The sequence below is a fragment of the Lutra lutra genome, chromosome 4 (assembly GCF_902655055.1).
Source record: "Lutra lutra chromosome 4, mLutLut1.2, whole genome shotgun sequence".
Taxonomy (NCBI): domain Eukaryota; kingdom Metazoa; phylum Chordata; class Mammalia; order Carnivora; family Mustelidae; genus Lutra; species Lutra lutra.
The window spans coordinates 12,947,124-13,235,481 of NC_062281.1; the positions used below are offsets into that span (position 1 = coordinate 12,947,124).

A 288,358-nucleotide genomic window follows, 5' to 3' on the forward strand; every position below is an offset into this window, starting at 1 on the left:
TCTCAAGCAGACTCTACGCTGAGCCTAGAGCCCAATGTAGGGCTCTATCTTATGACCTTGAGATCAGGATCTGAGCCAAAACCAAGAGCAGGATGTTTAACCTACTGTACCACCCAGACACCCCTGAGTTTCCTTTTGATGGATGCCCCATCATGCTTGTTTTATACTCCTCTTCTCCCTAAGAGTCCAGATTGCCACTTTTGTTTAATCCAATTCACTCCTAAGTGGATGTTCCTTAAGCCCAAGGCCCAAATTGGCAATTTCAGTTGTTCCCTGAACCTCATGTTCTTCAGAGTAGAATGGTGACATAATCCACAGACTCTTTTTAAAATATTTTTATTGATGACGATCATCTGTCATAGATAACCTTGATGTGCTTTCATGCCAGAAGAAACCCCTACTTCACTAAGGGTTATTATAACAGGAACAAACCCTGTTCCAAACAGCTAACTCCTGCCTGCCACACATGTGGGGAAAGGAGAGATAAAGGGACTTCTGGAGGAAGAAGTGTTCACAAACCTGCAAATCAACACACTGCTTCAACCTCCACTCCCAAGTCCTGAAGCTTCTGCCTCATTAGTTCCCCACTTCCTCCTCTCTGCCTACATTACTTAAAGCACTGCCTTCTTTGGAGCCTTATCCTTCCCGTCACTGTGTATCTTATGCAGGTGACCATTCTCTGGACCCCATAGCACAGGAGTTGAGGGACCAAGTCTTGAGTAACTTTAGGTCACTAACATAATGGTTTGGCACCTAGTATGGGTACAATGACCATGTTTCTATTCTGAGAGCCCAGACACTTATTATAGGGACTCATCTTCTTTTATATCTGAGAATAATAATTTTATCCAGGTACAGTGAACCTCTGGTGTGTTTTAAGAAATCCTTTAGCGGGGACACCTGGGTGGCTCAGTGGGTTAAGTGCCTGCCTTCAGCTCAGGTCATGATCTCAGGGTCCTGGGATCAAGCCCCACATCAGGCTCTCTGCTCAGCAGGGAGCCTGCTTCTCCTCCCTCTCTGCCTGCCTCTCTGCTTACTTATGATCTCTGTCTGTCAAATAAATAAATAAAATCTTTAAAAAAATCCTTTAGCTGTAAATCTCTGAATATGATGGTCTTCATATTAAGACCTATTTCATTCTGCAAACTGACAACTCATGAAGTTGGAAATATGATTGGCTAGGAGAGATATGGTAAAATCCTTAACATCATGAGTATTCAAATAAATGTAATGATAAAGTGATGAAATGGGATTTATACTTATTTTTTAAAGTGAAATGAGAATATCTAGTGTTGGCAGGAGTCTGGGCATATAGCTCTGCTCATCCATTGGTGCTCCAAGTGGTTAAAGCAATCCAGCAATAAGTCACAAAACACTTGAAAAACATGTGATATGAAGCACAAAAATGGATTTGTTGTGAATTGTTAAAAATAATTCAGAAGTATCACAAGCCTTCCTCTTTCTCTTTGTCTTCCTTTCCACTTCCTCTTCCTTTCTGTTTCTTTGTTGGTGGCAGGACCTAGAGGTAGAGGGACTGAGGTGATAGCAGGAATTCTAATGAAGAAACATAACTTTAATGGGAATCCTAGAGAATCAGGAAGTCAGTCTTCCTAAGCCAACATCAGTCACCATGTCAGGACGATTCAAAGTTGTAAGCCCTTCAAAAGAAAGTCATCAGAAGAAACCATAGGAGATAGAGGTTAATTAAATACCTAATTAGAATCTGGCTTCTTGGAAAGTTCAGAGTGGAGGGAGAGTAGAGCAATCTACTTTTATGGAGGTTGAGAGTAGGGTAGGGTGGGGAAAAGACAAAAATAAAGATTTGCATTTGCATTTTTTTGATTGTTTTGCTTCTGGTATTCTAATACCCCAAAACATATCTTTTAAAAGCCAATATGAAGACCATTATTTAAAAAATTACCATTTGTTGATAATTGCTGGAGACTATGCAGATTCTTCCCCAAGTTTTATACAGCTATTATCGGCAGCTTTTCATCTCTGGAGCTCTTGATCCAGTTAAACTTGGCAGGCATATATGGAGCACCTACTATGTACCAGGTACCACACTAGGCAATAAGCTTGGGAAAATGAGGGTGACACCATCCCTGTACATACAGAGCTCCTGGCCCAGTGGGGAGGACAGGTACATATAGAAAGCATGACAATAAAATGGGAGGTGTGTCAGAATTGCCTTAGCACAGAGCCAGAAGCAAGGCTGTGTCACCTGGAAAGTCATACACACAAAGCTGATGCCTGGTCTCAAGCTTTAAGGTATGGCAGATGACCAAGCAAAATGGAAAAAGTAAGTGGAGTCCAGATCCAGAAAATAGGATGCAGAGAGAGATCTGGAAAAGGCAATGGAGAATTCAAGGACAGCAGGAGGCTTGGGCATGTAGGCACTGCCTGGGCATGAGGGAGGATTTGAGAGGGTAAGATGAAAATAATGAGCAAGATGTTCAAGTGTTGGTCTAAGACGTTACATTTTTTAGTAGCTCTGATAGTCATAGCTGATCCTCTGGTCTACAGGATCCACACGAATCCTATTAATCAGGCAAGGGTCATCATCCCCACATTTACATATAAGCAGGCACGTCAGAGTCTAAGTATGTATAGATGCAAATGCTGCACAGCAAATAGAAGTAAAGCTGAGAGCAGATTCCACACCTTCAGACTAGGATCTAAGTCCTTTTAATCCTTTGTTCCTTTCTTTGTTCCTTCCTTCCTTCTACAAAGATTTATTGAGCCTCCATGATGAGCTACTTCCTATCATGAATATAGTGTTCTAGGTCCTAAGGATGGAGGCTTAATCACCCACAATCTTTTTCTCTGTGTTTATCCTCTTCCTTTGAATGAACTACACTACCAGCAGTGTAGTTTATTCTCAGTGGAAACTAGTAGAGAGCCTGGCACAAAGTTAGGACTCATTAAGTGAGCAGTTAATGGGATTGTTGTTGAATGGGTAAGTCTAACCCCGTGCATCTCATAACACCTGTCCCAAGAAATATGGAAGCTGAGCAGAAGGAAAGACGTCTACACTGCAAAATGAAAGGTATGCCGTCATACATGGGTTTTGACGTCAAATCATCCAGTTTGAAATCCCAACTCTGTGACTTTGAGCAGCTTCCTTAACGTCTCTGAACTTCCGTGTCTTTATCTGGAAAATGCAGCAATAATACTTGCCCTCAGGACTTGGTCTTAGGGTAAAAGAAGACAGCCTATCACATCCTAAGTAGTCACATCCTAAGTCACATCCTAAGCCTGGGATGGCATACTGGCACATAGGAGGCGCCCAATCAAAAGCAGCAGTTATTACTGGTGCAAGGCTAACCAGCAGAGGTACATCAGTTGGAGTTTCACAAACACGGTCGGTGTACAGCAAGGCTAACACTAACCAGCATTATGACTGGAATGTCGCACTTTGAACACAGAGTTCTTTCTCAGATGGACAGACCCTTTGGAGGTCTTCCCTTCTCCACTGTCATGACAAGGAGGACCAACTCCTGACCTGGCAGAGCTGCCAAGTTTCACTCTGGGGCTGAGTCATGCTGAGTAGAACCCAGGACAACTCGTGCCACCATCATTAAGGGGCAGAGGTCTACAGGCATCACAAACATGAGTCTGGATTTTCATACCCTTTGCTACACAGGCCAGACTCTCACACACAGAACAAAAAGGTAAACACACGACCCAAGCCTTTGTTCTCACATTGGTCACTATGTCCAGCCCTGTTGTCCTCATGCTCCCATCTTCTATGCCAAGCGTCAAAGAGTGGAAGCTCAGATGAAAGAAACTTTCACCCTTGATTGATTCAAAGAGAAGATTGGATTTTGGAGCCTGGGATTTTTTTCTTTAGATTGTATGTAACATTTTTGGTAAGAACTTACACAACTCATTCTCTGCATAGTTTTGACAAGTATAGAAATGTTAATGCAATAAAAGAACCCAGAAATATAAAAGAACCCAAACTTAGAAAGCCAATAAGTAAAAAATGGAAATAACCTTAATTATCAATAATAAGAAAATGGTTAAGTAAAATTAAGGCACACCCAGATATTGGAATATGGGCAGTCCCTAAATTGTTAGTTTTAGTGACATGGGAACATGTCTAAAATATACCATGTAGAGGAGTCAAGATGGTGGAGAAGTAGCAGGCTGAGACTACTTCAGGTAGCGGGAGATCAGCTAGATAGCTTATCTAAAGATTACAAACACCTACAAATCCAACGGGAGATCGAAGAGAAGAAGAACAGCAACTCTAGAAACAGAAAATCAACCACTTTCTGAAAGGTAGGACTGGCGGAGAAGTGAATCCAAAACAACTGGAAGATAGACCGCGGAGGGAGGGGCCGGCTCCCGGCAAGTGGCAGAGCAACGGAGCACAAAATCGGGACTTTTAAAAGTCTGTTCCGCTGAGGGACATCGCTCCAGAGGCTTAACAGGGGTGAAGCCCGTGCGGGGTCAGCGTGGCCTCAGGTCCCGCAGGGTCACAGAAGGATTGGGGTTTCTGAGTGTCGCAGAGCTCACAGGTATTAGAATGGGGAAGCCGGCTACAGAGACAGAGCCGAGGAGTGACTCTCAGCTTGGGGTTGCCTTGAACCGGTCGCAGGCTCGGTCAGCTCGGAGCACGGCTGGAGGCCAGGGTGGTGGGAGTCATTGGGCGCTGTTCAATGGGGGCGCACTGAGGAGTGGGGCCCCGGGATCTCGGCTCCTCCGGGCCGGAGACTGGGAGGCCGCCATCTTCATTCCCGCCCTCTGGAACTCTATGGAAAGTGCTCAGGGAACAAAACCTCCCGAAAGCAAACCCTAGCGGATTACTCAGCCCAGCCCCGGGTAAGGGCGGTGCAACTCCGCCTGGGGCAAAGACGCTTGAGAATCACTACAACAGGCCCCTCCCCCAGAAGATCAACGGGAAACCCAGCCAGGTAAGTTCACCTACAAAGGAGTGTAGTTTCAATACCAAGGAGAGCAGCGGAATTCCAGAGGAGGAGAAAGCAAAGCACGGAACTCATGGCTTTCTCCCCATGATTCTTTAGCCTTGCAGTTAATTTAATTTAATTAATTTTTTTTTCTTTTTCAATTTTTTTTCTTCTGCTAAATTTTTTTAACTTTTACCCTTTTCTTTTTTAACATTGTTTAACTAGTTTATCTAATATATATATATATATATATATATATATATATATATATATATTTCCTTTTTATACTTTTTCTTTATTGGTTTTCTTTTTTTAATTTTTTTTTCTTTCTTTCTGAACCTCTTTTTATCCCCTTTCTCCCCCCTCACGATTTGGGATCTCTTCTGATTTGGCTAAAGCATATTTTCCTGGGGTTGTTGCCACCCTTTTAGTATTTTACTTGCTCCTTCTTTCGAGCCGGGCTCAAAAAAGGCATGGAAGATATTAGAGAAACCCTCTGGAGATATAAAAGCCCTTTCTGGAGAAATAAAAGAACTAAAATCTAACCAAGTTGAAATCAAAAACGCTATTAATGAGGTGCAAACAAAAATGGAGGCTCTGAATGCTAGGATAAATGAGGCAGAAGAAAGAATTAGCTTTATAGAAGACCAAATGACAGAGAATAAAGAAGCTGAGCAAAAGAGGGACAAACAGCTACTGGACCATGAGGGGAGAATTCGAGAGATAAGTGACACCATAAGACAAAACAACATTAGAATAATTGGGATTCCAGAAGAAGAGGAAACGGAGAGGGGAGCAGAAGGTATGGTGGAGAGAATTATTGGAGAGAATTTCCCAAATATGGCAAAGGGAACAAGCTTCAAAATCCAGGAGGTTCAGAGAACCCTCCTCAAAATCAATAAGAATAGGTCCACACCCCGTCACCTAATAGTAAAATTGACAAGTCTTAGTGACAAAGAGAAGATCCTGAAAGCAGCCCGGGAAAAGAAGTCTGTAACGTACAATGGTAAAAATATTAGATTGGCAGCAGACTTATCCACAGAGACCTGGCAGGCCAGAAAGAGCTGGCATGATATATTCAGAGTACTAAATGAGAAAAACATGCAGCCAAGAATACTATATCCAGCTAGGCTATCATTGAAAATAGGAGGAGAGATTAAAAGCTTCCAGGACAAACAAAAACTGAAAGAATTTGCAAACACCAAACCAGCTCTACAGGAAATACTAAAAGGGGTCCTCTAAGCAAAGAGAGACCCTAAAAGAAGTATATCAGAAAGAAACAGAGGCAATGGCACTAAATTCATATCTCTCAATACTTACCCTGAATGTTAATGGGCTAAATGCCCCAATCAAAAGACACAGGGTAACAGAATGGATAAAAAAACAAAACCCATCTATATGTTGCCTATAAGAAACTCATCTTAAACCCGAAGACACATCCAGGTTTAAAGTGAGGGGGTGGAAAAGAATTTACCATGCTAATGGACATCAGAAGAAAGCAGGAGTGGCAATCCTTATATCAGATCAATTAGATTTTAAGCCAAAGACTACAATAAGAGATGAGGAAGGACACTATATCATACTCAAAGGAACTATCCAACAAGAAGATCTAACAATTTTAAATATCTATGCCCCTAACGTGGGAGCAGCCAACTATATAAACCAATTAATAACAAAATCAAAGAAACACATTGACAATAATACAATAATAGTAGGGGACTTTAACACTCCCCTCATTGAAATGGACAGATCATCCAAGCAAAAGATCAACAAGGAAATCAAGGCCTTAAATGACACACTGGACCAGATGGACATCACAGATATATTCAGAACTTTTCATCCCAAAGCAACAGAATACACATTCTTCTCTAGTGCACATGGAACATTCTCCAGAATAGATCACATTCTTGGTCCTAAATCAGGTCTCAACCGTTATCAAAAGATTGGAATCATTCCCTGCATATTTTCAGACCACAATGCTCTGAAGCTAGAACTCAATAACAAGAGGACATTTGGAAAGAACCCAAATACATGGAGACTAAACAGCATCCTTCTAAAGAATGAATGGGTCAAGCAGGAAATTAAAAAAGAATTGAAAAAATTCATGGAAACAAATAATAATGAAAACACAACGGTTCAGAATCTGTGGGACACAACAAAGGCAGTCCTGAGAGGAAAATATATAGCGGTACAAGCCTTTCTCAAAAAACAAGAAAGGTCTCAGGTACACAACCTAACCCTACACCTAAAGGAGCTGGAGAAAGAACAAGAAAGAAACCCTAAACCCAGCAGGAGAAGAGAAATCATAAAGATCAGAGCAGAAATCAATGAAATAGAAACCAAAAAAACAATAGAACAAATCAACGAAACTAGGAGCTGGTTCTTTGAAAGAATTAATAAGATTGATAAACCCCTGGCCAGACTTATCAAAAAGAAAAAAGAAAAACCCAAATAAATAAAATCATGAATGAAAGAGGAGAGATCACAACGAACACCAAAGAAATACAGACAATTATAAGAACATACTATGAGCAACTCTACGCCAACAAATTTGACAATCTGGAAGAAATGGATGCATTCCTAGAGACATATAAACTACCACAACTGAACCAGGAAGAAATAGAAAGCCTCAACAGACCCATAAGCAGTAAGGAGATTGAAACAGTCATCAAAAATCTCCAAACAAACAAAAGCCCAGGGCCAGATGGCTTCCCGGGGGAATTCTACCAAACATTTAAAGAAGAACTAATTCCTATCCTCCTGAAACTGTTCCAAAAAATAGAAATGGAAGGAAAACTTCCAAACTCATTTTATGAGGCCAGCATCACCTTGATCCCCAAACCAGACAAGGATCCCATCAAAAAAGAGAACTACAGACCAATATCGTTGATGAACACAGATGCAAAAATTCTCACCAAAATACTAGCCAATAGGATTCAACAGTACATTAAAAGGATTATTCACCACGACCAAGTGGGATTTATTCCAGGGTTGCAAGGCTGGTTCAACATCTGCAAATCAATCAATGTGATACAACACATTAATAAAAGAAAGACCAAGAACCATATGATACTCTCCATAGATGCTGAAAAAGCATTTGACAAAGTACAGCATCCCTTCCTGATCAAAACTCTTCAAAGTGTAGGGATAGACGGCACATACCTCAATATTATCAAAGCCATCTATGAAAAACCCACCGCAAATATCATTCTCAATGGAGAAAAACTGAAAGCTTTTCCGCTAAGGTCAGGAACATGGCAGGGATGTCCGTTATCACCACTGCTATTCAACATAATACTAGAAGTCCTAGCCTCAGCAATCAGACAACAAAAGGAAATTAAAGGCATCCAAATCGGCAAAGAAGAAGTCAAACTATCACTCTTTGCAGATGATATGATACTACATGTGGAAAACCCAAAAGACTCCACTCCAAAACTGCTAGAACTTGTACAGGAATTCAGTAAATTGTCAGGATATAAAATCAATGCACAGAAATCAGTTGCATTTCTCTACACCAACAACAAGACAGAAGAAAGAGAAATTAAGGAGTCAATCCCATTTAATATTGCACCCAAAACTATAAGATACCTAGGTATAAACCTAACCAAAGAGGCTAAGAACCTATACTCAGAAAACTATAAAGTACTCATGAAAGAAATTGAGGAAGACACAAAGAAATGGAAAAATGTTCCATGCTCCTGGATTGGAAGAATAAAAATTGTGAAAATGTCTATGCTACCTAAAGCAATCTACACATTTAATGCAATTCTTATCAAAGTACCATCCATTTTTTTTTTCAAAGAAATGGAACAAATAATCCTAAAATTTATATGGAACCAGAAAAGACCTCGAATAGCCAAAGGAATATTGAAAAAGAAAGCCAAAGTTGGTGGCATCACAATTCCGGACTTCAAGCTCTATTACAAAGCTGTCATCATCAAGACAGCATGGTACTGGCACAAAAACAGACACATAGATCAATGGAACAGAATAGAGAGCCCAGAAATAGACCCTCAACTCTATGGTCAACTCATCTTCGACAAAGCAGGAAAGAATGTCCAATGGAACAAAGACAGCCTCTTCAATAAATGGTGTTGGGAAAATTGGACAGCCACATGCAGAAAAATGAAATTGGATCATTTCCTTACACCACACACGAAAATAGACTCAAAATGGATGAAGGATCTCAATGTGAGAAAGGAATCCATCCAAATCCTCGAGGAGAACACAGGCAGCAACCTCTTCGACCTCAGCCGCAGCAACATCTTCCTAGGAACATCGCCAAAGGCAAGGGAAGCAAGGGCAAAAATGAACTATTGGGATTTTATCAAGATCAAAAGCTTTTGCACAGCAAAGGAAACAGTGAACAAAACCAAAAGACAACTGACAGAATGGGAGAAGATATTTGCAAACGACACATCAGATAAAGGGCTAGTGTCCAAAATCTATAAAGAATTTAGCAAACTCAACACCCAAAGAACAAATAATCCAATCAAGAAATGGGCAGAGGACATGAACAGACATTTCTGCAAAGAAGACATCCAGATGGCCAACAGACACATGAAAAAGTGCTCCATATCACTCGGCATCAGGGAAATACAAATCAAAACCACCATGAGATATCACCTCACACCAGTCAGAATGGCTAAAATTAACAAATCAGGAAATGACAGATGCTGGCAAGGATGCGGAGAAAGGGGAACCCTCCTACACTGTTGGTGGGAATGCAAGCTCGTGCAACCACTCTGGAAAACAGCATGGAGGTTCCTCAAAATGTTGAAACTAGAACTACCCTATGACCCAGCAATTGCACTGCTGGGTATTTACCCTAAAGATACAAACGTAGTGATCCGAAGGGGCATGTGCACCCAAATGTTTTTAGCAGCAATGTCTACAATAGCCAAACTATGGAAAGAACCTAGAGGTCCATCAACAGACGAATGGATAAAGAAGATGTGGTATATATACACAATGGAATACTATGCAGCCATCAAAAGAAATGAAATCTTGCCATTTGCGACGACGTGGATGGAACTAGAGGGTATCATGCTTAGCGAAATAAGTCAATCAGAGAAAGACAACTATCATATGATCTCCCTGATATGAGGGAGAGGAGATGCAACATGGGGGGTTAAGGGGGTAGGAGAAGAGTAAATGAAACAAGATGGATTTGGGAGGGAGACAAACCATAAGTGACTCTTAATCTCACAAAACAAACTGAGGGTTGATGGGGGTAGGGGGGTTGGGAGGGGGGTGGGATTATCTACACTGGGGAGGGTATGTGCTATGGTGAGTGCTGTGAAGTGTGTAAACCTGGTGATTCACAGACCTGTACCCCTGGGGATAAAAATATATTATATGTTTTTAAAAAATAAAATTAAAAAAAAAATGCCAAAATATCTAGATACCAAAAAAAAAAAAAATATATATATATATATATATACTATGTAAAAACACAGACTAGAAAACTTTGCATATAGCATGATTGCAATTATTAAACATATATTACATATACCAAGAAGGCTACTTTTATATGGGATTACAATACTTACTTATACTTTTTTGTATATCTACATTTATACAGTAAATATTTATAGCCATTTTTATTAAAAATGTTTCAAAAATATAATAGATAGCTTAAGTAACTTTCAATCACCCTTGCCTTTGAAGGTGGTATGTAGGACAAATGAACTCAGTAAGAACTTGGTTAATAAGCATTTACCCTTGTGAAGTTATGGTTGGTGCCATGGACATGAAGTGGCTAAGGTTTGCTGAACAAATCATTAGCCAAGGGATGTCTTAGTTGCCAAATATTTGGAGAACGGTGTCAAATGGAAGGAAAAAAAAAATCTTCGTGTGTGAGTCAGGAAATCAAAGTGTTAATAATAACTCCACCACTAAATGAACTTGAATAGTTTATTTTCCTCTGTGTTTCAGTTTTCCACTGGAATAGGAGGGGAAAATGTTCCTTCCTTCATTCATGGATTCATTTATTCAAGAGCTATTTCTTGAGGATCTACGATAGATCAGGTCCTACTGTAGGCTCTGGAACAGAGTGTTAGACAAAAGCAATGTGGCATCTCCTTTCAAAGAACTTATGTCCTGATAAAGTTAGACGAACCATAGACTACTGATCAAATACATAAGTAAACTGGGATCACGGGATCTTAAGAAATAGAAGACGGGATGAGGGGAAAGAGAGCAGTGTGGAAGGTCTCTTAGGAGGTGATTCGTAAGGGAAATGTAAGAGCAAGCCAGGCTGTTATCCAGGGGGAAAGGTGTCCAGGCAGAAGGAACAGCATGTACAAAGGCCTCGAGGCAGAAGTGTGGCTGGAGTAAAGGGACCCAGCCAAAGGTGGTGGAAATGAAGTCGATTCTTTTCCCTGCAGTTTAACCAAATAGAATTCAGCAAAAAGCCTGTTGCAAGCTCAAAAGGCTCCCAGTGCTTGAGCTTCAAAGTCCAAGGCCTCTGCATAGGTAGTGCATTTACAGAAACCTGATCAGCCCTGCCGCAGGACTTTGAAGGCCCGCTGTGCAACTATTAGCTGATCTCACTTAACAAACAATGACGCAGTCCCCAGGCATGTTTGTGCCCAAGCAGGTGATGATTTTCTCTCCGCTGACTCCAGTCAAGGACTTTCTGCTTCCAGATTTCAGGCTCCAGGTGACGTTGGGCACAGGGGGTCAGGTGGCGAGTGGAACAGGTCACACGCCAGCCAGGTGACATGATCTGTACCCGGCTCAAATTTCAAAGAGCCCACTTTTCTGCCCGTGTGTCAAGCACACAGTTAGTTTGAATGTTGCAAGCAGAGTAAGATGATTCATCAATTTCCAAACCCCTGGGAAAGAAACCTATTGTTTCGATTCTCAAAAAATGTTTTCCTAACCCCTACAGAGGTAGCTAAAGGGAAGATAAACTAGGATGCAGTTAAGGGCCAAAAAAAGAAGCAATTACTGTCATCCATAATTACAAGGCTTATCATTTATTGTGCAGTAATAGTCGCATTTCCAAGCAGACATTATTAATTAGTGAAATAACAAGGCAATTTGCATTCATCTCAGTCCAGAAGAATTCAAACTACTTTAATAGATCAAACATAGGTAATTTAGCCTTATTACTTTTTGTCTTTTTAATAGAAGGGGAAACCGAGGCAGAATACATTGAATGGATCATGAAAAGAGGTAAGTCCACCCAAAGCTTTGTAGAAATCAGATTGTCATCCAGGATAACACCGCATTGCGTAAATTCATAGAGATGTGTTAGAACATAAAGATGTGCAGGCACGGAAATTAGGTTAATTTCTCAGGAGCACCATCCATTTTGATGTGGGACCAGATCTCTCTGGATCTGTTACCCTCCTCATGAAACGGGACTGTCAGTCCTTGTCTGACATGATTGTTCTGCAGAATAAATGAGAAATGTGTGCCTGCAAAGCAGGTCTGGTTTGTAACATGGGTGGATACTGTCCAGATCCCAGCAGAAGGACCGCTTAAGGAAGAGAAAGGAGCTCTGCATTAGCCCAGAGTGTTGGGGCTGAATTTTTCTGGAAGAAGGGAAGGGAAGATGCAGAAGGAAATCCAACTCATTTTAAGGAAAAATGTCAGAAGATCAGCTGGGTTTCCAGTCTGAGGCATGAGGAGGGATCCTAGCAGATCCATCTTCCACAGAAATGACAGAGCCTGCAGAGCAGACATATATCCAATCATCCAATGTCTTGCTTCTGGAATGGGCTTGATTTGTGCGAGTGTTTATAGGCCTACTTCTCTTGATGTTGACTTTGTGGCACAGAGAAGTCCTCATGGCTAACACGTTCAGTTTATACAATGAGAGCTTGTGGCATATAATATATACGGAAAGTGAGTATCTATGTGTTTATGCAGATTAGGAAAACTTGTACATCAGACAGATGTAAGTAGCCCAGGTGGCCAGGAGTATTTCTCCCTGTTAGTTTCTTTCTTTTCCTTCCTCCTCCTCCTCTTCTTCTTCTCCTTCTTCTTCTTCTTCTTCTTCTTCTTCTTCTTCTTCTTCTTCTTCTTCTTCTTCTTCTTCTTCTTCTTCTTCTTCTTCTTCTTCTTCTTCTTCTTCTTCTTCTTCTTCTTTTTCTTCTTCTTCTTCTTCTTTTTCTTCTTCTTCTTCTTCTTCAACAGGGTCAACTGGTATGAAACAAAACAGAAGAAGCAATTATGACACTATAACATAAGTCTGAGACATAATCTAGGAAAGTCTCTTTGCTTTTAAAACTAAAGAAGCTTTTACAGTACTTAGTCAAAACCTGGACTCAGGTCTTCTTTGACCCTTCAAACCTAGCTCCTCCTGGATGCACCTTCCTGTCCCTCAGATAGTATCTCCTCAGAAGAGAGGAAGTTTGTCATTTCTCAGTCCTTGGTTCTGGCCACTCAGAGTCTTTCCACAGAGAGAAAGAAATAAAGGGTAATGTGGTTAATTAGGCACAGGCTACATGGTATTGGAACTTGGGGACCTGATTTTAATTCCTTCATCTGTACTTTTTTTTTAAAAGATTTTATTTATTTATTTGACAGAGAGAGACACAGTTAGAGAGGGAGCACAAGCAGGGGGAGTGGGAAAGGGAGAAGCAAGCTTCCCGTGGAGCAGGGAGCCCCGGGGCTCCATCCTATGATCCGAGGATCACGACCAGATCTCCGAAGGCAGCTTAAAGACAGAGCCACCCAGGTACCCCTCATCTGGACTTTCTGACTGTGATCTCAAAGTCAGTTCCTCATCTGTGAGATGTGGATCATGGAGGCTGCTCCCACGGAGCATCGTATTTAAGGAGATTATATACTGAAGACACAGATAAAGAGGAAATGGACCAAAAAAAAACTTCCCATTCTCCTTTTCTCATCCTCCTTGAGATATTAATATTGTTATTAGTATCATTCTTATTGTCACTCAATTGTTATTTCCTGTTGGAAAATACCCTCTCCTTTCATCTAGTTCCTCATTGGGCATGTCCGATTTGATTCCCTTTATTGGGTTCTGGGAGGATGAAGACAGTCTTTATATAGGCATTATCTTTCTTAAGGCAACATTCATTTTTCAGAACAACCTGAAGGAAGATGGGAAGCAGGAGGTGAGAGGCTCTGCATCTCTCCCTATTTATCAATTACTAGGAATAACATAAGGATTCCACACTCTCCCCACCTGCTGCAAGTTATGGACTGTAATATTCTATCCTATTGCCCTGGATTACTTGTGATAAGGAGGGAGTGTTTGTTAAATATTATCCAGCTAGTAATACCATTATTTGTATAGGACACCTGTTATCCAAAGGTTTCACTGTACCCTTCAAAGGTCTCATTATCTAGAAGACACATCCCAGGGCCATCAATCACTAAATCTCTTTCACAGCCTCAGTTTCCAAGAGAGGCAAGACTCGGGCTCTCTTTCTCTGGTCATTATCTCACCCTTGGAGCATACTCTGTCATAGTCTGAAAGATTTTATATTTTTGTTGTTGAAATCTGGGAGGCAATGATGTCTCAGGTATTGGGCTGAGGTCAGGAGATCCATGTTTCCATGGTGACGATCATGGTGGTTATTATGATAACATTCTTGTTCACCTACAACATGGCTTGCAATTCTTATATCTTCACTGATTCAGTCCTACCCAAAATACTGGTTGGTATGTTTTTGACATAGGTAATGAAGGAACCAACTAGGAATGGCATAAATAAGGGAAAATATCATTATCTCACCTAAAACGTTTCTGGTAGGAGGACACTTTCAGAATTGGCCCCACAATCTTGGGATTCTGCCATCTTGAGCCTGTCAGCTTTTGCTTTCAGATTTTTCTCTTAATGAGCACAAGGTGGCTGTTACAGTTCCTGGCATCAAATCCTCACATAATAACATGCACAATTAGAAAAGGAGAATAATTGTCACTCTCTGAGCCCTTTCTTCAGAATGAGGAAAATTTCACACACAGAGAAAAAAGAATGAAGAAAATATCCCAGAAACTCCTCAGAGGACTTCTCTCCATGTCTTTTTGATCTATACCCATTATTGAGTCATTCAGAGGCAAGGGGGGTGGCAGGGTTGCCCCCACTGGCTTCAAGTTGTCCAGTGCACATGTGCTGTGTATGAGCACGTGTGTGGGCACACATACACACCATTCCCTGGCTAGAGCTGAGGAGGAACCCAGACTCCCTTAAAGCAAAAGATTTCCAATTAGCCTATCATGATCAGGGTCCCATTAGCAAGGAAAAAGAGAAAGACTATCGGGTAAGTAGCCATTACTTGCCCTATTTTACAAATGAAGAAACGGAGGTTCAGAGTAGTTATTAACTGCATTACTCAGAGTGGATTAACCACTGTGACAAAGGACTTTAAAATATCAGTGGCCTAATACAATAATATTTTATTTCTCACTCATGTCATGGTTTGGTGACACTGTGGGGAGGGGATAGGCCAATCCCCATACAGGTATTCAAGGACCAAGGCAACTTCTGCCCATGAATCTACCCCCTTCTGCATCCTTGGAGTTCTCCCATTCAGCTGGGGACAGAGAAAGAACAGGAGGATTTTCTAGGGAAAGTTCTTGTGGGCCAGGCCTGAGTGGCGCATAGGAATCAGCTCCCATTCTTTGGCTACAGTTCTGTTATCTGGCCACACCTAACTGCAAGGGAGGCTGGGAGGTCAATGCAGTGCCTAGGAAGGGAAGGGAGCCCTCTCCCATGGTCACTGAGTAGATGGCCCAGCTGACGTGCCATGCCAGCTAGTTCTGAATGCACAGGGGACTTATGGCACCTCTCGTCCTGATGATGCTTCTACCTGTGTGACACTTTACAAGCTATCAACTCATTCAGCTTTCCAATCAGTGTTTCCTGCTCTAACCCTGATAGTCCAATCCCTCCCCCTTATCATGGTTCCTAAACTCCCCTGAAACTTGTCCCAGATTTTGTCTCACGTCTCAAGTTCTTTGACCTTCCATTGACATTAGATTCTATGGGTTCCCTTTTGTAGAAACATTTTTCCTCAGTTCTCAGACACTTGTTCTTTCCTGTGTTATTTTCCTCTCTTCTTTCTGTTGGTCCATTTGCTCTCAGCACAGGCTTTTTTTTCTCCTTCTCCCAAATCCCAGTCCCCATGCCACTTATCTTCCCATGAAAAGATGGTTTATAGCAATGACTCCATTCTGACCTCTGTGTTACCTTCTGCAAAATGTATCCTGTTGCTCTGAGCCCCTCGCCTGACTGTAAGGTAGTAAGTCAGATGTTAATGCTGTTACTACGACTATTGTTACTTATATTCATACTTTTATTATTACCCCTACAAGTTTCTTAGTATTTGCCAGACGGTATTGTAAGCACTTTGTTTAAATTATCTTGAAATTTCTCAAAAACCCAGGGGTAGTTTCATTCCCTTTTTTTCAATGAGGGTGGAAAGAAAAATAAAATGCTGTTAAATGACACAACAGAAATTCAAAACTAGACAGTCTGACTCTGAAGCCAAAACTGTTTGTCCTCTTGGGTACCTGTCTCTGCAAGCTATGTCCTCTCTGTTCTCTCTGAGCATCACTGAGACTGGTACAGAGCTAAGCACACAGCAGCTGTCAATATATGCTAAATTTAAATCCACACATCCAGAAGATCCTTTTCGGCCCAATCCTAGTATCTCCCCAGTTCTTTCTGTATTATGTCATTCTTTCCTTATGTATCCTCAGACCATGCCACCTGTGTTGACATATCCTCTTTCTTAGATCCCCTAAACAATAACATCAGGCAATATTTATCAAGCATTTGCAGTGCTTTCGACTCTCTGTCCCTATAAGACAAATCTCATTATTATTTTCATTTATAGATTGGTCATTTAAATTTAAAGGTTAAGTGGAGGAGAGAGGGTAATAACCTGGATGTTTAATTCTACCATCCGCAATCTTACCCATTAAGCTCCACTGCTTGTGGCAGTCCACTAACTTTAGTACATTCCTTCCATAGTCTCATAAGGCTGCCTTTGCCCTTCCTCATTCCTGTTGACAATCTCTGGGACAGATTCTCAAGTATCTGATCATGGAAAAAGCCTTCTTCCTAGGCTATAACTGGTCCACCCCTTTCAAATTAATTGTATTAACTGCTATTAGCTAAATATTTTATATTTTAATTGGCTCCGTTATCTGTCCTCATCTTGTCTGTCAATATCATCTTCTAAAATCTTTACTCTCTCTATTGAAAAAGCAGAAGTCACACACTAGTTGGATTCCTCATTCTCTCCATGATGTAAACTTTGTTAGGAGAATCAGGTGGAACTTTTGAAGCATCGTGCCCGTCAAGCTCCAGTAAAGGTGTTCCAGACCCATGGAGGGCCATCTGCCAGGATTATGCTCATTGCTTTAGCAATTGCTTTCCACTTTGCTGGCTCATGAGAGGCACCCAAACGATCTTCATGGTAAGTAACATGATCAGTAAAAACAAAACAAGACAAAACAAAAAGCAAAACACACACACACACACAAGATTTGAATTTATTCATTTATCTAACTACTACCGCTCAATAACTTGAGTGCTTACTAGGTTCTAGGTTCCGTCACATTTTCCCCCTGGAGGGATGCCATGAGAATTAAACAAGGTACAAGTCGTCTTCAGCAGACTTTGTGGCACTGAGTAAGTCATACATATGTAAGTCCCAATCCCCATTTCCTTCTGAATAAATAAATGTGTGAATGAATTTGCAAGCTCAGTTTTCCTATGGCTCCTTTCAGTTGGGTCTCTCCTCTTGACACAGCATGGGCTGTTTCTCAGAATCTGCCTCTCAGCCCACAAGCTCAGTAGGATACCCAGTCAATGCTGCTCTGTATGGATTTTGCCAAATGTTGGTTTTGATCCTGCCTACCAACTTCACGTTATGCTTTTCATTCAATGTTGATTCAATGAGTATTTATTTATTATTTTTTTTTAATTTTTTTATTTTTTCAGCATAACAGTATTCATTATTTTTGCACCACACCCAGTGCTCCATGCAATCCGTGCCCTCTACAATACCCACCACCTGGTGCCCCCAACCTCCCACCCCCCACCCCTTCAAAATTCTCAGATCGTTTTTCAGAGTCCATAGTCTCTCATGGTTCACCTCCCCTTCCAATTTCCCTCAACTCCCTTCTCCTCTCAATGAGTATTTATTAAGCACCTGCTGTGTGACTGATACTTAACTGGGATCTGTATATACAGTGGTGAGTGAGATAGATATGGCACCTACACTTAATGGAGGAAATAAAAAAAAATTAAGTGTGAAAAAGGATAAGCTTGGGGAGTACAGGGTAGTATGAGAGAACATGCTCAAAGCAAAGCAAAATATATGTTTAACACAATATCCATTTGATCCCACTTGACTGGGTTCATCTTTTTTCCTTGAATCTAGTTAGGTCCTACTCATTTCAGGGTGCTTGTGGTAGTAGTTACAAGAGGGGAAAAACTCAAAATGACTTCAATAGCATAGGACAGTTTTTTGGTTCATATGACTGAAAAGTCCAGAGATAACTAATTTTAGGAGAAGCTTTATGTGGTGACTCAAAATAAGACCAAGAATTGTTTTCTCCCCATTTCTCGGCTCCAGCTGCTGACATTGGCCCCATCATTGACCAATTCCTCCTCTCGTGGTCCCCAGATGACTGGCATTGGCTGGTGGGGATGCCTGCACAAAAAGCAAGGAGGAATGCATTGAATAAAAGGTCTGACTCCTCTTGTCTAATTGGACCCCCCCTAAGTCTTATAACGGTTCCAAGGGCAGATAGAAGAATTTCCACCCATCTCTTTCTAACACACAGAATTTTGTATTGAGCCACCCCAAGACTCAGGGGTGAGATTAATTTTCCTGATCTGCCTGAGGAAGGAGTCACACAAAATCCTGGTATGGTCTCTTCAGATATATGGCTATTGCCAAATTGCTGTGCAAACCAGACTCCAACCTAAATTCCTGTCAACAACAAATGAGAGTCGCCATTCTCCACATCCTCCCCAACACATGATATATTTTTTTAATGTATTTGTACTAATATGAAAAGTTGTGAAATGGAATTTTATTGTTTATGGCCCATTTTTGTCTCCTTTTTCATAAAATACCAGCTCAAGTAATCTTCTTATTCTATAACTAGGTTCTTTTCCCTCTCCTATATTTATTTCTTATGCCAATTTTTTTTTTCTCAAGGACATGTTTTGTTAATAATTTGCACCAGTCTGTGTCTTTTCATTTTGTTGTTGGTCCCCTTGTTGAGCAAGTGCTTTGAAATTTAAGGTATCCAGAATTAATCAATCTTTTTCTTTAGGTTTGGTCTTTGTGTGCCTTATTAAAAAACAAAGAAATGAGCAAACAAAACAAAAACAAAAACAAAAAACCTCCCTTTCAAAAACTAAACATAATATATATTTTCTTTTAGAAGTGTTAAAGTTTTGTTGTTCACTTTTGTGTCCTTAATTCACCTGGAATTTGTTTTTGTGGATGTTATGAGGTAAGGACTCTATTTTTTTACTTAATGCAATTTGGATGGTCAGCTTTTCTAGTACTACTTACAGGCTGGTCCATTCATTCCTGGTGATGTTTCATATAGTCTCCATGTGTAACTAAGTTTAATCCTGGCCTCTGTGTTCTACCCATCGGTATTATATTGTGCTTTCTAACTTCCTTTCTTTCTTTTCTTCTCCCCTGCCTTCTCCGCCTTCTTTCAGATTGACACAATCCTCTTCATGCTCCGCGGATTTAAAAATTCTTACTTCTATGCTATTCTTTAGAGACTATCCTTAATATCATCCCACTGGACACTGATTTAGCAAGGTCAATGTTTATAGTACATTAGCCTATCTCTCCCCAAATACAAGCATTTTAGCACACTTAAACTCCCATCACCCCTTGTTATCTACCAAGGTACTGATAACTAGTATTTTAATTCCATCCTGCCTGCAACACCTCTATTAGTCATCACCTTGTTGTCTTCGGTAGTCAAGTCAGGTTTAGATGCATCTACATGATTCTCTTTTTCTTATTGCTCTTGGTATTTCTCTAACTTAGCTCTGTTGCACTTTGCAAATATTACTACAGATAGTCTACATGTTGTATCTTCATATGTACCTGTCTTTTCTCTCTGCTCACTTTTAAAATTATCTGTGTTCAGTGTTTGTATTTCTCCATTTTATTTCTAATTGAAGTTTGTGGTTTTTATAGCTTTCAGAATTCAGTGCACATCTTTATTCTGAAGACACATATGCTTCTTTTAGTTGGGATACTTCTAAGGCATGATCTTTTAAAATATCACTTATCCCCCTCTATTTTCTCTTTTTTTGGATAACCTGCTAGATACATGTTGGGGAAAACTTATGCTACCTTCCATATCTTTTCATCTTTCTTTCCTGTTTTCTATATCTTTATTTTTGCTGAACCACATGTCATGCAATTTCTTCAGACTTATATTCACTAATTCTTTTTTCTTCTTTATTTAATTTTCTATGAAACCTTTCCTTAATAGTTTTCCCTCACAACTACATCTTAAAAACTGTGTGCATGTTTGTGTGTGCATTTTATAAAATGCACCTGTTACTTTTCTCATGGTATGCTCTTCTTTCATATTGGTTATACTTTCTTTTCACTTCTCCTTAATATACTCAAATTTTTATTTTATAGACCCTTTCATATTATTCTATTATATTGAATTATTGGTGTATCACTCTAGTGGCTGTGTTTGCTGGCTTACCTCATGGTGTATCTTTCCTCAAATGGTTGTTTATTGATGATTGTTAGCTCATCTTCATTGAGATTGTTTCCCTCTCTGTTGGACTCATGCAGGCTAAGTTGGGAATGTTTTATATTTTTTCCTATAGTGACACCCAGTTTGTTCATGGATCTGTAACTAATTTTTATACCAGCAACTCTGCTTGGGAATTGTAAATTCAGAACCATACCTCAAGTGGTAGAGCCTTAAGTTTTGATTTCTCATAGAAGACATTTTTTATTCACTTGGGGCCTTGTAAATGTAAGTGGAACCTTTTACAGGACCTTATATCTGCAAGATAAAAGTTTCACTCTGTACTGTCCTCAGGCTCACGCTTCAACCTTTCTAGTCACATGCAGGGAATTTGAATCCCAGTGACCAACCATAAGAGCCTATTCTGCATCTAGTATTGACTTACAAGTTGCCACAATGTCAGCTCACGTATTTCCCACCACGACCAGTTTGAGTTTCTTCTTAATTTGTGGTATTTAAAGATTCATCTTTCCTTTGAGGTTTTGCCTATATACCTTTATGGAATGCTTATCTTAGCCACATTTATATGTATTTGGTGTGAGGCTGTACTGTTTAACTTTGTCTTTTAGGTTATTAAAAGTTAAATTTCAAAGTATACCTCCCTATGTAGCTACCAAGCTAGCTAAATTACCCAGGAGACTGAGTTCCTGTTGGCCTTAGATTTTAGATTTTTTATTAAACTGGTAATGAGCATGAATTAATATTGGAAAGTTTGAACAATTGCCAGTAGGAGTACTAGTGAGTAACAAATATTCTAAGTTCCAGTTTTCTCATTTAAAATGTTGATACCAGGGGCACCTGGGTGGCTCAGTTGGTTAAGCAGCTGCCTTCGGCTCAGGTCATGATCCCAGCGTCCTGGGATCGAGTCCCACATCGGGCTCCTTGCTTGTCAGGGAGCCTGCTTCTCCCTCTGCCTCTGCCTGCCACTCTGTCTGCCTGTGCTCACTCTCGCTTCTCTCTCTATGACAAATAAATAAATAAAATCTTTAAAAAAAATAAAATAAAATAAAAATAAAATGTTGATACCAATACCTACCTCTTACAAGCGTAATGCAGATGAACTAAAATAATTAATAGAAGAAAAAAAAGCACAATGTGTAACAAAAACAAAACAACAAACCAAAGCAGAAGAAAAATAACCTCAATAAATCCTGATTAGTATAAGGAAATTTGCCAAATGAGTATTTGAATAAATGAAAGGAACTTAGCTATCCACATTTTAAGGGCTCTCTATCCCAGATTCTAGAGAGCAGAGTTCTCTCAATATGGAAGCAATGGGATTTCATTCTATGACAGAAAGTATGTGGGCCTCCTCTGGGATCCAGGCCTTAGAGGACTTCCAAGTAGAGTTGCCTGGCCTTAGGATTCAGACATTTCTTAGCTTCCCTCCACACCTTTATAGAATAAAGCTCTCTGACCTTCCTCTTTGTTTACTAGAATTGCAGGGGTAATAACTTACCACCTCCTTTGGGAATTTTGCTATTTGCAGGTAATTTACTATGCCACTTTTACATGATTAGAATGTCATTTGTTGGGGGGCGGGATTTTAACTTGGGGTTTTGTGGGGTTTTTTGCATTTTATTTTATTTTATTTTATTTCTTTTCTGTGTTCCAAAATTCATTGTTTATACCCCACACCCAGGGCTCCATGCAATACATGCCCTCCATAATACCCACCACCAGGCTCACCCATTCCCCCTCCTTCCTCCCCTCCAAAACCTTCAGTTTGTTTCTCAGATCCCGCAGTCTCTCATGGTTCATCTCCCCCTCCAATTTCCCCCAACTCACTTCTAATCTCCTTCTCCCTGTGTCCTCCATGTTATTCCTTATGCTCCACAAGTAAGTGAAACCATATGATACTTGACTCTCTCTGCTTGACTTATTTCACAATGTCATATTTTTTAAACTTGGAAGAGAAAGAGTGATTTGGGTTAACAGGTCTCAGGATATACAACAAAAGTTGAGGACTAAACACAGGTTAATACCTTATTAAGACAGAAGGTGAATGAGGCAGGTCTTCTAAAAGGACCTAAAAAACCACTTCCCATTGCAGAATTGTGGTGCTCAGGCTGCACTCAAAGTGTTACTGGCTCATCAAATGTTTCCACTCTGTAGGCCTCACGCAGGTTAAATTCTTCAAGTCTGCTTTAAAGTTGTCTCCTCTTCAGAGGGGGAAATCAGAACAGTGCCTCACAAAGTGTGTCTTGTTTGGGAAACGGAAATGAAGCTAGGTGACCAGGGGGTGGGGGAGTCTGGGCTCAGAACAAGGCTGTGACTTTCTCCTTTGGCTTTCTCCCATAGTGACTCTTGCTGTGAAGACATGAGAAGCAGCTGGAAGAAGGTGAGGGAACTAGCAACACCTCACTTTAATAAGAGATGGGGAAAAGACATGACAGATGCCCTCTCATATCTGTAAGCACAGTTCATGAGTGAAGTAGACTCTATTTGGGATGCTTCCTGAACTCAAAGTGTATGCCATTGGTTAATAAGTCCCCACTTGCTGACCACCTGCTAGGTGCCAGGCCCTGTTCAGGTGGTGATGGAAATACATGCAGAAATGTAGTACTTGTGAACAGCATATGCCTGGTATGCAAGACATTTTGTTTTTATTATCTCACTTAATTTCCACAGTACTGCAAGGACTGTATTATCTCATGTCCTTAAGGACTGTATTATATTGCTTCCCAGTTGGTGGAAAGCAGAATTGCACTTAACGTGGAAGGCACTATGACTTAATTGAAAACACAGATGTAACTTCAGAAACCTAGGTTTATTTCCCAACTTTTCTACTTACTCGTGCTGTTACCATGATCAACTTCTTTCAAATTCTCTTTGACTCAATCTGTTCACACATAAAATGGACTAGTAATAATGGCCTTGTAGGATACTTACAAAATCAAAAGGAGATGTATTTACATTATAAATGTAGTATTAGATGTTAACATTTATTGGGCACCGTTTTGTGCCAGTCATGTGCCAAACAGTTTACAAACATTTTATTTAATCCTCACCACATGCCCTCTAAAGTAAAAGAATTTCAATTTCTTTTAAAGGAACTAAGGCTCATAAAGATTAGTTTTTACCCAAGGCCATCCAACTACTAAGGGTCGTGACTGGCATCCCAAGTCCATCTGATTTTCCCTACATCCTGTGGTCTTAACCCTGCAGACATCAAAGGATTAGGAAAGCCTAAAGAATACTGGAAATATTCACCATTTTTAGAAGTTTTGAAGAATGTTGGTTTTGAAGTAGTCCCTGTATCATAAAAGGAGTTAGAAGAGGTAGTTTCGACAATTCCTTCCACCTGTATATACTGTTTCTACAAAAAAGATTTTCCAAACCACTAAGTAAGAAATAAGTATGTATTGGCCTAATTTGGCCCCAGTATGAGCTATAAAACATGGTTTCCCACACTATCCATGATAGGCACAGACTTCTGCTCAGTCTTCATAAAGAAAATCCCTTGGTCCAATCTCAGACCTTGTTTCTTGGATTTTGCTCTTTGCATTTGTTTAGACCATCTTCTCATTCCATTTACTAAATCATCATTAATCTCTGCCCACACATTTAACACTGCTTTCCTCCTCCACCATGCTCAGCACTTGATACCTAATTTCTCCTCAGCTAGAGGAGGCTCTGGTCACAACATCTTTCAAAATGTCATTCCTGAAGCACAGTGAACTTGTCTCATTCACTCACATTGTTGTTTCTTATCCACACAGGCAACCTCTCAACCCTCATCTGTGCCTAGGTCACTAGGGCAGGAGGGGCTAATAACCCAAGGTATAGAGTCATTCCAACTCCCACCACCACCGAAGAAATTCATCCAGGGAATTCTTCTCACCACAAAGTAACTTCCTTTCAGGTCCACCAGCTTCCCTAATAATGTGTACACCTAGAAGCTACATTATAAGGTTTATATGACAAGTGTTCCACCTGATTTTTCTGTCAGACTTGGTTTGGCTTCTAGAGAAATAAAGATCTTTAAACATAACTGAATGACAGAAAGAAGAAAACAGCACTTCCCTTCACACAAGGGAGACTCAATGTGGAGAGCTAGAAGGAACACTGAAAATGTTACAGTTGTGGAAAATGAGGACCAACAAGAGGAATGCACTTGTCTGAGTATCTTACCCTTAATTTCCTACGTATTTTGTTTGCCTTGTTCTCTGCCACACCACACACACACACACACACACGTACACACACGCACACTGTCCCTGAAATTATTTTATCCAAAAATTCATTTGGATATGTAAACCTCAGGTCTTAAAAATGTGACTATTTTACGGAGGACCGAACTGTACACCAGACCTTTTTTTAAGTAGATGGGTTTTCTCATTAGAGCACAGCACAGTGGAAAGAAAAGAGACTTTTGAGTCTACTTTTGACTTTGGTTTGAAATGACTCTCTCTTATTCATTCACTATGTGACCTTGATTGACTTATTTAATGTCTTTGGGTCTCATTTTCTTTTTCTAAAGAAGGAAGGTAATCTCTTTCTCATGAGCCTGTTGAGGGTATTAAACAAGCTTCTGTAGTTAAAAGTTTCTGTCTTCTGGCTGGCACATAGTAGCGTCTTCTATAAATATGAGTGTCTTTCCTTGAAAACAATGAGTTTCACAAACTCTGAAGAAAACAGGGTTTAGTGAATGCTGTGGTGAGGTGAACTGAAGTAAACAGGCAAGAAGCCAACAAACCCTCAACAACAGACCTGTATTTGGTCTAACCACACCCAAATTCACACAGCATGCAAGTAATATGTACAAAAGGAATAAAAACATAACTTGACCTCTAGGTGATGGAGATATTTCTATACATCCAAAGTAGCATGCTTTCTCCTTTCTACTAACATGGGAAGGTCTCCCTCAGGAGGCACTGATCACACCTGCCAAAGCCCCTTTCAGGCCTGCCGTGTGGGGCTCTTTGGGATGAAGAGACCACAGGGCCCATCCCTGAGGCTAAAGAGGAAGCAAGAGCCCTCTCATTTCGTGGAGCCTGAGAATCCCAGTCATTGCCCCAAGGGAGGTCACTGGCAGGCTTAGCCAAAGTGATCTGAGTAGGGATGAGCCATGATATCGAGTTCCAGTAAAACCCACAGAATGTTCTGAACTCATGACTAAGCCTGCACTAAATAAACAACCCTCCTCATCTACCTCAGAAGGATGGCTATGTATGGTATGGCCTAGTAATCTCTTTTCTCAAAAAAATGAGAGACCAAGAGGCTGTATGTTGCAGTTTTCAACATTCTTTTAACAATTGCATATTCAGCCCCTATTTCATGCCAGTCATTGTGTCAAGTGGGGATATTATTAACCGTGTTCAGTGAATCCCAGGGCGTCCTCAGGACCACCGTGGGGGCAAGGGTGGAGCCAAGCAGGCTGTGTCTGGCTGCCACTCCGTTGAGTCAACCAGAACAGATTCCCTTTTATCTATTTTATTGGCCTTCCTCATAATATTTTATTGAAAAGATAAAAATGTTAAAAAATGTCCTGTTTATTTTTTAAAGTGTGGAAACAGTATCTAGGCCAATGATATGAAATTAAAGGATGATGAACCTATTATTTAGAGCTAAAGAGAGAGAAAAGAAAATAGCTGATATTTATTTTTTATTGTGTACAAGACAGTGTTTTCAATTAATCCTCACATAACCCTAAAAGTGAGAACTATTATTAGCTCCAGTTTTGAGAAGAGGGACTGAGGCCCAGAGGATTTAAGTAAACGTGCCCAACTCAGCCAACAAATGATCTGGTAGATATTTAATCCCAGGAACGCTGGCATTAGAACGTGTGCTCTTAACTACCATACTACGCTGACGCCTTCCAAAAATCTCCCTTAGTGACCACTTCCAATCTCCATCCCTGGACTTTGCCATACTCAGCTTCTGCTCAAGGAATGCCCCCTCAGAGAGACCTTCTCTGATCATCTCACCTAAAACAGCTTCCACTCCAGCCAGTCTACCTCTCTTTTTTGTGGCTTTATTTTCTCTTTGTTCTTATCCCAAACTGAGAAATATTGAACACATATTTGTTTCTGGTTTTTGTTTTCTAGAATGTCACCTCCGTGAGATCAGGGATTTGTAAGCTTTCAGATAATGGTCCTTCCCTGATAACCAGATTAGGAAATAAGTATGTGAGGGGGTACAAAACTTGAAGAGAGAAAGATCTGGACTGGGAAAAGCAACACGGTGTAGGGTGTTAAACCAAGAATATAAGGTCAGCTTCAATTTCTATCACAGCTTTGCTAATAATTAGCTGTGTGACCACAAGCAAGTTCTGGCTTCCTCATCTGTAATAGGGATAATTACTATAGACTCACATGCTGTCATGAGGATCAAATGAAATAGTATGCATTAATAAATGACTCTTATTGTTTACTTCATTCATTTTTTTCTCCTATAACAGGTCTTGAAAACATAGCTAAGCACATAGCAAACACTCAAATAAATATATGATGGACAATGGAATGTCAGGTCATAATTAATAATTAGAGAGGACATGCTGTGTTATGGAAAAAACAACGAAAAAAGAGCAAAGAATGCAGTTATACCCAGTTCTGCCATATAACTAGTTGTGTGCCCTTAGACAAGTCACCTTGCCTCTTTTTCATCCACATTTTCTCTTGGGTGAAACAAGAAGGTTGGACAGGCTGATGCGTAAATTCCTTTGATCTCTAAAATCTATGAAATTGAAAATGTCCCACAGCTGATCTGGTTTCCATTGGATTTTCAGTAGCAAACCATCCTATCTTGATTGTTTTCAGGAATCTAAAATGACCTATTAGGTTTTTAAGTTGCTCCTGGGGTTCTAGTCCAAAGGAGAATTCCTCATACTACTCACATCACAGAGTAACTGCTGGTTGCTTGGCCAAAGGAGACCGATATTCACAATGGGCAATTAATTCATTCTCTTATCTGGGTCTTTGAGGGTCGTTCTGGATTGGTGAACCTCTTGACTGGTGGAAGGAATTCCATCACCCCTCATACTTGTACTCAGTGAATGAAAAAGGAGTGAGATGTATCGAGGTTGTCTTGGAGACTTCTGTTCCAAGTCCACCTTGGGGAGTTCTGTAGTTTCCTTTCTGTTCCATTGGAAGGGCCATTGTTTCCTTTGACATGCTGATTTATTGGAAGAGGCTGCTTGTTGCCAAAGATTTTGCTGGTTTAGAAAGTCATATTGGTGACCTGATGTGAGGGTTCTGTGTCCTTAGCCATCATTTCAAGAGCCATCATTTCAAAGCAACTGATATTTTACCTTTGTCCTGTATTTAAAAGACTGCATAGCCACCATAATTTCTAAGAATTCAACAGAGTTATTCTTTTTTTTTTTTTTTTTGGTGAATTTGTGTCCTTTGGTTGGTGGACTAGCAAACACAACTTACTCATAAAATATGGACTACCTGAGAGCTCATTATAAGTCTCACCTTCTGTTTGACGTTAAAAAAATAAAAACGAACAACACATAGCACTTCTCAGTTTTTGAATCATTTTCACATATATTACTTGATCCTCAGAAAGGGGCATGGACATGGTATTATTAGCCATATTATTACAACCTCATTGTTCATATGTGGAAGCCAAGTCTCAGAATGTCTTTTAGCCTTCCCAAATACACAGATGAAAACCTGGATTCAAGCCCGTGGCCCAGAGTTGAAGGAGAGTGAAGGTGGTCAGAAAAGACTCATGGCCAAAGTTCCTATGTCTAGCAAAACACAAGACAGTGCTTTTTACAGCAGCTTCCCAACCTTTTAACCCCCTAGGAAATACAGAAAATCTCTAGGGAAGGAGAAATGACAGAAGTAACCAGCAACTTACTTGCAAGCATACTAATAAAAGCAAGACCTGAGCTGCTTTATGTCCCCTATGGAAATTCAGCAGAACTACCTTGGTGCAAAGGTAGGAGGGGAGATAAGGACTCAGAAGGCACCTGCTAAGGAGTCATCGGCATCTATGTTGAAGACCCAGCTGTGACACCCACCTGACAGCTGTGTGAGTTTAGGCAAATGATTTCCTCTCTGTGTGCCTCACTTTCTTCAGGGACAAATAAGAATATCTCCCCATAAATTTACCATAAGAATCAAATACAGTAATGCACACAAAGTGTGGGGCAGAGTCCCAGGAACAAAATAGAAGCTACAATTATGTGTGATGGTGAATGAATCATTTCACCTCATTGGACCTCAATTGCCTTATGTGTAAAATAAGGTGGTAGGTTAGAAATTCAGGGTTTTTTCCCTCAAGCTCCCTACATGAGTTATGATTATATTCTCTGGAATAGAAAGAGATAGATTGTTAGCTATTTTAGAGTGACATGTCACTTATGAGTGAGTAGAAGGTGGCTATGGTTATTATATCTCATTGATAATAAGGATAATATTTTAAAACCTATCTTTTATTAAGTGCCTGCTGAAATATATATTCTCTTATTATTTCCCCTTGAAAACCCCGTAAAGCAGGGAATAGTTACTCATGTTACATATGTAGAGAGATTAAAGCAAAAATAGTTTACCTCACTTATTTAAAGTCACCTACCTCATCCATGGTGGGTTACACTGCGTCCCATATGACTCTGGCTCTCTTGCCCTTTGCAATCTCCTGTGTTGGCTCTATTCATTAAAATTGCTATTTAATTTCTCTATATAATCTTTGTTTTCCTCATTCCGTATTGACCTCTCTTCCTATGTTCATCCTTCTACCCAATAACAATATAATGCATATTTAAATACATGTACCCACAGCTGAGTTGTGTGCTTTTGTAAATGTGTGATCTATTATTATCTACTTAAATCTATGTCTTTATTGCATAATTCAGCATTTTAATATTTGCTTTGAAAAGTTTTGAGTCCCTTCTCTGCAATGGTGCTGTATTAAATGACATTCATTATTCTTGCTAAATGTAGACAAGTCATGGTTCAGGTGAACTGGCAGGTAACTCCCATTATCCTTGGCACATTCCATCATATTCGTTATTCTCTGTGACATTTATCAACACAGCATTTAGACATTTTCAAAAAAGAAAAAAAAATCACTTTACATTCCAAGACATTTAACTAACATGTAGCCAAAATCTGCAGGTGAAAAAGTCACTTCTTTGCTACAAGTTATATGTGTTGCTTTAACTCTTTTGGAACACAATGAGAAGATGTGAAAAAAACGTGCTAAGGATCACGGTGTGTGAGCTATTAAACCCACCTGCCATGACTTATGTTGCCTCATGCTTACGGTTATGCTCATGTTATGTTTTTTTTATTTTATTCTTTTATTTTATTTTTAAGTAATCTCTACATCCAACGTGGGGCTTGAACTCAAAACCCTGAGATCAAGAATCACACCCTCTATTGACTCAGCCAGCTGGGCTCCCCTATTCATGCTATTCTTAATAAAAGATGACTTCCCATGTACCAAGGATATAGAGGTTGTGTTGACATTCTCCTAGGTGTCTTTGGCCTTTCCCTGTGTTATCTTCTTCATTCTTGTACAGAAGCTCTGTCTTCTAAGGGACACACCATCTGGCCTTGCTGCCTTTCAACTATCACGATGGCTGGCATTTACCAGCCTCACTCCCTTACTCGTGGAGAAATCACAGCCTTACTACTACCAACTCTAGTCATTTTAGGTGCTGGAGAGACAGTCAATATTGTCATAGGCCACGGCCCCAGAAGTTGATCCCAAGACGAGGATTCAAATGCAAGTAATTTATGAAGGCAGGACTTCCTGGAGAATCTGGTAAAGGAATGAGGGAAGCGGGGCAAGAAGGAGATCTCAGATGAAGTCCCATCCTTATCCTGCAGGGGATCTCTAGACTATAAATTCCAATTCAGAGTCCAGAAAGCTGGTTGTTCCTATTCCCACACCCTTTAGTCATTGGCCAAGGGCCACTCGGGGGCGGGAGGGAAGTTATTAACTCCCAAGGACTGTCTGTCCAGGACTGGAAAACTGTGCCAGTACCCTGAGGGCTGACCCCCAGGAAGAAGGTACAGCCCAATGAAATGGGGGTAGTGCTGGAGAAATGTAAAAATGCATCCCAGGGAGGAAGAGTGAAGTACCACCACTAACCACTAGAGGCAGCCACATGGAGCAACCATCCAAAGTCTAACATAATTCCTTGGTACTCCCATCGATTTGCTAGGGCTGTCATAACAAGGTACCGTGAACTGTGTGGCTTAAACAACAGGCGTTTATTGTCTCATAATTCTGGAGGCCAGAAGTTCAGATGGCAGGGTTGGCTCCTTCTGAGGGATGTGTGGGAGGGATCTGTTCCAGGGTTCCTTCCTTGGCTTGTAGAGGGCCATCTTCTCCCTGTGTCTCCACCCATCATTGTCCCTTTCTACATGCCCCTATGTCCAAGTTTCCCCTTTGTATAAGGACACCAGTCATACTGGATTAGGGACCCAACCCCACTCCAGTGTGATCTCAGCTTAATTAAGTGCATCTACAATTTCCAAATGAGATCACATTCTGAAGTACCAGGAGTTAGAACTTCAACATATGAAGTTTGAGGGGACACAATTCCACATCTCACAATATTTCAAAACTATAGTAAATCCTAATTCAGGCACCCCCTTCCATACCCACATTTAACTTCTTAACTCCTGGTACTGCTCTCTGGAATCTTTAACTCTTCCTTTGTTCCATTCTGTTCACTGTACCTGTTCATTGTCTTTCTCACAATGTTTAGTCCTTGGTGAACAAAACACAACATGGGGCAGTTAGAAAATGTAAATGGTATGAATATGATTTGCAAATGATAAGTTCCTGTGTGAGTTTTAGTTGCCGTTTATTTTCATTTCATCAAGAAATGTGCACGGAGCTCATATCTTGTATTTAGCTCAGATTTCCTGGGGTTTCTGACTTAGAAAGCTTTGTAATTACAGGATGGATTATGTGAAGGAGAGGGTAATTGTGAGGGCATTGTAGTGTTACAGATTAAAAAAAAAAATGGGAGTTTAGATTAGGGAACCACAGAGGGGATGCCAAGAAGGCCAAGTGAGACACACCCAGAAAGAACAGTCATACAGACAGATTACATATTGAATAGGGACATCATGTGAAGAAAGGCAGATTCTGGCACCTTTACTTTTTTTTTTTTCCCATATCAAATGCTATAGTTTATTTCAATCTTATCTTATTTATCATGTTCCTACACTGCCATGGGTTTCCCCCTGACTGCCAAACAAAAGGCAAACACTTCAGCAAAGTCCCTCCAAGTATCTGCCCACTCCCCAGCCTTAAACCTCACTCCCCCCCACAACACCTTTGCTTGCACCTCATCAAATGACTTGGAGCTGAGCCCTTCCTTCTGTTTCTTCCTGTTGCACCTGCTTCCCTCTTTTTTTTTTTTTTAATAATTTTTTTTTTAATTTATTTTCAGCATAACAGTATTCATTGTTTTTGTACCAGTGCTCCATGCAGTCCGTGCCCTTTCTAATACCCACCACCTGGTTCCCCCAACCTCCCACCCCCCCACCTCTTCAAACCCTTCAGATTGTTTTTCAGAGTCCATAGTCTCTCATTGTTCACCTCCCCTTCCAATTTCCCTCAACTGCCTTCTCCTAACTCCCCATGTCCTCCATGCTATTTGTTATGCTCCACAAATAAGTGAAACCATATGATAATTGACTCTCTCTGCTTGACTTATTTCACTCAGCATAATTTCTTCCAGTCCTGTCCATGTTGCTACAAAAGTTGGGTATTCATCCTTTCTGATGGAGGCATAATACTCCATAGTGTATATGGACCACATCTTCCTTATCCATTCATCCGTTGAAGGGCATCTTGGTTCTTTCCACAGTTTGGCGACCGTGGCCATTGCTGCTATAAACATTGGGGTACAGATGGCCCTTTTTTTCACTACATCTGTATCTTTGGGGTAAATACCCAGTAGTGCAATTGCAGGGTCATAGGGAAGCTCTATTTTTAATTTCTTTTTTTTTTTTAATTTTTTAAAGATTTTATTTATTTATTTGATAGAGATCACAAGTAGGCAGAGAAGCAGGCAGAGAGAGAGGAGGAAGCAGGCTCCCTGCTGAGCTGAGAGCCCAATGCGGGGCTCGATCCCAGGACCCTGAGATCATGACCTGAGCTGAAGGCAGAGGCTTTAACCCACTGAGCCACCCAGGTGCCCCTCTATTTTTAATTTCTTGAGGAATCTCCACACTGTTCTCCAAAGAGGCTGCACCAACTTGCATTCCCACCAACAGTGTAAGAGGGTTACCCTTTCTCCACATCCCCTCCAACACATGTTGTTTCCTGTCTTGCTAATTTTGGCCATTCTAACTGGTGTAAGGTGATAAGTCAATGTGGTTTTAATTTGCATCTCCCTGATGGCTAGTGATGATGAACATTTTTTTCATGTGTCTGATAGCCATTTGTATGTCTTCATTGGAGACGTGTCCGTTCATATCTTCTGCCCATTTTGGATTGGAAGAATAAACATTGTTAAAATGTCTATACTGCCTAGAGCCATCTATAATTTTAATGCCATTCCAGTCAAAATTCCACCGGTATTCTTCAAAGAGCTAGAGCAAATAACCCAAAATTCATATGGAACCAGAAAAGACCCCGAATCACTAAGGAAATGTTTAAAAACAAAAATAAAACTGGCGGCATCATGTTACCTGATTTCAAACTTTACTACAAAGCTGTGATCACCAAGACAGCATGGTACTGGCATAAAAACAGACACATAGACAAGTGGAACAGAGTAGAGAGCCCAGATATGGACCCTCAACTCTATGGTCAGTTAATCTTTGACAAAACAGGAAGAAATATACAGTGGAAAAAAGACAGTCTCTTCAATAAATGGTGCTGGGAAAACTGGGCAGCTATATGTAGAAGAATGAAACTTGACCATTCTCTTACACCGTACACAAAGATAAACTCGAAATGGATAAAAGACCTCAACGTGAGACAGGAATCCATCAGAATCTTAGAGGAGAACATAGGCAGTAATCTCTTCAATATCAGCCACAGCAACTTCTTTCAAGATATTTCTCCAAAGGCAAAGGAAACAAAAGTGAAAATAAACTTTTGGGACTTCATCAAAATCAAAAGCTTCTGCACAGCAAAAGAAACAGTCAACAAAACAAAGAGGCAACCCATGGAATGGGAGAAGATATTTTCAAATGACAGTACAGACAAAAGGTTGATATCCAGGATCTATAAAGAACTCCTCAAACTCAACACACACAAAACAGATAATCATATCAAAAAATGGGCAGAAGATATGAACAGACACTTCTCCAATGAAGACATACAAATGGCTATCAGACACATGAAAAAATGTTCATCATCACTAGCCTGCTTCCCTCTTTTCCTGCAAAGAGGGAAGTCTGCTGCTCCTCCTCTCTTCCGGGGGTTCAGCCTCTCCTGCATTTATGCCACTCTCTGTGCCCGAGAAGTCCTCTGTCACTGATCCTCTTAAAGTGGAATGCCATCATTTCTTATATGTGTCCCTCGTAAAATCATAAACTCCCCAAAGACAATTTCATGTTAGACTCATCTTTGTGCCCACAGTTCTTGGCACAATGTCCCACCCTTGAATACAGTCAGGAAGTATTTAAGTGAATAAGTGAATGTAAATACAAACCAAATCAGATGCTAGGTAATGCATTGCACCCTGTCAGAGAGAGCTTTCTGGCAATGAGACATTAGTGACTATACTTTGGAGGCTATGTTTCAGATTAAAAAAAAAAAAATCTGAGAGAAATACCGATTCCTGAGATATGACTTCCTCAATTGCACCAGCCCCACCATGTTGATGCATTAGGCCCTTGATTTAATTATCAGATATCTCCAAACATTGGCTCAGTTTCCAAAATACCTATGTGGGAAGCTCCTAATGTTCTCTGGTGTCCGGTGTGGATGCCCAAGGGCATCTCCACTGTGTGTGCACACCAGCTCTGAGAGAAGAGGCTCCTGGTAACAGGAGAAACTCGTTATTAGCGAGACAAGCTCTCTCCTCGCTAATGAGCAGCTTCTCATATGGCTGAAGGTGCAGAACTTCAACAATCGCCCCTTAAATTAGCTATTTTTTCCCACCCAATTAGGATATACCTTTTCAAATTATGATAGGAAAGCTCACTCACTCCCAATCTTCCATTTTTCAGAAGGACTCAAACACTAAGATCTGGAGGGCTGTAATCAAGAAAGCAGAGTGCAGCAAAAAGACATTAATTTTAGAGACAGAAATCTGTGAATTTGAAATGAGCAATGCTAATTAATAGCTTCTTGACCTTGGGCAAGTTCTTGAAAATCTCACTTACCTCATCTGTGAGTTAGGGGTAATAATAACTGACCTTACAGTATTTGGTAATGATTAAAAATGATGCAACCCGCATTATAAGACCTAGCTCTGTGTTTCCCAACAAGGGTGTTGTTGACATTTGGGGTGGGGAAAATCCCCTTCTGGGAAGGTCTGCTGCATACACTGCAGGACAGTAAACATCTTTGGAAGCTGAACTCCAAATGCCAGTAGTGTCCCTGTCACAGTGACAGCTGCAAAGCCCCCACACCACACACACATTGCAAAATGTCCGATCATAATAAGAGATAAAACTTCACAGGCGCTACTCCGTGCTAGTAGCATTCTAAGAACTTTACTTGATTCATCACATTTAAGCCTCATAAAAACTTTGTGATGCACTGGAAGATTAAATCAGTTGCTGGGTTATACAAGTGGACAGTTGAGGATCTGGTTTGCAGGCTCCTGGGTTTAGCTTCTGCGCTGTGTAGGCTGGAAGCATGGTAAGTCCTCCACCCATGCTGCCTTCCTTTCCTCCTCTCCCTGTGGTTTCATTTCCAGTGCCTTTGGCTAACTCCTCAGAAAGCTGCAATTAGATTTTGTCCCCACATCTCTCCCAGGGGACCCCCCAAAACGCAGACTTCATTGGCCATAGTCCAATCTTGATGAGGCTGAAACAACTTTTGTTGTTGTTGTTGTTGTTTTGTTTTGGTGACACGTATCTCAGGGCCAAATTTGTCTTGCTGTAATGTGGCCCCCTGTGGGTTTCCACTGGAAATAAATGAACAAAATATTAGCCTCCATGTTTTCCCTCTTATTTGGTTCTTCCCCTCCCTGTCCTCTGGGGCCCTCCTACGCTGTGGGTAGCACCTCTCACTTGGCTGATTTTTGTGATTGCCCCTTTGGCTGGGAAGGGAAAAGTTCTGGACCCAATTCCAATGTTGCCTGAGGAGCGGGTTCCCCACACATCCAAGCTCTTCTCTGACCCCAGCTGCGTGTCATACAATTAAACTTGACTCCAACGCTATCTACTCAGGGATAAAGAGATTCCACAGGTGAAGGGTTCAGTTCTACCCAGCACCCAATTCAGAGGCCAATGGCAAGTTCAGGTGTCACCTGTGCTTCTGAACCACTGGCTAGAAATCAGAGGTCCATTGACCCCCTCCCTTGATTCTATGAATTTGCTAGAGCAGCTCACAGAACTTAGAAACATTATATTTACTAGATCACCAATTTATTGTAACAGGCTAAGTCAAGAAGAGCCAGATGGAAGAGATGCACAGGGTGATGTGTGGGGAAAGGGCTGAGTTTCTATGCCTCTCTGGATACAGCACTCTCTCCCAGCTCCACGTGTTCACCAATCTGGAAACTGTCTGAGCCCTGTCCTTTTTGGTTTTTATGGAGGCTCCATTATGTAGGCACAAACAATTAAATCATTGGCCATTGGTGATGAACTCAACCGCCAGCCCTCTTCCTACACCCTAAGTGGGGCTAGAATGGAATCTCCAGTCCTCTAACCCCCAGCCTTACGTTACTTAATAAGTTACCAAAAATCACCTCATTCACATAATAAAAGACACCTTAATCATTCTCCTCAGTTAGGAAATTCCAAGGGTTTTAGGAGCTCCAGTGCCAGGACCCCAGGTGGAAGATCAAATATATATTTCTTATATAAATTACATCACAGTAGGCTTTCAAAATAAAGCCAGAGACACTTGTAACTAATAGTCAGGAGTCCCTGGCCCTGAAGCTTACTAGCCCACATGATATGATGCAGAAATAGCTCCATCAACTCTAACATTGAGAGACCAACAAGCTGTTTGCCACCTGCTGCCTGTCAGTTGCTAGGAACAGATGTCACAGTGGGATTCAGGGTGGTGGCAGTGAGGGATGGGCAGTCTCCCTGAGCTAAGATGCTCGGGTAGGAAGAACTCCGCACTAAGACAGGACTTCTTCTCCCACCTAAGGAGTTCAGACTCCCTCTTATAACAATAGAGTATTAAAATAAATGACTCTTTATCTACTCTACTTTAAGATTCTGGTACATTCCAAAAAGTGAGCTGACAGTCAGTAAAGAGGCCACAAAGAGAGGAGTGGGAAACAGGTGGGCAAAATACAGGTAAGCTCAATTCAAGGCAGTGGGTACTGAGTGTCCATCTTGTGTCTCTGTCAGATGGGCACTGGGAGTAAAGATGTGAGTGACATCATACACCCCAGAGTAGCTCAAACCAACTCCTTAGTTACTGGTTTGAATTAATAACAAGGAAAAGTTTGTAGACTATTTGATTTTTGTGTAATTTTGTAGAGGTATCAGAAGACTTGACCTAAGTAGTCTTAAAAAGCAAAACTCAACCAAATAAATTTGAAGATCTAATTTGACTTTCTTAAGCAATTCTGGACTTGGGGAGCGTCCCATCTAGCAAGGAGAGTTGCTCTGAGGAGTTGCACAAAATGGAAGGTTTTTATAGGAAGAAGGGTGGGGCAGGAAGTTGATAGCAAAAGGCAAGAAGGGATTGTTTCATCTTCTTTTGGGCGGAAGGGAATAGCAGGGTTTTTAATCATGCGGAGGCCCTCACTCTTGCAGATCAGAAAATTTGCATCTGACTGTTAAAAGGTCAGGTTCCTTTGGTAGATTGGTTTGCTGTCTTGGGGAGCAAATGACTCCTTTTGGGACTTTTTTTTTTTTTAAAGATATTATTCATTTATTTGACAGATCACAAGTAGGCAGAGAGGCAGGTAGAGATAGAGAGAGGAGGAAGCAGGCTCCCTGGTGAGCAGAGAGCCCGATGCGGGGCTCCATCCCAGGACCCTGAGATCATGACCCGAGCTGAAGGCAGAGGCCTAACCCACTGAGCCACCCAGGCGCCCCGGGACTTTTTTTTTTTTTTTTTAAACAGAGGGCAGTGTTAGAATCATTGAGAGGTTGGCTTGGGAATGGAGGGAACTAAGGACTGGCCCCAATGTTGCCATAGACTCCACTAGGGCTGGGTATCATATGGTAGGTCCACATGGGGTCCTGCTAGTTTTCTGGCTCTGATTTACGTCTCCAGATGTCTGCTTTTCAGTGTTGTAAACTTGGATGTCTGTTTGCTCTCTCCCAACCTTACCTCCTTCCTCTGTACAATGTAGACAACATTACCTAAATCTCAGAGCATGCTGAGTATGAAATGAGCTAATATGTATATATATAATCAATGTATACACATGCACACACTTACATATATATATATATATATATATATATATATATATATATAAAGCACTTTCCATATAATATAATTTGCATATGATTACTACTCTTTGAAGCACTCTCAGAAATCATCTCATGTAAACTCCTGAGGATACAGGTGCAGAAACTGAGGTCCAGAGATGCAGCCACTTGCCCAGTGTCATACTTGCCTACTATTCATTCTGCTGACATCTAGTCTTCCAAAATTTCATATCCGACTTAAAATCAAAACAAGGAATAGCTAAGTGCCTCATACTGTGCCAGTTCTTTTCACAAGCAACCTCTGAGGATGAATATTGTCACCCCCACTTTACAAATAAGTAAATGGAGTCTTAGAGAGGTCATAAGGGACCTACCTACCCAAGGTCACACAAATGGGAAATGATGGTGACAGAGCAGAAGTCACTCCACCAGCCTCTGTGCCTATTCCTTGTTCAACTAACTTATGTGGACACAGATGACCCATTATTTGTAAAAGTTTTATTATTTGATTTCCAGAGCAGATACATCTTCATGTATCCTTCTTGAAAGGATACACCAATTGATTTCACAGGTGCAGATGGGTTCTTCAAAAGCCTTCAGGCAAGGGAGTTTCTGTCTTGTCCTGAACCCATATTTCTGGTGACCACTCATGTTGTAGTTTCAGGATTATGGGAACTAAATTAAATCCCTGTAACATTAAAATGCCCAGAAGAATAATCAGACAAAAGGGGGGTTTCTTTATTTACTTAGCTTACATAGAGGTACCTTTGTTCCAGATAAGCCCCTGAGAAATGTAACCAACCATTGTAATTGCATTTATGTGTGAGGAGGCAAATCATTTTCTGAAGGGGGAATCTGGGTCTTTAAGAATTGTGCAGGGACCAAAAAGCAGAAAAAGATGGTAAGTAATAAACAAAAGCAAACAAACAAACAGATGGAAGGATTTTAACATCTTGCCAAATGAGGTTGCTCTGAGAAGGTTTTAAAATCTATGTAGGGGAGGGGTACCAGAGTGGCTCAGTGGGTTAACCTCCGCCTTCAGCTGTGGTCATGATCTCAGGGTCCTGGGATCCAGCCCCACATCGAGCTCTCCATCCAGTGGGGAGTCTGCTTGCCTCTCTCTCTGCCTGCCTCTCTGCCTACTTGTGATCTCTCTCTCTCTCTCTCTGTCAAATAAATAAATAAATAACAATCTTTAAAAAAAAAAAAATATGTGTAGGGGAAACTTGTGCCTGTCAGCCAGGGCTTATTGGACCTAGAAATTAGTGAATCCTTAAATGTTAGAAATGAGCAGGCTCTACGGCTGTCCCTTTCTAGATGGACACCCAGACACATCTTCCTTTTCTTGGCAACTATGATATGACGTCTCTCTCAGGAAGGTATGGGCTTAGAATCTTTGCTGGAATAGGAATGAATTCACTCATTCATTCCATCATTCCATTATTCCATGCATTATTAGCTCTAATGCAAGTTTCAGGCACCACGTATATTATATCTTTCTGAACAAGTCAACCTCATGACCATTTGCACCTTTAAACATATTTATAAAGTGATGACCAGAGGCTACCAAGCTGAACAAACTTGGGTGGCTCTAGGTAAAGATGGCTCCCCGATGTGGCTTCATTTTTCTTGTCTGCAGTATTACAACTAGGTGACCTCAGACCTCTTCCAACTCTGACAATTAAAGATTTAAAAAATGGTCCCTGGGGGAGAACAAAAGCCATGCCCATCGCCCACTAGATAACTGCGGTTTAGGACAATGACATGCCCATGGCTTCCATCCATTAATTCATGAATCAGTTTCTCACTTACACTCCCGTGACAACATGTACTGAGCATCTCCTCATATCTCCTCAGAGATATGCCGAGGCCATTCAGTGAGACAGACTGTGTGCAGACACTGGCAGTCTCGTGTGGTTTCCTGTTCTATAACAATGAGAATGACTGGGACTCAGAAAGGATAGGAAAGTTTTTGGTTTTTGTTTGCTTGTTTGTTTTCTAAGATTTTATTTATTTGAGAGAGAAAGACACAGAGAGAGTGTGCACAGGCAGGAGGAAAGGGCAGAGGGAGAAGGAGAAGCAAGCTCCCTGCGAGCCCTGGATCATGACCTGAGCTGAAGGCAGAAACTTAACTGACTGAGCCACCCAGGCACCCCTACAAATAAGTTTTTTAGTGGAGAAAGACATAAGAAGAGAATGAGCTTTGCATAGAACCAAGAGTGAGGCAAATCTCTACACGATTATTTACGGGTGAATGTGAACACATTTTGCTCATTACTAAGCCTGGTGCCCTACCTACTCTATAAGTGTGGTGATAACACTACTTAGTAGTAATAATGCTTCTAAAAGTATTTGGGAGGGCTCAATGAGATAATTGTGGGAAAATAGTGTTAGACTGTAAGGAAGTCTGAAAATCCTGGTTTTTTTTTGCTTACTCCTTTCTTTTCCTGATCCCTAGGACAGAGCACCATACTAATTGAGTTTTCTTAGAAACTCTTGGTTGACATTCTTTCTTCATAATTTTAATGCCATCACCAGCCCAAAATAGTGAAATCATCGGATCCATTCTCTCCCCTTAGTAGTTGCAAAATCTCTCCACCACTTCAGGCCATCCTTTTACAGCCTCCCAGGGTCTGAGAGAGGATTAGCTCACATTTATGACCACTAATGCACCCTGCCCATTTGGAGGGTTGAGGCTGATAGAGCAAATCCCTAGCAATTGATTTCCCTCCAACTTTAAGTTCACAGTGCTCTATCTTCCCCACCCTTGTGTGTTATCTCGGAAAAATAAGACTTCCTTATGCTCACTGAATCGCTGGAAGAGAGGAAGAAAAAAGAGCTGAAGTTGGTACGATGGATTCACGGAAGCTGGAATTGCGGAACAAGGCACAAGAAGCAGCTCTGGCCACAAGTAAGCTGTGTGAACTTGGCTAAGCCATTTAAGGACCCTGAACCTCAATTTCTCCATCCAGTTTCACAACATTACTGTGAAGTTCAGAAAAAAGAGATGATATACATAAAAATATTTTGAAAATGCTAAAGCCCTGTACAAACCTTAGCTGGGAGGTGTCAACATTGATAATGACTTGAGCTGTATCTTGCAAAAGCACCAAAATGAATGTGCTTTATTTATTTCTCATGACAAACTCATGAATTTGAGTTCATGAATGAGACTCATGTCATGTGGGAGAGTGTGACCATGTTTGATGATGGCCCTGTGGTGCCACAGAAATGGAACTCATAGAGGTCTCAATGACATGGCTACCTCCTATAGTTTGATGGTAAAAAGGCAGAAAGCCCTCCATTTCTTTGTTTTTCCAACCAGGTGGCACACCTACTCTTTCCAGAAGATATGAATAATTGAATTCTCCACACCCCTGTGGAAACCAAAGCAGCATTCCCTTAGCCTATTTACTGGTTCAAGGGTAAACTTCAACAGAAAGCAACATAAACTGAGTCAGGGTCATCCTCCTCCTCCCTGTTTATTGAATGTGGATCAGCCCTGTATTTGGACCTTAGGCAGATACTCGATGACTTCTCTGAGCCTCTTTTATGCACCTTATATAAAGTTCTATCATGACAACCACATGGTATGACTGCATTGCCAGTTATCTGTCGGACCCAAGCCATTAGACGCTAAGCGCCTCAAGGGCAGAGACCTGTAATGGAAGTCTTGGACACATGGTAAGTAATTAATAAGATTAGTCTGAATCTATATATCAATGAATCAGTGAGTGGGTGGGTGGGTGATTGGATAGATAGACAAATATGTCCTGGCTGCCTAGAACACAGGGCAAAGAAGTGTATGCTGTCTTTCAAAGGAAGTTTGACTTTGGTGTCAGAGAAAATGCTTCAAGTGGCTTGACTTCTACATCTACACTGATCCCCGAACTCCTCTATCACCTCCACCTTGGACAGCCTTTTGTTTATTTTATATTCTCTTCAATGTTTCTTCAAGTCCTCAGGTTCAATTCCAAGTCTGGCTCTGATCCCTGAGGCCCATGTGTTGACCTCTGCATATTGAGCCTCATGAGGGCAGTTGCTCTGGGCTTTGGCTATTGTGGTCTCCCATGAGCATCCCTTCCACCTCATAACACGAAGACCAAGGAAACTGATACTCTCTGGAGGTACTAATGTCAATCAGATGTACCTTCAAACATTCTCCCAGCTTTGTTCTGCCTATCTGCCCTAGACTACAGAGAAACCTCAGCTCAGCTACTAAGGCTGAAGTCATTCTACTACCCAGGTCAGCAAATTGTGGCCCATAGGCTAAATCTGGCCTGCCATATGTATTTGTAAATAAGATTTTATTGGAAGATAGCCCTACTCATTTGTTTACAGACCATCCACAGCTGTTTTGCAATCTTGTTGCAGAGTTGAGTAGTTGTGACAGAGAACAAATACACAAATACACAAAGCCCATTACTATCTAGCCCTTTACAGAAAAAGTCAACCAAACTCTTCTTTGTAAACTAACCCAGGTATATAAGTTAGTTGAATAATGCTCTGATAGATTTGGCTCTGTATTTAGTGGTGAGTAGTCAACCATGCTTATTTTTATAACAGCTCCAAACTCCTACACTACCAAGAGAGAAAGACTTTGTTGGCATGGGCCAATTGTCTGGTGGAACTCGAACAATTTATAAAGGAAGAAAGGAAGGAAGGGAGGGAGGAAATGGGAAGAGAACACATCAGTAGACACTTCCAGCACAAAAAGATCAATCCAGGGCTCATCAGAACAACCCTGTAAAGTGAAAAGAATATGAACAAACCTTGGTTCTCTACCTGGTTTGAATAGTTATCACCTGAGTGACTGTATATGGGTCATTTATCTGAGACTCAGTTTCCTCATCTATAAAATGGTTAGAATATTTCCAGATACAGAGTATTTGAGATACATGTACGTGAGACAAAGAGGAGAGATTATGCATGCCTTGGAACCTGAACAGAGGTCTTCCTAAGACACCTTTCCCTGAGCATCCTTTCTCTTCCATACCCCACTCACAAGGAGTTATCCCCATGAGCACTTTCTATTTTATGACATTTTGATGTCAGAATGACGCCAATAACTGCAAATTAGGTGCCCGTATGTGTTGTCACCAGCCCCAAAAATGTGTGGATTAGAAGTAGCAGAGGGTAAATCACTGACATGGCAGGCACAAATCACAGCTGGAACACATCACAGGCTGGAAACTTAATTGAACCAAATGCCATTCACACAAAGAGAAATCTGGGAATCCTGCCAGCATCTTTCCAGAATGATAATTTTTCATTTAAATTCACCCCACTTTCCCCCCTCAAGGCAGACCTCCTTCTCTATCATCATCTGAACTACTGAATTGTTCCTCTCCTCCCATCCTTGTGGTAGAAGCAACTAGATTCTTCCCGGACCTTCCCTAAGATGCTATATGCGGACACCTGCAAATCAATGTGGTGAGCATTGTGTACGTACTTCAAGGCCCAAAGAGTCATGGGGACAGGAACATGGAGAGCTTCATCTGAGCTTCCAGGATGTCATCAAGACCCTAAGGTCTAAGGTAGAGTGAAACTGTTTTTAAGTTGGCATGGCCCTAATGGTTCTAAGACATACTGGTTTATCCAGGCCCAGTGATGGAATACCTTCTGCGAGAGAGTAAGAGGTTTAATCCCATTGCAATTGATTGGTATGGAGTGAGCATGAAGGTACTTCATGACTCTCAACATTTCATAGACAGAACATCATCTACAGGGATTAGAGAGTGTCTATATTGTTTGAAATTTAAAAGCCAAAAATGCCATTTGAGTTAAAAAACATATATAATTAAACTTTTAGCAAGGATAAATTGAACTCATAGTTCATGTTAAAACAACATATGTGATGTACAATCTTAGAAATTTGCCAACAAGCTTAAAGATCTAATTCTTTATTAATTCAACACATTCAGCAAATATATTTTAAGTGCTTATTATTAGTCATAATTATATAAATTAACATTTTATAAAACTTTAAAGTTTCTAAGTATTTCATCTCATCAACTCTTAAAAAATTCTCTGAAGGAGTAATTACTGCATTCCTTATTTTACAGACAAAGAAACTAGTTCTTCAAGAATAAGATCATTTGTTCAAGTTCACATGGTCACATGACTAGACAGTGATGAAACTGTGAAAGGAATTTAAGTCTTTTGACTCCAAATCCCCAAATTAATGTGTACCCACTATCCCCTGCCTTAGCTATAGTCATTAGAATTCTGTATCTTAGTTCTAGAGCCTCCAGTCTTTTCTTCACATTCTGATGTTTATTATTTTCTGGAATCTATTTCCACAGAAGTATTTCTTAGTTCAGACCTTCAAGAGTCTAGTGCCTAAAGTTGCTTCCAGAATCAACTCTTGAAATCAGGGGTCATCAAATATTTCCTCTAAGAGTCCAGATAGTAAATAGGTTAAGCTTTGTGGCCCATATGGTGTCTGTCATAAGTACTCAATGCTAACATTGTATTGGGCAAGCAGCTATGGACAATACATAAACAAATGTATGGTTGGGTTCCAATAAAACTTTACTTACAAAAACTGACAATGGATCAGATTTGGTGTAAAGACCATACTTTGCTCTCCCTTTTGCTGCAGACCTATAATGCTTTCTGGTAACCTCTTCACTAGTAACAATTCTCCAAATTAAGATTTTTATTAACTGTTCAACATTTAGTCATTTATGGAAAATGCTGCAGTTTTTCTACCCTTAGTCCAAGAAAGCACATGTCAATTAGAGGGGGGAAACGCTACACAATAAGGGCCCAAAGGATGACAAGTGTGTGCTAGCACACAAGCAGAGTAGTAGGTCAGCTCATCCTGGGCATGGTAGTAGAAAAAGGGCCTCATAACTGCTTTTTTGTGATGGGTAAATCTAGAATGTAGGGGAATAAAACAAGAAAAGGAATGATCATTTTTTTTTAAGATTTTATTTATTTGACAGAGATCACAAGCAGGCAGAAAGGCAGGCAGAGAGAGGAGAAAGTAGGCTCCCCACTGAGCAGAGAGCCTGATGTGGGGCTCAATCCCAGGACCCTGAGATCATGACCTGAGCTGAAGGCAGGGGCTTTAACCCACTGAGCCACCCAGGTGTCCCAGGAATGATCATTTTTAAGTATTTATTATGAGCCAGCCACTGCACAAGACATTTTATATATTTCATAATTCTCAAAACCATTATTTTATACCCTTTATAGCTGGAGAAACAGAGCTCTGGGCTACTGAGCCTCTTGTCCAAGTCCAGACAATTAGCAAGTGGTGAAACTAGAATGCAAACCCACTCTTGTCTAATTCCAAACTACACATTCTTTTGAGTTGATGTGGGACCCACTTAGGAATGAACTAACCTCCCTCATTAAAAGGAATTCAGGCTCTTCTGCATCCCCAGCCCTAAGCACAGAATACTCAGGATACACAGAATACTACAGACAAATTTATTATAAAGATATCATTGAATAGATGGTGATTGTCTTCAACTTCTACTGGCAATGAAAGGTAGACCTGAATATTTAAACTCACCAGAATAATTTATTCTGAGCCCTTGTCTCTTCTGTTGTTGACCAGCTCAATTAAAAAGGCTTTATGGTCATATAGGAGGGAAAATTAGATCACTATCCCATGTGATTAATGAGTCAGCAAAACCAACGTCATGAAACTGAGTCAGCTGCGGGCTAAATCAGAAGCCAAAGCAGGTTCCAGGACAACGGAGACATTCCCCAGAGCTAATAAACAATAATGATGCATGGTTTGATGTCTGGGTAAAGGTGCAGGGAAGATGCTAGTACTTAATAACATATGTCTCTATCATACAGCATTTCTATTTTTTCCTGTAGCCTGGAAAACACAGTTCAGAGACCAGGAGATGGTAGACATTTTTCTGAAGCAGTTGTTATTTCTGATGATTTCCATAATTTTATTTCTTTTTTTATAGTGGTGTGGGAACCTTGATCTAAATAAATCTTTTGTCTAAAGATTATCTATTCATACAATATCAAAGAAAAGACAATAAACCAAATTTTAATCCAAATCCAGGATGGACACAAAATTTATCTTCATTCCTATTTAGTTCAGAATAATTGGAAGAGTCAATTATTTATTATTCTACACTATTATTTCCTGAACTATATTCTTCAGACAGTTGGCATCCTGAGAGAAGCCCATGGGGAGGAATTGGAAAAGAAAAGTATAGGATGTTTTCAATGGCCAAACATTTCAGGAAGTTGTACAATTATCTGTTATTATACAACAAATGACTCTGATGATTGACAACTTAAGACTACACACTCATTACTTCACAGGTTTTGGGGGTCAGGAGTCCGGTCTCTGGTTAGCAAGACACTTCTGGCTCAAGGTCTCACGTGAGGTGCTAGTGAGGTTGTCAGTGACGGCTGTAATCCCCTCAGGGCTCCATAAGGGCTGAAGAATCCATTTCCCACCTCATGCATGACTGCTGGCAACCCTAAAAAAGTCTACCTCCAAGGGTACACATGTGTTGTTTGTAGATTACCTTGTAGTTTCACCAGAAGCTTCCTCAATGATGCGGTAGCCAGTTGTCCTAGAGACAGAAAGAAAATCAGAGAGTGCTTCAGACAAACAAAAAACAAACAAACAAAAGAACGACAACAACAAAAAAAGGTCTTTTTATAACCCAATCTCAAAAGCGACATCTCATACTCTTGTCATATTCTATTTGTTAAAAGCAGATCGAAGTCCAGGTTATATGCAAGGCAAAGGATTGTACAAAGTTGTAAATGCCAGGAGGTGGGAATCAGTAAGGACCATATCAGGAACTGTGTATCACAGAAATGCTGAGTTAAACAACATTAAAAGATTTCTTAAGTACAAAACCTATCAAAGCATTTTATTATACAAATGTGTTTTGGGACCTCTCCCAAAGGTTATTTGAGCAGGGGTCAGGAAACTCTCCTTTGGAATGTCTAATAGTGAATATTTTAGATGTGTGGGTCAGAGGGTCTCTGTCCCAATTACTCAGTTATTCTGAATGAAAGCAGCCATAAATACACAAGTTGGTTATTCTCTCCATAAACCATGTTGTCAAGAATACATCTATATCTTCTGCATATATGTGTATATATGTGTGTGTGAGTAGATATAAACAGATAAATTAAAGGAGTGGTTGAAGATGAATGTGTAATCAAAATTTTTCATACATGTACAAGGAAATTAACACTTTTTAAAATGTAAGTATAAATATCTAGCAGTAAATAAATAAAATTGTTATATGGGAGGGGAAATACGTAAATTGGTGTAACTGAGTTTCAATAAAACTTTATTTGTAAAAACAATCTATTTTGTCACTCCCTGGATTAGAGGATGTGGCGTTAGCTGATAGTATTTAACAATAACAACTTTTGTCATAGAATCCCTCTCCCACAAAACAGAATGAAATGCTGCCATATACACCTCTGTGATTTTATCAATAAATGCAAAAATGTCAGCAAGAAGAAAAATGTTTTAATCATGCCAGAGTAAGTATCATCGTTTTTCCTCTTAGTTTAGATTCATGGAACACTTTAGGGTCACTTAGGGTTCTTGAAACTCTAGATTATTAATTTCATGAGGGAAGAATCCACATCTCCCATCTTACCTACCACCATACTTCTCATGTCTAACACAGGGTCAGAGACCCAATAGTTACTCAACATTTTTGAATGATGGGTAGATGGCTAAAATAATCCCAGCCTTTCATATTGATACTATCTTTCTTCTTTTTCATGATTGATGTTCTTACCTACCCAAGTGTTCACATTCCAATACATGAAGTGTCCTGACCTGCAGCTGACCTCCTTCCCATGGCATCTCCCTTCTTTCCTGCTATCAGCCTACCCCTGAAGCCTGCAAGTCAGAATCACTATCATGGATGGATTCAGCATGGGGCTGCTGGCCCTTGGCCTCAGCTCCCTCACATAAAGACTGAGGAGGACAGGCTGGCAGGAAGAAGGAAAGAGAAGAGAGAGAGATGAGAAAGAAAGAGCAATAGGTTTTGAAAGCTTGCAAAGTCATCATGAGAGAGCCAGGTACTGCTGTGCATGGTATGCTATTTACTACTTAGAACACAATTTTGAAATGGATATTATGGGGGCACCTGGGTGGCTCAGTCTGTTAAGCATCTTATTCCGGCTAGGGTCATGATCTCATGGTCTTGGGATTGAGCCCCAAGTCGGGATCCTTGCTCAGCGGGAAGTCTGCCTGCTTGCTCTCTCCTGACTCATGCATTCTCTCTCACAAATAAATAAAATAAAGAAATAAAATATTTTTAGAAAATTAGTTAATTAAAATGGGTATTACTGACCCCATTTTACAAATAAGGAAAGAGTCTTAGAGAAGTTCTGTGACTTGTTGATGTTGACAGAGTTAATTAAGGACAGAGATGAAGGATAAACCTGGTCTAGACTAACCCTAAAGCTCATTCCCTAAAACACACATCCTGTTTGCCTGGGACAGACCCAGTGTACATCCGTTGTCCTGGCATAATTATTAAAATCATCCCTTGTACTCTGAAGGTGTCTCATTTTAAAAAGACATTATCTAATCATCTGCCTATAACCTTCTGACTCCCTAGAGATAGCTCTGGCTCTTGCCATGGATACAAATCAGTCAGAGGCCATGGCTAGGATTTTACCCTAGAACCAGGGGCATTCCAACAAGGAGGCCACTGATTGCTTTTCAAACTAGTCTGTGGAGCTCTTGCCAGGCCACTGGCTATTATATTAAAAATATTACAGAGGGGTCAGGGGGGTTCATGTAGTCTGAATGCCACTGAAAAGGCATGTGCACAGGTGCATGTATGCAGAGATAGGCAGACACACAAGCATTTGTTTTTAAGCCACCTTCCAAAGTATTTTGCTTCCATTTGCCTCATGGAACGTGTTTTGAGTATAGTCATTCCTGCACTTGGATTCTGGTACCAAAAAAGTTCCTCCTTTTTCCCCTGTAGTCATCATTACTGCTTCTGTTCTGGTTAATTTTGTCGAATTGGAAGTGGACATAACAGATTCCTAATTTGGACTTGACTTTGTAGGGCCTCCCTTCCTTGGACTTCGATATGCAGTTATCATTCAGTACATCAATCTCACCACAGTGTTGATAACTCTTTCATGATATTGGTCCTCTTCCATCTAACAGGACAGTTAGTTTGTGATCTTCTTCTCACCTCTAATCAGGATGCTCACTGTTTTTACGGCATGTCACAGTTTGCTGAGAGTGTCCCATAGAATATTGTATTTGATCCTTACAAACACCCTCACAGGTCGCTCAACTGATGCGCATTTTAGAGATGAGAAAACTGAGATTAAGAAAGGTTAAATGAGTCACGCAAAGTCACACAGTGAGTAAAAAAGTTGACAACGTTGAGACAACTTGAAGAAAGGGATGAAATATGATTCATATCTATATTCTGCAGAATGCCTTTCTTATTGCACACATGTAAGATATTTATGTTTAATGACTGGCTGAATTAATGAACAAGTATATAGGATTTTGTTTTTCTAATTGGCTATGGTCTTTGTCCTAACTGGGGCAGGATTTGAAATCGTGTCCCCTGAGAAATGATGGAAGGACATGTTTTGATTGGGGGAAATGTCTCAGGGTGAAGAAGGCTGTAGGGAAGAATTGAGAGCCACCATGTGCAAAAATGAGTGGAATTCAGCTCTGTGTCAAAGGGGATGTATCTGGAATTGTACGGATGTCAAAGGACTTCAGGTTATTATAGGGACACACGTTCTAGCTAATAAAATTGTCCAGGCTTTACAAGACTGTCATGAGGAAGTGACGTTCCCACCCCAGAGGATATCTCAACAGGAGCCTGACATCCTTGGCTAGAATCTGGTAAAGGGGATTCAAGCATTGCCAATAGTAGTTGAAGTGGCTGATCATTATTTCAGTCCCCTTTGACAGTAGGAGTTTGAGACTTTCTTTTACATGAATTTTGATTTCATGTTTCATTTAGTTGTCTCCTTCATGTGTCTCTAGGCTGTCTGATTGACATGTTGCTGAACATTCTGCAATACTGACACAATTGTCCATGAATGCTACCACTTTGTTCTGTCTCCCAGCAACCATTCTTGTTTTGATGTCAAAGCATCCAAGCCTTAGCCATGCATATAGTAACAACAGGTGTAAACCATTTAAAGATGGCTGCATCATCATCCCAAAAAACTGGGGCTGATGTCACTGGGACAGGCTGCTTGGAGACTATTCATTGCAGGAAGGCTTGGCCCCTTCTTCAGGTCCAGAGTCAAGGGATCAGGACTCGGGAAACAGTTGAAAGGCACTTTTCCAAACCCAGGCCCATGGGAATAAGGAATTGCATGTAACCAGTATATCTTTTTTAGGTTAACCTGAACACAAAAATTATCTCACTGATTGTGGGAAAAAACTGGCAAATGAGCAGTGAGAGATGGTAGGACTGGTGAATACGCAGGTCTCACTGGATAGGAGGTCAGATACATGTGACTCATGAAACAAAGCACAGTAAAACTGGTTAAGTAGTTTAGAGATTATAAAGTGAGTTCCTGATTATACAGATGAAGAAGGTGAGGCACAGGGAGGGGAATTGACTGATCCACAGTAACACAGATGAAACCCAGAAACTTGCACACCTGATTCCTATGCTCTCCAGCCTACAATATCGTAAGCCAGAACCCAAGGACTGCACTGTTTAGAGTAGTGGAGAGTACCCCAACACCTTGAACAGGGGAGGATACTGAAAATTTCCAATATCAGATACAGTTGGGTAATTTGTCTCTCCTAAATCTTATTTCTTTTATTTACAAAGGCAGGCCTTGTCAGTGATTCATTTAACTCACGTTCACTATATGCAAGGGAAGGAATCCGCCTCCGTGATGAAGAGAATGACTCTGAGTTCAGACTGACATGTCCACACCACAGGAAGCTCTAAACCTTGCTGGGCTTCAGCGTGCCTTTTGGGTGCTCGCCGTGTGCTCAGCCCCATTCTAAACCCTTACCATGAATTATTTCATTAAAACCTTAACCAAGCGGCACCTGGGTGGCTCAGTGGGTTAAGGCAGCGGCTTAGCTCAGATCATGGTCTCAGGGTCCTGGGATCAAGCCCCGCATCGGGCTCTCTGCTCAGCAGGGAGCCTGTTTCCCCCTCTCTCTCTGCCTGCCTCTCTGCCTACTCGTGATCTCTCTCTCTGTCAAATAAATAAATAAAATCTTAAAAAAAAAATCCTTAACCAAACTCTGAGATAGTTCTATAATTGTCCCTATTCTATGCGTGCAGTAACAGAGACCTCCAAAAGTTAGGCAATGTGCTAAAACTCAGATAATTAAGGTAAAGTCCTATACACACAGAGTAAGTTTTCAGCACATATTCTCTCTTCCTACAAAGATTTCTTCTTCCTCAAGCATCACCACCAAGACCACAGCTCTACTAAATATCTCTCACTTCATGTTGGGGACTAGCGATGTGTATCTTTTAACCCTCAGTACCTCACAGGCAAGCAGAAGAGTAAAATAATTGCACACAATGAAAAATCCAGTGTGGTATGTGGTTTCAAAGTATTCCTGTCTGTAATTCCTTAGAGTGGCCTTTGAAGACCCATGGTTTACTTACAGGTTTATTTACACAGCCTTCTCCTGCTGGCCACCAGAAAGAGCAACAGTGGCAACCACAACAACCTGCAGAAGTCATTGCTATTCATACTTTCTCAAAGTCATCAATGCATAAGGACCGCCCTTAAATGAGAGCAATGGTATTATCATTACTGATAATAGTAATCCTTACTATTCCTTGAAGTGGCTGGACTTGTCCTGATTATAGATCAGAAAATCAAGGCTCAGAAAGTCTAAATTCACTATCCTGGAAACAGATCCAGATTTTGTTTCCAAACTTGTTTCCAAACCAGCACACTTGGGGCGCCTGGGTGGCTCAGTGGGTTAAAGCCTCTGCCTTCAGCTCAGGTCATGATCCCAGAGTCCTGGGATCAAGCCCCACATCAGGCTCTCTGATCAGCAGGGAGCCTACTTTCCTTCCTCTCTCTCTGCCTGCCTCTTTGACCACTTGAGATCTCTGTCTGTCAAAAAAAAAAAAAAAAAAGCACAGTGACTTCAAAAATAAATATTAAAAATTATTATTAATTCATGTAAAAAATAAAATATACATGGGGTTGTATAGGTGGCTTAGTTGGTTAAGCATCTGTCTCCAGCTCGGGTGATGATCTTGGGGTCCTGGGATCAGGTGCCACATCAGGTTCCCTGCTCCATGGGGAGCCTGCTTCCCCCTCTCCTTCTGTCCCCACCCCTACTTCTGTTCTCTCTCTCTCTCTCTCAAATACATTACATCTTAAAACAAATAATATATGTTATTCAGAAAAGACATGATTATGTGATGATATATCATGAGTCTGTTAAAAAGAATGAAGTAAATTTGTACAAATGTGGGAAATAACTAAGGTAAGTGAATTGAGTGAAAAAATTGGAGGACAACTAAAGTAAACGATTATATTTGTCTAAAAATAATATTATACCTAAATTTATACACATATATACATTGCAATTTTCTTGGAAGTTCTATATCAAACTGTTACTTGTGGTTACATTTAGGAAGTAGCATTTAGAGGGTGCCTAGGTGGCTCAGTAGGTTAGGTGTTTGACTCTTGATTTCGCCTCAGGTCATGATCTCAGTGCTGTGGGATCCAGTTCCACCACAGGCTCTGTGCTCAGCAGGGAGTCTGCTTCACTCCCTCTCCCTCTGTTCTTCTTTCCCCCTGCCTCCATGAGTGCACACATGAGTACACTCTTCTCTCATTTTCTCTCTAAAATTAATAGCTGAATCTTAAAAAAAAAAAAAAGAAAGAAAGAAAGAAAGACATAGTACTTAGTTGTTCAAAGTAGGTGAGGAGGGATTTTCTTTCCAGTATATGCATGTCTATGCAGTTTGAATATTCTATTTATTTATTTATTTTATTATTTTATGGTTTTTATTAACATAAAATGTATTATTTGTTTCAGGGATACAGGTCTGTGATTCATTAGTCTTACAGAATTCACAGTACTCACCATAGCACATACCCTCTCCAATGTCTATCATCCAACCACCCTCCCACACCCCTTCTGTCCAGCAGCCCTGTTTGTTTCCTAAGATGGTTTGTCTCCCTCTCTGGTTTTATCTTGTTTCATTTTTCCCTCCCTTCCCCTATGATCCTCTGTCTTTTTTCTCAAATTCCTCATGTCAGTGAGAGCATATGATAATTGTCTTTCTCTGATTGACTTATTTCATTTAGCATAATACCCTCTCGTTCCACTCATGTCTTTGCAAATAGAAGACTTCAGGGTCTTTTGATGGCTACATAGTATTCGATTATATATATATATAAACTTGGATATATATATATATATATATATATATATATATATATCCCACATCTTCTTTATCCATTCATCTGTTGATGGACATCTAGGCTCTTTCCATCGTTGGGTTATTGTGGACATTGCTGCTATAAACATTTGGGTGCACATGCCCCTTAGGATCACTACATTTGTATCTTTGGGGTAAATACCCAGTAGTGCAATTGCTGTGTCGTAGGGTAGCTCTATTTTCAACTCTTTGAGGAACCTCCATACTGTTTTCCAGAGTGGCTGCACCAGCTTGCATTCCCACCAACAATGTAGGAGGAATCCCCTTTCTCTGCATCCTTGCCAACGTCTCAGTTTGAATATTCTCAAATATGAAGATGTATTATTGTACAATAAAAATAAAATTCTATTTAAAGAATTGCATTTTAAATAAATAAATTTTATTTAATTAAGTAATAAATCAATATCTAACCCAGTTGCAACAAAGACTACCAATATAGGAAAATGTGTCACAGATTACTTAGCAGCCCATTAAGGAAAGGAGGGAACAGAGATATGGTTTACTGAGTTTCAACAAAAGCTAGGCATCATGATACTGAGGTAGATCTTATGATCTGCATTTTATGGAAGAGGACATACAAGACTTGAAAAGTTAAGAAATATGCCCAGGGACACACGGCTGGAACTTCAGGCCCAAGCTCTAATCCCAGATCTGTCTCATCCTCAGGTGCACGCTTTTTCCACCTGCACCTGTAATAATTCCAGAAGTGCTTTGAAAACCAGTTTCCCCATTCTTGGAGATGCCACAGGAAGAAAATTTAAGAGTCTTCAGTGTCAGAGAAGGAATAAATGAAACATGGACATACATAAAAATAATCTTTATTAATAACAAGAAAAAGTTTACATTTTTCAGGAGGCGGTGAGGTGCTTGAAAATCACCAGCATTATTCAGTTTAGGGAGAGATACATTACCCTGTGTTTCTGGGCTGGAAGCCCATATGAATAAGATCATAAAAGCCATGGCTACTCTGAGGTCATCATGAAAAAAATAATAGACCTTGACGATGAAAGAGCTAGTTAGTCATCAATTCCATGCTCTTTGCCAACAAAAAAGACAATATTTAAAGAACAGCTATCATTTGTATTTAATTCAGACTCAATTCTTCTCAGGAACCAGATCTGCAAATACTCTACTTACTAACACAAACAGATTTTATAAACTAATTTGGTTTTGAGTGATTTTTAAAAAAATTTTATTTATTTATTTGACAGAGAGATTACAAGCAGACAGAGAGGCAGGCAGAGAAAGAAGAGGAAGCAGGCTCCCCACTGAGCAGAGAGCCCGATGTGGGGCTTGATCCCAGGACCCTGAGATCAGGACCCGAGTTGAAGGCAGAGGCTTTAACCCACTGAACCACCCAGGCTCCCCGGTTTTGAGTGATTTTTAAAGAACTGGAATCCCATAACTATTCTTTTATTATTAAAGAAAAAATCCTTTACGGAATGGAACCTGTCTTTCTGCAGATCACCCTGAGGGAGATGAACTGTGTCCATCTAGAGCACAGGTAAGGGATTCTGGTGGAAATGAGGTAGAATTCTGGTTCCACCACTTATGGCCTGTGTACCCTTATGCCTAAACAAAATCACAGAATACTGGTTTGGATCCCAAGATTGCCAAGAATGTTGACTGGGACCAGCTTAAGGTTATTCCCATCACTAAATAAGTAAACATGTTTTTGAATGTCATTCAAGACAAAGATAGAGATGAGTGGACACAATTCCTTGTGCTTTCCTTGTTTTCCTCCTGATTTGGCCTGAAGTTGGTAAGTTCCATGACAGGTGAACAAGCCTTGATATCAGAGGAGTAAGAAAATAGAGGGCTTGCTGTGTTTATCATTAAGTTGGAGGAGGGGCACATTAACCTTTAAGGTTAACCCCACAAACAAAGCAAATTCTCGTGATGCCATAATTCACATAATTCTGATTACCAATTATCTTTCTGCATCCTGGGACTTCAGCAAGCCTGACCATGGACCTACAATATCTAAGGCAAATTACATAAACTCTCTGAGACTTTGTTTCTTTATCTCTGGTAGAAGGATAATAAAGCCTTTCTCATTGGCTTTGTAAGCAGGTTATGTTAAATGAGATGGCTGCTATAAAGGAACTTGTCAGAGTACATATTAAAAAATATCACTTGGGACCCCTGGGTGGTTCAGTAGGTTAAGCGTCAGACTTTAGCTCGGGTCATGATCTCAGTTCTTGGGATCGAGCCCTATGTTAGATCCACACTCAGTGGGGAGTCTGCTTCTCATGCTCTCCTTCTCCCTCTCCTTCCCTTCCTGATTGTGCTCACTCTCCCTCTCAAACAAATAAAATTAAATATATATATATATATTATATATATAGGGCAGAATGGAAGGGCAAATGTGTGTGTATATATATATATATACACATACACTGTGTGTGTATATATAATGTATGTGTATATATATACACACATACATTTGCCCTTCCACTCTGCCTTATTCCCACCGTCCACATATATGCTCATTCTTACACTTCCACCTTTCAAGTCTCCTAAGTCTTTATGAATCATGTTGCCAACTTTATCACATTGGAGAAATGGAAATTCATTCACCCCTGAATGTTTCCACAGGGCTCCTGCCTGGACATGTAAGAGCCCCCACCTGGATCTGTGCCACACTTCAAAGCTCTCACATTTCTATAATGCTTTCTCAGCCACAAGCAATATTCACATATGGAATCCTCCTTTGATCTATGGACAAAAGCAAAACAACTATTATTACACCCATTTTACCAAGCCCCAAATTGGGACATAAGAGGTAGGAACAGAATTGTCTCTGTCTATGTGGCTCTCCCAGCTCCTTACATGGTTCATCCAACCTCTCAATCCCTAGACCTGAATTTCAGCCAGCCAACCTGGATGAATTATAACATGTTGTTCTGCTTTTTTATTGGTATGTCAACAGACAGTTTTGTCACTTACACTTCACAGTAAAATACTTCATCAACTCTTGCATAATTAAAAGCAAACTTAAAAAACGTGAGGGTCTGATAGGAAGGATCACGATCACATTCTACATTTCACACATGAGAAGTCTTGGTCTCCAAGAGATTAAGCATCACAGCTATTAACTGACAGCCCGGGATGAGAATATACAACACAGCATTCTTTCCATGGGAATACATAGCCCAGGAGAGTTGAGTGAACATTCCCAGCAGCAGGCACTCACTGACTCATGAGCTTTGCCTGGCTCTGGTAATTATTCCTCATTATAAATCAAGTTCTACCCTTGTGTCAATGTAAGCTTTGGACCATTAATTAACTTTAAACTTCTATGTAAATCTCTAGAGACAGTATCATTTTGCCTAAAAGTACTCTGTTATCTGGTTGGTATGACAGAAGATATCCTGATGGAAATTATTTGGGGATGTTGCCTACTAAAGTTTGAGTCTGCTATGCTCCTGATCATTTAGGGCTATTAGGCTCACTAATGATTGTACCTGGGACTGGAACCCAGGACACATGATTCCCAATCCAGGACACATTCATTTCAGCAAAGGCTTATTAAGCATGTATTGTGTACCATGTACATGTTGGAATTAGGAAATGAGGCTTTCAATAAAACAGGCATGGCTAAAGTGGCCACATAATTTTTTTTTAAGATTTTATTTATTTATTTGACAGAGATCACAAGTAGGCAGAGAGGCAGGCAGAGAGAGAGAGAGGAGGAAGCAGGCTCTCTGTGGAACAGAGAGCCTGATGTGGGGCTCGATCCCAGGACCCTGAGATCGTGACCTGAGCCGAAGGCAGAGGCTTTAACCCCCTGAGCCACCCAGGCACCCTGGGCACATAATTTATTGTCCAAAATGACACACCCGAGAGAATAAAAGCAGCATTGATACAAATCACTCAGAGCATCAGGCATGTACCAGGACTATCCAGATAAATCAGGTTATAAATTCAGGAAGGCAAACACCAAGTAAGTAAAAAGATATACAGTGAGTCTTAGGGTTTAACGGGGTGATATGATGGGGAGTTGCTGATGGATGGAGGGCTACTAGGGAAGGAATAATCCTTTGGTGAGAAGGCTTCTCCTACTGAAGAAGGGGTATTTGTATGGAGAACTAAAGATTCAGAAGGAAGCAGTCACAGATGTCAAGGAGTGTTTCAAGTACAAAAAACAACAGCTGATGCAAAGGCCTTCAGGTGGGAAAGGGCTCAGTATGCTGCAGATATAGGGAAAAGAGTGTTTCAGAGGGGGATAGATGGGGCACAAGCAAAAGCCAGAGCATGGACAGCTGCACAGACCATAGCCCAGAATTTAGGGTGTCTCAGAAGTTCCACAATATTTGACCCAAATACCCATGACATATACTATTTTTAAAAACTATAATAACTAGCACATTTAAACATGTTACTTAAATTTTAAAATATCAGAGACCTTCTGAAGTGTTTCCTTCAACTGAGTTAAGATTTTGTGTAGAATTTGGAATTTGTCTCCTCAGCTCTAACATAGGCTAAACTTCATGAAATTATGTCATTATTTAGCAAGTATTTTACTTGGAATTCATTCCTCTTGGAATCCAGGCCTATACACATCAGTTTGCCTAAAATGGCACAAATGAGCACACACAGACTGCACTCCGTTAAATGCCAAGCCGGGCTCTAGATTCTCAGAGACTACTTTGATGCAGGTGGTGTAACAAAAAGTGTACACATTACATGAAACACTAGAACATCACACTTTTATTTTAACGTTTGCGTTTTATTTTTCTTAGTAGGTTTGTCTCCTTTAACTGTTGGGTTTATAATAAGGAATATGGGTAGTAGCTGTATATTGTTAGTGATTCAACTTAAAGTAGAAAAGCACCAATGCCCTTTGAAGCTTTTTAGACAATTTAACCAAAGAATGTACAGTGTTTGCAAGGCAAGTCCTTGTCTTCCTAGAACTTTTATATCTATTTCCCACGTGAATAAAGACTTTTCGATACAGCAAAACCAAAACAAGAAACAAAAACCAAAAGTAAATTGAGCGCTGACACAGATACGAGCAGCTATCATCTCAGATCTGCAAAGTCACATGCTTGTTTCATGTTGTCTTGGGATTTTTTCATTTGTTGGTAGTAAAATAAGTGTAATGAGTTAGAACTTCTGAAATAATGGCATGCCAATGTAATGTGTTCAAAAAATTAAGTTTCTACATAAAATTTTTCTTTGAGAAAAGAGTTTACTGCTAAAATATTTGAAAACAAGGATTTTTCACTTCCTTTTCTCCCACCACTTCTTTGGCTCTTTGGGGGAAACTTTATCTTGGTCATTCTCATTGGCTCATCAACCAAATGGGGCTAATAATAGCTCAGTGCATCAAAGACAAGGAATTGAACCAAATAAATGTTGATATTCCTGATTGAAAATCAACAATTCCAAGTTCATGCAGTGCAGAGAAGGGGATGTTCGAGGACCTAGTGTGCAGTAGTTGACTTTCAATGATCAGAACTATGTCATCATGGGAGGCCCACATAAATAAAACACATGCAAGCCAGAGAGTCCTTTCAGAAAAAATGCAGCTGTCAACAACAAGAGACAAGTAAGTGCTGTGATTCTGAGCTTCACTGAAAGCATCATATTCAATCCACTGCTTCCTTGAAAACTGACTTTATTATCATGGCTCCAGGTTCTGCAGGAGAAAACCCACAAAGTATGTGCAAACCAGATGAACAGTCTGTGCTGATGACAAAAGAAGAAAGAAAGAAAGAAAGAAAGAAAGAAAGAAAGAAAGAAAGAAAGAAAGAAAGAAAGAAAGAAAGAAAGAAAAGGAAGGACATTGAGGTACAGGGCAAGCCTGACAGAATGTCTTCTGTGCTTCTCCTGGAACCGTTGGTAAGAACCAGGTGCTAGAATCCAGACCTTTACCTGGCCACCTCCAGAGAAGTGGGAGAGTGGCTGGTCTTCTAAAGGCCAAGACATGGAGCAGGGACATGATTTAGGTTTAGAAGTCAATAAGGAACAGGGCAATGTTGTGATACAGCTTCTAGGGCAGGAAAAGAAATGTGTCAAGGAAGGAAGGAGATTTATTACCTTCTTTTACACTTGCCTTGCCTGGGAAACAGAAGGAGACCATGTATTTGCCTGAAATCATTAGGAGTTCATGGAATTCAGTGTTTTTTTTTCCAAACTCCAACACTGATGGTGAGATTTTAAATGGATCATTCAAATCCTCTGGGCCTCAGTTTCTTCCACTTGTAATAAAAGGACTTAAAAGTCAACAATGTGATATCTGATATATATATATATGTGTGTGTTCACAGGTAAATCCTTGGAACTCAAAGTTAATACTACGATGACTTTTGAGAATTCATGAAACTTTGAATACCACCCTTACATAATTTCTTCCATAAAATGCAGGTAAACAAAGATGAAAAATTAAAATGCATGAATTGGGGGCACCTGGGTGGCTGAGTGGGTTAAAGCCTCTGCTTTCGGCTCAGGTCATGGTCCCAGGGTCCTGGGATCGAGCCCCGCATCGGGCTCTCTGCCAGCAGGGAGACTGCTTCCTCCTCTCTCTCTCTGCCTCTCTGCCTGGTTGTGATCTCTGTCTGTCAAATAAATAAATAAAATCTTTTTAAAAAGTGTCTTATAGGGGCGCCTGGGTGGCTCAGTGGGTTAAGCCACTGCCTTCGGCTCAGGTCGTGATCTCAGGATCCTGGGATCGAGCCCCGCATCAGGCTCTCTGCTCAGCAGGGAGCCTGCTTCCTCCTCTCTCTGCCTGCCTCTCTGCCTGCTTGTGATCTCTCTCTGTCAGATAAATATAAAAAAAAAAGAATATATAAAAAGTGTCTTATAAAATGCACGAATTGTAGATATTTGGCAAGTATTATGGCATATCTAGAGTTGAGAATGGAGGAACAAAGCTTGAGAGGAGTCTGAATTATGATATAGCCAAATGAGTGGTTTTCAGACCTTTAGATTTCATGGATGAATGAAAGTTTGTTTGTCATAACTAAGAAACTATGCTAAGTTTTTCAGGATTTTATTTTAACCAAATAAAATAATTTATTTTTTGAAAGATTTTATTCATTTATTTGAGAGAGAGTGAACAGGAGAGACATAGGGAGAAAGAATCTGAAGCAGACTCCATGCTGAGCACAGACTCCAACATGGGGCTCAAACTCCTGATCCCAAGATCACAACCCCAGTCAAAACCAAGAGTCAGACACTCAACTGACTGAGCCACCCAGGTGCCTCTATATAAAATCATTTAAAATAAAACACTCATAACTACTATCTAGTATCATTGTGTAAAGTAATAACATTTTTAATTTAAAAAATGGTTGAAAGAACCTAATCTCAGAATAAAATATTCTTTCTAAAGGAAGCACAGTTCATAAGCAAACGTAGAGGTATACAGATACAGAAAAATCCCAATATGCATTGATAGATGATAATAGTAAAGAGTAAATTTTTGTGATGTTTTTTAGAAAATTGGGCATCCAATTCAACACTCACATAAAGTAGAACTAGCAGATGCAACTTGATATGGAACACCATTGCTAGAAATCTGTTTTCATATGATGAGAATGGAAACAATGCCCTGAATGCTATTCATTCAATTAAGTTAGAAATTTATCTGAAACTTTAGCCCAGCCACAGACCATGACATGGGTCTTGGTCATGAACAACACTGCCTTACAGACCAGCATTTGAGAACCACTGCAAGAATGATAGATGTCCCTAGCTCCTAATCTTCATGACTCAAACCCAAGCCCTTGCAAACTGAGAAATTAAACCCTGATGAGATATGTTACTAATCCAATGTTTCACAATGAGGCAATGGAGCCACAAAGAGATTAAATAAGTCATTCAAAGCCACACCATTCCTAAGGAGTGTCTGATTCAAAGCCAGTGATTTCTGGGCTCTGAACTAATGTAATCAATACTTCCTAATAATAGCAAACATTTTGGACATTTACTATGTACAAGGCATAATGTGAAATATTTGACATTCACTATGTTATTAGATCCTCATAGGGTCATAGTGACCCTATGAGACAATTATCATCATTATTCTGATTTTACAAGAGAAGAAATAGAGGCCCAGTTGGTTAATCTATTGCCCAGGACCCAACAAAGCCTACATGGCCAAACAGGAATTCAAACTCACCAATCTGAATCCAGCCCTGTCCACTTAACCTCTGATAAATGCCTGTGCATCTCAGATGTGTAATTGTATTGATAATGGGGACTTCCATTTCTGGGAGGTATTAGTAGGCTGCTGCTCCTACTAAAATGGCTAAAAAAGATAAAAATGATAAATTGCCTGAAAAATCACAATTTTAAGAACATAGGCAATCTGGGGGAGCAAAGAGGACTGGATGAACTATAATTATAGAGACAACAGTCTTTCTTAGGTGAGCTGAGATTATTTATCATTTCCTTCCCTCAAAGCATTTACTAATTCTGGACAGGAACAAAGGATTGGGCTTCACCAGGACTGAAGGCCTCCAGAGGGGAAAAGAGAAGCCTATGGAGGTTTGGCAGCCCCAGGGGCTGGTAGTGCATATTAGAATCTAGAGGAGCTGGGCAAGGTTGAGTTGAATGCTGGGGAGGAGGGAGGCTGAAAGCCATAGTCTTGTCATACTTAGTACACAAATTGCCAACAGACAGAGGAACCTGCCACAAGCATCCAAGAGGCTCTCCTCTGAAGATACTGCCCATGTTTTGATGCTATTTGGGTAGGAGGCTAAAGAGATAAGCTTCTGAGGGACAGCAATAATTCTTCCAAAAACTGGTGGAGATAAAATGGAATTTGTTTTAAAAATGCATGACTAATCCAGAAAAAGGTAGGTCAGGAGAAATAATGGGAGGAATGATGGGCCAAGAGATAGAACAAGTAGTAAACAAATATCAAGATGTAAACACAAGCTCATAATAACATTAAATGTAAATGGATGAGTCATTACAATTCAATGGCAAAAACTATCAGCTTATTTAAAAAAAAAAGATCCAATGATATGTTGCTTATGAAACACACTTAAAATCAAAAGGAAGTTTAGAAGTTGGAAGAAAATACAAGAAAAGCTCTACCATGAGAACACCAGAAGAAAGTTGATGTGGTTTATTAGTTTCAGTCAGAGCCAGGATTGACTTTAAGGCAAGGAATATCATTAGAGATTTTTTTTTTAATTTTATTTTTTATAAACATATAATATATTTTTATCCCCAGGGGTACAGGTCTGTGAATCACCAGGTTTACACACTTCACAGCACTCACCATAGCACATACCCTCCCCAGTGTCTATAATCCCACCCCCCTCCCAACCCCCCTGCCCCATCAACCCTCAGTTTGTTTTGTGAGATTAAGAGTCACTTATGGTTTGTCTCCCTCCCAATTCCATCTTGTTTCATTTATAGAGATTTTTTTTTAATAAAGAAATGTTATAAGGGTAAAAGATTCAGTTCAGCAAGAAGACACAACAATCCTAAATTTGTATACACCTAAAAAACTTAGCTTTGGAATATACAAAGATGAGGGCAGTGGACAGTCCCAGAGTTGAAAAGAGGTAATAACACTATAATAATATTTCCAGAAATAGACCTGTCTGGCTACACAGCCCATGTGCCTCTTACAATGCCAATATTATACCTACTTCTCACAATCAGCCTCTCAGAGCTGTTGTTATTGGCAATGTCAGTGGCAGCTGTGTTCACGTGGGCCATTGCATAGTTAATTTTATGATGCTGTGAAATGTGAAATGGGAGAGACAGAAGTTACCATAAGCCAAAAAACATGCACACTAAGTCCTTCAGGTTTTATCTCTGTTACTTGGATCAATAGTACTTGGCTTAGAACTCTTTGTAGTTGAGATGATAACCAGTAAGGGCCTGTGTTTACTTTGTAGAAGGCTAAGTCTCCTGTGAGCCTAACTTTTGGCACAGTTTGATTAGCATGTGCACAAACATTATACCTTCCATCCTCAGGCTAGGAGCTGATTAACAATCATGAATAAAAAAGGCCAAAGGACCATAACTGTTTATGGTTTTGTGCAGAACATTTTTTGTTCCCTCTGAACTTTGCCCCTTTAAGAGGTTCTTAATCGCACCTAGAGATTTGCTATCTCCCTTCAATTTCAGGGTAATTTAAGACATAGGCAGTGTCAAGGCCAATCCTAGGCAAAATTATGAGGAAGGTAGTTTCATACAGGCCATGGAGTGGAAGGAAGTAGTTTACTCCCTTGGAAATATTCCCTTCACCCACATCCTTCCCTAGGTGGTCACAGGTCCCATAGTATCCCTCCTTACATCCATCCAAACCAGCCTTCAATTCCTTTCTTACTTCTATTCAGGTGTTTGAGACTAAAGACAGTTTAGAATGTATCACCCTAAAGATACTTGATTCCTAATAAACAGAAAACCCAAACTAAAGAATGAAACTTAAATAAAGCAGGCTTCATTAAAGTGTCCTTGAAGCAAATGCCAAGGACACAAACTGGAAGGTAGTGGAATGATTGCAAATCCCAAAGCCAGGTCTCTGTATAATGGCAGGGAGGTCTGAGGCAGATCTGGGACTCTTCTCAGAGTCCTGTCACTTTTCCAGTCTGTAAGCTTACCCCTTGATTCCACATTCTGCTGTCCATTCATCTGTTAAACTGGCATACATTGGACCTACCCTGTGCCAGGAACTATGCCAGAGCCTAGAATAAATCACTGAGCGAAAACATTTCTGTCCTCAAGCCTACTGTGTAGTGGGTCCATCACTACGTGGTCAAAAAGGACAGAGGAAAAATGTTAGCTTTTTTTTTTTGAGAAAAGTTTAAGCTCTCTGGAATTGCTGGAGAATGAATGGCAGAAGCATGCTAAGGCAGTAGGCAGAAGTACAAGATCATCTTCGTCATCATTTTCATCAAAGAAAGAAACTAACATAATTGAAAATTTACTATGTGTCAAACATAGTAAACATGTTCTAGCCACTTCACAAGTTTTGAGTCACATAAAATTGATCATGTAGGATGTTATATGCCATACGAAGGAACTTAATATTTGCTTTGTAACAAGAAAATACGAAGTCTTTCAAAAATTCAGTTGGATAGAAAAGCCAGCTTTTAATTTTAGGTGACTCTGGTGTCTATGATTCTGGTGTCTACGGTAAGAATAAAAAGAGGAAGAATCTGAAAATTGAGAGACCAATCAAGAAGCTACAAAAATAGTTGAGGCTAAAGAGTAAGAATTGCACAGTTGTGAAAAAAGTAATGGGATAGAGAGGAAGGAGAGATTCAAGAAAGATTTAGAAAGTAAAATTTTGGATTTCATGATTAGACTAGAGGTAATTGGTGGGGAAAGAAGAAAAGAAATACTTTATTTTTATTTTTTAAAAGAGTTTATTGATTTATTTGACAGAGATCACAAGCAGGCAGATAGGCAGGCAGAGAGAGAGGAAGGGAAGCAAGCTCCCTGCTGAGCAAAGAGCCCAATGTGGGGCTCGATCCCAGGACCGTGAGATCCTGACCTGAGCTGAAGGCAGAGGCTTTAACCCACTGAGCCACCCAGGAGCCCTGAAAAGAAATACTTTATTAATTATCAGACTTATAGCTTGAGAAATTCTGTGAATAAACGTGTCACTAACTGAGAAACAAAATACCAGGGGCTAAGATGCTATATTCTGGTTGGGATACATGGTATTTGAATGGCCAATGGACAACTGAGACGTCCCACATACAATGTAATCTAGATGTTCAACAGGCTATGCATGACCTGCCTATAGGCCATCATGAAAGCTATAAGCCCAGATGGAACATTGCAAAACACCAACAACTAACACATGGACAAGGGATTGGGAATCCAAAAGAAGGTCAAAGTCATATATGAAGAACTTGGAGAACAAAAACATTTACAAAAACTGATCAGTAGTTCAAAGGCAGAAAGTAGACATTTCAGGCAAAGGACTGAAAAAATACCCCTTAGATTTGATCAAAAAAGAAAAAGAAAGAAAAAAAATTAGTACTTTTTTTTTTTTTTTACTGAGAGCAGTTTCAGCAAAATATGGGTGAGGCAAGTACAGATCATAGTCAGTAGAGAAGTGAGTGATTTAGAAATGAAGTAGACAATGAATGAGATAAGAGAGTCTGGAAAGTGATGAATGGGTACCTTAACAAAGAACTACATTTTTGTGATGGTTAAATATTGAAAAAGGCAAAATATGGAGTAAAGGAAGCAAGCAGAAGGAAAAGTTGGAATCTAAGAAAAAGAGGAAATAATCCACAGAGCAGAACTTAATAGGTTCCCAGACCTAAAAGTAGAAGTGGTGGCGTCAAAGGCACATGAGGCCAAATTAGTTTTGAACACGATGAGGGAAAACTCACATTCCAAGACTAGAGAAAAGGAAGGAAGAATGGAAGTGAATGAAGACAGCAATGTAACGTTTCCTGGAGGAGCATTGAAAGTTTCCATTTCTCTCGGTCTTTGTGGTAAGATCATTTGCTGAGAAGAGGTGAATAAGGTTCTTGGAGAGAGTGATAAAAGTTTGCAGGAGTCACTAGGGGAAGTGAGAAAGAGCTGGCCTAAGGACTGATGGAAAGTGTGAAGGTTCACATTGGGTTGGTGGTGCTCATTTTTCCAGGATTGGGAGCTGGAAAGAAATCATAACTTGGTTCCAAGGTTGGCACTCTGCTGGGTGGGAAGGCAGAAGAAAGGAATATCTTCCACTTCCCTTCTTTTCATCCCCACTCTCTCTAAGTATCCTATGCTTTTATTTGCTGAGTATCTTTACAAGATTAAAAAATAAAAAAGGTAAAAACTCATTCACATGGACATATTGGGGATGCAGTGCAGTATGGTGAAACTATCAATAATCCTAAGGTTCAGATGTTCACACCATCACATGTTGTTTGCTGCCTGGCCCTGGAGTCAGTGACATAATCACTTAAAACATCTGTTTCATCATTTACAGAAGAATTCTAAACATTAAGTAAGCTTATATCCACATAAGCTTATATCCATATAAACATTATATCCATATCCATTATATGCCTATGAACCAGGGAAAGCCCCTGGTTCATAGGCATCAGAAAATGCTTGTTCCTCTTTTCTTGATGAACACCTCCCAAGGAAATACTCTTGTTATACTGGGCCCAACCCTAAAAGAAACCCAAACCTGAGAAATTACTTTTTCAGGGTAGAATTTCCATTACAGAAGAACAATTCACTTGGAGAAATAAACACCTATCCTCTGTCAACTTGATTAAGCCATGGAGAACTAGGATGATAAATGAAAAAATAATTCCTTCCACAACCTTCTGTCTTTTCAGGGACTTAACTCAGAATGAGTGAGTGTCTAAATGACTTGATATAATCCCATAATACCATTGTACCCAATCCCCATTTTTTAAGGGGGTACCAAATAAATTAAGCCCAGAGCTATCTGCTAACATTACCAATGTACATCTCTGGCTTTAAAAGGAGAGCTTATAACTCTTAGAGACTATTAAAGTTATATTTTTAATAAACCAGAGCTTCAGCCACAGAAAGCAGGCATGTAACTCTAAGCAAGGCTTTTTTTTTTTTTTAAACGGTTTATATACTTTTTTTTTTAAGATTTTATTTATTTATTTGACAGAGAGATCACAAGCAGGCAGAGAGGCAGGCAGAGAGAGAGGAGGAAGCAGGCCCCCTGCTGAGCAGAGAGCCCGATGCGGGGCTCAATCCCAGGACTCTGAGATCATGACCTGAGCCGAAGGCAGCGGCTTAACCCACTGAGCCACCCAGGCGCCCCTCTAAGCAAGGCTTTTAAGGAGTAAGTTCTCATGACATGAAATAATTAAATAAACACCTCTGTAGTCACCTTCAGCATCCATCAGTATCCACTGTCACCCATTGTTAGTGGAAAGGAGAACATGACTAATATTCTCCCAAACAGACTGAACTGTTCCATTTCTGATTTGTGCTGCCGGAAGCATCCAGAGTTCCTTCTTTCTTACCATCACTACCAAGGTAGACTATCTGGTGGATGCTACTCTGCTGTGTGGTCAACCTCCATGTGAGTCACATCTATTTCTCCAAACACTCCACACACTGTTGACTAAAGAAGGGAAGGAAATCTATGTGTTATTTCCCTTTCCCTGCTCTTTTTTTTTTAAATACTTAATTTTATTTTTTTTTCAGTGTTCCAAAATTCATTGTTCATGCACCACACCCAGGGCTCCATGCAATACGTGCCCTCCATAATACCCACCACCAGGCTCACCCAACCTCCCACCCCCCCACCCCTTCAAAACCCTTAGATTGTTTTTCAGAATCCACAGTCTCTCACAGTTTTCTCCCCCTCCAACATCGCCCAACTCCCTTCTCCTCTCCATCTCCCCATGTCCTCCATGTTATTCCTTATGCTCCACAAGTAAGTGAAACCATATGATACTTGACTCTCTCTGCTTAACTTATTTCACTCAGGATAATCTCTTCCAGTCCCCTCCATGTTGATACAAAAGTTGGGTATTCATCCTTTCTAATGGAGATATAATACTTCATATAGACCATATCTTCTTTATCCATTTGTCCATTGAAGGGCATCTTGGTTCTTTCCACAGTTTGGCAATTGTGGCCGTTGCTGCTATCAGCACTGGTGTACAGATGGCCCTTCTTTTCACTACATTGATATCTTTGGGATGAATATCTAGTATTGCAATTGCAGGGTAATAAGGTAGCTCTATTTTTAATTTCTTAAGGAATCTCCACTCTGTTTTCTAAACTGGCTGCACCAACTTGCATTCCCACCAACAGTGTAAGAGGGTTCCCTTCTCCACATCCTCTCCAACACATGTTGTTTACTGTCTTGTTGGTTGTGGCCATTCTAACTGGTGTAAGGTGGTATCTCAATGTGGTTTTGATTTGTATCTCCCTGATGGCTAATGATAATGAACATTTTTTCATGTATCTGTTAGCCATGTGTATGTCTTCTTTGGAGAAGTGTCTGTTCATGTCTTCTGCCCATTTTTTTGACATGATTATCTGTTTTGTGTATGTTGAGTTTGAGGAGTTCCTTAATAGATCTTGGATATCAGCCCTTTGTCTGTAGTGGCACTTGCGAATATCTTCTCCCATTCCATGGGTTGCCTCTTTGTTTTGTTGACTGTTTCCTTTGCTGTGCAGAAGCTTTTGATCTTGAAGAAGTCCCCAGGTTCATTTTTGCTTTTGTTTTCTTTGCCTTTGGAGACATATCTTGAAAGAAGTTGTTGTGGCTGATGTCAAAGAGGTACAGGAAGCTATCAAAATCCTAGAGAAGATAGGCAGTGACCTCTTCAACATTGGCCTTTCCCTGCTCTTTCAGTCATTGCTACCTGCTGAAGTTGTTGGCTCTTCTGTTCTTGGCTTTTTAGCACATAGGTAGAGTGCCTGAGATCCAGCAGGGTCTCAGAAAAACTTTTCTCTAATTTGGTCCCAGACTTGCTTCAGGTGGGAGAAGGGAAGGAGTGTGGTGGTAAGAGGTTTTCACTCCTGCAGAGGGAAGTCCTCTTAAAAAATAGGAAGTGAGGTGAGCCTAGTTTATTTTGATGCACTAGCACCACAGGCTTGAGTAAGACAGTTGGAAATATATGAGATGATGGTTTTAAAGGGATTTTAAACTCTACAGAGCTGTATAGACATTGATAGCAGTAAAGGTGGGATTATGTGTAAGGTAGGAGTAGAGCTAGGTGACCTTTTTTATACCACAAATAATTATTGTTTAGAATGTAGCAAATGCTATGCTGAGCACTGGGGATGTATCAGTGAATCAAATAAACACTCTCTCAGGTTTTTGGAGAGTACTATAATTTAGGGTCTCTTTTAAGTCATCTTACCATTATTCTCTGATCCTGGACTTTCCTGTGATATCTGTGTGTGTGGGGGGGGGTGAGGAGAGCATCCATACCAGACCTGTAGGACTGGCATTAATGAAGAGGTAGGTGGCCCTTGATTTTGTCCCATTTGTGAATCTTTACACTTGATCTCTCAGGATTGTGTCTGGTACATTTATTGTATTTCATGCAGAAATGACTTGGGAAGTTCTTTCCCTCCAGTGACAGCAGAAGTAGGGCTGTAAAGGAGGCAAACAGGCATGGGAAGAAATGCCAGAAAATGGAGAGATGACAGAACAAAGCAGAGGTGCTGAGAAGAACACAGTGGTGGTGGTTAGAGACAGAAAAGCCTAGTGTGTGGTGATGAGAAGAGCCCCCAAGAATTGTTTTGTCAAATCATCCATTTATAAGATTGGTAAACTAAGGTTCAGAATCAGGGAGCAAATCACTCAGAGTCATGATACACATCACATGTACCAAATGGCCAACCTCTTTTTATTTGACAATGACATCATTCTACTTCTTTCAGTAGTAGAAACACTTACACTTTGCCTCAAGTGGAGTTCTAACCATTCTGCATGTAAGGTAGTTAAGAACAAGGGTGTTAGTGCCAGACTGAGTTCCAATCCCAGCTCTGCCATGTACTCTCTGTGTGATCTTGGAAAATCACTTAACCTTTTTGCATATCAGTTTCTTCACCTTTAAATAAAGATAATATTGGTATCTGTGGCTTTTAAGAGGGTTAAATTGGTTAGCTCATATAAAAACCTAGAACAGCGCCTTAGAACATAGTAAGTGCTATGAAAGAGTTTATAATATGAATATGTATGTGTATATAATTCTGGTTGACTCATCCCTCAAAAACAAAGCAGCTTAGTAAACAGACTTTATTTCCTCCTCATTTATTATATGACTGTTTTCTTTTATCTGTTCTAAATGTTCAATATGTCAAAGTGGTGTGTTTATTAAATATTCTTTAGGAAATGGGCTGGGCTTATATACACAAATTCATTCAACAAATAGATATTTATCAAAGTTGGAGAAGTGCCATCGCCCAGGGACATTCTGCATTATCACCTCTTAGCACATTATTAGCAGCTCAAAAGAGTGTCTCTCCAAAGAGGTGCTAACTCAGGGCAATGGCCATGAAGCCAAGATAAAAGCTGGAGTACTAAACTCTCCCAAAACCTCTGGCTCTCACCTAACTCACATTCTCACCTCTTCTGGGACAAGATGAATGTCACCTGGAAGTGAAAACTTCATTGCAAAATGGAGAGAATGTCTAGGAATCTCTAAACCAAGAAAAATACCTCTTTTCATCTTCAGCCATTTAAAGCTAAAATAATATGACCTTTTTCATTCTCATGTTTGAGGCACAAAATGCCCTCTACTAATACTTAAAGGGAGAGAGGAAGGAAAGAGGGACCATCTCCCTCTCAAGTCCCTGATGCATGTCCTGCTACTCTCTCCCCTCCCCCAAGTCCTCCCTACTGCCTCCTTCTCTTGTACTCCCAGAATGACTCTTGGCTATAAAATTCAGTAACCATGAGATGAAGGGAGTGTTCCTGATTAAGGAAAGGTCAAGTGGTAACAATAAGAGCTGATATTTATTGAACAGGACTCTGTGCCAGGCACTGTTCTCATGAATAAACTCATGTCATCTTTACAACAGTCTTCTATAAGGACCACTGTAATTATCTCCATTCTGAGGACAAGGAAACTGAGACCCAGAAAGGCTAAGAAAAATTATTCAAGGTCACACTGCTGGGACAGGCAAAGCTAAAATTCAAACCTAGGTCAATGCACTCCGGAGTCCATTTCTCCTCCAAGTGTGGTCTGGAGACTGGTGCTTATTCATGCCTATAAGTGATGTGTGATGAGGTAAGTATAGAAATTGAGGGTGATCACTAGGGAATATTACAGCAATTTGCTCTTAGCCTAGCATCCAAGAGTGTGATCAGCAGTCTCCTCTCCATGAACAGTGGATAGAGGAGTTCTAGTGTTTTTGAACCCATGTGGCGAGATGCATGTGTTGTAGGCGACATGTTAGTCATCCACAATAGGACCATACAGGGATCGATTATCAACTGGAAATGAAAAATAAAGTCCTTCTCCAAAAATGGTATGATAGGCACTACTCTAAAGCATTATGCTACACAGCTTCCAAAAACTCAGTGCTTGCTAGGAATATAAGCTTGCGAGGTCTAAATGTAGGCAGAGAAACAAACACCAGAGAGCCAGAAGATATTAAACAATGGGTATGATCAATAAGTAAGTGATATTTCTTGTTAAAAGTTAAGTGCATGGAAAACTTAAAGTGAAGCAGATTAAAGGAATCAGGAGTTGGAAGGAGGGGGCTGCGGTATTAAGCATGGAGTTTGTGAGGAGAGTCTGTGACCATTTTCCGGAGGCAGATAAGCCCCTTTGTAAATGTTTAACTTTGCCTTAGCTTCTCTCTGCCCCTCCCTCTCATATGCCCAGGCTCCTATTTTCTCTCTGAATCTGTGAACACAGGATCATTAGAGCAATCAAAGCATAACAAGACAATTCATTTTGTGCCAACCGGGAAAGCCCAGTCCATCGTATCATGTACTCCAAAGCTAAATTATGGGTTTGGGTTAGAGGATCTGTAAGATCTCCTCCAACTTTGAAATCTTATGACTTTGGCTGAAGGAGCTGTTGTATACGGCTCTTGAGGGAGTAAACCTTTATATCAAAGAGGCTCATTTGATATGATTTATTAATTCATCCGTTCATTTATTTAATACACACCTATTGATCACCTACTATGAGTCAGTCACTGTCTTAGGCATTGATGTTACAGTGATGCATGAGATATAGACTCTGCCTTTGAGAGTTTCAGAGTTCAGCAAGAAAGCCAGACATATAAACAAAAAAATGACAGCACAGGTCATAAGTGCTACAACACATGTCTGAACAGAGTGCTATGGGAATACAGATGAGGGAGGATATAATCTCTCTGGATAGCAGGAAAGGGAACATCACAGCAAGATTGAGAGAATGACATGTACTCCAGGTTTTGAAGAATGAAGAGGAGTTAGCTTTCTTCAGTAGGAAGGAGGGAAGCTAAATCAGGCAGCGAAATAGATGTGAAGACACGAAATTGGGTGACACATTTAGGGAGTAGAAAAATAGCTTAATCTGGATTGAAGATTATAGGCACGTGTGGATCATGATTTGTTTTGTTTTGTTTTTGTGGTTGTGTTGTGGTGTGAATATCTGTTTTTCTCCAGTGTGGGATTATATACACACACATGCCCACATAGTCATCACTTTCCTTCTTTGGTCCTCCACTTCTTCATTTACAACAAAATGTAGGGTCTCTTCTCTGCATCATTATACTGTAAACCCCATGAGGGTTCATCATTTGAGTCCCAGGGGCACATGTAGGCCCTCAAATTTGGTTCAATGAATGAATGAACCAATAAATGAGTGAGTCAATTAATTATCACTAATATTCTTTCCAGCTGTTTGCTATTTCTAGAAACTTTAGATTTTTCTACATCTTGGGATGAACCACTTGTATACATCCCTCTAACAAAGGAATATTTGTGGGTTAAGTATCCATATGATTATACTTATAGATATTTGAATAAATAGGTCCACAGGATGTCAGGCCATTCAAGAATCTTTGGTGGGAGGCCAGCATAGGAAAGAAAGAGGGTTGACCAGAGAAAAGCTTGACTTTCAAATTATTTTTAGTGATTGAGGGCCAGCTATCTGTTTCTCATCACTTTTCTCCTTTTCCCCTTCTATGAATTAGAACAGACTGTATTTTTCTAATACATCACTTCTGCTGTGATCACACATTTGGATTTTATCTTTCAGTCACACTCACAAAAGGAATGGGTTCCAGGGTGAAGCTCAGCAATCCCCTTCTTGGCATGAGTTACTTATGATAAGTTTCCAAAAGTACTGATTGTTCACGAAGGCTTTCTAGAAGCTCTTCCACATCCCCAGAATGACTTCATCCTCTTACATAGGAATTTTTGAAGTTCTTTTATAATAGAGATTTTTCTAATATGAAAAAAATACTCCAATGAATTCCCTTGTATCAGTCACTAAATTTCAACAATAATCATTATTTTGCCACTATCACCTCTCACTTATTAGCATCTCCCTAATTTTGTCCATTTGTTTCTTTGCTTGCTGGAGTTTAAAGCAAATCCCAGATGCCATGTCATTTCATGTGTAAATGCTTTGGTATGAATTTCTGAATGATAAGGTCATGTTTTGTTTATATGGTTTCCCTAACACCACAACAGCAATGTACTTCAGAGAAGTAACAGCAATCACGTAATTTTGTCGTATACACAGTCCATCTTCTAATTTCTCTGATAATCTAGGAGATATCTTTTAGTTGGTTTATGTACTAAACAAGATCTGCAGGTTGCATTTTTGGTTTTCATCTTAATATGGCAGCCTAAATCTGTTTATTTGAAATATTTACTTTTTTTTTCCTACCTCAAGGCTAAAAAAGCTGAAATACTCAGAAAAGGGTGAATAAAAGCTGTCATGGTACAGCCTGCTGCAACAGCACCATTTTTTTTTTCATAAAGATTTTCACTCAATGCATGCTAGTGGCAATCCATAATATGCAAATGTGAAATGGAGTCAATATGTCTTAAACACATAGGCCTTCACATTCTTCCTTCTAGGAATACAAATCAAGGGAGATACCCTCAAGTGAATACCTAAAAGGGAATCATTATGATCCTTCCTTCTACTCTGGAATCATTTTCATTTTTCCTAATAATTATTGTAACAATAACTTCGTCTTATATATCTATATTGTCCTTAGAGTTTACAAAGTGCTTCCTTACCTATTCAACAGACAATGACAAAGAGTTCGTTTTTTATGAAAAATACTTCGTCTCATTTGATTGGCCAAATGAGTCTGTGAGAGAATGCAGGGCTGGTATAATCTTCCCTTTTTTGCAGATACAGAAACAAGCTCGGGAATATGAAGAAACTAAGTCTTCACAGTCAAGTTAGTGGAGTTGAACATTTGATCCCAGTCCAAGTGATAGCAAGTTCAATGATAGTTGACCAGATATATCATGCGTTAACTTAATACAAAAAAACCCTAGACCAGCCTCCTGCAAAATGCCCTCTAAAAAGGTGTTTTCTAGTGAAATATTATTTATTTCTTTTAGGGCTTCCTTCAGCTTTGCTATCATCCTGAGTACCTATTGCCCAGAGCCACATTCCCACACACCTGTTCCAGGTTCAGTGTCCCAGATGCCTTTCCCAACCCCAAGAAAATTATCATGCTGTAGACATAGCAATGGCTTAGGTCTTTAACAATCTATCCCATTAGCCCAAAGGGAAAATTTTTACAAATTAGATTGTAGCACTTATGGAAGATATATTTAATGCTCATTCATTTTCAGTTTTTCCCTCTTACAACAAACACGGAAGGATTACCCTTTTCTGCCCCACTTATCATTGGACCTGGCAATGTGAATACTCTGATCAATGGTCCTGGAGACAAGTACTCTGTGTTTATTTCAGATTAACCTAATTAAAGTTTAATATACAACCTTCCAGGGCACCTGGGTGGCTCAGTGGGTTAAGCCACTGCCTTCGGCTCAGGTCATGATCTTGGAGTCCTGGGATCGAGCACCGCATCGGGCTCTCTGCTCGGCAGGGAGCCTGCTTCCTCCTCTCTCTCTGCCTGCCTCTCTGCCTACTTGTGATCTCTCTGTCAAATAAATAAATAAAATCTTAAATATATATATATATATATATAAATCCTCCAGTGTATTCTTCCTCTGACTCAGCAATTTATGGAGGTACCAAATGGCAGCGGCAAAAATCAGTATCCTGGGATCCCAAAAAATGGAGGGTTTCTACTCAGGAGAGTCACCCTGGATCTATAGCATATTACAGGGGAGCAGGAAACAAACTTTTGGTTAAGCCATTGAAATGTAGGTGTTGTTATTATAGCCCACTTTAACCTACTCTTATGGGTACAGGCTTTCTTCCTCAAGATACTTGACTTGTTATCTACTCTAAAATCATCATTAAAAACTGTAAAATTCAACAATGACAAGACGTAGCATAGCTCCTGGAATTGAGTAATACACAAGTGGTAAACCATAAGCAATAGCCTTGTCAGCAGTTTTACAAAGAAACATCGTCAGACATAATTCCATTATTTATTAATTCACGAACTATTACTTGAGTATTTACCATGCACCAGACACAACTAGGGGATGAAGATACTTTTGAGGACAAGGCAGTTATAATCTGTGACCTCATGAGCTCTAAAATCTAGTTAAAGAAAAAGATATTTAAAAACATAACTGAAAATGTGTTGTTGATAATAAATCATTGAACACCACCAAAAACTAATGATGTAGGAGGAGGAGTCAAGATGGCGGAGAAGTAGCAGGCTGAGACTACTTCAGGTAGCAGGAGATCAGCTAAATAGCTTATCTAAAGATTGCAAACACCTATAAATCCAACGGGAGATTGAAGAGAAGAAGGACAGCAATTCCAGAAACAGAAAATCAACCACTTTCTGCAAGGTAGGACTGGCGGAGAAGTGAATCCAAAGCGACGGGAAGATAGACTGCGGGGGGAGGGGCCGGCTCCCGGTGAGCAGCGGAGCAGCGGAGCACAAAATCAGGACTTTTAAAAGTCTGTTCCACTGAGGGACATCGCTCCAGAAGCTTAACTGGGGTGAAGCCCAGGCGGGGTCAGCGCTGCCTCAGGTCCCACAGGGTCACAGAAGGATCGGGGGTGTCTGAGGGTCGCAGAGCTTACCGGTATTAGAACAGGGAAGCTGGCTACAGAGACAGAGCCGAGGAGTGAGCTCTAAACTCGGGGTTACCTTGAACCGGTCGCAGGCTCGGTCAGCTCGGAGTGCGGCCGGAGGCCAGGGTGACGGGAGTCATTGAGCGCTGTTCTCTGAGGGCGCACTGAGGAGTGGGGCCCCGGGCTCTCGGCTCTTCCGGGCCAGAGACCGGGAGGCCGCCATCTTCACTCCCGTCCTCTGGAACTCTATGGAAAGCGCTCAGGAAACAAAAGCTCCCGAAAGCAAACCCAGCAAACCCAGCAAACCCGAGCAGATTACTCAGCCCGGCCCCGGGTAAGGGCGGTGCAACTCTGCCTGGGGCAAAGACGCTTGAGAATCACTACAACAGGCCCCTCCCCCAGAAGATCAACGGGAAACCCAGCCAGGACAAAGTTCACCTACAAAGGAGTGTAGTTTCAATACCAAGGAGAGCAGCGGAATTCCAGAGGAGGAGAAAGCAAAGCACGGAACTCATGACTTTCTCCCCATGATTCTTTAGCCTTGCAGTTTATTTAATTTTTTTTTCTCTTTTTCAATTTTTTTTCTCTTCTTCTGCTAAATTTTAACTTTTACCGTTTTCTTTTTTTAACGTTTTTAAAATAGTTTATCTAATATATATATATATATTTTTCCTTTTTATATATATATTTTTAAAGATTTTATTTATTTATTTATTTGAAAGATAGCATGAGCGAGGAGAAGGTCAGAGAGAGAAGCAGATTCCCGTGGAGCCGGGAGTCCGAAGCGGGACTCGATCCCGGGACTCCAGGATCATGACCTGAGCTGAAGGCAGTTGTCCAACCAACTGAGCCACCCAGGCGTCCCCCTTTTAATATTTTTATAGGCTTTCTTTTTTTAATAGTTTCTTCTTTTTTTTTTTTTTTCCTGTTCTTCTGAACCCCTTTCTCCCCCCTCACGATTTGGGATCTCTTCTGATTTGGCTAAAGCATATTTTCCTGGGGTTGTTGCCACCCTTTTAGTATTTTACTTGCTCCTTCATATACTCTTATCTGGAGAAAATGACAAGGCAGAAAAATTCACAACAAAAAAAAGAACAAGAAGCAGTACCAAAGGCTAGGGACCTAATCAATACAGACATTGGTAACATGTCTGATATAGAGTTCAGAATGACGATTCTCAAGGTTCTAGCCGGGCTTGAAAAAGGCATGGAAGATATTAAAGCAACCCTCTCAGGAGATATAAAAGCCCTTTCTGGAGAATAAAAGAACTAAAATCTAACCAAGTTGAAATCAAAAAAGCTATTAATGAGGTGCAATCAAAAATGGAGGCTCTCACTGCTAGGATAAATGAGGCAGAAGAAAGAATTAGCGATATAGAAGACCAAATGACAGAGAATAAAGAAGCTGAGCAAAAGAGGGACAAACAGCTACTGGACCACGAGGGGAGAATTCGAGAGATAAGTGACACCATAAGACAAAACAACATTAGAATAATTGGGATTCCAGAAGAAGAGGAAATGGAGAGGGGAGCAGAAGGTATGGTGGAGAGAATTATTGGAGAGAATTTCCCAAATATGGCAAAGGGAACAAGCTTCAAAATCCAGGAGGTTCAGAGAACCCTCCTCAAAATCAATAAGAATAGGTCCACACCCCGTCACCTAATAGTAAAATTGACAAGTCTTAGTGACAAAGAAAAGATCCTGAAAGCAGCCCGGGAAAAGAAGTCTGTAACGTACAATGGTAAAAATATTAGATTGGCAGCAGACTTATCCACAGAGACCTGGCAGGCCAGAAAGAGCTGGCATGATATATTCAGAGTACTAAATGAGAAAAACATGCAGCCAAGAATACTATATCCAGCTAGGCTATCATTGAAAATAGAAGGAGAGATTAAAAGCTTCCAGGACAAACAAAAACTGAAAGAATTTGCAAACACCAAACCAGCTCTACAGGAAATACTGAAAGGGGTCCTCTAAGCAAAGAGAGACCCTAAAAATAGTAGATCAGAAAGAAACAGAGACAATATACAATAACAGTCACCTTACAGGCAATACAATGGCACTAAATTCATATCTCTCAATACTTACCCTGAATGTTAATGGGCTAAATGCTCCAATCAAAAGACACAGGGTATCAGAATGGATAAAAAAACAAAACCCATCTATATGTTGCCTACAAGAAACTCATCTTAAACCCGAAGACACCTCCAGGTTTAAAGTGAGGGGGTGGAAAAGAATTTACCATGCTAATGGACATCAGAAGAAAGCAGGAGTGTTAATCCTTATAGCAGATCAATTAGATTTTAAGCCAAAGACTATAATAAGAGATGAGGAAGGACACTATATCATACTCAAAGGATCTGTCCAACAAGAAGATCTAACAATTTTAAATATCTATGCCCCTAACGTGGGAGCAGCCAACTATATAAACCAATTAATAACAAAATCAAAGAAACACATCGACAAAAATACAATAATAGTAGGGGATTTTAACACTCCCCTCACTGAAATGGACGGATCATCCAAGCAAAAGATCAACAAGGAAATAAAGGCCTTAAATGACACACAGGACCAGATGGACATCACAGATTTATTCAGAACATTTCATCCCAAAGCAACAGAATACACATTCTTCTCTAGTGCACATGGAACATTCTCCAGAATAGATCACATTCTTGGTCCTAAATCAAGTCTCAACTGGTATCAAAAGATTGGGATCATTCCCTGCATATTTTCAGACCACAATGCTCTGAAGCTAGAACTCAATCACAAGAGGAAATTTGGAAAGAACCCAAATACATGGAGACTAAACAGCATCCTTCTAAAGAATGAATGGGTCAACCAGGAAATTAAAGAAGAATTGAAAAAATTTATGGAAACAAATGATAATGAAAACACAACGGTTCAGAATCTGTGGGACACATCAAAGGCAGTCCTGAGAGGAAAATATATAGCGGTACAAGCCTTTCTCAAGAAACAAGAAAGGGCTCAGGTACACAACCTAACCCTACACCTAAAGGAGCTGGAGAAAGAAAAAGAAAGAAACCCTAAACCCAGCAGGAGAAGAGAAATCATAAAAATCAGAGCAGAAATCAATTAAATAGAATCCAAAAAAAAAAAAAAAAAAAAAAACAATAGAACAAATCAATGAAACTAGGAGTTGGTTCTTTGAAAGAATTAATAAGATTGATAAACCCCTGGCCAGACTTATCAAAAAGAAAAGAGAAAGGACCCAAATAAATAAAATCATGAATTAAAGAGGAAAGATCACAACGAACACCAAAGAAATACAGACAATTATAAGAACATACTATGAGCAACTCTACGCCAACAAATTTGACAATCTGGAAGAAATGGATGCATTCCTAGAGACATATAAACTACCACAACTGAACCAGGAAGAAATGGAAAGCCTGAACAGACCCATAACCAGAAAGGAGATTGAAACAGTCATCAAAAATCTCCAAACAAACAAAAGCCCAGGGCCAGATGGCTTCCCGGGGGAATTCTACCAAACATTTAAGGAAGAACTAATTCCTATTCTCCTGAAACTGTTCCAAAAAATAGAAATAGAAGGAAAACTTCCAAACTCATTTTATGAGGCCAGCATCACCTTGATCCCAAAACCAGACAAGGATCCCATCAAAAAAGAGAACTACAGACCAATATCCTTGATGAACACAGATGCAAAAATTCTCGCCAAAATACTAGCCAATAGGATTCAACAGTACATTAAAAGAATTATTCACCACGACCAAGTGGGATTTATTCCAGGGCTGCAAGGTTGGTTCAACATCCGCAAATCAATCAATGTGATATAACACATTAATAAAAGAAAGAACAAGAATCATATGATACTCTCCATAGATGCTGAAAAAGCATTTGACAAACTACAGCATCCCTTCCTGATCAAAACTCTTCAAAGTGTAGGGATAGACGGCACATACCTCAATATTATCAAAGCCATCTATGAAAAACCCACCGCAAATATCATTCTCAATGGAGAAAAACTGAAAGTTTTTCCGCTAAGGTCAGGAACACGGCAGGGATGACCGTTATCACCACTGTTATTCAACATAGTACTAGAAGTCCTAGCCTCAGCAATCAGAAAACAAAAGGAAATTAAAGGCATCCAAATCGGAAAAGAAGAAGTCAAACTATCACTCTTCGCAGATGATATGATACTATATGTGGAAAACCCAAAAGACTCCACTCCAAAACTGCTAGAACTTGTACAGGAATTCAGTAAAGTGTCAGGATATAAAATCAATGCACAGAAATCAGTTGCATTTCTCTACACCAACAAGACAGAAGAAAGAGAAATTAAGGAGTCCATCCCATTTACAATTGCACCCGAAACTATAAGATACCTAGGAATAAACCTAACCAAAGAGACTAAGAATCTATACACAGAAAACTATAAAGTACTCATGAAAGAAATTGAGGAAGACACAAAGAAATGGAAAAATGTTCCATGCTCCTGGATTGGAAGAATAAATATTGTGAAAATGTCTATGCTACCTAAAGCAATCTACGCATTTAATGCAATTCCTATCAAAGTACCATCCATTTTTTTCAAAGAAATGGAACAAATAATCCTAAAATTTATATGGAACCAGAAAAGACCTCGAATAGCCAGCGGAATATTGAAAAAGAAAGCCAAAGTTGGTGGCATCACAATTCCGGACTTCAAGCTCTATTACAAAGCTGTCATCATCAAGACAGCATGGTATTGGCACAAAAACAGACACATAGATCAATGGAACAGAATAGAGAGCCCAGAAATAGACCCTCAACTCTATGGTCAACTCATCTTCGACAAAGCAGGAAAGAATGTCCAATGGAACAAAGACAGCCTCTTCAATAAATGGTGTTGGGAAAATTGGACAGCCACATGCAGAAAAATGAAATTGGATCATTTCCTTACACCACACACGAAAATAGACTCAAAATGGATGAAGGATCTCAATGTGAGAAAGGAATCCATCCAAATCCTTGAGGAGAACACAGGCAGCAACCTCTTCGACCTCAGCCGCAGCAACATCTTCCTAGGAACATCACCAAAGGCAAGGGAAGCAAGGGTTAAAATGAACTATTGGGATTTTATCAAGATCAAAAGCTTTTGCACAGCAAAGGAAACAGTGAACAAAACCAAAAGACAACTGACAGAATGGGAGAAGATATTTGCAAATGACATATCAGATAAAGGGCTAGTGTCCAAAATCTATAAAGAACTTAGCAAACTCAACACCCAAAGAACAAATAATCCAATCAAGAAATGGGCAGAGGACATGAACAGACATTTCTGCAAAGAAGACATCCAGATGGCCAACAGACACATGAAAAAGTGCTCCATATCACTCGGCATCAGGGAAATACAAATCAAAACCACCATGAGATACCACCTCACACCAGTCAGAATGGCTAAAATTAACATGTCAGGAAATGACAGATGCTGGCGAGGATGCGGAGAAAGGGGAACCCTCCTACACTGTTGGTGGGAATGCAAGCTGGTGCAACCACTCTGGAAAACAGCATGGAGGTTCCTCAAAATGTTGAAAATAGAACTACCCAATGACCCAGCAATTGCACTGCTGGGTATTTACCCTAAAGATACAAACGTAGTGATCCGAAGGGGCACGTGCACCCGAATGTTTATAGCAGCAATGTCTACAATAGCCAAACTATGGAAAGAACCTAGATATCCATCAACAGACGAATGGATAAAGAAGATGTGGTATATATACACAATGGAATACTATGCAGCCATCAAAAGAAATGAAATCTTGCCATTTGTGACGACGTGGATGGAACTAGAGGGTATCATGCTTAGCGAAATAAGTCAATCGGAGAAAGACAACTATCATATGATCTCCCTGATATGAGGGAGAGAAGATGCAACATGGGGGGTTAAGGGGGTAGGAGAAGAGTAAATGAAACAAGATGGGATTGGGAGGGAGACAATCCATAAGTTACTCTTAATCTCACAAACCAAACTGAGGGTTGATGGGGGGAGGGGGGTTGAGAGAGGGGGGGTGGGGTTATCGATATTGGGGAGGTTATGTGCTATGTTGAGTGCTGTGAAGTGTGTAAACCTGGCGATTCGCAGACCTGTACCCCTGGGGATAAAAATATATGTTTATAAAAAATAAAATTAAATGTCACAAAAAAAAAAAAAAAACACTAATGATGTACTATTTGTTGGCTAATTGAATTTAACTTTAAAAAAGGGGGAAAAAAAGAAAAAAGCAAAGATGTCATTTTAAGATACAGACTGCTTTACAATGATCTAATAGAATAACTTAATGAATCCAGCCTAAATATTCTGGAAATCTTCCATCCAAGAAAGAACCGTTTAATGATATTTGACCTAAAATAGAAGACCTGACCCAGAAAGGATAGGGGACCTATCAGAAAGGGAGAACACCACATTGGGAAAGTACAGAGAATAGTACAGTACATTTCACTTAGAGGAATGAAAGGATCCCAGGGCATCTGGAGTGCAGTAGATAGGATGAAGGCAAAAAGCATGATGGTGGTGAGGAAGTACTTTTGAAAGGGAGACATAAGGCAGTTTATGCACAGAAGTACAAACCAGCAAAAAATTTAGGGTTTTATTATAAGAGTAATGGGAATTCATTGAAGTATTCTAAGTGAAGTGAATGATATGATCAGATTTTTGTCATTTAATGGATTAACCTGGCCATAATAGATTGTGAGCTGGAGAGTTTAAAAGTAGAAGTTGGAAGACCACTTGGAAACTCTGGCAGGTGAGAGAAAATGGTAAGTTAGATTAGGAATGGAGAGAAGTAAAATTATTTGGGAAGTGTTTAGGAGTTAGATAGAATGATGGACCTTCCCAGTTAGCCTAGGAAATTGGGGACTTGCGGTTCATGCTGGGACAGTTCTGGGTGAACCAGGAAAAATTGGCCACCCTAGATAAATGCATTCATGAGCTTAGTGACTGACTAGGAATGGGAATTGAGGAAGAGAACTGAGTCATTCTGGATAATTGGATGGATGATGGTGCCATTGTTGAGGTGCCATTACTGAAGACACTGAATAAAGAGCAGATGTAAGAGGAGAGAGAAGACAGCAAGTTAAGTTTAAGATATGTGACCAAGTGGAGATGTCAGATAAGCAGTTGAATTGACAGGTAAATCTGGGATTTTGTTTTTAATGATCACTAACATTCAAATACCATCTCTGTGCAGGGACCTGTTATAGTTACTCCACCTATGTTTACTGACTCTTTGCAGCTACCAGTAATGTATCTCTATTCATACTAACAAAGGCAAAAAAGTTATCTAGGTAGCACTGTTGAAACATGATGAAACTGGAATTAAAACTCAAATTAAGTTGGATTTGAAAGTGGTCTTGGGGGTGGGCCCACAGTGTTACAGCCCCAGGAAATTGGAATCTCAGAAAAAATTAACAGGCATTAAGATGGCAGATTGGCCAAACATCTGGATTTCGAATCTTAGCCCTACCATGTGTGTACACATTGTTTGGCCCTTTTACTTAAATTCTATACATCAGAAATAGTGGCATGTCTATAGGTGTTATGTAAACATCTGGCATATACAAGCCCTCAGCAAAGGATAATTATTTTAGTAGATGGGACTGGGAGGGAGACAATCCATAAGTGACTCTTAATCTCACAAAACAAACTGAGGGTTGATGGGGGGAGGGGGGTTGAGAGAGGGGGGGTGGGTGAGTGAATTTGGGGTGGAAATCAGAGTGGGAGATGAACCATGAGAGACTGTTGACTCTGAGAAACAAACTGAGGGCTTTGGAATGGATGAGGATGGGGGGATGCATGAGCCTGGTTTTGGGTATTAAGAAGGGCACATATTGCATGGAGCACTGGGTGTGGACACTGAAAAAATAAAATAAAGTGTTAAAAAAAAAAAAAAAAAGAAAGAAAGAAAAGAAACTGGCTTTTCCTGTTCCCAAGTTCTGTGACCTTGGACAAAACCCAGAGAGTTTGCTCAACTCAGCCTTAAAAAAAAAAAAAAAAAAATTAGATGCCATGCTGGGGGTGAGAGGAAGAAAAAAATCCATTAGCTGTCACACACAGGACAGGATAATCTTATAATCAAGATTATTTGTAGAGGTCAGAGAAAAGTAAGTGGTGCAAACTTCAGAAAGTCATATAGATCAATGCATAGGCGGAATCGGAATATGAACATTTATTCAAAGGAAACACTGCAACGTAAAACTCAAATGGTATGATCTCTGGAGTCAGAGTGCTGGGATTCAAACCTCAACTCCACCACTTACTAATTATTTGATGTCAAATGAACCATTTACATTCTCTCACCTGCCAGACTAGGTGCTAAGTATAAGGGGTACCAAAGGAAACAAAACCAATATGGAGCTCCCGGTGCAGAGGAAAATACAGAATTGCATAAGACCACTGGTATGATGATTATCAGAAAAGAGTCATGCTGAGGGCTCTGGGAGACAAAAGGTGGGAGGATGAACTTTGTTTGAGCAAAGTCAGGGAGGGTTTGTAGGGGAACTGACATTTAATCTACGAACTGCAGCAGGAGTGAGGGTTTCCAGGTGAAGTGGAAGAAAAAAAAATCCAGGTGAAAGGAACACACATAAAGGCATATTTGCAGTTTTCAGAGGTTCCTAAAGACAGAAGTGGATCCACAAGAGGGAAGTGGAGAAAAGTGAAGATGAATATATAACTTGAACTGGAGCTAAACATTTGTTCATTCTAAGGGTAGGGAAGGTCAAGCAGAAGGTCTAAATGCAGACAGATGAGTTGGTCAGTGTCTGGTTGAATCTCTTTGGACTTCACTGCAGTAGAGGCTGACTGGAGGTTCTCTATCAGTTGTACTCAAATCCACCTGGGAGCTTTTGAAAAAAGAATGCCTGGGATTACTGATGCGAGACCTGGGCTATGCTGCCCCTTCTGCCTCACTCATTCCCACTATGCTCTTTTCCAATTTACACTGGCCTTGGAGTTTTTCTCAAAGCCACCAAGCATTGTCTTCTTCATTCACTTTGTTTTCACTCTTTCACCTTGAATACTTTCTTTCATTTCCTTGCACACTTGGTTGCCTTAGCTCATTGAGTGTCTGCTCAGCTCCCGCCTCCTCAAAGAGGGCTCTCTTAACCATCTTGCTCATCCCGTTTGTTTACTTTATATGTTTATTTTTGTCTTCTTCCACTAGATTCTAAGCTCTACGCAATCAGAAAATGTCTCTATCTTGTTCATCACTGAATTCCCACACTTTTACAAAGTATTTTTATAAAACTAAAGATATACCTATGTATACCTGGACCTGGAGCCCCAAGGATCTAGTCCGCAAAGACACTGGGATTCAGACACAGGGGAAAAGAGGAGATCTAAGTACCTAAAACTTGGGTATAAAGTAGAGCATTACCTCAAGCAAGTCACTGGGACTGAAGACAAAAGGTGAGATAGTACCAACAGCAAGGGGGACTTAGTGATGTGTCCCTAGAGCACTTACCTGGGGCTTTTAAAAGACCCTTGAACAAAAATAACCTTGGTGTTCCAGGTTGACATTGAACAGAACCTTCAGATGGAAGATAAGAGGCTCCACCAGCGCTAGAAATGCTGGTAAGGAGCGGGACACTTTCAGACCATTGCTAGACAGAGTATGAAATGCCAAATACATCTTTGATTTTTCTTCAAAAGCAGGGCTTTGTGACTCACTCTTGTAACATTTCCTTTATTTGGTAAATAAGATATAAACATTTTGCTGAGAGATCCCCGTAGAATAGAGTGTAAAAATAACAGGAAGCACTCAGCAATGTTAATTGTGCATCTTAATGTGGCATAAGGACATTTGTCACTCTGATGCACTTCCCTCTGCTGCTTACCCCAGATGTTTCAGGAAGTCCAGTTAATCTTATGGGAAATTAAGCAGCAGTAAGATTCTGTAGCCGTCCTAGTCTAGACTCTGATATTGATCATGGAACAGACAAATTGGAGGAATGAGGTAGAGTGGCCTTCTTCTGTCTTAGACATAAGTGCAAATATTCAGCGGAGAGTGACCTTTAACGAATGCAAATCTACTTTATAAAGCATCACATCTGTGACTCTTTTCAAAGTGTGTGCTAATGGTCAGCTAGATGTCCCTTTCTCAGCTTCCTCTGATTCACTTAGGAAAATTCCTGAGAGCCCACTAAAGGATTTTATATGTTTCTCGTTGATGTTTGCTTTTCAAATGTTTGTCAAGTTCAGGCATTTGTATTGGCCCTATTAAAATTTAAAGGATTAAGGCAGCAAAAATAACCCACAATAAGTGGCTAGAAATAGAGACTCCTAAAGACTACGCATGCCAAGCCCACAGTGTTACAGCCCCAGGAAATTGGAATCTCAGAAAAAATTAACAGGCATTAAGATGGCAGATTGGCCAAACATCTGGATTTCGAATCTTAGCCCTACCATGTGTGTACACATTGTTTGGCCCTTTTACTTAAGTTCTATACATCAGAAATAGTGGCATGTCTATAGGTGTTATGTAAACATCTGGTATATACAAGCCCTCAGCAAAGGATAATTATTTTAGTAGAAGTATTTATCAAATACCTGGTTCTAAATAAAGCTAATACGTACTATAACAAGACTACTGAACAATGAATACTAAGACGTGTGAAGCGTTATTTATCATTTTTTTACTTTTTTACTTATAATTTTTTACTTTTTTACATTTTTACTATCATTACTTACTTATCATTTTCTTGCCAATGCTAACTATTAATATCCTCTTCCTCAACTGAAGTATTAAGGCTAAAAATAAATCACAGATGCAAAGTATTAGAATCTAGAATCTAAGGACGTTAGAGGCCCTCCATCTAAACACCACTGAATGGTGTTTATTAACATTATTCTCTATCAACATTATTCTCTATTAACATTATTCTCTAGCAAGCCTGGTCAATGGCTATCTGATGATCACAAATCACAATGAGCCCAACAGATACCCCTACAAGTTACTACATAGTAAGAAACTTCATGTAGGCCTTTGTCCCCTGGAACAGATGAAAAGTGCCTCTTCATTGCTTCCATTACATAAGTTAGAGGCTCATCACCAAAAGCCACTCAAAACATAGGTGCACTACAATATTTAATAGCAGATTTATATCTCTTCTCAGTCTTCACTCTTGGGAAAATGTCCTGTTTCCTAAAGCTAGTCTTCATGATTTCTAGATCAATGCCACTCTAACCCCCACACCACCCAGCATATGGGATGCTCACATTAGCTCATGCTCCAATTCTTTGATGTTTTCTGGGCAGAATTGTCAATAGTATACTCAGAATTGGTCTGGCTAGAGCAGAAGATGGTGATCTATTCAATGTGTTTCCATTAATATAATTCATATCATCATCCTAAATGTTGGAATTCAATTTTCTAATTCACTTCATTTGTTTCTTCCAGCATGCTAATTTGTTAAAGTCATTTTGAATGGTATAACATTTATATTCCATATGCATCCCTTATATGGCAACTCCTAAGTAAGAGACGAAACTATTAAATAGTCTTTAGTCCACAGTCTACATCCCAGACATTTCTCCTCTGTGACACTGAGCCATAGTTAATATTCTTTAAGTATGGCCATTCAGCTCATTCTACAATTCATCTGCCAATAATGTCATCCTAGGCAGCACTTGTCAAAACTTCATCCCTGGGGATATCAGAAGAAACATTATCGGAATTTTTTCTAAAACATTATTCAAGTGAAAAGGTATGTGGGTCACATTTTTGGCTGAATTATCATGTAACCAGTCCTTTGTTCTCAGAATTTAATATTCACAAATCTTGGAGAATTGGGAAAATATTTTTAGATTGCAACAAAGAATTTTTCAAGCAAATCCCAGCCCAGGTGTTAATGTAGACTAGATCAAAAGTTCTTAACTCATAGGAATCCATGTGTGGACTACAAAAATTGTAACTCCCTTGGAATCATAGGCAACACATTAAGGTTATGCAAATATATGCATTTTTCTTGGAACAAAATCTCCAGCTCAAAAAGTCCTATGTTCAAAGACTACCATTGAATAAGATTAAATCTAATTAAAGATGTCTCAAATTTAGGACTGTCCTATTCCCATTATCATATTTTCTATTGGTGTCCTAGAATTCTGCTTTCATCCTTCAGTTCTTTCTCATGCCCCAAGATAGCCAAATGCACTGTGTTTACACCTATATGGATTAATTGCTGTTTTGAAACTGTAGCATATATTCACACAGACACCTCCAAAAATTGTATTTAACATAAATAAAAAATTCATGAGGTAATCTCAACTTCTTCCTGTGAATTAGACTTCTGATATCTAGAGTTTACAAGAAGAGGTTTTTTTTTTTTTAATTGAATATGTATCATGAGTACAGGAATGAAGAAATATGGAGGATTTGTTTTTAGAAAATAGAGAAAATTATAGGTGATCTCATTCTGGTTCAAGGGTGCAATTAGTAAGACTAGTCCCTAAATTAGTCCTTGGGACTCTCATACAAAGCATTTGGGTGCTCAGGAAAGAATTATTGTTTTCTGGGAGATGAGTAGAGTAGTTGTGGATGATGAATTATGAGGAGAGTATCACAGTCTGAGTCAATGTGGGGAACTAGAGGTTCCCTATAGATAAAAGTGCTCTTGTTCCTTAGGACTTCTCACAGTAATGTGATTATATACACAAATTCATTGGAAATACTGACTTTGAACCCTGTGGTAGACAGGATAATGTCTACTGCTCCCAAAGATGCCTAATTCCCAGAACCTTGAGATAGAGAGGTTATCCTAGATTATCTGCGTAAACCCAGTCTGGTCACATGGAACCCGAGAAGTAGAGAACCTTTCCCAGCTGTGGTCAGAGATGCAGTTAAGAAGGATTGGTCAAGGAGATACAACGTTGCTGGCTATGAACATGCTCGAAGGGAACAATGAATCAAAGGACATGGATTGCTGGAAAGGCAAGGAAACAGATTCTTCACTAGAGCTTCAAGGAAAGAACCAGCATTACTTACTTGGTACTTTGATTTTAGTCCAGAAAGACTTGGGTTGAATTCATGATCTCCATAACTGTACAATAATAAATTTGTGTTGTTTTAAGCCACTAAATTATGGTAATTTTTTATAGAAGCAAAAAGAAACTATTATGTACTCTACTCTGAAGGTAAGATAGAAGCTTGCTATTCCTAGACTGTAATTTCAAGAGAATGGTGAAATTAAAGACCTGGTTATCCCTGGAATAGGGATTAATAGAAAATACTGTGGATCAGTGGTAAAGACTTTAGGAGTCTTCCTCTTTTTTTTTTTTTTAAGATTTTATTTATTTATTTGACAGACAGAGATCACAAGTAGGCAGAGAGCTAGGCAGGGAGAGAGGAGGAAGCAGGCTCCCCACCAAGCACAGAGCCCCGTATGGGGCTCAATCCCAGGACCCTGGGATCATGACCTAAGCCAAAGGCAGAGGCTTTAACCACTGAGCCACCCAGGTGCCCCAGGAATCTTCCTCTAAATGATGTTCCAAACACCAATTTCATTTCAGATTTTCTAGGCATGAGTTCATATCCTGGCTTCATCACATATAGCCCCACTGTTTTTTGTTTTTAATGATTATCTATTTCTGTTTCCTCATTTGCAAAAAGGGAATGATAACCATTTCCTTACCAGCATCATTACATCCCTATATGGGAAAAAAGATAATAATGTCTCTTTTCACATGGGTCATCTAGCAATTCCCCACATTCCCTTGGGCTAGCTCATGCTTGCATGTTCTCCCAATGGCTGTCCCCTCTGTATGGCATGCCCTTTCTGTTTGGCTTCTCTTTCTGTAAAAATGCTCAACTATCACCGTATCGAGGAAGACTTTTCTGACGACTTAGTCAGATTTAAATGTGCTTTTTGGTACTCCTCTGTCATTGCAATCCAAGGTAGCAATTGCTATAAAATGGTTGAGATTTTTTCTATACATTTTGATGCATTTAAAGGAGAAGACCACACTAGCTATAAAAAATTGCATCGAGCACTGGGTGTGGTGCATAAACAATGAATCTTGGAACACTGAAAAAATAAAATAAAATTAACAAACAAACAAACAAAACAACACACACACACACACAAAATAAAAACTCAGTGGCTTAGCACATAGGCTTATTTCTTTCTGAGATCTGTGGCTCTCCAAGGTAGCTTTCCTCTGAACAATGATTTGGTGCTCCCAGCTCCTTGCAACACATGATGCCACCATTTTGAAAATGTAACATCAACCACTACCAGTGGAGTTGGGGGCAGATGTGTGGTTAATGGGAAATTTTATGGGCAGGCACCCAAATAGGATACACTACTTCTGTTCATATTCCATTGTTCAAAAAGCAGCCATGTGGCCCCAACTGAATTGCAAGAGAGGATAGGAATATAATATTTCTTTGTTTGCTGAAATGAAAGTGGGAAAAGTGAGCATCTAGCTAGTTTTTGCCAAAATTGACTTGGAGTAAAAATGGGTTTATATTCCCTTCCTTTAGTTTCCATCTTCAAGTAAGTTTTTATTTGTAGATCATAATAATTACTGGCTAGTTTCCAAATGCAAACTCCACAAAGCACAGTCAATTCGATGAAAAAATTGTGTCTTACTAATTCTTTGTCTTTGTCTCCTCCCTCTTTAGGAAATAGCCAAATGCTGCCTAAAGATTATTTACGAATTCTACATATGATACTTATTTTCCATCTGATCCAGTGTTTAAATGCTTTTTAAACTTATGCCATAATTAGCTTGGGATTTGTGACTACAAAAGAAATTTTTCCCGTCCAACATAGAATCCAGGATATGATATTGGAAGGAAATTGCTTCTTGGTGTGTAAGCAGACATCAGCACTGCATCATGCTTTAGGCAAATGCCTGAGGGAAGTAGAGACAGTCTCTTGTTGAAGAAAGGAAAACTATGACTTTCTGATTTAAGGATTTCATGCTGAGGCCAGTATGAAATGCTGCTGTAGAACTTCCTTACTTCTTATTTCACTGAGATGTGGGAGTCCAGAGACTTCTTTTTATTTCATTAGTCCATGAGAAGAAATTGAGTGGTGAGATAGGAAGAATGCAAAAGACAGCTGGCAAAATGATTAACTCAGTAGCTAGAAAGAGAGTCTTATTAGTGATTTTAACAGCTAAAAATCACTGGTTAACAACACTCCTTAGGTACATTTTGTGTCCAGGGACTGTTTCATGACTGTAGAAATTTAAAATTGTATAGACTCCTGAAATTCTAGGGTTTTAAGCATGAGTACCCATAGATTCAGTATGTTATTTGTTTTAAGTAATTAATTCAACTTTCGAGAGCTAGCTTTAAGTCTATGTGGTATCTGTCTCTCTCTCTCCTCTGTGTGTGTGTGTGTGTGTCTGTCTGTCTTTCTCTGTCTCTATCTATCTCTTCATTTGCTTTAGGAATCACAAATACTTTGGATGAAGGCTCCTCTATCAGCCTAAAACCCTGAGTAAGAACACACAAACAGAGCCTCTAGCCATCCCACTATAGACTTGTATGCAAGCTAGAGAAAACAGAAAAGAAACTTGTAGTTTTAAAACACTGAGATTTATTTCCTTTTTTTTTTTTAATGACTTAATTTATTTGTCAGCGAAAGAGCTAGAGAGCACAAGCAGGGGGAGCTATAGACAGAGGAAGAAGCAGGCTCCCTGCTGAGCAAGGAGCCCAATGTGGGACTCAATACCAAGACCCTGGGATCATGGTAGATGCTTAACTGACTGAGCCATCCAGACATCCCTAAAGCACTGAGATTTCAAGATTGTTACAATAGCCAACCCTAGCCCATCCCATCTACATGTCTCCCCTGGAGAAGAGCAACTTTAGGATTACACTGAAGGTTTAGTAAGCACCACCTGTAGAAGTTCTCTTTGATTAGCAAATATTCAAAGACCACTAATTTGACTCATATGAAAGGGGTAAGTGTCCACACAGAACTGGACCCAGAAGCGAAAACGGGCTTACTAGAAATTATACTTTTTCTTTTCTCCTTTATACCTCTTCATTCACCCATATTTCTTCATTCCCAGGTAGGTTCTTCTAGTGTGGAGGTGAGACAGCTTTTGGCTTATATTTTACCAGATTAGCAACTTCCATGAAAAAAAAATTCCTTTCCTGAAGGTTTCAGGAAAAGTTGCATGTATTCCTCTAACTGTCCTGTTGGGATTACATTCTTATGTCTAAAGCAGGGGTAGCTGGGGGGTGCAGTTCTCCCACCAACCACATCTGGGTCTTGTCCCACTCCGAGAATCAGGATTAGTTTCATCCCCCACTGACAAACTGCATGGACAGAGAGTGGGAAAACATGACCCCCAAAGGGAAACTGGAATACCCTAACCAGGAGGATGACTAAATACTTGGGAGAAAATGCAAGAAGGGACACGAAATTCAAACATGCTTCAACTAGAGCACTGAACTCCATTTTCTCTAAAATCTTTTCCAGCTGTAATAGTCTCTGGGTCTGCTTCCCAGGTCTCCAAAACGTATTCTAATGGCACGCTTATTTCCACCTTTTTTTTTTTTCTGCCTCTTTGCAATTAACTATTCCTAACAACTAGTTACAGTGTAAGTTTTAGGTATAATAAAGTGGAAAAGCACTCTGTTCTATTTTTTCCACTATCATTCTCTTATGTGGGCATCTCTCTGCACCTAATGACATTGTATCCTAACTGCAAGCAAAGCAACTGGGAGATGTCAACCTTATTGTGAGAATTGGCTTTGCGAACTCAAAGCTGTAAAGTGACCACAAACCACGTAGGGGCAATAAATCTGTTCCCTTCTTTCTATTCAGGGGTTTGGTGAGGATAGATGTATGTAAACTCTTTAAACCATTCAAAGAAAAGGTGCTATATAAATCCAAGTGATTATTCATACCATTAGCCAACACAAATTGAACCTCCCCATTCCTTGGAGACTGTCTCATTGCTAATTTCCCTGACAGTAGTTGATAAAGTTGACATTTGGTTTTAATGGCACCAGCTACTAAGCTGTCAGAAGGTTTCACAATCTTATCAAGTAATATATTACATTACAAATATTAAAAATTACTCTTGGAGTTAACATAATCTACTTTGGACACTCCACTGAATGAATCTGATACAGCATGCCACATTGTGTTCTTTCCTTTCTCACCTCAGGGAGACTTACATACTCATTGGATAGGTGGATGAGTGTTTGTAGAGTCTTGTACATTCCTCTGAGTGTGTGTTCTCTGTGTGTTTATGTTTGATTATGGGCATTCAGTCTGCAGCCGGGTAACTGGCATTTTGGCTCAATGCTTTAACTTTTAAAAATACCTACAAACATGAGGCACCTGGTTCTTCTTTGATACTTTTATAGCTTTCCGTTTTTGAGACCACTACAACTGTTATCATGGAAATAGTTAGCATTGAAAGGAAACTGAAGATGAAATCACAATAATTGCTTTATTTTTCGAGTGTCCTCTGGATTAGTGTTTCTCATAATGATTAATTTTATCCTTGATGTAACTCTTTGAGATAATTTTATCAATTTAAGCTCTTTTACTTGCAAGTGCCAGAAAACCCAACTCAGACAACTCAGTTCAAACAAGAAAGAGGATTTGTTAACTTGCATGAAAGTCTAGGGCAGAATCCAAGGTCCTCAAACATGTCCCAACCAAGGGCTCAAAGGACAACCCCCAAACCCTTTTCTTAACCTGCATCTTCTAGATAGGCTATATTTTCCAGTTTCCTGTGGTGACTCTCATTAGCTCAAACTCTCAAATATAGTACCCAGTCCAGCAGGGAAGAGAATTTATTCTCCCATCAGCTCAGAAAAGATGCACCAACATTAAATTTATTTGATTCCAATTGGCCTGACTTTAGTCACTTGACCAGCGTTAAGCCAGAGGTATGGAAATCCTGGTTTTACTGCTTAAAATTTAGCCTTCACTCAGGTCATCTGTTGCCCTCTGGGGGAGAGATGTTTCATCCAGAGTACCAGAACTGAGGATAGAGTGGGCTGGGGCCATCAAAACAAAATCATGATTTGTGGCCATAAGAGTGGAATGGAGCGGGGGGCTGGCGGGGGGGAAGAATGGATGCAAGGCAGTAATATCAATAAGTATCCATTATAGATTGGCATTATCTTTTTATCCATGAGGAAACAGAGGCTCTGAGAAGTTAAATGACTCCAGTGAAGGGCGCCTGAGTGGCGCAGTGGGTTAAAGCCTCTGCCTTCGGCTCAGGTCATGATCCCAGGGTCCTGGGATTGAGCCCCGCATCGGGCTCTCCACTCAGCAGGGAGCCTGCTTCCTCCTCTCTCTCTGCCTGCCTTTCTGTCTACTAGTGATCTCTGTCTGTCAAATAAATAAATAAAATCTTAAAAAAAAAATAAATGACTCCTGTGATATCATACATCTCATGAATGGTGGGACCAGAATTTGAAACAAAGCCCCTGTGCCCCAAAGCTAATGTTCACTGTCTTCTGTGACCCATCAATATGGTAGCCTGCACAGAACGCAGCATAGCTAACCTAACCTTATGAAGGCAGCTCCCACATGTGCACTTTTTTGTGATGGAGAGAGCTGAAAAGCAATACCTCCTGCAATGCAGTTAATCCACATGCCATCCATAAAGCTCATTCAAAGGGAAAATCAAAGAATTTGCAGTGGTGGCGAAGACTGCAGTGGGGCAGAAGGAACCCGGCATCCCATGCTCTGTCCAAATTCCTGCCGCCTTTAGCAACTTGACTGAGAAGTGAAGAGAGTCATGCAACCTCTCTCAGATGTGAAATAAAGGATAATGACACCTAACTCCCATACACTGGAGACTGTTAACAGAAACTGATATCTTCTAGAATGTTTTGTGAACTATCATGTACTTACAAATATAAGCTGCTGTTATGAAAATAGATAAAAGGAGTTATAGTGCCCTGTACAGCTCACTATGCAGTGCTGGGCAGAGAAAGGTGTCTCCATGTCTGTGAATTTGATTTCAATGGTTCTTTTTACAGTTAAAAAATCTGATCTATCCTGAAATGTCAGGATCTTAAAACATTATAAATGCCACTTCTTGGATGCCTGGGTGGCTCAGCAGGTTAAGCGTCCACCTTCAGCTCAGGTCATGATCCCAGGTCCTGGCTCAGGCCATGATCTCAGATCATGATCCCAGGTCAGGTTCCTTGCTCAGAAGGCAGGCCCTGTGTGCTGCTTTCCCTCTTTGTGCGCTCTCTCTCTCTCTCTCCCTCTCGCCCTCTGACAAATAAATAAATAAAATCTTTTAAGAAAACCCACTCCTTGTCACTTTCTGCTGGTTTATTTTCTGCTTGTCTTCAGAATTTTGGAATCTCCACAGGGTTCTTTCCACAACTCTGCCTCTTCTCTCTTTGTGTCGTCTTCTCAGGTGTTCTCCTCCAGCCCTCTGGCTCCCATAAGGTCTCTATGCCAGCAAGCCCCAAAATGCGTCCCCAGCCCTGACCTTCCAGATGTTCGCATCCAACTACCAACGTGCCACCTCCTTTTAAGCTTCTAACTGGCTTTTCAAAATTAAATGGCAAAACCAAAATTCCAGATTCCCATCCTCACTCATGCTTCCTAATCTGCTCCTTCCCTCATCCTTCACATTGCGATGAGTTCAACCTTAATGACTCTTTCCTGCATCTTGCATCTGTTAAATCAGCAAATCTGCTTGACCTCATGTACCTGCAGATCACGGCCTGAGTCTACCCTCTTCTCTCCACTTCCACTACTTCACCCTAGACCAGCCTTCCAGTCTTCCTTCCTTTAGTAGATCTTTCTCATCCCACACCCTCCCTTTGTAGTTTGGTGTCCAGACAGTGGGTAGCTTAATGCTTTTCAGCTGTGTATCAAGTCACCCCACTCCTCTGTTCCACATGTTACAGTGGCTTCCCATTGTCCTTGGATGGGTTACTCACTCCTGTGTGATCTAGCCCCTGCACACTTTTCCGAATTAATATCTCATAACTCTTCTTTTAGCTCACCGGGCTTCAGCTTCTCCAACCTACTTTTTTCCCTAAAATTCCTGCCTTAAAGACTCTCCACTATCTGTTCTCTCTGTGGGAAGTCCTGTTGCCCTTGATTTTCTTCAGAACTGATTCCTTCAGACCATGAACATTTCAACTTAAATACAAACCCCACAAAAGAGCTTTTCCAAGTTTCCAACCAAACTGACTTAGAGATCCATCATGACTCTTAATCACTTCATCTATTTCATAATGCTTACCAGGACCCTCTATTTTTGTTTATTTAATTGTTTATTTGCTCCCACAAATGTGTGAATTCTATGTTATCAGGGATTTTAGATTATGTACAGTTGCACTGCCCAGGCCTAGAACAATGCCAATCATTACTGAGGAGATGAATAAATGGAAAAATATGATGAATTAATGATGAAGTATGGCTTCTATTTAAAGCATGGCCGACCTGTGCAATAACCTGACCACAGATGATTGACATATATATGAGAATCCTAGCTCTGTGAGGACAGGAACAAACTCTAAATGTCCAGAGCCCTGGAACCTAAGCAAGTGAACTGAATAAATAGGTCTTTATATCTGCCTCATAACAGAGGGATAGCTCAAGACTTCCTGTGGTTATGACCTATACTTCTGTTCAGAGTAAAAGGGCTATATGGTGTGGGAAAGAGCTTAGATCTAAAGTCAGCCAGGTTCAAGCTGGAATTCCTGCTCCATCCCTGACTGGTCATGTGGACTTACATTAACTTAACGTCTCTGACTTGCTGTTTTCTCAACTGTAAAATGCCAATAATAAAAACTCATTTCACCAAGTTCTTGTGAGAGTCAATAAAACTAAACAGGACACCTGACACAGGGAAGGTATCCAATAAATGTTAGTTCTGCTTCTATTGTATCTTCATTTGTCATTGATTGCAATAATTCACAAAGTGCTTGCTGAGAATATCCTACATTTGCGCTATTGTAGGTATCTAGGGGAAGGGATCACATAGATGAAAAGCCCTTGATCCATGTGTATGGCTATTTTACGCTAGCCTTCTGGTTTCACTCTCCCCACTCCCTACATACTCTTTGATCTGTGTCCCACAAGGTAGAACTACATGGACTGTATTAATGGCTTTTCTTGCTTCCTAGATACTGGTTTGGTTTGACCAGAGAGGAGCATCAGCAGGAGATTAGAGAGAGGGAGGAGACTGTGGTCAGAGACTGCATTCCCTTGGCTCTGTCTCCTCAGGATGGATAAGGGCTAAGTGCCTCCTTCCACCGAGGGTCGTAGCACTTTATTGCCTGGTTTCCAGTAACAATTCCTTCCCTTCCCCCTTCAGCCCAGGAGTGCTAAAACCTCCCAAGGTGGTGATTATTCTTGAGGTTTCTGCGCAGCCTGCTAATATGTTTGTAAATATGTATTTAAACTTTCCTCGAAGTACCCAATTTGAGGGTGCCATCTGTTCCTTACCCAGATTCAGCCTGAAATAGTCCCTGTCCCTGAGGAGCTCACACACTAAGAACTCATCACAGCAGAAGTCATTAGTACTAAATGGACCAAAACAAGAGTTCTTCACTGCCATTTTACCTACCTCCCAGTGCATCAAAAATTCAGCAAAGTATATTGATGATTCACTACCCACTTTCCCCAAGAAGCCACCCAAGATATGTGTGTGCTTATGAAAGAACAGACAGAATTGCCAAGTGCTGTGTGTTAAATGTTATTTCTTTTTGATCCTGTGGGACTTTCAAAATGATCCACGCCAGGGTCAATCCTAGGCCACCTGGACCAGAGTCTAGGAGGTGGAGCTCAGGCATCTGTACATTGGCAAAACCAACCTAATTGTTTTCACTGTGAAGCCAGGCTGCGGATGATGGTTTTGAATATTTCTGGGTGTGGCGCATAAACAATGAATCTTGGAACACTGAAAAAAATATAATTAATTAATTAGCTAACTAATTAATTAATTCTGGAGAGTCTAAAGCTGAGGTCCCCAGTACTGGATTAACCACTACTCTGGTCATTTGCTTCCTCACGCTGAAATCTCTCCCAGTCTCTGCCCACCTACATATGCCTCTTGGCTTGGCCTCTGCTTCCCTCAACTCATCCCATTGACTTATTTGCATAGCAAACATTCTTCTAATAACTCCAATTAATTTGGCCACTAAAGTGTGAAGGGCTTGTCTTATAAACTATAAGGCATTTCCCTTCAATACACTTAACAGTGGCCCCTTGGTTTTAGTCTTCATCTCCAAGGATGAGAAGCATGCTGCCATGGCAGCTGCCAGGAACTCCCAGTCCACAGCCTGCCAGACCAGCAATGCTCTGCAGCCTCCACCTTCCAGGGACAACCAGACAGGGAGAGCACATACTATACCACCATAGGAAGAAATTATTTTCAGGAATTGGTTTCATTAGGGATACATTTTTCATACCACTTATCATATTGAGAATGTTTTAAAAGGCCTCATAATCACTATCATTAAAGTATATTTATATAAAAAAGTATAATTACCCATCCTTAAACAGATCAAGGGACCTTGGTAATGACCTCATTCAAATCTCTTAGTGCACACGGCTTTGTACTACAACTGCCCCTATCGCCAAGAGCTAATATAGGTGATAGTTCCTTGTAAAATATAGTATCTTCTATACATACATTGGATTATCATTACTGTTTCTATGATTACAACTTCAGACCAATTTTTTTTTAAAAAGCCCACAAATATGTTTAAGATAAAGTAAGCAAAAATAAATCAAATGCAACCAGACCATTTAATAATACTGTGCTGGGAATGGAATAATATCCAATAATTATGCTAATGCTAATACAAACTTTACAGGTGATGAATCTAAGTAGATTTGAATCTGAACACACAAAGTAATGTTCTAACCATATATTTGAAGCTTATTTTCTGAAGCTTATTTTCTGATAAGAAGGTTAAATGAACAGGAAGAGGGCCATTGGGGTGGTTAGTGAAGAGGGAATGGCTTTTGGAAGCCAGAACCACAGTGCTACTCATGTGATTAACACCAACATGACATAGCTACTGTTAACTCTCCAAGGAGCAAACCCATTCTGACGAACTTCCATCTTCTAGGCCAGCTGGGACCTCCCTGATACTGGTGACCCTGCAGTGCCACTGTGGACTGCAGACAAACTCTACTTACAGCTGCTACAGAGAAGGCTGATTGTTCTATCTGGCATGACCTTCATGTCAGTTCATTGTGAATAATACTTGATGCCCAATGTAAAGAAATAATATAATGTGACTAGTGCACATAATTAGACACTGATATATCAGGGACTTGCATACATAATTATTCATACATTTGTTCAGTAAACATTGCTGGAGCAGCTAGGAAGCACTGGCCCCATGCTATGCCACAGTGACCTACAGGGCTACAAGGCAGGGCACCTGCTGCGGCAACACACATGGGCGTATGTTAGAGAAACAGGCATGGTTTTTGAAATAGCAGTATCTAATAAGTGCTGTGATAGACAGGTAAACAGAGATAAATCGGGACAGGGAGCAGGCAGTGATCTGGTTGCATGGGAATTAGGCAAGTTTGGCCTGCCTTAACTTTCCTTCTAGATATGTCATTACTTCTAGCCTAAATTGGCCACTTGAACTCAACCCTTTGTTTACTCTGCCTTTCAACACAGCCTTCTTCCTCCATCTTGATCTTGTTGGGTGGGCTCTCTAGACTCCTGACACACTGCTATCATATTGACTCTTCTTACCTCTTCTGATACAGTAAGATGGCTTGATGGACTGAGCCTGATAGTCCCAGGTTTGACCTTTGCTCAGGTTTATAAGAACTTGGCTCTAAGGGAGTCTTCACGTCCTCAGATAATTAGAAACATTCAGGGTGTTATTAAAATTAAAGAAGGGCACCTGGGTGGCTCAGTGGGTTAAAGTCTCTGCCTTTGGCTCAGGTGGTGATCCCAGGGTCCTAGGATCGAGCCCCGCATCGGGCTCTCTGCTCAGCAGGGAGCCTGCTTCCCCCTCTCTCTCTCTGCCTGCCTCTCTGCCTACTTGAGATCTCTCTCTGTCAAATAAATAAATAAAAATCTTTAAAATTAGAGAAAATATACACAAGACACATGGTACAGAACCTAGGGAATGTCATAGACCTCCCCCTCATTTCAATGAACGGAAGTCTTTACTCTGCTTTTATTATTATCAAATCTTTCAAATTTCTGGGTTCATATTGTTGTTCTACTTTGATACCATGTTTTTTGTTTGTTTGTTTGTTTTTTGTTTTTTGTTTTAAGATTACTAGACAGGCTCCAAGTCTCATAAGGACAACCTGGCTATATGGAGTTTGATGTCAACCGCCATTAAAATGTCCTCAGTAATGGTGCTGTGTGGGGGATGACGGGCTGCCCTAGAAGATGGCTTGGTGGGCAAGAGGGCCTGGGAGGGCTGGAGCAGAAGTGAACAGCCCATGTGCCAGCTGCAGACCCTCAGTATCCAGGCAACCTGGGGTGGTTCCCCAGGACTTATGGGAATGGATGCCCCCCCTCCCTCTGTGAGTCTGGAGAAGTCATAGCAATACCAAGGTCCACCCTGCTCCAAAACATATTGTCCTTTACTCCCAAATCCAGATCCCAAGGAACTCCTTAGCCTTGCTTTCAGGTGTGTCTCAGTCTCTGTGCCTGAGACACACCTAAAACACCTGCAGCCTGTGGAGCCTCCTTGTATCCTTCCAACACAGGTTCATAGGGATCTGACTCAAATGTCCTTCCCCACTCCATATCAGGAGTGCATTCGGGGAACCCCTCACCCCTAGGAAGATGGCCCACTGTTCTCGGGTGACCCATTCACACATTCTTAGAGGACTTGGATACCTCAGGTCAGGAGGGGTCAGGGACCCAGTGTGACTGTGCCTACCACTCCTATCCTGCTTCCAGGCTCACTGGATTGGTCCCATGGTCAGGTCCATGCAAGGACAGCCTCTGTCAATGGCGGACCTTTGGGGGACACATATCACTGCCAGGGGTCTTTTTTGATATCTCCCTCCCTTTGTGGCTCTGAGACAATAAATATGGGAAAGATTTTTAAGGTGAAAGTCTAAGTAGATATCTCCCCTCACCCCAGGAAATGAAGCTTAATTCTTAGCCGCCAAAGTGGACTGGACTTAGTGACTCAGATCTGAAGAGCAGATAATAGGAAATGGGAAAGAAACAACTTGAAGAGAAATATGGGAAACGGCTCTTTAACCAAATGATAGTGGTTATTTCTCAGTGATGTGATGGGAAAGGCATTTCATATCTATGTTATTCTTTCTTAAGACCCATAATCCTAATCTAGTAATGAGAAAATCTAGTAATGAGAAAAAAAGGACCAATCAAAAATTGAGGTACTTTCTACAAAATACTTGGCCAGTAGTCCTTAAAATTGTCATGGTCAAGAAAGCCAAGGAAAGATTCAGAAACTGTCACAGACCAGAGGAGACTAAAGAGATACAGCAACTACGTACACTGGGGTACCCTGGATTAGATAGATCCTGGAAGAATCTGGAGTTGAGTTAATAGACGTTTACCAATTTGACAAAATATACTGTGTAATTGTAAAAAGTTAGTATCAAGGGAACCAGGGAAGAGAGTGTATGGGTCTGTCTGTATCCTCTTTGCAACTCTTCTGTAAATTAGCAGTTATTCCGAAGTAAAATGTTATTTTAAGTGAAAACACTTTCCTAAATCTTTTTATTAGGACTCCCCTATTGTTCCTGTGGATTGGCCACTCAAGACAGACATTTCTGCCATGTTTCTACTTCATTGAAATACAGTCATAAATAAACCTATCTTTAAGATCTTCATATATTTTTTCTCTTTTGGGGAAACAAGTGATCCTATCAATCAATATATAATTTCTTCAGGATAAACATAATTAATGATTTTTAGACTTCTCCTAATGAGTGTGTCATTGGGGAGATAGATTCAAAGCACGATCTGATTGACAATGATTTAATAATCTTCATGTGGGTGTTTTTTCTTCATGAACAGAGCACTTTGTAGACACTTCAACAACTGGGTATTGTGATTGGCTAACATTGCTATGTTCACTTCAATGAGAAAACTAAGGTACAGAAGATGTGTGTCACTTGCACTAAACTCAGGTGACAAAATTAATAAATTTTCCTCAAAGATTTGTGTCCCAATCATATCCTATAATGACATTATCTGCATTTAAGGATATTGGTGACCCCATCGAAGATGGACATTTCCAAGGACTTACAAGAATAAGTTGTTACACACTTGTGAATAGTTTCAAATTTGCACTTTAGCTTCTAAACTTTTAATAAATAAAAAGAAAGAAATAAGAAACTCTTCATTGTATAGGTAAAAAGGAGCAACATGTAGCAAAATTATGGAAGTTCAAAAGTTTTGTCCCTGAATTCTTGGTGAAATTTTCTAATCATTCATCCCAAGGAGAGTTGAGTCTCCGTTCTTTATGATGTCACTGTAACTTGAACCTTCCTGCATTGCTATGCTTCTCACATTACAATTGTTTTTATGTATGTATCTATCTTCTTTGTTAAAATGTGGGATACTTGAGGGCAGGAACCATGTCTCATCCATCTTTATATTCCTAGGACTTAGTTCCTAAAACATAACATACGCTCAATAAATGAAGCAATATTTATTGTTATCTAAAGACTGGATTTTTTTTAAAAGTTCTCCTTAGTAGTTTTTTTGTTTTTCTTTTTGTTTTTTTCCTTAGTAGTTTTTCTGCCAAATGAGCCTGCTAGGAATGAGATTGTCAGGCAGAGTTACAAGTGCAAGAGGCTTATAGGGTGGATGGTAGGGAGCAAGCATGTTAAAGATAAAAAGAGGAAGGAGGAGCCGGCAGAGAGAGACTCAGGTTGCAATGCAGACCTGACAAAGTCTCAGACAATTCCTTAGGGAGCTCCAGAGCAAAGACTGCCTGTCAGTTTTACCCATCCTCCTACCACCACCACCACTACCCTCCACCCACACACACATACAACAGCCACCATTGGGCAAAATGGCATGGTCTTAATGCCCCAGAAGAGTGTGATCTCACTCAAATTCTGTGGCCAATCCGACGGGGGTTGCAGCTGGAGGATATCACTGGACTCTACTCCTTACAATTAAAACCACCTCTTGCTTGAAGAGCTCTCAGTGGTGCACCTCAATGGTGGCCACCAATTCTTAAACGCTTGCTGTGCCTTCTTCTGGCTAGTGACCGCTGAGTTAGGGCTTCCCTATTATTGGAAACTTGACTCCAGATCTATCAGCAACTTGTAAGGCAATTTAAACATCCTAAATGACTAACTCCATGTTTTAAATGGCTGAAATTAGTTAGGATGCCAAAAGAGGTCTATGACAAGAAAATGTCATGAGTTTGTATGCACAGACGTAAAACGATTCCAGTTTTTTACAATAAGCTAGTATTTTGTGATCTGTGTTAGCAATTATGAAAGCATTTATTGTATGGGTAAATTACATTTTCTTATGTTATATCATATATTTTGAGGAAGATAGGTCAACAGCATGCTATAGTGAAAAAATAATGTATTTGAGTCAGATAAAGCTAGGTTTGAATCCCAGACCTGACACTGACAGGCTATGTGTCTTCAGACAAATTATTTAGCTTATTTGAGCCCCAGTTTCCTCATCTGTAAAATAGAGATAATAATATCAACCTGACAGCTTATGCATATAATGGAGAATTTATGTGAAATTTGAAGCAAACATATGTTGATGCCTAATGACCCCTGATTGCTCTGATTTCCTCACAGCCATTCTTTACCTAATGATGCTCAGAAGAAAGACTTTACTCTCAAGCTCTGAGTTTCAGGATAGAGTGTTAAGGCTAACTCAAGAAAGAATTTCCCGGAAGTTTTTTTTTTTTTTCTTTTTATCTCTTATTTATTTTTTAATATGTAAGGAACTGGAACTTGGAGGGCTAACTACAGAGGAAATCATGGAGCAGGGGAGAATAAAGGAATAGAATCAAGGGAAACCATGCTCTCTAAGGAAAAGAAGACCTCTGATTACAGGGAGTAGCTTGGAAGGATTTAACATGCATGAGACCAGATGCTCCCTGGCTCACTAAGAAGGAAGCTAGCACAGCCCACCTATGCTGAGACTTGGATAGAGTGATAGCCCCACAGGATTGTGAGCAGGTATTCAAAGACACAAGGTCCAGGGACAGTGCATCTCTGTGGGTATTACCTCCAAAGTCCACATGACCCCTTGTGGAGTTTATGCCTAGCCCACAGCTTTACAAATAGTGTCTTTATTAGACTATACTTAAATTATCATAATTTCCATGTGCCATCTGTTTTCTGCTGGAAACACTGATTTTTTAGATCTTAATATCATAATGTCAGAAGTTCAAACTTACCTAAGAAGATTATAGAAACCAGATGCTTTTATTGGACCACGAGATAACAAAATAATTATTTTGGAAAACAGAAATGTGTGCCAGAATATCTTAGTTACTTGAGGACCAAGTTCTGACAAATATGTCAGAATTTTTTAACTGAAAAAAAGTCAAATTCATTTCAAATTAAAAGCTAAAAAATAATTTATCTAAAAATATCAAACAGTGTCTCTTTCTTTTCCCTTCCCAAATGATTTAGTGAAAAGGTGTGGCTGAGTAAGAAAGATATCCATGGGTGGAAGGGGCAGAAAGAGATGGTTCAGTACAGGATTTGGAGCCTTAGCAGAGTAGAGAGGGTGTCTGCCTCACAGAGGGCTGGGGTCACTCAACAGTTGAATGACACTCTAATAAAGGGATGACCTGCTATGGGATGTAAGAATCAGAGTGGGTTCTGGAAGGCATTTGTTTGTGAGTGCGATCTTTCGGATTATTGGGCCTGAGCAGGGCAAGGGGAGTATGCACATAGGAAGATTACTGTATCGGCAACTGGGTTTGGGATGTCAGAACTCAAGGAGGGTGAGGAAGAATTCATGCTGAGTATTACCCCACACAACATCAGAGCCTGAAAGAGGTGGGGAAATTTCTACATGGGGGACCCCGGGTGGCCCAATACAAGTATCAGAGCCCAAGCAGCAGGGAGAAGATATCTCTGCAGTGGAAGGACAACAGTAGCATCTCGGCCTGGGGTACTGAAGCCCAAGTGATGGGAGGAGGACATCTACATGGTGAGAGGAGCAATGGTGGCAGATAGGTGTGTCAGAGCCTGGGCAGGGTGAAGAGGGTACCCATGATAGTGGCATGGTCCAGTGGAGGATATGAGTGCCCAAGCAGGGTGAACAGATGGTGTTTGCAAAAATGAGGGGGGGTAATCTCACAGAGGATAGGTTATAGACAACAGGAATGATCAAATAAATAAATGCATTAAGGAAAATGGAGTCAAGATTCTCACTATTAAGAAACAGAGTTCAATATACAAAATGTGAGAAAAACACACAAAAAAACCTGTAGTGTTGAACTGGAATTGCAGATATGGATATAATCCCATGGTTTTTAGTATATAAACAGATACATACAGCAGTGCATAAGATGTAAATGTGTGCATATGCATATCTAGGGTATATGCATATACTCCCCAGCTCTGTCCGCAGAAAAGACCTAAAAGCAGCATCATTCGAACAGCAATGATCACACTTAGGGCTCAAATCTTGCTTCCTAAGTACTTTTTCCACTAAAAGGAGTCGGAATTCCTTGGAGAAATGGCTGATTCCAGAGCTGTGACAGGAAAGTACAAGATGAGCCTGGAGCATCTTTATTGGTTAGAATGTAAAGAAGTGTTTGAAGATGGATGGGGACATATCAAGAGGACACATAAGCCAGCTTAAAAGAGCTCCTACTAGTCAAATCACAGACAATTAGAACATCAAAATTAAGAAGAGTAATAGATTATGAGCTATTGAATAAAAGAATCCAAGTGTCTATACTAATATAAATATATCCATTGAATAAATTGAAAGGTTGAGGAGCAGTGAGATACTTACATAGTTTCATCCATTGTACCTCCCTTCAAAAAATGCATTAATCACAATGTAAAAAGGAGTAATTTCAGAGTGGTGAAGTGTAGCAGAATCCACTTAATAAAGTGGTCAAACATCACCAGTAATGGGACAAGTGCAAATCATGTGTGTCCTGACAAACAAGAAAAAAATGAGAAGGAGAGAGTATCACTTCAGTGATATTCCTACCAAAGGTGCATATTGCAAACCTAATAATGAAGAGACAGCAGACAAACCCAGATCAAGAAATGTTCTACAAAATAACTGGTCTGTACTTTTACAAGAATATCAAGGTCATGATAGTCAAAGGAAGGCTGAAGAATTGTCGTAGACTCAAAGAAACCAAAGAGACACAATGTCTGAATACAACACTCAACTGTATCCTTTTATTATAATTAGGGTACTTAGAGACACTTAAATGGGGTCTGACAATTAGGTAGTAATGTATCAATGCTACCTTTTGATTTTGATGGTTGCTCTGATTATACAGGAGAATGTTCTTGCTTATAGAAAATGAATACTTAATTATTTGAGGGTGATGGGACATCATGTAAACAAATGATTCTCAAATGGTTCAGGGGAAAAGAAAGGAAATTCTTCATGCTGCATTCCTAACTTTTATTTAAATCTGATACTGTTTGGAAATCACTCTGAAAAAGTTATTGACTGTTTCATCACAGTTGAGCACTAAGTATCCTGCCCCACAGTCATTGTGGATATGCAAACTTGGTGCTTCATGCGTATTCTCACTCTTTACAGTTCCTTCAGCAAAGAAAATTCAGACCTATTCTTAGGAAGATAATCTGGGTCATATAATTTACAGGGTATCAGCTGGCAACAAGACAATCCCAGTGAGATTTCTCTCTCTTTTTTTAGCTAACTGCTTCCACTTAGAAATGAAACTTTAAATATTCTGCTCTGACCTTTTCGCCTGGGAGGAGAGTTTAATTACCTGCCCAGTTTACATAAATTATGTCGCCTGTTTGTCTAAAATTGAATCCTGGGCAGAGATCAATATGGCCTCAGAAAAGCCAGAGCAAATGACTTCTCTCAAATGCCATCAAAGGTCACAGGAACCTTTCCTGCTTGGATGGGGACACATTCTGTTCGACAACCTGGAGCCTGTCAAAGGCCTGCTGCCTGCCGCCTTGGGTACCAACCACAAGAGCATGATTGATCATCAGTTAGAGGACATTGGGTACAAACTCCCTCAGGAGTCAGCTGTGTGGAATTAATTGAATACCATGATGAGTCTGATTCATCATTCTCAAAAAAAAAAAAAAAAAAAAGAAGAAGAAAGAAAAGGAAAGAGAGGGAGTGAGAGAGAGAGAGAGAGAGAAAGTGGTACAGAACATACCCAGAGCTTGATGCATGAGGCCTTGCAAGGTAAATTGTAATTTATACTCAGGATCCTGATGGTCACAGGTTGTACATGTGCTATGTGGTTGCAATTTCACAATATTATCCAGGAAAAGAGTACCTTTGGATCTTGGATCTTCTTTTGTTCTACTATTATCTCTTTCAAGAAGGAGATACTCCATGAGTGCCAACAGTGTGTCTGGGTCTATTCAATAACTATATTCTAAAATATTTCATATATATATATGTATGTATGTGTATATATATATATATATATATATATATATATATATATATATACACATACATACATATATATATATGATATAAAAAGATTTCAGACAGAGATAGGATTTTCATCTGGGATATCCAGAGGAAGATTTATAGAGAATATAACATTTAATTGGTAACTAGAAGAAGGGATATGATTGTAGTAAATATTTGGGAAATGAAGGCAAGTGGAAATAACAAGAGCAATGTCATAGAAATTGTGCAAATTCGAAGCCCAGAAATGACTTCGATATGACCAGAGAGCCATGATTAATAGTCTTGGAAGGAGAGGACAGCTCAGGAGTGCTGAATTCTGTCCCTTAAAAAACATATGCATTTAGCATAAAACCAGAGGGTGAAGAACGGTTAAGAATAAACAAAAACATATGGAAAAACTGGAGAGTACCAGTAACTTAAAGACAAAAGAAGGCAAGATCCAGTTAGGAAAAAGTGATGAACAAGGTCAAAAGGTAGAGAGAGGTCAAGAAGAGTAGAGCTGAGACAATGCCACTGATAATGTGACTGCAAAGTGATTCAGCCTCAGAAAGCATGGAACACACCAGATCTCAAGGACAAGGAGGAGACTGTAAGAAAAGTCAACATGGGAGGCGTGAATTGGTGTTTCTCATAGTTTGGTGGTGAATGAAGATACAATGGAGGTAAAGATAGCAGTGGAAAGAAAAAAAAAGGAAAAGAAGAAGGAAGGGGATGGATTTGGTCTTGAAAAGCAAAGCATTGTGGTAGGCAGAAGTTATGGGCACAACATAGAGCAAGAGGTGGGTGCAGTAGATCATTATTATATCAAGTTCTCTTGGTGGGAGAGGTGAGAAGAGATGAAACTGAGAGTACAAGTTAGGTGATCTTAATATTTTGCCTGCATTAGCCACTGACATAAATGTGCAAGAAGAAAATTAAGTTTAAGGAAAGAGAGAAAATTTGAGAAATAGAGAGTCAAGTGTGAATAGCGAATATTTGGGAGGATTTCAAACAAATGCAGAAAGCTTTTGTATTAAAAACAAAAGAAACATGTCAAGGAAACGTAGGGCAAACTACTGTAAAGTACTCTAATAAAAAGAATTCAGGAATCCAATGGCTTGCCGAATAAGATGTCTATTTCTCATTCCTTGGGTGAAGTATCCAGGCTAGCAATGGCTCAAGTCTGTGATGGCTCTGTCACGTTCAATGTGTGACTTCCAAGTATCTTCTGAGTGCCCCACCCCAGAAGTTCTGGAAGAGCTTAGAGGAATGTCCATGGGGTTTTTATGTCCCAGACCTGGAGGTGGTACATATCATTTCTGTTCATATTCCATTAGCAGGAATCCAGTTCCATGGTCCACCCTGATGTAAATTAACAGCTAGCCCTCTCTGTGAAATCTATGACTATTCTAAGAGATCAGGACTAATATTAATACATCCTCTCTCTTAAGGCTTAGAATGTTCTTCCTTAAAGACAGAAACAAAGACAGACAATACTAAATTATTCAGGAAATAAGCTTCAAATTCTGAAGAAAATCAAGGGCCACACACAGGCTTGCCGGAGCTCTCCTTGGTGCTGAGCCCAGGAAAGCTGCCTGGATCATTCAATATAGATAAGATTGTCATAGAAAAAGGTAAGAAACACAATTGTACATAGTCCTTGAGGTGTTATATCAAAAGAAATTTTGCTGCTCTTATAGGTAATTTTCTTGAATACTTTAAGGTTTGCTATTTGATAGGAATGACTAAATCAAGGAGGGCAAGTAGTCTTGGACTGGGAGGTAGATAATCTGGGATATAGTCTAATGATTTAATCATTCTCTGATGATCTAACCAAGCCCTTCTTTCTCCTGGTTCTCAATTTTCCCCTCTAAAATGCTGATAATGAGTGCAGTGGTTCTTATAAGCTTTCCTAGCTAAAAACTAAATATGTAGTAAGGCCTTTTAGAGTTGACAATATTTTCTTGCGTCTAGTCTCATGAAGCAAGAGCCCAAGCGAACATGCACCAATAAGGCATTCTCAAACATTGAAGCCTGGAATACAGATTTGAACTCCTCTGTGGAAGGTAGTTTAACACAGGTTTCAAGAGCCTTAAGTAAGTTCATCCTTATGGAAATATGAAAAGCCTAGGTGTCCATAGAGAAGAATATATAATTATTATTTAATAGAGAAAATTAAAAGCAATCAAAATGTACAAATTCAATAGGAGTATTAAATACAATGAATATATGTTGTTATTAAAAATAAGATTTTTAAAGTTTAGTTAGCATAATGGATATTGAGAACCATGAAGCTATTTGGTTAATTATTTAAGATAAGGGGAATATACCATGCTTCTATCTCTAAAAATGTCAACTCTTCCCAACACTTTCTTGCATTTCCCCTTAGCTCCTATCTTCACCTAAAATCTGTATATTCTACTTACCACCTTTAGTTTTGTCTCTCCAAACTGGGATGTATGCTCCAGGATGGTCACAAAAGTTTTGTTTCTTTTGTCTCCTGGTTTCAACCTCAGGTCCTAGAAAAGTACTTGGCGGATAATTGGCACTCAATAAATATTTGTTGAATGGATAAATATTTTTTGAATGGATAAATTTAATGTCAAGTGATAAAGCAGATACAATTAGATACATATCATGACCATTCTAATTTTATAAAGCTAAACATATGTGTGTATATGAATCTGAGTACATCCTAGATATTTATCATAAATTTATTTCATCTAGAAATGCAAAACCATAATGGAAGGTTAAAATAGCCTCTCAGGGGTGCCTAGGTGTCTCAGCTGGTTAAACATCTGCCTTCAGCTCAGGTCATGATCCCAGGTTTCTAGGGTGGAGTCCCACATCAGACTTCCTGCTCAGCAGGGAATCTGCCTCTTCCTCTCCCTGACCTCTCTCCCACGCTCATGCTTTCTTTTTCTCTCTCACTCTCTCTCTCAAATAATAAATAAAATCTTTTAAAAAATAAAGTAAAATATCTGCTCAGTTTTTTAAACTTGGGTGATTTTCTTTGATTTTAAATTCAATATGATTAGCAATGAGATTTGTTGTGTGTGTGTCTGTGTCCATGTCTGTGTGGCTGAGTGTGTCTGTATGTCTGTGTGTGTTTGTGTGTCTTTTTTCACATGTGTCTTTGGTGTGTGTGTGTGTGTGTGTGCATGTGTCTGTGCATGTGTGCTTATGTGTCTGGGTGCCTGTGTGTCTATGACTGTATAGTCAGGCTGTGCTGAAAACTCCAGGTCCCTTCCTTCTACTATGGGGCAGCACTAGTGCTAATTCTCATTTCATCTGTAGGTTTGGCTTCCTCTGTAGTCTGTTTTCACCACCAGCTCTTGCTTGAACTGTCACAAAACCTTTTAACAGATCTCTCTTTGTGATCACTCTTGACCCTACTATCCACTCTTCATATAGCTTTTATAACTTAAACCTATAAAATTGATCCTGACATTCTGCTATTAAAAACCCTCAACAGCTTTCCTTCACACTCAGAATAAAATCCAAACTCCCATTAACTATGGCTGAAAGACTCTGGCCACTTCCTCAACCTCAGCTCCTGGCAAGCCCTCCCACACTCCCTTTGCTTTACTACACTGTTTCCCTGGTCCTCAAGACACAAAAACATGTGCTCATCTCAAAACTTTGTACTGGATTTACCTCTGCCCGAAATGCCCCTCCCTCAGATGATTTTTAAGCTAGTTGCTTCTCATTCTCCTGGTCTGTGATCAATATCACTTCTTAAGGGAGGGTTCCTCCAGGGCTCCATCCCATCCAGTCCCACAGGATCACTTTCCTTCTGCTGCCTCACTGTGTTGACAATAAACCATGTATCCTTGTCTGAAATTATCTTGTCCATTTGCTTATTCATTCATCATGTGTATCTATCTCTTCCCTAAAAAATCAACTTCCTGGGAGCAAGAGACTTATCTGCCTTGTCCTGTACATTCCCAGGACCTAGCACAGTACTGGATATATGGAGTTACTCAGTGACTACCTGTTCAGTGTATGAATCAATGAGTTAGACCTCAATTCGTGTCGGCTTCAAGGTGTGGTATTCCTCCCATCCCATTCTCAGTGACTTCCATTCTGGCTCTTGCTAATTAACTCCATTTTTACTCCTTCACCTTTTATTCATAAGATTTTGAAGCAGAGTTTGGGCATCAAATGATAAAGTTCTGGGTAGAGATATGAGTAGAGGACATTCTCCGATGAAGGCCTGTGTGAGCAGAAGGACAGATAAAGGTAAGGGATTTGATGATATTTGTTAAAGCCACGGTGAAGTCTATAGTGATCATATTAATCAGAACCCTTGTTTGATAAAAGACAGCCACATCACACTACTATAATCAAAAATGGAAAAATAAAAAAAGGAAATTTATGAGCTATGTTATAAGAAAATTCAAGGATATCCTGGCTTCATGTTGAATCACTATATTGTATACATGAAACTAATAAAACACTGTAGGTTAACTGACTGGAATTAAAATAAAAACTTAAATATTGGGTTATGGACATTGGGGAGGGTATGTGCTATGGTGAGTGCTGTGAAGTGTGTAAACCTGGCGATTCACAGACCTGTGCCCCTGGGGCTAATAATACATTATATGTTAATAAAAAATTTTTAAATTTTTTTTTCTTTTTTATTTATTTTTTTATTTTTTTTCCCAGTTTTATTGAGAAATAATGGACATACATTTCTGTAAGTTTAAGGCCTACCACATGATGGTCTGATTTCCATACATTGTACAATGATAACCACAATAGGGTCCACTAACCTCCACCTTCTCCATTCACTTTTTTTTTTTTTTTGCACATGTAATGTTAATTTTAAAGGTAAGATAATGAAAATATAACTTGTTCCAGAGTATACTAATATATTATTGGCACCTTTCTAGGTCAATATACATGTATCTCACTCATTTTTTTTTTAAGTGTTTTTTTTTTAATTTTTTTTTAATTTTTTTATTTTTTTCAGCATAACAGTATTCATTATTTTTGCACCACACCCAGTGCTCCATGCAATCTGTGCCCTCTACAATACCCACCACCTGGTGCCCCCAATCTCCCACCCCCCACCCCTTCAAAATTCTCAGATCGTTTTTCAGAGTCCATAGTCTCTCATGGTTCACCTCCCCTTCCAATTTCCCTCAACTCCCTTCTCCTCTCCATCTCCCCTTGTCCTCCATGCTATTTGTTATGCTCCACAAATAAGTGAAACCATATGATAATTGACTCTCTCTGCTTGACTTATTTCACTCAGCATAATCTCTTCCAGTCCCGTCCATGTTGCTACAAAACTTGGGGATTCATCCTTTCTTTCTTTTTTTTTCTTTTTTTTTTTTTTACAGCTTTATAAACATATATTTTTATCCCCAGGGGTACAGGTCTGTGAATCGCCAGGTTTACACACTTCACAACACTCACCATAGCACATACCCTCCCCGATATCCATAACCCCACCCCCTCTCCCAACCCCCTCCCCCCATCAACCCTCAGTTTGTTTTGTGAGATTAAGAGTCACTTATGGTTTGTCTCCCTCCCAATCCCATGACCCTGCAATTGCACTGCTGGGTATTTACCCTAAAGATACAAACATAGTGATCCGAAGGGGCACATGCACCCGAATGTTTATAGCAGCAATGTCTACAATAGCCAAACTATGGAAAGAACCTAGATGTCCATCTACAGATGAATGGATAAAGAAGATGTGGTATATATACACAATGGAATACTATGCAGCCATCAAAAGAAATGAAATCTTGCCATTTGCGACGACCTGGATGGAACTAGAGGGTATCATGCTTAGTGAAATAAGTCAATCGGAGAAAGACAACTATCATATGATCTCCCTGATATGAGGGAGAGGAGATGCAACATGGGGGGTCGAGGGGGTAGGAGAAGAGTAAAAATTTTTAAATTTTTAAAAAATCTTAAATAAATAAATAAATAAATAAATAAATAAAAGTTGAACAAAAACATTCTCACTTCAAGCACTGGTGGATCTAAATGATCAAAGAATATTTTCATAAATGTGTTTAGTTAATCTTTCATATCTGTTTCTTCTGGACTGGCATTTTCTTTTTTTTTTTGCAAATGATCTCTTTTCAGATAGAAGTGACCACCAACTGTTTCTGCTTAAATCCTGATAGCTCAGCAATATCAGTGAAGATCACTCTCAAATAACTACAGCGAACGTTTAGGAGGTCTCTGAGAGGCAGATACATTAGTTAGCTCTTCCTTCATAATAAATCACTCTAAAACATTATTTAAATGACAATGATAATTCATTCTTGTGAATGAGTCTGCGAGTGGGCTTGGTGGTTCTGTAAATGTCAGGTGGGCTCATTGGTACATCTGATGTCAACTGTGGGATAGCTGACTCTGTTGATCTTTCATGGGCGTTCTGCAGATTTGGGCAACTGCAGGCTGAGTATTCTAGAGTAAATTTATCTAGAACAACCATGTTCTCCTATATGGCTCTCTCCTTCAGCAACTTAGCCCAGAATTTTTTCATGGCAGTAACATGATTCTAAGAGAGGGTAGAGATTCACAAGACACCTTGCGGTCTAGATTTTAGATTAACACAACACTTCTGCAGCATTCCATTGACCACACTAAGTCTACAAAGTCATTATGTATTGAAGGGAGGAACTTAATGGTGAGAGCTTCCAAGTCACATTACAAAGGGCATGGAAACAGGGACAGTGGAAAATTGAGATCATTTTTGCAACCATCCTCACACGGGACTTGGGTCAAAGGCCTATTATTAAATTATTCACCATGAACCAACTGCTGACAGAAAGCTCAGGAGTGAGGGAAAAGCAAAGAGCTCTTCCCATAAGAACAGGTGATTAGAAAGAAAAACCAGTCATTTTCCGCTACATGGATGTACAAACAGAAAGTCAATTTATCATAGTGATTTAGAGCCTAAGGTTCTGAATCACATTGTTGATGTGGAAATCAGAACACTGCCTCTCTAGAAGTGTGTTTCACACAGTACTTAACCTCCCATATTCCATTTTTCCTCATCTGTGGGATAAACATCATCATAGTTCTTCCCTCATGGAATTCTTCCGAGGATTAAATGAGACCACATGATAAAGGGCTGGGAAGGGGACCTGGCACTTAGTATGTGTTCACTAAATTTCAGCTGTTTGTATTATTATTATTATTATTATTATTATTTTGGCAATAGTGAGGTCTTGAAAAATTATGATACAAGTAGGGACATCATTGAAAGGAAGGAAGCTTAGCTTTCTTTAAGATGATAGAGTGAAACACCTCTCTTTCATCTGCACCACACTTACCCCACTGAATTCAGTTTCCAGTATCATAGTAGAGCCTCAGGGGAAAAATATCCTTCCATAAAGAAAGTTAGGTAAATTTCAGGCTTAAGAAAACAAAAGCTATAAATATAAGCCCGTGGCAAGGGCATAAACCTGTGTCAGCATGGTTCCAGGGCAGTACTGGAGTCCATCATCAATTATTAAACAAGGTCAATATTTGTGGCACAGAGAAGCATTTTAGCATATATTATTTATGCAGATGATTGTAATAGGTACTCCATCCTTGAATAGGGAGCTTCGAGACTGGAATACTATTAACAAGAAAACTACTTGGCCCAGGAAATAGGATATCTTCCTTTCCAGGAAAATGTTTCTTTCTCTCTCTCTCTTTGCATCTCTACCTCCACCACTTATTTTACACAAGAATCTCTAATAAATCTATAATTACTGGCCCTCAGGAAGCCTATGATCTAGATGGGTAAACATAGTTTCAAGTATTAAGAGGGGAAGAAAATGGTTCATATGAACAAACCCTGTAATGTGAGATAGAGACAGATGTTTAGTAGTCAAGTTTAGAAGAGAGATGATCAGTGTGAGCTGAAAAATCATGATGGTTGTAACACAGGGTGTGGCATTTCCCCCCAAATGAGATGGCTGGATGGGGGCAAGGGAGATCAGAGGCTGCATTTTCAAACTGACAAATCTAAGAAGAAAACATCGTGGAGGAGGCAGTGAGTTAGTTGTATCTGGAGAGGGAGGAAGCTCCTTAGAGAAGGTTCATTTGGGGTGTGAAAGGCAGAAAGACCTGGATATTCAAGATGTGATTCTCCCATTCCTCCATTCACAAGAAAGCATGACTGCCAAACTGAGGTTATTAAACTTGATCTTAGATAAGCAATGTGGAGCCACTGTAGGTTAAAATCACTTTTTCAGGGGCACCTGGGTGGCTTAGTGGATTAAGCCTCTGCCTTCGGCTCAGGTCATGATCCCAGGGTCCTGAGATGGAACCCCCCATCGGGCTCTCTGCTCAGCAGGGAGCCTGCTTCCTCCTCTCTCTGCCTACTTGTGATCTCTGTCTGTCAAATAAATAAATAAAATATTTTAAAAAATCACTTTTTCATCAACTCAACAACATTAATCATGACATCTTACTGAACAACTTCATGACATCTTACTGAACAACTACTGGGAGCCAGTCCTATACTACAAACAATAGGGATATAAAGATGGGCAGGACAAAGGAACTTATTTCTAAGGACCCACTGTAGGGGTGGGGGTGGGGGCTAAGACACACACACACACACACACACACACACACACACACACACACACACAAAACTCTACTATCTATAAAGTTCAAATTGAATTAAGAGAAATCCAAATGGCCATTCAGAGGTTAGATAGCTTTGGACAGCAGGAAAGGAAACCCATGCCTGAGTATCAAGTACTAAAACTTGCACTAGAGTGAACTTCATTCATTTCTCTGGTTCTAGCAAGCAGTTGGTGGTTTCTCAACTAGTAAACTCTGGCTCTTTGTTCTCAAGTCATGTCTCAGAAATCCAGCAAGCCAATCACCCAGGTAAAAGCATTTACACCAAGCTCTGGGAATTGTTCTGGCTCTGCTTAACTGTTCTCCAGGACTCCCCTTAGCATCTTGTCACCTGCTCATGTCTGAAAATCTAATGTGCAAGATGCTCAAGGAAAAGGAAATTTCTAGCTTTTTAGAAATAGAGGTTTTTGGGGTTTTGTTTGTTTGTTTGTTTTGTTTTTTTTCCACCCACCTGGAGCTCTAGTTCTATGTTCATAGGTGAGTGGTAGCTCCATGGTGACATGGAACAGACAGCAGCTTTTCTAATCCCATTCGCCGGGGCTCTGCCCTCCTCCTGGACAGAGAAGATGACGTGAAGAATCTGGAGGTTGTCTCCGAGAGGTCTCCAGCAGGAAATCATCAGACAGTAACTACTGCTAGGCACCCACTCCTCTCCTCCTCATCCAGCTTCTCCAGTTGTTGTTGTTGTTGTTAAGATTTTATTTATTTATTTGGGAAAAAAAGAGTGAGCGAGCACAAGCCGGGGGGAAACAGCAGAGAGAGAGGGAGAAGCAGACTCCCTGCTGAGCAGGGGCCCTGACGCAGGACACTGGGATGATGACTTGAGCTGAAGACAGACACTTAATCAATTGAGCCACCCAGGTGCCCCAAATTCTCTAGTTTTAAATAATAATAGCTAGCAAGGATTAAGGACTTTCCTTGTGCCTGAACTAAGCTTGTGAACATACAATGTTTTTCAGTCCTTACAGAAACCCTCTAAGGTAAGTACTATTATCATTTCTATTTTTACAGGTGAGATGAAGTAGAGATTAAATGATGCATCCAAAGTCACTGATCCAGTAACTGCTGGGAGCTAGGATACAAAGGTGTGTGGAAGTTAAATCTTGAGAAGTTAAATCTTGGAAGTACACGTTTCTGTACTTACTCCAACATAGTGCCTGTAAAAATGAGCCTCTTGCCCTGAAAACAGGAGAGTATGTCACTTCTAAGGACGGTCTCATACTGTAACAAATGATCAATAAATGTTTGTTAAATGAGTAGATAAATTAATATGTGTTACTTTTTATTATTAATGTTATTAATAATATGCATTGATAGATTATGGATTATGATGTATAATATAATATATAATATAGGTTATAATATAATCAATTATAATATGCAGATAGATCCATATTTATCTATCAAGACACATGCATCAATATACAAATATGTCATATAGAATTCTAAAAAAATACATATAGGTAATTTTCTGTTTATTCTTTCTCTGCTAAGTGATAAAACATGTAAGGCTAATGCTATAGTATTTCCTTATCACTGCATGACAGCTCTTAGTAATGTCTCAGCTCATAAGAGGCACTCATTACGTAGTGGTGGAATTACAACATAAATGGGCATCTATACTTATCAAGGAATCTTATCTAAATTTCTTCCTTAAACACAAGTCTACATATATACAGATCCTGTGATGTAGGGTGCCAACCTTCGAAAGGCTATGGGCTATGCATTCCTCTAGGACAAATCTTTGGGGTTATATAACTACCATCAACAGTGCAGAAAGCACAAGAAACAAGATTTGCCAAACTACAGTCAAATTACTCCAAAAAATTTTGATTTGACAGAAAAATATCTATTTTTGAGTCTTTGCTGCATCAAGTTGTTGATGGATGGTGTGAGGGAAGCACAGAAGTGGGAAGCAGGTCTTAGCATTTAGGCTGTTACCGTGGTTTAGGTAATGAATCCTACCCCTTCCTCAAGCACAGAATAGCACAGGATGCTGGGGATCATGTCTCTGAGGCCCAGGGCAAGAGTAAGCACTGTGATTGACTGTCATTGACCACCAGAGAGATTACAAAACATCCAGGGCTTTTAATCAATATCTGCTAAGTGACCAGGTGGGGGATATGTTCTGAATGTCAAAAGATTAGCATCATTAGGGATGTGTGAAAGGAAGAGGCAAGGGGCAGAAATCAGAGTTCATAGAGCTTGGAACTGGATATATTGGACTCCTGATGTCAGTCCTCCTCCCTCCCTCTCTGTTTGACTTCATCAGTCCTCAGTATCCCTATCTGTAAAATGAGAATATAGTTGTATCTATAGTTACTATGAAATCTAAATGAGATACCACATATAAAGTGGTTAACACAATGCCTGCCACAGAGGCATGTTAACTTGTTAGAATGTTAGAACTGTTAACTTATCTTATTATAAATATAATTCAGGAAGTCACAGAGTTAGAAAGTTGGAGCTGTAAGGGATGTGGCCCATCACTAACTTGAACTCAGTCTAATCTAGAGGTAAGGAGCTTTCTTCCAACCATCTTGCTTCTGAGGACAGGTGGAAATTCAGCAAAGTTGAGCAGGACTTTTTATTTGTATTTATCTTCTGAAATATGGCTATTGATTTTTTTCCAGAGCAGGGTCATAGTAGAGGGCCTTTTTAAAACCAACTTAATACAGCATGTTTCTCCATTTTCATCAAATATTGTAACCAAGGCCAATCCATAAAGAGATGGGCTTTCAGCAGAAGCAGCAATTTCATTATGCTCAATGAGTTTCATCACAAAACTCTTCCAGCTAATGGTGAGCGTAAAGTATGTTCAGAGTCCTCCTTTGTCCTTTCATTAATGAATTAGAGTACACACACACTCAATACAAGTGACAGAGAAGGCTTGGGAGCATCATTGAAATCATCCCTACCAAGGCCACCTGCATCCGCAAAGCCAGTTTCCCGTTAATAAACGGTCTTACTCAGGGCAGGATGCTACTCTGTATTGCCTTGTATTGTATTGTATATACTCTGTATATATATATATATATATATATATATATATATATATATACTCTGTATATATACAATACTCTGTATTGCCAATATATACAATACTCTGTATTGCCTGTATTGTATTGTATATACTCTGTATATATATATATATATATATATATATATATATATATTTTTTTTTTTTTTTTAAGATTTCCTTATTTACTTGACAGAGAGAGTGAGTGAGAGAGAGAGAGCATGCACATGAATGGGGGGAGGGGTGTGCAAAAGGAGAAGGAGAGAATCAAGCAGACTCCATGTTGACCACAAAGCCTGGAGAGGAGTCTGATCCCCAGACCCCAAGATTATGACCTGAGCTGAAATCAAGAGTCTGCTGCTCAGCCAACTGAGCCACCCAGGTGCCCGCCCCTCTCTACTACCTTTATACTGCATGCAATAGGAGTGGCTTATCTGAGCAGACACAGAGCCCAAGCATGCAGTTTGAGCCCTGTTGCTATGGGATTTCATTGGCGTCGCTCTGGTCCTGGCTCAGCCTCTTCCTGGCCCATGTTTTGACCAAGCTAAAACCCTCGTTTTCTCTTATATAGTGTATTGAGAGAGCCCCATCGCTGGTTGCCTGCCCATCCTCTCTTCCTGTCTCCAATCCATTCTCCACAGAGTTGATTGATATATCTTTCTCAAGCACGGACCTGCATGTTTCCTACTTTTTATTTTTTTTTTAAAGATTTTTTATTTATTTATTTGTTAGAGAGAGAGAGAGAGCATGAGCACAGGCAGACAGAGTGGCAGGCAGAGGCAGAGGGAGAAGCAGGCTCCCCGCTGAGCAAGGAGCCCGATGTGGGACTCGATCCCAGGACGCTGGGATCATGACCTGAGCCGAAGGCAGCCGCTTAACCAACTGAGCCACCCAGGCGTCCCTGTTTCCTACTTTTTAAAAGGCTGCTTTGACTTATAATCTCTCCTCTAAATTCTTATTGTTGCTGTTTTATTGTTGCTGTTATTATTAACACCATCATCCACACCATCATCATTATTTCTGGATAAAATCCAAAGTCCTTGAAATAGAATTCAAGATTTTCAAAACTCAGTACTTCCAGCTTTATAATAATTAGGATGACTACCATTTATTGAAAGTTAATATGCTGCAGGCGTTGGGCTCAACGGTTTCCCTCCATTGTCTCATTTCATTCTCACAACAATCCTGAAAGGTAGCCAAACCATGATTATTCAACAGACTAGGACACTGAGGCCAGGGAAAGTAATATATATTGTGAAGGTCACATAGTCCATAAGAAACACTCAGAATTCAAACCCAGATTAATTTCATTCCCCAGTCCATGTTGTTAAACCAAAATCTCACCCTCATCCCCTTTGCCTAGCCCCCACTCCCATTCACCCACACCTGACTGCTAATGCTTTCTAAGGAAAACTAATCCTGCCAACTCTCTTTTTATTCTTGCGCATGCTTTTGCTTCTCCACAGGAGATGCTGGAACATCTTCCAACTCATAGAAGCAAAGGAACTTCCTCAATTGTTCCTCTAGCAGATGCTGTGAATGCCCCGCCCAGTTTCCAAGCACAACACAAGTGCAGATAGGTGGCAGCTGATGCTAATTATTCCCAAGCTTGCCATTGGTTTTTAGGATCCACTTCTCCTAGAGATTTCCATGATGTGACCCCATACACCCAACAACCCATCCAGGGCAAATGATTGACCTATGAGGGCAAATAAAAGCTCTAGCCCTTGCCTTAGGGAGGACAACCTCTATGGCGCAATTTGAAAGCACATCTTTGCATGGTGCTTCCCCTGCACTATCCTACTTCCCTTACTACCCAGATCCTCTAAGAGTACACCCTAAATAAGTCTCCATCTCAGCATGCTGCTTCTAGTGAACTGACGTAAGTTCATTCATTTCCTCTGTGATGTCATTCTTGGTTTCCCCAGAAAAACTTTACATCTTCATCATCAATGCTCATAGAAAATATTTCCATTATGGTACTTAGTGCAATGTTCTGATAATGTTGTATTGACAGTTTCTCTCCTATAATAGAATGGCAGTTCTTCTAGGTCAAGGACTATGCCTTTTAAAGCTCAGTACCCTCACACAGTGACAAGCACTCAGGAGGCACTCCACACTTGTCAACTCACTTGAAGACTTCTATCCTGCCTGTCAGACTAGAAGCGTCCAATTCAAAGAATCTTGGTGCTCTGATCTTCTAGCCCTCCCTCCCCAGGACCCAGGCTATCATGATCCATGGCATTGAGATAATCTCCTTGTATTAGGTACCTTTTTGCTTCTGGGTTCTCTTCCCCACCACTCTGTCTCTTCCCCTGCACTTGGTTTATCTTCCTTTCTGTCTTTTTACCTTCCAGAATACACAGCAGTGTGGAATTCAGAATTACAAATCTGAGCCAGCCAGATGACCCCCTCGGCTGGATGCAAATGTATGACCTCTTTAATTTACGAATGTCATGCTTTTTATAGGGAGGGAGAAATGTCCCATTAAATGATATCCATCTCCCCAATCCCATTAATAAGCTAATAAAAAAGTTAAAGAGAAGTTCATGGAGATAGACTGGCTTCTGTGATAGTATGTTGGCTAAATGAAATATTAATAAAAACACAACATGCATCTGTGTCAGATTCCTCAGTGAGGAGGGCTGAGGCTGTAATTAACAATGTGAGTTTCTAGTCATTTGTCTGTTGCGTGGCTGCAGTGTCTTTTCTGTCCAAGTTAGTTTTTTATCATGATCAAATGGGCTTTAACGCAAAAACTAGGTGGCTAAAAAAAGAATCATTCAGTGAGAATTAGATGCTTTAAGTACAATGCCTCAGTTAATGCTTACAACAAGCCTATAGGCTAAGCATTTCTTTAGCTTCTTTTTTTCAGATGTATATTTTTATTTTTTTAACATTTTATTATATTATTATTATGTTCAATTAACCAACATATAGTACATCATTAGTTTTTGTTTTTTTTTTTATTTTTTAATGTAATGTTCAATGATATATTAGTTGTATGTAACATCCAAGCAGGACACTGAAACTCAGAGAGTGTGATTGGCTTTCCCAGGGTCACACAAGCAGGAAGTGTCAGAATTAGATTTGAATTCTTGTTGATCTGGACCCAAAGTATACTCTCTTTTCACAATATCATATTTTATGAATACCTGTTATAAATCATGACAAGATTTGAACAGAGAAGTGATGATTGAAGTTGGTAGAAAAAGCCAGAACTCCTGAGTCAGGGAAAACGCTGAGGAGGTGGGCAGCACTTCCAACAATGAGAGGAAGACTTCTTTCAGCCAGCCAGGTGTTCTATTTACAAGGTTTGCTAAGAGAGGAGATAGGAGGCTCAGCATTAGTTAGTATTCAAGACAACTGACCAGGAATATTGTTTAGCCAAAGCAAAGGAAATATAGGGCAGAGGAAGTGCTGACTTTTTGAGTGGGTCAGTTTAATCCAATAATCCAGAATGGGGTAATCAAATTCATCACTATGGTCCCAGCAATGGACTGGGAGAAGGGGAGTTCTCAGAAGAAAGAAACAGCACTCATTTGTTAAAGCAAGGCATTCTCCTGATTAAGAGGGTAGGGATGAATCCAATTACTTGGGCTTCTTGATTTATGGGGAAGAAAAATAAAAGGTATAAAGTGAGAGCCAGATAGCAGGTATAAGGAAGACATAAACGGTAACAGTCTTAAGTTTGTAAGATAAGCCTCTCCTTCATAGCACCTGAGCCACATTGGTTTCCTTTGTGTCCCAGGACCTTCAGACATGCTGCTCTCTCTGCCTAGGACATTCTTTGTCCTCCTGTTCACAGAGATAACTTCCATTCACCCTTTGGAGCTCAGTTCAAAAATCCCACCCTCATAGACATTTTCCCCACTTGGCTCACCCATCCTCAACATAAGTTGAATCATGTTCTGATCTTTCTAATACATGTGTCATGGCTTTCTTTACCTGGCAATAATTACTGCTCTATTGAATAAAGTAATCAATCAATACAAGTAATTAATTAAACTCTGTGGTTACCTAGTTTAGGGCTTTTTTCTGTTAAAGATGAAATCCCTGTGTGAGAGGGAAGGCAATGTCCTTATTCAGCCCTATATGCCCTTTATCTTCAGCATAACACATGGTGTTTAAAGTGACAAGCAATAAGTATTTTTGGAAGACGGGACAGGAGGGAAGGGAAGAAAACAGATTTTATTGACTTAATCAGATTCTATTGTAATCATCTGTTTATTAGTCTTTTCAACTGGACTTTAAATCCTTTGATTCAGGGAGAGCTTCTTTATCATAATTGTAGGCCTAGAACCCACAGTAGTCAGTGTATGGTAATCAGTTAAAAACTAATGGGGAGCACCCAGGTGTCTAAGTGAGTTGAGCATCTGCCTTCAGTTCAGGTCATCATCCTGGGGTCGTGGGATGGAACCCCCTGTTGCGCGCTCTGCTCAGCAGGGAGCCTGCTTCTCCCTCTCCCTTTGCCCCTCCTCCGCTCACGCTGTCTCTCTAGCCCTCTCTCTCTCAAATAAACAAAATCTAAACAACAACAACAACAACAAACATTGGAATTATAAGTGTAGAGCTTGACCTTCTTAAATTACCACTTCTTTCCCCATGCTTGAGATAAGGACTGTTTCAAGAGTCCATAGCATTTTCCCAAGTGGAGGTCCAATGACTCCAACACAGGTGGGTAGGTGACCTCTCCCATCAGTCAGATCCATGTGTTAGAATCAAAGGACAAAGTGGATCATATTGACTTGTGTTGATATCTTGAACTGGGTGCTTCTTATACTGTGATGAAGGACCAGTTGTTTTGTTTGCTTATTTATTTTTTGTTTTTTATTGTTTTTTGTTTTTGTTAGTTTTCAGATCATTGCAGGTGATACTCGTCATCTCATCTCGAGCGCTGAATTTAGGCATCACAGCCACATCAAGTTACTGTAAAAGCCCCTACATGGTTGCTTTCAATACTTTCTCTCGTCAGCTCTGGTCCACAGACCAGAGCAGTGCTGTTCTAACCGACGGTCCTAATGCTCAAGCTGCCTATGATGGTTAATAGATTTTAGGCTCACATGATCTATCGGGAGGAAACATATTATATTTTCCTAAGGCAAAGGTTGGCAAACTGCCAGCAGATAGATTGTTGGTGTTTTTAGTCAGATTTCCCAAGCTCCCAAGGTAAGACTGAGCAGGAGAAATAAGCCTAAATGAGCACACAAGCAAATCTCTGACTGCTCCCTACAAGACCTATTTCTGTATGAAAGGAATAATACAAATTATGTGTCTGTTCATTACTAGCATGTATAGATGATATATCACAATGTAGAGCAAGATTTATAGAAATATGAACACTTAGATACAGGCTGGTAATTTTTCCCTGCACTAAACTTCAATTATCATCCATCACAGCTTAATCCAGCTTTGATTCTGCATTATCTCATTTATTCTTCATATGATCCAGGCTTTGTGTGGTAAGCAACTTCTATTATCCAATGCAGAGCGCAAACCCATCTATTCATGCCAGCCTCACCTAGTCCCCTGAGCAATGCTTTAGATCAGAGAAGTCCCTCTCTTCCACAAATTTCAATGTGTCTCCATTTGATTACGCACAACCCATCACAGGGAAGGATCTTTCTAGCAGTCCAGTTGAGCTCCGTTTCTTTATGAATTAAAAAAATATATACATTTCTCTCCTGCTTGCAACTATTTACCTTCTTTCCACCTCCTGGACTGAATATACTTGCATGTAGGAACATTGAGTTATGGCATATTCTTTGGTGCCCAGCTGTAAAACAAACAAAACAACAACAACAACAACAACAAAACCCCTCAAGGATAGTCCTGTTCCAGTTGTGATAAAACTGCCTTGGCCATGAGATTTATGTCACCACAACCTTCTAATCATCCATCCTTTCTTGCACTGTCTCATTATCATTCAGAGGGCTGTTCATGGAAGCAAGATCCCAGTGGTTGTTACAACTGGTTTTGATCTCCTAGAACGACTGATTCTCTCATACAGAGAATATTCTTCTTTATTTCTTTCAAATGGTAAAAGATGCATTCCAGCCAAGTGGAAGATAGGTGGTTTTCATGAATGTGGTTTGCTTCTTTCATGCCAGTTGCTCATTGGGTTTCTTGGGTGTGTTCAAGGCAGGAGACTTGTAGGTTAGAGTAAGAATTATAAGCAAGGCAAAATAATAGGACCTGGAGCCAGGAGCTAAAGCCAGGGTCCAAGTCCACCAGATTAAGCTGAAATGTTATAGAAATTAAAGAAACTGGCTTTATGAAGACTCTCTCTGAAGAAATTCTTTATCTCATATCCCCCACCATGACCCTCCAAGCCCTTTTTTGTTTCCAATTCTGACAACCCTTCCCTTCACATGCCTTCAGAGACAGTGAGGGGTAGCTGAGGCCTCTGAAGCACTAGAAAGATGTATTGAGATGTTCGTAAAGCATTTTGAAAGTTCAAAATGCAAATGGAGCACCAGCGTATTCCTCACTTTTAACTTATGAATGACTTAAGTCTTTGCAAAACTGTTGAGACTCTAACGTGTCATCTAATTGATTAGGGCCCCTTTTAAAATTGATACCTCAGGGGACACCTGGGTGGCCAGTCAGTTGACTGTCGACTCTTGCATTTCTGCTCAGGTCATGATCTCAGGGTCTGGGATCAAGCCCCAGCTCTGCACCCAGCAAGGGAGTCTGCTTGGGATTCTCTCCCTCTGTCCCTCCCACTTAGGCTCTCTCTCTTTCTCTCAAATAAATACATAAACCTTTAAAAATTTAAAAAAAAAAAATTTGCATGTCATGATCAAAACATGTCTACTCAAGACCTTGTGTCATTTGTCCAAAGACAGTTGGAAGCATGTGGAAGGAGAGGAGTTGTTGGATGTGTAAACCCTATGCAAGAATTCACACATGGCTGCATAAAATAACATCTCATTAGATGGTTGCCAGGAACCTGGGAGCCCTTATCATAACCTCCAGTTTATGGTGAGAAAAATGAGACTTTAGTAACTTGTCCAGGTCACAGAGGAAAGTTCTATCCTCTCTGAGTTCAGGGCTGGGTATTTGGTCTTCACTGCCCAGAGATCTCATCCACTCCATGGATTTTCTCTGAGACCCTAGTGATCTTTCTAAAGTCTGAATCCTATCATGTCATCTTCCTACTTAAGAAATCCCAGAGGCAAGGCGCCTGGGTGGCTCAGTGCGTTAAAGCCTCTGCCTTCAGCTCAGGTCATGATCTCAGGGTCCTGGGATCAAGTCCCGCATCAGGCTCTCTGCTCAGCAGGGAGCCTGCTTCCTCCTCTCTCTCTGCTGCCTCTCTGCCTACTTGTGATCTCCATCTGTCAAATAAATAAATAAAATCTTTAAAAAAAAGAAAAAGAGAGAAATTCCAGAGGCTTCTTAGAGCCTCCAGAAGACCATACCATCAATCATAAGACCCAGGTGGTCGCTGGCTATGTCTTGAATACACCCTCATCCATTCCCCATTTGCTCACTGCACTCCAGCGACACTGACCTCCTCCACATCATTCAAACAAATGCATTTTCTCTATTAAATCAGTCAGTACCAGAAGGTATCCTCTTTGTTTGTGCTTACTGCCAATAGTCTTCACTCACATATAAGCTCCTTGAAGGCAGAGTTTTTGTCTCTATTCATGATCTAAGAATAGTGAGCTGTGCAGAATACAAAACCACTCTCCCATCTTGTGTTGGTTAAATGTGTGTTTCCCTCTGCTGGAACATGCTTCTTCGTCCTCACTTGACTAACTGCCTTTCATCCCTTGTACTGCCCTGGGAGGAACTTCCCTGGCTTCTCCAACCAGGGTGGCTCCTGTTTCATGTGCTCGTAACTCCCTTCCTTAACAGTTCTTACCAAGATCTGTAACAGGCTGAGTTAAGCCTCTATGATTTGCATTTGGCTCCTCCACTAGACCCAAAGTACCACAAGAAAGGAGACATGGAGAACCTGCTGGGCCCTTCAAAGGGCCTGGTATTCAGTAGGTATTCAGTAACCACAGAAATGAATAAAGAAGGCCTGAATGAATGAGAACACAGGAGGCAGTTTCACAGGGCAGACTGCATTCCAGTGGCCCTCAAGTATGTCTGAAATTATAGCTGCAATTATCTGCATGGAAGCTGCATGTCAGGAGGGAGAGTTTCCAGAAGGACACAAGTCAGGTTCCCACAAAGTAACAGAGATGAAGGAGGAAGGTGGGCAGCAGAGAAGGAAGATAAGGCCTGAGATAAGGCATGGCAGTTACCTGTGCAACGCTCTGCAGATCCTCCCTGTGTGGTGAAGACACAGAAGCAGAAAGCCAGAAGCAAAAAATAAAGGACAAAGAAGAAATAGAAGGGTCAACCAGGAGAGACCTGGAAGGAGGGCAGACCAAATGTTGGAGAGAGGAAACAGGGAGAATGTGGAGAAGCCAAAGCTTCCTGGCTTTGAAATCTAACTGTGGAAAGATTATGCCTCATTAGAACAGAATGGAGTCTGATAGGGCTTCATGGGTCCAAACTCAACTCACAGTAACTAAATTGTCACCCTGCTTCTACTCTTGAGATTTTTCAACCACAGGAGAGACATCCCAACTTGCTTCAAGTGTGCTCACCACTGCTGTGGCCTGGCAGACATGGCGGCTCTCCCGCAGATCTTCTGCAGCTCCCCTCCTCAGTATGTATTTCTCCTTCCTTCCCTGGCAAAAGCAATACTCTCGGTGAAAGAAGCAATTTACATTTCCTAGGTTCCTTGGCAGAGGAGTGGCCAATGATGTGGAAGGTAAAGCACGATGTGGAAATTCCTGTGGTGCTACTTGAAAATGAATTGAATCAAGCAGTAGGTAGTGCCTGCTCTTCTTTTAGCCCTTCCTCTCTCCTTCTAACCAGCATGCTCCCGGGAGCTCCAGCTGATGTGAAGACGGACCATGGCACAGACTTGATGTTGGAAGCTTGGTGCTAAGGAAGGATAAGTAGGATAGAAGGAGTCTATACCTCGGATATCTTTGGAGTTGCTCTGTCTACCTTGGACTTGACTTATGTGCATTAAAATGAAATCCTTCTATGGCAGGTCACTCTTTAGGGTTTTCATATATGCAGCCATACCTGATTCCCACTGATGAGTGAGGCAAATCAAATCTGGCCTACATCCCATTCTCAATGCAAAATCCCTTTCAGAGCAATGGAAGAAGACAGACCGTGGTATCAAAAACACTCAGTTGCTGTTTAACTTTCAGCAAAGGGCTTAACATCCCTGAGTCTCTATTTCTTTCTCTGTAAATAATGGTTAATAATTCTCTTGTGGTGCTTTTGTAAGGATTCGGTCAAAGTTTAGAATGTGCCTTGCACAAATGAGTAGCTCAATAATTATTATAATTATGCAAAATTTCATTTTCTGGGAATAAGTCAATGTTCATTTATTTATTCAGTCAATATTTTCAACACCTATTTTGAGGTAAAGCTGACAGAATATTGGTAAGGATTACTATAGTAAATAAGGCTGATTGGCCTAGCTTGGATATTTTGGGAGATGCCATTGCAGTTGGTAGATTGGGAAGAAAGCAGCAGATAGCCAACATGTAATTTTTGTATCTTTCTTATTTGCAAATTGAGCCATAAAACTGTAGGTATGGTTCCTGCCCCCATTTCCTGACACCCCTACCTGCTGCCAGCCCCATTAATTCCATTGATGTTCACCTTAACCAGGGATTTCACAAGCCTGCTCTTATTAATGCTTTGGACTTGGTCATTCTTTGTCGTGGGAGTTGCCCTGTGCATTATAGGACACTTAGCAGCATCCCTGACCTCATCCCAGCTCGATGCTAGTAGCACATTCCCCCTAAACCATGACAATAAAACATGTCTAAAGATATTGCCAAATATCCCCAGGGGAGCGAAATTGCCTTCAATGAGAATCAGCACAATGAGATCTAAACTGCTCAAGAAGGGGAATTTTGCATCGGGGTCACACATTTTGCACTGATGTTGAACTTCACGGAGGACTAGCCCTGACTCACGTGTCACTTAGCTGCAAGAGCCCAGTTCTTCCTCCATAGCTTCTATAGGATGCCTTCTTTGGGTCAATGGCCATTGCCATAGAGTGTATCTTAAACCATTGCCCTTGATCATGAACTACAAATCTTTCTGGCCAGCCTCATCTAGCTGTGTCCTGCTTACTTTCACCTACCTGCCAGCCATGGGGCATGCTTTCAGTTCCTGGACACTGCCAGCCTCATCTCTTTCCCTAGAACGTCATATGCCCGCCCTGCTCCCACCTCCCCCTTTTCTAAGCTAACGCTTACACTCCCACTCACTCCCCCAGGTATCTTTAAGGCTTTCTGGGGCCCTCGATGCTCAGTAGGATCTCCTACCACTCGACACTCTGATTTCACAGGACTTCTTATGATTGGAATCAATGTTTTGAAGAAGATACGCTAACGTCCACCTACTCTGCTCAACTCTGAATCTTGCTGTGGGCAGGGGCCATGTCTGGCCCAGCTTGTGTGCCATCCCCAGCATGTTGCCCACGACCTGGCAGGGAGCAGGTGCTCAGCGAATGCTACATGGTTGAAAAACAAATTTTAAATAAATAAATAAAATGAATGTTTTTAATATTCTTTTATTTTAATTCCAGTATGGTTAGCATACAGGGTTACATTAGTTTCAGGTGTACAGTATAGTGATTCAGCAGTTCCATACATCACCCAGTGCTCATCACAAGTGCACCCCTTAAACTTTACCACCTATTTCATCTATCCATCTACCCACCTCCCCTCTGGCAGTCACCAGTTTGCTCTCTATAGTTAAGAGTCTGTTTCTTCGTTTCTCTCTCTCTCTCTCTTTTTGGGAAAACAATGTTTTTATAGGAGGTAAATAATTTACTACACTTATCACCCTATGTCTTTTTAAAGAGTTCCTATATGCCAAGGAGAGATCTAAGCATCTGCAAAGATGCCAATTGCCGATCTTCCTTCTGTTAGTTCTTCTTTTTTGTTCTCTGAATTGAATTGATGGGAAGAGATCAGAGGCAGAAACACATCTGCTAGTCCTGGGAATATCACAGCACAGTGCAAGTTTTGGAAGCCTCTGGAAGCAAGCCAATCCTGAAATTCACAATACATTTGTTTCAAATGTCCATCATTTTGGTTCTTTGTAAATTGGAATGTGTAAAAAGAAATCATTGCTCAAGAGTGTTATCTAAAATTTGATGTTTTCTGAGACACCAACTATTTTCACCTAATAAAATCAAGGAAAATCCTTCTAAGAAAATCTCTGAAATTTTTGTTTCAAAACAAAGGTCGCAAACTGGGAGTCTCAAAGTTATATCCAGCCAACAGATGTTTTGTTGGTGTTTAACCAGAATGAGATTGGCCAGGAGAATGTTAATGTCAGTTACCAACAATTAAAAAAAGAAGAAGAAGAAGATTCCACACAAAAGCCTGGATTTCTAGCTTTTTGTGGGAAATCAGAAGATTCAAGAATACTGGAACTACCTTCTGTCACACTAACATTTGGCTGACTGAGTTTAATGACTCTGGGGCTCCCTAGAAGCCACTGCACCTGCTTGTTAACACCTGGCTCTTACAGGCTTGTAGCTTTGCAACTTCTATTTTCTGCCTTGCCTCGTTCTTACCCCTAATTCATCTCGGCTATTAAAAACCATGCAGGGGTGCCTGAGTGGCATAATGGATTGAACACCCAACTCAGGTCATGATCTTAGGGTCGTGAGATCAAGCCCCAGTTAGGCTCTGCACTCAGTGGGACTCCACCTGAGATTCTCTTGCTCTCCCTCTCCCTCTGCCCCTCACTCCTCTCTCTGAAATAAATAAATAATCTTTTTTAAAATGCAAATATGAATTCACATAGTCACATATTCAAATAGTGGTAATATAAATTTTTTACTTTTAATGAGCAATTAGTCCAACCTCTCAATCTTTAGAACAGTGCTCTTTAATGTGGTAGCCACTAGCCAAAAGTAGCTCTTTAACTTTAAATTATTTAAGTGAAGTTAGATCAAATGAAATTGCAAATTTAAGTCCTTGGCTGCAGTAACCCCATTTCAAGTGCACTTGTGGTCAGAAGCTACCATATTGAAGAGGAAACATTTTCCTCATCACAGATATTTCTACTGGACACTGCTACTCTAGAATATCTTCTGTTTAAATATTTTTAAAATTTATTTATTTTAGGGAGAGAGTGTACAAACAGGGGGGAAGGGCAGCAGGATAGGGAGAGAGAATCTCAAGCTGACTCCATGCTGAGTGTGGAGTCCCACATGGAGCTCGATCCAATGACCCTGAGATTATGACCTGAGACAAAATCAAGAGTTGGTTGCCACTCAACCTACGGAATGGGAGAAGATATTTGCAAATGCCACTACAGACAAAGCGCTGATATCCAAGATCTACAAAGAATTCCTCAAACTCAACACACAGAAAACAGATAATCATGTCAAAAATGGGCAACAACATGAACAGACAGACACTTCTCCAAAGAAGATGTACAGATGGCTAACAGACACATGAAAAAATGTTCATCATCATTAGCCATCAGGGAGATTAAAATCAAAACCAAACCACATTGAGATACCACCTTAACCCAGTTAGAATGGCCAAAATCAACAATGCAGGAAACAACAAATATTGGAGAGGATGTGGAGAAAGGGGAAGCTTCTTACACTGTTGGTGGGAATGCAAATTGGTGCAGCCACTTTGGAAAACAGTGTAGAGATTCCTTAAAAAATTAAAAATAGAACTACCCTATGACCCTGCAATTGCACTACTGGGTATTTACTCCAAAAATACAGATGTAGTGAAAAGAAGGGCCATCTCTACCCCAATGTTCATAGCAGCAATGACCACAATTGCCAAACTGTGGAAAGAACCAAGATGCCCTTCAACAGATGAATGGATAAAGAAGATATGGTCCATATATACAATGGAATATTATGCCCCCATCAGAAAGGATGAAGACCCAACATGTATCAACTAGAGGAGATTATGCTGAGTGAAATCAGTCAAGCAGACAGAGTCAATTATCATATGGTTTCACTTACTTGTGGAGCATAAGGAATAACACAGAGGACATTAGGAGAAGGAAAGGAAAGGTGAATTGGGGGAAATTGGAGGGGGAGATGAACCATGAGAGACTGTGGACTCTGAGAAACAAACTGAGGGTTTTGGGGTAGAGGTTAGGTGAGCCTGGTGATGGGTATTAAGGAGTGCACATATTGCATGGAGCACTAGATGTGGTGCATAAACAATGAATCTTGGAACACTGAAAAATAAAAAAATATTAAAGTTAAAAAATAAAAAATAAAAAATAAAAAATAAACATTATCCATTGAGGCTATGAAAAAAAAATATATATATATAGTGCTGCTGGTATCTTGATCTCAGACTTCTAGCCTAAAGAACTGTGAGACAGTAGATTTCTTTTGTTAAACTATTTAGTTTTGAGATACTTTGTTACAATAGATTTAGAAAACTAATACACTCATTGTTCATTCATTTGTTGACAAAAAGAATGGCTGTCAAACACTTATTCTGTACTAAAAATGGCATAGGCATTTCAAGGAATATCAAGATAATTTGATCTTTCCTCTAAGTCTAAGTAAGGGTGATAAAAGCATCATTTAAATAGTTAACTAAAGTGGAAAGTGGTAAATACCTTGTGATAGTTCTTTTTGCTCCTTGAAATTAGTTAGAAAATTTAAGATAATATCAATTCTCCCAAACCCCCCTACAAGGGGTCTTTACAGTGAGGGTTCAGTACTAAGCTCTTTAAACTAAAAGGGGATAATCTCTTCCTTCTTTTAGTGAACAAAGCAGGAAGTAATAGTACTTCTTTCTTCTCACCCCAACCTCCCGCCTCTGGTCACTGCCAGGAGCCCCCTTATTTTCCGGACATTTTCCTACATGGTGGATGCAGCTGGTGACAGAGGCAATGTTAGTGATCCCACTCAGTCCACAACTTGACTGCTAGTGGGTGCCCATCAACTGCTTATTCTTAGAAATACCCTAGATACCACATTATCCAATCAGGTGAATGAACACTGTAGAAGGTCTGGCTATGATCAAGGCTAAACCTTCTTAGTTCACGTGCTCCCCCAAACCTCCTGCTACCAGAAACAATAACCCAAGACTGTTTTCATCAAAATCAGGGGTTTCTTTTTTGTTAGCTCACATTCTTCTAAGATCAACTTTTAAAAATTAATAGTCTAACCATCAGTAACTCACCTATTTGTTTTAGTTAGAAAGATGAGAAAGATGATTCACTTTTTTATTACAGTGTGAAAGTTTATAGTCTGATGTCTGTTTGCTTTTTCCTCTCAAATTCCTGGACATAATCACAAATAATAATGTCACTTGCCTAATTAAAATCCTTGTACCCTGCTCAGACTCTCATTGTAGGCAGGGACCATGTCTGCCACGGTCTATGTATGTCACTAACACAAAGCCCATACAGCAGGTACTCAATGAACGTTGAATGGTTTGAAACAATTAATTTTATGAACTAACAAATTTTAAACTGAGAATTTTTTCATTGTTAATAAATTAGTTTTACAGATGACAAAAAGACTATGCTATTTCAAAGGATGGGAAAAAATGCTTTCTGCTGAAATGATCATGAAAAGCTTTGAGGAGGAGGTAGTATGTGAGCAGAATCTTTAAGGAGGAGGGAACTTTAATATGTGGAATTGGAAGGAAACAATGATACAGAACAGCACAAGCAAAACCCTGAAGGCAGGAATGCATGAAAGAGAATTATAGTAAACAAAATTGGAACAGTGAATTGTAGGCCAAATTGGAAAAGAACTTTTGATTTTCTTTTCCCTATAAGTAATGAGGAGGTATTATATTTAGGGAAAGAGATTGATATGTTCAGAACTGTTTTACAGGAAAATTAATTTGGCAGTAATGCTTCAGAATGAGTGAAGTGAGGAAAATTAGAAGCAGAGAAAGAGCATGAAGCAGGATGCTCTCATGTCATTATGTTTGTGTATTCCTTTTTAGACAGCTGCCGTGGTTATTGTGCTATGGTGACCTATTCATCCCTCAGACTGAAGAAAGTTGGCTATCATTGTATCAGAACAATGTTTTTGTATTCAATGCATTTTCTGTTTATTTCCTTTCTGCTGAATCTTTTTCAAAGTCTTTAGACATTTCCAATTTCAGCACTGTGTGCATGAGCTTTCTCCACTCTTATAGTTAGTGATGGTGGTGGACCTCCAATCAAAGAGCAGAGAACTGTGTCCTCTGGGTCTAGTCCTGTGGTTCTCAACCTTAATTTCACTTCAGAATCTTGCCTGGAGAGGTCTTTAAAGTCCTCGGTGCACCAGGCCATACCGAGGTCAATTAAATTACAGTCCAAATTAGGCATAGGTGATTTCTAAAGCTGTCCTGGTAATTCTAGTAGTCACCCAGGTTGAGAACCATGAATCCAGAATGTCCCTGCTTTTCTGGAAACTGTCCATCAAGAAATAAACCTTGGAGGGCTGTTTTTGCTTTATAAATACCCCTGTTGTTTTTCTCCTGGCTCAAAGTCCTTTATTCCCATGAGAGGAGAAATGAGGTTTAAATGATGGTAACCATGTTAGAAATGAGAGAAGATGGCATGAGTGATATCAGGGAGGAAGAATCAGCCACAAAGAGATGGGTGCAGGGGTGGAGAAAGGAAAGGACTAGCCCTGAGCATTAGAGCCCATGTCACTGGGTCAAGCGGGGAGCAATTAACACTACAGGGAGCAGGATGGCAAACAGGTTTTGCAGGAAAACGATGAGCTCAGCATTGAACAAAACTCAGTATTGAACAAATTAAGTTAGAGAAGTCAGCAGGACATTAGGTGGAGGTGACACACAAGAATTAGATATAAATGGGGCACCTGGGTGGCTCAGTGGGTTAAGCCTCTGCCTTCGGCTCAGGTCATGATCTCAGGGTCCTGGGATTGAGTCCTGCATTGGGCACTCTGCTCAGCGGGGGGCCTGCTTCCCCCTCTCTCTCTGCCTGCCTCTCTGCCTTCTTGTGATCTCTCTCTGTGTGTCAAATAAATAAATAAAATTTTTTAAAAAGAATTAGATATAAATGGATGAAGCTCTGGAAAGAGGCCATGCTGGGGAAACAGATTCCGGGGTCAGCTGCATCTAGGTTCGTGGAATATATGACACCAGATGGACTGCTAAGGGCAGGGACCTAGAAAAAGAAGAGAAGGAAACCAAGGAGAAGTCTTATTCACGTCATCATCCCAACCCCTGAAGATCCACTCTTTGCTCTCTTTGGTTCTTAGCACTATCTGCTATGGCAAAGCATTGCTCACATGACATTGATCTCATAATATGTGTATATCTCTGTCTCCCAGCTCTGGGCTCAACTTTGTCAAGGGCAAGGGCATGAGCAATTAATCTTCACATTTACCAGCGTTGAACCAATTTCCAACACATAGTTGGTCAATGAATGAATGTAAAAGTGAATTAATAGAAAGTATGCAGCCCCAGGGGCAGAAGCCACAGTCATGTATCATGACAGTGCTGCCATGTTAACCTTGGCTGTCACCACCACACTCACATTTTATCTTCAGCCCTTGCTTCAGCCTCTCAAGAGTCACTGAAACAGATAACATTAAACTGGGACTTACACCGCACTTACTGAGCACCTGTTACTGTGCTGGATAAAACAGACAATGCAATATTTTTTGAAGGACATGGTCCTTGCCTTCAAGGAGCTTATGACCAAGCAGAGGTGAGAAGTCATCTCTTCTGTGAAGCCTTCTCTGATAGGCACACTAAGATACTCTCTCCTTTACTCTCTCAATCGTAAGGACTTTGTACATATTAGTACAGTAGCCTAACATATTCTCCTCTGATCCTTTGTTGCATTTCTCTCCTTTACATAAGATAGAACAATCCTCAAGACAAATAATTGTCTTATTTATCTTTATACCTCAGTGGCTAATACACTCACTCTGGACTACCTTCGTTTCCCTAAATGCTGCTGTATTTTGCTTCTGGGTATTCATGGATGTTATTCCATGTATCGAAAATGTTAATCTCCAGTTTCATTTGGTGAATTGATGGTCTATTTTATCTTGAAATTTCAGCTATGTGCCATTTCCTCCAGGAAGACTTCCCAGACTCCAGGTTTACTTTTGGTTAGCAGACCCTCCAAAATGGTCAGTGCTTCACATTTCTTGCCTGTGCCAGCCATATTACAATTACCTGAATGTTTATACAGTCTCCCACCCATTCACATTGTATCGTAAGCTTATTTGAGATGAAGGTTATCTTTTAGTTCACACTGTGTCCCCCAAACCCAGTTTAATGCCTATAATAGATTAAACTCTATGGGTTAGCAGTTACTGAGGTAATTTCTCTTTTAATCCCTATTCTGGATCCCCTTCTGCTGTTTCCCGGCTCTGTCTCCCCCACTGATTGGTTCTCTCCATCCTACCAGTCTCAGCCCATGTCCACATATGTGGGATCACTTCCTTCTGGGACGGCTTTTTTTTTTTTTTTTTTTTTTTTTTTTTTAGGATTTTACTTATTTATTTGTCAGAGAGAGAGAGAACAGGCAGGGGGAGCGGCAAGCAGAGAGAGAAGGAGAAAAGGAGAAATAGGCTCTCCACTGAGCAGGGAGCCCGATGTAGGGGCTCGATCCCAGGATCCTGGGATTGTGACCTGAGCTGAAGGCAGACACTTAACTGACTAAGCCACCCAGGCATCCCCTGTGACAGTTTATTCCAGAGAGTTCTCAGGCTGCCTGACTGCAGTCATTCCCCATTTAGTCATTAGACTTGAACATTTTTTCTTTTTCCCTTGAACAGAACAGGCTTTATTATTGCAACTCTTATTATTTTTAGTTACTAATAGCATTGACCTGCACAACCATGAATGCCCTTGTCCTCCAAGGCCAATGGACTGTGGGAATGCTGTTGGCATAAGGCCTACTACAAGATTTCTGAGTGTCCATGAACATGATAGGTGTAGGGAAAAGACCACTGGGTGTTTTAATACAGATTCCAGGCTCTTCCATTTATGAGCTGTGGGACCTCCATCAAATCACTCTGCTTATCTAATCAACAGTAAACCCATCTTTAGACAAGGATTTTTAAAGGGATTCAAGAGGATAGCATGTATGGAAAGCCCATACTCAGAACCTTACAGACATTGCGTGCCCAATGAATAGTCCGATTTCGACAATGAGATTTTGTAAATCTCCACGGCTTTAGGTAGAGAGGGAATGTCCATATTTATTGGTAATTGGACTATTTTCTTCCTTTTCTGAGAAGACCTTTCCTCTGTGGTCCTTTCGTTTGTGCCACAGTAAAGTCACCTCAGCCACTGTGATTGAAATTTACAAGAGTCCACCTGCCTCCCTCTAGGGTTTCTTTAAGTGTTACTTGCTGACATATTGCTTAAAGCCACAACACAGAAGACTCCAATTTTGGATTACAGTGCAAAATGCCTTCAGTTAATAACACCAAAAAAGATCCTTTATAGGACATTGAAATCAAACCAGATTTTCTTTTTTCTAAATCTAACAGGAGCCTAGGGCTCGATGGATTTGCTCTCTGTGTGGTCACCATCAGAAAATATTCCAAAGACACTAGTGGAAATGAGAGCCCATCACAGGCAAGTGAGGCAGTGAAGAATGTAGGAATGTGCGGCACATGAATAATGGATCATCTGGTCACAGCTGGATAAGGGTGTCAGTTCCATTCTTGAGGCAAAATTGTAACCTTTTTCTTTCTTTTCTTTTCTTTTCTTTCTTTCTTTCTTTCTTTCTTTCTTTCTTTCTTTCTTTCCTCCTTCCTTCCTTCCTTCCTTCCTTCCTTCCTTCCCTCCCTCCTTTCTTTCTCTTTCTTTCTCTTTCTTTCTTTCTTTCAAGAACTAAGTTAACAGAGCAAAGAGAAATGTCAGTGGATGTGTAACTTGCCATAAGTAAAATCTCTTTCTGCCTTGCCATTTTAGTAGAGAATTCTTTCTGAAATGTCATTTTAGATATGTAGTAGCCCTCTGTTGCCATGAGTTGCTGGACATAGAGGGGGCCCACTGGGAGGGAGGAGCACATGATCTTGAATTGAAGAGCTGAGTTCAAATCCTGACTTTGCCACATACCTGCTGCCTAACTGGGTATAGTTACTCGCCTCATGGAGCCTCACTTTTATCATCAATAAAATGGAGATGGTCCTTGCTTCTTTACAGGGTTGTGATAAAGATTAAACGGAAATATTGCTTCCATGGAATGTATTTATCACTTAAAAAACATTAGGCCCTTCCTCCAAGCCTATCTTTGTACTCATATAGTAAGAAGAAAAAAAAGAAAACAGGAGAAAAATCACAGATGGGCCACATTCCAGCAAGTGTTCTCACGCTCCCAAAGTTGTGTATTAAACAGGCATTGAACACAGACTTCTCCGAGGCTTAGTGCCTTCAACTGCAAACAAACATAATAATAGTCACCTCTGCTATTCCTATTTCAAAAGTAATTTTAAGGCTCAAGTCAGATCCGAATTGTGAACTTTGGAAAGAGGTAAACAGCTTCCCGTACGCTTATTTTCTCTCCTTTGCCAGACCTTGTGGATATTGAGAAAGACTGCACAAGTCCAGTCACCATGGCTCATATTCATCCTTCTTGTTTATGTTCCTTAACATCCTGGGGTTTCTCAGTACTATGATGACCTAACGCAACACTTTGGAAGTGTACAAATTCAAGTACAATTGGCAGTCTGACTTCCATGGTCTTGTTTAGAACAAGATCAGTCCTGTCTGGACTGATGAGAAGATAATGAAGGGATCGCCCAAAGAACTTCCAATTGGTATTGCAATAATTTTTTTAAAGATTTATTTATTTGAGAAAGAGAGAGAAAGAGAGGAAAAGAATACGCCAGAGAGGGGGAAGGTGGAGGGAGAGGGAGAGTATCTAAGGCAGGTTTCATGCTGAGCGCAGAGCCTGATGCAGACCTCAGTCTCATAACCCTGAGCCAAGTTCATTTAAGTTCATTTAAGTTTTTATCCCCGGAGCACACTGCTCTTGACTTCACTGGGAGAATAGACATGATACAAGCATCCAGGAGAAATGTTGTGGTAGCATACTATTGAGGGCTATCTGGCAGGGTAGTGAGTTGGAGGTGAAATCCAAAGGACTGACATAGCAGGGGAGGGAGGGGAATAGAGCTCAGCCTGGCCCCCTGCTCCCCCATGGAGGGTTGTGTGAGTCAGCATGCACTCCCAGCTAGAGGCCAAGCCCACCTCTCATTGAGCCATGGTTTGATCGGCACATTCTAGCTTTCTCCCTACAGTGATCATATGTTGTCCTGTGCCAGGCTCATGAGCTTTCCAGTGAACCATGGAGCCATTATCTGCCCAGCTTTTCAGACCAGTTATGACCTTTAGGGAAACTAAGTACACAAAACATGCAGCTGGAGTTACAGGGAGGGTGGGAAAATCTTGAGCTGCCTGAAAGGGGCTTCTTGCAAACAACTCCTTTGGACAGATCTTGACTATGCCAGTGCAAGTTCTGCAAGGTTAAGAGACTCACAGTTTAGGATCATTTCCTTGTTATGTCATTGTAAGCCAAATGCCTCCAAGTTTCATCAGCCTGGATGACTGAAATTTCTACCTAAATTCCCTGGCTCGGTTTTCTCCACATTTCTAAGTCCACAATATTCTCGCTACCTCCAAGGGTCCCTCTCCTTAGCCTCTGTCTCCCTGTGAATCCTGATGTTGGACCTCCATGCAGCCATGGTCCTGCTAATATTTGTGGGAGGCCATTCCCAGTGCTCCCATTAGGCCCCCTCCCCCCGGGGCTCATGCCCCAACTTGCCTTGTCAGACAGTGCTGCTCACCCCCGTTCTAGGCTAGTGGCTCACTTTTCTTCTCTTGGCAAGGAAATGTTTCCCATCCTATTTCCTCTTTTCAAAGAGGGATCCCACAACAGCACTGCTCAGACTCTGAGAGCGCTCTGCAACTACTTTCTTCTCAGGTGCAATGTCCACCCCAGCCCCACCAAGTTGTTTGTGCATTGTGGTCACAGCATTCAAGCCAAGACCCGCTCCCCTCCAACCCTTGAGTGCAGTTGCTACATTCATCTCACTAGGCTTTGCTGCTTATGCACAAGAGACTTTCTCCCATGACACTAGCAGTTCATCTTTGAAATTTAGCTTCTATTGCCTCTCCTACTTACCCTCTTTCATTCTCTCTGTGACTGAAGTCCAATATGTATATTAATGGAGTTCTTTCTCAGAGTTCTCCTAGACCATGCTCAAATGGATTCTTAGAATGATCCCCTGAGGTCTTTCACTGGACAACTATACACTCCATCTCTACCCTACCCTAACACAATGGCAAATCAAAACACTGCCTATTTTATTTCAGGAAGCAGTTTGAAATTATAATAATTTATGCTTTTCCTCAAGGTTCATGAATCTCATGAATGATTTCCCCACAGCACAAATTCTTACTAATTCTTTCCCTCCTAATCTCTAAAAGTATTAAAAGTCAACAAACACTAACAAGTACCTGTTTTGTGCCAATAACTGCATTAGGCAATTTCATATATATTGTCCTCTGTTGGATATTCAGAATAACCCTGTGCAATAGACATTATTATCCACTACACAGTTAAAGACCCTAAGGCTCTAAGAGGTCAAAAAACTGGCCCAACATTATTCAGGGTAATAAGACTTTTGATCTTTGTGAATTACAGCCAGGGATCTTCAAATCATTGTAGTGGTTTCCATTTAATGAACATAGCTTAATGTTCAGTTTTGCATTTTTTTTCTTTTTCATTTATGGCATCTTTTCTTATCAACTACTATAAATTACACAAGGACATTTGATCCTTTTGTTTGGCCATCTTCTGGTACAAAACCAATTACCCCAATTACACATCATAGCTTAAAACAATAACCATTTTTATTATATCTCAGTTTTGTGGAACAGGAATTCAGACAGGACCCCACTGGGTAATGCCCCCTCCATGATGCTGACTGTCACTTCGCGAGCAGTATTCATTTTTGGACAGGCTCTTCTGGAGAGTCCAAGAGGATCTGTGCATATGAATGGTAGTTGGTGAGGGAAGCTGGAAGCCTGGACTTCACTGGGGCAGTCCACACGGTTGCCTGCCTTGAGCATGGGAATCTTGAGGAACCAAACTTCTCACATGGTATTTCAGGATTCCCAAAGAGGATGTTCAAGAGGCAGGGAGTAGAAGCTGCTAGTTTCATAAACCAGCATATCAGCACTTACACCATATTTTCAGAACCTGCCAAGGTTCAAGGAAAGGCGACAGAGACCCCACCTCTTAAAGGGAGGAACTCGGAAGAAATTAGAGCCATTCCTAATGGGAGGGGGCAGCTTCTTCCACATTCCCTGAATATATATTCAGTAAATGTAAGTAGAAAGAGATAATAATTATATTTTAATTTTTTTAGATTTATTTATTTTAGACAGAGAGAGCAGGGGGAGAGGCAGAGGGAGAGAGAGAACCCTCAAGCAGACTCCCTGCAGAGCATGGAACCCAGCACAGGGCTGGATCCCAGGACTCTGAGATCATGACCTGAGCCAAAATCAAGAGTCAGCCACTTAGCCAATGGAGCCACGGGGGCATCCCAATAATTATATTTTAATATAACATAATATAATATTAATATTTAATAGTTAACATTGTTACTGACTCCAGATAGCCAAATATACTCGAGTAAGACAGACTTCTCAATCTCAGCATTGTTGATACTCTGGGCTGAATGACTCCTTGTTGGGGGCTTGGAGGTTGTCCCGTGCATTACAGAATATTTTACAACATCTCTGGCCTGCTAAATGCCAGTTGAATACTCCCCTGCTGTGACAATCAAAAATGTCTCCAAACATTGCCAAGTATGGCTTGGAGGATGAAGGTGCCCCAATTGAGACCCACTGCTCTGTGGCAAGCACTAGACTCCAGGATACAGTGGAGTATCATACAACCCTCAGTAGGGCATAAGTCAGGTACTATAACATTGCCATTTTACAGAAAGGTAAACTGAGGCTCAGAGAGTTAAGTGATACCATGGTTACTCCATGGGAAAAACCCAGACCTGTCTGACTGCAAAGCCTACATTCTTTCCACCATGCCCTTAATTTCTGTTTTCTATTTCAAAATGTCCAGAATCCAGGTAGGTATCACAGGCTAAATCACCAGTTCTCAAAGTCATAAGCAAAACCCCCGTCACGTACCTCCAGCATCACGGAGGCCCAGCTGATTCAGCAAGGGGGCCTGGCTTGATCCTTGAGCACTTGAGGCCATCTCCAGCAGAGAAAGCGTTGATCCACTCAAAATTAGCAGGCGCCTCTGTTCCCTGTCCTGCTGTTTGCTTACAGAGGGAATTCGAGCCTAATTTGGATTGGCGCCTGGCTCCGGGCACTGTGCCAGGCCTCGGCGCGGACAGGCTGGTGCACACATGCTCACCTGGGGAGCAGTCTGTTTCTGGACACAACCTCAGTGGCTGCTGCCACAGGTGTCCTGGTGTGGGCTTGTCCTTGCAGCTGCCTTCTTCTCAAACCTCTCACTCAGAGAAGTGCCTTGGCACGTCTGCCTCCCACCCTCCCATTCCCTGCTACCTCCCACCCTCACCCCCTCCCATCTGCTCCCGAACTTGCTGTCCTTTGTTGGAGGAGAGAAATGTGCAACTGGCAATCTGGAAGTGGAGGATAGAACAGAGGCGAGGACACGAAGTGGGGGTCGGTCCTATCTGGAGACGCTGGTGGCTGTGTCAAGGAATGCTTCACAAAGGAGGAAGCCTATAGAGGTTCCCCAGGAAGAACAAGTGAGAATCTTTGGGGCAGAAGAGACATGTCAGGCAGAGGGGATCTCCTGGGAAGGCCAAGGATGCTGTAAATGCACAGTGTCCAGGAGCGGCCCTGAGACACGGGGGAGCGAGAGGCTGAATCATCAGTTGAAACGGCCAGGGAATGAGGATGGGATGCTGGGATATTCCCTGTCTGCAAAGGGAAGAGTAGGACTTTAAGGAAAGGTGTGAAAGTCGGATTTGTCCTTTACAAAGATCACTCCATTGCCTCTGGGCAATATGGTTTAGAGAGGGGCAGAGCAAAATGCAAGGGACAGGGCAGGGGGTGGGGAGGGGATCCTATTAGGAGTTTGTTACAACATTTTACAGTGTCATCATTCAACAAATATTGATATAGTAACTATCTATGCTGCAGACACTCGGCTAGATGCCAAAATGGAGTGCCATCATCCTGGCATGTGCCACTCTCTTGTCCTAGTTAGGAGGGCAGATACTGAACAGCAGGCACAACTCAGCACATTGTTAGGATTGTCTAGAGAGGAGGAGTTGAGTGGCCTGGGGAAGTGTCCAGCAGGAGAGCCCACAAGGTCTGAGGGTAGCAGTCAAGGGTGGGGGCAGTTTATTGTTGTTATTAGATAAATCAGTACCCCATCGGCCCTCTGACTTAGGTGATGTTAGTTCATCATTCCACAGATGCAGGAACAAAGGCTTAGGATAGGGTATCAAACCTGTTCCTAGAGGCAAAGTTCCCAGCTTTTAAGCCAGGAGTAACAGCACCATGAGAGGCAGGGAGATGGATTCCAAATGAGACTTCTTCTTTCTGCTTGGTCCTGCCAGCAGAGTGTGACCTAGAGGTCTCCTGATTCAGCGGACTTGCCTTCCCCCCCACCCCTTGCTCCCCACCACCAAAGTCTCCATCTCTCTCTCTCCCTCTGTGTCTCTGTCTCTGTCTCTCTCTCTCCATCTTTCTCCCTCCCTGCCTTCTATATTCTCTCCCCGCCTTTCTCTGTCTCTGTTGCTCTCTCTCTTCCTCTCCATCTCCATTTCTGTCGGTCTCTGTCTTTCTCTCCAACTCTCTATCTCTCTCTTTCTCCTTCCCTCCTTCCTTTTTTGTCTCCCTCCCTCCCTCTCTCTCCCTCTCCAGGCTACATTGTTTTGTGGAGCTGTGTGGACAGAGCCAGCCAGCAGGGTGACATTGAGGCAGAGATGGGAGCTTGCCGCTCCTTGCATCAGAAAAGCAGACAAGGCCTCTCTGGCAATTGGCAGCTGACACAAAAAAGCTTGTGTTGAAGGTGACTCAGCTCTGGCCTCAGCAATCCTCCACCATCAGCTGTTAAAAAAGAGACAAGACAGCTTTGAGGAGACATCAGACTGGTTCCACAGCAAGAAGCAGCTGGGCAGACAATGCTGGCTTTTTAATGAGCCACATGGCAGAGTGCTTTCCCAGTGCATGAACATAAGTCCTGCTGGTCCTGGGTAGGTCTTTATGTCCTTCTCAACTGTGATATCTGTCTCTGTCACCTGGAAGGTGGCCCTGGGAGCTGTGTGACCAGCTGACTCATTCTTCATGGCCCTGAGATAGTTAGGTGAAGATGGCTTTGAGCTGAGAGAGAGGGAGGGGTTCACATAAACGCAGAGGCCTCTTCCCCACACCCCTGAGGGAAGCTCCAGGGCCCAGCAGAAAGGATCTGGACTTGAGAACCAGCTGTATGAACTTGGAACCCACTGTCCTACCCCTCCCTCCAGCCCCCAGCAGCCAGGTGACCAGAACCTGTCTGCGCCTTTGTTCCCAGTGAGAAAGAAGAAGCAAGAAGAAGGAACAAATTGTCCTTGGACCTCTCCCATGAACGAGGCTCTTCACCCATCTCCTCTGGTTCTGATTCCATTACCTCCATAGAAGCCTGTTTAACCCAGAATCCTCCCAAGGTATTTGTGAGGCCGAGTGAAACCGCAAACCTGTGAGATATGCACTGTCATAGTTACTATCAATGTAAATATTCACCTCATTCTATAGATGAAAACCCTGAGTCTAGGAAGCCACGTTACAGTCTCTGGTCTGGCTCTGTCTGGTTCTAGAGACCTGATTCTTAACCCTCTCAAAATAGTGATTTCCTCTCCCTTCCTTCTTCCCTAGGGGTTGGCTGAAACCCGTTGAAGAAAGAGTACAAGAGGAAAAAGGAATTTAGTCAAATGCTCCCTGAACAAATTTAATGATTATTAAAATTATTAAGAACTATGAATACATCAAAATCATGTATTAGCAATTAAAAATAATTTCATAAATATTTATCAGGGGCTATTTATGGCCTAGTTATTGTGCTGCTGTGGGAGATAAAAAGGAATTAGGCATGAATTCTGCCTGCCTACAGTTTAGAGTCCAGGAAGTACACAGAAATCCCTATTGATAGGAGGAGTGACAAATAATAATAATAAGATAATGCCCCTGGCCTATATTGATGTGTGTTATATTCTAGATGCAATAGTCAGTATTTTGTATGCATCATCTCTTCAGCATTTTAAATAATCCTCACTGATAGGAATTATTACTTCAGTTTTATAGAGGAGAGAGCAGAGCTCACAGAGGTTATGTAATATGACCAAAATTATATAATTAGGAAGTGGGACAGAACCAAGAAGCAAACCCAGGTCTGTGTGACCCAAATTCACCCCTAAACCATGGTGCTATGCTCTTCCTCTCCCTAACTAGCCTCTTTACTTGCAACTGAATAAAACAAGCTAGTTTGACAAAATGGCTTTAATAGAAAGCAGAATGACACCCATTAGTGCTAATAGGGAAAAATTTCAAATAAAATCCTGTGACCTCCCTTTTGACCTTCCAGTTTCCTATTCTCTTCTATTGTATCTGGTCCTCCCGAGTGAAAACACACACACACACACACACACACAGATCCTCACTCACACTACTGTTCACACACGCCTCTATAATGCTGCGCGGCCAAGCCAACTCTCTGGCAGCCAAGAGGGTCCTTCTTTCCCAAAGGCAGCTGCCACCATCCTGTCACTTTCAACAGCCCTCATCAAACAGTAGTAGTAGTTGGGTTCTTCTTCAAAAACTTTATTTGAATGACATTCATGAAGAAGAATATAATAATGTGATGTTTTTCTCACTGTTCTCTTCCGAGTTGCTCAAGGATATCCAAGCCACAGATAGACTTGAAGTCACGTAGAGGATGTAACTGGGGACAATATTGAGGGCAAGAAATTAACTATGGTTAAATAGATATCCCCCCTCAAAAGCACCCCAAGGAGGTGCATCTCCACAGAAGCATTATTCTCTCATTGAGCACCAGCAGCACAAGGAATAAACATTTTCACTAGATTCAAGGTATTTGGGATAGTTAACACTCTCTCTACCTTCCATCATCCCACAGTATCTCATATCTGGCCACAGCTGCCTGTGGGTCACGTCTCCCTCCTTCATCTTATACACACTGTACTTCAACCACACAAAAAGATTTCTTCATTATTCAAAAACGTTGAAAAGCTCTGTACGGTATTCACCATCCACAAACCACATCAAGGTCAAGCTCAAGGTCCAGCTCAGAATTCACCTTATTGATAAAGCCCTCCCCTGACCACCTAGTCTGGGAGGCTCAAGGACTTCTCCCATTGTGTCCTGCTTCCCTCTGACACAGCCATTATCACCTTGTATTTGGGTGGTGTCTTAGAACATTTTTCTCTCTCACTAAATGACAGTCTCACAGACAGGGCTTTACCTAAATGTTTTTTGTTGTCCTACTTACTGGTGAAAAAGAACAATAGCTTACATTCTAGTAGGGAATGAATGGGAAAGCAAACAAATAAACAAAAAAAAAAACATTACAGATCGGGATAACTTCAGTGCAGGATAAAGAAGACTGTCAACTACCTTCAAATGGGTGGTCAGGAAAGGGCTCCTATAGGAGGTAGAATTTAAGCTGAGATAGAAAAGAAAGATACAGGTTCTAATGAACTGGGCCAAGAACAGTTCTGTAGGAAGCCCAGCACATGCAGAAGTCCTTTCCTGGTGAGAGCTCGGTCTGTATGAGGAGCTAGGAGGCCCCATGCAGTGGAAAGTAGTAATCACCAGGGAGACTAGACAAGGACAGTGTCCACAAAGGCTAGGCCACGTCAGGCTGCACCTTGCAGGCCACACTACAGAGCGCTGCTTGTTCTAAATGCAGCAGAAGCTATTAAAAGAAGTTTAGTGGGAAAAGGACATTATTTGATTTATTTCTCTGAAGGGCCATTCTGACTTCTCTAGAGGAAGAAAACAGATTAAGGTCTTAGAGAGAACAAGAGTGGGAGTTGGGAGGGCAGCAGGGAGCTATTGTTCCAACACCAACCACAGCATCTGACCCGTGGAGGAGCTCAAGAGGATGAATGAATGAATGAATGAGGAATGAATGAATGGGTTAAATTACCCTGGGGCTTACAGAAAAACTGGCTGGCCAACACTTTCCAGCTGGTTGTGATTACGTCTCCCCCTCAGTCATAGCACCCACAGCACTTGACTTACTCTGAAAAACTTTCAAAAGCACATTCTGGAAATTCCTCATTCATAACAGGCCCAGATTTCCCACGTCACAGGCTTGCAAAAATCACCATCTTGTCCTGGTAACATTTTATCATGTTTGACATCATTTTTTGCCACTGTGCTTCATTCCTGTAAACAGAAAACAACCTCCTATTTCTGGCAAAAAAAAAAAAAAAAAAAAAAAAGGAAAAAGAAAAAGAAAAAGGAAAAGAAGGCAGGTTCTGCTCTAACCAGAAAAAAGAAGGTGAAGAGAGGGGGCAGGAGTTCCGATGGGGACTTTCATTCCCTTCTCAGGAAGCTGGCTGTGGGCCATACTTGTAGTCTTGACTTTAAACCTATAAACTCCCAGCATTCCCAGGGGAGTCAGGAGGGGCAGGGTCCTGGCGCTGGGAGTTCCTGAGCAGCACAAGTATCCACTTTTCCTCAGCAATCTCCTGCTTTATTAGCTAAGCTGCTCTGAAGCCCTGGACAGACGCATTTCATGCCGAGTTTATGGTGAAAGTGTTTTGGCAGGTTCCATTCCCAGGGTGCTCCGGAAAGGAGACCACGGGCTGTTGAATACAAGCCATGCTGGACACTTTCCTAAACCAACAGGAATCAGCTGCTCTTTGACAGTGGGGTCTGCTAACAGATGGGAAATTCTTCAAGGGGAACAGAGGCAGAAGGAACTAAGAAGGTGCTGAGTATTCCAAACGGATATGATTCCAGCAGAGCATTTCCCCCCCAACTACCCTGTAGCCCCTATTAAGGACCCTTATAAGGGATGTGAAAGTCGTTCGCCAATATCATGCTTATAAAAATGTAAAGGCAATAAAATTAAATGAATTGCTGCACTAGAAGGAGAGTGAATAATCAAACAGTCCCATTTCTCATGAGGAAGATGACATACAAAGTTGTGGAGTGACTTCTCAAATTGGCCAAGCTGTTAAACAACACAGCCAAAAAAATGTCAGGTAACCAAATGGCACTCTGCCCAGCCTCTTTCTGATACCATACCTTGTCAGTTATTCAGGAAGGCACTACAAGGTGATGACTTGGGACATCTTATCATCGTACAGACCTGGGGTGGAATCTCTGCATGGCACTGGCCACATCTGTGGCTTTTGCAGGATCTTTGCTGGGAAAAAAAATGGGAATAAGAGCACCTGCCTCGTAGATATAAATGAGATAACAACCATGAAGTCCCTGCACAGAATATGTGTGCCTGTGTGTTCACCAAATATTTCACTTTCTTCTGGGTATCGAGGACAACTATGTTGCCAGCCAATGGAAGGTAGACAGAAGTGCTGTGTCTATCCCCAGCCCCACTTCATGTCTGTTCTCTCCACAGTGACTGCAAAGTAAAAATGGCAGAACCCCAAAGTAGCTGGACTCTGGAGCCTTGGACCACCTTGTGGAGGAGACTCACTGAAACTCACAAAACACAGAAGGTGAGACTCCTAAAATAATACAAAAGCCTTTTCTTGTGAGTGAAAAGACTTTTGTGTTATTTTAGGAGGTTGTTATAACAGCTACTGTTGTTTCCTCTAACATAGGAAACTCCTAGTAACTTACATTTATTATAAATGGCATTATTTTGCTCTATTCAGAATCTACATCAGCTACAGATTGCTGCAATCAGACTTCCTTTCAAAATAAGCACACACGGATGGCCAACATCAGCTCGGATGAGAGGCACCATCAGATTCTGAGACCTTCTGTGTTTTGTCAAAAATTAGCAATGGAGGGAGTTCTTGTTTTTTTAAACATGAATTTGTTAAGTGATTCCTAAGCTCACAACACTGTGTGGAGTAGAGTCACCTGACTGATGTTCACTTTGAACTCTTGTTCAAAGGTTGGTACTGATAGGTACTATCACATATGTTGTCTATGCTGTCCTCACAGCAGCCCTCTAAGATTGTGAGGTTCCAGCTGTGCAAACTCCCACCTCATGTACCTCCCACACACTATTCTTTCTGCCAAGGATCCCCTTGCTCCAGACGTCTGCATGACTCTCTCCTGTTGCCAGGGACTTGATCTATCTATAATATTCCTCATCCATCCCCTTCGCTGACCTCCATTCTCTATCTGATGGGTGCCTAGTTTGCTGTTTCTTCTCACCACTGCTCCCCTCAGTAGACTAGAGCCTGGCCCTGGGTAGAAGGGTGCTTCTTAACTGATGCCACATTGAGTTCTCATTGTCCTTTAAAAATCAATATTTTATTAGTAGGAGTAGTAAAAGTTGAAGGTTCTGTGAAAAACAGAGCAATGAGAAGAAGATGTGCTTTAGAAAAGTATGAACGAATACTTTCTCAGATTGTGTTCTGTGTGTTTTTAGGCTATCCTCTAGAGATTTCCCCCTTCTTTCAATATATGCACATTCAAAGGTTATGATGACCCTTGCTGAAATCAAGTACTATGGCCCATTTTGCTATTGACGAATCCTAGCACGGATGTTGAAAATCAGTGTCTCTCCTGCATAAGGACAGAAAAGCCAGGTGACAATTCTTCTGGAGAAGCTACCAGTATTTGTAGTTCATGAAGAACAATGAACAGGGATTTCTTACATATGCCTATAAAGAAAAGCAGGCACTTGGCCCTGTGGAAGTCATCCTTTTGGAGCATGCCTAGTGACTGATGAAGTGGGTTTTGTGTAAAATGCAAATTCACATTTTGTGAAGACTGGAAGTTCATTCATCTAAATCATGTCTGTTACAGTCTATGACGGCTTCTGAAAATTGCCAGGGTCGGTTTTTTATTTGATATTTCAACATTATTGGAGGTCATATAAACAGGATTATATGAAGTCTTTCACTGTCAATTAGTGTAATTCTAAATCAACATTCTGTCAACGATGTGCAGACTTTACAGCATAAGGAAGAAGAGAGAAGAGCTCATTTTTTCTTCAAATAGATTTCCCTGGCTTTTGGTTAATGCTTAATTAAAAAGAAAAGGAGAGAGGGAAGGAGGGAGAAAGGGACGGAGGGAGGGAAGAAGGAAAAGAGATACTAAATTTATTTCAAGATGTTTAAAGAAATTAGTCCATTCCTTATTTTCATCTGGAGAAAGAAAAACAGAATTATTAAAAGGTTAAAAAGTTCATTTTCTATGAAAATTGGATGCCTAAATGGTATTCCAATTTTATAATCTAAAATGTGACTCTTTCTGAACCTAACAAGGAGGAGACTTATTTTTAGCTAATAGATCTAGCAGAGGGCACTAATGTTTTTGATGGAAATGAAGAACAGACCAAATTTCACTTTTTTGTAGAAAATCAGCCCTTCTATTAAGTGTAATTTACTTGACTTACATTTGCCTTCAAGGATTTCAGAGCACTTATGGGACAATACTTTCCATAATTCTTCATAAATATAAGGAAGAACGCCCTTCGTTTGAAAATTTCTACAAATACCTGATTAAATTTTCACCTTCTTGGTAGCTCCACAGGAAGCCTCCCAGGGATGAATGGGAAAAGTTTTAATACCAGATAAATTATCTCATTTATCTCCACACTATCCCTGTAAAAAAGAATATATATATATATATATATATATATATATATATATATATATATATATATACATATCTATCGATAGATAGATTATAGATAGATAGATAGATAGATAGATAGATAGATAGATAGATAGATATTCTCAAGCTAATAAAGTTGGGAAGCACTGAGACATGAAATGGGATAATCCAGTGTGGAGGCCCTTTCCTGACCTAACGATCTATAACCCACAGAACTGGCTGGTGCCAGGAGCTCCATGTTTTCTGCTCCAGAATAGATTCAATCTTCAGAGCCAGAGCTCCTGATGGAATCCCAGTCTGCCTCTTACTCTCTGTGTGACCTGTCTGTCATCCATGTAGCGAGTGAAATTATATTCTCTACTAGGAACTGTCATGAGAACAGAGTCACAGGAGGTATGACAGTGACTGGCCCCGTGTCTGCCACGCCACTCCATCATCACTGTGGTCTTCATCTACCTCCACAGCTTCAAAATTAACCCCACGTCCAGTCTTGCTTCCTTTAAATTCATCCTCAAAGTGGCAGCCAGTGTGAATTTTCTGAAATATAAACTTGATAATATCGCTCCCATGCATTTTTTCAGTGTTTCTCCGTTGTTCATAGAATACTGTCCATGATCCCTAAAGTGGCAGAGCTTCCAAAACCCAGTGCTGGCTTCCACCTCTAGTATCTTCTCCTGTCCCTCCCTCCTATGCCCCTATTTCTTGTCCCTGCTCTGAATGTGCAAACTTCAGAACTATCTGATAGTTCTAAAAACTTCCTTCCATTTATTTGTACTCTGTTTCTGGACTTCCTCCTGCCTAGAACTTTCTTTTCCTTCTCATCCTCAAAAGGTTAGATCAAAATACTTCTTTGAGTGTTGGGGTGGGGGATGGGCAGAGGGATAGGGAGAGAAAGAATCTTAAGCAAGCTCCAGACCCAGCACGGAGCTGCACAGGGAGCTTGCTCTCACAACCCTGAAATCATAACCTGAGCTGAAATCAAGTCACTGGCTTAACCAACTGAGCCACCCAGATACCCTCCAAATATATCTTTCTTCCTTTGAAGCAAGAAACCCCAGTCTTGTGATGCCCAGAAGAAGGAAAAAAGAATCTGCTCCAGTGATGCTCAAAGAGGAACAGGTGTCAATTTGCTCACCAAGGTGGGGATCATTATGAACTCATCTGTGCTGCTGCTTTACACATTCCCACTGTGGCCCGTTTACTCGCATTGCTAATGTGGTCATAATCTAGGTATTCCCCAGGTTGGCCTGGCCAGCTCACAGTACATCTTAAAAAGCATCTGCAGCACAGATTGAACCAACTCTCCAAAAATATTGGGAAATGATAAACATATGATTCTGCTGAAGTAGTTACGCTGCTGCAGTGACCGTTGAAGATCACATCTCCCTGCTCCTAGCTCAGCTGTCTGTGTGCATAAAGGCAGTCAGGGAGCTCCTTCTCAATTAGCTCTAGTAAGTGAGCTGAAGGACAGGACGGAGAGCTGGGATGTACTAATTTCTGTCTGGGATTGTGGTGAATTGGGGGATACTACAGATGATCCTTACAAGATCCATAAATACCTCCACCCTGCCAAGCCTCCATCACCTCATCTTCTTAGGAAGCCCCTGGAAGAAATATATGCATAAGAGAAAAGGAAAAATCAGAAACCAAGTACCACTATATTATAATTAGGTGGGCTTTCATCCTGAGACTCCAGTGATAAATTCCTTGATAACCTGGGCTGAAGACAAGGCTTGGAACACACAGTACACAAAAGCCTAAAGGGTTTTACTTACCTTCAAGCTCAGACACAAATCAATGGTTGTCTGGGTGGCCCCAGGTAGAAAGAGACTTAAGAGATTAAGACCTAGAGCAAGGATTTGAAAAGAACAAAAAGTATCATGTGGATCTCCTCCTCTGTAGAATTATTATCCCACGCACATGACTGCTTTAGGCTTGAACGAATGTAAGACAGAGACTGAGGACCACAGCTACATAGTTATCCTTACAGCATAGTTACCCTGCCCACTGGAATGCATACTCTGGGTAGTGTCCCAGAATCTCGTTCTCCCTCTGCTCTCCAACTTACGGTTACATATGATCTTCTGCGTCAACACTCTGGCTTTGAAGCCACAGAATGAGCTAATGCCAGACTCTGAACTCAGTTTTTTCATCTTTCAAGTGGTGTTTTAGGCAAAATGCATCTGTGGGGCTTTGCAGCTCTGATGTAATGTTATGTGGCCATAAATAACATTACCTTCTATAAAGCAAGAGGATTAGGAAAATCCAGTACTTCTCCTGATAGCAAAATGAATTCCTTTTGGATGTAAATTTTATTTTCATAGTCTTCACACTTCTATCCCCAGGCAAGTCTTTCATAGGAGGCTACATGAGGGAAGGTGATTGACGGGGCCAACATCCATCCCAATCCTGCAGTGAAAGCCCCCAAATACCTTACTTCAGAAAGCTCAGAGCGTAAAAAATCAGGGAATTTACCCGATCTGCTCCCTAGAGAATTCTAATGAGAATCAAAATAGTCAGAAATAAGGAGCAAGAATTTCCCATATGAACATAATGAGATAGTCAGCATCTTCTCACTTCTCTTCCAAGAAATTGTGTTTTAAAAACACTAAAAAGAGTGTTTTCAATGTTTTAAATCCTGTAGTCTGCATTCCTGATAAAATGTGGATATGACATGATGCCACACAGGATCCATAAATTCCAAAATGCACATAGAAGGCTGCCCCAAACTGGAAGCGGTAGAAGGTAAAAGGGAGGAAGAGTTAAAAAGCTAAATGAGCGACAAGAGGGTCCTAAACTCAGAAGCATCTGCAAAGATACACTTCTTAGAAGTGAGGTTCGCGACGTAACACACAAAAGCTATCACCCTTCTCTGAAACAGGTGAGGGAGCCGAGGGGGCAGTTTTGATGGAGAGGAAGAGAAGGATCCACAGGCAAAAATCACACAGATCAGCCGTATTTCCAGGGATCATGCAAACAACGACCAACAGGGAGCCTCCAAGGTGTGAAAACTTTGAATCTATTTCTCTAATTTCTCCCACCCTTAGGAATCTGCTGAAAATAGTGGCTTTCAAAACACCCATTTCATTAAAAGATGAATAATTGCCCAGGAACAAGAAAGCCATTTCAAAGATACTATTGAAACGTCTGGAAAAGAGAAGCAACGTTCAGCATGAGATGAAGATTTCTCATCAGAAGAAAATTGTAAACAAGCATGCCATGAATCAAAACCTATTAATAAAGCAATTGCTATTACTAAAGAAGATTGCAGGCTGAAATGGAGTGGCTCAGAAAGGTAGAGCAAGACCACAGGAAGACTTTTCAGATGACATAGGTGAGGCAGGCTGCTGAAGAAATAAGGAAAAATGTCCTACATACACAGAGAGAGAATAGGAGGGAAAACAAAGGGGAGAGATATTACAGAAAATAAAATGAGAATCCTAAAGGATAAAAATGAGGAAAACATAAAGAAGTGAAGGGAAGGGATCAACGAAGGGGGGGGGAGTGGGAGGGAAGAAAGGAGGGAGGAAAAGAAGGAAAAAATTAAAAAGATTAGAAAAACCCATAGCAGTAAAAAGTAGACAAAGGAGAGCCTATATATATAATGCTTATATATGCATAAAGAAAATTTGGTAAGTCATAAGGTTTAACGGGAAATGCATCATATAGCATTTTTATATGTATTTTTAAATTTTTGGATAACACGAATTATTACACTTAAATTTCTTTAAAGCAGAAAAAAAAGGAATAAGACAGAAGCATGATGGGAAGGAAAGAAAAGTAGCAGACTTGATCCCACAATTTATGTATGCGGATGTACTCAGCAAATGCTTACTGAATGCCGTTGTAGGTCAGGCACTGTTCTCGGTACCAAGTACGCCACAAGAAGAAAAAGCAGACAGAAACAGGAATCTCTGCCCTTCGGGACTGTGATTGTAAAGAGGGGAAATGGACAATAGGCAAAGAAAAATATATCGTTTCTCAAAAGGTAACACGTGGAGAAAAATAAAACACAGTAAGGGAAATAGAGCATGCCAGGAGAAAGCAGAGTTGCTACCCTGGATACATTAGTCAGGAAGAGACTCACAGATAAGGTGACATTTGAGCCTTGAGCCGGGACCTGGAAGAAGTGAGGGAGGGAGACATTCAAATATCCCAGGAAGAAAGAATGGGAAGCAGAAAATGCCCTGTGGCAGAAATGTCTTGGCTTTTAGTCCAGAATGACCAGGATGCAGGAAGAAAGAGGTGAGGGGGCAGATATGCAGGGACGTGATAGGGGGCACATACGAATGGCTTGGATGATCAGTTTAAGAATTTCAGCTTTTTCTCCAAGGGGCAGGCAATTTGAAGAGTTTCAAGCAGAGAAGTGACATGACCCGATTTCTAGTTCACTTTGGAGCATCACTCTGAGTGCTATGCTAAGTTAGCAACTACCTAAACCAAGACCAAAAAAGCTAAACACCTCTCATTAAGATAACCACAGAAGGTTGGGCCACATTCTCAAAATTTCAGGCACAACTAGAAGTTTAGAGAACAGGCCCCTCCAACAACAGTGCCCACCTCTCCCTCCCACCCTTGTGTTGTCATACGTGGAGAGACTGGTCTCAGAAGGGGTTGTCTTTGGAAAACGTATGACTGGAAAGTGAAGTGAGGCCACCGCTCATCAAAGCCAAGGAAGGAAAACTTCAAAATCGTTTTATACAGGATTGGGGGTGGGGCTCTCAAGAGGAGGTTTTCATTCTCTGATGTATTATCTGCTTAACTATAGACTTCTAGAATTTTGCCAGCACTACCAGTAAAGACAAATCAGAGGCTAAGGGGACAGGGCAACACGCAGAACTGCGTGAAGGACAGATACACAGGACCACTTTGCTTCTAAACTCATTGCAGAAAGAATGACATTTGAATCCCAAGAATGCCAAAATTCTCAGAGTTTGCTGTAAAAAATAAAAGAGACTGGGGTTTATTCACAGTGTTGTTGGGGTCACCCAGGGGGCTCTAAAGCACAGAGGGGTGCGGAGGTGGACACAAGGATGGGAAGGTGTCAGAGGCGATTTCTTGGCACCAGCTGTGTGTCTGTGGGGGCATGGCATCACATCTCACAACAGTGACAATGAGCTAGAACAGAAGTTTTGAAAACCCAGAGAAAACATTTAGCAGTATTTAACCAAAAGAGAGACATTCATGTTTTCTGTCTCTACCTATCACCTAAATCCTCAAAACTGTAGAAGACTACTTACCTCTCCATACCCGCTTGCATGCTGTTTGCAGTACTCTGTGATTATAGTGATTTTGCGTTGTGCATAGGCAAATTTTTTATGAAAGTTAATGGTACATGAATAAGTCACAGGAATAAAAAGTACCACACAGGGACTATAGTCAATGATATTGTAGTAGTGTTGCAGAGGGCAGGTGGCAGCTACACTTGTGGTGAGCACAACATGGGGTTGAGGTCTTGAATCACCATGCTGGGCACCTGCACGTAACATCATGTGTCAGCTACAATCAAATAAAAAAATGTACATGTAATATGCAAAAGGGGACCAAAATGAGGTAAGAAAGTAGCTGAAATTTGGCAATCTATGATTGAATTCAATGCATGTATTTTACATACCTTGAAAGTGAAGGAGGGAATATGACTTTCACAAGGTCATATGGCTGGTTAGTAGTAACGCTAAATATGGAAGACAGAGCTCTTTTCTCTCAGTTCATTGCAAGACCTTACAAAGCTGATCAGAGGAGCAGGCAACAGACTAATCATGTGACATGAGGATGTGGGCATATTTATGCTCATAGCTCCTTGTACCATCTCCAAAAATAAATGGTTGCACATAGAGAAAACACAGAGCCATGAACCAGAGCACTGGTGCACTCACTATGGGGTGTTATGACGATAATTTATAATGCCATTGCAATTACAGTAGAATTATAGCACGCCCAGCACCTAATAGAGCTGTGTGCATACTCTTGAGAAAGACAGATGTGCTGGCATCTCTAGTTGCAACAATGAAATTGAACAGCCCCCATTCCCGATCCCGCCATTGATTTTTGTAGCCCTCCCATTAACATGATAACTTCACATACCATCTCTCTATCATCCCTTAGAGGTGAAGACATAGTTTTAGAGTATAAATAATTAGACCCTCAAAATCCAAGGTGACAAATCTTCCACTCCTCCAATTGCCATGGATCAGGACACATAAATCAGGGCCCCTTTCGAAGATATGTTCGTGGGGAGAAAACATGTTTACAGAATGAAGCTGCTTTGTGTTTCTTTCTTTCTCTTTCCTCTTTTTGCCTCCTGGGCACACTTGACTTTGGATACGAGTCAGTTAGGACAGGGTGACTGTGCAAATCAGGACATTTTTGTAAAAGGAGTCAGGGGCTCTTACACTAAGGCAATTAGACCAAATAGGAATAGTCCCTGGCAAAAAAAGGGGCACATGCTCCTCCTGGTTTGGGATCATAGTGCCTTATATCATGAGTGTTGGTCTTCGCTTTGGTGTCTCATAAACTGCTTTTCTATAGGTTGCTCAATATTGCCAAAGAGATACTACAGCAAAGGGTAATCAGCTTAATGCTTAACAGTGGCTACCTTCTTCTGAGTATCGATTTTGTGATCCTAAATGTTTATGATTGAGAACACTGGACTGTTTAGAATGATCTAACAGGTTCATCAAACACTCTGTGCCTGAGTCTTTGATGAATCTAACACAATTGTACACAATAGGACTATTTGATGAATATAACACAACTATACACAATAGGACTGAAAGAGTTGAGCTATTCCTATTGTATGCAGAGTATTTTATATACATGATATATACTGTCTACTCTTTTAAGAGCCCAGTGTACAGATATCAATTAAGCAATATTTTCAACGAAAACGTTGAGGTCAGCAAAGATGAGCCATTTTCCTGAGGTCACACAACTTTAGAAGTTGGAAAGCTTGGGGGTGCCTGGGTGGCTTAGTCAGTTAAGCGTCTGCTTTCGGCTCAGGTCATGATCTTGGGGTCCTGGGATGCAGCCCCATGTCAGGCTCTCTGTTCAGCGCAGAGTCTACTTCTCCCTCTCCCTCTGCCCCCGCCCCACTCATGCTCTCTCTCTCTCTCTCTCTCTGCACTTTCTCTCTCTCCAATATATAAATAAAATCTTGAAAAAAAAAGAGAAGTTGGAAAGCTTGTATCCAAACTCAAGTTTGTCTGACACACACCCTCATTTGTTACTACCTTACTGCTTCCCTGAGTTAGTCCTACGTTAGTGTTAGTTGAACAATGTTAAAATGCTTTTTCTAACCTGGGCTTGCACACCGGTTAATTTACTCATTTGCCCATTGAACACCCACTAGGTATTTTATATAAGAATTTATTTATTTATTTTCTTTTTACTCTTGCCTTATACAAACTCATCTTGTTCTGGAAAGATTTGCAGTAGTTTACTCTTCTAAAATACATACTCTAAAAAAATACATATGTTAAGAAATCAGGAAGAGACCAAATGAGAGTATAGAGAATGGGAGCAGAGAAAAAGAACCTGAGCCAAGGATGAAGTCAGTATTCAAAAGGTGAGCAAGCTATTACTGAACATGTCCACTGTAGCTGACACCACATAAGAATTGAGAATTTAGATGTAAAATGACAAGGTCTCATCTCTTCCTAAACTCTGATTCTAATGAAGGAGATACATACGCAGACAGACAATTACAGGACCCTCGGGAAAACTGGAAAAAATGTACAAAACCTGGGGCACCTGGGTGGCTCAGTGGGTTAAAGCCTCTGCCTTAGGCTCAGGTCATGATCTCAGGGTCCTGGGATCGAGCCCCACATCGGGCTCTCTGCTGAGCAGGGAGCCTGTTTCCTCCTCTCTCCCTCTCTCTCTGCCTGCCTCTCTGCCTGCTTGTGATTTCTCTCTCTGTGTGTGTCAAATAAATAAAATCTTTAAAAAAAAATGTACAAAACCCAGTGGGAGCACGTAAGGAAGACACACTCCCTTATATTTGCATAATGCTCATTGTGATCTGGTACCTTTCTAGCTTACTTGTTTGTGGTCTGTCTTCCCTGTCCAGAATGTAACCTTCAAGAGATGTGCTATCCTGTTTGCAACTGTGTCTCCTTTACCCAGAATACAGCCTGCCATATTAGAGGTGTTCAAGGAATGAGTGAATGAACAAGTCTCACTGGCATTAAAAAAAAAAAATCTTTTGTACAGCCAGTAATTGGAAAACAATTCTAGTTGTATCTTTCTCCCTTAGACCTTGGAGGTGACCTGCTCAGGAAGTCACTTAATACAAACACTGAAACTAAGCAGATTCACAATCAGTGCCTGGAGAGTGGGTCAGTGAATATACATCAACCCGTAACCAAAGATGGGGATGGCCATTACTAAGAGCGGTGTCAAAGCTTAATGATTTGTCCAGTTTGCCACATCAATAAGAAACCAGTGAGATATTTAAGTCCAACACCCTCTGGCTTGAGGTCTCTATGCTTTCCATCACCTCTCACTATAGAGATGAAATGAGGTAGGAGAGTTGAGAAAATACCTGAATAAAGAGAAAGTGAGACATTCAGGGCACAAAGGAAGGACATAGGAAGGTGGAAAGTCAGAATATACAAATGCTTATTGATTCATTTAAAAAAAAATCAGATTTCAGCAACAGAGAAAAATTGCTGTGCATTAATCAATGCATCATGAAAATGCATTGAGACAGACTGATGGCCTTAGCCTTTTGAAAACTTACTAGTTTTAGCTCCTTTTATTCTCTTACATTTTCTTATAGTGAAATTTCACCGTGCTTTTCAGAAATCAGTTTGAGAATCAGGAAAGGACTCTTGGTGAAGTTCTAGAAATCCCATGTTATAAGCCTATTTTTTTCAACCTTAACAAAAAGCTGAGGCAGTAACTTTCTCTCCGCTGGGCTTTAGTTTCTGCTTGTGTCAAGTGAAGAATTTGCAATCAGCCTCCCAAGGCTCTTCCTGGCTCTGTCTGTATTTCCAGGGCTCTGGTCAAAAACAGGAGACTATTTCTGGTCCCAACTCATGCCTTATATTTGGCTCATCTCTTTTGTTTTCCTCATTAATTTCCTACTCTTACAAACTGGGATACAATGTAGAACATTGGCATGAGCTTTGGAGTTCAAAGACCCTCTTCTTATTAACTTCTTTTCACCTGATCTCACAGGTCTTTTGCAGATCAAGTAAGTTAATGAAGAACTGAGTACTCTGATAGTGACCAATTACAGCAATTTAAAGAATCAATTGTTCTTTGTGCTAATATTATTTTTATATAGACTTGCTAATAGCCTGTTTTCAAGCCAGGTTAAAAACATTTTTCTAGAAGATAGGTTAAGGCAAATGTAAAGATAGACTGTTTGCATTTTTTTAGATTAAGAATAAAGTAAGATAAAATTTGGGGTGCCTGGGTGGGACAGTTGATTAAACATCTGACTCTTGGTTTTGGCTCAGGTCATGATCTCAGGGTCTGGGGATCAAGCCCTGTGTCAGGCTGTACGCTCAGCGTTCTGCTTGGGACTCCCGATCCCCCTTCCTGGCTCTCTCTCTAAAAATAAATAAATAAATCTTTTTTTTTTTTTTTAAAGATAAAATTAAACGAAGTAGAATAAACTAAGCTCAACTGAAATAGAAGACCTGGTCTCTCTTGTGTGGTTGGGAAGAAGGATTTGGGCCCAGAAAAACTAACAAAAAGCAATGTCATCAACGAGGATATGAAAAGTAAAAGGCAGAGGGGCCTGAGGGCCTCCATGTCCTCCCCTATAGATGAGAGGTCAAACTTGATGGAGGAGAAGAAGCCGAGGCCTGTTGCCAGTTCAAGTGCCTCCAGGGCTACCTGTCCCTAGAAATCACTGGATGTCAGGAAATGGGGAGGGAGTCCAGGATATGAGGTGCTGTGGGACATGTATACCTTGTAGAGAACACACCCCCTTGTCAGCTCCAGCTAATATTTGCCCTGCACAATTTATTCAGAACATAGACCCTTTTTTCGGTAAAAGATGCCAAAAATTTGTATTATGATGTTAAAAAAAAAAACTTGACTTTTAAATGCTGACAACTGAATTTAAAAGAAAAACAACCCACCTCTGGGTGGTTAAAAAAATATCTGGCTGAATCTAAATATATGGCAGTTTTCCATCTTCGCGGTAGATGATCTGTAATTTGTTTTACTGCTCTGACATTCTAAGATGCTATGAGATCCCCATTGGTATGGGAATACTGCCTGAAAACAAATCTGTAGGTCATGGGTGACACTGAGTAGTGATCATTACAATAGAAACATTAATATCTTATACACACATGATAAATAGCTGCTTGCAAACCACTCTGATACCTGTTTTGTTTTGTCTTATGGCTTTCAAAGCAAACCTATGAGCAAAGGCAGATACTAGGGAAACTGAAATCCAACGGATGTACTGGTATAAGATTCTATGGCATGTTGGTAGCAAAACTTAAGGATGGTGGTATTTCAAATGGTATGAATGAGCATTTTTTCCTACCAGTCCAACAATAATAAGAGTAGCTACCATGCAACCAGTGCCCACTAAATTCTTACTAAGGGGCTAGATTATAATTGGATTTCAACCTCACACCAGCTATCTGAGGTAAGCAAAGTAGACCCAATGAAAGATGATGAACAGTGGGACTCAGAGAGTTTTAATAACTGAACAAGGACACAGAGCATGAGCAGAGAGGTGAGTGCATGAGCTCTGCACCCCACTACCTGGATGTGAATTGTGACCTTGCATTCTTTTAAGAAGAAATTTTCTAAGATTAAGATATGGGTACCAAACACTGGGTAGCTAAGAGTGGGAAAGCAAGAAAGGGGTATCCTTTTACACCCAGGCAACAAAACTTTCCATTAATCGACACATAGAGTTCCATCCATGAGCTCAGAAGGTGAAATATTCTTTAGAGAACACCAGTGAAGGTATACACCATACTTTTTCCAACAAGGATCATATGAGCCATGGTTGGAGGGGAGTGATTGATGTCAGAGACATCACCTGACATTGATGTCAGAGCACACCAAGTCCTGAGTTGTATGCTCTGAGCATAATTCCTCGCTGTGTCCATTAGTCCAATAGCAGAGGCAAGTCACTTACCTATTGAGAGCCTCAGTGTCCTCAGATGTAAGCTGGAGCTAGAAATAAGACCAAACTCATGAGACTGTGAAAATCAAATTAAATAACATAAAAGTATTATGTTTGGTATAAAAGGATATTCTAAAGTAAGCTCCTATTCTCACAGGAAGCAGTTAGAGGCAAGAGATGAACGCATAGCAGGTATCCATGGGAAGCTGAACTCCAAGAATGTTACAGTTTCCTGATGGACTTCCAGTCTCCTGGTGCCTAGATCTACCATCTACATCTCTTTGTGGGTTTTATTCCTCCTTCTCTTTTTTAATTGAGAATCTTCATTTCCTTATTCCCTTTTGCTGTTTCATAGGTCATTGCTCTTTAGGGATGGAGGTTATTTCTGTGATTCAGTTTCCTTTTCATTCAACCATGTAATAATATTTCCATATCTGGCAAGCTCCCTCTAGAAGGGAAGCCAGCAAATTGTGGATCTCTCCGTGCTGATGGAAGTCACTTGCCTAGATTTAAATCCCCAATAACATTTTTAATACTCAGTATTAAGCAGGACCATAAATACATCAGAGATAATGACCATCTTTTCTGTATGAGTAGTGACAGTCAATAAATTATGGAATTTGTGAGTTGTCTGCAATTCTGTGTGAAGTGTTAAAGACAGAAACAATTAGTTGTTTGGATGTGTTAGTGTTAAGAGCCTGCCGTCACATACATATGTGTGTTTTAATGGAATCTTCTAAAAAGAAAACATTTCATTGTCCATCTCCTTAGAAATGGTCTCACCAGATGACACCAAGTACCACTTCTCATCAATTTTATCTTCACAATGGAATAAGAGGGATTTATTGGTTATTGTTATTAAAATTCAACTGCAACTTCACTAAAATAAAACCTAAAGGTCTACTTGTCAAGATCTGCAAATTTCTTTTTGGCCACAGTTCCTTTCATTCTTATGATGAAGGAGCTATGTGAGGAAATGCCAAAAGGGTTGGAGGAAAGGGAAGGATAAAGTTTTGATAAAGGGTGAATAAGGTCTTTTCAAATGGGGTTAAGGAATGAAGGACCAGTGGGTATGATATCCTCTATGAACTTTATGCAAATCAGGCACCTAGAGCTACTTGTCTTTATTAATAACAATTGCAAACTTTTATTGAGCACTCATTTCCTGCCATGGGCTAGACTAAACACTTGGCAGGCACTGTTTCATTTAATTCTCAGTAAATCAAGAAAGTCAAACTATTTCCTCAAGACTGTGCATCTAGTAATTGAAGAGACTTCAGTTGGGTAATTCTGTGACTGTGACTGGATGGGTGATTCTGCTTTCTTCTTTGGTGCTCTATGAAATATTCCACTTGTCCACAAACATGAACCACATTCTGAAAGATAAAGGGACAGCTTGATGTCCATACATCTTACACCTTCACCTTATTTCTGTCTTGGTTCAGATCTCGATCAAGGATGACAATGAATACTGGCTACTGGACACTCAGATCCCCAAATCCAAACACTTTAATGTGGCTGACAATGACGTGCTTAATCCTATTCCTCGCACATCTCAAATCATAGCCTTTTCCTTTGGTAGGTTAAAAAATGGCCATGCATACGTTTCAGTGTCTCCCATCAAGAGACGAAGACATTCTCCTGACCCCTTGAATCTGTGTTGTGTCTTCCTTTGAGCAGCAGAACTTGGTGGAAGTAATTTTGTGTACCTCCTGAAAAAAAGCCTCAAGGGACCTTGGAGCTTCCTGCCCTCACTCTCTCAAATATTGCCTCCCAGTGAAGGACAAATGAGCCTATTAGAGATGTGGCTCAGCCAAGACCCAGGAGCAGCTACCAGAATAAAATCATCTATGACCAGCCAGTCCCAACCCAGCCACCAGAATGACTACAGCTGTAAGACTTAACTATGAGACACTGAGATTAGGGTGGTTTTTTTGGGCAGCAACAGATAACAAAAACATCCCCTCCCCCTCCAGGCTTGGGTTCCAGCCTCTCTGGTCTTCTCTCAGTTCGTGGAGCATGCCACTGTCATTCCTACCTAAGAGACGTGTGCCCTATACCTCAAAAGTCAAATAGTTGACTCCTTTTCCTCATCCAGCTCTCAGCTTCAAAGCCATCTCCAGAGAGAACCCTTTATCTATATACAGTAGATTTCTAATTTTTTGTCTATATCAGCCCCCTGCCTATTTTCTTCATTGCATGGATAATGATCTATCATCAGTTTATTATTGCCTGTTTCCCTGCCACCCAGATGTAAGCTCCGTGAGGGAGGTAATGTTTGTCCTCTTCTCCATTGCGTTCTAGGAGGGTGCCAGGAAGAGTCCTGTCCACATTCCTTTGGATCCCATCACCATTTTTGTGCATATTTCTGCCCTAAGTGTTCATACTGCCAGCAGCCAGTACTTGCTTCTCTTTGTGGAGGGCTGCCTCCAGGCTACTGAAGCCCGGCTAGAGTTGCCTGCACCAAAACACAGGGAACTGAAGAGTGGGAATTTGTAGAGTCTTAACCAATGACCAAGGAGTGGGATGGTGGGTATAAACATTTCAGCTCCCTTTCCCCTGATGAGGACAACTCTGAGATATGATCGACACTGTCTACAGTGCTTACCTGCAGAAGTGAGCAGAGTTTCCCTCCATGAGACCCTTCTTGCTTATTTTCTTCATTGTGCCCATGAGAGATGGAAGATACCAGTGACCAGCTTCCTTTCATTTCCTGTCCCACTTTCTCAATCTCCTGAAGGTTTTTCCAGTCATTTATACACATCCTTGTGTGTGAATCTTCTTCTAGAGAAGGTTCTCTAAGATAATACATTTGTTGAATTAATTCATTAAAGCAAGTCCTGATTTTTACATATTTTGCTTTTCACATGGATACCTTTAAACCAACTTCTTCTTTGGAATTCAGACATCGTAAGCCGTGTCACTTGCTTTTGCAACCATGTTTGCGCAATGATTTCAATGTTTTGCTACAATTTTCCCTAACATTTTATAAAAACAAGTGAGAAATGGAAAAATGAAAGCCCTCACACCAGCAGTTAAACAACTGAGACACAGATAAAAACCACTCGGTGTGCTCATAGCAGGAAATCTCTGGTTCTGTTGGAATCCTTGATGGATTCAAGCTGTTCAGTCATGAAGAACAGGTACCAAATTAAATACCATATAGGAATCTCAGGAAATAGATCATCTAAGACTGTATTGAAAGATGAGCCTTATTGAAAGATACAGAGAGATCTTTGAAAAGTATGGAAATTATGAAAATTGGCACCAAAAACCCTTCCAGAATTCCAAAGACAGAGAAGTGCTTGGAACCAGAGAGCAGTTCGTAAGGGTGAGCATGTTTTGTGCTCCCTTGTCAAGAGGAGAAATAGTCCCGGACTCAAGTCTCACCTCACAAATAGTTTAAGAAATCTTATAAAATCCTCTGAATCCACCCCTGCAGCCTCACACTGAGTTTCATACTCCGTCTCTTGCAAAATCACCACTAGCCAGTCATTTTCTTACATTTTAAAATAAAACTCTTCTCCTTCCCAAATGTCACTTTAAATAAGCTGGGGGAAAAAAAAAAATCAGGGTTTGAGGCAGGAAATTACATAAGAGTAAAACTATTTGCATTTAATGTTCAAACCAATTTTAATGTTTTAAAAAATCATTGCATAATCAAAAATTTTAGTAATGCTTTTAGATGCCATGGAATATGACTCCTTCATAGTACGTGCAAAGTTTGGGGTTTTTTCAGTTCTCTTCATTCAGCTTTTATATGTTTTCTTTTTTGGGGGGGGAATTACTGCATTATGCATGGCAGAAGAAAGTTTCACAGTCTGAAGGAATAATACAGATCACAGCTCTGTCACCAGTTATGGAACCTCCTGGAAGCTGGTCTTTCTGAGCCTCAATGTATGCATCTGTAATAATGCTTCCTATGGAGGGCCGTCACGAGGATTAAGTTAGAGAGTTTAGATAAAGCACACAGGGTATAGCCAGCATTCACTGAATCTCGATTCTCTTTCCCATGCTCCCATCATAGAACAGTGGCTGTGAGTGATTTTGCAAACAATTTGACTTGGCTTGAAGAACAAGTCTGAACTTCTTAGCGTGACGCACAGGCCCCATGTGATCTGCCTCTGTGTGTTTCTCCTGGCTCATCCAACTCCTGTCCCTTTCCCCATCTATCACTCTGCTTCTAAAGGAACAGCGCATGGGACTGCTTGTGCCTAGAAAGTGTTGTGCTCTTCCTGTCTGCAGGCCTTCCCTCTGGGCCCAGGATGCTCCCCCCAGGATTTGGTCCAGATGAGACATCCTCCTGGACTCCTGGAGGCCCCACACCCTCCAGCCTGGGGAATACAGCTGTCTTATACAGTCTCCCAGGACCCTGGGCTCTCTCTTACACAACACTTGTTAGTTTTGTAAATATCTGTAATATCAGTTTCCTCCTTCAGATTATAACTTCCTCAAATAAGGATAAATTTCTTTCCACACAGAACTCATTTTATTATTACAACAGCTCTATGAGATAAATTGTCTCAACCCCATTTTAGAGATGAGAAAAACAAAAGAAAAAAAGAAAAATTAGATGATTCGCCCATAACCAGATATCTAGTAAGCAACACAGCCAGTTCTGTTACCCACAAGCTAGAAACCCATCTTCTGCCCCACGCTCAGGATATGAGGTGTACAGGTACTCAGTGAAAACAGAATGAGCAAATGATTCCATCTCAGGGAGTAAAACAAGACCTGAGCAGGGACAAAGAAAGTTTAAGGTGCTGCCAAATTGATGATTTATTGAGAAGAAGGCAAAGAGCTAGCAAATAAAACCTAGAGCTTGGAAGAGCCTCTTCCCTCTGGTGTCATGAGTTGATTCTGGAATAATGGAGCATACACTGCCTTGGGGAAAAGGAGATCTGAATTTTAGTGTCAACATGGGTGACCTGCCCCTTGACACACCTCACTCACCCTATCTATTAATGGATGCAGTGGATTCAGAAGCCCTTCCAGGATCAGATGTATATGTTCTGTGATACTGACGGAGCAGTACCCCTCCAGGGACTTACACTCATTATCCCTCTGCCTTGTTAATAGTGTACTCCTCCTCATTTCTATCTCAACACAAATGTCAATACAGCATAGTCATTAATAACACAGATTTTGAAATCCTGGCTTTGTGACGCCTGAGGAATGTGATCTTCGATGTCACTTAACTTTTGGTACCTATGTTTTGCATATCGGTCTCCACCACTGAAGGATAGAGACATTGCTGTTTAATTGCTTAACATCTACAGCATACTTGTACATAGTAGCATGGCCACGAAAGGAAAAGAAAGTTGGTTTCAAATATTTTTACCAATTTATGGTGCATTATTTTATTATATATTACTTAAAGCAATCCTAGCCAAAGGTATATAAATAGATACAGATATAGATATATAAGTAGAGATAGAGAGGTAGAGGTGGGGATGGAGATATAGGGACCCAGAGGCTGTATTGTCACCTCTATCTTCAACCTTTGGGTCAATGACTATGTGAACCAGTTGTCATAAAAGAAAATAACTACTCACCATCACAATTTTGTGTTCAAGTTTGATTTGGACTGGCACATGGGACAATGCAATGTTTATACAAACTGTGGTTGAAAATATTCGCAGGATACAGAGGTCAAGTCCACATAGCACAGAAAAAAAAAAAAAAAAAACCCACTAGTAAAAACAAATGTTCAGTTCCAGTGCACAAAAGGACAAATGCAGGGAAATGTTGGAAGTAACATTTTGAAAGTAAGATTTAATTTCCCTTTAGTTTCCTTGCTAAATACTTGACATTATATGAAGCCCTGTCTGATTTGCATACTCCAAGACCCACACTTGAAATCCACATTTCCTGATTTACGTAGTGTGAGCCGATCTTCACGAAGTAGGTTGATGTAGGTCTCTCTTCAGCTACCAAAGAAAATGAAAAAGGAGTAGAGGAGGAGAAACAAGAGGAGAGAGAGAAAATGGGAAGAAGAGGGAAAAAATTAACCTCACAATTAAATGTTACAATTTTAATGACTGTTTCTTAACATTTTGCCCTTCCCTCCAGATCAATAAGGCCAAAATTTCCTTAAGTATGACCAACTTCACACACCCTCCAACATACACAAATCTATGTAAATATGCAATATTCTCTTTTCAAGGTTTGGTGTATGTGATATTGAATTAGGTATGTAGACATGTTCTAGCTGAAGGTTACAAAGAATGACCAAAGTAATATAATATGATGATTCAGAACTCTCTGTGTTTTCAACTCTGTGTGTGTGCATGCACATGCACACGCATGCCCATGTCTAAGCTGATGGATTTGGTGAGTCGAGTAAAGATCTCTCACCTCTTCAATTTTCAGAGACTTTAGAACCACAGAACAAGCAAAGCCATCCTTTGAATAATAGAGAACCAAAGCCTAGAGAGCCTTATCTTCAGAGGAGCGGACACTGGACGTCAGGTTTCTGCTCCCTTCTGTATAACAGAGCTGTTGCTGTAAGGGGCTGTGCATTTCTCAGTGCCTCTGCATCCCGGTGAGGCCATGTGATCCCAATAATCAACTGGGAGGGCAAGCCATGAGTGTCACCTCCAGGCTTTTGGGCAACCTTAACCATCTTATGTTAAGAAGCAGCTGTATGTTCTTCAGTCTCCCTTCTCCCATTATCTGACTAGAGACAGAGGATTCTGAGGCCCTTGAGGATGGTGATTCCACAAGATGTAAAAAAGCCTGTGTCACTGAATCATCAGATGGAAAACACTCACCCTTAACCACGACTACCCATACTGGATACCCCAGTCATATCTTCCCCCTCCTTATCCCAAGATCCGGACCCATGACAGACTCACAGTAGGCATGCAGTAAATATTTGTGGAATGAAAGGTCAACAATTACTTCAACTGTAAAATAGGAATAAAAAAATCTCTCAAATACTCAAAATCAAGATAATGAACCCTACGATTTTGTGAGTCTTTTATGCTCTGAAGCCGAAAATCTCTGGTCCAATAAATTGTCCAGATTCTTCTGCTTTGGTATGTTTTCAGTTTATCTTTGACTTCAATTTTGAAAATTCCATTCGCGATCCCCTCCCCCCCCCCCGCAAATCTATCTATATTTAGTGTTGTGCAAACTATCTTGTCCTGGTTTGAAGTGGGGAGAACATACTTCTCTCTGGTTTGCCAAGACAGATCAGAGCAGCTAATATTTATTAAGGAGTTGATAAGAAAGACCACTCTGCTAAGCAAATTGCATGATTGAGTCCAGGCTCTCTGTTAAGCAAATTACATGCAGTGGCGCACTTTTTCAACACCCTATTATTCCTACTTCATAGGTAAGAAAACATACTTAGAGAGATTAAGTGACTTGTCCAATGTCACATACTTAGTAAATAGTAAATGTGGGATAAGAACAGAGGTTCATCTAATATAAAACCTAGGTTGTAATCTCCAGGCTCTGCCACCCCATGGCAAGCAATGGAGAATGATTCTGGCTCATGAAAGAAAGGAAGGGAGGAAGGCAGGCAGGCAGGCAGGAAGAAAGGAAGGAAGGAAGGAAGGAAGGAAGGAAGGAAGGAAGGAACTTATTGGAAGGATTGAAGATAAATGTAAGGGGGGAAAAATCCCAAAGAGCTAAAAAGGAGCAGGCAGGCACCCAAGCAATTCCGTTGAGTCCAGGAAGGAAGGATTAACAAACAGCCTTTTCTTCGGGGAAGGTTCTGGAACTGAGATGCATCTGTTTTCAGCATTTGTGTTACTCTGCTCAAGAATCAAATTCCATGCCAAGACTCTGGCCTCACTCACATCACCTGCAGGATCCTTGGCCAGGGGAGAGAGGGCACTATGAGTGTAGCCCACCAAAACTGTAGTCAGTGGGATGAGGTAGTCCCCAAAGTACAATAAGGGTACTATCACTGGAAATAGAGGGACAGGGCATAGAGACATATCCACTAAACAGGAGATATCCACTTACAGAACAATACAAAAGAAATAGATGTTGTATCCCCAATGTACGAGAAGCTACAGAGCCAACATAATGCTGAAATGTATGTTTTTCCCCTCCCTGCGCTCAGCAAAACCTAAACTCAAATCCCTCCTTTGTTGAAGCAAATTGGTTGGGGCTTAAATTGGGTTTGAACTGTGTTCTCCCATTTATTAGCTATATGTCTTTGGAAATTTACTACACTTCTTAAAGTCCCAGTTTCTCCACCAATAAAAAAGCCTGGTACCACGCATCTACCTAGCTGAACACAGAACACCTTTGGGCGAAACTCATGGCTTTCAAATGCCAGTCCATGATCAAACACTCACCAATAAGTCACAAGACTTAGTGTCAAGGTGTCCTTTTTGAATTTGTGATGATGAGATATAGCAATTTTTTTTTAATGTTGTGACCTATTTTCTAATTGCTAAAATAAATATTACAAGCCCTAGGTCTGCCCGTCAGTTCTTCCCATAATTTTATTCATTCATGAATCTCAGGATCTGAGAATGTCTTGCACACACCACTTCACCAGCAGCATTTCGGATGCTTCCGCACAGTGTCACCAAATCAAAGGAGTCCTCACTCCCTATCCCCTTGCTCTCTAGCACCACTTCACCAGCAGCATTTCGGATGCTTCCGCACAGTGTCACCAAATCAAAGGAGTCCTCACTCCCTATCCCCTTGCTCTCTAGCCTCTCTTGCTTCATTTTCCCTTGTGAAATTATGCATTGATTCATCTGTTTATGGTCTTCTTAGAAAATAAGTTTCATGATATCAGGACTTTTTTTTTTTTTTTTACAGATTTATTTGTTATAGAGGGAGAGAGAGGAGAGAGAGTGAGAGAGCAGGGGGGAGGGACAGAGGGAGCTGGAGAAACAGACTCCCTGCTGAGAGGAAAGCCTGACTGGAGGGATCAATCCCAGGACAGGAGATCAAGACCCGTGCTGTAATCAAAAGCTGGATGCTTAACTGACTGAGCCACCCAGTAGCCCGAGGAATATATACATAAAATCAACTTTTAAAAAAGACTTCAGAATAAATAAAGAATGAAGCATCCTCTCGTAGAGCTAGAGAGAGCTCCTGTGAATACACTATGCCGCAGCTATCAGAGCCTCAGTCTTCTCGTCTGCAAAATGGCTTGAGGATCTTTGGGAGGTTTAAGTGAGGAAATTGAAGCAAAGCTTCTATATATAATAGTGTCCACTCAATGGCTAGTGTCTCCGGCTGTACTTTAGTATTGTTCCCAAGTGTTTTTCCAAGTTTGATGTCCTATTTCCTTGAAATAAGACATTACCCCCAACAAGGCTAGGCACACATCCTATACTTCTCCGTCACCCGTGGCTGCAGCAAGCACAGCCGGGGTCGGAGGGAGCCTCCCGAGCATGGAGCAGGCTGTGCCCATCACAGGAGTCCAGAAAGACACTAGATGTCCGTAGTGGGAACCAGCTCTGCCTCGCTCCCTACTGAGCTCTGGGGCTGAGCGCAGTATCTTGAACATAGCAGGTGCCCCACGGCATCGGCTGAACAAATGAATTGGACTGGCTGCAAGTGAGCGAGAACTACAAGGCCTGAAGACAAGACCATAACTTAGTAGATCCTAAAACCACATGGGAACTAAACAGCTAAAGAAAAGGAGACACCTGGAGAGGAAATGCGATGGACTCTGCAGACTATGAGCAAAGACATTGCTAGATCCAGCCCTAAGTCTCTTTGAATCATTTGTATGTGCAAGTTCTTGGGTGCTGATACAAAAAAAGAGAAATTCTTCTCATGACTTTTATATTTACCTCTTAGACTAGTCTTAGCAATCAAAGCTCCAGAATTACTAGGAAGGGATTGTTTCAATAAGTTTGTAAAGTAAGAAAAAAGAAAGGAATAAAAGGAAGAGTGATGGGAGGAAGAAAAGAAGAGAAAAAAAGAGAATTAAGGAGGAGGACAGAGACCCTAGTTCTATCCAGTTGGTCTTACACGGTTGATTTGTCCCCTTTGACCTAGGAATCCACCCTAGGGAAGGGATACATAGATGATAGATAGATGAGATGGATAGATGAGAGATAGATAGATAGATACATAGATAGTAGATGATAAAGATAAAAGATTTGTGTTGGATGGATGGATGGAAGATTGGATAGGTAGGTAGATGACAGATGATAGATGATAGATAGGTAGATAGATAATAGAGTCTTTTTAAGGCCTTAGGTATGAAGATGTTGGTATTACTTAGAAGAGAAAATTAGAGCAAACAATCCAAATAAACAACATTTTATGCTGAGGGAGTTGAGATTGTGGCAGACCTCCTCTGCAGAACTGGAGAGAGCAATTTAAATGATGCATCTTGCAACATTTCTAAAAAGGGGCTTATAATGTTACATTTTTATTTTTTTAATTATTATAATAGCTTTTCTGAGATAAAGTTCACATGCAATACAACTCACACTTTAACATGTAAAATTCCATGTTTTTAGTATATTCACAGAATTGTACAGTATCACCACGATTAATTTTAGAGCTTATAATCACCACCCCCCAAAAGTACCTTACTCACAGCAGATAATCCTGATGTTTCCTAATCCCTAAGGCCCAGGAAACACTAATTTCCTTCCTATTCCTATGGATTTGCTAGTGTTGAACATTTCATAAAAATGGAATAGTGCAACATGTAGCATTTTGTATGTGGTATGTTGTCAAGGTACATGCATGTTTTAGCAGGGATCCTTCGTTTCTCTTTTATTGCTGACTGATATTCCCTTGGGTAGGTAGAGAACACCTTGCTAACCCACATTTCACTTGACAAACCTTTGTATTTTTGCGCTTTTTGGCTATTATGAATGATGCTCTTATGAACATTCATGAATAAATTTTTGTGTGGACTTAATGCTTTCATTTTGGGGGGGGTGCTTACCTAGGAGTGGAATTCCTGGGTCATATGGTAACTCCCTATTTCACTATTTGAATACCTGCAAGACTTTCTTCTAAAATGACTGTACCATTGTACATTCCCACATCAGCAGTGTGTGATGGCTCCAATTGCTCTACATCCTAACACATGGTACATTGTCCAAAGCAGACTATAAAATCAAAGAAATAATATCATCAAGGAGCCACATTTCTTCTAGTTTTTTTTTTTTACATTTTCCAAATGCTTCCTTATTCTTTGCATGTTTTATGATCACACACACACACACACACACACACACACACACACACACACACATAGTTTATCCATCAAGAATCATTTCAGACCATTGAGTTTGAAGGTCACTCAACTCAAGAGTTTAGATTCATCTTAGTTGTGCTCACTGTCCTTCCTTCCTTTCTCATTAAACCCAGTCCTGGGTTTGCTGACATTCTCACAATGGGGGTGAGGAGGACAGTTCTCTGTTGCCTGGAGATTCCAGCCCCATCAATCACCAGAGAAAGACCCTCTCACTTTGCTGAGGGAGAGATGGTCTCTGCAGAGCAAGCAACAAATGGCCAACAGTATTGAAGATTACTGCTCAATCTACAGACAAACTCATCCAACTAACTATGCAACCAACTGCCTCATGTTCTCCTGAATCAAGAATGTTTGATTTGCTTGGATGCCCCACCACTTTAGAAGGTGATTCGTTTGCTTTCTGCCTCCCTCTGTGACACACAAACCCAGTTGCTGTGGGTGTTCTTTAGACCTCAGATTTAATGCGAATAAGGGGAAAGGTTGAGAAGTTGTTAGGGATTAAAAATCTGGTGTTACTTTCTATTGGTACAACTAACTTTTAATTAACAGAAGAAAAAAAAGGGAAAGAGAAAAGCTGTATCATCAATCCATCCAGATGTCAATTGCTGTTTAGCTGTTAACGCTTACTTTTTTATTGCACCGAAAACTCCCAAGATATATTTTGACATTATTTACCCTCCTTTGTAATTAGAGTTAGCAAGACCAGCATCTTTTAACATGAGAGTGTTCTTTAAATACCTGCCACCATTTTGAAAGCTTCCATCCTTGTGAAACCTATAATTATAACTTTTACTGTATTATGCTGCTAAGTTTATTTTAGATGAAAAAAAAAAAACCCTTTGGCTCTTTGGTCATAGTCACTGAAAACAGGTTGTAAGAATATACTAGGTTATGAAGACTAAGGAAGAAAAGGCTGGGCACACCAATTTCTTTTATGATGCAGATATAGTGTGTTTGAGGCTCTGCCGCACAGAGGGAAGGCTCTGCCCCTTGCAAGTCATCAGCTGTAGTGGCCCTCAAAAGATGTGTCCATGTCTTAACCCCTGGAATCCATGACTGTGAACTTATCTGGAGAAAGGGTCTTTGCAGATGTCATTAAGTTAGATATTTCAAGACAAGATCATCCTGGACTGTCTGGATGGACCCTATCTTCAATGATAAGTGACCCTATAAGAGAAAAGGGCAGACACAGGGAGAAGAGGAGAAGGCATATGAAGTTGGACACTGAGGATGGAATTAAGCAGGGCCACAGTCAGGGAGCCCCTAGACCCCCCAGAATCTGGAGGCGCCAAGGAAGGATCTCTCTAGAGCCTTTGGGGCAAGTCTGGCCATCTGACACCTTGATTTCAGACTTCTGGTGCCCAGAGCAGTGATAGAACTTGTGGCCATTTGTCACAACAGCCCTAGAAAACCAGGGCTGTGTGATCTTGGTGATACTACTTCACTTTCCCTAGTCATTGTTGCCCCATCTGTTAGATGAGAGCTGTAACACCTCCCTGTAAGGTTGTAATGGGAATTAAACCTAATGTAATACCAATGACCTGGTGCTTAGTAGGTTCAGTAAACGGCAGTTGTAGTTATCACATTGTTATTATTAATACTATCAATTTCATAAAAGTTGAAGGGAAACAATAACCAGAGACTCAAGAAGGCTTGGAGACTCTGTCCACACTGTGACCCCGCCCCCACCCTCACCCCCACAGCCTCCAAGATATGCTGTGAAAGACTGCCCTATTTTTAATGCAGGGTTGGAACTATTGAAGGTTTGTATTCGGGAATTTTTTTCAATGGCCCCACCTTATGCTGAGATCCATGATAAATGCTAAGCTGAGTAAATATTAAACCAGCGAAAGTGGTCAAGGAAGCAGGTTATAATTAAGCTGGTGTTACAGTCTGTTAACCCCCTTTATAAGAATGAAACAATGGTCTTTGCATAAAAGAAACCCAACTTGAACCACAGACTGGAAAATCTTAAGAGAATGGAGTCTAATTTGATTAGCCAGTCATGTTTCTCCTCTCAATAAACTCTGGCCCAGTTAAGGCCAATGGACTCCTAATCAGAAAGAAACTCAGTCTCTCCTTTTTTCTGGCTCTGGTGACATCTTGAAGCTTTCACTCATCTTTTCTCCGACTAGGATTATCCTCCCTCAATCATGACCATCTGCCTTTACTGCTCTCACGTCTACTACCACCATCCTAGTTCAGGCTCCCTCAGATCTTCCCAGCATGACAGCTGCTGTCCCCTCACTGATTTTATACATCTCTCTGTGCACCCCTATAGACCATTTGCACACAGCAGCCCAAATAGATGAACTTTTAAAAAGCAAATTACTCCACACAAACTTGAGCACCCCAAGTGGCTTCCCATCTCCCTTGGAAGAAAACCCAGGCATCTTGCCCTGGAATGCCTAACATGACCTCTTTCCTTGAGCTCTGTCATACTGACCTCCTTCCTGCTCCCCAAACTCACCGAGCACATTCCTTCCTTTGGGACTTTCCTTCTGGCTGTCTCTTTCCTTTCCTGTGACTGGTTCCTTTTGACACTCAGATCTCGCTTCCATATCACCTCCTCAGAAAGACTGTCTTTGACCACCAAACACGTTCAAGTCCATCACCCTGATAAATTTCTTCTTAGTGTTTATCACCATCTGAATAGGCTGTTCATTAATTTGCTCACTTGGTTTCTATCTTTCTCTTTAGAATAAAACTTTTTATGAGCAGGAGCTTTGTCCATCTTGGTCACCGCTCTGTCCCCACTGCCTAGAATAGTATCTGATTCATCAAAGGTAACCATAAATATGTATCCAGTGTTCAATGATTATTGACTTAGAGCAGTGTTCTCAACAGGAAGTTAATTTTTCGCCAGGGATATTTGTCAGTGTCAGGAGATATTTTATTTTGTCATACTTGAGGGGGGTCCTGGTGCCTTCTAGCATGAGTAGAGACCAGGTTTGTTACTCAGTATCCTAGAATGTGCAGGACCGTCCAGTCCAAGTGCCAGTAGTGTTGAGGTTGAGAGACCCTGATTTCTAGTCTACACATTGCCTACCAATACCATACAAAGTGCCAAGGATTCCACCAAAGGACTACTCAGTGCTTGACCCAAAAGCTTTTGTGAGGGAGAAGGACAATATAAACAGATTGCAACCATTGGATATGATAATTGACTTATGAAGGGTATGTTTATGATGTATAGAACATTTAGAAGTGGCACATACTCTAACAAGGACTGTAGGAAAGATTTACCAGAGGGGACACTCAAGCTTTTCCTACCATACAGTTTTTTTCTAAATGTTCATTACCATATCCACATACCACCTGTTCTATGATGTATACAGTAATTTTTTTCCTCTAAATTTGTTGTAATCTAAATGCATTTATTTTTAAAATTTGATCTCGCTAGTTTTAGGAGACAGTACTTTTTCTATTAACTCACCTTTTAAGATAGCTTTATTGAAATGTGATTCATGTACCATATAATTTGCCTATGTAAGATGTACAACGGAATAGTTCTTAACATATTCACAGATTGCACAACTGTTACCACAGGTTAAGTTGAGAACATTTTAATCACTATTAAGCATTTAAAAATGCTTATCTACATGCTCCCTGTGGGCATCTTGCTGACCTGCAGTGATAAAAGGTAGTTTCCTGGGGCTCCTGGGTAGCTCAGTAAATCATCTGCCTTTGGCTCTGGCCATGATCTTGGGATCCTGGGATTGAGCCCCCTGCCCGACTCCCTGCTCAGCAGGGAGTCTGCTTCTGCTTCTCCCTCTAGCTTTGCCCCTCCCCAGTGTTCCTGTGCATGCTCGCTCTCTCTCTCTCTCTCTCTCTCTCTCTCTCTCTGTCAAATAAAGTACTTCCCTTGTGGAGATGTTACTTAACATCCAGTCTCTGAGGTACAGAGCAAGACAGGGGTAGTTGGACTTTTCCTGATGTACTTGGCCTGTGGTTTGGGCAGACCGGAAGGAGTTAGGAAGGGTTAAGTACTAAGGAGCAATAGTCTAGGGCTTTGTGGTTTGTGGAAAAGCCTGGGGTCAGGAATGGAGCCAAGAGCAGTCTTTGGTTTGAGGTCTCCAGTGCACAGATGATGGTGAGAAAGTCTTAGGAAGCATCAGAGATTAGGGGCCGAGGGTAAGAGTAGAACTTCTCACAGGGGCTATCAATTGCAGAAAGATGCTTACAGCAACAGGGAGCAGTGTCCCTGCCCTGCTTGACCAGGCTTTTGGAGTCAGGGTCCATCCTGATCCTCCGACTACACTCCCTCCCTCCCTTCATCTGGCAGCAAGGTGCTGGGCAGGTGACAACACTCCCACTCTCCCCTCATCCTGCAGCAAGGTGCTGGGCAGGTGGCAACACCAGATTGCCTAGAGATCAAGGCCCAGGCCCTAGCTGCTTCCTTCATCACCCCTGTGCCACCCCCTGAGATTCCAGCAAGATCTGTTTACAAAGACCTTGACAGCTCCATTCAGGCTACTAAAAATTCTACAAGACAGAAATAGTACGCTCAACCTTTAGATGTGGAAGTCTGATAGAAATGGCATGATTTCCACTTTGGCACCATTTGGACAGTAAAGGATGTCTGCTGAGAGATCAAGCCCCTTCTGGGTTGTAGGAGGCAGAGAGATAAGCATCACATACATACAGACTTGGCACGTGGAGCTTTCATGTCTGTTCTTCTGACACCAGACAGTCTGTTGCCATGGAAATTATTCCATCACTTCACAAGTACAGCTTTCCTTCCAGAAGTGCAGAATAGCCAAGCACGTCTGCATTTGGGAATCAAACTTGAAGGGTTGTCATTCTGACCCATGGAGAGCATACCTCTTGCATCTCTGACTTTGTCTTCTGACCTCATTATGAAGGATTTGGTCACATTAAGGTGACTTTTTTAAAGAGTAGTTTCCCCTTTCCTGACAAAGCATCTCCAGCAGTCTTGTCTCCTCTCACCTAGCTAAAGGATACATGGTGCCTCATTGGCCTTGAAGAATCCAGCCCAACCTAAGGGTCTGTCCAGTCTGCTTCTGCATCTGCGGGAAGGTGCTCTTGAGATGTTTCATGTGATTAGCTGTTAAGAAGACAGTGGTTGTCTACTAAAACTATTCCTTTGATAACGCATCTAGGACATCTGCTAGGTCCCAGGCAGTGCTCAAGGTGTCAGAGAACACACAAAGATGGCTCAGCCCAGCATTCCTTTTGATGGGTTTACACACCAGTGATAGTAATAAATGCTGTAACCTCCGCTTTCAGTTAACAAAGTTCTATCTATGTGTTTTTTCATTAGGTCTCATAAAGTCCCTGAGGAACATAATACTATGATTAGTAGCACTTACCCAGGGACCCTGGGCAAAGTCAAACAGATGTCTCTTGACTCCAAATCCCGTGCTTGTAGCACACCCCATCTCCTCAGAGAACCACAGTTCTGGCAGAATAGGATCGATGCCATCAGTGCCATTGAAAAGTATATCCGGGAGACTTTAAGATGTTAATGAGGAGGAAACATTTGCATGTTTGAGAATGAATCAGAAGGACTTCATGGAGGAGGCAGTATTTGATGAACTGAAGATTTCAAAGTGGAAATCAGGAGCGAGACTCCTATTCAGACAGAATACTTATAGATTTCCCCAAAGCTGGCTTCTCTGATACTGAGCAAGGAAGAAGTTTGTTTTAAATGCTTTCTGCATTCTTTATACCCATGCTTTACATTTGCATTGTGAGGGTTAAATGAGTCAATCCAATAAAGCACTTAGTACTGTACCCAGGATGAAATGTGTTCAACATGTTACCTATACAATGGGTCTTTGATTCTGACTAATGAAGATATGGGTGATTACTGAAATTTTTGCCATACATGTCAATATTTGTTTCTAATGAGGAAAAAAAAATAAGCTTAGGAAAGGAACATGGGGACATATATCTGTTTTGACCTAAGTCTTAATAAGTATTAGTGTAAGTGTTTATTGGTTGGAGAATGGACTTGATGAGGTCAAGACAGTGAGCTGGTTCCCATAAACTTGTATACCCTATTAACAGGCTTCTGTCACCACCCCCCATCACAAACTCAGGTGCAAGAACAAATACTTTTTGGCTGTCACAGAGCTCATCCATGTTATTCCCTTTAATTCATGCCAACAAACAATACCAAGTACTTCGGTGCCTATGTTATTGCTATAGCACAGAACAACTCACACACATGGCATTCTTGGGACCTGACCTAGCTCCCAGAAGAAAATTCTCTTCTAGTTCACCAAGGGCAAGGGGAAGGCTTTGTGCCTCATAAATATGATGCAAGTGTCACATTGATCTGCTTTGCGCGATCACTTCCCTTTTGGAACACAAAAAGAATAGAAAAACAATGTATGGCTGCAGGACAAAGGGCTGCAACCAGACATCATGCTCGGTGGGGTTACTTTTCTCCCAATGCCAGGACACCTCTGTCCCCAAAGGCTATGGAGAGGACATTCCACAGAGAGGTTGTACTTCAAAAGTTGTTGGGGTTTCTACTTCTGGAGTTCTCCAGAAGTTTGCTAGTAGGATTTAGGAAGTTAATCCCCTTGGGGCATGAAACAAGATCCTCCCCATCTGGTTTCCTCTAGGATATAGCAGAAGCATCATCACAGCAGGACTTCTCAGAAAATTCCTGACAACATCACCTAGTAACAGCTAATGATGAAGGAGAAGGAACATCAGAAAACTAGATTTTATTCTGTGGTCTGTGTGGCAAGAAGGCACTCCCAAATAAGGATACCTTTAGGGACTCACTGTGATAGGAGATTTGGCCTTCAGAGTGGAGACACTGACTCTCTGCAAACCACCTAATTCATATCCAGACAGAATATATAGTGTGATATTTAAGCCCTCTGGCTCTCAGACCATGACTGCCTGGGTTCAAATGCTAGGTCTGTAATTTTATCATTGTGTGGTTTTTGAGTAAATTACTTACCCTCTCTGTGTTTCATTTCCCTCATCTACAGAAAAACCATATCATAAGGATTAAATGAGTCAAACAAATAAAGCACGTGTAACTAATTGAAAGTGCTAAAAATGTCACCTATCATTATCTCAGCTGTATTTAGGAAGTCAGGGGATCGAGTAATATATTCTAAGGCATTTCGATCAGGAAAGAAAAGATGCATTTAAATATTTGTGTTTTGGTTTTGTGTTATGTAAAGGAATAAGCACTGCTTATGTAGAAAATTAGTTAAGTAAATAAACAAATAATAATTAATGCATGCCTAATATGTATCAGGCTGTGCTCTGAGCCTGGGTGTATAGCTGGGGGGAAAAAAAAAAAACTGAGAAAACAAAAAGATAAAATCTCGCTCTCATGGAGCTTACAGAATTGGGGGGAAACACGCAATACACAAGATAAATTAGGAACACGGGTAGCATATTAGAGAGTATTAAGGGCTACAGAGAAAAGAAGATGCAAGATATCTCCTGCATGTCCTCATCTAATCCGTCAGCTCTACTGAATACCCATAGGGAGTCAGGCCTGCTGCTGTCTTAAACAGAAATATATGTCCTGCTTAACAATATGGGAAATGCCTACAGCTCCTATTTGTAAAATGGGCCCAACTTTGTTTGAATCACCTGAGATTGTGCCCAGAAAGGTGAAATTATGGCCAGCCATCATTGGTAGATACAGTTGCTACTTTTAGACCACTGTGTTGTTTGGGACTCATTTTTATTTTTTTTCCCTGAAGCTAGACAAAAACTCCCCTATTCCTGACACCCCCCCCCCTACACTGTTGGTAACAATGTAAGCTGGTGCAGCCACTCTGGAAAACAGCATGGAGGTTCCTCAAAAAGTTGAAAATAGAGCTACCCTACGACCCAGCAATCACACGACTGGATAATTACCCTAAAGATACAAATGTAGTGATCTGAAGGGGCATGGGGACCCCAAAGTTTATAGCAGCAATATCCACACAGATGAATGGAAAAGGAGGTTTGGTACATATATACAATGGAATACTATGCAGCCATCAAAAAACCCCAAAATCTTGTCATTTGCAATGACATGGATGGAAGTAGAGGGTATTATGCTAAGTGAAATAAGTCAATCAAAGAAAGACAATTATCATATGATCTCACTGGTATGAGGAACCTGAGAAACAAGACAGAGGATAATACAGGAAGGGAGGGAAAAATGAAACAAGATAAAACCAGAAAGGGAGACAAAACATAAGAGGCTCTTAATCTCAGGAAACAAACTGAGGGTTGCTGGTGGGGAGGTGGATGGGAGGGATGGGATGGCTGGATGATGGACATTGGGGAGGTATGTGCTATGGTGAGAGCTGTGATTGTGTAAGACTAATGTATCACAAACCTGTATAAAACAAATAATACATTATATGTAATTAAAAAAAAAAAAAACTATTTCTGAGGCCAGCACAGGAATTTCATCTGTTCTGAATCAGCCTTCAGTGATCCAGTTTCCTTGTATTTGCCTCTTGAAATCCCTGTCATTGGCCGGCCCAATGTATGCTCTGAACTGCTGAGCTATCCATCAACTCTACCCCAGAGTTCAGGATAGGGGCTGGGGACTGTGGGTGGAGGGGATGTGGGTATAGCAGGGATGTTGGCAGCAATGAACTCTAATAAAATGTTTCTAAATGGTGATGAAAATAGGTAAAATACAATAAAGATTAACCTCTGAAGATCTGAGGTCAATCATTTGTTCAGGAAACATTTACTGAGCACCTTGTATGCACCTGGCATTTTGCAAGGGCACTGGTTATGTGGCATTGAAAGGATGGAGGGGCTTCCTATCTTCTCAGAGCTTTCAACAGAGGCAAGATTGCACACACACTGTCACCATATTCAACCCTTGAATAGGTTTAACACTTCAGAAAGCCCTCCTTGAGCCTCACATGTCCTTATGGAAATAAACATTATCATCTCCATCTTAAATGAAGAAACTGACATCCCAAGACTAAATAAGGAAAGTCAGAAGGGAAGGAGACCATCTGATGCAACATTATAATAGGAAATTGACAGCTCAAGTTATTTTTATAATCAAAGGATTGACCTCCCAGCTCCTCTAGAGCTGAGGAAATACAATACTTGGGGAAAAAAAAAAAAAACAAAACAGCAGGCAAAAGAAGCAATTTAACCCATACATAACTTAGCATGGAAACATACATAAGTTCCCCAAGCAAGTAATGTAGGTGTGGGGGATTTGAAAAACAGAGCACCTACACCACTTCCTCAAGGCAAAAGCTTTCTGGTGTATCCCTGGCTATAAGGTGGGAGCAGAGAAGAACCCCAGGTCCCAGTCACTGGCTTTGGTATGGCTTCTAATCAAACAAGACTCAGTAGGCATCTGAGTTTCATTCCTCGCTGATGAAAAACAAGGGAGGGAAGGAGAAAGTGAAGGGGAAAGCATCAAGCCTTCCATCTTGTACCAAGCCCTGGGAGAGAAATCTCATCTCCACTCTGATGGCATCTATGGGTAACACCATCAGTAGAACAGGTATTTGTATGCATAGAGATGAGAACATGGAGGCTCAAAGAGATCGTGTGATTTTCTTGTTTACCGGGCTAGGGAGATGGCTAATTGCAGTGTACATGGATTTATTGAGTTTCTGTTACTTACCAGCACAGGGCTCTGCAGGGAGGTATGCTACCACGACTCTCAAGGATGTTTCCAGCTATCTCCTGCAGGAGAGGAAGACCTTGACTCAAGGAACCCTTGGAGCCTGACCACAGATGGAGCTCAGAGAAATGGAAAGCAGTTTGCCTCACCTGCAAGGTGCCAAGAGGCTTCTCTAAAGAGCCTTACCCTCACAGAATCTCAGGAACTGCCCACACAGATGAGCAGACAAGTTTTTAATGGAGCCAAATGCCATCAAAGAACCAAGATTTCCCTCCCAGTACAGCCATCCATTGTTTCTGTGCAACAACAGCAGAAAGCATGGATCTCCAGGAGAGAACACACATAGGAAGGGGGAGGTGGGATCAAGGGGGGTGGCCTTGGATTTGTCTATAGCTCCAATTTTCTTTCATGAATATTTCATTTAAATCCTGTGTTAATCATTAAGTGGTAATGACTGTCTCTGTCTCCCTGCACTCACTCTGTCTCTGTCACTCAAGCATCCTTTTCTGTCTCCCTTCCTCCTCCTCTCTCTCTTCTGTCTTCCCTGTCTATTCTTCAACACACCTTCAATTTTCTATTTCTTTTGCTCCCTCTTCCTTTCTTTATCTTTCATGCTTCTTTGCTCAGTTTCCTTCTCTTTCTCTCACACACACACACATGCAGACACACACACACACACACACACACACACACACACACACACACACTCCTTCTCCTCCTTCTCTTCTGTTCCATTACCTCATCTCACCTTTGGAATCAGGAAGGAATCTAAATCCATTGACTTCTCAGCCACATGCCACAAAGGACAGAGCTCATTATAAAAGCTGAAGGAGAGGTGGAGGACACCTGGGCTAGGGAGCCAAAAGCTGGAAATTGCACCTTAGATGGTTTATATGTACAGCAGTGTTGAGGGCCTGAAGGTTCCACCATGTTCCAATCATTAATAACCCAATGGGAAGACCACATGGGAACTCAGCCCAGGCACACGATTCATGTTACATGAGATGACTACCCACTGTGGCACAGCAACTCTGCCAGAGAAGGAAGGACCCTACTGCCCTCTGATCTCTTCGTTAGGCAAGAGTACACATTTCCCATGGGAAATCATGGCCAACGTATTTGAAGGAGTTGATGAAAATCAGAAGGTGCGGGAGCAGGAAGAGAGGCAGAAGAGAGGCAGAGAAAGATCAGGTTTTATGGGGCTCCTGGGTGGCTCAGTCAGTTAAGTGTCCGACTCATGATTTTGGCTCAGGTCATGATCTCAGGGCCATGAGACTGAGCCTCAAGTCGGGGTCTGTGTTCAATGGGGAGTTCTGCTTGAAGATTCCCTCCCTTCAGCCTTCCCCCTAGTTGCATGGGCTCTCTCTGTCTCTGAAATAAATAAATATTAAAAGGAAAAGGAAGTTAAGGGTTTATGACTTACCTTGAAAAAAGAAAGTAAAAAGAGAAGATCATTAGTGCTTTTGCATACAAAATCCATCTGATTTGTCTCCTGCCTCAGCTTCTGCTACATTTCCCCACCTCAACCCAGATGTCCTCCTTGCTCAAGCCATGCCTCTGTGTTCAAATAAATGACTGGAATTTTCTTCCTCTTTTATTTCACCAAATTAAGTTTTATGTTATGAAGAGTTCCCAAAAATGTAAACAGACTTTGTTCGTTCTGCATGGTAGGTTAAGATACGATCGAAAATTATTTTAATTTTTTTATGTTTCCCTCCCCCATATTTTTTGCAATAAGCAAGTATTACTATTGTGATAAGTTAAAAATTTTAAAATCATCAAAAACCCAATAAATCCATTGTGTTTAGCACAGCTCCCCTTCCAGGATCTCTGGTGGCTCCCCATCACATTAACCTCTGTCTGTTCAGAATTATCAGCACCCTTTTGTCTTTGCAGCCCTCACTTTAACCTTTTCACTGGACACTTTTATGCCCATCCTCTCATCTAACCTTTTTCACAACCCTATAAATTGAGGTGATTCCTCCCATTTTACAGATAAGGTAAAGGAGGCTGAGAGAAGTAGGTGGCTTTCCTATGTCCACATGTTTAGTGCAAGACTCTAGTCTCAAATGTGTGTCTTTTGGATTCCTCTGGCTGTTGCCCTGTCGATGGGTGACCACAAGACTTTTCTCAGTGGTTCCCTGATCCTTAAATGTGCATTACTTGTTTTCAGGTGTCGGGCACTAGCTAGCTCTGAATATGCTGGAAACATTCATGATACAGATACATGCTCTCTTCTAGTGAAACCACTCCAAGAGAATTCTCTCCAAACTCATTCCCTGGGTATGTGGCTGTCTATCCCCTTCATCCCAGGATGAGTCCCAGACCAGAACTTCTGAAGATTCTGATGAAATAATAACTCGTTTTCATTCCTACTGCACCCCCCAAAAATGTTTGCTATGCTTTGATCTTCTGGAGGAACTGGGATATTCGCAGGACAGGACTATGTCAAGACTTCCATTAATGTGAAGCAAAGCATTCAGTACAGAATTCTAAAGGGACAAGACTATCTCTACTTTGAGCCCAACAGCCTGAAGATGGAAGAAATGTCCCCACAGGTTGAACAAATATTTATCTAGTCAGTCCTGCGTTTAGTCCTCATCCAGACATCCCTACCACCAGAGATAAACTCCTAAGTCTCAATGAAACTTATTCAGAAAGAAATCTGCCTGAATATTTTAACCTGGCTTCCACTGTTAAGCCCCCCAGCTCAAAGTGCCATGTGAAGCTGGTAAAGAAACTGGGAGGAGGGAAAGGGGGACATTGACTCATCTTATTTTCATCTAACTTCTCTTTTCCTTAGAAGTTAACAAAAAGACAGAAGGCGAAAAGGCTACATTTTTTAAAAAGATTTGTCTATTTATTTTACAAAGAGAGAGAGAGAAAGTACAAGCAGGGGGAGGGGAAGAAGGAGAGAGAGAGAAAGAAAATCCTCAAGCAGACTCCATACTGAGCATGGAGCCTGCCATAGGGCTCCATCTGAACCCTGAGATCTTGACCTGAGCCAAAATCAAGAGCTAGACGCTTAATCAACTGAACCACCCAGGTGCCCCAGAAGGGGCTACATCTTTTGTTACGACAATGTAACATAGTATGAAATTAAATTGATGCTTGCGGACCGCAATTAACAGGAAGTATTTATGCTTTCTGCAAGTAACTAAGACAAAGTTTCAGTTCAGTGTCAGATGGTCACAGAATGAGGTTTGAGAAACAAATTTCAACAGAAAAGACCCAGAGAGGGGAGAGTAATAATCATAGCTAATATTATTTCAATGAAAACTTAAATAGCCCCATTCTCCTCATTTTACAGATGTAGAAATAAAGGCACAGAGAGTTGACTTTTCCAAGACCATTCAACAAAAATAATCATTGAAGCTGAGAGTAGAACTCAGGCAGTGTGACTTGAGGGCAAGGTTTCTTTCTACTTCTGCCCAAGATATGATCAGGGGCCCCTCTAGTTATACCACTTTGTGTCCTTGTGTGCAGGAAACACAGAGAGATTGTACAGTCGCTAAAGAAAAATGTTAATGTCTCTAGAACTGGGCTGCCAATGGAATCATAATATGAGCCACATATGTATTTCCAACTTTCTAGCAGCCACATTTTTTTTAAAAGATTTATTTATTTTAGGGGTGGTGGCAGGGAGGGGCAGAGGGAAAGAGAGTCTCAAGCAGACTGTGAGTTGAGAACAGATCCCGATGGGGGACTCGATCCCACCACCCTGAGATTACGACCTAAGCTGAAACCAAGAGTTGGGCACTAAATTGACTGTACCACCCAGACTCCCCTAGCAGCCACATTTTTAAACAGTAAAAAGAAACAGGTGAAACCAGTTTTTAATGATATATTTTCTTGAACCCAACATATCCAAAGTATTATCATTGCAATATAGCATCAACATAAGTTATTCCTGAGATATTTTTAATTCTTTTGCTTGTACTCAGTCTCATAGCACATTGTGCGTGCTCAGTAGCCACACGCTGGACAGTGTGACCCTGGACCAACAGTTCTACGTCATGGAGAGCTTTAGAAAATGCTGATAACTGTGCCCCTCCAAGGTCGCATTAGGTCAAAATTTCTGGGGTTAGGGCCAGGCCTTGGTATTTTCTGTTAAATACCAGCATGCTTCTAGGATGTAGTCAGACTGTAAATTCCAGGCTGGAAGATTCCTTGTCCTTATTCCCTGTGTGTCCCAGTTCCCTTCTACAGAGCCTGGAACTTTGTAAGCATTGAAAACAGGCTTCATGAACAAGTGAGTGGGGTTTGGACTTGCATTTCAGTATCCTGAATCCTAGTTCTGACTCTGCCACAAGCTAGCTGTGTGACAAAGATCTTACCCCAGCCCTTCTCCCGAGTCTCATCTTCCTCCTCAGCAGCAACAAGGTCTCTGGACTCAGGGCTTGCTCTCTAGTTCTGTGTCGGATATGCATAACCCCGAGGACGTGTGCAGCACACCTGCACACAGGAGCACTGTCCAGCAGTGCATGCCCCTTTCACCAGGTTGTCATCCCCAACTCCGGCCCTGTCTGGGACCTCCAATTACAGGGCATCCTGCTACATTGATCTTGGTCAACATATGTAATCACTGTGTCGGGGGTGTCTCCACAGCCACAGAAAATTTAAACTGCATCTTCCAAGTCTCAATATGATGTTTCTGGGCCATTTTGCATGTTGCTCCTAAGAGGAAGGCATTTTCTTGATGTGCACAGCAGCTACACTAATAACAGGGGGATGGTGGCATGTCACTGTTTATAGCACAGGGACAGCTGCACCTCTGTGAGCTGCAGGTTCTGCTTCGGAGTGGGCAGGTGGAGTCAAGGAAGGCACAGGAGGGAAGGGAAAGGTGCCCTTCCATGTAAACTTTTGCATCTGTGATTTGGCAAAGACAGGAGAAAAAAAAAACACTGTGAACCTTAGATCGAGTCCAGACACCTTGAAATGTTGGGGAGCTGGTTTGTTAATGTATTTAACCACCAGAAGAAAGGAAGGAGGGAAGGAGACATTGTCACAGCTTTCAGGATAAACTTAAGCTCCAAGCTGGGCATCAGAATTTGTGTGATCTATACTCCCTCGGTGCCAGCACTGGTACCAGGTTCCCCCTCTATTCTTGGCTCCCACACTTCCCCAGCACGTGCTCTATGCCCCAGGTATGCTGGACTGACAATGCTTGGCTGAACGGATTATAATCTCATAGAACTCTTTGTATTTGTGCATACATCTTTTGCCAGAATAAATTCTAACCATTCTTTAACATTTGGATGCCACCTCCTCCAGGAAGAGTTATTGGATCACCCCCAGCAAGCCTAGTTTGGATCGGAGATTTCTCCTTTGTGTTTTTTTTCAAACCAGCAGGCTCACTCTCATCATACCACCTGGCAGTCCCAACTAGCTCTTCCCGGTAAGCGGTCATCTTCAGAGGAAGAAAACTACATCTTTATCTCTCTATCCCTAGCACACTGGGTAGAATATGATAGGTTCTTAATTTGAAGAATGAGATAGGGAAAGAGAGCAGGAGGGAAAGAGAGGGAAGAAGAGAGGCAAAACACATTAACTGACTGAAGAGAGGGGAAAAGAAGAGGGAGAGAGATGGTAGGAAAAAATGGGAAAAGTACAGGAGTATTATGAACTGAATTGTGTCATCCAAATTTCATATTTTGGAGACCTAACTCCCAAGGCAACTCTACTGAGACAGGGCCTTTGTGGAGGAAATTAAAATTAAATGAGGTCATAAGGAGGAACCCTACTCCAATATGACTGGGTCCCTATAAGCAGAGACACCAGTGGTGTACACACACAGCAAAGACCACATGAGGACACGGGGAGGAGACAGCCGTCTACGAGCCATGGAGAGAGCACTCAGGAGATACCAACTCTGCCAAAAGCCTCCAGAACTGTGAGAAGGTTAACTTCTGTTGTTTAAGACCCTGAATCTATGGTATCTGGTTATGTCAGTCCTGGCACACTAATATAATAAATGATAGAAATGTTCATCCCAATTGCACAGACAAGGGAAGAAGAAAGAGGGGTGTGTGGCTGCTGTGGCGGTTTGCTGCTCAGATGTCCCTCCACAGAGAACCTGCTGGAAGGAGCTCAGGAAGCCTCTAGTGCCAGTCATGAGGATGCAGCAGATGCTCAGGCTGAGGGCCCAGGGCCTCCTTCTCAGGGCAGCTCCCAGCTGATGACTGAGCACAGCAGGGACACTAGGACCAGGCCATTTCACCCCTCAGTGCAGGAGGCTCTGGCTTCCTTCCATTGGCTGAGACTTCCTCAGTGCTGGAGAGGGGTCTCAGGTTCTTCCTGCCTCCTCCTACTTCTCCTCTATTTCCCAGAGGCCAGGCCCACCCTACAGGAGGAGCCTCTCTCCCCTTCCTTGACTCACTTTCCTTTTGGTCCTGCACCAGCATTTTCCCCAACAATAAGCCTCTTGCCCATTTAATTCTGTCTTGGCAGCTGCTTTCCAGAAAACCGAAACTGACAGAGGTGTGCAGAGTGGGGCATCCACTGGGTGCTCTTTGCCTCATAACCATCACCTATTTCTATTATCCTAGCAATCTGGAGAAGAGGCAGTTTTCTTCCCACTGTACAGAGGAAGAAACTAAGCATGATAGAGATGAGCAGCTTGCCCCACAGTCACGATGCTGGTCACAATGAGGCTACATTCTGTTGGTGCTATGCCTTCTTCCAGCTCACACATCGTTCCTGCCCCTCTCCCCCACCTCCCACCATGGACCACCACTTCTGCTGAGCCAACGGGCAGCAGTTTCTAACGCTGGATAGCTCTTGTCACTTTCCAAGGGGATGTCTCCAAGTGGCTTCCACAGTGTCAGGACTCACCCCCCAGAAGTCGTACTCTGAAATCTGGGGACTCATCCCTTGAGATGAGACTTGGAAGAGAAAGATGGTCAAAGGGCCAACCAGGGGGCAGCAGGACCTTCTTGTCAAGGGAAACCAGGGCTGTGGTCTCAGGGAGACTAGCAATGGCAAGAATGGAGGGATAATAGGACCGAATGTGGAGCCAAGAGCCACAGCACAGAGAAACCCATCTTCTTACTTATGAACCTCTAGCATCCCAGTGGTGCCTAGCGCTTGGCCAGCACTTAAGAAATATGCACTGCAATGATCAGCCAAGAAACATAACCATTGAACTTATTAGGATCAGTTTGACTTCTGGGTTAATGGATTCAGAATAGAAATAAGCAGTGGATTTGTTCTTTGCTTTTCCTCTTTTTTTTTTTTTTTTTAATTTCACTCCATCATTGAAGTTTGGGGTGAATTGGGACAGGCAGAGCTGGTTAAAGGAAAGTAGACTTTGATGCCACCCTGCTGATGCCTCATTCTGTCTGTTCTGAGGGTGTGAGGTACAGCAGTTCCCAAAGAGTTAACTCCTGGCAGGTTCCAAATCTGCAACTTTCAGAGGCCAGCAGGTCCCTCTATCTCCACCTCTAAATCAATCACACAAGATTTTCTGAAACCATCAGTCTAAGTTTTCCTTTGATCATTATCTTGTCTCCTGCTATAAACCCGTTCTCTGTCCTGTCCCAGCAGCAGGGGAGACAAGCTGCCTGTTAGCAGACTGACTGCAGATTCCTTGGAAGAGACCGCCTGCTGGTGCTTTCACTCTGCAGGACTTCAAAGGGGAGCCCAACACATTTAAACACCAGGGGGGAGAAATGCTGGAAAGAGGTGCACACTCTACCTAGTGAGGCCTGGCAGTATTCTCTCTCACCTTCTGGCAGGGCCATTGTCCAAAGAGCCACAGTGATGAAAAATACTGGTTGAGGAACTAGGGTAGATACAACAAGCAGAAGTGGAATTTTAACCAGCAGCAAGTGCCTCTGGACTAGAAGTTTCTCTCCACTTGACCTCAATTTTCTCGTCTGTACAGTGAATAGATTTAATGATCTCATATGTGCACTTCTGATCTTGGGCATAGTCTATTTCTGGGGAAATGGATGGATGGATGGATGGATGGATGGATGGATGGATGGATGGATGGAAAACTAAATTCAGTAGACAGTTCATAAAAGGTAATGAAGATGATGATACAGATAGCTAGCTAGAACAGAACAACAGTTCACTACACAACAAGGCTAAGTAAGGTAAGACAGAAATTGCCTATTACCTCTTAGATGCCTCGGAGATAGTCAAGTGCTAACAACTACAAAAGTAGTAGAGAAGCTCCTTGGTTCTTAGCATCATCAAAAGAAATGAGCCTGATGCAATTGCCAAATTTGTATATTCAGTGGCCTACTTGCTATCTTCATTTGAATGTTTCCCATATACCTGTCTCAAAATCATCCTGTTTCAAACCTAAATTCTCCCCTTTGTCTCCCCTCTCTCAGGGACAGGGAATGCCTGACCTCTGCCAAGTTTCTTAGACGAGAAATCTGAGAGCCATTTCAGACCCTCTTCCTTAACCCTCCTGAGTAGTTTTTCACAAGTCCTATGAAGTTTACTTCGAAAATACTCAAGTCACCCACTGTTCAACCCTTCGTAGACCTTATGCTAAGTTAAGACATCGTCATCTTTTTTCTAGATCACTCCAGCAGCTTTTATTCATCCTCTCCTTCTCCATTTGCTACCACCCTTTGCTTTAACCCAATCTCTACACAGCGAGGGGATATTAGGCCACTTGCCCACTCCAAACTCTTCAGTGTCCCCTTTTGTACTTTGGATAATCCATATAGTTTGCCATAAGCAGCAAATCCCTCCTTGTGTGGCCCAGCTGACTTCCCCAGCTTCGTCTTGTGCCGTGCTCGCTCTCCCTCCATGTGCTCTAACTACAAAGCTATTCTTTCATATTCTCAAATAAGACCAAGTTGTTTCTCACTTTGGACTCCTCACTCCCATACTCCGCAAGGCCCACCCATCCCGTCCCTTAAACTGATTGATTTCTACCCATCCACCATTGCAAGCATCCCTCAAAAGATAGTGATGGCTCCCCAGTGAAATTAGGCTCCCAGTGATGCCCCCTCTTAGAACTCTCTACTTGTCCTTGCACAACTCTATGACAATTTGGAACTCTGTATTTATATGTGTGATTACTTGTTTTAAGTCTGTCTTCTGAATCAGCCTGCAATGTCTACCAGGACAGAGATTGTGTTTTTTACTGCTGTTGGTCACCACTGTATCTCCCAGCACATAGTTCCAAATATATGTAAGTCATTAAACATTTGTTGAATTGTTGAATGAATAAAGTTATTGTATCTCTAATGTTTTCCCATAAAAATTAGTGCTGAGGCTAAATATCTTAAACAGCATTTTATTTTACTTTTTTCAGTTAAACCTCAAAACTACTTTGAAAAGAGAATATCTCTTTCTAGGTCCTGGGAATCAAGGGATTCAGGGTCAGAGAAATTAAGAGCCTTCTTATCCAACCTCGAACCTGAAACTCAAAGTTTTCATTTTTCTAACCCGGCTGACCTTCCCTATAAAAAGTATCCATCAATGACTGTGTTGAAGTGGTGGGATTACAGGGCATTTTCTTTTTAACTCTTTTCCAATAGATTTTTATGTCATCACTCTCGTAATGAAACTAATGAGTATAAATGCATTTTTACTCTCTGGCTAAGCCAGTAAGGTCAAATCTGTGCATAGGTGGAAGATTGCTGGGATTCAGTATTAACCCTCAGCACCATTACCACAAACAAGCATGTACTGAGCAGGACTTATTTAATGTGAGGATCTAGGTTGTCTTTTTTGCAACAACATAACTCAATCGAAAAGATGGAGGATTTCCTCCCCTCCCCACCCCCCACCAGGTTACACAGCTGATGAACATAACACTAACTTAAATGTCCGACTTCAAAATCCACACAAGACAAACATTTAGAAATGAAGGCATCTCCCTGAAACAATTTGTCAATAGTCACACAGATTATTGCCAGGTTCTACATGCCCATCTCTAAATTCTGTTTCCCATCTATCGAATTGCCTCTTCCCCTCTAGTAACATCTTTCTTAACTAGTTCCTATTTTATTACATTTTTAGTGAGTTATTAGAAAGTCAATACCTATTCCATGAAAATGCTTACAAAATGGAAAGAGGTATTAACCCACAATTCATCCAAGCAGAGGCAATGTCATTCATTTTAACAGTCCAGATGAGTAAAGTTTCATGCTTATAACATCATATCTTCTATAGAGATTATTAGTGGTAACATTTCTTTTCATGCAGAAAGCAGATACCAGTATTCTTATTACTTTTTAAATTGTCAAACAGCAGTCAATCATGTCCCCTGAAATGTTGATCTAACAATCATTGCTGGTTAATATTGACCAACTAATTTAAAAGTTTCAAAGGAGATGTATACAATTTGCCCAAGGTGACTTCAAAATAATGCCCAATCCAGTTAATGTTTACATCCCTAAGGTGCTTACCTCCACTAAAAACCAGCCTTGCACATTAGCCCCACAGGAAAGGACAGCTCATGCCAGAGTTAAGGGTGGGCTCCAAGATAAAGAGCAACCCAGCTGGAAAGCCGAGGTTCAAACACGTTTGGTTTCCATTAACTGGGTTTGCAACTGGGTTTGCCCCTTCAGAGGCAATGAACATTCCTCTCCCCAACCTAAAAATTCCTACTTCCTCCAAGATGGCAGATCCAGGAAAAAGTCCTGAATCAGAGAACTGAGCTCCTAAACAGTTACCCTTTTAGGCTGATTTTACACAAGTTTTATTTTGTGATGCAATTGATACATGTTTATCATGAACTAAAAACAGAAAACACCATTCATCACAATAAGAATTAACTGATATCTCATCACTATTGTTTTTGAAAATATGTGACAAAATGAAGTCATGTTAATTGTTTTCACATATCGCTGTATTGTCACCATCCTTTCTAAAATTTTAAAATAACCTGGTTTCCAATTGAGAGTAGGTATGTTAAGGTCATCAATCAATCCTTTCTGACGTTTGTATATTTAGATTGCCTCCAATTGTTCTCCATTATAAACACTTCAGCAATGAGTGTCCTATACCTCAACTCATTCTACAAAGAATTACTGGACTTCTAAAAAAAAAAAAAAAAAAAAAAAGCCTGGCACATAGTACCAAAATTTTTACTCATATTCTTAATTACTCCCTTAAAATATATTTCCCTGAAGTGGAACTTTTGGTCAAAACACACTTTTCAGAATTTGATTGGAGAGAGTTTATATCAGTAGATACTTCTGTCAACACCACCTGAGATTATCTCCATCACCTGGACTTCATCAAGGAGGGCAAGCAGGTACAGCTGCTTTAGAGCAGTGCTACTCAAAGTGGTCTTCGGACCAGCATCATCTGCATTTTGTAGAAATGCAGATTCTTGGGTTCTACCCCTGAGATCTACTCAGTCAACATCCCTGATACTTGGGACTAAGTAATCTGGATTTTAATAAGCTCTCCACATGATTCTCTTGCTCATTAATGTTTGAGAACCAATGACCTCAAGCATAAGAAACAGATCTATCAGTGTCACCAAGCAACACACATCCTCCCAACTATCTTCACTGTTTTGTTCTTTCTCAATAACCTTTCCGAAACCAACTCATAGCTAATTCTTCAACAGAGGCCCCAAATAGGTATAAAGTCAGCTTTTCAGCTAGTTTGGCAAGACAGTGAACTTCAGAACTGAAGTGGACAAAATATAGAGGCACGTAGAGGGGAGAGAGGGAAAGTGTCTTCTGCACAGGGGCGGAAAAGAAGGGCCACAGGGTTCTGTGAGAAGCAAGGCATGTGAAGCCTTGATGTTACTTGGAAGATCAGCTTTCGAGGTCTGCCTCATCTCATTTGTAACTCAATAACCTTGGACAACTACTTAATACTATTGATGCTCAGTTTCCTCTTTTGTTTATCAGGGATAAACATCCCATGTTGCAGGTTGTTGTCAGGTTCACAAATGATAAGCAATGTGAAATACTTGGAAATTATAAAGCCCTGTCCACATTAGGGGGTAACATTATTATCAGAGACCTGGGTGTAGGCAAAAGTTGCCCTTCCTGTGCTTTCCCTCTTCCTCGTTCTTACATTGAAATTTCACTTCTTCCCCCAAACCTTCAAAGGCCTCACTTATCAGTCATCAACATACGAAGCAAACTGCCTCCTTGGCCTCCTTTTAAGAGGTATCACTTACACTTCCCAGTTGGAATATTATCTTCCTTATCTCCAGACTGCAGAAATGCATGGCCTACCACCTCTCTAAGTTGGATGGAAAAATCACTTAGATGGAACACCCCAGTTGCAGGGAAGGAAAGAGACTGTGAAAGTTCCAAACACTGTTGGGGAAGGCAGCATGACATTTGCAGCTCAGAGTAGGAGCCCAAATTTTGACCTTCTCATTAGGAAGAAGAAGGGGTCTTTGGCACTACAAGAATAACACGGCCAAAAGAGAATTCTTGATTTCCCTTTGAAAATCTGTTTTCACCCAGATTTTCCCATCTTAGGAGAGAGTGGCGTGTTTTCCTCACACCAGAAATCTGAATTACCCTTGATTCCTTTCTTTCACTCACCTTCCAGGTCTAATTAGTCACGATAAACTATTGCCTTTAAGCAACTTGCTTAACCTCTTTGAGCATCAGTTCCCTCCTCTGAAAGACAGGGTATAATAATGTATCTTATTCCAGGCTTTCAAGAATTAATTTAGACAGCCTTCTAATCCTTGACCATCCACCCTGCAGAAAGCACCAACAATCTCTCTACAGTGTGAAGCAACACCTCTGAGAGCCATTGCATAAATATTCATGGGACTCAGGCTACATTGCAGGCATTCTATACAGGACATAGCATTGAAAATGACAAGAGGATTCCTGTTCTGCTAGAGTTTATAATCCAGAGGGTGGAAAGGTAGAGGGAGAAACAGACAAAAGAAATAGCAAGAAGAATTTCATATAAGAAAATTATCTTAAATCTCTCCTTGGACAAAACCTATTCTGATCTGAAGGTGTTGTCCAAGAAGAGACTTAACATAATACGGTAGAGAGTAGATATGTGGCTACCTAAAACTGGGTGGTTGGAACTGGCCTCTCTGAAGAGGTCCCATGTAGGCTGAGGTTTGAATGACAAGAAGAAACCAGCCACGTAAACAGGATGAAGAGACAAGTCATTCCAGACCGAGTACAAATGCCTCTCTGTCTGAGTGAAACTTGGAAAGTCCAAGGAATACCAAGCAAGCTAGCACAGCTGGTGCATGTGGGACACAAGGAGAGAGGTAATGAATAGAGTCAAAGGAGTGGTACAGTGAGACCAAAGAGGGTTTTGCAAACCAAGGAAAGAAGTTTGAATTTGTCTGTTTATTTCTTTGTTTCAGTGACAAGAAAGGCCAGGTAATAGTCTTAAGTGGAAGAGTGATTTGGTTTTATTTTCCTTTTTAAAATATCACCCTGAGTACTTCCGGGGGAATGGATTGCAAGAGGACAAGGGAACCAATGGGGACAGTATTTACGATGGTTCAGATAAGAGAAGATGGTGGCTGGACTGGGGTAAAGACCAGGGAGCTGGAAAAAGTGGACAATTCTGGATATGATCTGAATATAAAGTCCAGAGGACTTGGTGACCAATTATTCCTAAAAAGTAGACACAAGAAAAAAAAATAAAAAGATCAAGAATAACTCAGTTTCTAGTGTGCACGCCTATGAAGCTACTTACTGGGATGGTAAAACCCAGAAAAAGCAAGATTATAATGAGAAATAAAGAGTTATGCTTTAGTCACATTATTCTTGTGATGCTGGCAGCATGCATGTAGAGATGTCAAGTTGGCATTTAGATTTGTCTTGTCTTGAGTTGTAGGGTGTGTTGAGGACTGGAGGTAAAACATTCAGGAGTAATCAGAATCCCAGATTCCACCCAAGGACGTACTTCTTAAATGTGTTACACATTGATATCCTTCAGACTCTTGGCCATACCTTAGAAAAGTACAGGTGAAAGACATAGCTTCTGCCCTCGAGATACTCTCAATGTCCTGAGGAAAAGGCAGATACACAGAAAAGTATATCATACTATTTGTCAGTGCTAGGATGGATGGAGGTGTTATAGGGTGCTAACCACGGCCTTGAGCTCTTCTGGTCCTCATTTCTATCACACAAACTGTCATAGTACCACTTGTCTTGACAACAGGGCAATAGGCACATTTCAAAGGAAATGATGTAGATGGAAGTGAATGAAAGACACAGAGACTTGCATTATTATCCCTCTGCAAAGAGGGAGAAAGCTGGCATGAAGAGAGTATTCAAAGACTTTTCAGCAAAACACAGGGCTAAGTTCTGGTTGATAGGACTCAAAGGAGCCTGTCTATCTAATCATTGCAGCAGGAAATGTAATTCTTCACAAAGCCAATGTTGCTGTGAGGGAATTTGCATGAGGTCCAAGATAGGATGTAAAAGTTTCTCTGCTGTTGCTGTAGCTGAGTGATAGCTCCTAAAAACAGGCACGCCATACTTGGTGGCTGTTTTTTCTATACCAGCTCACCTTTGATCCTTAGCAAAAGTTTAACCTTTAAACTTTCCACCCGTGACATCACATTGTCCAACTGTGAGAACAATGAGCCATGGAGGGAACATGACCTGCTCAAACTTTGACACTATCCCCTAATAACTGCAGCATGTGACTCTGTCCCTTAGCCTCAGTTTCTGGAATTGTAATATGGTTGTGATAATCATCTTCCAGGTAACTTTAAGGATTTATCAAGACAATGAATGTGTTGTGGAATCATGGCCTCGACCGAGAGTCCATCCAGGAGGATGGGGAAGAGGAAGTAGAGAAGTTGGTTCTGGTGGAATTGTCCAGAATTATTGATTCAGTTTTTATATCAAAATGTGAAAATAAATGCAAGGTTTGGGGAATTGACACTGAGAGTCCCATTATACAAGTGGGCAGCTGTGTCCTTGCTGGAGAGTATGAAGACACTCTTGGAACCTGTGTTACATTTGAAGCAAATGTTGAACATGGTGATGCAGAAGGCAGTAATAAAATAATGCTAAAATATAAACACTGTACAATGAAGAAGTTCAGCATGACAAGCACTCTTTTGACAGAAAACAAGAAAGGAGAAGAAAGCCTAGGTGGTGTGAAATGGCCGCAAATCAAGGACGATGATTTCTGCTATAGACCCAACATGATTTGTAGCTTTCTGCATGAAAATGAAGATGACGACGTTGTAGCTCTAGCCTCAGATAAATCTTTGGAGTTGGAAGAACAAGAGATTCAAAGGAAAGATAATTCAAACCTGAGTTATAAACAGGGGAAATCACTGAACTTGGAATAAGAGAATTCTGGCCCTCTTACTGATATCTCTTCTTTGGAGATGGAAGGTTATTTTTTTTTTTTTATGGAAACTCAAGATACTGCCTTGAAAATCACTCTTAGATGAAATATTTCTCATAACTAGTAACAAATTTTTTGGAGTTTTTATATAAAATCATTGTGTAGATTTCAGTTGTTTACTCTTTTACTAGATTTGTTGGTTATACATGCATTTCTGATTAGAGCACAGTTTAATGTCAAAGTCATTAAGGACCCAATAGGAATTAAATTTTTAAAAATCTGGTATAAATGACTATTGGGACTCTTCTGTGGTAAGTCCGTTAAATTGAGGGTTTTATTAAGGTAAGTGTATGAGTTTTTTTTAATTGGAGCTATTATAAATTCCTGCAAACTTAGTGGCTTAAAATGATACAAGTGCATTATCTTGTAGTTTTGTAAGTCAGCTATCTGACATGGGCTGGGCCAAAATCAAGGTGTTGGAAGGACTTCATTCTTTTCTGGAGGTTGGGGGTGGAGGACACTCTGTTCCCTTGTTCATCTATTTGTTGGCAGATTTCAGCTCTTTGCCACTGAAGCATCAGTGTCCCATTTTCTTCCTGTCATCTGAGGGCCATTTCCAGCTTCTAGAGACTGCCTACATTCCTTGGCTTCTGGTCTTTTTCTCCTCAAAGCCAGTAAATCTCTTCCTCCTCCCAACATCCTATTTCTGACCCATCTTGCTAATTACCTGACCCAGTCTCTGTTCTTTCTTTTTTATTTTGTAACAATCACAGAAGTATTCAGGTTAGCCATGGGCCCATATAGGTGTATATATGTATGTATATGGCCATATGACAAGTTCTGGTCAGTGACATGGAATTCTAAGTGTTGAGTTGTGGATGCTTCTGGAAAATTTCCTTAAACTTTAAAGCATAAAGGGAGATGAGCCACTTTTTTTCCTGCTGGAACATGGATGTGGTGGCTAGAGCTTCAGCAGGCTTTCGGACTATAAAGAAACTGTGGAAATAGAATCTGTGAGTGACAGAGCAACAAGATGGAAGATTGGATCCTGAGATGATGCTGCCCTGGACTGCCAAGAATAAAGAAGGTTAATAATAAAACCCTTTCTTTTTCTCCCTGGTGAAATGACTTCAAGTTTACCTTTTGGCACTGTTTCTCCGGAAATCTGCTAGAGAAGGTAATAATAGAATGTCAGCTGTGAAGTCAGGCAATATTGTTTGTGATTAAAAATGACCCCTTATTGGGGCCCCTGGGTGGCTTAGTTGGTTAAGTGCTGACTCTTGATCTCAGCTCAGGTCTTGATTTCAGGGTTATGAGTTCAGGCCCTGCATTGGGCTCCATGTGGAGCCTACTTAAAAAAAAAAAATGACCCCTTATTGGTAAATTCTGTCTAGACCAGGAAGACTACAATAGCTATAAATGCCCTTTGGCAAATAATGGACTTTGAACTTACTTAAGCACTGTGTATTGTTTATTTGTTTGTTTGTGTTTTGGAGTGGGCTCTGTGCCCAGTGATGGGCTTGGACTCACAGACCTGAGACCAAGAGCTACATGGTCTACTGACTGAGCCAGCCAGGTGCCCCCAAGCACTGTATTACTTATTACAAAGATTCCTGAAAGCTACACTCATGGCTGTTTCAAGAGATGCTGACTCTTGCAAAGTCTGAAGGTTCTAAGCTAGCCCAGCTTCTGCATCCACCCAAATAATCTTCTTCTTACACCTGAACTGACACATGGGCACCAGATTAAAACCTCCTGTAGAAATAAGGCTCACACCGTTGTTCTGTTTCCTGTGAAGTTAAGTGAGTCTGGTGCTGGGTTCAGTCCTATAGGCCAATAAAGCCTACTAGGTCCTGTGAGTGTGAACGTCTTTCCAAACCTGTGACTGCCACTGTTGAGGCAGAGAAGGCGCTGCCACTACCTGCCTCTGGCCTTTATGTGAAAGAAATAAGTTGTCTCTTGTTTAAGTCACTCTGTAATAGCCACACCTAACCCTATTTAATATATTATGCATTTTGAAAAACAGAGAAAAGTATAAGGAAGTAGAATGGAAAATTCTTGAGATTTGTAATCTTGCTAATGATATTGATCTAGACTAGTATAGTTCTACCTTAAATTGAATATGATAATAAAGTCTTATATTCTTTTTTTAACTTTATTTATAATTTTTTATTATGTTATGTCACTTAAATTCTTGTATTCTGAAAAGAAAAAAAAAAAAAAGACAATGAAAGCACCTAGCAGAATCATTGGTACACATCGAGTGCCCTAAAAATGGAGGAGAAGAATGGCATACGAGTTTATTCCAACTTTATTCACTCAGGGTGGCCATAAGTCAGTTTCTTAATCTGGGTATTGCCACCACCTAGCAGAATGGAGGCTGTATGTATGTTATTGGAATGAACAAATGGCATGCAGAATAGCTATATGAAGTCCTTGAAGGACACAATAAGGTACCTCTGGCTAAAAATGCCTTCCTCTATACGAGAGACCCTTTACTTCAGAGCCCAGATGGTGCCCAGAAGTTGGAGAAATCAATTTTATGATTCACAATCTCAATAGCACCTTTGTTTGAGAAGAGAGACATTGATACTCAATGGGAGAAAAAAGAACAGTCCCTGTCACTATATAATTACCTGGGTTTTCCTCCTCCCCTCTAACTAAAGGCAAAGCTTACTTTGACAAAGGGAACACTAAAACCTGCTTCTGCTCTGGCAGATTAAAAAAAAAATGTCATTTTCAGGTTCCTCTGAACACAATCATCTCATGCAGTAGAGAGAATATTCATTGAAATCAATTCTCTTCACTTTGTAAAAGTTGAGTCACACAAAAAGTCAAGGTTTGCTTAGACTAATATTGCCCACAGTATGTCAGCTGGAACACTGGATCTGCAGGATGTCAGTAACTATTACCAGCAAGAAAGGGCTCTATGGCACCTCTGTTTGAGAAACAATAGGGTAAAAGTAAAAACTTTTAAAGGGTGAAAGTTGAGGAGTTCTGTTAACTGTTGAGTTGTTTCTTCTTCAGTGTGCTATGAGGCAATGTCAGTCTCCATCAGAGGGTGGACTGTGGCTCACTTCGCTGGATTCCTAGAGCATCTTAAAGGATTTGCCATACTTTGAGAAACATTGCCTTAACTCAGGGGACGGGACCAGATAACCTTTCCCATCCCTCCTGTCCCAGATTAGCTGTTCATTTCCTGCCCTAGAATATTCAACTGGATGCTACCAATAGGTTGAGCATGTTTGCAGACTCTTGGAAATGATCTCTGAGAATCTCGTGACTCAATTTCTTTTTTCATATAAAGATTCATTAATTCATCAAACATACATTAGAAATCTGCTATAGATCAGGCACTGTGATTAAGGTAGTGATCTCTCTTGGAAAGAAGGTGTTCTTCAATTATAGAAATGAGAGAGAGGAGAAGGGAAACCCAGGTCAGGATGGAGGATTTTGGAATCGGAGAAAGCCCAAGGAGGTCGGGGGATGAGAAAGAAGAGCTTGCAGCAGACGGATAGGTCAGAGTTCCAATTAACTAACATGTATTTATTGAGAGTTTCCTGTTACAGGTTCTCTTTTACGTGTCAGGAGCATGAGAGTGAATAAGGCACAAGCCTGTTAACTCTATGGGGAAAAGAGAAAATTAGATTTTGCTTTAGATAAGCCATTTTGGTTACCATGTGGAAGGGGCAAGACCATGGCTGAGATATAGGCACAGTGAACTAGATAAAAATCAGAAAGCCTGACCTGGAGCCATCACAGTGAAGATGTTGAGACATAGATACACCTGGAAAGCTCTTAAGGGTACAGAATGGACAGAATGTGATAAATGACTGAATTTAGAGGTTAAATAAGAGATACAAATCCAGAAAAAGTTTTAGGAAATCAGCTTTCAGCAATTAGGTAGAAAGTGGTGCCAGTCCATGAGCTGGGTAGACCCTGGAAGGACTGCCAGTGCAGGTGTGTGGGTTCAAGGTATGTGGGGGCATTCAAAAGATGTCAGACAAGCAGTCAAGGAGTTAGAGATGCAGGTCTCAAGGTCAGAACAGAGGTGGAAGAGGTAGATATTTGCTAGCCATCACAGATATACTAAGTAAAGTCATTAAAGTAACAGGATCATTCAGAAAGAGTGTGTAGAATGGGAATTAAGGAGCTTCCAGAGAAACATGTTCCTACTAACATTGATTTTAGCCCAGTGAGATCCTTTTGAACTTCTGGCCTTGAGAACTATAAGAAAATAAATTCTATATTGTTTGAAATACTAAGTTTGTGGTGATTTGTTAGAGCAGCAATAGAAAACTAGTAGAGGTAGTCAGAAAGAACCACAATTCAACTTGGAACAAAAAATGGTGACCCCTAAATGTCCTCTTCTCAGAAGAAGCAAGACATGGGTCAGTGTGCCTTGTCTCCTATATGCTCACCTACTGAGTACTCAGGGAAAATAAGTCTGGCTTCCCATTTTTTATGGTCTTATGCTAAGCACCTCAGCATAGCACAGAAATTAAGATGGCAGAACTCACATACAGTATAATTGCATTCACATGAAGTTAAAAACAGGCAAAACCAATGAACAGTGTGAGAAGTAGAGGGAGGTTTTCACTAGGTAGAAGGTGCAGTGATTGGGAAGGAACATGTGGGGGTCTTCTGGGCATTGGGTACATTCTATTTCTGGACCTGGTGATAGCCATGCTCACAATGTGATGACACAAGGATTCACAGATATTTTTTTCTCTAAAGGGTCATCTAGGAAATATTTAAGATTTGGAAGCCATATGCATCTGTCTTAACCACTCAGCTCTGCCACTGAAGTTCAAAAGCAACTACTGACAGGTCGTAAATGATGGGTATTGCTGTATTCTAATAAAATGTTGTTTACAATAACAGATGGTAGGCTGGAATTGGTCCGTGAGCCACAGTTTGATGACCCCTATGATAGTGTATTGAACTATATATTTATGATCTGTGCACTTCTCCACATGTGTTTCATTGCACAATTTTTTAAAGTTTAAAATGTAATAAACTAACTATAATAGAGGACAGGATTCTGGATTCAGACTGCCTAGATTCAATTCCTGACCCTTCCACTCAATTACCCTGTGATGTCTATCTGCTTGACTTCTCTGTGTCTCCATCTCCTCATCTACAACCTGGGGACAATAATACTACCTACTCTGTGAGTATTGTAACATTGAAAGGAGATCAAATATGTAGTGTTTAAAGCAGTACCTGGTCTATGGGCAGCCTTCAATCAATATTTGCTATTATTCTTATTGATGCTCATACCAATTGTATCCATGTTGGGTCACAGAGCAGCAGCTTCATCATTCTCCTGCCACAATCTTTCAGTGGCTCTCTGTGTTCCTCCAGATTTCTTAAATGGGTAGGGGAGGCTCATTCAAGCCTCTAAGTTGTACCTTGAACCACACTGAGGCTCCTGGCAACTTGGAACTCCCTCACCACACCATGTTCTTCATGCCCCTGTAATTTGGGGAATACTGTTCTAACTACCTGGGATGGCTGTCTTCTTAGCCACTTGGTAACCTCTTACGCTACTCTTCAAATAAATGCCATCTCCTATAGGAAGCCTCTCGGCCCTCTGTATCATAGATTACTAACCTCAGAACTTGAACACCTGTGTCCATTCTTATTTTTCTCATTCCTATCTGTCTGTGTTGGTCAAGAGCCAAGCACACTCTAGGCACCCAATACAGAATGAACTGCATATATGTGTTCCCTTTTGACTGCAAGCTCTTACTCATCCTATCTCCCCAGCCCTTAGCATAGTACTCAACACTTGGCTAGTGCTCAATCAATATTTGTCACATGGATGAATGAATTGATTGCTGGAACTAACCCCAAGGCCTGGGCATCCCACAGACAAGTAGAGCCAGATAACAAGAAGCACAGTACCAATCTCAATGAGCCACATAGAGATTTCCAGCCATCATGAGTTCCAGTTACCAAGGGATAATATTATAAGAGTCTTATCTGTATTTTACACCACAGGGGAAATTCTGTGGATGTTACTATAATTATTGCTCATATTTTCCAGTCATAACAACAAACAAAATACATACCCACCATTTCCCAAAGAGTCAGTGAGAGACAAATACCCTATTGAGAAAATTATATTGCACATCTGCTGTCCACAATTGTCTACAACTCCCATAGAATCCAAGAACATCGCATTAATGCTAGAAAGGACCTCAGAGACCAACTAGTCCACCCCATCATTTTATAGATGAGGGGAAAATAACATGCAGAGTTCTTTTTTCCAGATCATTTTGCTATGGTGCTTTTTTACTGGAATTGATGACATAATATAATTTACAGGTAATATTTTATTTCACTTGTAATCTTACATTTATAGTCTTACAAACATACATACATAGCTGAGGGGAAAAATTACAATTATTTGGAAGAAGTGTTGTTATACAGCCAGGATCTAAAGAGAGAAAGTTCCTTGGGTACAATTTTGTCACTTGTCAATAATGACAGTTCATGACATGGAAATCACTTTCACAGTAATTTCCAAACCATGTCATGATGAACATAATGCCCACGTCTGAAGAAGAACAGGATGTTGTAGGAATAAATGCATGAATTGTTTTGTTATATCACAAACCATTGATAGAAAGAAAACAGGTGTTATCAAGAGTACTCATCATTCTTCAGGGAGTTTCCAAGGGCATCTACAGATGCCTGCTGTTCTGACCAACGCCTACAACTCTGGAACCTTGTTTTTCATATTCTGAATCATCCCAGTGTGTCTCCTTTCCCTGCTGCCATGAAGAAGTTATAAAAACCCCAAGTAGGACTGCCATGGGCAATTCTTGAAAAGCAAGAGACAAAACCAGATTGGAAATAAGAACCATGTTCTTCATGCTCTTGTTTTGCTGCTTCTTTTGTGTCATGTTTCTTTAGTGCCCTGCATAAACCCTGTATCCTAATCAGACCAAACTTCTTGATTATCCCATTACCTGATTTGATGGTTCTCACACACCTCTTGAGGCCTGGAATCTCCTTCTCTTGACCATTTCCCTGGTCAACTTGCAACTCGGAAGAATGCATTTCAATTACTTCTCCCTGCAAACAGCGCTATTTCACAGCTTTCAGCAAGTGCCTCATCAGTGCTCGTATCTCAGTTCTGAGGCACCACAGGTTACTTAAGACAGGGACTAGGTCCTACTCCAGTGTCTAGCATAGTAGCAGGCAGTGCAAGTTTGCCAAATGAATGGATGATGCAGTAAAGTTATGGGGAAAACCAGGTTCAAGTAGGATAAGAGTGGGCACTGACATTATACATTCTGCCCAATCATTTTTGGGGAACAAAGTGAGCCAGGTTTCTTTATAAATAGATTTTTTGGAGTCTTCCATGTGCAAATCTGCTTAGTAAATATCCAAGGGGGTGGTTTTCACTAAATACCTAATAAAGATAGACTTCCTAACTTATTTGTCCCTGGAACGCGGTGTGTGTGTGTGTGCGCGTGCACATGCACGTGTGATGCTTCTGTTACCAAACTCAGAAATTCTGCTCAGGAGATGCAGCTTTATGACTTCTTCAAATGGACCATTTCCTTAAGAGTGAGACCATTACCAGAAAGTATGTTGTTAATCGATGGCTAAGTCATAGATCCCATGTGCAGGGCTATGAGTGCAACCATGAGTGGTTAAGTTGAATTAGACTTAAGGTACCTCTAGTCAACTTTGAGGTCAAAACTCCCACAATGAAAAACTTCTGAAGTTCTGCAAAACCTATCTGGACTTCTGACCCAGAGACATCTTGCATATTTTCCTTAAAAATAATTAAGTAAATGGCCATGCCAAGTTTTAGCTTTTACTCTTTTCATCTCTAGGTAAGTAACAGGTGCCAGAAATAGCTTCTTACCATTACATTTGTGTGACACATTTCTGGGTGATCTGCATGCAGTATAGTATGGATAAGGAGCAGAAAAACCACCTTTTGAAACTGATAATTTTCCCACAAATGATATTTTTGTAGGCATAATATTCTTGTCAATGATTTTATTTATGCTTGCTGTGAATCTCCTAGGTATTATATGAATGAATAAGGTAAAAAGGCAATGTGATTCAGAAATTTATCCCCAAACCATTTACTGATCATTTCCTATGTGTCGGTTGTTAAAGGTACAAAAGTCCAGTTCTAGAAACTGAAAAAAAAAAAAAAATCTATCAAGGAGATTACTGTTCCTCTGCAAAGACAAATCATAATTTAAAAGAAAAACAGCTACCAAGGAATATCTTGCAGTTTTAAAAGCCTGGTATGTGGTAGATGCTCAATAAATGTTGAGTGAATTAGTAAATGAATGCACAATGGACTAACATGGACAGCATATGAATGCATGTCTGGACATAGCAGGATAGGGCTACACGAAGAGCTGAGAATGGAGAGGGACCTTGCAAATGGGAACCCTCAAATGGACATGTTCTAGATGCATGGGGAGAATAAGTGGAAAGCTTAAGTGAGTAAGGTAGCAGAAGGAGAGAGCTTTTAATGGCAAAGACTGGACATGTCTGACAGGAGCATGGAGTTTGGGTTGGGACACAGCTTTCATGTTGGACAGTTACACTGGGAAAAGATTTAGAAGAACATTAAATGCCATGTTATGGACCCAAAATTTTATCCTGAAGGTAAAAGGAAACACAGAAAGAAGCTCTGACCTAAGGAGTGATAGATGTAGGTTTGTTTTTTGGAAGAAAGTTGCCTTATCATGGATCACAAGGATGGAAATATCCATTAGTTAAATATTGAATGAAAGGACCCCTCTCAAAGCAGAAGTCCTCAGGAATATAGGTACAGGTCAATGCTTCAGGATTCTGTACAGGCAAGGAATTGAGAAGATAGTGCTGGAGAGAAGCAACTCTGACATAAGACAGACTGATTTTTCAGTCTCTACCACTTACGAGCTGTGAGATTTAGGGCAAGTTACTTAACCTTGCCAAACCTCAATTTCCTCCACTGCAAAATGGGAATAAGGTTGATGGTCAGGATTAAAATAGATGATGAATGTCAACTGTTTACAAATTACCTGATTCAAAGTAAATAGTCAAAACTTGATCTATTAACATAAAACTTGAAATCTCAATTGACATCTCATCCTCTCAAATAGCTCTTGTAAGAAGTAATGGATTAGTGAATCAGCTTTGAAGATGTTAATCCCTCAGTCTCCCTTCCTGTGCGATTTTAGAACGTGTGTTGAGGGAACGTTGAAAGTCAGAATTAATATTTGGTTTCTTTCATTAATATTTTTGCTGTATTTGAGCATGCATAATTGTATGCTGCGGGGATTTAAATTTTTGTGACATCAAAGGCCTATTTGTGCCCAGCCTACTTCTTGGTATCTTAACTCAGTTTCCATTTCCTAGTGACAAAAGTTAGAGAAAGACAACGCCAACTCATTCTCAATGTCCTGCTTTAGAGACTTGTCCAAAGTCACACAGCCACCAGCCAATGAAGAAGCAGGTCCTAGAATGTAGGTTTTCCCTTTCCCAGACTGGTGTCCACTCACATCCACAAAATGGCTTTTTTCAGCCCTACTAAAATGAGCCAACCAAGCAGTGATACTAATATGAGAACAGGTACTGAAGCAGCCACTTGAAGAGGTACAGGAATGCATAGGTGCTTCCTGGCATGTGGCAAATATGTAGTGTTCACTTTCCAAATGAGTCAGATACACATTCTTATGGCTTCATTCCATTTTTGCATTAAATACAAAAAATCTTATACAGCAACCCACATGCAAATATTTGAAATGGTGCTTTTCAGCTTGCAAGTCTTCCCTGAACCTTCTAATCAAACGACCGGAATCGGTATGGAAACAGCATAGAAAGCTTTTGTAATTTTGTATCAGAAATTTCCAAGCTGTGTGCCACCTCGTCAGGGGATCTCATCCTGAAATCAGTACTTCCCCGGCTGACACCGAAGACTTTGCTCTGAAAGGACAGCCCCACGTTGCAGAGTACATGCCTAAATATAGATCATATAGGTGCTCCCCTCTCGATCCCTATTAGCTGAAGTCATCAAACATGGGCTCAAAGTAACACTCCATGAGTTAGTCTTGGTTTGGAGTCAGAAGTTACATCTGGCCCCATGACTTTGCAACTGCCCATAAAAATTAGGAATTATTCCATAAATAGAATGCCATTTTATGAAGGCCTCATGATGCTGTTACTGACACTAAGCACTGAAGCTAGTTCAAAGTGCACCTCCTACTTCAAAACTCAACTTAAATGTCCTCTTGGTAAGAACTTCCCTGCCTAGCCCCTTTGTTCCCAAACTGCTCTGCAAGTGCTCCTCCATTCTAATAGTTTGCGTGTTTTACTGTGTGTTGATGTGTTAACACATTGCCCACCCAAAGCTGTAGTTCATGTGGAGGTAGGAATTGTCAAATTCTCTTTTCTGGAGGCCAAGGGGCATCCAGCTTTGGGGAAGTCCCCGCTCTTTGGGTGTTGGAGCAGATGTGGCAGTTAGCCATAGCAGACACTGCACAAAGGATAAGTGGATGAATGCACATCAGACCTAAAGAGGGTCACCACAGCAGTACTAAGGTCCTAACAGCATCAGTGTTAGTTCTAAAAAGGAGTGCAAATCTGGAGGGAAAAAGATAGGACTAGATATAGAAGATAAGTGATGTGGAAGGTAGGGAAGTGAATATGAAGTGGAATGAGGTAGAAAAGCTAGGACAGAGGCAGGATGGGTGGGAGAACAGGAGAACATTTCCAGGGACTGTAAGCTCTCTTGTAATGGCTTAGAGGCCAATGTAAAGGAGAGGCTGGACTGAAGACAGCCCCTTTATACAACTCTTGCTCTCGACACACTGCCCAAAACAAATCAGTTGCTGATAACTGTTCACCAAATAAACAAATGAATGAATCTTAGAGTCTTGTAAGAGTTGATCTACATAGTCAAATAATCTGTGTCTCAAAGAGTAATTTGGCCATCCTTTCTTTTAGCATTTTTCGTAGGCTGGCTTGTTTGCAAGTTATGTATCTATGAGTGCCCCCCCCAATCAATGATTACCCCAAAGGAACAGTCACAAAGTCATAGCAGAGATCAGACTATCCTGCACAGGGTAAGCGCTCCTTAAATACCTGTGGGGTTGCATGGAATAATACCAAATTTAGATGAATTTCTTTTCAACACAAATTGGTTTAGTGGCCCCCCAAAAAAAGAGTTTAGTTTTAGATGAAGGGTAAAAATAGAGACATAAAAAAATGAATAAGCACATGAAATGATACTCAACATCACTAGTCATTAGGGAAATGCAAATAAAAATCACAATGCGACTTCACATCATTAATATGAATATTATAAAGAAAGACAAAAACGAAGACCACAAAGAAAAAAAATCCAAAAAGTAACAAGTGTCGGTGGGGATGCAGAAAAATTAGAACTCTGTACGTTACCAATGGGAACATAAGATGGCATAGCTGCTGTGGAAAACAGTACGGTGATTTCTCAAAAAGTTAAAAATAGAATTACCGTAGGAACCAGCAATTCCACTCCTGGGTATATACCCAAAATAATTGAAAATAAGAACTGGAAGAGATATTTGTGCACACATGTTCATAGCAGCATTATTTGTGATAACCAAAAGGTGGAAATAGTAACCCAAGTGTCAGTCAACAGATAAATGCATAAACAAAATGAAGCAAACATACCATGGGATATTATTCAGCCTTAAAAAGGAAAGAAATTCTGACACATGCTACAACATGGATGAACCTTATAGATCTTACATTAAGTTAAAGAAGTCACTAAAGGACGAGTATTATATGAGTCTACTTATTTGAGGTACCCAAAGTATTCAAATTCCTAGAGACAGATAGCAGGTTGTCAGGGGTGGAAATAGTAAAGAATAATGAGTTATTGTTTAATGGTACAGACTTTCAGTTTCAGAAGATGACAAAAGTTCCAGAGATGGATGATGGTGATGCTTGTACAACAATGTTAATGTACTTAATGCCCTTGAACTACACACTTAAAAATACCTAAAATGGTAATTTTATGTTATGTGCTTTTTACCATAACAAATATATATAACCTATTAGCAAGATTTTATTTTTTAACAAATTATTTAGACCTTTTATTTTTTTATTTTATTTTTTCAGTGTTCCAAGATTCATTGTTTATGCACCACACCCAGTGCTCCATGTAATTTGTGCCTCCTTAATACCCACCACCAGGTGAGATTTTAAAAAATTGATTAATCACTAACTTCCTAGAGGTTTATCATTTTAGATATCTCTCTTTTTATCAATTTTAGAAAAAAAAAATGACTAATGAGCACCAAAAAAACATACAACCACACACACATACATACACACAAACACCTCAACCACAAACACACACAACAGTATTTTATAGCAAGGCTTCTTTTGCAAGCCGGATCGCTGACTCTAGTAATAGAAGCTAGAATAACATACCTCCAAGTCCTCTCAAGGAGTTAGCTTCCAAACGAGCAGGCAGGCTCTAGTCCCTCTCCATTGCAAAGGACTCACTCCTTCAGCCCCTTCCACATCCTTTGAGAATCATGGACTCAGAGCAGAAATAAGACTTTCTGTGAAGTATTCTGGTCTCTGAGAGAAAAGAGAAGTTTCTCTTCCTCTCTTATAATAGACTCTGCTTCAGTAAAACTCACTCACAAGCAAAGGGAAGGTAGAGAAACCTCTTACAGCTCACCTCCCCACACAGAATCTTGATGGACGCTGCACATATCACAATTAGACATCTGGCTCTGCCCCCAGACAATCCTGGATTGGTTCAGATCTACCCAAGAATTCAGAGAAGATCTGTGCTTTTGATCAACAGGTTTAACGAACAAATACATCAGCACACAGAACTGGAGACTGGAAAGAAGGGCCCTTCAGCCCCTGGTTCCTTCAGAGGCTTCCCTCTCCCCTTACCAACACTGTCACCTATCCTGCAAGGTCCAGTTCAAGTGTCACGTTGTCCCTGAGCCCTTCTCCCAATTACTCAAGTCCTTGGGGATTTCTTCTCTCTTAATTCCTAAATAATGGACTTAGATGTCCTTCAGAAAGAAGGTTTATAAAATAGAGTCTCTTTACACCTTATTTTCGAGTCCTTGCACTATGTGGTGTTTGGTCCTCAATTACACAGTGATGTTGTGATTAAAGCTTACTGCCCTGTCTTCTTTTCCCCACCCACTTGACACAAACTGCATCACAGGATATTCTCAGGAATTGGTTAAACTACTGAAGTACTTCAACAATAGCTTTATTGGATAGAAAGACAATCTCTTCAATAACATTGTCTTTCAGCAGATCTGGGTACATAGTAAATGCTCAGTAAATGTCTGTGAACTGGTCATCTTGTGAAATCCAGAAGTAGTAGTAGCTCTGAATATCTCTTCTGTGTCCATTAATCAAGTAAGAGGCAAAAGAAGGTTTCTCAGGAACCAGCCCCCAGAGTAGAGGCGATTCATGGGCTCCTCTGAGGGTCAGAATTGTAGATGACTTTGACATAATTGACCAACACAGTCTCTATTCAAAAAGGAAAATTAAGTCCAAAGAAAGACAATGGTCGGTCCAAGGTCACACAATGAGTTAGTGATAGCCCTAAGCCCGGAGCCTAAGTCTCAACCATGGGATAAGTGAGGAATCTAGACAAAGAGTTAGAAATATTCCATTTGAAAATGTCTTTCTTTGATGTCAGAGAAAATTTCTCACTGAGCTTTTGCACTGGGGACATTGTACATTGACCGGGCTATATCCTGCCTTTTACAAAGTTTCCATCTAAAATCATTTAATTCCAGAAAAAAAAAGTATGTTCAAAAGTCACAGAAAGTGGAAGAAAAGTGGAGACCAGCCATCTTCCACAGTATGGTATGGTAATTTCACTCCCTTACAAATTATTAAAAATATATCTCTTATTCAAGTGACTTCTACTGAGCACCTATAAGATGCCATGTTAGGTCGGGGGATCCAGCAATGAATTAGGCAAGGTCTCTGTCCTTGAGAAGTGCTGAAGATAGGCAAACAAACAAGTAATCTCTAAACTGTGGTAGGCACAATGACAGATGTTTATAACATGCCTCAAATATTTTCAGGCAGGCAGAGAGGAGGCATAGAATAAATATTTGTTGAATGAATGAATGAATGGACTAATTAATTAGACTTTGCCTGAGTTGTTTAGGGAAAGCTTTATAGAAGATTTACATTGACCCTAGGCCTTTATTCATTCATTCAAGTGCTCATTTATCCAGGTATTGAGCCCATGATTTGTGACTAGGCACTGTGATAAGCCCCAGATACAGGGATGAATAAAGCAAGGCCCTTGAACTTAATTATAGATCAGTGTAACAACTAACATTTTATTCTAGATGTCTTGTTCTAATCTCTGCATGTTCCATTAAAATGTCAGTTCTCTGAAGACAGGATCGTTCTCTTTCTCTCTGCCATATTTGAAACACCTAGAACAGCACCTGGTACCCGGTAACACTTTCATAAACACTGAATGCCTGACTGAATGAGCAGGTGGGTAGTACATCAACAATCCTGTGGGACCACAGAGAAGCAGCATCTTGTCAGCATCATCTCAGGAGCACACAGAGGAAGAAGAATCTAAGAAAGAAGAAAGAAGGACCAGGTAGGAAGAAAATGAGAAGAATGCATCATTGTAAGAGCCAATGGAGGGGAGAGCTTCCAAAAGGAAGAAGTGATTGACATGTCTTCCTCCAAGATCATTGTTGATGAACCCCCTTAGACCCCAGGACCAGGACTTAGATGGGACAAGCCTGGAGCCTCTGGCATGAACTCTGAGGAAGCACTGTCAGCGTCTTTCCAGTGTAGGGTCAGCACCTGAAAGCAGCACCTCCTCAAATTCTGCGTCCTCCATGACTCACTCACCCAAGCCCATTGAGCTTAGCACTGGGCTAGGTGCTAGGGCTCTAACTGTCAGTAAAACACAGTCCCTGGCCTCAAGAAATGCAAGATAATCATAGACAGACATAAGTGATTGCAATGATTACAATGCAGAAGGTGAGTTCTGAAGGTATAAGCAGAAGGAGCACAGGGAAATCAGGCAAAGAGGGTCTCCGTCAAAGCACAGGCTCAGAAAATGGGCTAAGTGCTTGAGCTGAGACTATGGGACAATCACAAACTCACAGAAGGAGAGGGAGGAGCAGCATTCTGGGCGAAGGATCAGCATCCACAAAGACATGGCTTGAAAGTACATAAAGTGTTTCGACATGGTGATGTGTGATAGCTGCAAGGGAAGGGAGACAGGCAGTATGTGAGGTTAGGAAGGTGGGCTCCCATTATGTGTCCTTTTAGACCAGAACTCCATCTTTATTTTTACAGTTATATTAGTATCTGGGGCCGTTTTCCTTGGAAACAGGGTGCTGCCTAAATTAATTGGGAGGCCATCAATCTGTTGGTCCTGCCTGGTCCTGGCCTCCCAGAGAATAGGGAGGAGGCCCCAACTGAGCCTTTGCTGCAGTCAGATGTATTTTTAGCCCCAGCAGAAAATAACAGCAGTGTGCATTTAATAAAAATATCAAGCCCTGGGAATGATCTAGTGCCAGTGCTGGAGCAATCAGGGACAGAATATGTTTCCAATTGAATTACTACTGTGGTCATAGTTATAAAAAGAGAGAGGGAGGAGAAAAATGTTAGGCTGGTCAGTTTCTCGGGAGCATTTAATCTCGGTTCGCTCTAATGTTAACGTTGGAAGACACATGAGCCAACTCTGCCCTTAGGAGTTATTTCAGGGGGACTGGCCAATACCGCAGCTTGCAGGCAAAGCGGGCAGCCCTGCTGCCTGAAGTTTCCTTCTTTTCTGTCTTCTTCCCTCCCACCTCCCCCTCTGAGTTTTGGCTTCCGCTTGTTCTGCTCACAAGCTGATGAGGCACAGTGTGAATAATTACGACGAGGGTAAATTTAGATTCTGACGAGGCTGAGGGATGTGGGCTCCGAAGCTGGGCTCCAAGAGCAGAGGAGCTACTGTAACACCAGAGAGAGCCTCAGGGGTCCTGAGCACTGCACTTCCCCATTTTGCTTCTAGAAAAGGAAGATTCCTTTGTTGAGATTTTCCCGATCTAATCACCATTTCAATCTGTCGGTCCCCTCACACCCTTCACCATGTCCTCTAGTAAAATATCATGGTTACTCACCAACACCTATGGGGGCTTCCTTTGTGCCAGGCACTGGCTGAGTGATTACAGACATTATGTCCTTTCATCCTCACACTGACATTAAAAAACAGAAAGCATGAGCTCTCGGCTACTGGGGAGGAGGATGGAATTAGGATAGATTCAATCACTTTCCAAAGGTCACCTTGCTAATAAGTGGGAGAACCTGGATTTGGGTTCATTTGAAAACTCATCTCCTGCTCTGCCCATGGTGTGACCCTGAGCTCCCAATCTGACCCACTTCTCTGGAACATTGGGCAGCTTCACACCCCCATATGTTACACATGCTGCTTACTCCCTGACATACCCTCCCACACATTTTCCTAGAATTATCTCCTAGAACGTCTTACTTTTTGTCCACATCCCTGTGGTATGTATCATCCTTAGTATTACTTACAATCGCTATTATATATTCAAGTCATATTGTATGCCAGGCATTATTCTAAGTTCTTTACATGTATCATCTGATTTAATTACTGCAACATTCTTACAACGAAGTTACTATTATTATACCCTTTTCATAGAAGGGAAACTGATGCCTAGCAAGATTCTTGGACTCACCCAAGCTTACAGTGCTGGTAAGTGGTAGAACTGGAAAAATAACTCTCCTTAATTGAGTAATTACCATGTGACAGTCACTGGACTTAGCCCGGGACACTATCATCACACGTAATCTTCACACCAATTGTGTGGTACCATTTTTAACCCACTTTACAGGTAAGAAGGCTCAGGCTCAGGAGAAATTGCAAGTTAACTTGACCAAGGTCACAAAGCCAGGATGGGAGCTCCGGTCGGAGAAACATCCAAACCCCTTGCTCTTATGCATAGCACTGAGTTGCTTCTTTATCTGTCCTCTAAAGGAAGTGTCCCTGCTTCAGAGACAAGGCCATGCATTATTCCTCTCCCACTCCTGGCACTGGTGCCCTGATGGACAATGGGCCTGCAGTAAGTGTTAGATAAGAGAATGAATAAACCCAGGGCGTTAGCAGCCCATTTTGAATGTGATGTGTTAAAATGCACTGGGAGATAAAAGGCAAAGTGGACAAGCTTATGAAGGAGAATCTTAGGACAGAGGACACTCTCAAGGCATGCAATTCCTGCCAGCTATTCCAGGCTGTCACATCAGAGTCGCATAAGGAGAGGTCCAACCCTGTCCCCCTGGGGTCCCTCACCCCCTTCCCCTACCCTGCCAGAGCTGGCAGACTGTCACAAGGCCCTGACTCCAGGTCCAGGCTGCCTGAGGCACCCAATGATAATGGCCGCCACTCTTGGTTCTTCTCAGTGCTTCCTGGTGTCCAGCTGCCCAAACAGCCATCCCTCCCAGTGCCCCTTCCCAGCTGCTCTGCATCCTGCCTGTGGTCAGAAAGCCATAAGGCCTTTTGGAATAAAAGGTCAAAGAGCTGAATATGGAATTGCCCAGGGAGCTCCCAAGAGCAGATGGTGGCATCCCCAAATACATGGCTGCCTCTTCCTTACACCTGTCAGGTTTTGCCTTTCCTGCCTCTCTGCTAGGAGAGCTGTGTAGAGAAGCCTCTGAGCCAAAGAGAGCTGGATTCCAAACCTGCCTCTTTCACTGTTTAGTCAGTAGATCCTGGACAAGTCATTAATCTCAATGAGCCTCCACGTCCCCATCAGTAAAATGGATATAACATCTCCGAATTACGAACTGCTCAGACTGTCAGATGACTTCACGAATGACAGGTAGGAGAGTACAAAGTTTAAGAAATGCTCTTTGCAGTAAAGGTAGAACTTCAGATCCACCTCAGGTGACCCACTGCCCCAGCTTGTCCAGGACTGAGAGATGTCCAGGACGTGAGACTTTGAGTGAGAAGCCTGGGAAATTTCAAGGCAAACCAGCAGGAGTTGGTTGCCCTAGTCATCTACCACACAATAAAGTTGGATAATAAGTGCTTCTTCCTTACAGGATGGCCACGGGATCCTGTGAAAATGCACGTAAAGTACATGTTCTCATTTGCTTCTGTTCAGTACACCTCCCCCCGGGTATACCCATTGATCACAGTGCTGTTTTCTAGACAAGGGGTTGAGTCATGCTGTTCAACCAGGCAGATGATAGCTAAAGCGAAACCATACTTCCCTTGCTAAAACCTGAAAAGTTCTCCTCCCAGGACGAGTGACTGCTGAGTGGTCCCCAGGTGTCCCCAGAAACAGATTTCTGTGATGCTAAATTTAAGCTGACTTCACTCACCTGCTTCATGCCAATCTGGTATTTTGCAGCTGTTGGCTGGGAGAATGCTCACTTAATGGAATGACTCAGGCCTTGAGCTGAGAGAATAAAAACAATAAACCAGTCGGCCTTTCAAGTTGCTCCCAAGAAAGATGGGTGGTAGTACAGCATCACTCATGGGTAGAATTCATGTCATCCATCCTGCTAGAAATGGACGGCCAAGAGGCCCAGAGCCTTGCAGACAGAAAAAGCTCAAGAAGAACATCCTTAAATATGTTGACTTTGAACTTTTGTTGACAACCTCATTTGAAATAATAAGGATTAATCATACTCTTATTTCAAATGTATTTGCCCACAGATATCTTTTATTAACATATCTTTTCTCCAAATGGTCAGAGGACATCCCAGAAAGCTCTTACTTTGAAATCATGACACCTGCCTACAAATTCCCATTCCACCCCTCCCCTCCACACACTACCCTTGTTTTATGTTAGCTTTGTGATCTTATATAAGACACTTGCCCTCTGACCCTCAGTTTCTTCCCTGTAAAGTGGAAACAATAATGTTTGCTCACCTACCTCACAGGACTTCCTTAGGACCAAAAAAAATCCCCAGTGTGGTAATCCTAGACACATGTTCTGGGTACACATGTTGGAGCCATTTATCACTAATCATATTTCCTACTCATACCAGCGGTTTCATCAAGTGCTCACCTCCTCCACCTTTACTTCTCTCTTCCATATGCACCTAAAATCAGTCAGAAAGACCATAGAACAAGAATAGAAGGTGGGATCTATGGGTCAGACAGGCTGGGTTCACATCTAAGTTCCATCACTTATTGGCTACTTCCCTGAGTCTTCCTTGTCTGTAGAATGAAGATTGTAACATCTATCTTATGGAGTGTGAGCCATCCCACTAAAGATGGGCTCCCAGCAGAACCAAGGTTCCAACCAGAACTCTAGGCCCCCCAAAGCAGTGATGTGAACTTGAGCAGGTTAACTACAATAGGACTGATGGAATAATTCAGGAACCTCATTGCCATTTCCTAGGCCAGCAACTCCTGTGTGGTGGAACCTTGATTTTGACTTCATATTGAATATATGCATTAATTATTTCCTACATGCTTAGCACATTGCAACGCATCAGAATGGAAAAAAGATGCAGCAAGCACGAAGTGTGCTGCTACTGTACAGCTCAGGATCTAACTGGGAAATTAAGTACATAGAGAATATGTATACTTAAGCTAGGGAACAACCCCAAGGAACTCTGAAACATAGAAGGATAAGATCTAGAATATTCTCTGAGGTCAACTTTCCAGATGAAGAAATTAAGATAAATACCTTGCTTTGATGACTAGCACATCCTACAGCCAACATAAGCAAACATGACAGAAAGGAAATAATGATAATAAAAATAATAAATAATCACAGTCACAGTAGTTAACACCTATGGCAGGCCCATCATGTGCTAGGCATTGCATTTAATTATTTGGATTACCATAGCTCTTTTAAGCCCTACAGCAATCTTCACGGGCTCTGTTTAAACACATAGGAATGGAATCTCAAAACACTTCTGAGTAAAAGAAGCTTATACAAAAAAATGATTTACTTTCTACAAAGCTCTGGATTAGGACAACTTAATCGATATAGTAAGAACATAAAAGCAGAGCTTGTCTGGGATATGGATCAGGGTGGGAGCAAGGATTGACAGACTTGAAAGAACTTTTGGGGGACCTGGTAATGCTATATATCTTATAAGGGGTTCTTGTTATGCAAGTTCATGAATCTGTCAAAATCAACTATGGTGGAGCTAAGATTTGTACATCTTAGCATAAGTTCCCCAAAACAGAAACAAATATTTAATTCTAGATAAGGATAAAAATGCTGAAATACTGATGGGAGAGTGTTCTGATATCTGCAGCTTACTTTGAACTAAAAAAAAAAAAATAAGGTAGATTGATGAGTGGATAGAGCCACAGACAAATATGTAGTAATGCAAATAAGTTATAGTGAAACGATTACAGTAGAGTCTTGATGATCAGCATGTGGCTGTGTTCAACTTTTCTATAAACTTGAACAATGAAATTAAGTTGGGGGGACAGTAAATCCACAGAAGCATACATAACAAATTATCATCCAAGTTATCTCAAGGAAATAAATGCAGCAAGCTGTTCTCCTATTGCTAAAGTGCCAGCATTGTTTAAGTTTGGGTCTGAAATGGCTGAAAAGCACATACATCTGGGTCAGCAGGAATATTTCAGAACGTTCTTTCTGAGGAAAACTGGAGTCTTCTCTGAAGGAGGAGCAAAGTCTCACCCTTGCTGAGTCATTCCTGAGCTGAGATCCAGGGGTGCTAGAGAATGAAAGTCAAGTACATGTGACAATGGGCTCAGGTGCCCAAGGGGAGGCTGACATCACCAGAGGTTCATCTCTTAGATTATCAGAATGACCTGTTTGCCCAATCTGGAAAGGAGGAGGCAGCCAAAAGCTCCCTAAGCCAGCAGATGAGAAATTCGGTTCTGGCAAATGATGACTCCATTCTCCAGTGTGATCACATTTAGTCCTCCAGCTCGCTTTTATTTGGTTAGTTATATTCACTAATCTGGTCTGATCTCTGGGTAGCTAAGCCCTTCAGGGCCTTTGTTCTGAATGATGTAATTGGCCCTGTTTTCTTAAAACAGGAGCTATCAGGAGTGCCTGTGTGGCTCAGCCGTCGTTAAGTGTCTGCCTTCAACTCAGGTCATGATCTCAGGGTTCTGGGATCGAGCCCCACACCGGGCTCCTTGCTCCATGGGAAGCCTGCTCCTCCCTCTTCCACTCCCCCTGCTTGTGTTCCCACTCTTGCTGTGTCTCTCTGTGTCAAATAAATTAATAAACTCTAAAAAAATTTAAATTTTTTTTTTAATTTTTAAAAATTAAAAAAACAAGACCTATTAGTCCATGGGAAAAGCCCTGGGTGTAATATTAGGAAGGCTTATTATGGATTCTGGAAATAACAGCTCTGGGACTTCATGTGAGTTCCTTAAATTGTCTGGACTCGGGTGTCCTGCAGCCACACAGGTGTTCTACAAACACTGGCTGTAGATTCACTATGACCTTCTCCTGGGAACCAGATCTCCATCATATTTTTGTCCTCAGAGGCTAACCTAGGGTCCTAATGCACACGAGGTTCTCAGTAAATAAACACTGCTCATCGGAAGTAAAGGGACAGCCACCTTACACTGTGAAGGTTGATAGAATTTGAATCTGGTTTGAGTTCTTTGCTGCTACTCACTGTCATCTCGCTACATGTCAGACACCTTATGTGACTATTTTTTTTAAATTTAATTTTATTTTTTTCAGTGTTCTAAGATTCATTGTTTATACACCACACCCAGTGCTCCAATTTTTAATCCTTCCCATATCTGCATGAGGTAGTCACAGTCACTCTCATTTAATGTTTTGGGGAAACTGAGGCAGAGAATTGTTTATGCATTTGCTTTTTCTAGAACCCACCTCCTCACTTCCCACCTAGGCAATGGCTAATGAAATGCCATGACGTCCCCCAGGGTCACATCCCGTCCCTTCCCCATGAGAGAGGGTAGCAACAGCTTCATCCAAACTAGCGACATTGTGCCTTCTTAGAGCGATCTGCACATATCCTCTGTTTCCAACCACTGGGCAGGAACAAAGAAACAAAGAAATGTACTCTTAATTGTGGGTCGGACCCCACTGCTAGCCACATCACACTTCTGGGTCACCCAAGCAGATGAGAAGTCCCTTGCTGGTGACACAAAAGGGCTGCAAGTCACTCAAAAGTGATAGCAGAGGGCCTTCAATACTGGAGCCTGATTGATGGAGGCACTGAGAGAATGTGCTCTTTGCAGACCGTGACAAAACCACCCGCATCCATTCATCTTCCCTGACCGCAGCCTTTCTCCTCCCTGCCAGGGGAAAACTGGGCCCTAATGCAGAACACAGCTACACCTGCCACATTCTGTTTCCATGGCTGTGGCTGCCTTGAGATTACACTTTGAAGAGGAAATAAAAATTGTTCCAGCAGAAAGGATGGTTCTTAATATCTTTATCCTTGAAGGATACATGTGACATGCAGGAAAAAGGGTACATTGTGTTTGATGCCACAAACTTTACTCTAATAATTAAATCTCATCATCTTTCAAAAACCACATGATCTTCATCTCTCCTGCTTGACGAGACATGGCATGGGTGTCTAGCAGTACCACTTAATCGCCCAGATTTTGCCACACAGAGACTATCACCTTGATTCTTACAGTGACCTTGAGTGAGACACACACACCCAATTCACAGATGAGGGAAAGGGAGTTTATGTCTGAGTTCAGAAAAGGGTGCTTGGTGGGATTTAAATAGGCTTCACAATATGTCATAAGTAGTCAATGGCACTTAGATCAGTCACTCTGGGTTTGAAGTTCATTTAACAGCAGGTGACATTGGGCAACTCACAGAAACTCCCCTTCAGCAGGAATGGGGATGATGTTAATGCCCTCCTCCCAGGACTGGTCTGAAGACTGAAGGAACTATGGGACAGTGCCTGACACATGGAAGGTATTCAATGAACTGTTGGGGATTCTTTATGAAGAAGAGATGGGGGTACAAAGCAAACAGAATGCAAGCAGAAGGAGAGAACATCTAGAAGTAGCTGAGCAGGGGTTGGAATGACCCAGGAACAAGTCTGGACTGTATGTGGATGAGGAAAGGTGGAGCCATTGCATGTTCTTGAGCAGAGGAGTGGCATGGTGAAAGGAGAGGTGTCTGGAGGCCTCCCTGTTCTCTAGGATGTGAAGGTAAATTTTGGCATCACATCAGCTAACAAGCTGCAGCCAATATTTTTCTTCATTGTTGGATGCTTATAATTCATTGTTTTTCTCCAGGTAGGGTTAGCCTGCAGCGGAATCCCCTGGGAGCTCAAGAAAATTACACAGTCCTTGGACCTGCCCAGATCTAGGAATCCAGGAACTCTGCATATAACACCCAGAAATTCACATGCTTCCAAAGGCCCAGATGATTCTTACTCACACGGCTGTTTGAAAGCCACTCATCAAAACCAAGGGGTTTCAAACTTGGAGTAAAGAGGAGTCCTCATCTGAACAGGCCATGTGACGGTAATCAGGGAACTGGGTTTCCAAGGACCGTTCACAGTATAATAATAAACCCAAGATAGTTGTAGCACCCTTTTAAACTGCCAGACACCTAAAAATAAAATCAGCAAAGCAATGTGAGTTCAAGTCTCAAAAAAGCATCCAAAGGAGGAATTAGTGACTGACCCCCTGCTATAGAGCAGGACTTTTTTTAGGCCTGTAACTCTTGTCAATTCAGTGGCCTAGAGCATATCCCAATTTAAATGCAGCTTTCAGAGTCCTGGAAAGTGACCGTGACTCTGGCCAGCTCCAGGATTTGAGGCCGTGTTTCACAGCAGGCAGAGGGTGGCAGGAAGAGATTCAAGTCAGGTAAACGACATGGACTCCACATGTACCATGAAGCAGACAGTCCAGGTAACATGATGGATACATAGGTGAGAGAACCAAGGCCTGTCTCAGGGGGCTACAGTCCAGTGTGACATGTGGCACAAGAATGTGGTATGATGTACCTTTGGAGGATGACAAGGGAGTGAGTTTTTGGAGCTGCCCAGGATTGGGAGTTGTCCTATCCCTTCCTCTTTCACTTCCTGTGGCAAACAAGTAAAGTCAAAAGAGAGAGAGAGAGAGTAGAGGAGAGGAGAGGGGGGAAAAACTGATTAGGGAAGCAGAGAAAAAGAAGAGATTGATTTTAAGTAATTGGAAGGGGACTCAGTGGAGGAGGTTGGCAACCAAGTAGGATCTTTTTTTTTTTTTAATTTTTATTTTTTTTTTACTTCTTTTCAGTGTAACAGTATTCATTGTTTATGCACCACACCCAGTGCTCCATGCAATACGTGCCCTCCGCAATACCCACTACCTGGCTTCCCCAACCTTCCACCTCCCACCCCTTCAAAACCCTCAGATTGTTTTTCAGAGTCCATAGTCTCTCATGGTTCATCTCCCCCTCCAATTTCCCTCAACTCCCTTCTCCTCTCCATCTCCCCATCCAAGCAGGATCTTAATAGTAAGAGTTGGATTGCAAGAGGCAGAGGTGCAAGTGAGCATGTACAGACAGAGGAAATGTTACATAGTAAAGAAATACAGCTGGGGGAAATACCGAACACTGATGAAATGGAAGTATGGCTCCTCTTCCAGAAGTAGCAAGACAAGAGCCGAGAAAGAGAGATTGGGAACAACCTCTGAAAGCCTAGAATGCCAGACTAGGAAGTGGGGTTGTTATTTCATAGGTAACATGAAGAACTTTATTAAAATAACCTCGGTGATAGAGTGGAAGGGGATTTGCAGCGAGAAGGCACAGATGCATTTGTTGGTATGCCTTACAGGTAGAATATGTCTGTACTTTCTTCTGGGCTGAGGTCCAGGAGAGAAGGACTATATCCTTAGAACACCTGTTTCTTCTTTGTCAGATTGGTTTGGAGGCAGGTACATCACTTGGCAGCTACCACAACTGTCTAGGCAGCAGAGATCAAGAAAGCCCCCCCCACCCACCCAGGGCATGGTCAGGGGACAGAAAGAACATGGTCAGGGGCCAGATAAAGAGATGAAAGAAGCCAAATTTTCCTTTCCTTTTTCATTTCCTTTAAATGCTTCATTTAAAGCATTAAATGACTTTCCCAACCTAGTGCAAAGGCTATCTGACAGACTGATAGCAAACATACTCCGATTTCTATCTTCCCTGTTTCTGCTCCACCTGCAACCTAATTCTACAGCTCCTCCCATGAAGAGGCGAAGGTGCCTGTTGAATCTGGGCTAGCCTTATACCTTCCTTTGGAAAACAGAATGTGGAAGAACTGGGTCAGTTCTGAGCCTAGACTTCAAGAGACCTTGAACAATTCTGTAGTCTTAAGGAAACATGCCGCCACCTCCTTGAACAGAAGCCCAGGCTAGCCTGTTGAAGAATGGGAGATATCCCATCTGATGGCATCCTATACCAGCCATTCCCCAGCTGGCCCACTAGCTGGTCTTTGCTAGATGAGAAGGGATGAGACTGGACAAGACCAGCCCAGATGAGCAGAACTGTCCAGCCCATAGACTAAGGATCAATCAATCAATAAATAGTTGGTTTGGTTTGCTTTGCTTTCAGTTTAACTGTTGTGCTGGTTTGTTAGACTGTTACCTGAAATGGGGGATTCAAGATCAGCATTCCTCATGGCCAAGGAAGTTGGACCCTCTCCAATGATTCATTTGGAAAAGAGAATTAGAAAAAGGAAAAGAATATAAAGAAAAAGAATATTAAGAAAAAGAATTTTTGAGTATCCAGCTGAAGAGGATTTGCTAAATAATATATTACTTTAGTCTTTCCACAAGCATGTGGTCATTAGGCCCTTGGTATTTACTTCATTGCATGAGTGCTTGGTCAGTGGGGACCTAGGCCAATTCTGCCCCTGCAGAGCTTTGGGATGTGGTCCCTTCACAATCTACAAAGTGCTTTCATATCCACTGGTTCATTTGATTCTTCCAACTCCAGCTCCTGGAGGAAGACATTCTCAGTAGCTTCCACTTACAAATAAGGAAATTGAAGTCAGAAAGGTCAATTAATTTTCCAAAATTGTGCAACCAGTTAGTAAACCCTCATGTCCCACTAGACTGGGAACTCATTGTGCGATGATGGCCTCTTGTCCCAACTCCTGGGACCAGATTAAGAGATCATATAACTAGATTATAAAGCACAAATACCACGAATAAGATTCAAACTCACAGCTCTGATTCCAAGCACTCTGCCTGCTCTATTATATCAACTATGCCTCCCGTAGACTACTCTGAATCTTCTCTACACAAGTTCAAAGTCAGATAAAGAAAAGGAATTCATATTCTTCATATTGCCAGCTCCCAACTCTAATGCTGAATGCAGTAAGGGTATCTGCCCAATGAATCTCCAATCTAAGGATTCAGACATGGTAGGATCCAGGTGTTCAACTATTTCCTTTCTTTCCATGTCTGAACTCTGCTTTCCTCCATGTGGGCTTCCTTCTCAGGCAGACTGTCTCAGCACGGTGGGTAAAACAAACCCTGACAATCTTGGACTTTCAAGATCCATTCTGTTCAAGATCTGAGAGACACTTTCTCTGAATATCCATGCTAATTCCAGACATTGGACTCTTGCTCTCTTATGTTATCTGCCAAACCATGGACTAATTACACGGTCTAGGAGAATGGAGTACTCTGATTGGCCATCTTTCTGTTAAGATGAACAAAGATAATAAATGCCCACCATATGCAATCAATAAATATTTCTGAATGAGTGAATGAATAAATCTTGACTCACAATGGCTCAACTATATCTCCACTGCTAAGGGACAAGCCAACATTTTTTTTTTCCCCTGCATTCCATGAGCTGAGTGTCATCTAACCAATAAGCCTTCCTGGGAAGCAAGATCTGGCCTGCAATTCTAGAGACATTTGTACCCTGAGCATATAATTAAGTCAGAGGCAAGTACAGCTGGTGAGAGCAGGAAGACATGCATAAACTCTTCAATCTAGGAATGTTTGCGGACCCTATCATTACATTCCCCACACGGCAATCTGTCCCACTGGGATTCTGTAAACTCTGTAAATCTAACTGTTCTCTAGCTGAAAATGTGAGTCCTCTTCTGGACTATGATGTTCTTCCTCTCTCCCTGAACTGAAAGCCTTTTCAAATCATTACCAAATTTAAGATTTACAAGTTGTTGAGGGAGGGCTTGATCTAGGTGAATATTAGCATTGGGATTTGGGGGAAGAATAAGTTTTTTATAGGAAAACTCTATTCCACTTACTCACTGTGTGATTTTTGGCAGGTTACTTAACCTCTCTGAGCCCCAGTATCTACATCTGTAAATGTTAGTAATAAAATCTGCCTCCTATGATCACTGTGAGGATTAAGTACCACTAGGAACAGAACAGACCCAGTATGGTGCCTATAAGATGGCAAGCATTTGACAAATGTCAGTTCTTCTCCCCTTTATAGACATGAAATGAATACCCTACTTATTAAAGTCAAAACAAGGGGCACCTGGGTGGCTCAGTAGGTGAAACATCTGCCTTTGGCTCAGGTCATGATCTTGGAGTACCAGGATCGAGCCCCATGTCAGGCTCCCTACTCAGTGAGGAGTTTGCTTCTCCCTCTGCCCCCCACTCCACTCATGCTTGCTCTCAATCTCTCTCTCTCTCAAATAAATAAATAAAATATTTTAAGAAATAAAATAAAGTCAAAACAAGACAAACAAATAAAACAAAAGAAAATGTCAAAGGATTACCTTTTAGAAATGGTTCTCTTAAAGCAAAAGCAAATTATATACCTAATTGTGTAGACTACTCATTTACGTGCTACGTACTGCAATACAATCTTGAGTAGAACACAGTCTCAAAGCTCAGGAGTTTAAAGTCCAGTGGATCAAATTATCATCTGAGGAGGGATACTATAACTTGAAATTATAATTGCATTTTAATTGATGAGCCCTGACCTTGAACCTGTGCAATGTTATTGATACCTTGTGCATTTCTATCCTGCCTTCAAAACTTCCACATTGCCAAACACATGCAAATGTTTCTTTAACAAAAGAATTTGAAGGGAAAAGTGGAGATCAGAAAGGAAGTGGCTTTGTTTTGTTTTGTTTTCTGTTTTTCCACTGATTACCAATTTCCTCTGAAGAAATGATTGGATCAGGGATGACCAAGGCCTGGGAATCTGCCTTTAGCACAGCCACAGTGTTGCAGTTTTTCCCCACCATGAACTAGATACTATAATATTTTCCCATCTTAATCTCATTGTGAACGCTTCCAACACATTCAAGGGCAGGGATCCTATTTTGTTCATCTTTGTGTTCTCTGCATTTAGCGATTGTTGGCACATCGTATATGGTCAATAAATGTCAATGATTTCAACAACAAGCATCTCTTTTTTCTCTGAAGCCAGCAAGTTGGATGGCCTGAAGTAGGCTTGGCTCAGCTCATCTGGACAAGACTGGACTCACATGCATTGCTGGTGAGCTGGTGGGTCTGCTGGGGTCTGGCTGGTCTAGGAAACCCTCAGCTGAGGTGACTATGTTTTGTTTCATGCAGCCTCTTGGAGGTGATGGGACCCTCTGGAAAACAATGGTTTAGGAGGACAGCATTGAACTTATTTAATGGCACCAACAAATATCCTAAGAAAGCCACTCCATCAGACAGGTACAAAGAAGAAGATAAGAAAACAGATGTTCTGATTCTATATGCTTTTGTGTTCTGCTGGAGGAAATACACCAGCTTTCTGGAGAGTGACTCAGTGATATGTGTCCAAATGCAGCCTGGCTGCTCATTTGGGCTTAAGATTAAAAGGTTGGGAAAAATTAGGCTAGGCACAGAGCGGCAGGGGAGGGAATAAAAGGGTAGAGGGTGGTGGGGTGGGGCAGGGTGGGGGAGCAGGGATGGAGGGAATAGGCAGTGAGGAAGACAGAGAAGTGAGAGTCCCTCTTATATTTCTGTTCTGCAGTCTGAGGACACTTGGTGCCCTGGGACTGAGCCACGAGTCCCTCCCCACTTTCTGAAGAGGAGCAAAAAGAAAATTGGACAATTAAACACTTACTTGGGAATGCAGGGAGAGCAAACCATGCAACCCAGACTGCTAGCCCCATTCTCTCAAGTGGATCGGGGTTAAAGCACAAAGCCCAGGGTAGAGCTCTGACCCTCTGGCAGGGAAAACAAGGATTGAAACTCGCTGAGCACTGAGCACAGAGGACAGATCATACCGAAACCATTAGGTGGGTGGGTAATGCAATGTTCAAATGGAACTGGATTTCTTAGCTTCAATCTCCAAAATCTCTGCAGGGAAAAAAAAATAAATTGCCTCTGTTTTTCTTCTCTTCTCCTTATCTGTTCCCGTGTCTGGGATTGTTGGAGTTAGTAGCAGACTCTCTGCAGTCTCGAATATGTCCTCCATTGTGTTCTTTCTGTGAAGAAAATTACAACTTGGAAAGGAAAGGGGGCGGAGAGGAACATTACATTCTAAACAGTCTCAGGGAGTTAATTGCAAAGTCTCCTTCCCTCGTTCCTTGTTCCCCCTCCCTCCTTGGCCCCTCTGACTCTTCTTTGCCTCTAGGATCTGGCAAAGGGGAGCTGTGCTGCAGGTGGAGGGATGGATTTTCAGGTGCCTCCCTGTCATGTACCAGCTGTTTCTCCTCATCTTCCTGGGGCAGCGTGTACCCACCTGGTGCTGCCCACAAAGGAACATTCAGGGGATTTTGTCTAGGGAAATGTGGAGTGATTCCTTTCTGTTCTTTTTCTTGGGGTCTAGGTTATCCCTGTCATACCTTCAACTGTCCACTTGGTCACGATTCAGTTCAGGACTCACTGCGCAGCTACTTCACTGTTTCAAGCATTTCTGAGTATTCAATATACCATTTATTGATTCTTTATTATGTGTCTAAAAGCATACCAAGCATCGGCATCCTTGATTTCGCTGAATCCCCACAGCCATTGTAGTAGTCCTACTTCCTTATCAGTAATACACTGGGTCCCAATGAATTCATACGTCCAGCGCTGCCATCCTTGAAGTCTTAAGGAAGAAGACAGACCTTAAGTGGAGCTGGTTGTAGGGGTAGAAACCTACTGAGATCTGGAAGGAAAGATTTTCCGGGGAGTGAAGGACTTGCCCAAGGCTACTGGCTGTACTTGGAGGCTGGAGGAAGTGATTCCTGTGGCTCCTACTAACACAGAGATTGAATGAATTGTGACTACCAGATCATTTAGCAAACACCTGGGCGTGCGCTTACAATGATCATCCTCCCTGACCCCTGTGCACAGCCTGGAAGAAAATGCCAAAGGGAAAAGGGGGGTAAATGCATGACCTTGGTTTTCTTTTTCCTTTTTTTTTTTTTTTTTTAAATCTCTCTCTTTCTGGTTTTGTTAAAAAAAAAAAGCTAAGCTCTGGGTTAGCCAAGCCACTTTGTCTTCATTTCCAAGGCCAGGAAACTGAGGCTCAGGGACAATGAGTCACCTGGGATCTGAAGACCAGGGGTTCTTTCCTCTACACCAGCATTTTTCAAAGTGTGGTCCCAGGACCAGCAGCATCAGCATCAGCTACCTGCGAACGCATGAGAAATGCAAATTTTTCAGGTTGCACCCCAGACTCACTGAATCAGAAACTCTGGTGTTGGGGCCCCACATTCTGGGTTTTAACAAGCTCTTTTTGTGATTCTGAGGCAGCTAAAGATTGAGAACTACTGCTTTACCAACGTTTATAGCTCATAGTTCAGAATGAAATCCAGTTGTGAATCCTTATATTTAGAATTTTTGCTGCCTTACATTATGGATGGTTTTGAAAGCAATTTTATTTTGACCTTGAAGAAATCCATTGCAAAAGTAAGATGCCAGAAGACTTTTAGAAATCTAATCAGCTCGTGTAGCTTGTGATATGCTGGCAGTTGGAGCCTGGCACAGAACAGCAGGTTGCTGCATTAAGTGCAAAGGTGTGGATGGGAGAGGATTTCCCGTGTTCTCATCACTTCCTTCTTGAGCTGTGCCTCACTGGGGCCAAGCTAATGGAGTCCTTCCCAGCTGTCAAAGCATAATAAAACTTGTTAGAGATGCCCTCATGCTAGAGCCTCTTAGTACCAAAGAAAAACCACACCAGCTTCCTCAGAGGTAAAATGACTGTGTAAGGTCACCCAGCTGCAGAGTGAGGTTGAGGGAGGGAATCTATGCAGCCCCTTTCAACACCAACCCTTAATGAATCTGACTGCCAGGTGGTTTTAGCAGATGCTTTAAACAGTATTTAAAACTGATCACTGGTTTTGTTTCCCCACAATGATTGCCAAGCAGCTCAGAAGAAAATCCCACAAAAATCAAAGGACAACCTTGAAATATTTCCTTCTAATTTTTGAAGTCTGGGGTTTGTTACATTTTTTATTTTCTGTTAATTCTTTCAAGTAGGCTCCATGCCCACATGGAGCCCAACACAGGGTTTGAACTCATGACCGTGAGATCGAGAGCTAAGCTGAGATCGCTTAATGGACTGAGCCACCCAGGGGCCCCAAAGTCCAGTGTATTTTTAAAAAATGATTTCAAGATTTTTTTTCAGCAGTAAAGTGATAAAATGGTATTATAAAAATACTTACATAATCCTTCAGTTTTCGGAGCAAAGACTGAGTGATGTTCAATTAACCCAGTGTGGGTATGTAGCCTCATTGCTCTCTGTCTTTCTGAGTCTGAATTTACTGATAGGGTTGACCTCCTGCCTGGCTTCACCTTCCTGCCTACACTCTGTTTAGTCTTTGCTCCATTTCACTGTGGTTTCTCTCCAGCGATTATCAGCAACCGCCTCATTCACAGTCCCCTGGATTATAGTCCTCCTCTGTCCTTCGCTCTTGTGTTTTCCTTTCTCATGATTCCTTCCCTGTCTCCTTGTGGAGTCCATGCCCTTTTTCTGGCTCCTGACCATTGGTGATCTCCCAATCCTTTGGATCTCAGCCCGTACTCTTCGGGATGACCCATCGGAGCATCCCATTATCTCAAGTGTGTATCAGTCCTGCTCTGAGTTCTTTTTGAGCTTCAGACTGGAATATCCAACTCTTTGCAGAACTTCTCTTACAAGTATTTCAAATGCCACATGGCCCAAACTGAATGCACCTTCACCTCTCCAAAAGCTGCTTTTTCAATAGTTTTAGAGTAGACACACCACACTGCATTATCCAGTTACACACTGCATTATCCAGTTACACACACCAGGAACTAAGGAGGTGTTTTGCACATTGCCAAATCTCAGAAGCATCACCTCTGTAACATACACACGTACCACAAACACACAGCACACACATGCTTTCTCTCTTACACACATGTGAGTGCACACAGATGCACAACTGCATACCTGCTTTCTCTCTTACACACTTTACGCACACACACACACATATACCATAGGCAAAGACCAAACCCTGTGAATTTTGCCACCATGTCCTCTCCTTCTTTCCAACCCTGCTACCATTGTTCTTGAGCTAAGTCCCTAGTCATTGCTCACCCGACTACTGACAGTTTCCTGACTGTCCTTTTCCCTTCCTTTAAATCCAAGCTCCCGCTCTAGCCAGAGGAATTTCTCTAAAATGCAAGGCAACCACAGTTATCTCACTTTGTACATCTCACATCTCCTCTTGCCTGTAGAGAAGGCCCACACTCTCAAGCACAGCCAGCAAAATCCTCCCTGACCTGTTTCTGCAGACTCTTTATCAGTTTCCACAAGAAATACCTCACCAATGAGTACCCTAAAATCCTCAAATATTTTATTGAATTTCCAGACACAATTTATGTCAATAAAAGGCTATTAATTAAAAAAAATTAGTAGGAATATGATTCATGCAACAGCGATTTGGAACTCTTAACAAACTCTCCTGCTGCTCCAATGCCATAAGTAACTGAAGACAATGGTAAGAAAGCGTATGAGAAAAAATTAAATTGAATTAAATTTTAAAAAATAAAATAAACAAAATCTTAAAAAAAAGAGAGAGTGTGAATGTAACTATAAGAAAAAATTAGGGAATCGTTTACGTACCCACATGGATATATGATAATTTATTTAACCAGACCCCTATTGATGGAAATAAAGGTAGTTGTTAATCTTTACAACCTACATTATTAAAATATCAGTCTGTCTGTCTCTAGGATTAGAAGAAGAGTAAGAGTCAAAATGGGAAGACCAATAGAGCAGTGACTGAGACCAGCTGGTGTCAGTGAAGATGGAGAAGAGAGATATTTAGGGACCTAGAGGCCATAGCCTTAGAGAATTTAGCATTGTAAGAAAAAGTGCAAAAATCTAATAATTCCAGTGCATTGATTCACTTGACACATATGGACTGTCCATCCACTGTGTTCTAAGATTGTTCACCCATTATATTCTGTCAAGCCCTGAAGACCAAATGTGTAATAAACTTTTGGCCACTTCCTGTCCTCATGAACTTTCAGCCCCAAAAAGAATGCTAGGTGAATATTTCAGAGGATCTAAACCAGCCTGGGACATTTGGCATGGGTTGTCAGTAAGCAATGTGCTAAGCAGTGGACAGGAAAGTCACTGAATCCGTACTTCTTCAAATGCAACCCTCACCAAAGCAGTAATTTGTTAGAGCCCACCTGAAACCTCCTAAATGAGGAATGGGGACTAAGAAGAGCCCAATGATATGGGTTTTAACAAATCCTCAGGGTCGGACTTCCATAGCTATAGTTTGGGAACCACTGCCTAGAAACCCAAAACATGTGGGAGCAAATTTCCCTGGTGGTGCTGGTCTAGAGAGGCTTAAGGAGAGTGAGAGTTCCCCAGAAGGACACGCAAAGCTGGAGGGGAACATTCCAGGAATTCCAGGTGTTTGTGCTCCCTGAGCTAGCTTACAGCACCTCCACACTCACATTTTCTTAACAGAGTTAGAACAAAACTGGGGAAAATGATGTATGCACAAAGTTATTCATTGCATTTTTGCAAACAGTTTAAGTGACCAGCTGATGACTTCTCGAATAAGCTCTGAGTCATAAATGTAAATGAATACTATCCTTCTGTTTATCAGGAGAGAGTTTCAGAGATGAACTTCAGAATATAGTGCTAAATACAAAAGGCAAGGTACCCAATCATGTGTATATCATGCAACTTTTGGGGTGAACAAATGTAAATTTATGTGCTGCAGAGATACACAAGAAAGTGGGAACAGGAAATTGGCTCTTGGGTGGAGAATTTAAGGTGGAAGAAAAGGATGGGAAGTAGGTCTTCACTGGATGCCACTTTGTACCTTTTAAATTTCATTCTATGTGCATAGATTACCAACTCAAAGAAATAGATGCCCCTTTCTTAATGCAAGAACAAGGAGTGGGGAGGGAGAAAACATCTGCTCTGAAAGCCTTCCTGGCCCTCAAGAAGGTTTCCCCCTCCTCATCCTCACCTAACACCTTTTGCAGAAATTCACAGGGTGGGGGATGTGACAGGGAGGGGTGCTCAGTGTTATAATTATTGTTTTCAGTACCTATTTTGTTCTAACAGGATGTGCTGTTGGGGTCAAGGCCCTGGGCCAAAGTCATAGAAGAGTAGCTGTTTGCGGTACTCCCTCTGAGTTCCTGGTATTTGGGAAATGGTCACCTCACAGCATCAGCGGGGGTGGTAGAATTGGGGGAGGGCCCAAACCACCACAGTGGTGGGAAGGGGGGGCCACAGGGGTTCCATTCAGAAAAAGAACAATTGTTGGTTTCAGGCAGCTGAAGTAAGGGCAGAAGGGAAATGAGGTGGCTTAGCCTATTAGAGGGGACAACACTGACCCTTGCCTCTAGCCAAAAAAGGAAACAAGTAGGTACAGAAGAAGTGGGCTTTAGCGCAAAATGCTTCTTCCTTCAGCAGCCTTCAGCAGTCTCAAAAAAGATTATCTCCCCATCTCTTGTCCAGCTTACCTTCCCCACTTTCCCAGGAGGTAGGGGACCTCACTGTGATGAAGTGCCCAATATACACCCAATATTTCTGTTTTTGTTAGCACATCGAATTTTCTCCAAACCCTTCTAGGAAAACACCCCCCTGAAGTCAGAGGAGCAATGTAACTTGCCCAAAGTTGCTATGGTGTCAGGATTAGAACCCAGTTCTTCTGACTCCAAGATCTCTGCTACACTGATTTTAGGCTACATCATACTAGGGAAAGACCCCTTCGCAGACTCTGAAATAATTCATCATAGACCCAGCCATGTGGATCCAGACTCAGACCCCTGGTCTGTTTGAAACTATAACTGAAAGCAACAGAGAGCACTGTGATACTTGCAAGAAGATAGAAGGATTAAACAAGGAGATCTTGTTGAAGACAAAAAGAGGATTCCTGGGATTGATTTATCTACTAGGGTAATCATGGTTTGTGACTTCTGTAAAAATACTGGTTTATCAAGTTCCATGTGCTTGATGACCATCTATTGCCCATCTATCACAAGAGTTTTCTATTTGCATGTGACCCAATAGCCAGGCCCACTCTATCCCCAAGCTCCATGAATACTGTCAAGATAAAATCTTGTTTGGAAGGGATATGACCTTCTCCGGAGTTTCCAAAAAGAACCTTGCAGATGGCTTTAAACTAAAAGGCAACTTGACTTAAATTAGATGAGGGGTTTGCTCTCTGGGATTTGTTTGTTGAATCATTCAGCAAGATTCACGAGGACCTGGTACGTGCTGAAGATACCAAGATGACTAACACACGGTTCCAGTCTCTATAGTCTTTACCATTTCAACATAACACAAGTATAACACTGAAAGGTAAACTCTGAAAGAGAGGTCTGAACAAAAGTTTAGGAGGACAGAAGGGCAAGAAGTTAATCCTTCCTAGGATTGGGGGTGATGCAGAGGAGGTATCCTTTGAGATGAGTCTCATAGGACATGGAGGAGGACATTCCAGGTACAAGAAAAACATGATCAAATTTTTGGAAACTCTGAAATTCATTATGCATACAAGGGTGTTGCTCATTTGGTTGGAATCTGTCTCTAATTCTTGTGCCTGCTATCAACTTTCTATATAATTCTAGGCATCTCACTTTACCTCTGATTTGAAGTCTCAAGTTCAATTCATCTCGGCTATAGAAGCAGAGGGAGAAGGACAGAGCCAGACCTGCCTCAGTTTTAGGTAAGATGGGATTCACTATTTCATGTCACAGAGGGTCCTGCTGTTCTTTTTTCATCTTTGCATGAAAACACAGGTTTAACTCAAAGGCTTCAGAGAAAGGATTACAAGATTAGCCAGTGGCTGTCATTCACATTGCCACAGGTCTCAGGTATCTGGTCAAGTTCTCAAGAAAAGAGGAAGTAAAAATAGAAAGGACTAGACATCTGAAAGCAACTGATTGCTGGTGCTTGTGGAGAGCCTGAAGATGGAATTCCCCTGAGCCTCATTCTGTTCTTTCAGACAGGACCACTTGTAGTGTCTCTCTTTAACTCCGATATGAACTATTTCCACATTCCTTCCCTTATCCACCAAGTCAGATCAGACAGATCTTCTATGATTCACTGTTTCATGGTTTTCTTTATCATATTGAATTGTAATCATCTATTTCCTTGATGACATCCTTCATAATGTCTCATTAGGACAGCCATCATCTCTCTCCTTTATAGCTACAGCCTGTTACATAACATGCGAATAGTAACTGATGAATACGAATAAGTGAACAGATGAATGAGTAAAAGAGAGAATGCAAGATGGAAGATATGAGCAAATGGCAATTGCCACAGAGTAGTCCAGGAGGCTAATGTCACAGAGCTTGAATGACACTCTCTCTGGGATTCCAGGCACCATTATGTATGAGTGTGAGGGAGGAACAAGGAAGTCCCAGCAAAAGAAGTACTGCATTAACAACTGTCACTGAGACCGTATTTTACTTCCCACTGCTAGAATTTTGAAGATCCAGGTGAGTTTTGGGCCACTTTTCTATGGAGATGCAAAAAGCATAATCTACTCCTGTCTTCAACAGTTAGCTTCAGATTGTTGAGCCAGGAAAAGTTCTAGAAGACACAAAAGGAATGATTCATTCTCTGCTGTGAAATGGCAAGATCCGGGCTGGCATGAAATGGAAGTACTGGGATGGTCTCCACTGAACCAAGTACATAATAGTAGGGAAGTCAAGGCAGATAGTGGTGATGATGGGGAAATTAGTGATGACAATGATGATGATGATGATGACGATGATGATGGTGATAGTGGTGATGACGTTGAAAATTGTGAACATTTTGAGCATTCTACATTATTATCATATTTACTCCTTACAGCAACTCTACAAGGAGGATATTATTATCTATTCTCATGTTGTTCCTTAGATGAAGAAAATAAAACTCTGAAAGGTTAAAGAATTTACTGAGGATCACACAGCTCATACAGCAGAGCCAGGACTTAAACCCAAGTCTGGTTCCAAAACACATGCAGCTAAACATGGCTGTTCTGTCATCCAGTTTCTCTTATGGGTTAATATTTTCTCACTTAGGATATTGACATCTTCATGCTAATAGGCCCTGTATCCTGAATAACAGAGTCAGAGTCATTGCTAAGAGAAAATAAACTTCATACCAAACTTAGTTGCCTGAAAGTAAGTCAAAACATTCATGACAATCTACACTAACTCAATAGACCAAAACACTACTATCCATACTAACTCAACTGCATATTCTAAAATGAAAGACTATTGCATAACATCTAGAACCTGATTTCAGAAGATAGAAGGTGAGTTCAGATGTGCTGGAATGAATCCAAATTTCCAATAGTGCATGTCATACTTCTTGTGAACCACTGGATTATCATATATAGATCCCATCAGTTCTGCATGTTGACCCTCTTTATCCAAAGGTAGAACTGAAATCCTTTCTCAAATGTTCTCAAAATCTTGCTTTGGCAAGAATAATCATATTGGGGACGCCTGGGTGGCTCAGTTGGTTAAGCGGCTGCTTTCGGCTCAGGTCATGTTCCCAGAGTCCTGGGATCGAGTCCCACATCGGGCTCCTTGCTCAGCAGGGAGCCTGCTTCTCCCTCTGCCTCTGCCTGCCACTCTATCTGCCTGTGCTCACTCTTGCTCTCTCTCTCTCTCTCTCTGACAAATAAATAAATAAAATCTTTAAAAAAAAAAAAAAGAATAATCATATTGGGTGCCTGATCCATTCCGGGGAAATTAATCACTATGGGCTTAACTAATTGCCAGCTTTTAAAAGACAGAAAATATGATCATTAGCTATCATTTACCCAAGAGTCAGGGATGGGATGGTCTCATTAATTTAACAGTCTGGTGAATTAGAAAAGACCATAGCTAACAAAAGATGGATTTCTAGATTTCCAAAATATAAGCTATAATAGAATACAGTACATTTAAGCTCATGTGAAATAAAAAATGTCTGACAGTTCATAGAGTACTCTGAAGAATATTTCCAAACACGACACAAGAACTCCATGAGGAAAATAATAGGCTTATCTGCGTTAAAAATAGAAGGGTTTGGAGAGATTTAATTATGTGTCCCAGGTCACACATCAAATGAGGAACAGACTAAAATTTGAGCTGAGACTTCTAACCCCTCATGCAGTGAGCATTCTGTCACCTGTCCTGCCTCACGTCTTTGGTTTCTCTTCCTTTCTAGTCAACACAGGCATTGCCAACATGGTCAGACAAACAGAACTTATATACAATAAGCAAACCATACAGTAGTTTGCTTTTGTGCAAAGGAAATGTGGAATTTATTATGGAATATAGATGGTATATAATCCACTGAGTGCAAAAATAATGTCCTGTTAACCTTGTTATGCCTGGGATTCAGCACAGAGAGAACATTTGTTGAATTCATCAACTAGCAGTTACTGTTCTATTTGGATAACAAAGTTTGGGGCAAGTCCTAAATCATGAGCCAACTCTCTTCCAATTAGTTGCTCTCTCAAGTCAAATCAAATCAAGAGCTCAGATTTGGGCTGAAAATATTCCTGGACTGGGTCCTTGTAAACTTTCACCTAGAACAATGTCATCTGGTACTTTCAGGATATGTCTCCTTGAGAGCAATAAAAGGAGCACTGGGTGATATCAGGCTGATGAAATCAGAGCGTGGCTGAGATCAGCCACTGGATACCAAGTCAAGTACTGGCTTCCAGCCACAGCTTGCATTTACGTGCAGGACACACTAGATGTCCCTAAGAGAACCAGAGGGTCAGATTAGTATCCCCAGTCTCCAGTAGACGCCCTTGGTCATGGAGGCTGAACAAAGCTCCCATGAGAGTGAATGACATGCCACATTTTCAGAGATGACCAGTTTCCCATCTCCCTTGTTACCACTGGCCACTGCTCACATGGGAGCATGCCTGTAACCCACAGCCCAAAGCAGTCAATAAGGATGGGAACAAATGGCCAAAGGATTGGGTTTCAGGCTGTAAGATTTAAAAATCTTGATTTTTCTAGCTCTGTGACCTTGGATAGATTGATGAAACTCCTTGAGTCTTAAATTGCTCTTCTGTAAAATGAATGGACACAAAGTTTAAATGAGACGATGTATGGAAAGCACTTAACACATAGTAATGGAGTTGAATTTCATATGACATGTAAAAGTGACATATAATTAAAATTACCCCTGGGAATCCCTTAAATTGCCCAAAAAAGATAATATATGTGTTCTTAGGCATATATGTCAGATTTTATATGATACATAATATTTAATACATATTAAATATATTATAAAATATAATATATAATATCATATTTTAAAATATATTATATATAAAATATAAATCTGCCTTAGTAATATATACATATAAACATACAATGTAAATAGTAGTATATATGCAGAAATAAATTTTATAGTATTCTAATTCTAAACAAAAGAGTGTATAGTTGAATTTGCATGAGTTAAATAGACATATGAGAAAACCCCACTCTAAATAGAAGCTGAACATTTATGATGTTACTGTCCTGGAAGCAGAAGATGCAAAGAAGCATAAAATGACTGGCAATAGTGAATTAAGCATATTCTCTAATCAGGGCTCTCTTCTAAGTATTGTCTCACACTTCTTCATTTAATTTCACAACTCGGCAATGTAGTTCTGCTATTATCCCCATGACTGCTAAGAAGGCTAAGGAACAGAGAAATTAGAAATTAGTCTGCCCCGCAAAGGACACTGTAATCTAGTTATATGGATGAACTACAACCAAAATTGATGCTACATAAATATCTGTAAGATGACTGCCTACAAGGATAAAAATGGATGGCAGAGGAGTGATGCAGATAACACTCCATAAGCTTAGGATTTCAGAGCTGGAAAGAGCCTGAGTACATCTAGTCATGTAGGGAAGAAGAGTTCACTGTGAAGTCAGAGTCCAAAAAAGGCTATTCTGTGCCTTCGAGGATGGGTTTTCCCAGTCAGGTGGTAAGAAAATGGAAGCAAGTGCATGAATGTCGATTATGGGATACAAAAATGCAGAGGCAGGCATATGACATTTTGTTTAGTGGATATATAGGAAAGGCGAGCTATAGCTACAGTGGAAATGAGCATGGATGACGTGAAAAATATGCCAAAGTCTTATCGCATTGGTCTCTGGGGTGATACTCCAAGGAATTTGACTGTGAATTTCAGTGTCCCACTGAAGACTATGGAACTGTGGAGCAAGAAGATCAGACAGGGCATGTGGGGACGTCAGTTCTACTGCTAACCCAACACACTGGGACCATCAAACAGCTTAACTGACCCTCCATGAGAAACAGTTAAAAACAGTTCTGTGGAGGTCACTTTTACTCAACAAGCAAATAACTGAACAAATAAGTCCTCTTTCAGGATGAATCTGGACTTTCCAAACCCTTAGGGGCTGTCTTCATACACAACCCACAGGGCCTCTGCTTCATGTCCCTGGCAGCCAAATGACAAAGTCATTCCTGGCACTCAAGAACAGTATTTGTGACCATTTAACCTTTGATTTTTTTTTTCTTTTTAAAACTCCTGATAAATTAAATCTTCTGGAAGGCAAATTTCCTAAACTTTTCTCCCCTGCACTTAAACTTTCCGTTTTCACTCCTTCAGTTCCATTTTCACTGCGTATAAAATTGAATTTATACGCATACTTGGCAAACTGTTGACAGTGATGTAAGCATTTATCATGAAGACAACCATACTTATGATACCTATAGCTTCAGTAGTAAATAAAATAAAGTGTTTTTCTGCCCAATATCTTCTTAGTATACTCACTCTGCTTGAAAAAAAAAAAAAAAGGTTCACTTATTTAGGAAGCTTATTTTGCAAACCTAAGAACACAAAGGTTTGATCAAATGGAGCCCTGGTTCATTTTAAAGCACTCGAAGCTAAATGAACATTGAAGTAGTTATTTGTTACATGGCAGCCCCTTATAGCCAAGTGTGATGTGATAACTCAGCCCTATGAAACATAGTAAATAAAGTCAGTCATCATTATTTGTGAACTCCATATTTTTGGATTTTCTTAACTGCTAATATTTATTTGTAACCCCAAAATCAATATAGCACTTTCAAGGTCACTCATTGACATGTACGGAGTGATGAAAAATTTGCATCACCCACTGTGCATATTCCTAGCTGTGACAAGGAGGTGCTCTGTCTTCTGGTTTCAGCTTTCTTACTGTAAACAAGTATCATTTTCATGATCTATTTACTTATCCTTTTCATGATCTATTTAGCACCACATCTTTCTCATTTTTATGCTTTTTGTTGGTTTACTGTTTAAAGTGGCCCCCAATGGTAGTGCTGAAGTGCTGTTCAGCATTCCTAATCATAAGAAGACTATGATATACCTTACAGAGAAAACACTGCTGTTAGATAAGCTTTGTTCAAGCATGAGTTGTCATCCTGCTGGCCATGAGATCAATGTCAGTAGATCAACAATATATATTAAATAAGGTGTCTTTAAGTAGAAACACACATAAATCAAATTTATGTACTGATCCATTGATGAAAATGTTGTGACCAGAAGCTTATAGGAACCTAACTGCATATTTCCCCCTAAGAACAATTGTTCACTATTCATTAATTTAGTGTTCATGATGTCTTTAGAGAACATAACTACTGAAAATGAGAATAATGAGACTCAACTGTACCTGGGATGGTGATAATGGTGTGTATACAAGATCAGTGATGGGAAGCACTAGCAGGGCAAGGAGAACCCATAAGAAAAGTTTCTAAGGAATTTCAAGACTGAAATAAATTCCTATGAACCAGGGAGTGGCAAAGATGGTAACAACATAGAGAAGATGGCAGAGAATAGAGACTAATGCTAAATTTTGGAGCAATACAACACTCCTAAATCTTGCTACAAACATGACCACTTCTGCAAAATTTTGAATTCAGTTAATTGCTGATTTTGTTCTATATAAACATATACTATTTTCTGGAAGTTGTTCAGGAAATATATTTTCCTTGTAGTTAACTTCATTTTGGAAAACCAAGAATTGCATTACTTTTTTCTTCTCCAGGATAAACAAAAATATGAAATATAACCCTGCCTATGATACAAGTTTCCTTGTTGCCCCAAAGATAGAAAGAGCTAATTCCCAGTGTATCATTCACATTCTTTCTTCTGCTTCAAAGGATCCCTCCTCTCAATGACAACCCTCCCCACACATTAAGACCCAACTTAACTCCTTTTTAGAGAATTCACAGTCATGTTGATACACTAGTTGAATGACTATAAGCACACACGCTGGAATCAGACTGATGTGGGTCTGCCTTCTACCTCAGCCACCTATCAGATTTCTGACCTCTGAATTACTGAATCCCTCATATCTTAGTTTCCTATCTCCAATATAAGTATTAAATAGGAAAATATATGCTGGCTTCCAGTACACTTCCTGGCATAAAGCAGCTGTTTTAGCTGTGATTCATTATCGAATTTTCTGTGTATCCAGCACTCTACTCCATGCTGTCCCATTTTGGGCCCTGTACCCCAATTCTCCCCATGCATGAAATTTGTCTCTGAAATAAGACCCTGAGATCTTTGACAGAAGGAGTCCAACTTGTGTTCATGGTTATCTCAGTCACCTCCTGCCAACTCTGACTCCTTCTGGTCATATGCAGGTTTTTCTCTTTCCTCCATTCCACTGCCAGTTCTCTGTCAAGGACCTCCTAGAAACTCCTCCAGACTCAAACTCCTCCTAGAAACTCTCCAGCCCTCCTGTTCCATCTCCTTCTTTTCTAACCTGTTATATTGTTAACAGTTATGCTTTCTTGAGCTCCTGCTACCTACCAGAGACAAAGAGAAGCACAAGACATGCCCCTTTCCTAATCTCTACAAGGACTCCAGAAGTGTTTCTTAATATTCCATTTTGAAGATGAAGCAATTGAGTAAGTTTGAGAACAGCTGTTACATGCCTGAGTCTACTCAGTAAATGGGGCTCAAACCGAAATCTATGTCTGCTCCAAAGCACTCTCCAGCGTGCCCTGCTCCCTCCTTACGTATTTTAAGGCCTATAGCCAATGGGTCTTATTAAGTCACAGAACTGCTCAAAAACATTCCAGGCCTCCTTCTTATTTATGAAGAAAAAATTGGTATCTCTTGGTCTAATATGGAAGATTCTCTATATCTGACCTCAGCCTACAGCCTGAGTTTTATCCCACTGTAGTGCTTCATGACCTTGGGCTGGCAAACAAAACCACCCTCCACTATTCTTCATGAAAGCTCAGCATTTGCCAGTCTTTGCGTGTTTAAACAAGACTCTCTGTTGAGAATGCTCTTGAGGCTGCCACTCTCAATGTCAAACCTTCAAACACGTCCTCTCTGTCCCCCAGGGCTCATGTTACACACCGCACTCTCCCTGAAGCATGCACCCTGTTCTCCCCTTCAGTGATGCATCTGGTGTGTACTGCATGTCAAGCAATTTGACCTCCTGTGCACTCAGCACCTATGGGTGTGACTGTGCCACAAGATAGGCATAGGGGAGGGGCACAGAGGAGCAGCACTAGCCAATCAAGAGGGCCTTTCTGAGGGAGGTGATGGCTTGGTTGAAACTGAAGGAGTTAGTAAGAGGAAAACAATCTCTCCTCACTCTGAACATCCACAGCCAGCATTCTTTCCATCTTTCCCAAGATCCCACTTTCTCCTTTATATTATAGTTACTTTTTTCACCCTACTAAACTGAGAGCTCCTGAAGAACATTATTTGTGACCATTTCATCTTTGTTTTTGTTTGTTTGTTTGTTTGGTTGGTTGGTTTGGTTTGGTTTGGTTTGGGTTTTTGTCTTTTTTATAAAATAAGTATTCAGTGGTAGGTATGAATACAGACAGACTTTAGAATGGGCAAATGTGGATTTGAGATCCAGCTCTACCATTTACAAACCATGTGACCTTGATTGGACTAAATTACTGTTTTAAGACCCCATTTTCACATGCCAACTAAGCAAGAGAAAATTCTATCTTACAGAGTTGTTAGGAGAACACAAAATAATTACAAAAATGTTTATATAATGTTTTGCATTGTACCTGCTACACAGTAAAAAATCAGTAAGTGATAGCTTTGTATTTCTGGTACAGAGTCTAAGATTTACTACTTATTTTACACACCTCTTAGCACAGCACACAAAAATGGTCCCATGTGAATACTCACTAATTTGAGGCATCTTATTCCAGGCAGGATATGTGCACAGAAACATGATCAGATTAAGACCAAATCACAGATATTTCTTTGGCAAGGCAGATTTTTTCTCCTGTCCAAAAGCTCATAAAGAGGTGGAAACTGAGGTTGAAAAAACTAATGCTTAATCGTATTGCCCTTTTTCCAGAGTTTGTCAGTTTCTATACAAATGAGCCTAGGAAGTGATTCATTGTTGTCCTGCATGTGTGCACATGTGTGTGCGTGTGTGTGTGTATACGAGGTGGTGGGAGAAACTTTCAGTCAAAGAAAGTGAAAATAATCCAGACTTCATGAAAAGTTAAAATCATATCATTCTTTCTAAGCAGCTTTTGTGGTTAGTACTCAGTGTAGATGGTGGTGGTTTTTAATTACCCAAGATAGAGGAACACCCATCTAATAAAGGAAATCCCATTAAATAGTCTCAAGTCAACCTCTTAATTCAAGCAAATAGAAAGAGGCAGATCATGAATTTGAAGGATTTACCAAAAAATGCCATTGTATTACCTTCAAATGCACATGGGAACCTCAGCTACCTCATTACTAATTAAACAGATCCACATTGGAATTCTCTGGATAGAGTGAATATAATAGATTAGATATTGAGCACATACTGTATACCATGCACCACTCTAGGGGACCTGGGATGAATGCACACACAAGTGAGACTGAGGTTCCTTTCTGGGTGAGAGAAATATGCCAATACCTAACTTCATTTTAAGACAGAGTGAAGCAGCACAAAATGGAGGCAAACTTTGCAAGCTGTATGAGATTCCAGAAAGGGGCAATCCTTGCCATTGGGGCTGACTACTTTCCTTTTCTAGAGGGGGGACTATTGTGCTGAGTTTGAAGACTAATCTCACAGGATAAGTTGTGGAATTCATCCTTGTTGAGAACATATTCTGTGACATATATTTTATATATTATATTTCATTTAATTCTTAAAAACTCTCCAAAATGTTAGTACTATATGCTTATTGTCAAGATAGGGCTTGTTACAACCAAGGGCACACCACCAAAGAGTAGGAGCTTGGATGTTAATATGGGCCTGAATGATCCCAGAGGCCGCGATTTCACCTCCTCTTCTGTCCAGGAACTCCTTTACAGCATGTATGAGGTCAGCTATCTGGGAGATGAGGTTAAAACCATCGCACTAGAGTGTCCATCATTGTAACCAAACAATGAAGACATGAAAGCCTTTGTAAGCAGTTCATTCCTGTAAGTAGATTATGCTCACTGCCAATACTGCTTATACTATTCATTACCCTGTATAGATAACTAATTTGCAGCTAACTTATAGCTAATTTACACAATTAATAAGGATTATTGGATTGAATTGAATGGATTTCTCTCTCATCAGAGACAGTGTAAAGGTTAACTTTGGCCCAGTTCAAGCCTAATTGCAATAAATTATATAAAATACTGATTAGCCAGAGATCTCATGAGGTATTCTCAGGGCTCAGTATTAGGGCACCAGCCCACCAGGTACTAACACATAGCTGATCTCTGTATGAAAGGCCAGAGAAACACAAGGGAGCATGATGAGACTGTAGGGAGTAGAAAGCTTAGACTGCTTAATGTTGTTCCCCAGTAGAATGGCTCAGTATATTACAGTGACTCCATGTAGCAGGGCAGCATGCACCTCTCCGATGCTGCTCCTTGGACTTTTGCACGGGATCCTTTTCATCTCTCTGAAAAAAGTCTTTGGTCCTCCCTCTGACTAATCTTCTCTCAACCACTTCTCTCAATCCTCTCATGGCTTTTAACACCATCCAACACAGGAAACCTCCAAATTCATATCTCTATACCTCTCTCCTGCAGCCTAGACTGGACTATCGAGCTGGCCAGATGGACAGCTGGCTTGACATCTCCACTTCAATGTCTGATAAACGCCTCAAACTCCACACATTCTCACTTAATTTATTATTGAATTATTGCTTTTGCCCTCCCCCTGCTTCCCCTTAGAACCCCTGATCTGCTCCTTCTGAAGTTTTCCCAGTCTCAGGTGATGGGAACACCATGTATTCAGTTGTTGCAGTCAAAGGAACCTGGAGTCAAGCCTCAATTCCTCTCTATCCCCCATACTCCACCTGAAACCCATCCCCCCACACTATCATCCCATCTACTATCAACGTACTACTCTTACCTCGACCTTTAAAATGCATGTAGGAAAAAAATCAAAATAAAATAAAATGTAGTAGAAACTGACCACTTTGGGTCACTTCCATGCTACCCCCCTGGCCTAAGCCCACCATCATCTCTTGACTATGTTTCTGCATTGCCTCCAATGATCTTCTTGTTTCCATTCTTTCCCTCTACCTTAACGCAGTAGCCAGAGGGGTGCCATTGGCTCTCCACCTTATCAGAGTAAATGCCCAAGTCCATACTAGAAACCATAAAGCCCTACATGAGCTAGCCCTCCAGCCTACCCCCACACAACTACTTTCCCTCTGTCCTTACATCTTTGCTGTCTCTTCTTTGTCAGGTACAATCTGGTGACACTGCTTTCCTTGCTATTCTTTTTTTTTTTTTTTAAGATTTTATTTATTTATTTGACAGAGAGAGATCACAAGTAGACAGAGAGGCAGGCAGGGGGGGGGCAGGCTCCCTGCTGAGCAGAGAGCCCGATGCGGGACTCGATCCCAGGACCCTGAGATCATGACCTGAGCCGAAGGCAGCGGCTTAACCCACTGAGCCACCCAGGCGCCCTTTCCTTGCTATTCTTAAAAATAACACATATCTTCTCACCTGGGTCCTTCATCCCATAGATGAATGGGTCTCAATCTCTCCTGCAAAATGAGATAATTGGATCAAATGACCTCTCGGGTTCCTCCACAAAGATGTTATGTTTTGTAACTATTTTTACCTGCAGTGATGATCATACAATCCAAGCCCAACAATGACACAATATTATGAGCTCTGATCAATGGCAAAGAAAAACCTGCATTTCCATATCTTTTGCTACTTGTCTGAAAATCAGAATTAGTTGTAATAAGCCATTGTAGTGAGAACCAGAAAATTAATGATGGTCTGTGGCTATTTAACCATTTAAATGTTATGCCCATGGGAACTGTATTATAAGGAAAATTATTCTGTTAAAATATTAAGGGAGGGGTACCTGGGTGGCTCAGTGGATTAAAGCCTCTGCCTTCGGCTCAGGTCATGATCTCAGGGTCCTGGGATCGAGCCCTGCATCGGACTCTCTGCTGAGCAGGGAGCCTGCTTTCCCCTCTCTCTCTGCCTGTGTCTCTGCCTACTTGTGATCTCTCTCTCTATCAAATAAATACATAAAATCTTTTAAAAAAATGTTAAGGGAGAATAGAAAGGTAGTTTTGTATGAATACTATTATAGTACAAATAAAAACGTAAAAATAAATGGTAATATTTGTGGAAGAAAAATCATCAACATGCCAAGAGTAATGGTGTAAAAGTCATAGAATTAAGGGTGATTTTTTCCCCTTTTCTTTCTTTTCTGAATTTTCTAATGTATGATTTATTTTGCTATCTTTATAATGAAGACATGAGTGTGTGTGTGTGTGTGTGTGTGTGTGTGTGTGTGTGTGTGTGTGTGTGATATTTTGAAAATTTAAACCAGGAGATTGCTTTCTAGCTAGAAACAATACTTTATGTTCTTTCAATTATTGGGTCCATACACTACAGGCAAATTAGGAACAGTAATTCTTTGAACAAGAACATGGTAATAAAAGATTAACAGGCAATTTCCCTACATTGATGTGAATCAGTCATGCAGTCAACACAGTTGGCAGCCAAGAACCCAAACACAGGCACTCAGGTATTTTCTTATCACACAGACATGGTTAGTTGTGTACTCATTGATTCAAATGGCTGGATTTCCCAGTGGCACTTGGAGAGGTTCTATATTTTTTTCTCTTCCTGATACTGCCAAAATGCTATTCTCAAGTCAAGGGATAGAATAAGCCTGATCATTCAAGAATATTCATTGAGTTTCCCAAATTGCATTTCAATCTGCCCAGTATTTATTAAGTCTATATTATGGATCTACGTATGTAGAGTCTAAAGCTATGGATCCAGAGTGTTCCATAAAAATCTGTTTGATTCTTAAACTCCACTTGTGGCTGAAATCATATGATAATTGCCTTTCTCTGATTGAGTTATTTTGCTTAGCATAGTACCTTCTAGTTCCTTCCACATTATTGCAAATGGTAAAATTTCAATTTTTTGATGGCTGAGTAATAGTCCATTGTGTTGCTGGAGGGGTGGTGGGTGGGGCATGGGATAACTGGGCAATAAGCATTAAGGAGGGCGTGTGATGTGATGAGCGCTGGGTGTTATAAGCAACTGATGAATCATTGAATTCTACTTCTGAAACTAATAATAGACTGTATGTTAATTAATTGAATTTAAATAAAATAAGATCATTGTTTAAATGATGAAAATAAAAAGCTGTCTGATTAACAAGTTTACATGCCATCATAGGTTTCTATCTTCTCTTCCATAAAATGGGGAAAACAAGAAGCTGGTTGCTGTGGAAGAAGGGAAGCAAGAAAGGAACCATGGAAGGAATGTCTTACAAGGTTGTTACGTGTGTTAAGTATTATAAGAAGTTGCCATAAGATTTGGCTCAAAAATTCAGTCCTTTCTCTATTCCACAAGTGTCTATTGAAAACTTAGCCATGTGACAGGTCTATGCTAGGTAATATGGACACAACACTGAACAAGGCTCATCCCTCTCCTCTAAAGTAGTGTCTAAGCTGGTAGGAGACTCGAAGAAGTAAAAGACTATTTCAGTCCTAAAGGATATGCAACTAGATGTGCGGAAAGCATGACGCTTTGGGGGCACAGAGAGGACTGGACATTAGGGGGACAAATAACCCCTAAATACACCAAAAAGTGTATTTAATATCAACAATAACTTGAGTGCTTGTTAAATGCCAGACACTACTCAGATTATTATAAAAACTTTCCATCTACATTATCTCACTGATTCCATAGTATTATTAATATCCCTATTTTGAGATAATTGAGACATGAGTGGCTAAGTAACTTCTCCAGAATCTCATAGCTAGCAATTTTATTGGAGCTCGCATTCAAAGACTTCCAACCTGTGTTTCTAACTACTCTGGGCACTTCCTCCTTCATTGGCTACTGTGATTATTAAGTGAGGTAACAAATATAAATTGCATACAGTATTGCCTTTCCCAGAAAGTATCCATTGTTGACTGGTGTTAGTAATAGCAGTAGTAGCACTAGCAGCAAGAGTAATAACAAAAGTAGTAGTGGTGTAGTAATAGTAGCACTAGAAGGAATAGTAGTGGTAGTGGTAGTAATAACAGTAGTACCAGTAGCAAAATGAGAAGCTCTCTACAAATGCTAGCAGTTATTATTAGTCTGGGCCTAGGAACATTCTAAGAAAGAAGGTAAAAAGTGCTTTTGTATTTTCATGTCATATGGCTCCTGCTCTTAAAAAAAAAAAAAAAACACTTCTTGGTACAGAAGGAGGAGACATATATAATACAGCTGGCAATTTAGAATAAAAACTATTTGTTTCAAATTGAAAGTTACATTTCCAAGAACCAAATGATTGAGGAAAATGTCATCTTTTAGGGGTTAGTGCAGAAGGGATGTAATGTTAAGTCATAGGAGCACATGTAGCATGCATATGGCACTATACCAATACACTTCACAAGTAGCAGTTCATCTATTCCTTGCAACCATCTGGGAAGTAGATATTGTATCATCCCCTCTCCACATATGATAATAATGAAGTTCAGAGAAGGTAAACCATTTGCCTTGGATTACACACCAGGTAAGTAGCAAAGCCAGGATTTTAACCCAGAGCAATTAACTATGCTCACCTGGCCACTGGATGAAGGTGAGGACAGCCCAGTCTGAGCGTGGATCAGATGTGGACAGGGAAGAAGGAAAAGCAGGGCATTCTGAGAAGTGGAGCTGCTGGACAAGGGTCCAGGGTGGAGATGAATACAGGGAGGAGTGAGCTCGTCCAGCTATCAGGCTTGAGCCTGGGCCCTGCCCTTTTAGAGCTCCCCACCCAAGAAAAACCACACAGCTAAGACCCAAGAATATCTTGTTTTTAAGTTGCATTCTGTTTTTGTCATCTGTAGCAAGCTGTACAAGCTGTACAAGACCAAGATGAGAATATTGAGGGAAGAAAGTTTTTGTTTTTTATTTTGATTTCTTCCAAAATGTACTCAAAGTAATACAACTTTTAAAAAAATGCTACTTTGGGTGTCAGACAATATTTAGGGCCACATTAATCACTCATTTGACTCCTGTCCCCACTAGTACTCAACTGAAGCAACCACAGAAGCCTTATAAGGGCAATCATTCATTCAATCAACAAACATTTATTGAGCACTTAGTCCATATCAGACCACATGCTCAGCAATGAAGACATAGCAGGGAACAGGAAAAGACACCATCCTTGCTCCCCTAGAATTCACATTCTAGTTGGAAGAGAGGGGTGATGAATGTAAAACCAAATAAAGAACATTCCAGGTTGAGACATATACTTGTACAAATAGAACTAGAGTGATATGAAAGGGAGCTACTCAGGTGGGTGGCCAAGGGTGGCCCTGACAAAGTGATGTTTGAACTGGGAAGGAACTATAAGAAGGAGCCCACAATGAGGATCTGAGGCCAAAAGGAGCCAGATGGAAGAAAGAGCTAATGCAAAGACCCCAATACTGATGAAAACTTCGGGTATTTAAGAAACATAAAGAACACCCATTTGGATCACAATGTGTAGTAGGAGATGAAATCCGGAACACATTCAGTAAGCGGACAAGGGGATCTTGTAGTCTCAGTGTAAGGAGCTTGGATTTTACTTTCAGTGTCACAGAAGTCACTTGAGGATGGTAAGCTGATCAGAGAAGAGAATTTTTTATTATTGGGGAAAGCATCTCCTTGATAATTGTGTAGAGAATGAATTATAGATGGCCACGGAAAGGTGGGATACCAGTTAAGAAGGTATTACAGTGGTTAAGGTTGGTGGGAATAGGGTACAGACTAGAATAGTTTTGGTTTATTTGATCATAAAGTTGGGAGCCCATATCTCAGCTCTCTACTCTGTTCCACTGGTCTGTGTGTCTGTTTTTGTGCCAGTACCATGCTATCCTGGTAATCACAGCTTTGTAGTAAAGCTTGAAATCAGGAAATATGATGCCCCCAGTTTTGTTTTTCTTTCTCAACATTTCCTTAACAATTCAGGGTCTCTTCTGATTCCATACAAATTTTAAGATTGTTTGTTCCAGCTCTTTGAAAAATGCTGGTGGAATTTTGATCGGGATGGCATTGAAAGTATAAATGGCTCTAGGCAGTAAAGACATTTTAACAATGTTTAATCTTCTGACCCATGAACATGGAATGCTCTTCCATCTTTTTGTGTCTTCTTCAATTTATTTCATGAGTGTTCTGTAGTTCCTCGAATATAAATCCTTTACCTCTTTGGTCAGGTTTATTTCCAAGTATCTTATGGTTCTTGGTGCTATAGTAAATGGAATTGATTTTCCCTTTCTGTATTTTCACTGTTAGTGTGTAAGAAAGCAACTGATTTCTGTACATTGATTTTGTATCCTGCCACATTACTGAATTGCTGTATGAGTTCTAGTAGTTTGGGGGTGGAGTCTTTTGGGTTTTCCATATGAAGTATCATGCCATCTGCGAAGAGAGGGACTTTGACTTCTTCTCTGCCAATTTGTTTTATTTCTTTTTGTTGTCTAATTGCTGTTGCTAGGACTTCTAGTACTATGTTGAGCAACAGTGTTGAGAGTGGACGTCCTTGTCATGTTCCTGATCTCAAAGGGAAGGCTGCCAGCTTTTCCCCATTGAGGATGATATTCACTGTGGGTTTTTCATAGATATATTTTATGAAGTTGAGGAATGTTCTCTCTATCCCTATACTTTGAAGGGTTTAGTCAGGAACAGATGCTGTATCTTGTCAAATGCTTTTTCTATATCAATTGAGAGGACCATGTGGTTCTTCTCTCTTTTCTTACTGATTTGTTTTATCACATTAATTGATTTACAAATGTTGGAACAAAGCAGTCAGATCTAGAAAAAGTGTTCAAGGCAGAAGCAAATAGCATCACTTCTTACTGTAACTATCTTACTTCAGGAGTGAATGTGGGAGTGCTTGGGTGGCTCAGTTGGTTAAGCATCTGCCTTAGCTCATGTCATGATCTCAGGATCCTGGGATTCAGCTCCACATCAGGCTCCCTGCTGAGCAGGGAGCCTGCTTCTCCCCCCCCAACTCGTGTGCACACACTCTCTCTCTCTCTCTCTCTCTCACTATTTCTCTCTCAAATAAATAAATAAATCTTAAAAAAAAAAAAAAGGATGTGGAGGATAAGGGAACTTGTGAAGTCCAGGAATTTCCCTAGGATCTGGATTAAGGAACTGGATACATGGTAGTATCAATCAATAAAATATGGAGATCAGGTGAAGAGAAAATTGCTGGGGGTGCTGGATAAAGAATCCATGTGTTCTGTTTGGAAATAATAGGTTAGAAATTGTTATTAGACATCCATGTAGAAATGTCAAGTAGGCATCCAGATACATGAATCCAGAGTGCAGAGGAGAAGACAGGTTGGATAGATTTTGGGCTCAGATAGTAAGTCTGACTGGTGACTGGATATGATCACCTTGGAAAAGAAAAAAGGGACAGAACTAATTCAAACCATCTCAAAATAGTGTAAGCCTAGGTTCCTCATTTATAAAATAGAGATAATGATAAACCTGTAGGGTTTAATAATAATAATAATAAACAAATTAAATTCTACTTATATATAATGCCCTAATCTGTCAGATGTCAAGTCCCTGGCCCATTTCAATATCATATCAAGGTCCCATCAAGGCCAGTTTCGCAAAGGTTAGGATTGCTCAAGAGAGAGAGTTAATTGATTTGTAAAGCCAAGATCCTATGATCCTGTGGTTTCCACCCCATATGGCTTTCTTTTTCCTTTCTTCTTGACCAATTCCATCCCTGACATGTTTTTACACACCACAAAAACATGCACAATACATTTGGATCATTTCTCATGGGCTGCTAAATCTCAGGTCCTCAGGAAAGAAAAGATCTTCAAGAGTCCTGACCCGGTGGTACATAACCTCAAGGAGTTGCAATGGCATGGGTCAAATCCCATTACACAATGTCAAGTCAAGTGGCAGCTAACTCCCTTGGCTAGAATAAGTAATGGCTTCCCTTAGAGTCCTGGGTTAGTGCCCAGTAGGGTGAGTGGCAGGCAAATGAGTTTTCAAACAATGGGGTACTTGAGGACACCAACATGCGTGTGCCTTGAGCTGCCTTCTCTGTCACATTCCACTGTCCAGAAGAGAGGCAGAGTATACAATAATAATAGCTAATGTTTATTGAGTGTCTATTCTGTATCAGTCATGTCGGGTAACACTTCCTATGTATTACCTTACTTAATACTTTCAGAAATCCAGTGATAACTGATACTAATATAACTCCCAACTTACATGTGAGAAAACAGAGACCCAGGGGAGACAGGTCATTGTCCAAGTCGAACAATTAAGAAGTGATGGATGTTTGAAGGCAGGTCTACTCTCAACCTCTATGCACTATCATCTCTTAGCAATATAGTTATTAATCCTTTCAACCTATATCAGCAATACTGACCTCCCATGCATATAATGAGAAGAGCACTGGATAAGGAGTCAGGATGTGTCCTGATCTCAGGTATGTTACTTATAATTATGTGACCTATAGTACATCATTTACTTTATCTTCAGTGAGACTTAGTTCTTGCCTTAGTTCTTCTATCTTCAGAGTGGAGAGAGTAATCTCTCCCTTAGCAGGAGCTTTGGGAGCACACAATATGATAACTTCATAAAAATCATTTGCCAACTTTCAAGTGAGGAAGTCATAAAAGGTGGTTATGCAGTTATGATGATGACATCATGATGATCATGATATTGATGCTGCTGCTAATGATAGTAGTCCACATACACTCCCCTACACACAGACACACACACTAGAATGAAAGTATCTCACAACTCTCATCACCGATTATTAAAATATTTAGAATAGTGTCTGGTCCCTAAATGGTGTTCAGAAAATATTATAAATAAATAATGAAGATGAAAAAGAAAGAGTTAAAGGAGAATTCATAGATTCAATCTACTTCAAACATTTGGGTCTGGAAATTGATCATCTATACATACATAAAGTTAGACTCAATATGGGAATCAAGGTGTTAATAGCAAAATAAAGGTTCAATATCTATGGTTCAGCTTTATCCTTCAGAGACTTTAGGAAAGATCCAGCGTAGCTAAAGAACTTCCCCCACCCAGTAGTTAGCATAGTGTTTGATCACACAGTAAGTTCTTTATAAATATGTTTTTCTCATTGCTTTCATTTTTCTTCTTCTTCAACACTCCTCCCTTCTCCCCCTATCAATCCCCCACCTCTGTATTATTTTAGATTCTTTCAGTCATTTCCTCTCTTCTCAAATTTGTTCACTTCTTTTGGTCCCTCCATATCCTTTCCTCTCCCCTCTTTCTCCTTACCCCTCCTTTTCTCTCCCCAGTCACTTTTCCTAGCCCACTATGTAATGAACTCTGTTCTTTATCTTTTGGGTTTCCATTCCTCAAGCCAATACTTAAAGATATCTTGTCCCCCATGGGTTTTCCAGCAAGTCTTACTGGAGCTAATGACAACTGGTCCAGATAGTCATGGGTTCAGATAGAGTAATTATTATTAAGGAGTCTTAATAATACTTAGTTTTAGGGAAGCCTGGGTTGCTTCCTTCCTGCACAAGGACTTGGTTGTCTTTAGGACAACTACATCATGGGCTGTCAGAGAGGACATGACAACACCAGTCCTTATTCTCCTATGGATCAGGAAATGGTTTGACTACCCATATTCATTTACCTCAAAGGCCATATACCTGATGGCTGGGCAGGGGATCAACTGCCTCAGACTCCTTCTAAAAAGAACACAAATCTGGATGTTAGAATTAAGGAGTGACCTCACATTCTCCTTTCTTCATATCCCTGATAATGTTGCTTGAAAGTGGTTCAGATAGACCTCATATCCCCTGACAAGTTAGAGGCAGAGGTGAGGCTCAAAACCAGCACAAACTTTAAAATATTCTTGTGAGTCCTTCAGCACTGCCCACCACACTTACACCTTTTATTCCTGTAGATTATTAAACCTACTATGAGCAAGACATTATGGCAGGTATTGATAAAATAAAGCTGCATTCTTAGTCTCACTTGACCAGGAGAACTGTGGACAACAGAAATGATTTGTTTGCATGGCTTCTCTTTCATACTGTTCTGCCCCGATGAACTGAGTCTCCAGAGGGACATGTCTTACCTCTCCAGAGGCCCTTTCATGACCCTACTTCTGTGACTCTCTCAAAGTCTGGCAGAATAGGCCTTTGGGATACTGACCTTTGTTCTTTGAATAATTGTCATTCTGTTCAAGATCAAGGTATAAGGTTACTTCCTCTCCTTAGCATAGACATCATCATCTTTGGCAGTTCATATTCTTTTATGTCTTTGTTGTTTTTATTGAGAGTCAAAGGAAGTCAAAAGAATCTCCAAATACCTCTATTCTGCCATCTTTGAACCAATCCTGTTATTTTCAAGGTAAGTAAACTGGTCCAGAGACAGAGTTAGAGTCAAGAAATCCTGGGGAGGGGCGCCTGGGTGGCTCAGTGGGTTAAGCCTCTGCCTTCGGCTCGGGTCATGGTCTCGGGGTCCTGGGATCGAGCCCCATGTCAGGCTCTGCTCAGTGGAGAATCTGCTTCCCCCCTCTCTCTGCCTGCCTCTCTGCCTATTTGTGAGCTCTCTCTGTCAAATAAATAAAATTAAAAAAAAAAAAAAAAAGAAATCCTGGGACTCCTAGGTGGCTCAGTCAGTTAAGCATCTGCCTTTGGCTCAGGTCATAATCCCAGGGTCCTGGGATTGAGCCCCACATCAGGCTCCCTGCTCAGCAAAGAGTCTGCTTCTCCCTCTGCCTACTACTTCCCAGGCTTATCCTTGTTCGTTCTCTCTCTCTCTCTCTCTTTGGCAAATAAATAAATAAAATGTTTTAAAAATATATATTTTAAGAATCAAGAAACCCTGGACCACAGTGTCATGCCAAATCCTGGCCTCTTGTCTCCAACTTGATGCTGGACAGAAATTTGGGGAAGGTGAGCTCCCAGGTTTGATGCCTTGATGATAACTTGAGGGGGAAATGTTGTGAGAATGGCCTCCAGTAATTTCCCGCTCATTCTCATTGCTATCCCCAAGAGAGCTAAGATGGTCTCAAAAACTTGGAAGTGTAGTTTAGCCAGCAAGTTCATTATGTGTAATTTACTATCTCATTTGATGTGGAGAATCAAATTTGGTGAGAGAATTAGAAGGAGATGTGGTTTCCCAGTCAATTAACATTTATTAAGACCCATCTGTAAGATAGCTGGACACAGATATAGCTTGTGTCCTTTTCATATGGCAGTGGCAACACCATGTGATAGTCTAAGAACCTAAGCTTCAGAGTCAGGCAGCTTTAGTTTCCCTCCTGGATTTGTTATACACTGGCTGTTTGATTTTGGGGTAAATCCCCTAATCTCTATGAGCTTGGATTTCCTTAACACTAAGATGGGAGTAAAGTTTCTACTATATAGCACTCTTTAAATAGAATAATGTAGGTCAAATAATTCATGTGGTAGCTGGCACATTAATGTCTGAAAACTGTGAATAATAATCATTATCATAAGTGCTAGATTATAATCAGATGAGAGTATTCTGAATGAACCCACTACCTCCTGTCTTATTTAGAAAAATATTCAAAAAATCCTTCAGATGTTTACTCTGCATCTGAGACACTTAGTAAAAGGGCAATATATTTGCATGGGTGTCCCACTTGGTCCAACACGTATTGACACAGATGAGTTTCACTCTTGAATCTGCTCAGTCTTGAGATTTTCTTCTTATGAAAAAAGATTCTGACTTGCCTGTGGTTTTTCCAGTAAATCATTCAAAATAAGGACCTTTTGAAGATCATTTTCACCTTCATCTCTTTTTGGTTTAATGTTGAATTTTAGCATACAGTCCGACTGAGTGGACCCCTATTGCATCCTGTAATAAATTTACATCACACACGGGAAAGATCACCTCTTCCAATCCAACTAGCCAACACTGGAAAGTGAAGTGAATGGATTATTAATGTGAAAAATCAGTTTGCAAAAATAAGACATGTAATTCTAACTTTGCATTCTTTCCCTTTTTTCAAGGTATATACTTACATAGTAAAAACCATGGAAAAATGTAGAGCCAACTGTTAATAGTAAACTCTAAAAAGTGAGACTATAAATTATTCCTTCTTATTATTATTCATTTTTGTATTTTCAGAAAAGACTACAATGAACCTGTGTTGTTTGTGTCATACGGTAAATAGCACAGTAAAAATTAGGTTTAAAAACACCCTACTTAATATCGTTCCTGGCAAATTTTAGATGCTCAGTGATTGTTTAATAGTTGAATGAATGGCCCACAATCTGGATAACTCCTGATGAGCCAATGGTTCAGCTGTCGTGGCATATCCATCATTCTGGCTCCAGCACCAAATGATCCCTTCAGGATAACAAGAGAAAAGGGAGGAATGGGAAAAAAATGGAGAAGAGAATAGAGAAAGAAGGTTTAGGAATGAGGCTTGGTAAAAGACCAGTTACACCATTCACGGTGAATGTTTCACCTGTAAGGCATTCTATGAACAGGGGACTCACATCTCTTGGGCACTACTCAGACACCTCACAGAGAACACAGTTCCCTACTCCTTTGCAACCTCCATCATGCAAATGGGGAGTCAACCTGACCATCACAAGTGTCGTTAAATGACAATGGTTTGAGTCAAGGCCTCCTGATACCACTTCACAGCTCTTTCTGAGAAAGAAATAACATTATGAAATGTATGAGCGATATTTGCAAATTCAATTTGATTTAGGGGCTCAGAAGGGTTATGGGAAATAAAAAAGAGGAGAATTAGAACACTTAAAAAAAAAAAAAAACTTCAGGGGATATTTTGAGCCCCAGTAAAATATATAAAACCTACAGTCAGGTAGAATTTATGCATGGTATGAAGATTCTCAGGAACTAGAAGAGAATCAACCTACAAAGAATAAATCAATTAACACCTCCAGTATGGAAACCATCTTATCAGCCCAAACACACAGGCAGGTATTTACCAACAATCTGTGGGAGGAAAATTCTCATTGTGCATTTAGGATGTCATTCATTGTTGTGTTGAGTTCCTGTGTTCAGATAAGTGTGGCAAGGTCTACTTCTCTTACCTAAATCCCTAGGTCTTTGCCTCCTACCCTGCCTAACCAAAGCTCTATCCTGGAAGACAGGAATTGCTAACGGACTCAAATATTAACTGCAATCCACAAAACTGTATCCCCAAATGCCAAAAGGATGATTTAAATGTAGACCTCTGATGCACCTAGAGCATTCAGTATTCAATCAACATGGAAAGAGAGAATTATGTTTCCCATATTGCAATTCTCTACTTAAAGGCAATCTATTTTTCAGATTATCCTTTTACTTTCATCACGGGAACAGGACACTGTCTTTTAGCCAGGATCTCAACATGTTTCATAGATGTCATGGAGAGGCCAGTATTACTTTTCTCTGTTCTTTAGACCATTCTTGTACCAACAGTTTAAGCAAGAAATAAAAGCTTAATGTAATATTGAGGGCTTACATTTTAACAGAGGTAAGGGCCAAAAACTGAGGTGACGCTCCATTCCTCCCCTTCACCACTGGCATTTGTTCTCTGTCTGGGAAAGGTTTGGGAAGGGCCCTAAGAACCTTGGAATCCCTTCACCCTACCCTGTTGTACCGTCTTCTTTTCCCCTGCACTGTCACTGACTGACTAAATCAGAGAGAACACTGGCTGCATTGATTCTAAGAACGTTTTGGTATCCTTGAATCTAAGAAGGCTTTGGTGCCCTTGAAGTTGATTCATCGTAAATATCGGTTAAGTAAGATTTGGGTTTTGCCCTTATTTTTATTAGCAAATGATAAAAACATTAATTAAATTACTGTTAGCTGCTATTATAAACAAATCCCCCAAATTTACAATGTTCCAAGCACAATAGAAATTTCCACAAATACATTATCCAAAATGGGTTGTGCTGATCAGCAACTGGTCCGCTGTCTGATTCCAGAGAACAGATTCCTCCATACCATGGCTCTATCATGTTCAACATGGGATCCCCAGGGTTAATGGCTTCTCTGGGTCTGCATTAAGCTGATAGACTGGAAAGAGCACAAAAGAGCCCATGAGAAGAATTCTTTATGTGCTGGGCAGGAAAGTGGGGCAGGTCACTTCTGATCTCATCCTAGTTTAGAGTTCAGTAGTATGACCAGGTCTAAATGCAAAGGAGGCTGGGAAATGTAGGCTGTGTGCCTGGAGAGAAGAGGAAACAGGTGTGTTAAGCCGCTAGCCAGTCTCTATCCCAATATGGAAATAAGTCAATATCCGCACAGTAACAACAAAATGACAGTTTCTAAACAAGAGAGGCCCCACCTCTAATCAGAGAATCTTCAGTCCTACACTAGGACTAGTCCTACAATAGGACTTCAGTCCCTATTTACCGAAAAAGATTTGGTGAGGTTTTCTCTCTAGAGATTATTTAATCATCAACACAGGACACCTCCCCCTAAAAAATGAAAATAGGGAGATGCATCTCAGGAGGGAAAAAAGGGTTTTAACAGCCACAGTTGAAGGGGTAAAAAGCATCAAAATCCCTAATTAGTTTGAAATTTTAATTTACCAATGAGCTGATGAACTAAATGGACTAAACTTATTCAGTCCAGCTAATTTAGGTTTTGCCCCAACCAGTTAATACGTCAAGGTTATTAAAAGTGATATTGTAGTATATTCAGTATCCTAATGAATCCCTATTTGCCATATATTCTACCTCAGACTAGACAGATGCCTCATGAAAGAAAGAAACCAAGAAAGAAAAAGAGAGAGAAGAAGGACGCGGGAGTGGGAAGGAGGAGAGAAAATAGTTCCCCTCATTTTGTGTGTTTTCTCCATCATTTGGACAACTACACTTGGCTTTTCATCTCCCGTGCTCTAATTGCAATGACAAAAAGGAGCTCTGAGTGAAAAAACCCGAGAGTATTTGAAACCAGGTTACAACTCCCTTCAGCAATTTGGTTCTGTAAGAAAATATGCATGCCTGCAAATTATCTTTAACTCCTGCAAGGAGACATTCAGGTCTCGTGGGAATTTAAATTTATTTTGAGGTAGGGGAGGAAGGCATTCTTTTTGCCAGTTTTTAAAACAGATTTCATGACTGTAAGTATGAAAGACAAGTTTCCAGCAGAAAAACACCTGAACTCCGATCAAGCTGAACTGATGTTCTTGATGCTGTAGGATGCCGAGTGAGACAACAGATTGTGCCTGCCTCAAATCAGATACACATACCACCTTGTCCCCTTCAATCTGAGCCATCATCCAACAAATGCAAACACTGAGATGCAGTCTTCTCTCTCATATATATTTTAAATATCCCCTGATATTGACAAGGGTAAATTTAATAGATAACTCAAAAATCACTAGTGGAAGTATAATTTGGAAAGTAGTTTTGTTGGAAATTTTATCAAGGTGAGATACATTCATATCTATCTTTCTTTCTTTCTTTCTTTCTTTCTTTCTTTCTTTCTTAGAGACAATGAGAGATGAAGAGACGGAGAAAGAGAATCTTAAGTTGGCTCTATGCCCAGTGCAGAGCCCAACACAAGGCTGGATCTCACAACCCCAAGATCATAAACTGAGCTGAAATCAAGAGTTGGATGCTCAATCGACTGAGCAACCCAGACGTCCAAAAAAATGTTTTGTGTTTTTAGAACAAATGATTGAATTTCTGACCTCATTTCAAAGGAAATGCTCTTGATTTCAGAGAAAAAAAAATTCTGATACATGTTTATTGTAAAGCTATTTATGAAAGCAAATGTTATAAGGAGATTGGTCAAATCAGTCTGGCATATAGACTATAAATGAAGTGCCTGGATGGCTCAGTCTGTTAAGTGACTGCCTCTTGGTTTCAGCTCAGTTAATGTCTCCAACCCCACACTGAGCTCCACACTCAGCGTGGAGTCTGTTTGAGATTTTTTTCCCCTCATTCTCCCTCCCCTTTTGCTCTTCCTCCCGATCGCACTCTCTTTCTGCCTGTCTCTCTCTCATAAATAAATAAGTAAAATCTTTAAAAGTTGTTTGAAATTATGCTTTCACTTCAGTCATATGCAAATTATTATAAACTGTAGATTAGTACACTCATAATTACTGATTTTTTTTAGAACTCCAGTGTCAAAAACTTTGCAAGCTCAGTCTTTAGCTTTAAGTTAATTAGTATATACTCTCTGGATGGCTAGAATATGCATTTTTGTTTCCAATTTCGGGGTCTCTTAATGAATGAATTGAAATTGAGAATGAATTGAAATTGAATTTAAGTATCACTATGAAAATAATGTCACTTTGCAAAAACCTGGAGATAGGTCACAAGATAACAGCGAGTGAAAAAAAACAGGAAAGTAATTTGTTGGTACAGGGTGTTAACAAAATGAAACAAAAATGAAAATTTTGAAAGAGGAAAAAAATCTCTTTTCCTCATTTTTCTTCCTCCTTTCAAAATTTCATCAAGAAAAAAAATTTTAAAGAAAAAAGTTTTGAGAAAAAATATAAACTTGACAAAAATTGCTTCTCAGGTTCATATTGTCTCACACCTCAAGTGCTGCTCCCCAAATGCAAGATCATTCAGGTTCTGTGAGGCCAGACGTTAACAATGCATTCACAGTATTTCCTATGAGACATGACAGGGCTCATTCCTAGGAGTAGTGAGATCCCTGGAAGGACTGATGTCCATGGGGCCAACGACGTGTTCTGTGTCCACCCCCACTTCATTATAGAGCCAAGAGGATGAAGTCGATTATCAATTAAAAAAACAGATGTGAGCAAGAATTCCATTCTTTCTCAACTTTGTGGCGCTCCTCTGCCTGGGTTCTAGAAATTACTTCTCAGGCTGAACAAAGATGGGGCAGCAGAAGAATCAGAATCTGCCTTACACACTCCTCATTAAACGTACCATTGACAGAAAGACTTCAACCACTACAAGTTAACAATCTCTTTATTGCTGTTGCGGCCAGAATGCGGTTTTGTCGCTCTTTCCATCATAGTGGCACTGAGCCTACCTTTGGTCAGGGTTTTCTGCATCATTCTAAGAGAACTTTTTTTTTCTCTCTCTCTCTCTCTCTCCTGCATTTAGTCACATTCTCTGCTGCTAAAAGAAGCAGTACTTAGATCCTGTTCAGCAGCGCATAAAAGACCACCTGTGTTCCCAGGGTTTTGATAGAGGAGACTTGCCTTCGAATGATAAAGTATCCCAAGGAAACTGCTTGCCTGTGATCCCAGTCTAGCGCCCAAGTCCTGTCTCCTCCTGAAAATTCGGTACGGAGTTGGGTTGAAGAGGTGCAGTGCAAGCTTGCCATGCCTCTTGTTTGGTGCAGCTCTATTTCCTTAGAACCTACGGGGTGACAGGAAGTGCATTAGCTGCTGCAAATAGGACAGTGGAGATTTGCCTTGAGCAAATGCTTTCCAAAAGTTATTAACTAACTGAGTTCCACTGTATAGTGTGCTACAGGGATGCCTCAAAGGAAATCATACTTTAGTCTAAGGCAGAGATTCCCAACTGGGGTCCCCCCCAGGAGACAGAGGGCAGTAACTGAAGACATTTTCAGCTTTTACAACTTGGATGGAGGTGAGGACTTGGGCTGGGAGTCTATTGACATCAAAGAGGTAAAAGGTAGGATGCTGCTAAGCATCCTATAATATCAGTAGCGTCAAGGTTGAGAAACCCCAGTGATATTCAAACTTAAGCGAGCAGAGAATCACCTGGAGAGCCGGGCCCCATGCCCAGAGTTTCTGATTCAGTAAGTCTGGGGTGGGGCCTAAGAATTTGCATTTCTCACAAAGTCCCAGGTGATGCTGCTCTCTGCCGGTCCAGGGACCACACTTGGAGAACTGCTGGTCTGTATTTTCACAGAAGGTATTCCCCCAGAAAATGATGTGTAAAGGTTGGAGACTGTTAGCTGGAGAAAAAAGGAAAAGATAAGCTTTTTCAGGCAGTTCAGCCAAGAACCTGGAGGTGAGAGGTTTGTGTTCAAGGAACAGAAATAAAGGAGCAGGATGTTAAATGGAGCTAGAGAGGGAGCCCGAGGCAGATGATGCAGGGCCATAGTGGGATGTGGTCTCTAGTCCATTTAAAACAATAGAAAGGCACTGAGGAATTTTTACCAAAGAGAACTTGACCAGATAGTTGGAGTGGGGAGTAGAGGGGGGTATGGTGCCTACAGTTTAACATAATAAAAAAGCATGGCCTTTGGAATCGGACAGTCCTGGGTTTCCATCCTAGTTTGGTCTCTTAATAATGGTATGATCAAGGGCAAATTATTCAACTTCCATGAGACTCAGTTTCCTCATCTGTAAAATGGGACCTCTCATATCCACTTCTCTGGATAGTTATGAGAATAAATGAGATCATGTTCATAAAAGGGTCTGGCACACAGAAGGGCTCAATGAATGTTAATTCTCTTCTATTAAGTGTCAATGATGAAAGGACCAGGGGCTCCTCTAGAAGCTAATTTGCATCTCAAAGAGCACACAGCAAAGCATGATGTCAGCAATCCAGGTCTGTCCAAAGAGCACTTGCATCACCTGTGTGTGCCAAGCCTGTGCCAGGACCTGCTGCTGGCGTGTTTAAGTGCAAATTAGGCAACCACCGGCCCACACAAAAATGCTGCAGAGCTAATGCTAGGTTTGCAGATACCATCACAGGGCTCAGGCCAAAGTTACCTAATTTATTGATGTTTGGATACTTCAGAGTTTCTTTTACCTCATCTCTTATTGTTTTGTAGCCTGACAATGGGGATGAGAAACAGTGCTTGGAACCACAATAAATAATAATACTTAGCACTTAAATAACCTGTGCATCTTCAAAGTCATTTCTAAACACTCTCAAATTAAGACTTACCCAGCCCCAGCCTTGGGAAAGTGTCATTATCTTTGTTTCTTCAACGCAGCAAGAAGAAGGAGGTGATGGTGTTGCCCAAACTCTGGCCAGCTGGCAGTAGAATGGGCTGCTTAATTCAATCCAGGCATCCCTAATGAACCCACTCCAGAAAAATCTGGGCATTTCCTTAGACCATGAGTAGAGCAAAAAGTTTAATTGGAAGAGTTAGTTCCACTCTTCAAGAATCACTTTAAAATAAAATAATAATAATAATAATAATAATTAAAGAAGGTGGAAGAAGACTTCTGGAGCAGACAGATGTGTTTATGGTATAGATTGTGGTGACAGTTACCAGGTTGTATACTTATCTCCGAACTCCTCAATCTGTATACTTTAAATATGTATGGCTTTATGTATCTTCATCATACCTTAATAAACTGGTTTTTAAAAATTCCTTGTGAGTCTAATTTTGCACAGATGTTCCCAGCATATTCTGAATTAGACTTAATGAGAACAGTTGGTTTGGCCAACAGAGTGCTATCTCTGGTTCCCCAACTCCCTTACTCTGCCATCTCCCAGAAAGCTGGGGAAATGTCAGGATTTTGTGTGCACTTGATAATTACATAATTAATAATGATAATATCTCAAACTTTCCTCATCTGTAAACTAGAGATAATGACACACAGGGTTGTTGTGAGGACAATGTGTGAAGAAAGCCAAGTAGGTAATGCACACAAAGAAACATTCTTTATCATTGTTGTGGTTGACACCACAGCCATTGTATTTATATCATTTTATTATTTCCCATATGTTTCCCATATGCTGTTTTATAGTGTTCATAACCATTCTCTTGTAAGGATAAGCAGGTAGCATTATCTTTTGCAGAAACGTAAGCTCAGAGACAGAAAATGGACTCTTCTAAAACCACACAACTAATCACTACAGAGCAGGGGGAGGAGCCACAGGTTGTCTTTATATCATCCTACTTCATTCATAACTTCCTCCCCTCCTACCCCAAAGACTTCATCTTTGCATTCATGAAGTCTAGATCTCTGTATTCTCTCCTTCACATTTCAGGAAAGAAAAGGCATCTCTTACCTCCCCCTTCCATAAATCCACAGCAACTCAAGACATTTATGAAACCCCTGTATATGCCATACTCTGAACCCAAGGTCTGTGGAGTATCTTTAAGGAGCCTGTCCTGAGGAAGTTGCATGTCAAGGGGTGCCTGGGTGGCTTAACTGACTAGTTAAGTGTCCGACTCTTGGTTTTGGCTCAGGTCATGATCTCCCGGTTGTGGGATTGAACCCCACTTTGGATTCTGCACTCAGTGTGGACTCTGTTTCAAATTCTCTCTCCCTCTCCCTCCTGCTTTCTCTCTATCTCTCAAATAAATGAATAAGATTTTAGAAAGAAGGGTTCATATCAAGTGGGAAAGATGATCTCCAGCTAGAACAATTGCTTCTTAAAATCAAGATTCAGAAAGAACATTTAGAATGGTCTCCACATGGAACACTCCCTCAATAACCAGTGACGTACTGTATGGTGACTAACATAACATAAAAAAATAAATAAATAAATAAAATGGTCTCCACTACAATTCTAGACCTGGGAAATGCCAAGTACCCCCACCTTCACCCCCATTCCAAGGACACCATGTTTTAGAAAGAACATCAGACAATTGCCCAAGAAACTCGTTTGTCTCAAGGGTAAGGTTCTTCGGCTAAGGTGCCCAGAAGTCCTGTAGACTTATTTCAAAGTGAATGATGTTCACTAACATATTACACTGACTAAGTGCCCAGGCCTTGGAACCAAATAGATCTGGACCCAAACCCCAAGACCCACAGAAGCACGACCTTGTACATCTTACTTAACTTCTCAAAAGCTGGGCTTGTGTAAAATAGTGATGACATATTTTGGGCAGCGGATCTGAAGAAGAAATTGTATATGAAATGCTTAACACAAAGCCGGACACATAGTAGCTCTCCAGAAATAGCAGCTATTTTTTATTATATTATTATAATATCGTTGCTATTATTATACCATGATATTATTTACACAAAATGTGAGTTGTCCTCTTTTTTTAAAGATTTTATTTATTTATTTGAGAGAGAGACAACCTGTGTGCACAAGGGCAAAGGGAGAGGCAGAGGGAGAGGGAGAGAGAGAATATCAAGCAGACTCCACACAGAGCACAGAGCCAGGCATGGGGTTCAAGCTCACAACCCTGAGATCATGACCTGAGCTGAAATCAAGCATCAGGCACTCAACCAACTGCACCAGCCTGATGCCCTTCTTCTGCTATTTCTCCTATATGTAATCTTAGTGAAAACTGATTGCTTGTCTATGGAAACAAAAAGAGGGTCCTTGAAAATAATACAGCTATCCATGACATAGTTGCATAAATTAATTTAAAAAATATTTGTGCTTGTGGGATGTTGATTGCAATATCTCCATCTGGAAGCATTGGTCAGTTGATGACCATTAGGAGTAAGAAGAAACAAGCTCAAAGAAATAGAGCTGGAATCAGATAGTGCACTCCCAGCTCTGCTTTTTACTAGCTTCATAGTCCTGGGGAACTCAGCTGCTCCCCAGGGCTCTGTCTCCTCATTTATAAAAAGGAAAAATTAAGATCAACTTCCCTGGGTTACTGAAGAGTTAAGAAACAATATGTGGCACTTTACAAATGTTACTAAAATACTAATAAAATACGAATATTTTACTGTTCTTAGAATAGTGCTAGCTTTTATTAATAAGAAACTGGACAGCATACTAGTAACTATTTTATAAATATAGTTATTTAAACTCTTTAAAATAGGCAGTTCAGGGAAGGAAGAAGAAAAGAAAGAAAGAGAAAAGGAAGGGAGGAAGGGAGGGAGACAGGAAAGGAGGCAAGGAGGAAGAAGAAAAGGAAAGGAAAGGAAAGTGAAGGAAGGGAAGGGAAAGGAGAGGAGAGGAAAGGAGAGGAGAGAAGAGGGGAGGAAAGAAGAAAAGATAAGTGAAGAGAAGAAAAAAATAAGAAAGGAAGGAAGAGAGAAGAAAGGAAAAGAAAAGAAAAGAAAAAAGGAAGGAGGGAAGGAGGGAGGAAAGGAGAGTAGAGAAAGAGGGAATAGAGAGCTGATAGATGATAGACATGATAGATAGACATGATAGATGATAGATATAGATAGATAGATAGATAGATGATAGATAGATAGATAGATGATAGATAACTATTGAAAGTTACCAGAGGGAAAAGGATGATTGGATTTGAGAAAGAGACTGTAGGGACTATCCCACTCTGTGGGCTCTAAAGAAAAGAAAAATCCTTTAGGGATTGGAGGTTATGCCAGTGACCTCTGACTTCCCTTCCAGCTCTCAGATTCCATGACTGTCTCCAAGGAATGGATACGGTGATGATTAACATTCCCTTTTCCCCAAGATGGGTGGTGCACGCTTTCATCTTTCAATGTTTATAAATGCCTTTGAAAATGGAATGTGCCGCATACATACTATGAGCTATTATTAATATGGTGTCCAAACACCTCTCTCCACATGATAGTTAAGGAACAAAGCAACAGGGGTGTGAGTGTTAGAGAACTTTCCGAGTAAGCATGTGTATGTGCACACACCCCAGTCAAGGAATGTTCTTTATTCTCACCCTGCTTTGGGAGAGGCAGACTATCTCACAGGGGCCAGCGATGGAACAGAATCGGGGACGTGCAAGGGCCTGAACAAGAACTGGGTGGCAAGATCATAGTATAATTGATCAAAGCCATTTTCCTGGGCCCCCTGTGGGCTGCAAGTCATGCTAAGTGCTGTGGAGAATATAAAAATTAATGATCACAAGCCCTGATTGGAGCGCACATATGACAAAGATCATGACCCAGTTTTGAAGAAGTCTGTTCTCAGAAAGTGGACTTACAGGCCGGTTGACCGGGCCCCAAGTGCAAATGACCAGCAGACCTGAGCAAGGGGCAGATCCTACTCATAGATAACCAGGAGTAGGTCATCGAAAAGTTCTACTGCCAATGCAGAGGCTGTGGTTCTAAAACATTTTGTTCATGAATGCTTTAAGAAACCCAGTGGAAGTTACAAACCTCTTCCCAGAAAAAAATTGCATGCAGATAAAATCTCCTACTGTGTGTCTCACCTAGCTCACACATTTTCTAAAGCTCTGACCTCCCTGGGCCCTTTTCTGCAGCTCTTGTGCAGCTGAAACCTCTAAGTTGTGAAGTCAGCGAACTGAACAAATTCAAAGCAGAGACCATATCTTGTCTAACTCCTGGGCATCTAGTGTGGTTTCCAGGGCATGGTGCACCTAAAATGAACCCTTATTTAATAAACCAGCACAGAATTAAAGTATTTTAATGAGCAACGGTTCTTCCTTTAACTATACTTCATACGGTCTTCTTTACTTGTTTGTTTTCTTGCTTGTACTTCTCAGGAACTTGACCTCCAGAGTCTACAGAGCCAAGAATACATGATTAGACACTTGAAGCACCCAGAATCATTTCAAGAACAAGGAAAGGTTGAAACATTTACTCTCTTACCCCAACACAGGATGCAAACTCTGTCTTGAAGAGCATTAAGGGACCATGTGTAAATTGCAAAATCCACACCTAAAATGGCCACATTGAGAAGATGTCTCTCTAGAAATCCCAGAAGAGCAAAGCTGTGTATCATTCCAGCCTTTGATCTGTGTGAGCAGAAGGAGCGCAGCACACTTCTTAAACTTCCAAGGGTCCTTCCAGCATGAAAGACAGGAGTAGGTCACACTTAAACTCTCTCTGGCTGCAGGCACCTCTGGGATTAGCCCCCCAATAAGACAAAAGCCTCTGGCAACCGTGCCCTGGGAGAAACAAGTCCTGTCACTCAAGGAAGATCCTCAGTCAGAAAAGTCAAGATGGCAGGAGAGAGGCAAAGTCAGGAGAGAGTAAAGAGAGAAGGTGGGCGGGCCAGAGGGCCAGAGGAAGGCTTCCGAAAGTCCTGGCTTCTGGTTTCATCTCTTTCTAAAGTAGCCTTTGCCCACCCCCAATAGGTAAATAAAACAACACCATATGGGTATGACATTATGCAGATGAGGAGGCTGAGACAAGAGGCCCTCAAGGCTGCTGAAAGCCGTACCGAAAGCCATGTGTGCATGAGGTCCCAGTACCAGCCGCCCCCACCACCCAGCCCCACCCTGCCAACACCTTTGCATGCCGCTCCCGGGCTCAACCCTTGAGGGCTTCCAACTTCCGGCCACCTTGAGGGACTTTTTGGTGAAGTGCCACAGATGATAAAATTAGAAACGAGGAAACGAGGCTTCCTTTTTCCCTCCTCTCTCTGTTAGTCACACACACACATCAGCTCTGACTGAGAAGCACCCTCATACCAGCTTTGGGTGACAGATGCTTGAGTGAGCTGTGCTATAGTGGCTACCTGTGCCCCTCAGACCTCTGCTTCTCCACCTCCCCCCCTCCCCAGCCAGAAGAGAACACTGCCGCCCCAGCCCCACGTTCTCACCATGTCGTCTGTTCCCTCTTCTTTCTGAATGTGTGACCCCAGCAAATGGCTTAACTTCTTAATCCACTGAGCCACCCAGGTGCCCCATGGCTTAACTTCTTCAACCTCATCTATAATATGGAAATTAGAAAGAAAGAAAGAAAGAAAGAAAGAAAGAAAGAAAGAAAGAAAGGGAGAGAGAGAGAAATCTGTCCCCCTGTGATGTTTTTTGAAGGCCCAAATGCAACAATGTGGGTGGCATCTGGGATCCAGCTGGGCACTGACTTCACTGCAAAGATTGTTGCAGGCAAACTACTGTGAGCTGAGTTCTTCAGGCTGATAACTTCCAATTCAGCCTCAAATATGCTCCCAGAGGGCCAGGCACTGCTGCGCTGGTCATTCACTGTGGGGTCTGTGCCCACCCCCAGCAGGTGGTCCAGAAATGTTGCAGCCCGGAGGCTAAGGATAAAATATTCACTGGTCCTCTCCCAACAACAAGGCCTCTTATGTCATTTGCATTTATCAAGAGGCAAAAAGAAATCAGGAGTTTTTTGTTGTCTTTCCATGAGGGTCATGGCTTGATTCATTGGTATGTAGCTGTCACTGGCTTTGTGGGGATTCTACCTTTGGAAACTACCCAGAGTTGGAGTATGGTGGCGAGCCTACTGAAATCCTCTGACAGGTGAGTCTGCAGGAAGTCCTGGCAGCTCCCTCAAGTGTGGCCACACACGGGAGATGTTTCCTGGGGGTGCACAGATAAACGTTTTCTATCTGTTGATGTTTGGAAGCGTGTTTTAAATCATTACAACAACTGACAGCTATTTTCCAGTTAAAGTGTTTTCTTCTATATTATTTCTATACAGATTTTGTTTTAAGAAAGAGTTAATCTACAGAAAATATGAAAAGGAACAGTAATACAGATGGTTTCTAAGTGAGTCTAAAATCTTGAGTTGGTATTCAAATTATTTATTTTTGAGAAACTATAGACAGTTAGGAAGAGCTTTGAAGAAAAGGTGAGGCATCTGGCCCCAGTTCTGTCTCATTACTTTTCTGTGAACAGGGAGGCATACCATAGGACATCCTTGTGCCCAGATTTCCCAGTCAGGGACAGTGGGGAGTAGGCTCCAGGTAGGACAACTAGTCTCTCTCCCACCACACCCACTATGGAAAACATCCTCAGTCTTTCAAGTTTACTCTACCCATGGCCAGCTCTGTTGGACGTGCCTCTCCTTCTGCCCAGTTCCCGTGTCATGACGCACAGGCTTCTTGGGAACCAGCACAGGAGAGTGATTACGAGCCTGAGCTTTAGAGCAGGTCTGTGGGCTCCATATTCCAGCTCTGCCACTCTCCAGCTGTAACTCCATTTCTTCCTCTGAAAATGAACTATCTCCCTCATAGAGCCATTATTAGAATCCAGAGAGTGTACATCATAGAGTGTGTACAGTGATTCTAGTCTCATTTTACAGAGTAAGGGATTGAGACCCTCAGTTAAAAAAAACAGGTGCACCCAAGATTACAAAGTGCATTGGTGGCAGAGCCAGAACTCGAACATTTCTTGAACATTGATATGCCTGGCAATATCTCTGTTTGGCCACGATACTATGCTCTATTAAAAAAACATTAATGAGGGTGCCTGGGTGGCTCAGTGGGTTAAGCCGCTGCCTTCAGCTCAGGTCATGATCTCAGGGTCCTGGGATCGAGTCCCGCGTCAGGCTCTCTGCTCAGCAGGGAGCCTGCTTCCCTTCCTCTCTCTCTGCCTGCCTCTCTACCTACTTGTGATCTCTCTCTGTGAAATAAATAAATAAAATCTTTAAAAAAAAAATTAATGAACTTTTTTGTGGTAATCATTTTGAATATATACATATTTCAAGTCACTAAACCGTACACCTTAAAATTACACAATGTTATGTATCCATTATATCTGAATAAAACTGTAAAAAATGTAAAATAGAACTGTAAAACATTTTAATTGCCAGAAATTTTTTAAAAATATATACAGGAAAGGGTTGAATGACTAAATGAAAGACTTGCTTCTCCAGGAAAACACACTATCAAGTTTCTAGAAGAGAAAGATTTGATGGAAACCCACCACCCTCTGTGTATGCACCAGTGTCAATCAAAATAATGCCAATTATTACTGAGGAGGCACTCAGAGCAGGGGTCTGTAAACTATAGTCAGTGGGCCACCTCTGACCAACCATATGTTTTTGTAAATAAAGTTTGTGTGTGTGTGTGTGTGTCCTGATCCACTTTTATTTTTTTAATTTAATTTATTTTTTTCAGTGTTCTAAGATTCATTATTTATGTACCACACCCAGTACTCCATGCAATACGTGCCCTCCTTAATACCCACCACCAGGCTCACCCAAATCCCCAGCCCCCTCCCCTCCAAAACCCTCAGTTTGTTTCTCAGAGTCCACAGTCTCTCATGGATTGTCTCTCTCTCCAGTTTCCCCCAACCCACTCCTCTTCTCCAACTCCTAGTGCCCTCTGTCTTATTCCTTATGCTCCACAAGTAAGTGAAACTATGTGATAATTGACTCTCTCTGCTTGACTTATTTCACTCAGCATAATCTCCTCCAGTCCCATCCATGTTGATACAAAAGGTGGGTATTAATCCTTCCTGATGGAGGCATAATATTCCATTGTATATATGGACCATATCTTCCTTAACCGTTCATCTGCCAAAGGGCATCTTGGCTCTTTCCACAGTTTGGCAACTGTGGCCACTGCTGCTATTAACATTGGGGTACAGATGGCCTTTCTTTTCACTACATCTGTATCTTTGGGGTAAATACCCAGTAGTGCAATTGCAAGGTCTTAGGGAAGCTCTATTTTCAATTTCTTAAGGAATCTCTACACTTTTTTCCAAAGTGGCTGCACCAACTTGCATTCCCACCAACAGTGTAAGAGGGTTCCTCTTTCTCCACCTCCTCTCCAACACTTGTTGTTTCCTGTCTTGTTGATTTTGGCCATTCTAATGGGTGTAAGGTGGTATCTCAATGTGATTTTGATTTGAATCTCCCTGATGGGTAGTGATGATGAACATTTTTTCATGTGTCTGTTAGCCATCTGTATGTCTTCTTTGAAGAAGTGTCTGTTCATGTCTTCTCCCCATTTTTTGACATGATTATTTGTTTTGTGTGTGTTGAGTTTGAGGAGCTCTTTATAGACCTGGGATATAAGCCCTTTGTAGGGTCATTTGTGAGTATCTTCTCCCATTCTGTGAATAAATTTTTATTGGAACATGGTCATACTTTTTCAGTTCTATAGTGTCTATAGATGCCTTCATTCTATAATGGTAGAAGACTGACATGACTAATACAACAGGCAATATGATTGGCTTGCCCAAGGCAGGGTTCAGTCATCTCCAGTCTATGGATTTCTCCTACATAAACGAAAGAAGGTTCAGGAAGGAGGGGTAGTTCATTCGGTGCACACATCTTCATTTTGTCTATTTGACATTCATGCATCAATGCCATCAGAGAAAATTTTACGACATGTATGGAAGCAAGATGTATCATAGAACTTACCCATCTGAGAATAAATCCTCACTTTAAAATGTTTTTCTGATTCTATAAAAATCACAAAAGATTACTAATACTATAGGTCCAAGTTATTTAAAATTGTATTTATATCCTTAAGATCAGAAATGCTAAAAGGCAACATCTTAAGCCTTCAAGGGACTGTGGTTGACCTCCAGGTCTAACAGAGGTCTTCCCTTAGAACCAGAAAACCCAGGGAGGGGCCAGAAGGGTAAGAAGAATGTAGACTGCTGAATCAGCATCTGAATAAATGAGAAAGAAGACTCCTTAATTCCTAGATCCAGCTGCTTAGAATTTTCTTAAAGCCGTTGAGGTTATGCCCATTGGGAGGTTGCATTATTAGTCAGGAAATATTCACTCTCCTTTCCCCAGCACTATGGACAGGGCATAACACCTTGCTCAATGACTCCGGGCCTGGCCAGGTGACTTGGTTTGGATGGAAGTGATAGGAAGTTGGTTTTGGATGCTTTGTATTTTCAATCTCTCTCTGCCCCTGCTACATCCACATGAGAAGTAGATGTCCAAGTGGCTGCTGTTTTTCAGCCTGTGTTCAGGAATGAGAGATGAGTGGGAATACTCCTACACCTGACATGCAGATAAAACCCGATCCTCAGACCAAAACTGACCAGCAGACCCATGTGCAAGAGATAAAACTTATAGTTAGAGGCCACTGATATTGGGGTTATTGGGTGCTATAGTAATCTGACTAATACAGTTCACGTCTTTATTTGTCAATGAGAGTGTGGAAATGGTTGGTTTATGGTCAGATGTGTAAATTAAAACTCTTAATTAATGCTTAAACCGTAATTAAATGCCCTTTCTTTCATCTTCACATAAGGAAACTGAAAGGCGGAGAGTATCAGAGAAAAGGGAATTCTTGTCTTGTGATCCACTACCCTTATGCTGATTGGCTCATTCATTCACCAGTCACTCTTCTTAAGCATTTGTAAATTTAACATTCTAACCTAATAAACACTGCACTCCATGAAAAAGTCCAGAAATTATTATCAGGAAAAAACCCAGATGAATTATTTGGGTGTGAAATAGATATTAATATATCAACATTGTACCAGATCTCCTCAGAAATGATCTGTGAGGTCACAGCAAGTCGAGTCCTAACGGTAAATACAACCACATCTTATTTTTCAGCCTGAGAGCTGATATTCACATGCTACAGATGCTGTTTTAGATTATCTTTCTAAGAAATCTAAATGGTCATCTAGGCTGGCCAGCTACTCCCCAGATGACTCAGAAATATGTTCAAATTAGGCAATTAGACTACATGCTTCTCACCCACTAGCCCAACGTTAGACAGCTAATTTTTCAAATATCCCTAGAACTACAAGATTTTCAGGTTATATGCTTCAAGCTTCTAATTAATAAAGCTGGAGTTTGAGGATCTGAAAGATCCTGTTTGAAACCTCACCTCTTGAAACAATTAGTGCGTGGCCTTGAGAAAATTATTCAGTCTCTCTAGGGTTTGTGTTCTCTATCTATAGTATGAGGATAACACTACTATTACTTCAAAAGACAAATGTGGAATTGAATGAACACAGGCACTCAAGGAGAGGTGGATGGAGCTTTGGAATAGCCCCCACAACTGTTAACTTAGAAGAAACAGTTGGGTTGCTAAAAAGCATGTGAGCCTTGAAATCAATCTCCCAGCCCCAGTGACAGCCCTATATAGCCTGGGTAAATCGTAGAACCTCTTGTTTCCTCATTTGCCAAGTCAAAGGAAGTCAATGAGAAATTTTCACCAATGTTCCAAGGGATGGTCATTGAATCTGGACAGCAGAAATGCTCCAGGCTTCATTTCTGCTCTCCAGCCTCCAATGAGGAAAAAGAAAGTGCAGGATAGTGAAAAGTATAGGACTAAGAACCAGCAATTCTGCTTGCAAATAGCTTCTCATAACCTGCTCATAATAGAGGCTCGCCTCTGTTTTCTCACCTGTAAACTGCACGTGGCCACTTTTGTACTCCCCATATCCCTGGGCTGTCAGGCTAATCAAATGACATAATGCATGCAGAAGAGCCCCATAGCCCACAGTAGCCTCTGCATTTGTCAACAGCTGTGGGAAAAAACAACAGGTTGTGTGCACTGATCAGGTCCTAGGGCTAGTACTGAGAAAATGGGAAGACAGGGCAGGAGTTTGAACTTAGCTAAGCTCTCCCCTTTGGGTCTGAATGTACAAAACATCAAAGATTCCACCAAAATAAATAGATCATGCAACAATATGATTACTATACATATATTCCCAGAGACAGCAAAGAGAGGACAAGAGGAAGGGAAGAAATAACCAGATTTATTAGAGAGGAAGGAGGGGGCAGAGCTTTAGAATATGGGTCCCTTTACCTGCTTCTGTTCCTGAATATAACACTTCAAAGCTCCATGACCTTGGCAAGATAACCAAACTTTCTCTGCCTCAGTTTCTTCATCTCTAAAGTGATATGGCCTCCCCTAGAGAGTTGTAAAGATTATATGAGTTACTGCAAGTGCTTGGAACTTGAGTGCTTCCCATATAGTGAACACTCAACATGTGCTGTATTTATTCATTGATTTATTCCACTCAACAAATATTTATTGAGAATTCACTCTGTGCCAACCTCATTTGGAACTGGGCATAGAATCATGAACAAAACAAAATCCTTGCTCTCCAGTAGCTTGGAGTTGGTTCCAGAGCAGTTCCAGAAAGACAATAGACAAATTAATGTAAAGTATATGGCAGTTCATGATAAATACTATGGATATAAGTAAGATGGGTTAGAGGGGAAATGAGATTAAAGGGTTGCAATTTTAGGTCAAGAGGCCAAGTAGACTTCCTTGATCCCGTACTATACTAAGCATGTAGGTGAAAGTATGACGGGCTGTCAGGCTGCCCCCTCAGGATGGAGGCACTCGTTCCATGGCTCCCAGGAGCTCTGGCTACTACCCCCAGATTCAGCCAAACAGAGCTTTCATCTCATGTCCTTTCTCTGAAGGCAGCCTGCATCTCTGATGGTCAACACAGATGCACAAAAGCCCCATCACTTGTCCTCTCCTGGGACAACACGGAAGAGGCAGCCAGCTCCAGGGTTCCCTGTGGGATTGCCAGAGGTCTCCACTGAAACTGTATCATGGTCCATCCAACTCCTCCTTCTGCCCATCGCAGATGTTGTTCCTGACTCTGCTCCCCAGCTAGCTACTCCACGCAAATATCAGATTCTCAGACTCTCTTTCCAAGAAAATCTGACTTATGACTAAGGCTAAGTAACTGGTACAATATCTCTTTGAACAGAAAGTAGTAGATCAAGGGTTTGGTCCTGGGGCTGCCTGCCTCTGTGGCTTTGAGAGTCTTCTGTTGTTATCAGAAGTAGTACATTCTAGTCTGTTCAGTCAGTGCAGTAACAGGAAAACTGCTTGGAATTTCTGACCCATCCAGAGCATGAGGGTGTGGCTCTGGATAAGAAAAGGAGAGGACGTGTTAATGTCAAGAGCCAAAGACATTGCATCCATAGAAACCCCATGATGGGGCACCTGGGTGGCTCAGTGGATTAAGCCGCTGCCTTCGGCTCAGGTCATGATCTCAGAGTCCTGGGATCGAGCCCCACATCGGGCTCTCTGCTCAGCAGGGAGCCTGCTTCCTCCTCTCTCTCTCTCTGCCTGCCTCTCTGCCTACTTGTGATCTCTCTTTCTGTCGAATAAATAAATAAAATCTTTAAAAAAAAAAAAAAGAGTGTGTTTCTTGGTTTGCCTCTCCCTTTAAAAAAAAAAAAAAGAAGAAAAGAAACCCCATGATGTTGAAAGTGTATCAACACATTTTGAAAAGAAACATGTAATATTTTAGAATTTGACTTTTTTTCTACAAATTCTTAGGGCTTTTGCCATAAACATACAATTTCTTGTTTTATACGGATTTTTTTTAAAAAAACTACTTTTAAGTAAGTTCTATCTTTACCCCAGTTTTTCATCCAGTGTGTTTTATATATTTTAAGATATCATTTATATCTTGGGATAAAGTGACTTTTGGGGAGCCCCAAAATGTGATCTTCCTCCTGGTCTCAATGATGCATGTATTTTTATATCAGATGCCTTAAAGGATACCTGCCTTTGGCTTCAACCTAGATCCCAGATGCAGTAGTTCCAGAAGCTGGAGATACAGTAAATAGGTATCCCACACAGGGAAGTGGGGGACACAGAAATTCCTCAGGTGTTAAGAAAATTTTCCTGAAACAATGTCATAAGCATTTGGATGGGAATCTAGGACTACTGAGAAGGTTAGAGTCATGAGAGTAGAATCTTACAAAGAAAAGACAAACAAGGGGTGTCTGGGTGGCTCAGTTGTTAAGCATCTGACTTTGGCTCGGGTCATGATCCTGGGGTCCTGGGATTGAGACCCATGTTGGGATCCCTGCTCGGCTGGGAGCCTGCTTCTGCCTCTTGCACTGTGTTCCCTCTCTCACTGTCTCTGTCAAATAAATAAATAAAATCTTTAAAAAAAAATATTAAAAAAAAAAAGACAAAACTTCTAGGACTTCAGGAGAACCAATTCCAGATTCACATAATTTTTTTTTTTTAAAGTGCTTCTCCTCAGGATCCACTCTAGATACATGTGTACAAAATACATTTTCATGACATGGAAGAGAAAATTAAATTCACCTTACAAGGAAGAAGGTATTAAATACACCGTAAAGCTATGAAAACTGAGATTCAGGATAGGTAAGTGAATTCCTAAGGTTTACACTCATGAGTTGCAGAGTGAGTACTCCCAGCTATGCCCAAAAGCAAGATTTCATTTTTATAATGATTGGAAATACAACTCAGGAGATAAGTACCCTGTTCTCTCACAGTCTTGCCCTTTGCAGGCGAGAGATGCAACATTGAAACCCTTGTTAAACTGGAATTTCCTGGGTTTATCTTCGAGTCTCTGTAAAAGTATCATCCACTCTGAAGGTATTTGTAAATTTCTTTTTTTTTTCTTAGATTTTATTTATTTATTTGATGGAGAGAGAGCACAGGAGCAGGGGGAGAGAAGGGAAGGGGAGGGGCAGGCAGAGGGAGAAGCAGACCCCTGCTGAGCAGGGACCCTGATGTGACACTCCATCCCAGGACCCTGGTATCATGACCTGAAGGCAGCCATTTAACCAACTGAGCCACTCAGGTGCCCCATGAAGATATTCATAAATTTCTAATATGTCTTCTGCCTTTGGGTCTCCACCATGGCATTAACATCAGAGGCTAAACTCTACATTATCAAAGCCAACATAGAAATTGGTACAAAATTTCTAGTTGCACAACATTCTTTGAACAATTTCCTGTCTGGCTGAGAGCCAGTGATAATAATGATACATTGGTTCTGATTAAGAAATGACTAAAAGGACAAATGATATCTCTACTAAATATTAGTGACTCTGAATTGTACTGATGTAGTGTTGGTCTCTTTCCATTTCAGAATCTTATAGGAGCATCTAAACCCTTATAATACATCAGAGCAAATGTTACCTACCCTTTCACTGAAGTCTGTAAGCATTCAACAGGTTCCTATCAAGCAGAAATATGAAGCAAGATATTGAAATATTATTTTTAACTTCTATATTCGTTGTGTAGTGTATCTTCGAGCATTTACTCTCATCAAGCTTCAGCCTTTTGATCTGCTAGAGATATCTAGGGTGGTGCACTTATCACACGGGGCTAATGTGAGCAACAAATCATCCCTTTGGCTGGGTGCTAAGGTATTTGCTGAGTTACCCTGAAAACCTTAGGTTGGAAATTTGCTGCTTAATGAGAAAAATTCAAATCATGTTCCCTCTCCACCTATCAATGTTCAGCAATCTTTGAGAGTTACCCATTGCCCAGTGCAACCACTAATTTTGGCCCTTGAGGCCTTTTATGACCTGGCCTTAACCTCCTGTCTCTCTAGCACAGCCTTCCTTCTCACCACAGTCTAAGATATACCTAAAACATGGGGCCCCCAAGTGTCTCAGTCGGTTGAAAGCCTAACTCACGGTTTCAGTTCAGGCCGTGCCTGTTCTCAAAGTTGTGAGATCGAGCTCCATGACAGGCTCCACTCAGGGGGAGTCTGCTTGAGATTCTCTCTCCCTCTTCCCTACACCTTCCCCCATTCAATGCATTCTCACACTCTCTCTCTTTCTAAAATAAATAAATATAATCTTTTAAAAAATGTATAAATAGGGGCGCCTGGGTGGCTCAGTGGTTTAAAGCCTCTGCTTTCGGCTCAGGTCATGATCCCAGGGTTCTGGGATCGAGCCCCACATCGGGCTCTCTGCTCAGCGGGGAGCCTGCTTCCTCCTCTCTCTCTCTCTGCCTGCTTCTCTGCCTACTTGTGATCTCTGTCTGTCAAATAAATAAATAAAATCTTTTAAAAAAATAAATAAATAAAAATAAAAATGTATAAATATATGACAGAAACATCATCAACTTTCCCTTTTAGTCACTCTGTTCAGTCAGCTTTCCCTGTGAAAAATGCCCCTTGCCCTTGCTTCTATCTGCCTGGTGAAATCAAGTCCATAATTTAAAGCCCAACTCTCAATATCCCCCTAGGGAGATTTCCCCTGCCACTCTCTTGCCACCTCCTAACTTCCACAATACTTTGTCCATACCACCAACCAAAACCAAAGGGTTTTTGGCCCTGCTCAAAGTTACCCCTGGTACTGACAGAATCGTGACCCAGGTACCTATGTTACCTGCTCTCCTTCTGCAGATGCATCAGTGAAAATTACAAAATCATTCTAGGAAATGTGGGATACTCTGATGAATACTCAAAACAGTTATTCCATGTTTAACAAAGCTAATCTACCCAGCCATCCTAATAAAATTGTGGAAATGTAATCGAGTGGACTGTATGACTCATTCATGGCTGGCTCTGTCTCCTCAGATAAGGCATGGAGAACTAGGTATAGAGCTTATTCAAATAATAAAGGAGAGCAAAAATGAAGTACGCGGTTGTAATTCCATCAAGGGTCTCGATAGCGACAGAAAGTCTCAGGGGAGGTTTCTCTGGTCACAGAAAGGGCCGTCTCAGTGAAACCATTAATCCCTGCAATATTTGGCTTAGATTCTGACAGTGAGAAGACTCGCCAGATAGAGCCATGGGCTGCAGTAACTGGTGGGGTTTGGGCAGCAAGGCCGTCCACAAATGGAAGATCCACTTTATGTCAATGAAAGGTGAATCTGTTTAGTGGCGCCTTGAGTCTACAACCTCAAAATAGAATCGTGTCTCCTCCAATTGGAACACAATCCTCTATGGAAAAAATGAAACACTTCAGAATGCGTGTAAGTCACAGCAAGAGAGAATTTGCGGTTACATCCACTAGCCATAAATTTGCTTCAGGTAAGGGATCCTGTAGGCATGGAGATTGGGAGCAGAGGGGTGACTCTGCATTAGAATAAGAAAGGAAAACTTCCTCAGGACATTGCACAACAATTACCTTAATAAAGCCTCACAAAAATCTGTAGATCTAAGCAAGTAAACAGCGTCATTGCCCTCACTTCACACATAAGAAAAATGAGACTCAGAGGTGCCCAATGAATTCCCCAAGATGCAAAGGAAAGACTGGGGGTTAGAAACAGTCCCCAGTTCAGTGCTTTCCCCACTCCCCCAAACAGCCTCTCTGACCAGGGGGTTTCATGCACCATCAAATAGAGAAAGAGAAAATCAGAAACACTGGGCTTCTATAAAAGGAAATGGAAAGTTCTACATTCCAAAGGAAAGTGGTGGTTTCTGAAGATATCAGGCAATAATAATAATAATTAATAATAATAAATATTCATAGTATCATTAATAATAGAACTGGACTGAGTTTTCTGATCTCTACTTTTGGTCTTCACTCCCATGGAACGTGTTTCCCCAGGGAGAGAATATAGTATGTTTGGAGGTGCATGGGGATTTGTCTTCAGACAAGACTTGGGTTCAAATACCAGCTTTCTAGTCACAAGCTTGTGCAACCTTGAAATTGAATTTTCTCATCATGAAAATAGGGACAATAACTCATCACAGAAATAAGATGAGTAAACAAAATAGCACGTGAGAAGTGTTTAATAGTGTACTTGGCATAGAAGGTGCTCAAAAAATGTCATATCCTGGGGCACCTGGCTGGCTCAGTCAGTGGAGCGTGTGACTCTTGATCTCCAGTTGTGAGATAGAGCCCCACATTGGGTGTACTTAAAAATAAAATTTAAAAGTAAAGTCTTTTCTACAGAAACAAACTTTAACAATGTCTCATCTGCTAAGGATGAACAAGCCACCCACAGCCTTCTTGAAAGAGTGGCTTCATTCAATGTGGCCCCAGTAGGGCACTGATCTTTGCTCAACCTCTCCCCCTGGGAGGAAGGCGCATATTCTTAATTTAAGAATCAAATCATTGTCTTCAGGTTTCTGTCAGTGGGCCAGGAACTAAATAAACCTTTTCACCCACCAGCAAAAGATGAGGTACTCTTTTTCTTTACTAATGGAGTGGCTGACTCATTAGTTCAAATGAAACATGTTCCAAACGTTTGAAATAAACCCTCATCCTGGAAAAGCACGAGATGCCAGTTAACATTTTTCGAGCACCTGCTTAGTGCCAGTCTCTCTGGAAAGCACTTCTACCCACATTAGCACATTTGAATCTTGCAAACAACTCTACAAATAGGTTTCTAGAGAGATAATATTCTCTCCATTTCACAAGTTAGGAAACTGAAGCTTAGAGTTGCCCAAGGTTACATAGCTCCTACAGCAGCTGAGATAGGGCTCTGAGTCTAATGTTGTTCCCTTTTCCTTTAGGACAAGGGCTCACAGCCATATGGCTGCCAAGTCATCACCATGTCGACATCCAACAAAAAGTACCCGAGAGCAAGCAGGGACAGATGAGAGGTTGCCCCCACTGTTGACTCACAACCAGGGGAATCTGCAGCAGTCTTTGCCTGCTCTGACTCTTCACTTGTGAAATGGGACAGCACCGTGCTTGGTTTAGATTTAAGTCAGTATCAAGTTACCAGTAGCCTGATTCATTTCAGAATTTCAAGTAGTATGTTTCCCAGAAAGCCCTTTGGAAAAGCAGACTTCAAGTTTGTTTGTTTGTTTGTTTGTTTGTTTGTTTCACTAAGAAAAATCTCTCCTTTTTATCCTCACCTACTGTTTATGGAGTGAACACTATGGCCAGATACTCTGCTAGGTTCTGGGGATAGAGCAAACCACCTGGACAGACTCTAGGCCTGCCCTCCTGGAACTGATTGTCACTGAGAAATAATGGACAAACACTAATCTGTAGGAGTGGTTATATAATCAAACTCTGATTATATATATTCTCTGACACAGAGAACCCTGGAATGCCATGAGAGAGTATCAGGGGACATACCCTAGTCTGGTCAAGGAGGGCTTCCCTGCCTGAGAAAATGATGTTTAAGGAGAAAGCAGGAGGATGAATATAAGTTAGCCACTTGAATGGAGGGGAATGATACTCCCAGGGAAGGAAACCAGAGCTTGCAAAGTCATGGGAGTAAGAGGGAGCATGCCTTATTTGAGGAACTGAAAGAAGACCAGGGTAGCCAAAGTATAGAGACCTAAAGGGGAAGGAAAGGATATGAGGCCTGAGCCAGTGGGACCACAGCACTGCATCCAGATGCACTAACTGTTGGTGGTTTTAGTCACCGTGAAGCCTGTGTTCAGCCCAATGCACATGCCAGCTGGTGGATCTGCTATTTATAGAAGTGACACCCAAACAAATGAAGAGAAGAATGGACCAATTTTTCCTTCTCCTTCTCTTCCCCTTTCACCTTATTTTCCGTCTTGATCATCGTCCTACTTCGAAGTACCATAAAAGAACTCAGGATAAATTATTTCCTATGAAATGCTAGGTGTTCAAAGGGTGCAAACTTTGGGGGGTAAGATGGGGAAGATCTGGGGTCTAACACACAGCGTGGTTACCATAGTTAAGTATACTATACTGTATACATGAAAGTCGCTAAGACAGTAATCTTAAAAGTTCTCGCCACACACACGTACACTCACACACAAAACCGTACGAGGTGAGGGAGGTATTCAGTAACCCTATTGTGGTAATTTTTTCTCGATATATATGCATGTCAAATCATCCCCTTGAAGGCCTTGAACTTACACCGTGTTATATGTCAATTCTATCTCAATAAAGTTGGGGAACAATATGATGCAAATACAGTTTAAAAAAGAAAAAGAAAGAAACAACATGTACTGCCCAGCCTCATGTACTTGTATCCAGGGACACGTGGTAAGACCTGAAGAAAACCAGTCCACTTCAGGAGTTTTTCCTTCTGAAAATCAGGAGTGTTTCAAAATTTCAGAGCAATTATAGGATTAAATGGGGGGTAAGGTACACAAATCTACCGACTACAGTGATTGGCGCTAATAGTTATGTATTAGATGCCACCTTACCTGTGCAGGTGAGACACCACCTTACCTGTGCAGGTGAGATTGGAAACAGGAAAAGGGTTTTGGTGAAGCTAAGCTAACTTCTATAACAAACAAACCCTGTGCATTATGGCTCAAATGTGATAAAAATTGATTTAATTCCTTACTCATATGTAATGTGGTGGCCAACTTGCTTCCACACGGCAGTGCAAGGGTCTTCCCTCCCTGTCAGGCCTCCACGGTGTTCTTCTGCATCAGATGGACAGGAAGGACAAAATGTAGAGGTGTGTGTAAAAATCAGGCCTGGCTTATCATTTCTCTCGCTAGCCCCCCATCTCATGATTATACCTTACTATAGGCAATAGGCTTCACAGGATACTCAGGAAGAAGAGAGACCAAGTGTCAGTGACCAACCAGCATTCTAGCCACCACACCAAGATGAGAAGGAGCATAAGCCTAAGTAAAGCAATGTGCCACTATAAGCACTGCATACATCCTTTCTGCACCCCCCACCCTTACAGTCTAGGTATGGGTGCAGCAGTGATGATCAGAAACACTATTATCTTCCTCCCAATCCGGAAGTTCCTGAGAACTTATTAGCAGCCTGAGTCCTCCCACTCCTTTATCTCCACAACCACCCAGCCATCAGATTTTCTACTTCTTTCTTAAAAATGTGTGAAAACCCTTCCTCTTACTATGACAACTGCCATGGCCCTTTATCCTCTGTCCCTGGATAGTGGCAACAGGTTCTTTACCTCCCCTTTATCCAGACTGGTTCCCACTCACCCACCAGAGCCTCTGACTTCAGTCCACCTTCCTCACCTCAGAGGCTGGCCCTCAAATGTAAATCTCAAATGCAGTCACCACTAGCCTGCTTCAAATCCTATTTGGCTCATCAGAGATTCAGGATAAAGTCCAAACCCCTTAATTTGCCAGTATACAGAACCTGACCCTGCCTCCCATGTTCCCTCATCCTTCTCTAAGTGGTATCTTGTACCTAGCCAGCCAGCAACACCAAGCTACTTGTGGTTTCCTGCACACTGAGTCACCAAGCTGTTTCTCTCTTCGGTTCTTATGAATTTGTTCACCTAGTGGCATGCTCCATCTTTAAATTCCATCTCAAGCATCTCCGACCCCAGAAGCCTTAGGTGACCCTCACACTATTCCTCTGTGCTCTCTAAATATCCTGTACATGTATTTCTCCCTGAACAATCACTGTGGGGTGTTCATTTATATGTCACCCATCCTCCCCACTATCTTTGAAACTCTCTGCAGGTACACAAGTTTTAGAACATGGAATGTCATGATAAGGACTTGAAGGTTAATCCTATCCTGTAAGAGAAATTGCTGAGAACTCCTGAAAAAGGGAGTGACACATGTAGTTGATATTTTAAGAAGAAAAATCCAAGGGGGAGATCATAAAGTAGTTATGGGAAGGACTGACTGGATGTAAGACAACCAGCATGGAAGGAAGATGACAGCAGCGTGGAATTTGCTATACATCCAGGGTCTCAGGGGTTAGGTCCCAGCTTTGCCAGATGTTATCAGTATAACCTTGGGCATGCCACTTCTTGGAGTCTTGTTTTATTTATGAACAGAAGAGAAATAATAAATCATTCTGGACTGTCTCACTAGGTCGATGTGAAGACACTGCAATATAATGAATGCCAAAGTGCTTTATAGATTCCAATGAAATTAGTAAAGCTAGCACTTAAAATCCAAATGACTCCAAAAAGGGACAGCCTCACTAGCACTCAGTGTCAGCATCCCTCCTTAAAGTCAATTGGATCCCAGAACTCTCTGGAATTCCCACGTGTAATGTGAGGCTAAGATTACCCCTGCTTTTCTATCACCTGAAAGCTGACTTCCAGTATCTGAAGGGTTGTCATGCATGAGAAGAATGGGGTTAACTCCAAGGAGCTGTTTGGCAGTTATCAGGAGACAAATACTGGCTCAATGCAAGGAAAAACTTTCAAACTGTTAGAGCTGTCCAAAGGCTGCCCGGGGCTGGGAGTGGAGGTGGGCTGTGAACTCCATGAGATTGCAGATGATGAGACCAGAACTAAGAGACCATGGCTCCAGACTCCACGCATCAATCAGGTTAGGACTGGCCAGCTTCAAAGTTTCCCTCCAATTCTAAAATCATATTGTCTGCTGCCTCTGGGTGTACCTTTCTCACAGCCTATTGCTCAGGTTGTAATTTTCAATTTAGGACATGAAATGGTCAGTTTAGAGGTCTTTCTCTTCCACTAGACCAGGACCACCCTAATCAACTGAAAGGTGGGGACAAGGTCCCCTTCAACCCAGGATCCTCAGTGCCTGCAACAGCTTCCAGACCACAGGGAGCACCCAGTACCTGGTGGTGGAATGAATGGATGGATGAATGAATTATTCTGAGTTTCTCTGAAACCCCACAGGGGAAACACAATGATGACTTAAGCTTGGGCTGGGATGAGTCCTTTCGTAGAAATTGCTGTGTATGAAGACCTTGGTCTGGGTTAGTACTTTCCAGCGAAGAGTCTTACAACTCCTAGAGGTCCTATTTTCAATATTTTTTAAAAATACTAAAATGAGCCATGTATTCATTTACAGAGTGCCCAGGTTTCCAAAAACATCCAACTTCTCTTCATTTTGTGGGAATTTATCAACTTGGCATTGTCACTCTTTATCTCATACAGCAAACCATCACCTTGGAACTCTACACATACTCTTCATTTCATCTTCACAAGAAGCATGCATGTGAGTTATGTGGCCTCTAGCTTACAGACAAGAAGACTAGGGCTCAGGGATGTTTCATGACCTGCTTAGTGATGGAAGTTTATGGTGTTACAGGCAGAATTTCAGTCTAGTTCTGCCTGACCTGTTAGCGCATTCTCTTCCCGTGTAGCACTGGGCTTCATTTCAAAGGAGGACCCTCTGATGTGTGTTTCTATCACAGAGATCTTTGAGAGAAAGGTCTGTCCTGTCCATTAGCTCTTCCCTTCCCTTTCTGGGGACAATGCACACAGGGTCTTGACCACTCAAACAACCCTGGATTTAATGAGAAGGCAGATATACTACCCATGAGAGTATACCTGACCTCATAGGCCTCCCAGCCCCAGAAAGCCCTCAGCCCTGCTTCTAGGAGAATCTCCCTCTTACTCTCAGATGAGATTACATAGAAGAGCATCAGGAAGTCTCCCAGACCCTTTATTTTCAACCTTATATTTTTCTTGTGTTGACAACTTAATACATGTCCACACTTCCTTTTATGGGGAAAGATAAGACTCTGATGGTAATCAGAGCACTAGGGTAGGAAATGCCACATTCTTCCATGTAAATATTTGACTAAGCTTTCTCCAGGCCATGCATCATTGTGCTGAGCCTCCAGAAAACCTTCAAGTCCACAGATCTGCAGGTGAGATACCTTGGCAATGAATTATGAGATGGCATGTTTAAAAACCAAGGCCAGAGGAGTCAAGATGGTGGAGAAGTAGCAGGCTGAGACTACTTCGGGTAGCGGGAGATCAGCTAAATAGCTTATCTAAAGATTGCAAACACCTACAAATCCAACGGGAGATTGAAGAGAAGAAGAACAGCAATTCTAGAAACAGAAAATCAACCACTTTCTGCAAGGTAGGACTGGCGGAGAAGTGAATCCAAAGCGACGGGAAGATAGACCGCGGGGGGAGGGGCCGGCTCCCGGCGAGCGGCGGAGCAACGGAGCAAAATCAGGACTTTTAAAAGTCTGTTCCGCGGAGGGACATTGCTCCAGAGGCTTAACTGGGGTGAAGCCCAGGCGGGGTAAGCGCGGCCTCAGGTCCCGCAGGGTCGCAGAAGGATCGGGGGTGTCTCAGTGTCGCAGAGCTTACCGGTATTAGAACGGGGAAGCCGGCTGCAGAGACAGAGCCGAGGAGTGACTCTCAGTTCCGGGTTGTCGTGAACCGGTCGCAGGCTCGGTCAGCTCGGAGCGCAGCCGTAGGCCAGGGTGACCGTAGTCATTTGGCACTGTTCTCTGAGGGCGCACTGAGGAGTGGGGCCCCGGGCTCTCGGCTCCTCCGGGCCGGAGACCAGGAGGCCGCCATCTTTATTCCCGTCCTCCGGACTCTACGGAAAGCGCTCAGGGAACAAAAGCTCCCCAAAGCGAACCCGAGCGGATGACTCAGCGCGACCCCGGGTAAGGGCGGTGCAACTCCGCCTGGGGCAAAGACGCTTGAGAATCAATACAACGGGCCCCTCCCCCAGAAGATCTACGGGAAACCCAGCCAGGACCAAGTTCACCTACCAAGGAGAACGGCGGAATTCCAGAGGAGAAGAAAGCAAAGCACGGAACTCATGGCTTTCTCCCCATGATTTTTTAGCCTTGCAGTTAATTTAATTTTTTTTTCTTTTTCAATTTTTTTTTCTTTTCTCTTCTTCTGCTAAATTTTTTTTAACTTTTACCGTTTTCTTTTTTTAACGTTTTTTAAATAGTTTATCTAATATATATATATTTTTTCCTCTTTTTATATTTTTTCTTTATCGGCTTTCTTTTTTTTAATAGTTTTTTTTTTTCTTTCTTTCTGAACCCCTTTTTATCCCCTTTCTCCCCCCTCACAATTCAGGATCTCTTCTGATTTGGCTAAAGCATATTTTCCTGGGGTTGTTGCCACCCTTTTAGTATTTTACTTGCTCCTTCATAAACTCTTATCTGGACAAAATGACAAGGCGGAAAAATTCACAACAAAAAAAAGAACAAGAGGCAATACCAAAGGCTAGGGACCTAATCAATACAGACATTGGTAATATGTCAGATATAGAGTTCAGAATGATGATTCTCAAGGTTCTAGCCGGGCTTGAAAAAGGCATGGAAGATATTAAAGCAACCCTCTCGGGAGATATAAAAGCCCTCTCTGGAGAAATAAAAGAACTAAAATCTAACCAAGTTGAAATAAAAAAAGCTATTAATGAGGTGCAATCAAAAATGGAGGCTCTCACTGCTAGGATAAATGAGGCAGAAGAAAGAATTAGCGATATAGAAGACCAAATGACAGAGAATAAAGAAGCTGAGCAAAAGAGGGACAAACAGCTACTGGACCACGAGGGGAGAATTCGAGAGATAAGTGACACCATAAGACGAAACAACATTAGAATAATTGGGATTCCAGAAGAAGAGGAAACAGAGAGGGGAGCAGAAGGTATATTGGAGAGAATTATTGGAGAGAATTTCCCCAATATGGCAAAGGGAACAAGCATCAAAATCCAGGAGGTTCAGAGAACCCCCCTCAAAATCAATAAGAATAGGTCTACACCCCGTCACCTAATAGTAAAATTGACAAGTCTTAGTGACAAAGAGAAGATCCTGAAAGCAGCCCGGGAAAAGAAGTCTGTAACGTACAATGGTAAAAATATTAGATTGGCAGCAGACTTATCCACAGAGACCTGGCAGGCCAGAAAGAGCTGGCATGATATATTCAGAGTACTAAATGAGAAAAACATGCAGCCAAGAATACTATATCCAGCTAGGCTATCATTGAAAATAGAAGGAGAGATTAAAAGCTTCCAGGACAAACAAAAACTGAAAGAATTTGCAAATACCAAACCAGCTCTACAGGAAATATTGAAAGGGGTCCTCTAAGCAAAGAGAGACCCTCAAAGTAGTAGATCAGAAAGAAACAGAGACAATATACAATAACAGTAACCTTACAGGCAATACAATGGCACTAAATTCATATCTCTCAATACTTACCCTGAATGTTAATGGGCTAAATGCCCCAATCAAAAGACACAGGGTATCAGAATGGATAAAAAAACAAAAACCATCTATATGTTGCCTACAAGAAACTCATCTTACACCCGAAGACACCTCCAGGTTTAAAGTGAGGGGGTGGAAAAGAATTTACCATGCTAATGGACATCAGAAGAAAGCAGGAGTGGCAATCCTTATATCAGATCAATTAGATTTTAAGCCAAAGATTATAATAAGAGATGAGGAAGGACACTATATCATACTCAAAGGAACTGTCCAACAAGAAGATCTAACAATTTTAAATATCTATGCCCCTAACGTGGGAGCAGCCAACTATATAAACCAATTAATAACAAGATCAAAGAAACACATCGACAAGAATACAATCATAGTAGGGGATTTTAACACTCCCCTCACTGAAATGGACAGATCATCCAAGCAAAAGATCAACAAGGAAATCAAGGCCTTAAATGACACACTGGACCAGATGGACATCACAGATATATTCAGAACATTT

General features: G+C 41.0%; 1 pseudogene; it reads left to right on the forward strand.

Moving 5' to 3' along the window:
- The first annotated feature begins 197,661 nt into the window (after positions 1 to 197,661).
- LOC125097228 (general transcription factor 3C polypeptide 6-like) lies at positions 197,662 to 198,339 on the forward strand (annotated as a pseudogene).
- The last annotated feature ends 90,019 nt before the right edge of the window (positions 198,340 to 288,358 follow it).